The sequence below is a fragment of the Erinaceus europaeus genome, chromosome X, assembly GCF_950295315.1.
Source record: "Erinaceus europaeus chromosome X, mEriEur2.1, whole genome shotgun sequence".
In the NCBI taxonomy this organism is placed as follows: domain Eukaryota; kingdom Metazoa; phylum Chordata; class Mammalia; order Eulipotyphla; family Erinaceidae; genus Erinaceus; species Erinaceus europaeus.
In genome coordinates this window covers 75,958,092-76,175,901 of record NC_080185.1, presented here as the reverse complement: position 1 = coordinate 76,175,901, position 217,810 = coordinate 75,958,092, and the positions used below count along the sequence as shown (strand labels likewise).

The following is a 217,810-nucleotide window of genomic DNA, read 5'->3' as shown; positions in this document are numbered from 1 at the left end:
AAAGGGCTGAGCGCTCAGCTCCTGGAGCAAGGCCATGCCTAAGGTCCACCTCACCCTTTGAAGTGTTGCTGCCCCAGTGAATCGGTTGGCTCCAATCACTCCAGACTTGAGCACTGCCACAGAGCGGGTTGTAGCGGCTCCGAACACGGAAGGTGTAGAGCTTCTGCCCATCCACACTAGGCAGAGAGAGGCTATGCCTATAAGACACAGATTGCTCCTTTGGGAGAAAGATGAGGAAAAGGTGAATGCTTGTGAAAGAAAGAATTTAAGCTGCTGCCACCTCTCCCCAGGTCACCCCCTTTTTAATTTTTTGCCTCCAGGGTTATTGCTGGGGCTCAGTGCTGGCACTACGAATCCACTGTTCCTGGTGGCCATTTTTTTTTCCTTTTTCCCATTTTTTTATTCGATAAGACAGAGAGAAATTGGGAGGGGCAGAGGAGACAGAGAGGGAGAGATAAAAGTAGACACCTGGGAGTCGGGCTGTAGCGCAGCGGGTTAAGCGCAGGTGGCGCAAAGCACAAGGACCAGCATAAGGATCCCAGTTCGAACCCCGGCTCCCCACCTGCAGGGGAGTCGCTTCACAGGCGGTGAAGCAGGTCTGCAGGTGTCTATCTTTCTCTCCTCCTCTCTGTCTTCCCCTCCTCTCTCCATTTCTCTCTGTCCTATCCAACAACGACAACAACAATAATAACTACAACAATAAAACAACAAGGGCAACAAAAGGGAATAAATAAATAAAATAAAAATTTTTTTTTTAAAAAAGTAGACACCTGCAGACATGTTTCACTGCTTGTGAAACGACCTTGCTGCAGGTGGGGAGTAGAGGCTCAAACCCGGAACTTTGTACAGGCCCTTATGCATATTACTATGTGCACTTAACTAGGTGCACCACTGCCTGCTTCCCCCTCCCCTCTTGATTAGACAAGGCATCCTGTTCTCTTCAGTGATGAAAATCTAATGCCTTGTGGCCTGGAAGGTAACACAGTGGATAAGGCATTAGTCTCTTGAGTATGAGGTCCTGAGTTTGATCCCTGGCACTGCATATGCCAGAGTGATGCTCTGGTTCTTTCTCTCTCTCTCCTCCTTCTCTCTCAAATAAATAAATCTTAAAAAGAAACTCTAGGGGTTGTATTGTTATATGAGAAACTGGGGAACATTATGCATGTACAAACTATTGTACTTACTGTTGAATGTAAAACACTAATTCCCCAATAAAATTTTTTTTTAATTTAAAAAAAAGAAACTCTAGGGCTGTGAGGAGAGATAGCATAATGGTTAAGCAAAATAAACTTCATGTCTAAGGCTCTGAGGTCCCAGGTTCAGTACTCAGCACCACCATAAGCCAGAACTGAGCAATGCTCTGGTAAATTTAATTAATTGATTAATTAATTAATTAAAACATTTGGGCCAGCAAAATAACTCACTTGGACAGTACACTGCTTTGCCATGTGTACAACTGGGTTCAAACTCAGTCCCCCACCATATTGAAGGAAGCCTTGGTGTTGTGGTCTCTTCATTTTCTCTCTGCCTCTCTGTTTCTATTTAGGAAAAAAAAATCAAATCCCCCCTCCCCATACCTCCTTAAAAACTTTATTTTTGTTTTCTCTCCTATGTGGTACTGGTAATTATGGGCAAGGAAAACTAACTGGTGAGCTTAGGAGAGATGGTGTAATGGTTAAGGAACATATCTTTCATGCCTGAAATACTAAAGGTCCCAGGTTCAGTCTGCCAGCACCACCATAAGCCAGAGCTTAGAATGGTCTGGGGGTTGGGGGCAGATGCTCACTGGTGATGATAGGAAAAAGGATTTGGAGGAGGGTGGGGAGGGTGGTAAGTGGCCAGAAAACAGGAACTGGGGATCAGGTTCTCCTATTGGGCTGGCTGAATCCTTCAATCTTCACCTGCTTTTTAGCTTTAGCTGCTAGGCCCATAACCCACGTCACTTACAGTCCATTTGTGATCCAAGTTACTCCGGTACTGTACCATGTGCTCCAAACATTTGTCTATGAGTGTGTTGTTCCAGCTCAGTTCTAGCTGGGATTCGCTCAGATTGTGAATGGTTAGATTCTCTGGAGGCCAGGGGATCACTGGAGATATAGATACAATCATCCCCTGACCCAGATAAGTCAGGAACATGGAAGACCCTTCCTCCCTTCCCCATCTTAAATCTTCACCCCCTCCTCCTTCCTGCCCAGTGGCCCCTCCAGTGAAAGAACAACACTCAGGGGCTGGGGATAGCATAATGCAAAATATTCTCATGCCTGAGGCTCTGAGATCTCAGGTTCAATCCCCAGTACTACCATAAGCCAGAGCTGAGCAGTGTTATGGTGTCTGTCTCTGTCTCTCTCTCTCTGTCTGTCTCTCTCTTCCTTTCTCTATATCTCTCTCATTAAAATAAAGTAAATAAAAAATTTCTTAAAAATAAGAACACCACTCAGTATACTCCAGAACTACACAGGGGCTCCTTGGGTTCTTGATCCCCTCTCCTTTCCAAATTACCCAGATCTTGAAGTTTCAGTTTATACGTGTTCTGTCTTCTAGGGCCCCGGGAGTCCCGGAGCTGGACAACAAATGTGAAGTACAGTTCAATCTCCTTCTTGGAAAACCAACAGCCAGAGGTGATCTGTTCAGAGAACAGATAACGGCCACACTCCTGGATGTTGTTATACTTTGGATACCTGGAGAAGGGTTAGAAAACAGAGCAAAAGGCTGGTGAGACAGCACAGTGGTAATGCAAAAAGACTCCCTTGCCTAAGGCACTCAAGGTCCCAGATTTGATCCCCAACACTATAATGCAGAGCTGAGCAGTGTTCGGGTTATAAATAAATAAATAAATAAATAAATAAATAAATAAATAAATAAATAAAACAGCAGAGCAGCAGTGGGTAAACTTGGGAACTCCAGCTAGCCACAACCCACGTTCACCACCTCTGAAATGGCTTTTGAGCTATTCCAGGGAGAAGTAGTGGGAAGCGTGGGACACTGACTACACAGTCTTTCTTAGTCTCAGTGCAGTGTCACACCCAGCCCTTCTCCTCCTCCCCATGGGAAAGCCCCTCTTCACCTTTCATACCGATAATACAGAGTCAGGTTGGTGGGCTGGGACTCCCAGCTGCTGTTCCAAGTGCAAGTCATGTAGTCAATATTGAATACAAAACACTGGACCTCTGGGAGGGGCAGGCTGGAAACACTGAAGTTGCCAGAGGGTGTAGAGGTTGAGAAGGAATCTGAATTGGCTACAAATGGAGTGGATAAGAGGAAGAGAAAAAGTCATAGCTTAGAAGAAGGAACAGTAGGAGGCAGGGAACCCTTTTCCTTACCCTCCCTGCAGCCGACAAGATCCATCCTTAAACTTTGCCTGCACCATTGTGATGTCCAGTGGAAGCCTCCACATTTCTGTACAAGCCCTTCCCACAGCCTCCCTTCTCCCCAAACCCCTCCAGTTCCAAGTTTCCCACCAAGTATGATGTCTTCCTTCCCATTGGATGTGAGGTTCTTGGGGATCAACCCCACCCCCAGAAGAGGCAGCTGCAGGAACAAGAGGGATCTGATTGGCAATGGTGACTTCAACATGGCGCTGGCTCTTCGTCCCATGGGTGTAGACTGTGTCAGGAACCTGGGCCCCTCGCCCTTTACCCTTCCCCACCCACACATTTCCTTCTGTCATAGCTTCCGGTGGAAAGAACCTTAGAAAACCAGGGCTCTACAGAGGGTGTGGCAAATGTGTGCTGCAACACAGGCACAGGCACGGTCCTCTAGGAGATTAGGTGTCAACTCTAATCTGGAGTTATACACTGCTATAGAGTGGTGTTAAGGTAGAGACTAATATTATATTGTCATGCAGTCTTTTTTTTAAAGATCTATTTAATCAATTAATTTCACTTTTTTAAAATATTTATTTATGGGGTGGGGGGACCAGAGTATTACTCTGGCATATGGTATGCCCAGGGTTAAGCTCAGGATCTCATGCTTCAGATCCAACTCTTTAGCCACTGCACCACCTCCCAGACCTCATAATCAAGAATCCTTAAAACATCTAACTTCTGGGAAGGATCTGTTGACCATTGCCACTGCCATTCTCAACCATTTTCTGATGTAAAAAATTTTATCTTATACAGTGGAGGGTGTCAGTACTCCCTTCATCCTGCCTTATGTGCTCATTCCTTGACAAAGTACACCAAAATCTCTTTCTTTAAAAAGGATTTTTATGTTCTTATTTACCTTAAATATTTTATCTTAATGAGGGATATATATCGAGGGGGGGGGAAGGGAGAGAGACAGAAATACCAGAGCACTGCTCAACTCTGGCTCATGGTGATGCTGAGGATTGAACCTGGGACCGCAGAACTTCAGGCATAAAAATCTTTTGCATAACCATTATGCTGTCTCCACTGCCACAATTTATCTATGTATTAGCAAGAGAGAAAGATAGCGCCAGAGCATCACTCTGTCACATGTGATACCAGGGATTCAACTCAGGACCTCGTGCTATTAAGTCCAAAACTTTTGACCACATTTCCACTTCCCAGGCCACACCCCAAATTTAAATGAATGAAAAATACAACCTCAGCTGCTGTGGGCAGATACATAGCAGTCTTTCCTCTGACTTAATCCAGCCAGAATATCCTTCTTTAGCTGCTGTCTGAGCTGGTCCCCCGTTGAGACATATGAGGAAGTCTGAGTTAGAAGTAGATTCTGGGAATGGAGGAACAACATTATTAGCTTAAAAATCCTAATCTTCCCCCTACCCCCAATATGTTTCTTTTTCTGTGTTCCCTGTCTCACTTAATGGTATGGTATCATCACCCTCTCAGTCACCCAGACTTGAAACCTCAGAGTCATCTTTAATTCCTTCTTCTCTCACACAGTGAGAATCTAATCAGCTTTACTTCTGTGGTGTTTCTCCCAGCAGTCTCCTCCTTTCCATGACCACAGTCACTGTGCTAAATCAGCCTTTCATAGCCTGCAGTCATGATTATTACTAGAGCCTTCTAATTGATCTCTCTTTCTAAATGCTCCCTGCTCTCTAATCCATCCTTCTTCCTGTTGCCAGATTTATCTTCCACAAAATACAGAGCCGATCGGAGAAAGCAGAAACAGAAATTGTGTATTTGACTAACTTTTACTAAACATTTTTTAAGATAGCAAAGCACTTCTCTTTTTTTTGATCTTAAAAAAAATATTCTTACTTATTACTGGCTAGAAACAGGGAAAGAGAGCTAGAGAGGGGAAAAGACAGCCTGCTTCACCACTCATGAAGTTTTCCCGCTGCAGGTGGGGATCAGGGGCTTGAACCCAGGTTCTTCCACACTACAATATGTGTGCTTAACCAGGTTTGCTACTGCCTGGCTCCTACTGAACTTTTAATATGTGCTCATGCACAGAGCTCCAACTCATCCTAATTTCCCATGTGTTAAAATTCCTAGTTAGCTCAGATGTAATTTAAAAACAAAACAAAACAAACAAACAAACAAAACAGCATTGCTGAGCTCAGCAATTGGTGGTGCTGGGGAATGAGCCTGGGATTTTGGAGTCTCAGGCATGAAAAATCTTTTTTGCATGGCCATTTATGCTATCTCCCTAGCCCAAATATGCTCTTCTTTTTTTAAGAAAAAATATTACTTATTTATTTTTAAAAGAATTTATTTATTAATGAGGAGATAGGAGAGAGAAAGAACCAGACATCACTCTTGTACATGTGTTGCTGGGGATTGAACTCGGGACCTCATGCTTTAGAATCCAGTGCTTTATCCACTGCACCACCTCCTAGACCACTCAATATTTATTTATTTATTTATTTTCTCTTTTGTTGCCCTTATTGTTTTACTATTGTAGTTATTATTATTATGTTGTTTGTGTCGTCGTTGTTGGACAGGACAGAGAGAAATGGAGAGAGGAGGGGGAGACAGAGAGAGGGAGAGAAAGATAGACACCTGCAGACCTGCTTCACCACTTGTGAAGCGTCTCCCCTGCAGGTGGGGAGCTGGGACTCGAAATGGGATTCTTACACCAGTCCTTGCACTTTGTGCCACGTGCACTTAACCCGCTGTACTACCACCCGAGTCCCCCAAATATGGTCTTCTAAGGTGGTCCTTCTCTACTCAGTCAGCATTACTCTTCATACAGTGATTCCATAGCATTTTATTATTGCTAGTGTTATTTTTTGTTTACTGTTACTTTGAGTACAGAGTTCTCTGTATTATTGTTATAATTTTGTAAGTAACATGATAGATGGAAGTTTGGTTCTAATACCTAGAAGATAGCACAATAGTTATGCAAAAAAACTGTCATGTCTCAGACTCTGTAGTGCGAGTTTCCATTTCTGGCACCACCATAAGCTCAGCAGTGTTCTGGTTAGAAAGTACATAAATGTGTATTGGTTCTAATGTCTAAGTATTCAACTCCCCTGTTACTTAGTTGCTATATATCAGCAGGCAAGTGAATTTCACTCTTAAAAAAGTTAGTTTTCCCATCCACAACAGGAGACAATAATAATCTCTAACTCTTGGGTGCGATTAAAGAGCTCATATCTGCAAAACATCTGAGTCGCGTAGGTGTCTCTTCTGCTCGATCTAGTCAGGTTTTTATGTTGGTGTCCGTGGCTACTTAGGAGATACATTAAACTTCAGGGAGTCAATAAGACTCCGGAGAAAGTAACATTTGTACCGCGCGATAGTCATGCGCGGTACAAATCAGGCGATCCCACGCATAAAAGTCCCTTTTTCCAGAGAAGAAGGAACTTCAGCACTTTCATCAGTATTTCAAAAGGCCTGTCGTTCCCAAAGGGTTCAAACCTCTGAGCTATGTCCTAAAGACCCGAGGGAACAGGGGTTTATCAGGTCTTTTCTTATGTATACAGTCTCTAAACCTATTCTTAGAGGAGGCGTGAGCGCACCCATTTTTCAGATGCGGAAGTTGGGAGGCAGAGTTCTTAACCAAGCCAAGGGCCATGAGAACACCGAGCCCAGGCCAGGGACCAAACGAGGCGCAGAGAAGCCACTTGGCGCTGAGGCGCTAGGCCGGCCCTCAGGCCAGGTACAGAAGCCCCTTCAGCCCCGCGCTGGGCTCACAGCTGGTCGCTGACGAGCCTCGCAGGGCGTCAAGCTCCGCCCAGTGCCGGGCCAGGCCCCGCCCCCATTGCAGTCGGTTGGCTCCGACGGTTCCCGGCGTGCCTCGGATTCCCTCGGTACTTTCCGGCTATCCTCGATACTTTCTAACGTGCCCCCTTGTTGTCTCTCGGCTGCCGTCCTCGAAACCACCGCCCCCTTTTCTGCTCCCTCCTCCCTGTGGGTCCCCGTCCCCCCCCCCCAGCCTGGCCCGGCTGGCGCCTCTGGCGCTACGGGCTGGGCAAGATGGCGGCCTTCGGGATCTTGAGCTACGAACACCGGCCCCTGAAACGGCCGCGGCTGGGCCCTCCCGATGTGTACCCTCAAGATCCCAAACAGAAGGAGGTGCGTTCAAAAATCGGGGCTTCCCAGGGGCTCGGGACGGGCGATCAGCCCAAGAGGAAGCACTGATGGTTGTTGGGGGGGGGGGGGGGCGGGGCGGAGCAGTTTGCTGAGAGCGAAAGTCCCGAAAGGGGGAAGAGTAAAGTGCTTGCTGTGGGAGAGTGGGACCTGGTGGCGTGGCGGACCCAGGCAGGGTGGGGGGAGTCCCTGGCCCGGAATAGGCAGCGATGTAGGTATGGACCGCTCTGGAAGCGGACCCCCCACACACACACACCTTTATACATGCACAGCTCAGAAAGTTGTCTAAGACTGCTCGGTGATGCTTGGAAGGGAAAAGTGATGTGGAGTGAGCACTAGGTGATTGGGGATCTGGGTGACTGTGGGAACGAAGATGGGGTCTAGATGAATAGAATGACCCAGCTTGAAAGCACAAGCTGTTCCACCCAGAATCGTCCTCCTTCCTTTCTCCCCCGCCCCTTGTTCCCTTCTACTTGACTGCCCTCCTCTCCCACAGTCACCACCCGCCCCGCAAGGGGAGGGGGAAACCCTGAAATGTCGTTTTCCTGCCTCAGGATGAACTGACGGCCTTGAATGTAAAACAAGGTTTCAATAACCAGCCTGCTGTCTCTGGGGATGAACATGGCAGTGCCAAGAACGTCAACTTCAATCCTGCCAAGGTGAGACAACCCTGCCAAGCTGAAGGGAAAAGCTGGAAGAACATATGGGAAAGATCAAGGTCCTGTGGTTGGAAAGACATACAGGGACAGGCAAAATGGCTGAAATTGCCCTTCTTCACATTTGCCCAACAGGGGCACAACCACCTCTCTGCCCCTTCTCTTCACCCTGAGGTATACTTTTCTTCCCTTAGATAAGTTCCAACTTCAGCAGCATTATTGCAGAGAAGTTACGATGTAACACCCTTCCTGACACTGGTCGCAGGAAGGCCCAAGTGAACCAGAAAGACAACTTCTGGCCAGTTACTGCACGATCCCAGACTGCCATTAACACTTGGTTCACTGACCTGGCTGGCACCAAGCCACTCACACAACTAGCCAAAAAGGTAAGGTACTGTTTCTTCTTCAGGCCAAGGGGTGTGGGCGGAGGTATGGGTGTCGGAGTGTATGGTGGTGGTGGTGGGATCATAGGTGCCAACTACCCTCCTATTTCCAAATTAAGTTACACGGGGTGCCAACTCTCAGGGGGCAAAAGGAGGTTCTCATCATTTGCAATATCCACCCAGGTCCCCATTTTCGGTAAGAAAGAAGAAGTATTTGGGTACTTAGCCAAATATACGGTGCCTGTGATGCGGGCTGCCTGGCTCATTAAGATGACATGTGCCTACTATGCAGCCCTCACTGAGACCAAGGTTAAGAAGAGACATGTTGACCCCTTTATGGGTAAGTAATGCCAGGTGTATCACCACTGGTGGCTTCAAGAAGTGATGGTGGCCTGCTGGGGCATTAGCTAAGCTGGGAGAGCACAGAACTACATATGCCAGTGTCCCCTTGACTCCTTGCTCTCTCATGTGAAACTGTATCTTTTATGTAATAAAATATCTTTTAGGGAGTCGGGCTGTAGTGCAGCAGGCTAAGCGCAGGTGGCGCAAAGCACAAGGACCGGCATAAGGATCCTGGTTCGAACCCTGGCTCCCCACCTGCAGGGGAGTCGCTTCACAGGCGGTGAAGCAGGTCTGCAGGTGTCTATCTTTCTCTCCTCCTCTCTGTCTTCCCCTCCCTCTCTCCATTTCTCTCTGTCCTATCCAACAACGACAACAACAATAAAACAATAAGGGCAACAAAAGGGAATAAATAAATAAAATAAATATAAAAAAATTAAAAAATATATATTTTAAAGAGGAGGGACAAAAGACCTTTTGAATTTTTCTTTCTTATTTTTTATTAAAAAAAATTTTTTTTGCCTCCAGGGTTATCACTGGGGCTTGATGCCAGCACTACTAATCCACTTACTGGAGGCTGTTTTCCCCACTTTGTTGCCTTCATTTTGTTGTTGCCCTTGTTGTGGTTGTTATTATTGTCATAGCTGTTCTTGCTGTTGGATAGGACAGAGAAATGGAGAGAGTAGAGGAAGACAGAGGAGGAGAGAAAGATAGACACCTGCAGATCTGTTTCACCGCTTATGAAGCGACTTCCTCTGCAGGTGGGGAGCTGGGGCCTCGAACCAGGATCCTTACTCCAGTCTGCCAGTCCTTGCGCTTTGCGCCACGTGCATTTAACCTGTTGTGCTACTGCCTCCCCTTTCTTATTTTTTTAAATATATTTATTTATTGGGTAGAGACAGCCAGAAATCAAGAGGGAAAGGGGCGATGGGGAGGGAGAGAGACCGAGAGATACCTGCAACACTACTTCACCAGTTACAAAACTTTCCCACTACAGGTGGGGACCACGGGCTCGAACCCAGGTCCTTGTACATTGTAATAGGTGCGCTCAACCAGCTGCACCGCCACCTGCCTCCCTCCCTTTCTTTCTTTCTCTCTCTCTCTCTTTCTCTTTTTTACCAGAGCACTGCTATGATAGTACAGGGATTGAATGTGGGAATTTGGAGTCTCAGGCATGACAGTCCCTTTGCATAACCATTATGCTATCTACCCCCACCCTGAATTTTTCTTTCTACATCTTTATTCTCCTGGGTTCTCTTACTTAGCATGCAGCAAGTTTTTTTATTCCCTTTTGTTGTCCTTGTTTTATTGTTGTAGTTATTCTTTTTTTAATTTTTTTAAATTTATTTTATTTATTTATTCCCTTTTGTTGCCCTTGTTTTTTTTTTATTGTTGTAGTTATTATTGTTGTCGTTGTTGGATAGGACAGAGAGAAATGGATAGAGATGGGGAAGACAGAGGAGGAGAGAAAGACACCTGCAGACCTGCTTCACCTCCTGTGAAGGGACTCCCCTGCAGGTGGGGAGCCGGGAGCTCGAACTGGGATCCTTATACCGGTCCTTGTGCTTTGCGCCATGTGCACTTAACCCACTGCGCTACCACTGGACTCCCTGCAGCATGTATTTTGAGTATCTATTCAAACCTATTTGTGTGTACTAGGCTATAAAGAAGACCAGTGTATAACCCTTAGAATGATTATTGCCTAATTCGAATGTCAAGGCATTATATGTGCAGATGAATGAATCACATCATTCAATATGGAAAGCAGTGCCTAAGGCAGAAGGATCTTTGAAATGTCAGTGGACGGGGGGGGGGGGGGGGTCTGGTGGTGATGCACATGTTACAAAGTATAGGGACCCTGGTTGAAGCCCCCAGTCTCCATCTGCAAGGGGAAGCTTTATGAGTGGTGAAGCAGTGCTGCAAGTGTCTGTCTCCCCGTTACCTCAATTTCTCTCTGTCTCTATCCAAAATAAATAACTAAAACAAAAATTTTAAAATGTTTAGTGGACAGAAAGATTGCTTCCTTTTGGGAATATTTGGTCAACTTTTAGAAAGGTGGCATCTGACTAAAGCATTAGAGGATAAATAGGATTTAGGAGTCTAATGAGTGGAGGTAAGGGAGTTGTCCTGTCCCTAAGCAGAGGGACAATAGGAAAATGTCCCTATTTGGTCTAGGGAGATAGCCTAATGGTTATGCAAAAAGACTTTCATGCCTGAGGCTCTAAGCTCCCAGGTTCAGTCCCCAGCACCCTCATGAGCCAGAGCTGTAAAAAAAAATCTGTATTCCATATTTCCTCTAGAATGGACTCAGATCATCACCAAGTACTTGTGGGAACAGCTACAGAAGATGGCTGAATACTACAGGCCAGGGCCTGCAGGAAGCGGGGGCTGTGGTTCCACCATAGGACCCTTGCCCCATGATGTAGAGTTAGCAATCCGGCAGTGGGACTACAATGAGAAGCTTGCCATGTTCATGTTTCAGGTAGGCTATTACATGTGGCACTGGGGCCACTGGATTCAGATGGATCTTCTACTTGTGTAGTTCTCCTGCCTTTGATTTACTTTATCTGCCTCATCTCCAGTAGTCCCTTGACTAAACTAATACTGTTCCCAACCCTGGTCCTCATAGGATGGAATGTTGGACAGACATGAGTTCCTCACTTGGGTACTTGAGTGCTTTGAGAAAATTCGCCCTGGAGAGGATGAATTGCTGAAACTGCTACTGCCCCTACTTCTTCGAGTAAGGCCTGGGATCTGGTATTGGGGGAGTAAGTCAGAGGACGATTTAAAGAGGCATAAGCTTATGAGGGCAGTGGCTGGGGCTGGGTAGCTCAACTATTCAAGCACAAGATTGCATGCCTGAGGTTCCTGGTTCAAGCTCCATTGCTCCATGCACTGGAATGGGGCTTTGGCTTTCATCTCTCTCTCTCTCTCTCTCTCTATCTCTTTCTTTTTCTCATGAAATAGACTCATATGAAATAAATGGCATGAATGATTAAAAAGAAAAAAAAATTGAAGGTAATGCCCCTTGGAAAGAACTGAGAGTTTCGAACATTCTGTCTTCATAGTACTCTGGGGAATTTGTTCAGTCTGCATACCTCTCCCGCCGCCTTGCCTACTTCTGTACCCGGAGACTGGCTCTGCAACTCGATGGCATGAGCACTCACTCGTCACATATGTCTGCTCAGTCGACAAGCACACTGCCCACCACTCCTGCCCCCCAGCCACCAACCAGCAGCACACCTTCCACGCCCTTTAGTGATCTGCTTATGTGTCCTCAACACCGGCCTCTCGTTTTTGGCCTCAGCTGTATTCTTCAGGTATGTCCTGACTAGACCCAAAGAAGGATTAAGAGGCATCCTGAACAGAGGTGGGTGTCTGTCCTGGAGAGTGGGCGAGGGGATCAGTGATGGTGATTGTAGATTGGAGGTAAAAGTAGACACTAAATACTTGCTTGGAGACAGTTGTTTCCATGCATAGAATGTCAGTTCCTTGTCCATTAACTAGTCCCCTTTTAGAACCAAACCATAGCTCCAAAACCTTTCAGGAAAGTGAATTAGGGATGGGACTCAGAGTTGGAGAGAGGCAACCACAAGGATTCAGAATGACTTTGAATTTGATACTTCAAGATTATAAAATGGGATTCTAAAGCAGTAGCCATGGAGACTGAGTTTGACTTAGCTATTCCTATCTGGCAGACCATTCTCCTGTGTTGTCCTAGTGCCCTGGTTTGGCACTACTCACTGACTGATAGCCGAATTAAGACTGGCTCACCACTTGACCACCTGCCGATTGCCCCCTCCAATCTGCCCATGCCAGAAGGCAACAGTGCCTTCACACAGCAGGTAAGTCTGACTGGTACCCTGGCAGCCCCAGGTTGGGATGTGTGGTTATATTGTATATTATAGGAATAGTAAGTTTGAGACAGTGGCACACCCTGTAGAGTATACATGTTGCAACGCTCAAGGGCCTGGGTTGTAGCAATGAGGAAGCTTCATGAGTGAAAGAGCAGTGTCACAGGTATGTCTCTTTCTCTCCCTCTCTGTTTCTCTCTCTGTGTCTCTTTCAGAATAAAGGGGATAAAAATAAAAATAAAGACTGCTGGGAGTGGCAGATATCTAACTTCAGTGATAATCCCAGTCGCAAAGTGGCTAAATAGCTCACTTGGATAGTTTGCTGCTTTCTGTGTGCAAAACCTAGGTTTGAGCCCAGATCCCACAGTATTGAAGGGAGCATTTGTGGGGTCTCTCTCTCTCTCTCTCTCAAAAAAATGGCGGGCGGTAACTCAACGGGTTAAGCGCATGTGGCGTCAAGTACAGGGACCAGCATAAGGATCCCAGTTCAAGCCCCTGGCTCCCCACCTGCAGGGGAGTCACTTCACAGATGGTGAAGCAGGTCTGCAGGTGTCTTATCTTTCTCTCCCTCTCTCTGTCTTCCCCTCCTCTCTCCATTTCTCTCTGTCCTATCCAACAGTGACATTAGTAACAACAATAACTACAACAATAAAAAAGGGCAACAAAAGTAAATAAATAAATATTTAAAATAAGTAAAATGAAAGAAAAATGGAAATAGCAAATTGAACTCTGATATTATTCTTTCAGCTTGGAGCCTTCTTATATGTCTTAGTACATTTTAAAAATTTATTTATTTATTCCCTTTTGTTGCCCTTGTTTTATTGTTGTAGTTATTCTTGTTGCCATCATTGTTGGATAGGACAGAGAGAAATGGAGAGAGGAGGGGAAGACAGAGAGGGGGAGAGAAAGATAGACACCTACAGACCTGCTTCACCACCTATGAAGCAACTCCCCTGCAGGTGGGGAGCCGGGGTCTTGAACTGGGATCCTTAACACCAGTCCTTGTGCTTTGTGCCACCTGCACTTAACCTGCTGCACTACCGCATAACTCCTATCTTAGTACATTTAAAAAATTTTTATTATCTCTATTTATTTATTGGATAGAGATAGCCAGAAATTGAGAGGAAAGGGGGTGATAGAGAGGGAGGGAGATAAAGAGACACCTATAGTCCTGCTTCACCACTCATGAAGCTTTCTTCCTGCAGGTAGGGACAGGGGCCTCGAACCTGCATCCTTGCGCACTATAACATGTACGCTCAACCAGGTGCGACACTACCCGGCCTGTCTTAGTACATTCTTAAAGCCATCTCTTTCAATATTGCAGGTCCGTGCAAAGTTGCGGGAGATTGAGCAGCAGATCAAAGAACGGGGACAGGCAGTTGAGGTCCGTTGGTCTTTTGACAAGTGCCAGGAAGCAACTGCAGGTAGGTGTAGGTGTCAGAGGACAAATAAGTAGAAAGGATGTTTGAGAAAGATGGGGTGGTGGGCCTGTGAGGGAGCTCACCTATGAGGGCACCTACTTTGCCATATGCACAACCCAGGACAAAACATGAGAGTACTATGTACTGTGGGAAGCTTTGGTGCTGTGGTCTCTCTCTCTCTCTTTCTATCTGAATAAGTTGGTCTAGAATGGTGAAGCCCCAGTAATGACAAAAAAGAAAAGAAAGATAGGGATGGTGAGGGCATGTAAACCTAGGAGCTAGGTTTAGTTGGCCTCTAGTTCATCCACCATTTCCACTTTTCTTCCTTAGGCTTTACCATTGGACGGGTGCTCCACACTTTGGAAGTGCTGGACAGCCACAGTTTTGAGCGCTCTGACTTCAGCAACTCTCTTGACTCCCTTTGTAATAGAATCTTTGGATTGGGGCCTAGCAAGGATGGACACGAGGTAAGTCAGAAGGGACACAGAAGGAATAACAGTAATAGCGTGGTTGGGAAGCACACTTGGTGAGGTATTGATATCAGGGTTAAGAGCTTGGTCCTTGCGTGCGTGCGTGTGTGTGTGTACGTACCTACGTACACACACACACCCACACCCATATCCGCGCACACACCCATATCCACACACACACCCATATCCACACACACACCCATATCCACACACAACCCCCCCCAAGCGGATCTGATTGTCTTCTTTTGGTCTCCAGATCTCTTCAGATGACGATGCAGTGGTATCATTACTGTGTGAATGGGCCGTCAGCTGCAAGCGTTCGGGTCGGCACCGTGCTATGGTGGTAGCCAAGCTGTTGGAGAAGAGACAGGCAGAGATTGAGGCTGAGGTCAGGAGTCAAAGATAAATAATGCAACTGGGCAAGGGGGATGGGCACAAGGACTGTTGTAAGGATCCCGGTTTAAGTCCCTGACTCCCCACCTGCAAGGGGGTCGCTTCACAAGCAGTGAAGCAGGTCCGCAGGTGTCTAATCTTTCTCTCCCCCTCTCTGTCTTCCCCTCCCCTCTCCATTTCTCTGTCCTATCCAACAACGACAACAATAATAATAACCACAACAACGAAAAAACAAAGGCAATAAAAGGGAAAAAATAGCCTCCTGGAGCAGTGGATTCAATAACCCTGTAGGAAAAAAAAAAGGAACAAAGGAAGGAAGAAAGGAAGAAAGAGAAAAAAATAAAATAGTGAGGGGCCAGGTGGTGGTGCACCTGGTTGAGTGCACATGTTACAATGTGCAGGGACCCAGGTTCGAGCCCCCGGTCCCCACCTGCAGGGGGAAAAGCTTCACAAGTGTCGTGAAGCAGAGCTGCAGGTATCTCTCTGTCTCTCTCCCTATCTATCACCCCCTTCCCTCTCCATTTCTGGCTGCCTCTATCTAATAATAAAGATGAAAAATTTTTTTTAAAAATAAAATAAAATAAAATAGTGGTAGAGAGCCTGTAGGAAAACTTGAAAGCATAAAGTAGAGAGGAATGGAGACAGGGTGGCAGGAGCAAGGACCCAGGTTTGAGCCCTGTGGCAGAGCAGTGTTGGTGTCTCTGTGCTCTCTCCATCCAACTTTCAGTTGGGAAGTAGTAAGGAAAAGGGAGGTCAAATGGGAAACAGGTGGCACTGTGGGTGAAACATTGAACTCTCAAACATGAGGTCCTGAGTTCAATCCCTGGCATCACATGTGCCAGAATGATGCTCTGCTTTGTTCTCTTTCATAAATAAATCTTTAAAAAAAAAAAAAAAGGAAAGAAAGGTAAAAATGAAAGTAAAAAGCTTGCGTGGGGGACAAAAACAGATGGTAGTTCAAGAATTATACATGCAGGAGTATAGAAACAGATGAAAACCACTCTTACCTCTTTTTTAATTTTTTTATATTTATTTATTCCCTTTTGTTTCCCTTGTTGTTTTATTGTTGTAGTTATTATTGTTGATTAATGTCGTTGGATAGGACAGAGAGAAATGGAGAGAGGAGGGGAAGACAGAAGGGGAGAGAAAGATAGACACCTGCAGACCTGCTTCACCGCCTGTGAAGCGACTCCCCTGCAGGTGGAAAGCCAGGGGCTTGAACCGGGATCCTTATGCTGGTCCTTGCGCTTTGTGCCATGTGCGCTTAACCCACTGCACTACCGCCCAACTTCCATCACTCTTACCTCTTGTTCTCTCCTCTTACAGCGTTGTGGAGAATCAGAAGCAGCAGATGAGAAGGGTTCCATCGCCTCTGGCTCTCTGTCTGCTCCTAGTGCTCCCATTTTCCAGGATGTTCTCCTGCAGTTTCTGGATACACAGGCTCCCATGCTGAGTAAGCAACCCCAGCATCCTCAAGTTGACTCTGCCTAGATTCAGTCACCTGTATGACACCAGAAAGTAGAATTTAGAGCTTGTTGGTGTTTATTTCTGTCTGAAGCTCTATGCAAAATAAATCTGCTCTTAGATTATTAGTTTAGCAGAGTAGAGAAATAAAACAAAAGACAGGGGAAATAGCATAATGGTTATGCAAAAAGAAAACTCTTGTCTGAGGCTTCAGGGTCCCAGGTTCAATTCCCTGCACCACCATAAGCCAAAGCTGAGCAGTGTACCAGTAAAAATAAATAAATAAATAAACAAATTAACTAGGAAAAAAAGGATATTAAAAAATGGAGCAAGCAGACCCAGCATTTTGACCATATAAATAGTAATAGAGATATTGCATTGAAGATGGGGATAAATAGCATAATGGTTATGCAAAGAGACTCATGCCTTAGGCTCCATAGTCCCAGCTTCAATCCACCCCCCCCACCATAAGCCAGAGCTGAGCAGTGCTCTGGTAAAAAATACCAGAGAGAGAGAGAGAGAGATAGGTCGCATTGCTCTCTGAGGGGGGTGGGATGGGTGAGAGAAGAGGCAGGTTAAGCAACCTTCAAAAGTTTCAGGGGTGGTGGTTGTTTTGGTCATTTCTCTGCCTAGCTCAGGCACTCTAGGAGCATCATGCGTTAGGTATACCTCGCCTGCCAACTCTTCTATGCTTTCCTAACTCATCTTATTTTTATTTTTTCTTCATTCCTTCCATGTTTAGCGGACCCTCGAAGTGAGAGTGAGCGGGTGGAATTCTTTAATCTGGTCCTGCTGTTCTGTGAACTGATCCGACACGATGTTTTCTCCCACAACATGTATACTTGTACCCTCATCTCCCGGGGGGACCTTGCCTTTGGAGCCTCCGGTCCTCGGCCTCCCTCCCCATTTGATGACCCTGTTGACGACCCAGATCGCAAGGAAGCGGAGGGCAGTAGCAGTAGCAAGCTGGAGGTGAGTGGGCTCCTGTTTGTGCTTCTTCTGATAGCCAGCCCCATTGTCTCACTCCCAATGACCACTTAGCCTCCTTTACCTAATAATGAGGGAGGACTTTCTTCAGTGCTTTGTGGTGTACAAAATACTGTCACATCATTTTTCCCCTTCAGTTTGAGTCTCAAAGTGAGGACCTACAATACCCATTTTATTTTATTTTTAAAATATTTGTTTACTTGTATTTGTTTAGTGGGGGAGAGAGAGATGGGGGGAGAGATAGAGGGGCGCAGACACAGACACGCCAGAGCACTGGATTGAGGCTCAAAGCCTCAGCCATAAAAGTCCTTTACAAAACCTTTGTGCTGTCTCTACAGCTCTGGTTTTTCTTTTTCTTTTCCTTTTTCCTCTTTTTCTTTTTGCCAGAGCACTGCTCAGCTCTGGCTTATGTTAGTACTGAGGTATACTGGTGCTAGGGATTGAACCTGGGACCTCAGAGCCTCATATATGAAAGTTGTTTGCATAATTATTGTGCTGTCTCCCTTTTTTGTGACAGATTATTGAGCTAAGTTGTTTATTTTAACATGTATCTTGAGAAAAAGAGGAAAAAGGAAAGACATCATTTTGGCCATTTAAACCCTAAGTTAAAGACCAAGTTTTGTGAAAGTAAACATAAAATTATTAAGGCCAAAGGAGATGATATATAAACATCATTTGATTGCATGACTGGTCTGAATATAAGAATATATTCTAGGCAAAATCATTATGGAATTGATCTTTAAAAAAAGTCTATGTGGGAGTCAGGCTGTAGCGCAGTGGGTTAACCGCACCTGGTGTGAAGCACAAGGACTGGCCTAAAGATCCCAGTTCGAGCCCCCAGCTCCCCACCTACAGGGTAGTTGCTTCACAGGTGGTGAAGCAGGTCTGCAGGCGTCTTATCTTTCTCTCCCCCTCTCTGTCTTCCTCTCCTCTCTCCATTTCTCTCTGTCCTATCTAACAGTGACCACAACAACAATAAAAAACAACAAGGACAACAAAAGGGAAAATAAATAAATAAAATTTAAAAAATTCTGTGTATGTGTGGTGTTCCCCCAATTGCTTTTTAATTAAAAATAAATGATCCCTACTTTAAAGATGAAGGAAAGAACCAGGTGGTGGCTCACCTGATAAGGAGTATATGGAGGACCTGGGTTCAAGTCCTCAGTCCCCACCTGCAAAATAAAGCAATTTATTGTTTATTTTTTAAATATTTATTTACTCCCTTTTGTTGCTCTTGTTTTATTGTAGTTATTGTTGTTGTTGTTGCATAGGACAGAGAGAAATGGAGAGAGGAGGGGAAGACAGAGGGTTTGAGAAAGATAGACACCCGCAGACCTGTGTCACCGCTTGGCAAGTGACTCCTCTGCAGGTGGGGAGCTGGGGGCTTGAACTGGGATCCTTATGCTGGTCCTTGCACTACTGCCCAAATCCTTTTTTTTTTTTTTTTTGAGATTTTATTTATCCATGAGAAATGATAGTACATGTGCTGCTGGGAATTGAACTCGGGACCTCATGCTTGAGAGTCCAAAGCTTTATCCACTGGACCACACTGGGTGTCTCTCTCTCTCTTTCTTTCTTCCTTCCTTTCTTTCTTTACTTCCTTCCTTCCTTCCTTCCTTCCTTCTTCTTCTTTTAAAATATTTTATTTATTAATGAGAAAGGAGGAGAGAAAGAACTAGACATCACTCTAATACATGTGCTACTGGGGATTGAACTCAGGACCCCATGCTTGAGAGTCCAATGCTTTATCTACTGTTCCACCTCCCAGACCACAGGGTGTTTCTATTTCTATCTCTCTCCCTCTCACCTCTATCAAGAAAAAAAAATGACTACTGGAAATGGTAGAGCTATTACTGGCACAGAGCCCCATCTATAACCCTGGTGACAGACGGAGGAAAAAAAAAACTAGAGGAACCAGGCCCATAGTGGCTAATTGTCCTAATATGGCCTCCTCTCGAGCTCCCCCATCATTCTTTCTAGACCCCGGGGGGAGCAACTCCCTGGGGCTAAAGCAACTCCCTGGAGCCAAAGCAACTTTTCTTTCTTTCTTTTTTAATTATCTTTTAATAGTATTATCTGTATTTATTTATTGGATAGAGACAGCCAGAAATCAAGAGGGAAGGGGGAATAGAGAGGAAGAGAGACAGACGCCTGTAGCACTGCTTCACCACTCGTGAAGTTTTCCCCTCTACAGGTGGGGACCAGGGACTCGAACCTGGATCCTTGCACATTGTAACATGTGTGCTCAACCAGGTGTGCCACCACCCAGCCCAAAACTTTTCTTATGTTCTGTGTCCTCAGGATCCAGGGCTCTCAGAGTCTATGGACATCGACCCTAATTCCAGTGTACTCTTTGAGGACATAGAGAAGCCTGATTTCTCAGTAAGTTGGATCCTGGAATAGAAGAACCCAGACTCTTATGATGCTTCTTTATGATGCTCTGTGATGCTTCTTTGGTGGGTGGGTGGGGTCTCTCTGTGCCCCTCCGCCCCTTCTCTTTGTCTAAATGTTCTATCCTCTTGCCTTTTTTTTCTTAGCTATTTTCTCCAACCATGCCCTGTGAAGGGAAGGGCAGCCCATCCCCTGAAAAACCAGATGTTGACAAGGAGGTGAAGCCCCCCCTTAAGGAGAAGATAGAAGGCACCCTTGGGGTCTTGTATGATCAGCCTCGGCACGTGCAATATGCCACCCACTTTCCCATCCCCCAGGTACTGTTCTGTCAACACTTCATGGCCATGGCCATCTGTCATGAGCCCAGATCTCTGCCCAAGGACTGTGCTGAGGGGTTGGCACTGGTTGTGTTTAGGGTGCAGTCTATTGGGACGGGGCTTGGGCGTGGAGCATGCTTATGAGAGGTGGCCATGAGGCGCTTATTAGCGTCTGATGGTGCTGCTGGGATGCAGGAGGAGTCGTGCAGCCATGAGTGCAACCAGCGCTTGGTCGTACTGTTTGGGGTGGGAAAGCAGCGTGATGATGCCCGCCATGCCATCAAGAAAATCACCAAGGATATCCTGAAGGTTCTGAATCGCAAGGGGACAGCTGAAACTGGTGGGTTTGAGGCACCTTGAACAGATCTCCCCACCCTGGCCCCCCAAGAGCGCCCTAGTCAGTCTTCCCTTCCCAGGGTAGGGAACTCCCAGTCACATGTCCCAATGTCCTGTCTCTTGGAGTCTCCTGAGAGCTCTAGTCCTTTTGAAACTTCCCCCCTCATTCCCCCCCTCTACAGACCAGCTTGCTCCTATTGTGCCTCTGAATCCTGGAGACCTGACATTCTTAGGTACCTCACAGTAAGCCCCGTATTGCCCACCCCCTCCCTTTCCCCTCAACCTAGCACCTCCCTGTATGTATTCCTCTCAGGTCCACATAGTCTGTGGTCCTGGAAACCTTTGCTTCACTCTCCCTTCCCTCCCTCCCCCCACCCCTTCCTCAGCCCTCCCTTCCCCTCTTCCCTCTTCTTTCCTTCTCTTCCTCTCTTCCTCCTTCCTTCCCCGCTACCCTCCCCTCCTCCCGCAGCCTTTTCTCCATACTCCCTCCCCACCCCCTGATCAGCTAGGTGTCTTCCCTGGTCCTGACTGGTCTCTTTCCACTATCCCCTCAGGTGGGGAGGACGGACAGAAGCGGAGACGCAACCGGCCTGAAGCCTTCCCCACTGCTGAAGATATCTTTGCCAAATTCCAGCACCTTTCACACTATGACCAACACCAGGTCACAGCTCAGGTGTGGTCCTAAGTCCCTTTCCCAGATTCTGGCCTCCCATCCTGTTTTTCTTGCCTCCTTATCTCCCCACCCTCACTTCCTTCCCCACCCCCTGCAGGCAAAGCTGTTCACCTTCATCCCTTCCCAGCACCATCCTTTCCAGCTTCCCTGGTTCTTCCCACCACTCTCCAGTCCAGTCTCACTCCCACTGCCCTTATCAGGTCTCCCGGAATGTTCTGGAGCAGATCACGAGCTTTGCCCTGGGCATGTCATACCACTTGCCTCTGGTGCAGCATGTGCAGTTCATCTTTGACCTCATGGAGTATTCCCTCAGCATCAGTGGCCTCATCGACTTTGCCATTCAGGTGGGAAAGTGGGGAGAGACGGAAGGACAGAAAAAGGAGTTTGAGCTATATAGGATCTGAGCTACAGAAGTAGAGACTCCTGCCAGTATCCTGGGTTATTTGGAGGAGCAGAGTGACTAGAACAGGGGGTGGAACATGAGCTAAACAGTAGAAATAGAGACTCTTGAGCTCCCCGGGGAGGCCCCAGGGATGGATTAGGACATTGGGCACAAGCTGTCCCCCTGCAGCGTTCATAGCACTGTATCCTGGACACTGGTTAGATTGTTGATGTGGCATGCTAAGAAAGGACCATGGCACACTGCAGCCAGGGCCCCTTCTGTTCCCGAGGAGGCTCCCACAGGAAGGGGTTCAGCCTAGCCTTGCCAGCCACCCCCCCAAAACACAGTTTCTAACACTTGGAGCCACCTCTCATGGTTCACCCCTCCGTCACTCCTGCAGCTACTGAATGAACTGAGTGTTGTTGAGGCTGAGTTGCTTCTCAAGTCTTCTGACCTGGTGGGCAGTTACACGACCAGCCTGTGCCTGTGCATCGTGGCTGTATTGCGGCACTATCACGCCTGCCTCATCCTCAACCAGGATCAGATGGCACAGGTCTTTGAGGGGTAAGCAGGGTTTAGCATCACCAAAAGCAGGCAGGGCTCTGGTGAGTTCACGGCAGAATTGCCAGTGAGGAACCTGTGGGAAAGAGAGGTGGTTGTCACCAAGGGACTTGAATCTCCATGGGGTTGAGGGAGGAGTCTTGTGCGCAGCCCCCCACCCCACCCCCTACCCCACCCCCGTCTTCTGATCACCACCCCCTGCTGTTGTGGCGCCCTTGTGACAGGCTGTGCGGTGTAGTGAAGCACGGAATGAATCGATCAGATGGCTCCTCTGCGGAACGCTGTATCCTTGCTTATCTCTATGATCTGTACACCTCCTGTAGCCATTTAAAGAGCAAATTTGGGGAGCTCTTCAGGTAAGAGAGGAGAGAAGTGTGGGCCAAGAGTGGGGCCTAGTCCCATCTTCATCCCCTTACCACCCAAGTCAGGAGCAGGACACAGCCCAGACCCTTGCTGCTTCTGTCAGATCATTGTGTGTGTGTGTGTGTGTGTGTGTGTGTGTGTGTGTGTGTGTGTGTGTGAGAGAGAGAGAGAGAGAGAGAGAGAGAGACTGAGAGACTGACTGTGGGGGGGTAGGGAGCTGTATCCTCATATTCTTGCTTTCTGGAAGTGGGCCTTCTTCCTTGTCAGCCTTGCCTTCAGCCTATCCTTAGAGGGCCCGTACTCCTCTATCCTGCCCCCAGAAGCCCCTTAGTTTCACTGGCTTCCTTCCCTATGCAGTTCACTTGGTCCTAACTCCCTTTTTCTTATCCCAATGCCCCTGGTCATTCACACACTCTCTCTTTTTCTCCCCCCCACTTCTGCAGTGACTTCTGCTCCAAGGTGAAGAACACCATCTATTGCAATGTGGAACCATCAGAATCCAATATGCGCTGGGCACCAGAGTTCATGATTGACACTCTAGAGAACCCCTCAGCTCACACCTTTACCTATACAGGGCTAGGCAAGAGTCTTAGTGAGAACCCTGCTAACCGCTACAGCTTTGTCTGCAATGCCCTTATGCACGTCTGTGTGGGGCACCATGATCCTGATAGGTATGGGGTGTCCTGGGTGAGGCATGGATGGGCACCATGCCCCTGCTTGAGGTTGGGAGGGATATGATGCCCAGGAGATAATAGCCACCTCAGTTATTGCCAGGGTGGAAAGGAAAACTTAAGTCTGAGGCTTCACGGGACAAAATGGTTGTTGATTTTTTTTGTTGTTGTTGTTTGGTTAGTTGGTTGATTTTGGCTTTGTTGATTTGTTTTCCCTGAAGGCATCTGTGCTTCTCTCTAGGGTGAATGACATTGCCATTCTGTGCGCCGAGCTGACTGGCTACTGCAAGTCACTGAGTGCAGAATGGTTAGGCGTCCTCAAGGCCCTGTGCTGCTCCTCCAACAATGGCACTTGTGGCTTCAATGACTTGCTCTGCAATGTAGATGTGAGCCCTGGGACCGGGGACTTGGCTGGGGAGTGAGGCAGTTGTGACGGCAGGGGTCCAGTGGTGAGGACCTCAGAAGCATATGAGCTCTTGAAGCAGGGAGACACAGCATTGTGATTAGGCACCCACCTCTTCCCCATGCTGAGTCACCTTACCAGCCTGATCTTCTCTTTGCCAGGTCAGTGACCTCTCCTTTCACGACTCTCTGGCTACTTTTGTTGCTATCCTGATCGCTCGGCAGTGTTTACTCCTGGAAGACCTGATCCGCTGTGCTGCCATCCCATCGCTTCTTAATGCTGGTGAACTACTAATCCTTTTCACAAAATAATTAAAAATGTATTCATTTCACAGAGGATAGATAGTTTCATATGAGTTGTCCAGGAGATGGCAGTGGATAAGGCATAGGACTCTCAAGCATGAGATCCTGGGTTCAGTCCCTGGACCAATCCATGTACTAGAGCGATATCCATGTACTAATTCAATCCATGTTTTACAGTGATGTCTGGTTCCTTCTCTTTCCTCCTGTCTTTCTCATTAACAAGTAAATTAAATCTTTTTTTTTTTAAAGAGAGAGTTTCACGTGAGAAAGAAACCAGAACACTACTCTGCAGCAGATGGTACTAGGGTTTAAACTCTGGCTTCGGGCATGCAAGTCCTGAACTCTACCAACTGTACAATTTCCCTGGCCCTGAATGACCACTCTTTGACCTCTAGATTTTATGAAGACATTTGATGGAGGCACACTGATTGTTTTTTTTTCTGCTTTATTATCTTTATTGGATAGAGACAGCCAGAAGTTGAGAGGAAGAGGAGACAGAGAGAGACCGAGACCTACAGCACTGCTTCAACCACTTGCAAAGATTTCTTCCTGCAGGTGGGGACCAGGGACTCAAACCCAGGTCCTTAAAACATAGGCTTAACGAAGTGCACCATCACCTGGCCCCTTCACAGTGATTGTTCAGTGTGTGAGGCTCCCTCTTGCCATCAGGCCATTTTCTTGTGGCACTCCTTAGTCTAGAGGAGGCCTTTTTCTTTTTCTTCTTTTAAATATTAATTTATTTATTTAGGAAGGAGAGAACCAGAGTGTCAACGTTGGCACACATAGTACCAGAGATTGAACTCAGGACTCAGTATTTGAGAGTGTCCAATGCTTTATCAACTATGCCATCTCCCAGGCCATGGGCAGGTATTTTTTCAGACCCTGCATCATAGTCCTAATGTTTTCAGATGATGACCCTTCAAACCATTCACTTTATAGTCCACAGTACTAGGTTTCTCTGCTTCTCCAGCATTATCTTGTTTTTTGTTTGTTTGTTTTTTATTTTTCTCCTTTTGCCTGACCACGTCTTCCCTTTGAGCCCCATCACTACCCACAAGTCCCTCCCCCCCATCCTTGCTGATGTACTTTGCTTCCCTTTTGGTAGCTTGCAGTGAACAAGACTCTGAACCTGGGGCCCGGCTTACCTGCCGCATCCTCCTCCATCTTTTCAAGACACCTCAGCTCAACCCTTGCCAGTCAGATGGAAGTAAGTGGCCCTCTGAGTCAGCCAAGAGTGGAAACCATGACTCCCCACTCCTACCAGTTCTTCTGTTGCTTCCCCTGACTCCAGCTTCCTCCCCAGACAAACCTACTGTAGGAATCCGCTCCTCCTGTGACCGCCACCTGCTGGCTGCCTCCCAGAACCGCATCGTGGATGGAGCTGTGTTTGCTGTTCTCAAGGCTGTGTTTGTCCTTGGTATGACGGGAGGAAGAAGGAGTGGTGCCAGCCACACTACAAAGAACAGTCTTTTTCTCTCCCAAAGGTGGTCTCTCTGACCTTTGGGGAGGAGAGGAGGGAGGGCAGTGTATTTCTGTCTTTGGTGGCAGGTTGTGGAGAATGGCTGCCTCTGTGGGTCTGGGTTGGGTCTCTCCACAGTGTTTGGATCTCATGCCACCCTCCCTATCTCCTGCCTGTGAACCACAGGGGATGCAGAACTGAAGGGGTCAGGCTTCACAGTGACGGGAGGAGCAGAGGAACTTCCAGAGGAGGAAGGAGGAGGTGGCAGTGGTGGTCGGAGGCAGGGTGGCCGCAACATCTCTGTGGAGACAGCCAGTCTGGATGTGTATGCCAAGTATGTGCTGCGCAGCATCTGCCAGCAGGTCAGTCTCACCTCCCCCAACCCACCTCCTAAACACCTCGACATAATGTAGTCTTGTTTCCCCGCCATGTGCCCTTTACCACCTTACTATACACCATGCCCTTTACCAAGCCCTGCCCATTCCCCTATGCCTAGCCCTACAGTTGTTGCCCCAGTCTCCTAATGATCAGCTTCCTCAGGAATGGGTAGGAGAACGTTGCCTTAAATCACTGTGTGAGGACAGCAATGACCTACAAGATCCTGTGTTGAGTAGCGCCCAGGCCCAGCGTCTCATGCAACTCATTTGCTACCCACATCGACTGCTGGACAATGAGGATGGGGAAAACCCCCAGAGGCAACGCATTAAGCGCATTCTCCAGGTAGGACAAGGTAACAAGGGCCTTGTAAGAAGCAGTTAAGCCCAGACTTGGGATGAAGTAATAGGCATCTTTTTTTAAAATATTTTATTCATTTATTGGATAAAAATGGAAAGAAATTGAGAGGGAAGGGAGAGAGAGAGACAGACCAACCTAGACCTGCAGGACTGCTTCACCATTCATGAAGCTTACCCCCTATAGGTAGGGACCGAGGACTTGAACCCTAGTCTTGTGCATAGTAATGTGCTCAAACAGGTGTGCCTGGCCCCAGCACTAGGAGCTCAAAGAGTAATGGGGGGGATAGTTCAGGAGAGAGGGAGATAAACATGTGTGGGTAAGGGTGCTGTACAGCAGTAGTGCACTAGACTTTCCTAGGTTCAATCCCCAGTGCCACCAGAAGTCAGGCTTTAGCAGTGTTCTGGTCTCTCTTTCTCTTGTCTCTCTGTCACCAAAATTAGTAAATTCTTTTTTTTTTAAATTTTTTTGTTTGTTACTAAAAGTATGTTATAGGAGTTGGGTGGTAGCACAGTGGGTTAAGTGCATGTGGCGCAAAACGCAAGGACCATCGTAAGGATCCTGGTTTGAGCCCCCAGCTCGCCACCTACAGGGGAGTCGCTTCACAGGTGGTAAAGCAGGTCTGCAGATGTCTACCTTTCTCCCCCCTTCTCTGTCTTCCCCTCCTATTTCCATTTCTCTCTGTCCTATCCAACAACGACCACAACAATAATAACTACAACAATAAAACAACAAGGGCAACAAAAGGGAATAAATAAATATTTTAAAAAATAGGATGTTACAAGATTTTAAGATTACAATGTATACTTCCACACCCACCACCAAACTCCCATACCCCCACCCTTCCACCTCCCAAAGAAAACCATCGTAGTTCTCACAAATCTTACAGTTTAGAAAATGTTCCTTTTTTTACAAGGATGTCAGCAAAAGTTGGTAACAGAAATAACCTCAGATTGAGTTTATTTTTTTAAATATTGTATGTATGGGGCAGAGGGTAGATAGCATAATGGTTATGCAAACAGACTCTCATGCCTGAGGCTCCAAAGTCCCAGGTTCAATCCCCCACACCACATAAGCTAGAGCTGAACAGTGCTCTGGTTAAAAAAATTATTTATTTATTTGTTTGTTTATTTTGGGGGTAGAGATAGATAGAGATTAAATGGGAAGAGGAGATAGAGTGGAAAAGAAAAAGAGACACCTGCAGTACTGCTTCACCATTTGCTTCACTGCCTTGCAGGTGAGGACAAGGGGCTTGGACCTGTATCTTTGAGCATGATATCATGAATCCTGTAGCAAGTGTACCACCACCCAGCCCCATGGCATGAGTTCAGAAGTAAAGCCCATATGGTCCAGACACTTTAGACTGTAGAGTGAAAGCAAAGCTCTGTGGAGTAGGATTTACTCACCAGTGTCTTATCAGTAGACAGAATAACATCTGGGAGGCTTAATTGGAGGCTTTGCATGTTGAGCATTTAGGTCATAACTCAGTAATGAGTAATAGTAGTTGCTGCTTATGGAGTATCTGCCTTGTGTCAGGTACTGTGCTTGGCACAGCACATCCGTTTTCTCAGTGCATCTTCACAAGCAGGTAAAGTAGATATGAGGATCCCTACTTGGCCAGTGCAAAAACTGAGGCACATAAAAGTCACCTAGCTAGAAAGTTTAGAGTCAGTGTGTGAATCTCAAGGCATGTCTGTGCCATCTCTGGGTCACTGTACTACTTCAGATAGTCAGATGATAGGAAGGTAGGAAAATGAAGTCACTGAGGGCAGTGGCTTAAACATAATGAAGTCTCTTCAGCCTGAAGAAGATAAAGTTAAAGAGAGATTATCCAACAGTAGCCTTCTAGTCTTTAAAGGACTTTGAGCAGTTGATCTGTCTGTCTGTCTAAAACAGGAGCAGCAAGAGGCTGGGGAGATAGCATAAATGGTTCCACAAAAGACTTTCATGTCTGAGGCTCCAAGGTCCCAGGTTCAGTCCCTAGCTCCACCATAAGCCAGAACTGAGCAGAGCTCTCCTCTCTCTCTCTCTCTCTCTCTCTCTCGCTCTTGCTCTCTCTCGCTCTCGCTCTCTCTCGCTCTCTTCCTTCATTCTTCCCTTCCTTCCTTCCTTTCTTTCTTTCTTTCTTTCTTTCTTTCTTTCTTTCTTTCTTTTTTGCCTCCAGGGTTATCACTGGGGCTCAGTGCCTGCACTATGAATCCACTGCTCCTGGAGGCCATTTTTTCCTTTTGTTGCCCTTGTTATTGTTGTTATTGTTGCTGTTGTTGTTGTTGGATAGGACAGAGAGAAATGGAAAGAGGAGAGGAAAACAGAGAGGAGGAGAGAAAGTTAGATACCTACAGACTTACTTTGCCACTTGTGAAGCAAACCCCCCCCCCCCCGCAGGTGGAGAGTCAGGGACTTGAACTGGGATCCTTACACCGATCCTTGTGCTTCGAGCCATGTTCTTTCTCTGTATATTTATGTCTCTTATCTCTTCCCCCTCATTAAAATAAAAAAATTAAATATTTAATATATTTTATTATTTATTTCCTTTTTGTTGCCCTTGTTGTTTTTATTGTTGTAGTTATTATTGTTGATGTTGTCGTTGTTGGACAGGACAGAGAAATGGAGAGAGGGGGAGAGAAAGACAGACACCTGCAGACCTGCTTCACCGCCTGTGAAATGACTCCCCTGCAGGTGGAGAGCAGGGGCTTGAACCAGGATCCTTATGCCAGTCCTTGAGCTTTGTACCACGTGCGCTTAACCCATTGCACTACCACCCAACTAAAACAGGAGAAGCAAGTTTCAACTATAACAGTAAGAATTTAGGTTGCACATTAAGCAGAACTTCCTATGGATGTGAAGCTCTGGTACAGTAAAGTGGAGAAAGATGTGCGATCTTTCTTGAGCCATTGCTTAAAATAGGATAGGGGAGTTGGGCAGTAGCACAGCTGGTAAAGCTCAGGTGGCGCAAAGCACAAGGACCAGCATAAGGATCCCGGTTCGAGCCCCCAGCTCCCCACCTGCAGGGGAGTCGCTTCACAGGCAGTGAAGCAGGTCTATAGGTGTCTATCTTTCTCTACCCTTCTCTGTCTTCCCCTCTTCTATCCATTTCTCTCTGTTCTATCCAACAATGACGACATCAATAACAACAATAATAACTACAACAATAAAACAACAAGGGCAACAAAAGGGAATAAATAAATATTTGTTTAAAAATTTTAAAAAAATAGGATAGTCAGATACCAGTCTCATAGAACATGTTTGGGAATATTTCCCCCACTTCAGTCTTTGAGAAGAGTTTTGAGGAGCATGTGTGTAAGGTTTTCTTTGAAAGACTTAGAGAATTCATTAGTAAAGCTGTCTTTTTATTCTTGAGAAGACTTTACTGATTCAATTTCTTTTTTAATTTTTTTTTATTATTATTAATTTTATTTTTGAGAGAGATGCAGAGAGTAAGACACACACAGAGAGAGAAACACCAGAGCACTGCTCAGCTCTGGCTTATGGTGGTGCGGGGGATTGAACCTGGGACTTAGGAGCCTCAGGCATGAGAGTCTGTTTGCATAACCATTATGCTATCTCCCCCGCACTGATTCAATTTCTATGTTAGTGATTCAGGTTTGGGCAGTGGCCTAAGTCTAAGAATGTGTGCATTTCATCTCAGTTGTCTAATTTGTTTGCTTAACCATTTTGGATTATTTAAATGGAATATTTTCTAAAGATGGGGACCTCTAGGCATATGTATTTCAAGGTTGTGAAAGATCAGGAGCTTGCTTTTGAGAGGGGATGATGGTGAGTGGCTGGGGTGACAACCTTGGTGGTGGGATCTCATTGTCACAGAACCTGGACCAGTGGACCATGCGGCAATCTTCCTTGGAGCTCCAGCTTATGATAAAGCAGACCCCTAACAATGTGAGTGGTGCCTGGACCCTCCTTTCCCCATGACCACTTCCAACTCCAATTCTTAGGAAGGTGGGCTACCAGAGAAGAACCTGTGTCCTACTCTTATGCTTTTAAACTGAGAGAGAGAAGAGGAAGATGGCCAACGTGAAATTGATGATGAGGGAAATAGCTTGGGCATATTGGGGCTCTGAGGTAGAGGGAATGTTGGTGTTGCTGCTGAAGGCTGTTTATTTTCTGTGGCCATAAAGCAAGGGGGTAGGTAAAGGAGAAGTCATTGGGGACTTGGAGAAAAATGGAAGTGCTAGAAGACGTGACTTCTGGCAGAGTCAGTCAGTCCCTCCCCTCCCAGAAGTCTCCACAGATTCCTTCCTCTGCCCTCATTTCCCATCTTGGCTACTGTCTGTAAGGCTACCCCTTGCCTTTCATCCTTCCCAGGAGATGAACTCCCTTTTAGAAAACATTGCCAAGGCCACTATTGAAGTTTTCCAGCAGTCGGCTGAGACAGGGTCATCTGGCAGCACGGCAAGCAACATGCCCAGCAGCAGCAAGACCAAGCCTGTGCTCAGGTTAGGTGGAAATCTGCTAGCATCCATGCCCTTGTGAGTTTGTCTTCTGGCAGCACTCATGATTCCAGTCACGTGGAGACAACCACATGGCATGTCCATTCAGGAAAGAAGTTGGATTGTCCCCTACATTGCTCTTCTCTAACCCTGTGAACCTCATTTGTTCTCTAGCTCTCTAGAACGCTCTGGTGTGTGGTTGGTGGCCCCCCTCATTGCTAAACTGCCCACCTCTGTCCAAGGACATGTGCTCAAGGCTGCTGGGGAGGAGTTGGAGAAGGGTCAGCACCTGGCTTCCTCTTCCTCACGAAAAGAACGTGATCGGCAAAAGCAGAAGAGGTGAAGGAGCTGGGTTGAGCTGGCGGGGAGAGGATTAAAGGGACTAAGGAAAGGAGGTGGGTCCAGGGGAGAAAAAAAAAGTTTAGGCTTAGAAACCAAGGACAAAAGTCATAGAAAGAAAGTCGGGCTGTAGAGCAGCAGGTTAAGCGCAGGTGGCTCAAAGCACAAGGACCGGCCTTAAGGATCCCGGTTCGAGCCCCTGGCTCCCTACCTGTAAGGGAGTCTCTTCACAGGCAGTGAAGCAGGTCTGCAGGTGTCTATCTTGCTCTCCCCCTCTCAGTCTTCCCCTCCTCTCTCCATTTCTCTCTGTCTATCCACCAACAACGACAACAATAATGACTACAACAATAAAACAAGGGCAACGAAAGGGAATAAATAAATAAATAAATATTATTTTAAAAAGTCATAGAAAAGGGGCCAGGTGGTGGTGCATCTGGTTAAGCGCACACATTAGTGTGCAAGGACCCAGGTTCAAGCCCCTGATCCCTACCTGCAGGGGGAAAGCTTCACAAGTGGTGAAGTAGAGCTGTAAGTGTCTTTCTGTCTCTCTCCCCTCTCAATTTCTCTCTATCCAGTAATAAATGAATAATTTAAAAAAATCATAGAAAAGGGAAAAATCAAAGGGTAAGAGTGGGCATGGCTGAGCACGAGGTTAAACCTTTGTTTAAAAAGACTCATTTATGGGGGTTGGGCAGTAGCACGGTGGGTTAAGCACATGTGGCGCCAAGCGCAAGGACCAGCATAAGGATCCCAGTTCGAGCCCAACTCCCTACCTGTAGGAGTGTCACTTCACAAGCGGTAAAGCAGGTGTGCAGGTGTCTGTCTTTCTCTCCCCCTCTCTGTCTTCCCATTTCTCTCTCGATTTCTCTACGTCCTATCCAACAACAATGATATAAATAATAACCACAACAACGGGAGTTGGGTGGTAGCGTAGTGGATTAAATGCACGTGGCACGAAGTGCAAGGACCAATATAAGGATCCTAGTATGAGCCCCTGGCTCCCCACTTGCAGGGGAGTCACTTCACAGGTGGTGAAGCAGGTCTGCAGGTGTCTGTCTTTCTCTCACCCTCTCTGTCTTCCCCACCTCTCTCCATTTCTCTCTGTCCTATCTAACAATGACGACATCAATAGCAACAACAATAATAACTACAACTACAACAATAAAAAGGGCAACAAAAAGGAAAATAAATAAACAAATAAATAAACAATAACCGTGGTCTAGGAGGTGGCGCAGTGATAAAGCTTTGGACTCAAACATGAGGTCCTGAGTTCGATCCCCAGCAGCACATATGCCAGAGTGATGTCTGGTTCTTTCTCTCTCCTCCTGACTTTCTCATAAATTAAAAAAAATCTTTAAAAAAATTAACTACAACAACAATAAAACAAGGGCAACAAAAGGCAAAAAAATTAGCCTCCAGGAGCAGTGGATTCGTAGTGCAGACACCGAGCCCCAGCAATAACCTTGGAGGCAAAAAAAGATTAATTTTTGTTGCCAGTGATAAATCTTATTATTTTTAAAAAGATTACTAGTGGGAGTCGGGCGGTAACACAGTGCGATTGGCGCGGGTGGCGCAAAGCACAAGAACCTGCTTAAAGATCCCGGTTCGAGCCCCTGGCTCCCCACCTGCAGGGGAGTCGCTTCACATATGGTGAAGCAGGTCTGCAGGTGTCTATCTTTCTCTTCTCCCCTGTCTTCCCCTCCTCTCTCCATTTCTCTCTGTCCTATCCAACGATATCAATAATAACTACAACAATAAAACAACAAGGGCAACAAAAAGGGAATAAATATTTTTAAAAAGATTACTAGTGAGAAAGAGAGGGAGAAAGAATCAGAAGATCACTTGGGACCTCAATCCTGAGAGTCCAACATTTTATTCACTGTGGTACCTCCCAGGCCACAAGAATATATATAATAGGTACAGATATTGAGAGGGAAGGGGGAGATAGAGAAGAATCGAGAGAGACATGGTCTGGGAAGTGACACAGTGGATAAAGCACTGGGCTCTCAAGCATGAGGTCCCAAGTGCAATCCCTGGCAGCACATGTGCCAGAGTGATGTTTAGCTCTTCCTCACTCTCCTGTCTTTCTCATTAATAGATAAATAAAATATTTAAAAGAGAGAGAGAGAGAAGAAGAAGCGAGAGAGAGAGACAGAGAGAGAAACAAATACTTGCACCACTGTTTCACCACTTGTGAAGCTGGTGGAGACTGGGGGCTTGCATCTGTGTGGTCAACCAGGTGCACCACCACTGAATCCCTACAAGAGATTAGATCTTTTTAAATATTTATTTATTTATTTTCCCTTTTGTTGCCCTTGTTGTTTTTTATTGTTGTTGTAGTTATTGTTATTGTTTGATAAAAGACAGAGAGAAATGGAGAGAGGAAGGGAAGACAAGAGAGGGGGAGAGAAAGAAAGACACCTGCAGACCTGCTTCACTGCTTGTGAAGTGACTTCCCTGCAGGTGGGGAGCCAGGGGCTTGAACTGGGATCCTTAATACTGGTCCTTGTGCTTTGCGCTACCTGTGCTTAATCTGCTGTGCTACTTATTGCCCGACTCCCCAAGAGGTTAGATCTTAAGAGAGTAGAGTCTGGGGGCTTGGAAGACTAGTTAGTTGAAAGTTGTCTAATCTCCAACCCCTGCTCATGTTCCTTTCTTTTTTCCCTATCTTTAGCATGTCCCTATTGAGCCAGCAGCCCTTCTTATCACTGGTGCTGACGTGTCTGAAAGGGCAGGATGAGCAGCGTGAGGGACTCCTTACCTCTCTCTACGGCCAGGTGCACCAGGTATAGGTGTTTGGGCCATGGAGCCAGGCAGAAAGACGGAGAAGCCTGCACTTAAGAGGCAACTGTGTCCACGGAACCTTCAGTCTTGTATGATGAATGCCTTGGGTGCTTTGGGATGGAAGTGAGAAGATCCCTGAACTTTGTTATACTCATTTCTGTCTTAGATTGTGAACAATTGGAGGGACGACCAGTACTTAGATGATTGCAAACCAAAGCAGCTAATGCACGAGGCACTCAAACTGCGGCTCAACCTGGTGAGAGGGGAAGCTGGGACAAAGAAGGAAGCAGAGCAAAGAAGCCCTGGTGGGTGAGGGTGAGGGATTATGGAGGGCCCAGCTACTCTGAATCTTCTAGTATCAACCCAACTCTCTTTTAAAAACACAGTATCTGAAAGGGGTGAAGGGGAGACTAGATTCTCACAGGGACCCTAACTCAGTGTCCTAGATCCTGCTGTGGTTCTAGAAGCCCATAGAGGAATTAGCAGTGCCCCCCCCCCCAGTTCATTTTATAAGTGAGGAAACCAAAGCCCAGAGATATCAGTGAAGTCATGAGGCAAATCATAGGTGGCACTGGAAGGTGACCTCAGTTGTCCCTAGGCACACCCACCCCAAGTTCTCATCCGAGCTTTCCCTAAGTGCTGAACTTGGTCCTGGAGCCATCTGACTGACTTGCTGTGACCCTGGCAGGTGGGGGGCATGTTTGATACAGTGCAGCGCAGCACCCAGCAGACCACAGAGTGGGCCGTGCTACTCCTGGAGATCATCATCAGCGGCACTGTGGACATGCAGTCCAACAAGTAAAGCACCTCCACCTCCTCCTTCCACTTTTGTACCCAGGAGACCCTTTCTCCCCCACCCACACCAAGAGCACACCCTGATTCTTTTATTAGTGTGGTCCCCACAGCAGATGGTGAAGTCCTGACTCCCCTACCCATTGGGTTCCTTGGGATATTGTAATTTGTTTTATCTTTGAAAGATTTATTTATTTATTTATTTATTTTGGATAGAGGTAGAGAGAAATTGAGAGGGTAGAGAGAGGGAGAGAGAAAGAGAGACACCTGCAACTCTGCTCCACCACTTGTGAAGCTTCCCCCTTGCAGGTGGGGACCAGGGACTTGAACCCAGGTCCTTGTGCATGGTAACATGGGCGCTCAACCAGGTGCTCCACCACCGGGTCCCTGGGGTGTGTCTTCAAGCACTGCTGCCTGCTCCTGTCCCACATCCAGGCTCTTGTTTCTCATTACATCTCTCCTCCCTGCCTTTCCGTCACAGTGAGCTCTTCACAACCGTGCTGGACATGCTGAGTGTGCTCATCAATGGGACCCTGGCTGCAGACATGTCCAGCATTTCCCAAGGCAGCATGGAAGAGAACAAGCGTGCATATATGAACCTCGCAAAGAAGCTGCAGGTGAGCAGAGGCAGCCAGGGCAAGGCCCAGGTGATGGCATCTCAGCTCCTTGTTCCCTGGTCTTGCCTTTATGCCTAGTCTTGGGGACTTGATCCTAGCTAAAGCTCCCCTCCCTTGACCTCTTAGCCATTCTTTTCTTTGTTGCTCAGATAGGCTTCCCTGGGCATCTTCATGCCAGCTTCTGTACTGTCACCTGAGGCAGCCCACCCCTCTTTTCCTGTGTCCTTGAACACTTGTTACATCTTCCCCTGCCCACAGAAAGAGCTGGGGGAGCACCAGTCAGACAGCTTGGAGAAGGTGCGCCAGCTGCTGCCACTGCCCAAGCAAACCCGGGACGTCATCACATGTGAGCCCCAAGGCTCCCTCATTGACACTAAGGGCAACAAGATTGCTGGCTTCGATTCCATCTTCAAGAAGGAGGCATGTTTCGTTGTGGTGTCCTCTCCCCTTTGGTGCAAGAGCCTTCCCTGATCACCTGATCTCTACCACGGGCCCATCAGGGTGGAGACTCCACCAAGGCCCTGCCTGTCAAACTGTCTCTGTGGGGCCAAGCTAATCACTTCACTTTCCTTACATTCCTTCTCCTCATCTTGGAAGGCTTACTTGCCTTCCTTGTTTTTCCTTTCACCCAGGGCTATGCCACACCACCCACATTCACCTTGGAGCATAGCACCCATCTTTCAGCATCCTGCTCTCCTCTTTCCTCTGCCCCACCTGCCTCCAGTCAGACTCCACCCCTCCCTGTACCCCACACAGTCATCTAGATAACAGCTCATTGTCCCATACCCTTGCATTTCTCTCTCCCATTCACCCATCTCTGCATAATTTTCTCTTTCCCATCTCTCTGGCAGTCAGTGTTTGTCAAATGACCATAATCATTGTGTTTCATAGAGGAGAGGAAAAAGGATAAAGAGTTTGAAATCCAGAGCCCTTCCCATTCAGACATGTATTTCCCAAGTTTCTTTTCCTGCCCCATCTCATTCCCTGCCTCCCTTCCTCCCTCCCCTCTTTTCTGGTTTTCCTTGGAATACCTTTATGATATGTGTTCCTGAACACTTCACTATATGCCTCACTGTCTTTTGGAGTGTCTCTGACTCACTTACTTTACCTTTCTCTGGATCTCCCCACTTGTCTTTCTCTCTCTCTCTCTGCCTCTCTTTAGTCCCTCACTAACAGTGTCGGTGTTGCTCATGCTCTGCTCCCTTCACTCTGTGCCCTCCTCACCCCTGTTAACTCTGTCTCCTCCATGTGGACCTATGTGTGTCCTTGCCCCTGACTGTCCTCCTCTCACCATCGCCCCTATTCTTTCATTCAGCCTACATTTTCCTTCTTCCCCAAGTCCTGGAAGTCTGGTTTCTGTTTCCCAAGTATCAGAGGCTCACTGGTTCTCATTTTCCGAAGCAGGGTCTGCAAGTTTCCACCAAGCAAAGGCTGTCCCCCTGGGAAATTTTTGAGGGGCTGAAGCCATCAGCATCACTCTCCTGGGGCTGGTTTGGAACAGTCCGGGTTGACCGGCGAGTGGCCCGAGGAGAGGAGCAGCAGCGCCTGCTGCTCTACCACACACACCTTAGGCCCCGGCCCCGGGCTTACTACCTGGAGCCTCTGCCGCTGCCACCAGAAGATGAGGAACCCCCTGCGACCACCCTGCTCGAGCCAGAGAAAAAGGCTCCAGAACCCCCCAAAACTGACAAACCCGGGGCTGCTCCACCTAATACTGAGGAGCGCAAGAAGAAGCCCACCAAAGGAAAGAAGCGCAGCCAGCCAGCTGCTAAGACAGAGGTGAGTGCTGTTGTCCCACTCCTTCGGCATCCTGCTTTGAGGGAAGGGTAGGAGCCCATGGAGAAGAGGTAGCATGAGAATTACAAACACTACAATTGGGGAGATAGCTTAACTGCTAAAGCATCAGACTTCCATGCTTGAGGTACTTGGTTCAATCCCTGACACTGCATGTACTAGGGTGGTGCTTGCTTTCTCCTCGTGTATAACAAATGAAATAAATCTTCAAGGCAGGGGAGATAGCACCATGGTTATGTGAAAAGACGTTCATGCCTGAGGCTCTGAGATCTTAGGTTCAATCCCCAGCACCACCATAAGCCAGAGCTGAGCAGTACTCTGGCGTCTCTCTCATTAAACTAAAATAAGTTTATATATATATATATATATATATATATATATATATATATATATATATATATATATTACTATTGGACAGAGATAGAAACTGAGAGGAGAGGGGGAGATAGAGACAGGCAAAGAGACAAAGAGACACCTGCAGCACTGCTTCACCACTCATAAAGCTTTCACATGCAGGTGGGGACCAGGGGCTTGAACCTGGGTCCTTGTGCACTGTAATATATGCACTTAATCAGGTGCAACACCACCTGGTCCCTTTCCTTCTCTTTCTTATAAATCAATAAATATTTTAAAAGATTATTTATGAGAGAGAGAGAGAGAGAGAACAAGAATACGAACAAACACAAACCAGAGCGTTTCTGGCACATGTGATGCTAGAAATTGAACTTGGTACCTCATGCCTTCAAAGTCAAGGCCTTAATCCACCGTGCTATCTCCAAGCTTCTAAATAAATCTTTTTTTTAGATAAACTTTTAAAAAATATTTTTGTATTTATTTACTTACTTATTTGATAGGGACAGACAGAAATTGAAAGGGAAGGGGGAGATAGAAAAGGACAGAGATGGTCTGGGAGGTGGCGCAGTAGACAAAGCACTAGACTCTCAAGCATGAGGTCCTGAGGTCATTCTCCAGTAGCACATGTACCAGAGTGATGTCTGCTTCTTTCTCTCTCACCTCCTATTTTTCTCATTGATAAATAAATACGATCTTTTAAGGTAGGGGCGGGGGGCACTGAGACAGAGAGACACCCATAGCACTGCTTCACCACTTGCAAAGCTTTCCCCCCTGCAGATGGGGACCAGAAGTTCGAACCTGGGTCCTTGCACATGATAACATGTGCACTTAACCAGGTGCCCCACCACATGACCCCTAAATAAATCTTTTTAAAATTATAAATACTTGGGAGCCAGGCAGTGGCACACATGGTTAAGCACTCACATTACAGGCACAAGGACCCAGTTTCCAGCCCCTGGTCCCTATCTGCAAGGGGAAAGTTTCACGAGAGGTGAAGCAGGGCTGTAGGTATCTCCTTGTCTCTCTCCCTATTTCTCCTCCCTTCTCAATATTTTTAAAATTATGAATACTCCTGGTTCCCACCTGCGGGGGGAGATTTACAAATGGTGAAACAATGCTGCAGGTGTCTCTCCTTCTCTCTATCTCCCCCTTCCCTGTCTCTAAAAAAGAAAATATTAGGGGGGCCAGGCGGTAACACAGCGGGTTAAGCACACATGGCGCGAAGCAAAAGGATTGATGTAAGGATCCTGGTTCAAGCCTCAGCTCCCCACCTGCAGGGGGGTCACTTCACAAGTGGTAAAGCAGGTCTGCAGGTGTCTATCTTTCTCTCCCCCTCTCTGTCTTCCCCTCCTCTCTCCATTTCTCTCTGTCCTATCCAACAACAATGACAGCAATAACAACAACGAGAGTCAGGCAGTAGCACAGCGGGTTAAGCACACATGGCTTGATGTAAAGATCCCAGGTCGAGCCCCTGGCTCCCCACCTGCAGGGGAGTCGCTTCACAAGTGGTGAAGCAGGTCTGAAGGTGTCTAGCTTTCTCTCTTCCTCTCTGTCCTCCCCTTCTCTCTCCATTTCTCTCTGTCCTATCCAACAATGATGACTACAACAGTAGAAAACAACAAAGGCAACAAAAGAGAATAAATAAATATGAAATAATAACAACAATAATGATAAACAACAAGGGCAACAAAAATGAGAAAAATAGCCTCCAGGAGCAGTGGACTCATAGTGCAGGCACCGAGCCCCAGTGATAACCCTGGGGGAAAAAAATAAGAAAATATTAAAGAATTTTTTAAAAATAAGAGTGGTAGTCCAGGAGGTGGCGCAGTGGATAAGGCTTTGGACTCTCAAGCATGAGGTCCCAGGCTCAATCCTCAATAGCACATGTGCCAGGGTTATGTCTGGTTCTTTTTCTCTCTCCTGTCATTTCTCATGAATAAAGTCTTTAAAAAAATAAAACAAAGAATTAAAATATTAACCATGCCTACCTGGGTCCTTTTCTTTACCTTTCTCCCTCCTCTCCCTCTCCCTTCCCCCTCCTCACATACACACACACACACACACACCACCCTGTCTTGCTGCCTTACCCTCAACTGCAATCCACTTACCCTCCTCCTCTTCTCTTTCCACAGGACTATGGAATGGGCCCAGGACGCAGTGGCCCCTATGGTGTTACAGTGCCTCCAGACCTTCTACACCACACTAACCCAGCTTCCATGTCCCACCTTAGCTACCGGCAGACCTCCCTAGGCTTATACACCCAGAACCAGCCACTACCCGCAGGTAGGCTCCAGTCACTAGGAATGAAGATGTTACCTAAATGAGGTTAGGGATACAGCATACAAGTTATGCAAAAGACTCTTAATACTTGAAGCTCCAAGGTCACAGGTTCAGTCCCCAGTACCACCTTAACACAGAGCTATGCAGTGCTCTAGTTAAAAAAAAAATGCTCCCTGAATGTTCCTCCTGCCCAAGGGATGATGCCATTCCTTTAAGGTATCATGGATGGCCAAATCACTGAGCAGGGATTCAAGAGATGAGACTAGAGAGGTCAGTCTACTTCCTTTTCCAGGTGGCCCACGTGTGGACCCATACCGCCCTATACGGTTACCAATGCAGAAGCTGCCAACCCGACCACCTTACCCAGGAGTGCTACCCTCAACCATGACTAGTGTCATGGGGCTGGAACCCTCCTCCTACAAGACTTCTGTGTACCGACAACAACAGCCTGCAGTACCCCAAGGACAACGCCTTCGCCAACAACTCCAGGCAAAGATAGTGAGAGGGGCAATAGGGAGGGCCATCAAGGAGTGGGATTCTTGGGGGTTACTGGACTGAGGAGACCCTTGGATTCTTTACAAGGATCTGCAGAGTGGGAGACACAAGAAACGAGAGTGTGGCAAGCACTTCTTGAGCTTGAATTTGTCTCTTTTCTTCCATTAGCAAAGTCAGGGGATGCTAGGACAGTCATCTGTCCATCAGATGACGCCCAGCTCTTCCTATGGTTTGCAGACCTCCCAGGTAAGGACACTAGATGATGAGACTTGGGGAGCCTGAGGCAAGCTGCTCTGCCCACTCTTGGCCCTGACTCCCTCTACTTCCCTCTTCCAGGGCTATACTCCTTATGTTTCTCATGTGGGATTGCAGCAACACACAGGCCCCGCAGGTACCATGGTGCCCCCCAACTACTCCAACCAGCCTTATCAGAGCACCCACCCTTCTACCAATCCTACTCTTGTAGATCCTACTCGCCACCTGCAGCAGCGGCCCAGTGGCTATGTGCACCAGCAGGCCCCATCCTACGCACATGGGCTGACGTCCACTCAAAGGTACCCAGGGGTGTGGGGCAGCATATGTGAAGCAGCATGAAGATATGCCAAGAGACAAGGGAGCATTTAACCTGGGAAAAACCTATCTGTATATCTGAGGGTGATGGGACTAGACAACTTTCAGCGATAGCTAGAGCATTTATCTGACCTCATAGCCTATTGCTACAAAATACTAGAACTGGAAGGGAACCTGGTGGCCAACAGCCTCACACTTCAACATCTTCATGGCCCGGGGCAGGGGTAGCTATTTAGACAACTATGATACTGGAAAGTTCTGAGGTTCAAAGATACACTATGTGATCAGGAATCATCAAGTCAGCATTAGAGCAGTTTGATACTAGAATGGACTGGCAGATCATGCTCAATAAGCTCCCATGCAGAATGGTAGGCAGGCCTTAGTAATGACACTGTAATTATGTCTTGAGACTCTGTGGCTTGATATCTTAGGGTGGCCAGAGAAAAAGTTCTTCACTTACAAGTACTGATTAACATAGCCCAGGAGGTGATACAGTGGCTACATTGCTGGACTCACAAGCAAAAGGTCATACATTTGATAACTGGCAACTCACATGCCAGAGTGATGCTTTGGTGTCCTCTCTCTCCCTTCTCTCTCTCTCTCTCTCTCTCTCTCTCTCTCTCTCTCTATATATATATATATATATATATATATATATATATATCATAAATCTTAAAAAAAAAATAGAAGTTTCCATTAACTTCCTGCCCACTGTGTGACCATCACTTTGTTAGAACTAGGTAGAAGGAGGAAAGATGCATTTAAAGAATACAAAGTCCTGACTAGGGAGATAGCAAAGTCGTTATCCTAAAGACTTTCATGCCTGAGGCTCTGAAGTTCCAGATATAATCCTCAGCACTACCACAAGCTAGAACTGATCAGCTTTTGAAGAAAGAATAGTTGGGGAGTGGGGAAGAGAAAGGAAAGGAAAGGAAAGGAAAGGAAAGGAAAGGAAAGGAAAGGAAAGGAAAGGAAAGGAAAGGAAAGGGAGAGGAAGAACAAGGAAAGCAGACAGAAAGGCATGTAGGCAAAATCCTTTACCACAGAGAATTTTTACTATGGTTGGAGAAGTGAAACATAAGCAGAAAAACATTAAAACAATGGTAAGAGGAAATATTATGGTCATTTTTGCAGTTGTGTGCTGTGAAGTAAAATGGAGACTCTGACGTGTGTAATAATGATTATTGTAGGTCTGAGTCATCAGAGCTAGTTGTATGAAGGTCAGACTTGAGTTGGATTTGTGTAGAGGAGGAGAAGGAAGGCCGTTCCAGGTTGAAGATGCAGCATGAGAGCTAGAATGAGTAGGCTGAGTAGGAGGATGGGTAGAGGAAAAGAGATTGGCTGGAGTATGAAATATTTGACAGCAGACGCAAATATCTCATAGGGAAGTAGTAGCAGTAGGGCTAATAATGGGCAAATTGATAGAGGGCCTTGAACGCACAGTGCTGAAGTGAGACACAATCCCAGAAAGGACACTTGACCAGGAAAGTGATATGGTAAAGTGGATGTGTTGAGAGATGAATGTGGAATACATGTCAAAGATGCATAGGTGAAAGAAGACTTACGACAGTGACCTGTTGGACTGTTGTTTAGGGGAAGGAAGGGAGACATACCTAGTACTAGACCTCAGCAATCTTTAAAACCCTGAAATGTTACTGAAGAATAACACCAAAACAGCAGCTACTTACAGAATGCCAAGACTTCTTCATTTTCCTTCTTTATTTTTTATTTATTTAATTTATTTATTTTTTGCTTAAGATGTATTTATTAATGACATGGAGGAGAGAAAGCCAGAGCATCACTCTGGCACATGTAATTCTTGAGGCCTCATGCTTGTAAATCTGGTACGTTAGCCTTGGGCTATCTCCCAGGCCTTTTCATTTTCACAAGAGAAAAAATGTTAAGCTAGCATTGAAAAAAAAAATCCACTCTAACCATTAACATGGTTTATGAGGCACTAAAAATAAGGTGTTGACTTCCCTCTCTATTCCCCAATCTAGAAGACAGCCAGCATTCAAAAAGGTAAGTGACAGAAGAATACATGAAACACTTGAAGTCAGGGGCCAGGCAGTGGTGCACTTGCTTGCACAAGGACCTGGGTTCATCCCCCTTGTCCTCACCTGCAGGGAGAGAGCGGTGAAACAGGTCTTCAGATATCTTTCTCTCTCCCTTTCTTCCCCTTCCCTCTAAATTTCTCTCTGTCCTGTCAAATAAAAGAAAGAAAATTATTTTAAAGAGAGAGAAAGAGAATTGACTGCCCTGTGCCTTGACCTCTGGATCTCTTACCTTTGTAGGTTTTCCCACCAGACTCTACAGCAAACATCTATGATAGGTACCATGACTCCGCTGGGGGCACAAAGTGTCCAGGCAGGTGTCCGAACAGCTTCCATCCTCCCTGAGCAGCAGCAACAGCAGCAACAACAACAGCAGCAGCAACAGCAGCAACAGCAGCAGCAGTACCACATCCGGCAGCAACAGCAGCAGCAGCAGCAACAGATCCTCCGGGTAAAGCTCTAGAATCTAACCTAGGTTCGAATCTTTTGAGGAGGAGGAGGAGGCCACCCATTTGTAGAATAAGGCAGTGAGCAGACAGAACCCAGCAGAGCTTTTGCTGGGCATGTATTATGGGGCTAAAGATGGCAGTGGCTCCCTTCCTTCTTTCCATTTTCTACGGGTGCTGATGGGAGAGAGTTGGAAGTGGGAACCTGTCCTCTGGGACTCTCTGGCTTCTTTCTTTGTAGCTCTTGGAGGAAGGCAGGCTGTAGCTCCAGAGTCCACTCCCTGCTGCTATTTCTTCCCCTGCCCCCATGCCTCTGCCATCATGGCTTAGTCCCCTTACTCTCCTTCAGAAATGTCTCTTACATGTTTTCAAAGCAGCAGCAGCAGCAGCAGCAGCAGCAGCAGCAGCAGCAGCAGCAGCAGCAGCAGCAAGCACACCAGCAACAGCAGGCAGCCCCTCCCCAGCCCCAGCCTCAGTCCCAGCCCCAGGTAGCTGATCTACTGTAGCCCCAAGCTGGGAGATAGCCTCCCAGATGGGGCACACAGCCGATGTATTGGTGATGGATTGGCATGGGCTGGGGGAGGGGGAAGGCAAGGAGCAGTGGGCTAGAGGAGGGCAGTGGTCATGACACTCTAAACTGGGGTTGAGAGCCAAGGTTGGGAGGAGGAAGTGGAAGGTCGTCCCTGTTCAGTTGTCCATTTGGCGGCTCCACCTCAGTTTCAGCGCCAGGGACTTCAGCAGACACAACAACAGCAACAGACAGCAGCTTTGGTCCGGCAACTCCAACAGCAGCTCTCCAGTAAGCCTGCCTTCCCTCTCCAGAAGTGCCCCATGGAACTAGGGGGCCGTGGGGTGGGCCAGGGTAGCTGTGGGGCTTGCTTCAAGCCCAGGTTGTGGGGGGAGGCCTTCCAGTCTGCCCCTCCCCTCAATACTTGAGTCACTCTCCTCATGCACACCCATGCCCTGTTTGGTCCCCCAGCCCTGATAATCTCTGGTTTTTCACAGATACCCAGCCACAGCCCAGTACCAACATATTTGGACGCTACTGAGCCTCACGGAGGAACCACTTGTGCACTGGATGTGGCCCCACCTTCTATTTCCAAGTCCCTTCCCAGACTTGCACCTATAGTGGTCAAGCCTCTTCCCTCAGGCTCCATTTTTAATGCATTTTTAGTATTTTTGTTAACATCAGGCATTGAGCTGTTGGGTTTTGTATATTATTTATATAGAGACCCCAGAGCTGTTGCACCCAATACACAGAGCTTCTTTGCAAAGGGAGTGTGTGACTTCTGCATGTCTGGGGAGGATGGACTCTCTGGAGAGTGCCGTGGGCTGAAAAGACAATTCAGAGCTTCTGTTGTTTACATTCCACCCCCTGCATTTCTTAATTCTAATTGGATGGCCACTTGCTCATCCCTTCTCCAACCTGGCAGCATCATGAAAGTTTGGACCCTTAGTCTCTTAAGAACAACTTACCTAAGAACAACTTACCTTCTCAGTTTAGCATTAACAGCTTTTATCTGTGGAGGCTGAGTCACTTGGGTTGGGGAGGGACCATTAGGCCAGTGGGAAGCAATCAGTGGAATCTGATTTAGTCCACATGCTAGGTTACCAAAAAAAAAAAAAAAAAAAGGTCCCAAGAGGCAGGAGGTGACAGATAATGCCTACCCAGCTTTTGGTTTGTTTTGTTGCCACCTCATATGGTCACAATCATGTATCAAGCAGTTGCCCCAGACAGAGAACTTTCTGGAGAGTTCTTGGAACAAAAAAATCATTCTCCATTGGTGGGTATCACCATTAAACAGGTGTGGAAGGGGAGCCTGGAAAAAAGAAGTCCCCTTCTCTCTGCTCCATTGACGGAATGGCTGGTTTTCACATGACCCACTCAAAGCAGTTCACCCAGGATGACTGATGCTCACTCCCTGTTTGAGGAGAGGGACCTCTCTAAGCTCTTGTTGTCGGAATCACATTTGGAGCTGTGCAGGGTCATTCTCAACCACCCAAACTCCCACCCCCGCCCCTAGATCTCAGGTTACCCAGAAGAGCCAACTGGGTTATCATAATGGAGTCTTCTGGTGTTCCAGTTAGGAGCTGGGAGAGGACCAGCCCTAGCCTGGCCTGGGGGTGGGGGTGGGGGTGGGGGCAGGGAGATGGACAGTGATGTGTATGAAAACTCCATCTAGGCCATATTTGCACCACATTCCTGGGAAGTGTGAAGTGTGCTGGTCAAACCAGGAACACCAATCAGTAACACCCAAATTATTAAACATAATGATAATAAAAACATAATAAACCCCTCTGAAGTCCATGAAGCCCTTGCTCATACAGGACTTAACCAGTTTGAAGAGTCATGTGCACAATAAATGAAACTCCCTTACAGGGTCAAGGCAGCTACAATGGAAGCTTTCTTCTCTGACCTGTTCTATCCTGACACAAGGGGCTCACTGGGACAAGGGACATGCAGAGGGGTTGGGGGTGGGGCAGACAACCTGAACAGGCTGAAACCCAGGACACAAAGGCTGCCAGACTTGGAGGGAAGAGCCTGCTGAAGCAGCCAGAAAACTGGCATTTTGCTGCCACCATTTCTAATGTGCCCCAGCAGAGGCAACAGGAAGGAACAGCAGTGACCTTTGGGAGAGTGACAGGATGAAGGTACAGCAGCTTCCCCACTGGTTGCTGCTAGAGAAGCACGGGTGCCGGGAAGGGGCAGAGCAGGCTGAGTGAGGTGGAGATGGGTCTCTGTAGAATGTGCCTGGACTTCCTGCTAGCAGTGCCTCTATTTTCTCCCTTTGTTCCATCATCTTGAAGTTGGCAGGTAAAGTTTGGATTCACTGCCCTGGAAGCCCACCTGTCTGTAACCTGAAGAGGTGTGTGTGTGTGTGTGTGTGTGTGTGTGTGTGTGTGTGTGTGTGTGTGTGTGTGTGTGTGTGTGTCAGGGAGAGGTACAGGAGTGAGACCCTGAATAGTGTGATTGAACATGAGAGGAATTGGGCCATGCCCCAGGACTTCAGCCATCTCTGGCACAAAAGGAGTTAATGGTAGGGACTGCGCCGCCCGCGCCCCCCCTCCAGTGTCTGGGTACGCGCGCAGCGCGCCCCCTCTGTGCTCAAGCACAGCAGCTGGGCTGCCCTGCCGGAGAGCAGATCTTGGGATTCTGGTGTGGAGCCCTTGGCCTGGAGTCGATATGGGTGGTCTGCGGCCCTGTTCAGTCGCTGGTGACAGCCTGGGGAACAGGTGAGGTTGCCCACCCTGGTCTCTCAGCTATCCATCCCTTGCCTCATCCCTATCCCCTCCCAATTCTGGGCTCCTCCACTCCCCTGTCAGTGCTCCACATCCTTCTCAAACCCCCCCCATCCTTCTCAACCCCATGTTCTCCATTGGCACCTCTGACCACCCCCCTCCCCAAATCCTCCCCAGCTTCTCTCTGTCTCCTCCCTGAATCCTGCATCCCTATAATCCTCCCACCTCTGGTCCTTCCAGTTCCACAGTCCAGCCAGCATGCTCTTCAAAATAACCCTACCGAGGGCCCCCAGACCCATCCAGCATTACACATTGCCAGTCTCTCCTCCCCCGCAGTGCAGCCCCATCCCTCTTCCATCAGAGCATCTGATAGCCAGACTCCCTCCCCCACTCTCTGCAGCCCCCCCAGTGGAGGCCTTTATCCTATTCTCCATTCCAATGCAGCTCTGCCCCCCAATACCATTCTGAACCCATGTAGCTCCCCCTCACTGCAGTTCTCAATAGCTGTGCATTCCTGCACAATGGTCTCACCAATACTGCTCCAGCCCCCAGAGAACCCCCAGATGTCATGCTCATCCCCAGCATTGCCTCCTCTCCTTGTCTTTCGAATTGCAAGTTGGACCAGGATGGAAATCTTGGCCTTGGGGGACACACAGTGGATCATAGGGTACAGAGGGCGTTTGGGGGTCGGTGGATTTGCTGAAGTATTCATGGGGGCTGCAAAGAATTGACTCAACGGGGTAGGCATTTGGCGCTGATTGATATCGAGGGAGACATCGCTGATTAATAAGGGAGACATTGGTAAAGGGTTAATGGAAATGGTGGGGAGGGGCCACGGCACCGAGGGAGTTAATGGGGGGGGGGGTTGCTGGTGGGGAAGCCGTGTGAATGAGCAGTCTGTGCTCCAGTGTTGCCATGGAGACAGTGAATGGGGGGATTGTGTGAACTCAGCTGCAGACTATCACCCCCCATACACACACACAGACACACTCTTGCCCCACCTCCCTCCTCCAACCCCTTCCTTCCCCTTCTCACCCCCACCCTAGTGCATCGTGGCAATGTCTGGTAAACCCCCCCCCATACTCTGCTTGCCATTTCCTCTGAGCCCCCTCCCCTTTTGCTCTACTAGCCCTCCTTTTTCTTCTTCCATCCTCCTTCCCTCTCTTTCTCTCTTCCACTCTTTCTCTCCCTCTCTCATACACACAGACACACACACACACACACATTCCCATTCCCTTCTTGAGGTGGCCTGGCTGGGCGTTTCCAGTCTCCCTCCCCCACCCTCCAGTCAGTTCTTAAAGGAGTAGGCCTGCAGTCTTAGTTGGAAGGCGGGAGAAACAGGGAGTGTGAGTGTGTGTGTGTGTGTGTCCCCATCCATCCGTCTGTGTCCATGCAGGAGTGCACACATGTGCTGGCAGTATGACTGTGTCAGAAGGTTGGTGGGTTTTGAATGCATTATTCTTTCTGTTTCCATTCCTACCTATATGTCACCATTCTGCCACAAATATCTCTGGATATATTTCTAGGTGGGGTGTGTGTGTGTGTGTGTGTGTGTGTGTGTGTGTGTGTGTGCGCGCGCGCGTGTGCGTGTGTGCGTGTGTGTGTATTAGTTACTCTATTCCATTGAATCTTAGGGTTAGGCAAGAGCTCATTCAGTAGAGCACACACCTTGCTGTGCATGAACATGGAAATACATGGATAGTATGGGGGAGAACCTCCATGTATGGTGGAACAGTGCTATGGTGTCTCTCTTCTCTGTCCTTCACTCCTGTAAAAAGAAGGAAGTGGGGAGGGAAAAAGGAAGGAAGGGAGGAAAGAAAAAGTTGGGGAGGCATCTCAGGGGCATCACACACATGTGAGGCCCTGGTTTCTTGCCTCAGCATTACATATTTCTAGTTTAGAACACTTTTCTGTGTGCATCTCTAAATGAATCTGTCTGTGAGGCTCTCTCTCTAAATGTGGGTTATAAGAGGGAATCTCTGTGGCTTTGGAATGTATGTCTACTACTGAGTGAATGTTACAGTGTCTGTGATCCTGACTTGGGCTCTCTCACTCCCTCTTTGAGTCTTTGTGAGTTTTTCCTGTGAGTCTGAGTGGGCACCCCACACACCTGCCCCTCAGCATCAGCGAAGCCAAGTGTTATGGGCAGAAGGGCTTCCACCTCAGTTCTGGTGTTTCATATGAATTAGAGCCCACAGAGCAAGGTTTGAGGACTTGGAGGGGCCTGGAAGAGTCTGGGGACTCTGGTAGATGACTCTCCTGTCCCCTGCCCTCTCTAGGAGTAAAGGAGTTTCTCTGTGGGGCCCGTGGTCCATTTGAAGCTTTCCCTTACGCCTTAAAGCAAGGGTAGGGGACATCCAGCCCACAGGCCTCCTATGGCCTGATAAATCATTTGGTCTTGTCCTGCCAGGGCAACCATAGCTTTTCTTCATAGCAACATTAAGTGCTCCTTGTTAAGCTGGTAATTTTATGTTTTGTTTTGTTTCAACATGTATTAATGAGAGAGAGGAGAGAGAAATAACCAGAGCCATCACTCTGACACATGCCATGTCAGAAACAGAATTTATGGCCTCATGCTTAAGAATCCAATGCTTTGTCCACTATGCCACCTCCCAGGCCACTTAAACTGTTAGATTTTGTATGGCTTACGATGCTATGAATATTCGAATGGACTTTGACAGAAAAAAAAAAGTTTCCTCATCCCTACCTTAGAATCCTAGGGTGATGTTAACAGCCCTACACTTGGGGAGGTGGATCTTCTTGTCTGGAGTTAATTGGAGTGAGTGGAGTGGCAGGGTAGGGAACTCAGTGTTGACACAGCACATAGGGGCCCAGGTCCCATTTCCAGTTCTCCCACCACGTGCTATTGTGACTCTAACTGACATCTATGAGCTCTGCTGATTGAGGAGTGAAAAGTGGGGGACTGGACACGCACAGTGACAGCTGTCACTCTTCCATTCATCCCCCCTGTGGCTGCCATCTGTGGCCAGGAAGATGTTCTCCACAGCTTCTGGCTGGCTGTGGAGAATATCTACCCCCGCCCCCTGCCCCAACCCCAAGCATGGGATACCTCTCCTAACCATATAGAAGCCGGAACCCAGCAGGGCCTGAAGTGTGACCCTCTTGGATGACACATACTTCCCTCTTTCCACAGGCCTGTCTGGCCCTGAGGGAGTCCTCTTTCTGAAGCTGTGGCGCCCGGAAGACCTGCTCTCCACGGTGCAGGGCACCTGTAGGTGTCCCTCCTGAGCTCAGTTTTGAGGTTCAAGTCAGTGTGGCTATGAAGGGGCTGCCTATCAGGCTGATGCTGTGACCCTGGAGTCTGCCTTTCCTGCCAGTCCCCCTGCCCGGAACATGTGGCTGCGGCTTGGCCCGCCCTCGCTGTCCCTGAGCCCCAAGCCCACAGTTGGCCGGAGCCTGTGTCTCACCCTGTGGTTCTTCAGCTTGGTGCTGAGGGCCAGCACACAGGCCCCAGCACCCACGGTCAACACTCACTTTGGGAAGCTAAGGGGTGCCCGGGTACCATTGCCCAGTGAGATCCTGGGACCTGTGGACCAATACCTGGGGGTACCCTACGCAGCTCCCCCGATCGGCGAGAAACGGTTCCTGCCCCCTGAACCACCCCCGTCCTGGTCAGGCATCCGGAACGCCACACACTTCCCCCCAGTGTGCCCCCAGAATATCCACACAGCTGTGCCCGAAGTCATGCTGCCTGTCTGGTTCACTGCTAACTTGGATATCGTTGCCACGTATATCCAGGAGCCAAATGAAGACTGCCTCTACCTGAATGTCTATGTCCCCACAGAAGATGGTGAGTGCTATGACCAGGCACTGGGCCCTCCTTGCCTCCAACCTACCTCCTGGCGTTTGTGGCTTGCATGTGGTCGTGTGCCCTGCAGCATGCCTCTTCTTGTCTGTCTGTGAAAATGCTTCCAGCCATCACTCTGCTTGCTCTTCCCCTTCCTCCTCCCTGATTTCCACTAGCCCAGCATTGTCTGAGCTCCCATGTGTGAGTGACACTGTTCCCTAGAGGGGCCTGACCAATCCCGAGAGTTCTGACAGGTCTAGGGCTGGAGTGGTGGGTGAGGGTCCCCCCTGGGGGAGTATGGGGCGCTGCTGGCAACTGCCTGTGGGAGGATGCTGGCTCCACCAGGGCCCCCTGTTGCCATTCCACCTGCTTTGAAAGGTGGTAGGTGTGTATGGCTAAGGGTTCTGGGTGTGTGGGAGAGACTGGGGGAAGGGGGTGGCTGGAGGGGAGCCTGGTAGACGTTGCTCAGGTACCTCCTCATTCACTAGCTGATGCCTCCTCCCATGGGGGTCATATGAAGGTAAGTGACAGAAACCAGGAGATGGTGGGACAGGCTCTCTGCCATGTGCCGCCTGCAGAGCAGCTCTTGGTGTTTGGGGTGGGGGTGGGGGTGCATGACCCTGGGCAGAGGCCTCCTGTTATTTTTTAGTTTTTTATTCATTTTACAGTAAAGCGGATTTCCAAGGAATGCGCCCGAAAGCCCAACAGGAAAATTTGTAGGAAAGGAGGTAGGTAGCGAGCCGGCGGGGAGGGAGAGAGAGAGAGAGGGAGGACTGCCTGCCCACCAGTCCTTGCCTCCTGAGGGCTCAGTCTTCCTTCAGACAGCTCAGGCTCCAGGGTGGGGGGCGGCGGTTGGTGAGCAGGCACACGCTCCACCTCATCCAAGGGCCCTGGCTACTCTTTAAGGAGGCTTCAGTGGCCTCAGGCAGGTTCAGAGCAGAAGCAGCAGACCCATTTTCCCACTCTTGCCAGCCCCCAATTCCATCCAAAAGCATGTGCCACAGACAGAGCCATTGTTTCTCCTCAAGGCGACTCAAGAAAGATAAGGCTGCCAAGATAGAGCCGGAAGGAAGTACAACCACCCCCCCACACACACACATAGACACACATACACACAGAGTAGCTACCAGTTTGTCCCTGCATATTCCTTCCAGGGTTAAAAGTTTCTGACTCTTCTGACTTGCAGCTTAGACCAAACATACAGACTGAGTAATCTCTCCACCTCTCTCACCACCTCTGGTCAGAGCAGACTTGAGTGGCCCAGGCAAGTCTGGCAGCTGATCGTGGTGGTCTCTGGGAACTGGAGATTCAAAAAGAGGGTCAGACTCCAAATTTGAAATGTCCTCTCTAGCTGGGAAGAATCCATTGCCCCACATAATAATTCTTCTCCCTTTGAACCCCGCTTTATGTTTTCTGCAAAAATGTTTGAAATTTGACCTTGTCGGTTTTTCTCTACAACTTTATAAACTTGTAAGATGGGAATCAGCTTCCCAAGTTCATGGATGAGGAAATGGGCCCAGGAAAGGTGATTTGCTGTTGCCCTTTTGCTGGTCTGTGGCAGAGTTGATACCCAAACCTGAGTCCCTTGACCCTCAGGGCAGTGTTCTTTCCACTGTAGCAGGCAGGCAACTCCTATCTGGTCATTCTCACCTCCCCAACTCTGAAAAATGGCAAAATGTCAATGGGCCAGGGCCAAATTGGAAATAGCTATAGGCCAAGAAACAGGTGGGGAATCACAGCCTGTTCCCTGGTACCATTTAGTGAGCATAGTAGAGTTTATTTTCCTTTGAAATCCTAAGGCCAGGGTCCCCAGAGTGTTGGCTACTAACATTCCTGGATCTGAATGTTCCCAAATGAGTACACATCTCAGAGAGTACGGTGAAGAATCAGGGACACATTGAGCAATGCACTGGATGATTATTGAAAGTCCATTTAGTTGTTAATGAGAGAGAGTAGAACCAGAGTATCACTTAGGCACATGCAGTGTCAGGGATGTAACTTGGGACCACATGCTTGAGCATCTAATGCCTTATCCACTGCACCATTTCCCAGGCGACTCTGATGGATACAGAGGCAGGATGGATATAGTGAGGCAGGCTGCCCAAGGGATAGGATTCTGACATGTCCCCATACCCAGGCTAAGACCTCACACACAAGAGGTTCTCAGTCAGCATGTTTATTTTTTTTTTCCACAAACAAAGCAACATCATGGTATTGCAAAAAGTCTGTGCCTAGGAACCACAATACCCGGATAAGCCCCCATCTGCTGCTAACACCCACTGATACCTTAGTTCTAGTGTTTTCCTTTAACAACCTCTGCACTTCCCCACAGTAGGGGGCCCATTCTGGCCTTATCATTCCATATATACATCGATTTAGGAAGAAGGGTTCATATACTGGTTCCTTTATGCTACCTCCCTGGGGCAGGGAGGGGGTAATCTGTAAGGAGGTAACATTAACATATTTCTTAGGATGGATGGGGTCTCCAGAACTCTAGGAAAAGTCAAGCACAGTCCAGTCCACCTCTGGGAGTTTGGCTCAAAAGCTTAATGGAAGCTCCACTCAGATACAAGCACTTACTGATTGTGATATTTTAAATAGTTATTTCCTATAAGACAGGGAATTTCACAGGGGAGAGTGAGAGAGACAGTAGTGCATGCAGTGCTAGGATTCGAACTGGGATCCTCAGGCATGCAGGTCTTGCAGGTTACCAGCCATGCTGTTTCCCCTGCCTCCAGTCATGATGGTTGGTTCTGAGCAAAAGCAGGTGCTGGTGCTGTTGGGGTGTGAGATAGAGAGAAAATTCAGAAGCGATTGATTGGAGACCACAAGGCTACTCTGAAGAACTCTCTAGCCTAGGACTTACATGCAGCTGATTAAGCCAGGAAGTAGTTAATTCACCTGGTAGACCACATACCTTACCAAGAAGGAGACTCTGGGTTGGAGCCCTAGGAAGACATGGGGGCTTGATAGACTTCACTCAGGGCATTTCATGTATGGTAGGGTGGTGCTGAGGTGTCTTTCCTCTCTCTTTCTTTTCCCTGTTCCCCTTTGTCTAACTAGAAATATTTTAAAAATTTGGGCCCAGAAGGCTCTCTGCAGTATCATGCCTACATGAGGGCCTGAGCTCAGGCCCCAGCACCACATTAAAAGAAAGAAAGGAAGGGAGGGAGAGACGGAGGGAAGAAGCTCAGCTGGTTCCCCAAAGCCCCACAAGCAAGTTAGAAAATGGGTCCCAGACAGCATGGGGAAGAGCTTCTGATCAGTTAGCCATTTGTGTTAGTTCCCTCCCCAGGAGCTTTCACCTTTTGTGGGGAGACCCATTCTCAGAGATCTCTCCATCTCCTGTCCGTGATTACTGCTCTTGAGCCTGGTTCCTCCAGGCACAAGCGCTGTTTTCCATTACCTGATGTAGGAGGTCCCAGTGAGAAAGACAGAGCCAGGAGGCATCCTCTCCCACTTTCTCCTTTGACTATCACAGGCCCAACCTGAGCCATCTCCCTGGGCTTGGGAAGCTCAGGGCTGCAGGTGCTAGTCTCTTGCTATGAATGTGTCTTGCTATGAATGTGTGGTACATATTCATAGCCACATAAACTGGTATGCAGAGGGTCATAGGACTGGCCTGCTTGGGACCCTGCAGCATCACAGTGTGGGGGGCTGGGGGTGGAGCTGGCCCTAAGGAGAAGCGTGGCAGCAGGTGAGGCATAGCCCGGAAAATGCTGAGATGAAAGACCTGCAGGATCATCTGTGCCTGGGAGACTTCGACAATACTGGAAGTCAGGCACACTGAGTGGGGAGGGGAGGGTGTGTGTGAAAGAGACATTTCTTCCAAGCCAAGGCTCATGGGAAGGAAAGGAGTGCCCGGGAACAACTTGACAACTCAACTTGCCTACCCCCATACACACACACATACACACACCTCCACCGTCATTCAGTGGGAGGGAATTCATGTTCAGGATTGAGTTGGAGGCCTGCCGTTTCTGTGGGGGGATGATGCCACCTGTCCTGAAGGGTGACTGAGGACACTACTGCCAAGTGGAGGTTAAGACGGCAGGTCTTAAAGCGGAGCTGATCTCCCAACCCTCCCACCCACCCCACTCTTTGGGCTAGATTCTCAGCTGAGTGGAAATATTTAGTGGGCAGGGGAGACAGCATAATAGTTATGCAAAAAGACTGATAGCTTTCCTATTCTTTATCCCTCTGGAAGTATGGACCCAGGGTCATTATAGGGTGCAGAGGGTGGAAGGGCTGTCTTCTGTAATTGCTTCCCCGCTGAACATGGGCGTCGGCAGGTCATCCATATTCCCAGCAGTAATCCCTATTTTGATTCCCAGTTATAAGGGGATTCTATCACCAGAGCCCAGATCAGCTGAGAAAGAGGGCTATTGACTACCTCCTGGCTGAAAGTGTCTGATGGCATAGATACGACGGTGGGGTGAGCCCTAGAGTGCCAGCCGAGCACCCTCTGTTTCCACACACGATCATTCCAACCATAGTCGGTCCCCTTTCTCCTGTCTGTCTCCCTCCAACAGTAAAGAGACTTGGTGTCTGTTGACCCTGCTTCCTCAGTGTCACTTTTTATTCTCCTCAAGGCTCTTCTTTTCTGCCCTCCCCTACCTTCCATGCTCCACCTCTTGCTCATTATTTATTTCCCTCCCCTGCCACCACCCCCCTCCAACCCAGAAAGGTGGCATGATGCAGTGGAAAGACCACAGGCTTTGGAGTCAAGCAGATCTGGCTTTGAATCTCACCTTTAGCACATCCTTAACTATGTGATCTTAAGCAAGTCACTTTACCTCTCTGACCTTCAGTTTCCCCTTCAGAGAGAAAAGAATAAAGATAGTGCCTACCTCATGCGAGTGTACAGATCCAATGAACAATAAGGAAGATGTAGGGTGTCTGGCACTTGATAAATATTCAGTACATGGTAGGAGCTATTACCATTCTTCTCTCTCTCTCTCTTTCTCTCTCTCTCTCTCTCTCTCTCTCTCTCTCTCTCTCTCTCTCTCCCTCTGTTGTCCCTCTTTCCTTTGCCCCTTTCTTCTTTCCCACCTTCCCTCTCTGGCTCTCTCTACATCTCATAGCAATGCTTGCTGCTCTCAGGCCTGGCTCCTGTGGTCACAAACCCATTAAATAGAGCAGGAGCCCCCACAAGGGAGAGTAGAGGGAAAACTTCACCTCCCATTTTCTTCTGTGGGAATCAGGGTCAGCTGAGGTCCAGCTCAAGCCTGCCTGCTGGGCCTGGGTAGCACAGGGCTGGGCTCCCTGATACCCCACTCTGCCTAAGTAGCCCTACAGACACACACACTGGCAATGACCCCCAGCACCTTAATCCCTGCCCCTTTTCCCCAGCTCAACCTGCCTGTGCATACCAGTGTGGTCAGTTCTGCCTGGAAGAAGTCCTTTCCCTGAGGGGGGTCTCTGGCTTTGAGCCCTGATCCACATGCTGCTGCTGCTTCCTCCTTCCGGTCTGCTCCAGAAGGGGAGTTGGTTGAGATGGGCTCTTGGGGCCAGGGAGGCTAGCCAGGGAGGTGCAGGAGGCCAGTACAGCTGGGACCTGCAACACCATCATCCTGTTGAAGGTCTGGGCCTCAGCCCACCCATTCCCACAGTTCTTGCCATCCCTCCTGCCTGTCCTGGGCCTAGGCCCAGAGCTGGCTTGCTGGGCCACACTGCAGTCATGCTGTTTTTGAATTCTCTCTCTGTTTTGTTCTCTGTTCTGTGCTGTTGTGTCTCCCCGTGTCTGGTCCCCAGGATCCGGCGCTAAGAAACAGGGCGAGGACTTAGCGGATAATGACGGGGATGAAGATGAAGGTATTTGGGGGCTGCAGGGCGCGGCGGCGGCTGGTGCATGGCACAGAGCCCCTCCCCCTCTCGATGGGGAGAAGCCCCGTCTGTCTGTCTGTCCGTCTGTTGGTGTTTCTCTTCCTGTATGAGGCCGTCGGGCTGTTCATCCATCTTTGGCCTGCCTGGCCACTGGGACCTCCAGGGTGATGGACACAGCTAGCAGGAGCAAGGAACCACAAGCAGAGCCTTGAGGAGGGCATCTTCCTCACCCAGGGCCCCTACCTCTCTTGGTCCCACAGTAGAAGCAGGCTTCACCAGAGACAACATCCTTCACCCATGTCTCCTGTGGTTCATGGGCCCCTGATCCCCGGGCAGCATGGAGGGTAGACAGGAGGCAGGGCCAAGGGAGGGCAAGGAGAGGCAGAGAGAACTATATGGTGAGGAGACATCTTTGTTTCTTGGGGATACCAGCCTAAGAGAAGGGCCCAGCAGGTTGTTGAGCCAATAACAACCAAACAGGGTAGGGATAATAACACCTAGAAATACCCAAAAGTACACCCCAGGAATCCCCCAGAAAGAGTGAGCTACCCAAGGGATTCAGTGAGACCAAGACTGTGCGCTGAGGTGCCAGGCAGGACTACACACTGTAGTCAGCAGCAGTAGGCAGAAGCTTCTTGGCTGAAGATCAAACCAGTCTTCCTTCCTCTTCAGGACCTCCCCCCACCAAAAAAAACCACACACACACACACACACACACACACACCACTATCACCCCAGACCCCTCAACCCTTGGAAGAACCAAATGGATCAGGATGGGGGGCACTGGTGGCTGGCAGGCCAGTGCTGGTGCGACAGTGCTAGTCCAGCTCACAGCATTAAAGGCTGCAGGTAGAGGTGGCCAGGCCAGGAGACTGTCCTGGTCTGTCCATCCCCGCATGCTACCTGGTCTGGGGGGTGGGGTGGGGAGGCAGACGCTCCAGACTACCTTCATTGAATGACTTCTGGGGCAACTCCATCCTCATCTTCACATTGGCCGGGGGCAGACTCTCTGGTTCTTAGTTCTGGCCCCCACAGTCTCCCCCATGTTTCCAGTTCAGCCTGCCTGCCGCTCAGGGAGAAGGGGTGAGCACGTGATGGAGAGACCCTGTCAATAAGGTTCCCCACACCCCATCTCTGTCATCCACCCCCTCTCCCCACATCCTCTTTTGTTCTCTCCCTGTGCCCCCTTACTCCCACCCTCTTGTTTCTCTCTGCACTCGGGGTGGGGGGGAAGCTGCTGCTTAGGGCCAAATTTCCATGTAACCAATCCAGTCTTGAGGGGTGAGGGATTCAGAGCTCCCCAGTTCCTGCTCTCTAAAGTCATGTCAGGTCCCAGGACTCCTGGGTGCCTAGGGCAGGGACTCACTCTATCCAGTCAAGGGACCAGCCCATCTTCCTCTGCCTACTTACCAGGCTGCTATCCATCTTCAGGGCTCCACCATGGCTTCTCTCAGGCCAGCCTTTATCAGGCATGCCTAGTCAAGAGCTGAAGTCTGGAAAACCCAAGCCTTTAAAAAACACTGTGAAGTCCAGCTGTCTGTGGCCAACACTTGAGCTCCAGGCTGAACAGCCCCATGAGTCCTGCCCTCAGAGTTGGCTGTGGTGTCCTGGCACCTGGGATAGCTTTGCTGCCCACCCCCCTTGGGCTGGCAGGGGTGGGGGAGGAAGGGCATCCTACCCAGCCTGTGCCTCACCCCTTCTCCTTGCAGACATCCGGGACAGTGGTGCTAAGCCCGTCATGGTCTACATTCACGGAGGCTCTTACATGGAAGGGACAGGCAACATGATTGATGGCAGCATCCTTGCCAGCTATGGCAACGTCATCGTCATCACCCTCAACTATCGGGTTGGGGTGCTAGGTATGGTTTCCCGCTAGGTGCCTAGAAGGAAGCCTGGGTTCTCAAGAATGCTGTGAAGTTCCAGATAGGTGGCCTTGTTTCTCTGGATGATACTAAAATTATAGAAATGTTATCCCGGGGGTCGGGCGGTAGCACAGCAGGTTAAACGCACATGGCACAAAGTGCAAAGACCGACATAAAGATCCCAGTTTGAGCCCCCGGCTCCCCACCTGCAGGGCGGTCTCTTCACAAGTGGTGAAGCAGGTCTGATGGTGTCTATCTTTCTGTATCCCCATCTCTTTAAATTTTTCTCTGTCCAATCCAACAACAACAACAAAAATAAAAATAAAAAATAAAAAATAAAGAAGGAAAAAAAAAGAAAAAAAAAAGAAAAGAGAAGTTATCCCATAGCCCCTTTCCAAGTGCTGGAAGCTTTACCACATTCCCAGACCCTTTCTGGAATATTTGGGTGCAAGTTTAAGTCAGCCTTCACACCTTTTGAAGTGTCTTGTCCTCACTCCCACACACCTCACACATATGCTGATATTACTTCTAATAAACCACACATCCATGAGCCCACATACCCTCAAAAGTCCACACAGCCACACCCTCCTACATCTATTCCCATGCATAAGGTTCTTGCTCACTTATCACTCTACAACCACACACACTTAGGCACCCACATCTACACACATAACCCACTATGCCACGCATACCCCAGAAAGCTAGTCTCCCTCCACAGATCTGCATATACACATACCTCTGAACACTCTGCACCCCTACTCCACTTCTTTCTTTTTTAATTTTTATTATCTTTATTTACTTGATAGAGACAGTCAGAATTCAGGGACTGGGTGGTGAAACACCTGGTTGAGCGCACGTTACTGTGCACAAGGACCCAGGTTTGAGCCCCCAGTCCCCACCTGCAGGGGGAAAACATCACAAGTGGTGAATTAGTGCTGCAGGTGTCTCTCTGTCTCTCACCCTCTCTATCCCTCCCTTCCCTCTTGATTAAATAAATATAAAATAAATAAATAAATAATGATAATTTTAAAAAATTTTAAAGAGATAGTCAGAAATTGAGGGGGAGGGGGAAATAGATAAGAAAATGGGGGAGATAGAGAGGAGGAGAGATAGACACCTGCAGCCCTGCTTCACCACTCGTGAAGCTTCCTCCCTGCCAGTGTGGACTGGGGGCTCAAACCTGGGTCTTTGTGCACTGTAATGTGCATTTAACCAGGTGCACCACCACCCACCCTGCACCCCACTTCTACAGACTTCTCTCACCCTCCCTACACATGCACACACACGCACACACACACACACACACACACACACACACTTCCACCAGTCTCCATATCTCTTTAGCTTATATCCACATCTATGCCTATACACACCATGCATGACCAGGTTCATGCTTTCATCAACCCCGATAGGAACGTCCTATACAAAGTCCCACACTTCGGCACATCTACATACAAACAAAGCCCATGTATACACCTGAAGTGTACATTAATATGCCTTCCACACAGACACATGAACACCCCATTTCTTACCCATTCCACACACCCACACATATATGTCCCTCATCTTCCCTACATAAAGGCATACCAATACCCCCTCTTCCTACACGGATCTACCCAAACCTGCCCATTCACATCTACCCACCACTCCCCACACACATGCAATCATTTCCTTGCTTCCACATCTATATATACATCCCATGCCCTATGCTTATATAGTCTCTTTACCTATGGGCACACCCATCGACTTGATATATTTAAACCCACCTGTACATGCATACCTTGCATCTGTACACCTGAGACGCACGTACATGCATAGTCCTCCACCCTAGTCCAAAATACATACAAGCCACATACCTACACCTGCCACCCATGTCCATACATGCACACACCCCTACTTGCCTTTCACTCCTGCATGCCCCATGCTTCCACCCCCCCATATAGACATGTGCATGTTTCTTCTACTCTCTGCACATGTTCCCACCTCATTGCTCAGATACACTCCCACATATATGTGCCTGCTTGCCAAAGGCCTGCTCACACCCCCCCATTCACCCTTCTGTACCCATACTCTGTGACACACATGCCCATTTCAGCCATTGAGGTCACCCCTTTACCCTACACCTTCCTTGGTGACTGCTAATGTCTCCCTGTGAGTGAGGTTTTGAGACAAACCAGTGCCTCAGAGCCAGTGATGAAGCCCAAAAGGCCTTGCTCTCCCTCAGATGTAAAGCCAAGCCTCAGAAGGAATGTGTAGCCCCATGGTCCTGCAGTGGCATGAAGAAGCCAGATTCTTGCCTGGAGGGTTTGTGTGCTCTGAGTTCTGATAGGGGCAGTTGGGGTAGGGTGGGGTGTCTGGGTTTGTTTGCCAAGTCTCTGGACCTAGGTACTGATCTAGGAGCTAGGCATAGTTTACTTCATGGTCAGTCAGCTGACAGGGCAGGATTTGGGGTAGGCTGCTCTGGCAGTTTGAGTCCTGAAAGCCTTGGTGCTTCCACTGGGAAGTTGCACTTGAGTGCAGTTATGGTCACAGAAAGGCGCTCTCCTCTTAAATAACCCTACCTTATATCACTTGATTTATTAATGATGGAGGGAGGGGAAGAGAGAGAGAGGGAGAGGGAGAGAAGCAGAACATCACTGTGACACATGCAATCTTAGGGATTAGATTCAGGACCTTGTGCATTATAGTCCAGCACTTGATCCATTGTGTCACAACCTCTCCCCCAGGGCCATAGAGTAACCCCTCATTAATATTATGTGGAATAGCAAGATGCTTTTCTGCTGGGTTCAGACAGAAGAAATTCTCATCCCCGAAAATTGAAAGAACATACATCCTCTTCAGTGGCAGCTGGAGACCCAATATGGAAAATATGGTGTATCTCCCTGGTCTCTCACCAGTCTGCTGGACTTTTGGGTTCTGGGGTTTTGCTGTTGCTCCTCTTTCTTTCTGGGTCACCACAGACTTTACAGTGAGGCTCTCACAAGTTGTTCTACCCTGTTTAGAAAGGGTTCTGAATCTCTGATGATAAAAATGGTGTCACCAAGATGGTTGTGAACCCCCACACCAGGGACACAAAGCTCCCGAAGAGTAATGAGCACAATGAATTGCACAGGTACACAGGCACTCATGTATATGGTAGTTAAAGGCCAAAGGTAATTCTGCTACTGTGTCTTAAAGAAAGTGGTAGAAAATATTCAGCTGCCTGTAGAAATCATAAATAAGGAGGGTTTGGAGGGATAGTGCAGCCTGTTAAAGCACCAGCTTGTATACCTGAGGCGCCACAAGTTCAGCCCCTGGCAACACTTTATACCATAGCTGAGCTCTACTCTGGTCGGTCTTTCTCTCTCTCTCTCTCTCTCTCTCTCTCCCTCCCTCCCTCCCTCCCTCCCTCTCCCTCTCCCTCTCTCCCACTCTTTCATAATAAGTAGACCTTATTTTTATTCATATGAATCTTCTTTTTAATATACATGTTTAAGAATATTTATTGAGAAAGAAAGAGAAATCAAAGCATCACTCTGCCATATGTTCTGCCAAGGACTGAACTCAGGACCTCATGCTTGAGAAAGTCCAGTGCTTTATATACTACACTATCTCCCAGGCTTCAAACAAGTTCTTTTTTATTAAGTTACAAATGGGCTGCTTAGATTACTCCCCTAGGAAAGTAATTGATCTGTCTTGTGTACAATCCAGATTCCAGCCTGGCCCCTACTGCACTGGGGGAAACTTGAGTGCTATGGTGTCTTTTTCTCTCTCTGAGTTTCTCTGTCTCTTTTTATCTAAGAAAAAGTCAGCTCTAGAACAGTGAAGCCCTGTTGAATATGAATATATATATATATATATATATATATATATATATCCCAAGTGAAAACCCCTGGAACCACACTAAAGAGCCATAGTTGGCACCGGGGAAGCTCTATAGATGATGGAATGGTGTTTTGGGGTCTCTCCTTTTCTCTATCCTATTAAATAAAATAAAGACTGTTAAATTAAAAAGAATTTTTTATCTAAATTATAAACACAGGGACAGGGGGCCAGCAAGACAGCTCACCTGGGCAGTGCACCTGTTTTTACTGTGCAAATGACCCAGGTTTGAGCCTGACCCCATCACACTGGGGAAAGCTTCAGTGCTTTTATTTCTTACCCTCTCTCCTAACCCCCACCCCACCCCCTGCTGATAAAAGTTGGCTCAGAATGGTAACAAAAAAAATGGGAACAGGGATATATCTCAGTAGCAGAGCACATAATTTGCATAATGAAGCCCTGGGTTCAATCCCTAGAACCTAAAAATTAAAATAAAATAAAAATTATAAGCACAGGGAGTCGGGCGGTAGTGCAACAGGTTAAGTGCATGTGATGAGAAGTGCAAGGACTGGCGTAAGGATCCCGGTTCGAGCCCCCTGCTCCCCACCTGCAGGGGAGTCGCTTCACAGGCGGTGAAGCAGGTCTGCAGGTGTCTGTCTTTCTCTCCGCCTCTCTGTCTTCCCCTCCTCTCTCCATTTCTCTCTGTCCTATCCAACAACTACGACATCAATAACAACAACAATAATAACTACAACAATAAAACAGCAAGGGCAACAAAAGGGAAAAACAAAGCAAAAAATATATAAGCACAAAGGTCCCTAATCAAAGGCCATTGGGATGCACAGAGAATATTAAAAATATACTTCCCTTCCATATTATTAGATCAGCTAAGGGTGAATGGAGAAAGGGGGGTGGAGAAAGGAAAAGAAGGAAAGAATGACACATAGGAAAAGGCAACAGGAGAGACAAGATTGAGAGCTATAAGCTACACAGAAGTCTTGTCATTGAGCTCTCCCATGTCATTCTGGTTTTCTGGTCACTCCACAACCCTCAGCTACTCTGATCCTTAAGCTCATATGTCAGAAGTTCTTAACTTTTTAGGGAGTCTTGGACCCCTTTAAGAGTCTGACAAATGCTATGGAGTCCCCCAGAAAAACATGTGCACACTCAAAAACTTATGAGCAGGACACACACTTTATTTTTTAAAGGACTTATCTGTGTGTGTGTGTGTGTGTGTGTGTGTGTGTGAGAGAGAGAGAGAGAGAGAGAGAGAGAGAATCACTCTGGTGCATACAATGCCTGGGATCAAACTTGGGGGCCTCATGCCTAAGAGCCCAATGTTTTATCCACCATGCTACCTGTCAGGCCATACACACAGTTTTTTTTTCTTTTTCTTTTTTCTTTTTTTTTCCATTTTTTTATCATCTTTATTTATTGGATGGAGACAGCCAGAAATCAAGAGGGTGATAGAAAGGGGGAGGGACAGAGAGAGACCTGCAGCACTGCTTCACCACTTGCAAAGCTTTCCCTCTGCAGGTGGGGGCCAGGGGCTCAAACCCGGGTCCTTGCACATTGTAATAGATGCGCTCAACCAGGTGTGCCACCACCCAGCCCCCTATATACACACAGTTTTGGTTTTGGTTTTAGACGCTTAGAGTCTCTCTCTGTCTCTCTCTCTGTCTCTGTCTCTGTCTCTCTCTCTCTCTCTCAACTAGAACATCCTTCAGCTCTGGCTTATGGTATGGTGGATTAAACCTGGGACTTTGGAGCCTCAGGCATGAGAGACTCTTTGCATAACCTTTATGCTGTTTACCCCACCTTTTAGATGTTTATTTGCTTATTTGTAAAGGGAAGGAGTTGCACCACTCTGCAACATGCAATGCTAGGGATTTAAACTCCGGACTGTAAGTGCCTGTAAGTGCAACAGGTTTTTTTAATATCAATTTATTTATTTATTATTAGATACAGACAGAGAGAAATTGAAAGGGGGGAGATATGGAGGGAGAGAGACAGAGACATACCTGCAGACCTGCTTCACCACTTGTAAACATTTTCCCCTGCAGGTGGAAACCAAGGGCTTGAACCTGGGATCCTGTGCACTGTAATGTGTGCACTTAACCAGGTGATCCACCACCTGGCCTCAAAGTGCAATAATTTATCCACTGTATCATCTCCTAGTGCATTGCATGTGTGTGTGGGGGGCGCCCACACACACACACTTTTATGGAATTGATTTCTTGAGTCCCCTGAAATCTGAAGCTCATCCAGAAAACTCAGGTTAAGAACCCCCATTTTATAGCCTCCCCTCCTCTTTTTTTGTCCAGAGCACTGCTCAGCTCTGGTTTATGGCAGTGTGGGAGACTAAACCAGAGCCTCCTCTCTATAAGACAATCAGAACAGCACATCTGGCAATAGAAATATTTGAGAGACTTAAGCAGTTAGTGATAAAAACAATATTATCCAAGCCTCAAAAGCCATAAACTGATATGTAATACCAGAGTTATGAACTAATATTTGGTCAGAAGTTTCTGACGTGCCCTTCAGTGGCTGCTCCAGAATGCAAATGTAATCAATAAGCCTGTAAGTGGACTCTTCCTCTATACATGATATTTCAGCCATTGGCACTAGGGGTAGACTTGTCCCTGAAGCTTGAGGATCTTGCTAAGTAACTGAGGCTTGCTTTTTTTTCTTGCTTTTTTAAAAAGTATTTTATTTATTTTATTTTTGAGAGAAATGCAGAGAGAGAAAGACACAGAGAGACACCAGAGCACTGCTTAGCTCTGGCTTATGGTGGTACGGGGGATTGAACCTGGGACTTAGGAGCCTTAGGCATGACAGTCTCTTTGCATAACCACTATGCTATCTACCCCCACCCTCTTGCTTTGTTTTTTGCCACTACGGTTATCACTAGGGCTCAGTGCCTGCATCATGACTACATCACTCTTTTTTCCCCTTTCCTTTCTTTTTCTGATAGAGACAGAGAGAAATAGAGAGAGATAAAGAAGACACAGGCAGAGAGAAACATACACACACCTGCAGCACTGCTCCATCACTTGTGCGGCTTCCCACCTGCAGATGGGGACCAGGGACTTGAACCCAAGTCCTGGGCATGGTAATGTGTGCCTCCCATTGCTTTCTTTCTGACATCCTAGAATGAGTGACCAATTGCATGCATTCCTTCACCTTCCCTCCTAACAGTGCCTGGAGTACTGAGCCCAGACAGCTAGTGCTTCTCTAGACATCTTGGATGATTCATATATTTGGAGACTCTCATAGGTTTTCCATGGATGCTCTCCAAGATGAAGAGGTAACTATTACTTAGGAAACCACCAGTGGACTGGAGACCCAGAAAAGGAAGGGACCTTCAGCTAGATAGAGGACGTGGGTATCCCTGGGGCTGAGGAAGTAGCGGCCTGCCAAGTTTGATTTGGGGTTCCTGAGTCTGACCCCACAGCTTTGCTCAAGTGCCCTGCAAATAGACTACAAACCTGGTAAACATGGTGCCATGAGTGACAGAGATAACTGGTTTTGACATAATGTGTCAGAGTCCCCAGTCATCTAATGACAAACAGCTTGTCATGCATTGTCTAAATGTGGGCTCAGAAAGACTAGCTGAGATGTTTTTCCAGCTGTCTGGGGAGTTTGGTACCTCAGCCTTCTTCTCCAGTGGTGTCTGCATGAGTGGAGTAGCTGCTCTCCTACACTGCTGGGGTGCGTGTGCTTGAGTCAGTCATGACTACTCTGTCACCTCCCTATGCCTGCTGGACATGGCTCTTCAAATAGGACAGCTGTAGTAGGGACAGTTGACATGGCACCATCCACATGCTCCAGTGCCCCAGAACCGGAGCTTCATGGGCAAGGAACAGAAAGCAATGGTCAAAGCCTGTGGCCAAGCCCTTTCAAGCCATTCTTCTTCTAATTATTATTATTATTATTATTAGTAGTAGTAGTAGTAGTAGTAGTGGTGGTGGTGGTGGTGGTGGTGGTGGTGGTGGTGGTGGTAGTGGTAGTAGTATCTTCTACAGAGAGGTAAGGAGAAGTAGAGAAGGAGAGAAAGATACCTGCAGCACTGTTACACTACTCATGAAGCTTCCCCTGCAGGTGGAGCCTGAGGGCTTGAACCCTGGTTCTTGAACACATGGGAGATAGAGACAGGCAGACAGAAAGTGAAATAGACAACAGAACCAACTTCCTTCAATGCAGAGGGGGCTGGACTTGAACCTGGGCCATGCACATGGCAAAGCAGCACACTATCCCAGTGAGTTATTTCACCAGCCCCCAAGTCATCATTCGTAGCCCAGTATTGGTAAAAGGAGCCAGGCTCTTACTGCTTATTGTGAGGACAGATCAGACATATATCATGGAGGGATACCTTGGTGAAGGCTAAATACAAGTCTGCTACTATTCAAACAAGAGAAAAGGAAAAAGGCAATTTTGGGAGGAGAGAGAAAGATTAAAGAAGCACGTGGTGGTTTTTTTGTCAGCTGGTTTCAAGGGTGGCACAAATGAGTCAAATTAAGTCAGCATACTTTTTTATTTTTTATTTTATTATTGTTAGTATTCTTTTTGTCCTTGCTGGGACTTCACCATTCCATCATGACTTCAGACAGAAAGAGACAGACAAGGAGTCAGGCAGTAGCGCAGTGGGTTAAGTGCAGGTGGCACAAAGAGCAAGGACCAATGTAAGGATCCCGGTTCGAGCCTCTGGCTCCCCACCTGCAGGGGAGTTGCTTCACAGGTGGTGAAGCAGGTTGCAGATGTCTATCTCTCTCCCCTCTCTGTCTTCCCCTCCTCCCTCCATTTTTCTCTGTCCTATCCAACAACAATGACATCAATAATAATAATAACTACAACAGTAAAACAACAAGGGCAACAAAAAGGGAATAAATATTTTTTAAAAAATTTAAAATAATGATAATAACTACAACAATAAAACAAAAAGGGAAACAAAAGGAAATAAGGATTTAAAAAAATAAAAAAGAAATACAAATGGAGGGAGGGAGAGAGAGAGAGAGACCCCAGCATTGAAGTTTTCTGCAATGTGGTGGGAGCCAGGCTTGAATCTGGTTCGAGCACATGACAAAGTAGTGTCACCAGTATGGTCTGCCTTTTTTTTTTCAGACTGAAGGAGCAGCTCCAATGTGAGAATGGGCCAGGCAAAGGAGAGGGGCTGGTTGCCGTATCTAGTGGAACAAGGGCTTCTCAATCCCCCCTCATTCAGGCTGTCTCTAAATCCTTCTTATTTCTTCATCAGGACCCTGGGGTTAAAGAGGGCTTTTGACTAGGTCCTGAGAGGAATAAGAAAGTACTTTACATACTTAATTGTACCAAAAGAAAAATGAATATACCCTCAAAGAAGGAAAAATCAGCTTTTCTTTTTCCACAGAAGCTAAAAACAGAAGGGCTGGAGAAAGACAGTGATAAAGTCTTGCGCCTGCTTGAGTCTAATTGAGTTCAGCTTCTGCCTCTGCACCCCAGGGCTTCCAAAGAGGTCTCTGTGAGCTGAGGGGGCCTCCTTCAACAGGACTGTCACCAAGTTTATTCTGGGTGTTGTGAGTGGCTTTTTAGCTGTGGAGTCAAAAAACACAAATCGTTGTGTGGGGTGGCACACCACAACCTCTCCCCTGGGCAGGACCCCTTCAAGAGCCTCAGGCAGGATAAGAAAAAAAAAACTTCCAAGCAACCTAAAGTTCAGGAAAAGGAAATGAATGAGGCAGCTAGACTGGTATAAAATGGAAGCAATGGGCTGGGAGGTAGTTCACCTGCTAGGGAAGGCACCTTAACATGTGTGAGACCCTAGGTTTGAGCCCACAGCACCAGAAGAAGCTTGACAGGTAGTCAAGTGGTACTGTGGGCTCGCACCCTCTCTCTCTCTCTCTCTCTCTCTCTCTCTCCCCTGCCCCTCTCTGCCTCCCCCCACCACTATCAGTCTGACTCTACCTCTCTATATATCTGAAATAATGAAAAAGGTAGCCTGGGAGGTGGCACAATGGCCAGGGCACTGGACTTACAAGCATGAGTTCCTAAGTTTGATCACTGGCAATGCATGTGCCACAGTGCTGATGCTCTAGTTCTCTCATTATTATCTCCTGATAATAAATAATTTTTAAAAGAAAAATGTCAGCCCAGGAGCACTGGAATCGCACATGTGCAAGGCCTCAGTACGGAAAAAGTAAATAGAAAGTAGATGGAAGCATGGTGGTGGTGGTGGGGAATATAGGACGGTTCTGTGCGGTAGCCAGCAGGTGGGTGGGAAGGTAGTCTCCATGGCAACCAGTCTCCACAGCAGCATATCCCAGCAGGTGGGTGGGAAGATAGTCTCCATGGTGACATGTCTCCTCAGCAGCAAATCCCAGTGGGTGGGCGGGAAAGCCTGTTTTCTGGGGTGAAGCACTGCACTGACTTCCTCAGTTCTCCACTGGAGGGAAATGATGATCTGACCCAGTGGTTTGCCAACGTTAGTCGCAGAATTACCTGGAAGAGCTTGTTAACAACCTGGCTTGCTGGAGCTTGTCCCAGAATCTCATTAGGTCTTAGAGGGAGGGAAATGAGGAGATACCCTGAGAATGAGGGGATAAAGGCTATTTTGAGGCCTGGGACAGAAGTACATATGGAGGGCCAGCAAAGAGTTTACAAAGATGGTGCACTGCTTTGCCATGTACATGACCTAGGTGTGAACCCAGCCCCCATCATATTGAAGGAAGTTTCGGTGCTGTGATATCTCTCTCTCTCTCTCTCTCTCTCTCCTTCTCTTTCTCTCTCCCTCTCTCTCCTAAAGCACTCCTCAGCTTTGGCTTATGGTGATGAGGGGGTTTGAACCTGGGACTTCTGGGGTCTCAGGCATGAGAGTCTTTTTGCATAACCATAACCATTATGCTATCTACCCCCACCCTTTTAAAGTTTTTTAAAAATATTTATTTATTATTGGATAGGGACAGTAAGAAATTGAGAGGGGAGGGGGAGACAGAGAGGGAGAGAGACACCTGCAGCCCTGCTTCACCACTTGTGAAGGTTTCCTCCTGCATGTAGGGACCTGGGGCTTGAACCTAGGTCCTTGTACACTGTAATGTGCGCACTTAATTGGGTGCACCACTGCCTGGCTCCCTATTGTACTTTTTCTATCTGAACAAGCAGAAAAATGTATAAATGGACTAATTTGCACAAGAAGGGCAAAGAGAGCCCAATAACTTTGTATTGCCTCTTGGGATTCTCCCTCCCTCCTGAGAGAGAAGGAAGGAGGAAGAGAAGGAAGTCTAGGTTTACAATCGGCTGAGCATGCTAAAGGGCCTCTGTGCATTTTTATCATTACAAGCCTTGGAAGTCTTTTCCCCCCCACTGGAGTTATTGCTGGGCTCAGTGTCTTCACGATGAATCCATAGCTCCCAGTGGCCTTTCCTTCCCCTTTCTTTTTTCTTTTTTCTTTGATAAGACAGAAATTGAGAGGGAGGAAGAGATAGAGAAGGAGAAATCCCCACATGGGGAAAGCTTTGCAAGCAGTAAAGCAGTGTTGCTGGTGTCCCTCTCTCTCCCTCTCTATCTCCCCAACTCCTCTGTCCTCCTCCACGAGCAGCAGTGGATTCGTAGTGCAGGCACCACGCCCCAGTGATGACCCTAGAGGCAAAAGAAAAGTATAGAGAAAAAAGAGACCTGTAGTGGTCAAGGAGGTGGCACAGTGGTAAAGCTTTAGACTCTCAAGCATGAGGTCCCAAGTTAGATCCCCAGCAGCACATGTGCCAGAGTGATGTCTGGTTCTTTCTCTCTCCTCCTATCTTTCTCATTAATAAATAAAATCTTTAGAGAGAGAGAGAGAGAGAAAGACCTGTAGCACTGCTTCACCATTCCTGAAACTTCCCCCCTGCAGGTGGGAGATTAGGGCTTGGACCTGAATTCTTGCACATGGGAATGAGTGCATTCAATCCAGTGTACCACTGTCAGGCTCCCTTCAATGTATTTTAGCCTCATTTTATAGAAGTTGAAACTATAACCTCAAGATCTGAAATAACTCGCCCAAGGAAATGTGGTACATAAGTTGTACAACCAGGACTCATACCAAAGAATTAGTGACTTCAGCCTCCCTGTTCCTGTCTTGCTGGTGGTTATGTAATGGCCCAGCTAGTACAGGGGAACAGTTATGCTGAGTCCAGGCCACCTGCAGTCCCTGTAGTTTAGGTCTCTCAACTGAAGGGGGCAGCTCTCCTTCCAAATTAGAGAACAAATGAAAGTCAGGGTGCTGCTCCTGTTATGTCTAAGGAACTGGGCCTTGCCAAAAGAAAGCCATGGGCAGACTGGGGAGGTAGCATAGTGGTTATGCAGAAAGACTTTTTAAACTTTATTTCTTTATTTGATATGACAGAGAAAATTGAGAGGGAAAGGGGTGGTAGAGAAGGAGAGAGATACCTGCAGCCCTGCTTCACCACTTGTGAAGCATCCCCCCTTCCCCCGCAGATGGAGACTGGGGACTCAAACCTGGGTCCTTGTATATGGTAACATGTACACTGCCCGGCCCCTGCAGAAAGACTTTCAAGACTGATGCACCAAAGGTTTCAGGTTCAATCCTTCAGTACCACCAGAAGCCAGAGTTTAGCTGTGAACTGGAAAAGGAAGGAAGGGAGAAAAGAGGGAATGAGGAAGGGAGGGATGGAGGGATGGAGGGAAGGAGGGAGGGAGGGAGGGAAAAGAAAAGAAAGCCACGGTTTCTGTGTGTTGGGTGGAAAGAGGCTAAACCTCTGCCTCTGTCTAATCCCCCAGCACCTGCTAGCTATCATAGTCCAAACCTTCCACTGCTACCATCTCATTGTCCCCCTGCCCTCTGTTGCACCCAGGGTTCCTGAGCACTGGTGATCAAGCTGCCAAGGGCAACTATGGGCTCCTTGACCAAATCCAGGCCCTCCGTTGGGTGAGCGAAAACATTGCCTTCTTTGGCGGTGATCCCCGCCGCATCACCGTGTTTGGCTCAGGCATCGGTGCCTCCTGTGTTAGCCTGCTCACTCTGTCACATCACTCTGAGGGTGAGTAGCTCTCGGGGCCATACTAGCAACGTGTGTGCGTGCGTGTGTGTGTGTGTGTGTGTGTGTGTGTGTGTGTGTGCGCGTGCGCGCGCGCGCGCGCGCGCTCTGAGCCCCAGGAACACCCTGGGGGAAACAGCCAACATTCTTTTACCAATTGGGAATCTCTTTCTCCCACCCAAGTGAGAAAAAATTTCAGAGGGCCAAGTGGTGGCACACCTGGTTAAGCGCACACATTACAGTGGGTACAGACGCAGGTTTAAGACCCTGGTCCCCACCTGCAGGGGGAAGCTTCATGAGTGGTGAAGCAGGACTGCAGGTCTCTCTCTGTCTCTCTCCCTCTCTGTCTCCCCATCTCAATTTTTCACTGTCTTTATCCAATAATAAATAAATAAAGAGATTTTTTAAAAAAAGAGACAGAGAGGGAGTCAGGCGGTAGCGCAGCAGGTTAAGCACAGGTGGTGCAAAGCGCAAGGACTGGCATAAGAATCACGGTTCAAGCCCCTGGCTCCCCACCTGCAAGGGAGTCACTTCACAGGCAGTGAAGCAGGTCTGCAGGTATCTATCTTTCTCTCCCCCTCTCTGTCTTCCCCTCCTCTCTCCATTTCTCTCTGTCCTATCCAACAACGACGACATCAATAACAACAACAACAATAATGACTACAACCACAATAAAAACCAACAAGGGCAACAAAAGAAAAAAAATAAATATGAAAAAAGAGAGAGAATTTCAGATACACCATGGCAAAAAGGGATTGCCCTTCTGGCATGAGTTCTTTGGGAATGTGAGCTTCAAATGCCTCTCACCAAAGGGGCAACAGTTTGTGGGGGGAGGTGAGGAATAGCTCTCAGTGTGGAAAGAACAGGTGGCTTGAGGTAGAAATGAGTCGTGATATGGAAGGAGCATTCTTTCTTGGCCTTTCATTCTGAAGAACAAGACTCAGCAGAACTCTCCCCAAGGGAGAAATGGGCCTGCACTAACCTGCAGAGTGAGTTTTGATTTTTTAATTTTTGATGTTTTATTTTTTTAATATTTATTCATTCCCTTTTGTTGCCCTCGTTTTATTGTTGTAACTATTATTGTTGTTGATGTTGTCGTTGTTGGATAGGACAGAGAGAAATAGAGAGAGGAGGGGAAGACAGAAAGAGGTAGAGAAAGACACCTGCAAACCTGCTTCACCACTTGTAAAGCAACTCCCCTGCAGGTGGGGAGCCAGGGGCAGGTCCTTGCACTTTGTACCATGTGTGCTTAACCCCCTGTGCTCGACTCACGTTTTATTTATTTTTTTAAACAAAGATTTTCTTTCAAATGCCAGAATTCCCCCTCAGGCTACACAATCCACCTGGAGGAGAATCTCATTATTCCCTTTATGTTTATTTATTTATTTAACTTATTTATTTATTTATTTTTAGATAGTGACAAAGAGGCAGAGAGAAGGTGAAAGAAACCACAGCACTGAAACTTCCTTCAGTATGGTGGGTGTCAGGCTCAAACTTGGGTCATGCACATGGCAAAACAGCTATGTGAGCTATTTCAAGTGAATTGTTTTGTCAGCCCTAGGGAGACTCTCATTTTCTGTGTCTTGCCTTGAAGTGGGTCCTTCTGCCAATAATTCTTCCAACAGGGCAGACAAGCTTTTTTTTAACTCAACTGGGAATGTTCTCTTCTCCTCTGGGTTAGAAAACATATTCTCCCCCCCAATCTCTCTCTCTCTCTCTCTCTCTCTCTCTCTCTCTCTCTCCTTTATAAGAGAGCACTGCTCAGCTCTGGCTGATGGTGGTGCAGGAGATTGAACCTAAAACTTTGGAGCCTCAGGCATGAGTCTCTTTGCATAACCATTATGCTATCTACCCCCCCCCACCTCATGTTATCTCTCTGAGAGGCAGAAGTGAGCTTCCGAAGAAGTGACTATCCTGAAATGGGTGTTTCTCTTTAGAGACAGAGAGAAATGTCTGAAGCACTGTTCTACTGCTTGTGAAGTTTCCTCCTTGTAAGTGGGGACCAAGGGCTTGAACCTGGATCCTCACATATGGTAATGTGTATACTCTAAGAGGGTACTTTTTCATTGTTGATGAGGTTGATTTACCTCCTAAGTTAGTGATGTTTTAATAGGAAGACTTCTAGTCATGCTTTGAAGAAAGCATGTCTCTCTAAATCTTCTCTGACTTAAGTATCTCTGTCTCTGCCCCTCTAGCGATTAACCCAGTGAGGGAGCATCCCACCTTAGAATGTGCTTCTAGGTGATAATAATGGGGACAGGAATCTTCTGTTTTTATTTTTCATAAACAAGGGTGAAGTGGACTATGAGGGCATTTGTGACCAAAAAGAGGAGCAAGGCCCCCTCCAGTTGAGGACTGTTTCCTTGGGAGGAGAAGGCCTTCCCTGAGCTAATGCTGTCTCCTCTCATAAGGGGCCTGTGTTCCTAGAGGCTGGGATGCTTTAAAGACTTGTTCTCTGGGCCAACAAGACAGTTCACTTGGATAATGTGCTGCTTTGTCAGGTGCATAACCCAGGTTTGAGCCCAGGCACCACCACACTGAAGGAAGCTTTGGTGTTGTGGGCTTTCTCACTGTCCGACTGTCTCTGTCTCTTTGTATCTGGAAAAAAAAAAGGCAATCTGGAGCAGTGACGCCCCAGTTCTGAGGAGGGGGTGATTTGTTCTCTGTATCCCTCTGTAACTGACTCATGAAGAGCAATCTTTTGAAAAGGGAAGCTCTCCCTTAAGTAGTACTCTGTTTCTTTCCCCCTCTTTCCACTCAGGAAGACGTTGTTTCTCCCAGAGGAACAGAATTATGTGCCTGAAGTCCAGCTTATCATCTGAAATGATGATCCAGGGAGAGGACACTCCCTCCTTTTTTCCCCAGGGTAGTGGGGGGCAAGAATCATCCATTCTTTGAGTCTGGGGAATCAGTTCCTGCTGAGCAAGGAGAAAATCCAGATTTAAGGCACCAGCAGCTTCAGAAAAAGGAAAGCCTGTGTGGAATCTACAGCCTAAAAAGGGGGCATGCTCTTTGGAGCCTCTTCGACCCCACCAAACACCTTTGCCCTTGGAACTCTTTCCCCAAACTCCCAGAATGCAAAGCCCTTTCCTGCCTGAATTTCTCATCTCTCATGAAAAAGACCCCTTTGTGGTGGAAGTGCCAGCTCCCTGGTGGTGTGCTGGCACAGAGCGGGGCCCAGCTGGGCAGGAAGCAAGAGGAAAAGACAAGGCAAGATAAAGAAAGGGAACATAAGGAAGCTGGTGTCTGGGACCCAAGGGGTTAATTCTTCCTGATATTTCCTTAACCCCCATGTTACCAATATTGTCCTAGAGCAAGGGGGCCAGAAGTAGGCTGGTACCTTGGTATCCTAGATCACTCTACTTCAGTGTCAAAGGCGCGAGGAAGTGTTTTATTTGTCCTTCATGGGGTGACCTAATACCTCTAACCCAGTGCTGCCTGTCTTCTGTAGGACTTTTCCAGAGAGCTATCATCCAGAGTGGTTCAGCTCTGTCCAGCTGGGCTGTGAACTACCAACCAGTGAAGTATACCAGCCTGCTAGCCGATAAGGTAGGCTGTAATGTGCTGGATACAGTGGACATGGTGGACTGTCTCCGGCAAAAGAGTGCTAAGGAGCTGGTAGAGCAAGACATCCAGCCAGCCCGCTACCATGTGGCCTTTGGCCCTGTGATTGATGGTGATGTCATTCCCGATGACCCCGAGATCCTCATGGAGCAGGGTGAGTTCCTCAACTATGACATCATGCTCGGTGTCAACCAGGGTGAGGGGCTCAAATTTGTGGAAGGTGTGGTAGACCCTGAAGATGGTGTCTCTGGCACTGACTTTGACTACTCAGTCTCCAACTTTGTGGATAATCTTTATGGCTATCCGGAGGGCAAGGACACCCTGCGGGAAACCATCAAATTCATGTACACAGACTGGGCAGACCGGGATAACCCTGAGACCCGCCGGAAGACACTGGTGGCACTTTTCACTGATCATCAGTGGGTGGAGCCCTCAGTGGTGACAGCCGATCTGCATGCCCGCTACGGTTCGCCTACCTACTTCTACGCCTTCTACCATCACTGCCAGAGCCTCATGAAGCCTGCTTGGTCAGATGCAGCTCATGGGGATGAAGTACCCTATGTCTTCGGTGTCCCTATGGTAGGCCCCACAGACCTGTTCCCCTGCAACTTCTCCAAGAATGACGTAATGCTCAGTGCTGTTGTTATGACCTACTGGACCAACTTTGCCAAAACTGGGTAAGGAGAAAGTGGGGAGCTTCCTTTGACCACCACCTCCTCCCCTGCATGCCCTTTGTTCTGTTCCTCTAAATCTGCCCCCTGCACCTCCCATCCTAAGATACCCTCCCAAATCTTGCTTGGCAGCCCCTCCCCACACCCTACTTCCCCTTCTCAAATCTTCCTGATCATTTCCTTGCCTCAGCAATATTGAGGCTGACACCTGGTGTCATAGACTGAACAGATGGGATGGGTAGTGGTTCCGGTCCTGGTGCAAGATGGTGAAGTAGGACCTAGGCTGGGAGTGAGAGCATTTTGCAGAAAACTGAGAAACTTTACACGTGTACTAACAACTGTATTTACTGTAAACCACTAATCCTCCCAATAAAAAAAAATAGACTGGGGAGGCAATTACAGAAGCCAGACCTTCCACCTGCTGCACCCCATAATGATCCCAGAGGGATAAAGAATAAGAAAGCTATCAAGGGAGGGGTTGGGATACAGAGTTCTGGTTGTGGAAAGTCTGTGGAAATGTACTCCTCTTATCCTATGGTCTTGTCAATACTTCCATTTTATAAATAAAAATTAAAAATAGAGGGAGTCGGGCTGTAGTGCAGCAGGCTAAGCGCAGGTGGCGCAGAGCACAAGGACCGGCATAAGGATCCCGGTTCGAACCCCAGCTCCCCACCTACAGGGGAGTCTCTTCACAGGCGGTGAAGCAGGTCTGCAGGTGTCTATCTTTCTCTCCTCCTCTCTGTCTTCCCCTCCCTCTCTCCATTTCTCTCTGTCCTATCCAACAACGACAACAACAATAATAACTACAACAATAAAACAACAAGGGCAACAAAAGGGAATAAATAAATTAAAAAAATAATGATAATAATAAATAAAAAATAGAGTGAGCAGAAGTGAAAACGGTTGGCTGAACTATGGGATTAGAGGCTACAGAGGGAGGGCATATGAAATAAGAATAAAATACATTCAGAAAGCTTACCAAGAGCTCTCGGGTAACCTAGGCAGCTGAGAAAGACTAGTGGATGTTCTCTCAGTGGCTTATAAGGAGTGTATATAGATGATCTTAGGGAACCAGGCAATAGGAGTCCAAAGCCTGGAGGACAGGAGGGTTGCAGGCCCTGGAAAAGTTGGAGACGGTAGGAGGTTTGGGAGTATGGAAAGGGAAGTTGGGGGTGAGTGTAAGAGGCAGCATGGATGGATGCTGGGACCTTTCCCTAATCTAGAGTGGTGACTCCAAATTTCCTTGTGATATTGCAGAGATCCCAACAAACCGGTCCCACAGGACACCAAGTTCATTCATACCAAAGCAAACCGCTTTGAAGAAGTGGCCTGGTCCAAATACAATCCTCGGGACCAGCTCTATCTTCACATTGGCCTGAAACCTAGAGTCCGAGATCATTACCGGGCCACAAAGGTGGCTTTCTGGAAACACTTGGTGCCCCACCTGTACAATCTGCATGACATGTTCCACTACACATCCACGACCACCAAAGTGCCGCCCCCGGATACGACCCACAGCTCACACATCACCCGCAGGCCCAACGGTAAGACCTGGAGCACCAAGCGGCCAGCCATCTCCCCTGCCTACAACAACGAGAATGCCCAGGGGCCTTGGAATGGGGATCAGGACTCAGGGCCACTCCTAGTGGAGAACCCCCGTGACTACTCCACAGAATTAAGTGTCACCATCGCTGTTGGGGCCTCCCTACTCTTCCTCAATGTGCTGGCCTTCGCAGCCCTCTACTACCGGAAGGACAAGCGGCGTCAGGAGCCCCTGAGGCAGCCTAGTCCTCAGAGGGGCACTGGGGCCCCTGAATTGGGAGCTGCTCCTGAGGAAGAGCTGGCAGCTTTGCAGCTGGGCCCCACCCACCACGAGTGTGAGGCTGGTCCCCCCCATGACACACTGCGCCTCACAGCACTACCTGACTACACACTGACCCTGAGGCGGTCCCCCGATGACATCCCACTCATGACCCCCAACACCATCACAATGATCCCCAACTCCCTGGTTGGGCTGCAGACATTGCACCCCTACAACACCTTCGCCACAGGGTTCAACAGTACTGGGCTGCCCCACTCACACTCCACTACTCGGGTATAGCTCTAGTCCCAGAGCACAGCCCTTCGCCCAGCTCCTTCTTCCCACCCAGTCCTAGTTCTAAACACACACACACACACACACACACACACACACACACACACACACACACACACACACACACCCAGCAAGCGATTAAAACACGTTGGAATATATATGTAGACACGTTCCTACACCTGACAGCAGACCCAGCTGCACAGAGACAGACATGGACATGCACTCACATGTGCAAAAACACAGACACAGATGTGAACCTGAACAATCCCGGCCAAGAGGGACGCAAAGAAGTCCTTGGGCAACTGAGAACCCGGAACAGCAGCTGATGCCAGTTCCCTGAGCCTGAACACAGACACTCCTGGGGGAGGGGGGCTGAAAGCACCAGCTGGACATCCCCTTGGTGCTTGCCTTCCACCTCTCAGAACTGCACCACCTTCAGACTTGGGAGCTTCACAGAGCCCAGTAGCTCTTTGCCTCCTAGACTTGGTCTTTTTCTTTTTCCCTGGGTCTTATTTTTGTTGATTTGGGGGGAGGGGGGATACATTGGGACAAATGCTTCTTCCATCCCTTGAGTACAAAGAGGCTCCAGAAAGGGTGGCTTCAGGCCCAAGTCTCTCTAACTCTGCACACCCACCACACCACACCCCACCCCACCCTTGAGCTCATTCAATTTTACCATGCAACAAGACCCCCCCCCCAGGAAAGAAAGCAATCTGAGCAAGATCATGGGGTGGTAGAAAGAAGAGGACACTGCCAGATGGGGTTGCAGGGCCATGTAGGTAGGACCCTAACCGCCTATGTCCCTGTGAAGGGATGTGGAGACCACACAGTCACCTGCCAAAAGCCAAGGTCTGGCCAAGTGCAGGGACCCCTCAATTGGGTGAACAAGGTTCTGTGGAGGCCATGTCATTATTGGGGCCACCAGATATCATCTGGGTCACATTTCTGTCCTTGGGGTACCATTATCAGAAATTGGCCCCATTTTCTTTACAGTCTCTTTTGTGTCTGTCATTTCTTTCAAGAAGGCGGTGTTTTTCTTTCTTTTTTGTTGTCGTTGTTGGCTTTTTTCTTTTTTTAAAAAAAGAAAAGTTCTTAAAACACTAACAGAAACCCATAGAGTTTGTCCTTTGTAAAAAAAAAAAAAATTAAACACAGTGTCTTGATATAAAAATAAAAAATCCAATTAGCACTCCCAACCTGCCTCCCTCGCACAGGCCTTGCCCCAACAGGTCTCCCAGCAGGGTACCCCTGCCAGCTGCGGCCATCCTCCCTTCTCTCCTCTCGCTGCCTCCCAGCTGACGCAAGTCTGAACTGCTCTCTGCCAGCCTCCTACGTGCACACTGCTCTCACCAATCTTCATCTGCTTGTTGCCTCCACCTCACCCCACTCCCATCCCTGAGCACTTTGAGTTCCCGCAACTGAAACCTTATCTCTGCACCTCAGCTCTCCTAATGAAACAACACAAGGCAATCTTCCCTCACCTTCTGGTGCCGCAATGATAGCCACTGCCACCATTGCCACCTTGCCACAGCCCTGCCCACCTCTCCTCACCCTGACATTGGGGGCTGGGAAGGGGGCTGCCCTCTGGCATGCTGAAAATCTTCCTTCTATCTGAGTCCAGTGGGGCATCATGTATAGACTCTGGCCTCAGGTAACTGACAGAGCGGGGGGCTCTCCTCACTTGTTTCCTGTTCTGTGAATTAAAAGTCACTGGGGCCCTGAGCAGGGGCAGGGATGAAGATGTTAGAAAGGTTGTCTTGAGGTTGTAATCTGTGGATCCCTGTCAACTGGGGAAGACAGATTCAGTGGGGTTCCTCAGAAGTAACATGGTCTCTCACATTCTTCCTAATCACTTGAAGGCCAGAAGCAGGAGTCTGCTCCAGCGTGAATGTTGAATGGAGACATTGACACCTCAAAAACCAAGACTAGGGGAGAGGTGAATTGACACAGCAGAATGGTGTTCAGAGGAGTCAAACATAAGTTAATGGGTAAACCAACACCGAAAATCCAAACTTTAGCACTGTCCATGGGAACAAACAATATGGGCAATGATTGCTTTGGAATGGGTATGGTTTTTTAAAAAAGACCTGGGGTGGGAGTCGGGCAGTACTGCAGTAGGTTAAGCGCAGGTGGTGCAAAGCACAAGGATCAGCTTAAGGATCTTGGTTCGAGCCCCTGGCTTCCCACCTGCAGGGGGGTCGCTTCACAAGCGGTAAAGCAGGTCTGCAGGTGTCTCTCTTTCTCTCCCTCTCTCTATCTTTCCCTCCTTTCTCCACTTCTCTCTGTCCTACCTAACAGTGACAACAACAATAACAGCAACAATGAAGCAACAAGGGCAACAAAAGAGAATAAATTAATAAATATTTTTTAAAAAGACCTGGGGTATGCAACTCAGGTTCGAACCCAGTCCCCACTGTATTGAAGGAAGCTTGGGTTGGGTGCTGTGATCTCTCTCTCTCTCTATCCCCCCTCCCTCCATCAGAGAAAGGAGAATGCTAATGAGGCAGCACTCAATAATTGTGAAGCACCTACTATGTGATTAATAGGTTATAATTATCTTCACAAATTTAATGCCTGGAACTGGAGAGACAGATCACTGGGCAGGACACATGATTCCTCTTGTGTAAGATTGAGGTTCAAACCTGGGACCACATGGGGGTGACACAGTATAGGAGCAAGCTCTGGTGTTGTGTGGTGTTTCTTCCTCTCTATTTCTCTCTATCTGAATGAAATAAGAACCTGGGAGCAATGAAGTCATGAATACATGAGGCCTTGGCTGCAAAAAACAAAAGGAAATTAATTCCTAAATAAAACTGATGACCTGTTCTCCTTCCTAGAAGGAAAATAGAGATTAAGTTAGACACAAGAGAAAATTTTCCTATAGATGGGAGATAATTATGGCACTTAGTGTGTCTTCAACAATAGAAGTTGCCAAACTGAACAAATAACTACTAAGAGAAGCACTGGAGTTCTTTATCTTCTTGATTACAGAGAACAGAATTGCATGAACTTTTTGAGTCAATTCAGTTTTTTGTTGTTATGATCTTTTGATTTTGCTCTGTCTTGGATATTACCAAATTGAGCCTCCTCTTAATTTGTACCTCCAAATTAGGAAGGTCTCTGTTTAGAGAATATTTTGATATTACCTCTCCTCTAAGAACTCAGGGTACTCTAGCCCTATAGGAGACCCATCAGTGACATATTACACTTGGCCTTCACATTTTTGATAAGTCTGGTAAAAGATATGACCTACAAGACAAGCAGAATTTAGAGGCCAGTGGCATAGCTCACTTGAATCGTATACTGCTTTTCCATGTGTACAACTCAGGTTTGAGCCTGGTCCCCACTGCACTGAAGGAAGCTTCACTGCTGCGGTCTCTTTAACTGTCTCCCTCTCTGTCTAAAAAAAAAAAAAAAAAAAAGACAAAATTTCTACCTAAGTGGCAGTCTGCATTGTGCCCAGATAGCTTGGGTATCCTCAGCCATATTGCTGACTACCAACCTCAAGTCTAACTAAGATACTTGTCTGAAGAGGGGCTGAGGGTATACTTGGACTTTTTCACTTGCAATTAAATGCACAATTCAATTCACACTGCAGTTTCAAATTGCAACTTTTCAAATTTCAATTGCAATTTCACACTGAAAAAACTATTTGTATCTAGACTAGGTACAGCCTGCATCTATTTTTCTTTTTACCACCAAGGTTATCACTGGGGCTCAGTGCCTGCATGATGACTCCACCATTCCTGGGGTTATTTTTCCTAAAAGATACAGAGATAAATAAAGAACAGGAGAGAGAGAGAGAGACAGAGAGAGAGAGAGGAAGAGAGAATGAGAGGAGAGACACCTGCAGCACTGTTCTACCACTCATAAAGCTCCCTGCCCCCAGCCCTGCAGGTGAGAACCAGGGATTTTAAACCTTGGTACACAAGCATGGTAATGTGTGAGGTCTATTGGGTTTACCACCTCCTGGCCACTAGCCTACATCTCTATATTTATCTATTTCCTGTTTTAGTGTTTGTAGAGCTGGACACAGTTATCTTGGAATCTGGACTTGTGGGATGTATGAAGGCCCTGAGGTTGCTCACTGTGGAAATCTCCATAGAAAGATAACATACTCATAATTATCAGGACGATAGGCCCGGCACTTTGCTAGTTTACATACTATGAAGGATTGAGTCAGCAAGGGCCTCACTCAGTAGAATATACACATCACCATGCTTGAAGACCCACATTCCAGTTCCAGGTCACCATGTAGGAGTACCTGTAGTAGAGAAGCTTCACTAGCAGTCAAGAAACCTCTCTCTCCCCCATATCTAGAGAATGATAGAGGGAAAAAAGAAAGGAAAAATGATCACTGGGGAGAAAAAAAGAGAGAAAACTGGCCACTGAGAACAGTGGAGTCCTTCAAGCACTGAGCTTTTGCGGTATCCCTGGTGACAAAATAATAATAATATGATGATGAGGAGGAGGAAGCTATTAAGGGTAAAATAAACCTTCTTCGGGGTTGCATACTACCAGGAAGACAAACCTGAACGAAATTCCTAGTTTGAATGAAATGAATGACATGTCTAATTGAACAAGTGACATAAATGGATGAAAGAAGGTAGATAAGTGGTCTGGGAGGTGGAGCAGTAGATACGGCATTGGGATCTCAAGCATGAGGTCCTGAGTTCAATCCCTGACAGCACATATACCAGAGTGATGTCTGGTTCTTTCTCTTGCCTATCATTTCTCATGAATAAATAAATAAAATCTTAAAAAAAAAACAGTGTCAAAAAAAAAAAAACAGTGTCATGTTAAAAGAAAGAAAGAAAGAAAGAAAGAAAGAAAGAAAGAAAGAAAGAAAGGGTAGATAAATTCCAAGAATGATACTGGTGTTGAGTGGGTGGTTTGGTGGAATTATGCTCATTCCAAATGAAAGGAAAAACTCAGTCAATGAATGGAGATGAGAAGGTCTGAACATGCTTGAGGGTATTGACTTGACCAAAGTAGTGTTCGAGTTAATGGTAAGAAATCAGATTGGGAAAGCAGACTGTGAAGGTCCTTGGAAGAGCAGAAGATATGGGGTGTTACTGGTTGACTAGTGGACACCCTAACCAAACTCTTTTGCTAGCAAGAAAAAAAAAAACTGGCATGCCTGGAGCTCTGAGCTACCAGGTTCAATCCCTAGCACCACCACAAGTCAGAGCTGAATAGTATTCTGGTCTTTCTCTCAATACCTCCTCTCTCCCTCTCCCCTCTGCCCGTCCCCCTCTCCCTCTCTCTCCTCTCTCCTCACTCTCTCTCTCTGTGTATCTCTCTCATTAAAATAAATAAATAAAGTATTAAAACAAAGAAAATAAAATCAGGACAGAGTGATAGCACCAGTGATAGCACACCAGAATTTCGTGGTTGAGGCCCCAGAGACCACAGGTCCCATCCCCAATACCACCATATACCAGAACTGAGTAGTACTCTGATCTCAGCCTCCCTCCCCCTCCCCCCATGCACCTAAATAAATCTTTGAAAAAGAAAGAAAACAAATTTCCTCAGTCCCTCTTTTGTCTCTTTCTTCCAAAAAGGATTTCCAGAGTAGAAAGGACAAATGAGAGTGCCAGGGAGAGACCCCTGAAGGCAACGTAGTCCAAATACTTCAGCTGCTCTGAATAACTCTGCTTCATTACCTGGGTCTAAAACAGCCCAGGGCATTTCAAGGACTTTAAGCTCAATTTGTGGGACAACTGGTGGTGTTTTTAAAAACCTCACAAATAGTGAAGGAGATGAACCCTATAGCCAAGAGACAAGGATGACTCCAAAGTTTTACAAATAGGAAGAGATGAGTCACACAAATTGTAGATCAATATGTTTATCTTGATTAAAGTAAGGTTCAGGGACAAAGAGAATGGCTGTTGAGCACTTGCAAAAGGAAGCAATGATCACTCAGTCCCCCTACTGATTGAGGGAAATCAAATCACTCCCCACTCAGCTCATTTTCTTTGCTAGGTTGATGAGTCAGGTAAGTAGGTGAGGAGAATGCTATGCCTACAGTGGGTCTAGAGTTCAACAAAACATTCACTCGTAATACTCTTGGACTGTATGGAAAAAGGCAGGGTGGGGAGAGAGACTTAGGCAGAGTTCTAACCAATTGAAAACACACAAGGCTTTGCTTTAGTGTCACTGGCTCAAATCTGGAAAATTACATAATTCAACATAAGAAAGATGATTTCTTTTTATTTTATTTTATTAAGTATTTATTTGTTTATTTAATTTAATGAGAGAGAGAGGGATATCAGAGTACTGGTCAGCTCTGGTTTATGGAGGTGCTGGGGATTGAACCTGGGATTTCAGTCTTTTGCATAATCATTATGCTATATTCCCCAGCCCCCTCCCACTTTCTTTTTTCTTTTTTTTGCTTCCAGCGTTATTGCTGGGGCTTGGTATCTGCACTAGGAATCCACTGCTACTGGAGGCCATTTTTTTCCCTTTTGTTGCCCTTGGTTTTTTTTTTTTTTTCTTTTTACCAGAGCACTGCTCAGCTCTGTCTTATGGTAGTGCAGGGGATTGAACCTGGGACTTGACAGAGCCTCAGGCATGAGAGTCTGTTTGCATATCCATTATGCTATCTACCCCTGCCCCTGTAGTCATCATTGTTGTCATTGTTGGATAGGACAGAGGGAAATGGAGAGAGGAGGGGAAGACAGAGAGGGGGAGAGAAAGACACCTGCAGACCTGCTTTACTGCTTGTGAAGTGACTCCCCCGCAGGTGGGGAGCAAGGCCACTTTCTTTTTTTTCAATGAAAATTTGATAATGAAAGTTTCAGCACATGAACTTAGAAAGGTAGGTCACTGCTGTAGTCTGGGAGGTAGCACAGTGGGTAAATTGTTGGACTCTCAAGCTGAGGCCCCAAGTTTAGTCCCCAGTAGCATATGTGCCAGAGTGATGTCTGGTTCTCTCTCTCCTCCTACCCCTCTCATTAATTAATTAATTAATTGATTGATTGATTAATTAATTTTTTTAAAAGAAAGGTAGCTCACTGGGTAGGGCACATATCTTTCCATGTGCTTGACAGAGGTCTGAATCCCTACACCACATGGGAGTTTGGGGCAGAAGTTGCTTCTCGAAGGGCAAACGCTAAAAGAAGAACTGCATTAAAGAACGCTTTGGTATTCTAGAGTCTCTTTCTCCCTCACATCTGAAAAAGTTATCCCGGAGCAGTGAAGCGACAAAAATGAATAAATGGAGAAAAAAAAAAAAAGAAGTTGCTTCTCATGAAGCCCTAGCATTGTCAAAATTAATTAATTAATTTAAGCAAGTTTTTAAAAGAAAGAATGGGAAAAGACAGGGTGAATGTCATTAGACCTGTGTACTATATCTGCAGACCTGAAGATAATAAAAGAAGGAACTAAAAGGGGGTGGTATATCACAGTGGATGACAGCAGAGGGAGGTGGAGCTTTAGTGGAGAGTGAAATGTGCTAATACATATTTGGAGGAGATATAAAATTGTACCCCAGTGTGGCCCAGGAGGTGGCACAATGGATAAAACACTGGATGCTCAGACATGAGGTCTGGAGTTTGATCTCAGTACTTACATTGGCCAGAGTGATGTGATGATCTGATTCTCACTCACTCTCTCTCTAGTCTCTATTTATTATTGGATAGATAGAGACATAGAGAAATTGAGAGGGGGAGGGGAGAGAGACAAAGAAACAGAGAGACACCTGCAGCCCTTCTTCACCAGTGGTGAAGCTTTCCTCCTGCAGATGGCGACCTGGGACTTGAACCCAGATCCTTGCACACTATAATGTGTGCACTTAATCAAGTGTGCCACCGTCTGGCCCCCAGTTCTCTTTTCTCTCTCTCTTTTTGAGTAATAAATAAATAAGTCTTGGGGGCCAGACAGTGGCGCACTTGGTAGAGCAGACATGTTACAATGTGCAAGGACTCAGGCTGAAGCCCCTAGTCCCCACCAGCAGGAAGAACCATCACAAGCTGTGAAGCAAGGCTGCAAGTGTCTTTTTCTTTTTTCCTCTCTATCTCTCCCTTCGTTCCTGATTTCTCCATCTCTATACAAACACACACACACACACACACACATAAATATCTTAAACATACACACACACACACATATATATCTTAAACATACATACACACACACATTGGTAGAAGGGGACTGTAGCTGGAGACAATATAATGTTGTAAAACAATAGCTCTTGGGGCAGGGTGGTGGTGAACAGGGTTGAGTGCACATGTTACAATGTACAAGGACCCAGGTTCGTGCCCCTGGTCTCCACCTGCAGGGAGAAAGCTTCACAAGTAGTGAAACAGGGCTGCAGGCGTCTGTCTCTCTCCCTGATTATCTCCCCCTTCCTCTCAATTTCTGGCTGTCTCTATCCAGTAAATAAATAAAGATAATAAAAAAATTAAAATGGGGTTCAGGTGGTAGCGTAGCGGGGTAAGCGCACATGGCACTAAGCGCAAGGACTGGCTAAAGGATCCCGGTTCTAGCCCCGGCTCTCCACCTGCAGGGGAGTCCCTTCACAAGCAGTGAAGCAGGTCTGCGGGTGTCTATCTGTCTCTCCCCCCTCAGTCTTCCCCTCCTCTCTCCATTTCTCTCTGTCCTACTTGACGACAACTACATCAATAACAACAAGTCCCGCCGACCCGCGCGTGACCTTCGACCCGCGGACCGACGAACCGCTTCAGTTCTCGCCTGCGCCATGTCTGGCTCCTCCAGTGCTATGAGGAAGGTGGTTCAGTAGCTAGGCTGGAAGCCGGATGAACCGCATGAAGGTTTCCCAAGCAGCTGCAGACTTAAAACAATTCTGTCTGCAGAATGCTCAGCATGACCCCTCGCTGACAGGAGTATCTTCAAGTACGAATCCTTTCAGACCTCAGGAAGTTTGTTTCTTTTTGTAGTAAAACACATCTTTGGAAGGTTTTCTGATCTACTTTTCATGACCCAGTCAATATTCAAAAGAGCTAAATTTGAAGCTTCTATAGCTTATCCCTATAACATGTGCCATACTATTCTGTCAGTTTTTAACATCTACCTCTCTGAATTTTAATGGATTTCTATTTCACAAGGGTAATTATTTTATATAGACTGGTGGCAGACACAATAAAATACTTAGTAAAAAAATTAAAAAAAAATAAAATACTTGGTAAAAATAAAATAAAATAAAATACTTAGTATAAAACTTAAAAAATATATTAACCCCAACACCAATAAAACAATAAGGGCAACAAAAGGGGGGGGTATAGCCTCCAGGAGCAGTGGATTCATGGTGCAGGCACCAAGCCCCAGCAATAACCCTGGAGGCAAATAAATAAATAAATAAAAATGAAAACAGTAGCTGTTCAGTAAAAAATGTCAAAAATTAAATTCATCACCAACACTTTTACAACACAGAGAAGAGGGCTGGAGCCATAGCTCAGTGGTAGAGTGTACCCCTTACATTACGGGGTCCTGGCACAAAGAAGGAGAATGTGAAATGTTCACACTCAATATTTAATGTAAGTGTTTTGCTGTTCTCAGGGGAAAGTTGATTAGCAAAACTCTGCAATCAGAATGTACTGTCCCCAAAGGTAGGAAATGCTCCCTCACCAGTGACTGCACAGCCACGCCCTGTGGGTGATGGAAAGGCACTGAAAGTATCTGATAAAGCACAGAGCCAAAGGACCTCTAGGATGACTGTTATTGTATACCTAAGCTGGACTGTCTCAAGCAAAGCATTCAGGAGAAGGTTTCTGGAGCCTACGTGTATTACAGACTGGAGAAGAGACTGGAAACACAATGATAACTCATGGATACCTACTCTGTCAGCTACAACTATTTCCTTTCTTTCTTTTTTTTTAATTATCTGTATTTAGTTATTGGATAGAGACAGTCAGAAATTGAGAGGGAGGGGTGATAGAGAGGGAGAGAAACAGAGAGATACCTACCTACAACACTGCTTCACCATTCACAAAGCTTTCCCCCCTGCAGGTAGGAACCGGGGGCTCGAACCTGGGTCCTTGCGCACTGCAACATGTGCCCTCAACCAGGTGCACCACCACCCGCCCCCTACAACTATTTTCTTTTTCATTCCACTCCTCTCCTCTTGAATCCCCACATTACTGTATCTGAAGCAGCCTTCACGATTGCCCAATGTCCTTCTCTCACAAGCTGATGTTCAATTCCTTTGGTAGACTTTTTGAGAGATAGTCATCTTGCCTCTGCTTAAATACTTCAAGTGACAGAAAAATCCTGTTCAGGGGCTAGGTGATAATACACCCAGTTGGATGCACATGTTACAATGTGCAAGGATCTGGGTTCAAGCTCTTACTAAAGGGAGAAGCTTCTTGAGTGAGGAAGTAGTGCTGCAGGTCTCTCTTTTTTCCCCTTCTCTATTTCTCTGTTTCAATCAATCAATAAATTATTTTTTAGATGTAGGGGAAAAATCCTGTCCTCAAAAGCAAGCCATTACATATCTGCTCATCTCAGACCATTATAAAGTTCTCCCTTAGGTTAAGTCAGGATCTGTTTTCCAGGTCAGGTGGTGCACACTTGGTTAAGTGCACACATTCCAGTACACAAGGGCCTAGGTTCAAGCCCCTGGTCCCCACCTGCAGGGGGGAAGCTTCACAAGTGGTGAAGCAGGGCTGCAGGTGTCTCTTTCCCTCTCTATCTCTTGCTCCTGTCTCAATTTCTTTCTGTTTCTATCCAATAATAAATAACTTAATTTTTTAAATTTAATTTGTTTTCCCTTTTGTGCCCTTGTTTTTATTGTTGTTGTAGTTATTATTGTTGTTGTCGTTGTTGGATAGGACAGAGAGAAATGGAGAGAGGAGGGGAAGACAGAGAGGGGGAGAGAAAGATAGACACCTGCAGACCTGCTTCACTGCCTGTGAAGCGACTCCCCTGCAGGTGGGGAGCTGGGGGCTCGAACTGGGATCCTTATGCCAGTCCCTGCGCTTCACGCCACGTGCACTTAACCCGCTGCATTACTGCCCGACTCCCAATATATATTTTTTTAACCAGAGCACTGTTTGATTGAACTTGGGATTGAACTTGGGACTTTGGAGCCTCAGGTATTAGTCTGTTTGCATAACCATTATGCTATCTACCCTCCACCCAAATAATTTTTTTAATTAACCAGAGCACTGCTCAGCTCTTTGGTTTATTGTGGTGCAGGGGATTAAACCTGGGACTTCGGAGCCTCAGACATGACAGTTTGTTTGCACAACCATTATGTTATCTACCCCCTGCCCCAAACAAAAAAAAATTTTTTAAGAATCTGTTTTCCTATAGCTCTAGAGATGGCCCAGCAGAAAAGCACAGAACCTGTAAGCATGAGGTCCTGAGTTTGATTTCCAGAGTGATGGTTTAGTTCTGTCTTGTTAATAAATATTTTTTATAGAGACAGAGAAGGAAGGGAGGGAGGGAGGGAGGAGAGAGAGAGAATGGGAGAACCGTAGTACTGAAACTACCTTCAATGTGGTGGAGACCAAGTTTGAAGTTGGGCTACACACATGACAAAGCAGTACACTGGGCAGCATAATGGTTATGCAAAGAGGGATACAGAGAGACACTTGCAGCCCTACCTCACCACTCATGAAGCTTTCCTTCTGCAGGTGGGGACCAAGGGCTTGAACCTGGGTCTTTGTGCATTGTACTGTGTGCACTTAACCAGGTGTGCCACCACCTGATCCCTGTTTCTGTCTTTCTATTGGGGAAAGAAGAAAAAAAAAGCTGGCCTGGAGCAGAGATGCCATAGTGACAGAAAGAAAAATCTGTTTTCCTGGGCTAGAGATATATCTTGGTGTTAGAGAGTATGATTTGCATGTCTGAGTCCTCCAGTTTGATTCTCAGCATCTCCCCCATACTCCTCCAAAAAATAAATAAGTGAAGTAGTCTGGGAAGTATAGCAATGGATAAAGAGTTGGATTCTCACACATGAGGTCCTGCGTCTGATCCCTAACAGTACATGTAGGAGAGTGATGCTCTGATTCTCTTTTTCTCTCTCCTCCAACCCTTCTCATTAATATATAAATAAGATTTTGTTTCTGTTATTGGGGGTAAGTAAAATTTCCTATTTCACCATGACAGGTGTCTATAAAACACTCTCACCCTGTAGCCTAAGTCCTTTTCTACCATCAGCACCAGAACCCCAACCCCCTCTCCCCAGGCACATCCCTCCCCTCTTTCCCCAGAGTTCTTTGCTTTGGTGAGAATTTCCAAACCCAGCCCAATTTATACTTTGTGTTTCCCCTTTCTGTTTTTGTTTCTCAAGTTCTACCCATGAGTGAAAGCCTCTCATCTTCATCCTTCTCTTCAAGCTCCATCCAATATGTTGTCCAACAACAGATGATTGGCTAAGAAATTTGTGGTATGGGAGCCGGGTGGGGTGGTAGCACAGCGGGTTAAGCGCACATGGCGCAAAACACAAGGACTATCGTAAGGATCCTGGTTCAAGCCCCCACCTGTAGGGGAGTCGCTTCACAGGTGGTGAAGCAGGTCTCCCCTCCTCTCTCCATTTCTCTCCGTCCTATCCAACAACAATGACATCAATAATAACTACAACAGTAAAACAACAAGGACAACAAAAGGGAATATAAATAAATAACTATTAAAAAAAGAAATTTGTGGTATATATACACAATGGGGTACACCTATCACAAGGAGATAAGAAATTGTACTCTTATGTCAACAGTTGTCCTGTGAACCACTATCCTCCCCCCCAAATAAAATGATTTTTAGAGACAGAAAGGCCATAACCTTGAAGCTTCTTTCTTTGTATAGGAGCTGGACTCGAACCTGACTCACACACATGGCAAAGCAGAGGACTATCCAAGTGGGCTATTTCACTGATTCATAAGATGATTTTTAGAAGAAAAAAAAATAATAATGTGCTTAGAAGTACCTCAGTCACCTGAAATCTTTCCACACACACCATTAAATCTCTCCTGCTTAAATATTTTGATTTTTGAAGGATTTCGACTAAGGCACTGTTTCTTCTTCCTGACTCATTATGGACTCTTGGGACATTCCAAAAACCAGTTTCATGCCATCTATAGGTTTGATCTGTAAACCATTGATGTCCTAGTCTGAATCATTGATCTTATTATTGGACTGGCCAGTAACCGCCCTCCAGGGTGATAAAGATCCATTAGTACACTTTTGAGTCTTTCACCTATTTTCCTGTCTTATCCACAAGGACATCTCACACCAGGAATCCTTAAACCAAATAAGATCTGAAATCTTGGAAAACAAGGGAGTGGGACTGGGGAGGAGAAGGGGGCGGAAATTCAGAGAGAAGACCTTTGGATAGGCTCCTCCCCCTTCCGCAGTTCCTCTGTTAAGTTCCCGGGCTTCAGTCTCTATGAAGGAATTTCTAGCTGAGGCTCACTTATAGGAAGTTGAAAGAATTGAGCTGAGGATCAGAAAGTCTGTGTTCAGATCCACGCCTGCTGCCTCCTGGGGTAAGTTATTTAACTTCTCTGAGTCTGTTTGTCCATCTGTAAAAGAGATGAGGAAAAAAGAGACACAACAGAGAGAGACCTCAAGGGTTGTTGGGAGGATTTCATGAGAAAATTGATGTGAGTATACTTTGTAAACTGAAAATGTCATGTGTTATGATTATGTAGGGAATGTCTACTATGTTCATCAGTATAGGATACAGAAAGAAAAATGAAGTGGGTCCCTTGCCCTCAGGGAGCTCATCATTTTGTAAGTGGAGATATGTTCATGAATGACCCTTTTAGAGTAAGGGAAAGGGCATAGGTTGCTAATGGAATTAAGAGTAGTGGTAGGCCCCTGCAGACTGAGGGGAAATCAGGCAGAGGCTTGACTCCAGCAGATAGATGGCTAGACAAGGACAGTTTTCCTGATGGAGGAGCCCAAGCATGAAGATTTGTGGCATCTGCTGGGGGTAATGGAGGCACTGTGACATCACATCACAGTTTTTTTTTAGACATGGCTGTTCCAGTATGTCCATGATAGAACAATCAGTCGTGGGGGAAGTGTAGGGAACATTTGAGCAGTCCCTCCTGGGTGTTATGTCTGTTATTCAGCTGATCACTGAGCAGAATCTCCTCTGGTGCCGTCCATTTTCTTCCAAATGTTTCCATCTCCGTCTTGGCAGTACAGCACATCACCAGTCTACCAGATGTTACAATTGAGTCCTTTTGGATTGCAGAATAGTGCTCCTTTGCATATATATATATATATATATATATATATATATATATATATACCCACAACTACTTCTCCTCTTGTTCCTCCTCCTCCTTTACCAGAGCACTGCTCAGCTCTGGTTTATGGCGGTGCAGGAGATTGAACCTGGGTCTTTGGAGCCTCAGGCATGAGAGTCTCTTTACATAACCATTATGCTATCTAACCTCCCCCACAACTTCTTTTTTTTAAAGATTTTATTTATTTATTAATGAGAAAGATAGGAAGCGAGAAAGAACCAGATATCACTCTGGTACATGTGCTGCCAGGGATTTAACTCAGGACCTCATGCTTGAGAATCCAGTGTTTTATCCATTGCACCATTTCCCCGACCACCCCCACAACTTCTTTATCCAGCCATCTGTCTTTGGGCATTTAAGTTCCTATATTTTGGCAATTGTAAATAATGTAGCTGTAAATATGGAGGTCCAATATGTCCTTTCCAAGTTGGGCTTCCCTGTCCTTTGAATATATGCAAAGAGAAGGACAACTACCAGATGTTTCTCTCATATGTGGAACTTTTTTTTTTTACCAGAGAACTGCTCAGCTCTGGTTTATGGTAGTACTGGGGATTGAACCTGGTACTTTGGAGCCTCAGACAGGAGTCTCTTTGCATGACCATTATGCTAGCTACCCTCACCCTCATAGATGGAATATAGGTAGCCAAAACAAAGGAACTTAGGGGGAAAAAAAGAGAGAGATAAACTATACTGTCTCCTGAACAATATGAGAACCAAGATATTTTTGAGGGGGATGGGATTGGGAGTAGGGGGTAGGGGGAGTAGAGACTTGGTAGAGTCTTGGTAGAGGGTGTGGTGGCTCACAAGCATCATGTATGGGTAATAAAATATACCCAAAATCTGATAATTTTTACCAGAGCACTGCTCAGCTCTGGCTTATGGCAGTGTGGGGATTGAACCTGGGACTTTGAAGCCTCAGGCATGAAAGTCTCTTTACATAACCATTATGCTATCTACCCCTGTCCAAATATGATAATTTTGTAAAATCAATGTTGAATCACTAATGATAAAGAAATCTTAAAGAAAGGAAGGAAGAAAAGGAAAAACTATTGAGCTAGTGAAATAGTTCACTTGGGTAGTGTGCTGCTTTGCCATGTGCATGCCTCAGATTTGAGGCCAGCCTACGCCACACTGAAGAAAGCTTTAATATGTAGTCTCTTAAACTCTCCCTCTTCCTTTCTGTTTTTATGAAAGCAAAAAGGAAAGACCGGGTAAGACAACTATTTTGGCTCAGGAGTGGATAAAGCATTCTTTTTTCAAGCATGAGGTCCTGAGTTTGATCCTTGGTTATCACATGTACCAGAGTGATGCTTTGGTTTGTGTTCATCCTCTCTCTTTTACAAATAAAACATCTGAAAGGAAGGAAGGAAAGAGGGTGGGGTACATAGCATAATAAAAGTTATGCAAAAAAAAATACTCTCATGCCTAAGGTTTCTGAGGTCTCCAGTTCAATTCCCTGCACCACCTTAAAAAAAAGAAAGAAAAAGGAAAGATAAGATTTATTTAACAGAAAAGAAAACTAGGGTGGGAGTAGATAGCATAATGGTTATGCAAAGAGACTCTTGCCTGAGGCTCCAAAGTCCTAAATTCAATCCCCCACACCACCATAAACCAGAGCTGAACAGTGCTTTGGTGAAAGGAAGGAAGGAAGGAAGGAGAGAGAGAGAAAGAAAAGAAAGAAAGGAAGAAAGACAGAAAAGAAAACTCCTGGAGGGTGGAGACATCTGAAAGGATTCCAGGAAAATTACAAATTACCTTTTAATCTCTGAAGCTACAAAGTGGTTCCCCTGAAAAAGCAGAGACTAAGGTAATTTAAATCCAAAAAAAAAATCATTAGATCATTAGCTCTAGAAAAGACTTAAGGATTCAAGAGTTCACATCTGAATGACATCTTATTCTTTCATCCCGTGTGCGAAGCCAGGATAGGAAAATAGTTCAAGGGCTCTCAAGGTCCCTCGCCTGATGGCTTCTTTGGAATTCTTGTGATTTGGTGCCACCTGGTGTTCGAGGAAGAGCATAGCACACTTTGGGAGCAGCCTCTTCCCCATCTTCCTAAACTTAAATAACAGGTTGCTGACAACCAACATCTGCTTAGCTTCCTTACAGTGGGAGTAGACCCAGCCTTTCAAAGGCAATCTTGGATCTAAATAAGGGAAAAGAAGAGGGAGGAAGGGAAAGTGCTGTTCCAGACTTCATGATCATCCTTAACTCTATTTGGTGGAAAACCACCAAATACTGGTTTTCCAGGGAGTCCAGGCGGTGGCGCAGCGGGTTAAGTGCACGTGGCACAAAGCCCAAGTACAGGCCTAAGGATCCCGGTTCCGGCTCCCCATCTGAGGGGAGTTGCTTCACAAGTAGAGAAGCAACTGCAGGTGTCTGTCTGCAGGTGTCTGTCTTTACCCCCTCTCTGTCTTCCCCTCTTCTCTCCATTTCTCTCCATTTCTCTCTGTCCTATCCAACAACATCAATAACCACAATGTTAAACAACAAGGGCAACAAAGGAGAAAATAAATAAATATAAAAAAATATAAAAAAAGATTTGGTTTTCCCCAGAGTACCTGGAAGAATGTGCACTTTGAGTACTGCAGGACTATGTTCACTATAACTCCCCTTTCCTCCCCTCTTTCTTTCTTTTTTTTTTTTTTTGTATTTTTTAACCAGAGCACTGTTCAGCTCTGGCTTGTGATGGTACGGGGGATGAAACCTGGGACTTTGGCACCTCAGGCATGAGAGTCTGTTTGCATAGCCATTATGCTATCTACCCTCCGCCCCCCTCTTTCTTTCTCTTCCTTTCTATCTTTCTTTTTTTCTCTTTCCCTCTTTCATATATATGCCATCCAGGTTATCACTGGAGCTCTGCCATTCCTGGTGGTCATTTTTCCCTTTCTTTTTAATAGAGGGTGAAGAACAGAGAGAGATAAGGAGGGAGAGATAACTGTAGCACTGCCCCACTGTTCATGATCCTTCCCCTTGCAGGTGGGGATCAGAGATTTAAACACGGGTCCTCACACATAGTAATACAGGTTTACAGCACCCAATTCTCACTTTCTTATGATGGTTTGAGCATCTGTGGCAGAGCAAATAAAAGATTTAGCCAGGAGTGATTATTGTGAGCCTCTAGGGTGGCCAAGGGTTACCACTAAAAGAGACTTGGGGGCGGGCACACTACTAGCTCACCAGGTAGCACCGCTTCTTTGCTATGTGCTGGACCCAGGTTGGAGTTTCTGACACATCACAAAGGAGTGCAACAACCCAGAACTAGGGGAAGCATGGGTGCTATGGTGTCTCACCTCTCTTTATGTCTCTCACTCTCCATATATATACCTGAAAATGTCAACCCAGAGCAGTGAAGCCATAGGAACTGATGATGCCACAAACAAGAGTCTGGATGCCTCATGAGCCCAGGTTTAAGTTTTTAATCATCCACCCCCACATACACACTCCCAATTAAGGTATACTATTCTAGAATGATTGTTTTAACCAGAGCACTCTTCAGCTCAGGTTTATGGTGATACTGGAGATTGAACCTGGGAGGTTCAGAAATGGAAGTCTTTTTGCATAACCACTATGCTATCTCTCCAATTCCATTTTCTCTCTTTTTAACGAAAGATCTATGTACTTATTTTCATGAGAGAGAAGTCAGCACCACACAGCTCTGACAATTATGAAGTGTGCGAGAAGACTGAACCTGGGGCCTCTCATATGCAAGTCCTCTAGGCCACCTGATGCATTGTCTCTCCACCCTTTTTGCAAGTTAAGAGAGTAAAGGGCAGGGGTAGATAGCATAATGGTTATGCAAACAGGCTGTGAAGCCTGAGGCTCCAAAGTCCCAGGTTCAATCCCCTGCACCACCATAAACCAGAGCCGATCAGCGCTCTGGTTAAAAAGGAAAAAAAAAAAAAAGACAGAGTAATGGGAGTAAAAGGAGTAATGGAATTTCATAGAGCAGAAAAACTGGTGCCCGCGCTGCCTCTCAAGCCCCATTCCTGAACAGATGCAAAGAGATCAATAATACTAAAGCTGGACTCAGGTGATGCTTCACAATGGAGTCATAGTACAGAGTAGATGCAAGATTAGGGTCTTGAACTCGGACAGCCAGAACTAAGGAAGTGCAGAAGTGAACAAGTGTACGGAGGTTAATCCCTCCGTACAGCCTCTATTCTCAGTTACCTTCAACGTCTATGTGCAACCCAGGTTTGAATCTGGTCCGCATTTCATTGAAGGAAGCTTTGCTTTTTACTTTCTCTCTGCCTTTACAAAAAAAGAAAGAAAAGTTACCCCCAATGTCTGCTTTTTGGCTGTGCTCTACACTCTCAGGTGAAGACTTTTTAAGCTTTTCCTTTATTTTTTTAATTATATTTATTTATTTATTGAATAGAGGCAGTCAGAAATTTAGAGGGAAGGAAGTGTAGAGAGGAAGAGGCAGAGAGACACCTGCAGCCCTGCTTCAATACTCGTTGAAGCTTTCCCCCTGCAGGTGGGGACCGGGGGCTTGAACCTGGATCCTTGCACACTGTAGCATGTGTGCTCAACCAGGTGTGCCACCACCCGGCCCCTCAAGCTTTTCTAAGTGCTGGTGAATCCTGGGTTGACTCCCTGTTAAGGATGTGGATTGTGGGTGGGGGTGTAACAGTGATTAAAGAGCAAAAGAAAGGAATCAACTGAATTAGAATGTTTCAGTTCTTGGGTCACCAGTAGTTTATATGACCCAGCTCTTCCCTTCCCTGGTCCCTACAATATAGGAGAGCATGAGTGGATGTCCCCTAAATAGACTGACCACTGCATTAGGAAAATCTTTTTTACTCTGTAGTTTAGCTATTGTTGGGATGTAACTTCTCAAAAGTGACATTTCCTAGGAAACTGACAGATGAGAAAACTGACAAAAGAACATGCAAACAAATGGGCTTATTAAACGCACATATTTTATCCTATCCTGGATTAAGTAAAGTTGAAAGGTAGGTGAATTTACCTGGCACAATAAAAGGATTTCCAGGGCAACCTGTCAAAACATGAGAAGTCAGAGGTCACATCAACTTACCTGGACTTTAGTTTGACACAGAGCTGGTGAAGAGGAAAGTGGCCAAATATTCTGCCCATGAAGATATTTGTATAGACACCTTAAGTACTGCCTTCTGGTTCTACAGCCACCTGGGCTCCTCCATCCTTTGTTTCTCCCAAAGAGAGGGCCCAGGGAAACCACCCCATTCACATACTGCTGGCTGTGTGTGTGTGTGTGTGTGTGTGTGTATTCATTTATTCTTATTTTTATTTTTTAAATATTTTATTTATTTATTCATGAGAAATGGTAGGAGAGAGAGAGAAAGAACCATCACTCTGGTACATGTGCTGCTGAGGATTGAACTCGGGACCTCAGGCTTGAGAGTCCAAAATTTAAAAAAAAATTTTTTTATTTGTTATTGGATAGAGACAGAGAGAAATTGAGAGAGAAGGGGGAGATAGAGAGGAAGAGAGACAGAGAGACACCTGCAGACCTGCTTCACCACCTATGAAGGGATTTCCCTGCAGGTGGGGAGTCGGGGGCTTGAACCGGGATCCTGACTGGTCCTTGCCGCTTTGCGCAATGTGCGCTTAACCCACTGTGCTACCGCCCGACTCAGGGGCGTCCAAAGTCTTATCCACTGTGACGATGGGAGTCAGGCGATAGCCAAGAGCAAGGACCCAATTCGAGCTCCCGGCTCCCCACCTGCGGGGGAGTTGCTTCACAGGCGGTGAAGCAGGTCTGCAGGTGTCTGTCTTTCTCTCCTCTGTCTTCCCCATCTCTCTCCATTTCTCTGTCCTATCTAACAATGACATGAATAATAACAATAAAACAAGGACAACAAAAGGCAATAAGTAAATAAATATTAAATATATATATATATATGTGACGGGGCCAAGTGGTGGTGCACCTGGTTAAGAACACACATTACAGTGCACAAGGACCCAAGTTCAAGCCCCTGGTCCCCACCTGCAGGGGTAAAGCTTCACGTGTGGTGAAGCAGGGCTACAGGAGTCTGTCTCCTTATCTTCCCCGTCACTTGTAATTTCTGTCTCTATCCAATAATATAAATAAATAATTTTATTTGGTATGAGGGGGTGAACTGAGGACCTGACAAATGCATGATACTGCTGAGCAGCTTCCTTTACCCAAATTTTCATTTATTATTTTTCCGAGAGGAGAGGGGGTGCAGAAGGCTAGAGACAGCATGGAGACAAAGTACTGTCCCCACACCCATGGTGCTTCCCTCGTGGCATAGATGGTGCTCCTATGTGGTGATAGGGTTTGATCTCAGGGCCCCACCAGAAATAAGGCATGTGCTCTCCAGGATGAGATACCTCCAGTGACAGGCTATTACTATTATTTTAATTTTTACATGAGTGCGAGAGAAGGGAGGGGAGAACGGACACTGCTCAGCTCTGACATATGTGGTGCTGGGCACTGCACCTGGGACCTCATATATAAGCCCTGTGCTAAACAATTCCGCCGATCCCGTTCCTATTGTTATTATTTCCTTTAATCCCCTAAAGTGGCCACGTGACCTCGGCAAAAAACGCCATTTTTGAGAAGCCTGCATCCCAGCTTCCAGCTCCTCTGGCTGCCTTTTCCGATTTCAAATTCTCCAGCCCGCCCACCAAGACCCTTCTTCCTGTTTGAGTGACTGGGGGAAGGGGGGCAATCGTAACAGGTTATTTGTGGAGCAGTTGTGATTGACACTCCCCTCATCTAATCACCGCTCGTCCCCTGGCAGGCTCAGATGACTACTTCCTCTCCCTTTCCCAGCTCCTTTCTGATGAATCATCCCTCACATTCTTTACTCCCTCGCCAGGTTTATACGTGCCCCGCCCACCGGTTATCTGCAGGCGCTCCTCCTTTGCCTCCCACCCAACCTTGAGGAAATGGTTTTTGTCAGTCTTACCGGGGGTAGTTTATACAAGGCACTTAAAAAAATTTATGTATTTATTAGCTATACTCACTTTCAGCCTTGCGTGGTGTTGGAGATCAAATTGGGCTTTCTGCCTACGTGTCCTGCACCACCTCCTCAGCTGCTTTACAATATACTTTAAACAAAGAAAAACAGCATGACTTCCATACAGAAAAGGGGAAGTTAATTAATTCATTTGGAGCTTAGCCCATCAGTTTTCTTTGAACCTTACCTTCCACATGGCGGCGCGGGACGGGGGGGGGGGGGGGTGGTGACAGCACCTGTGGGGATTCAGCCTGTTTCCAGTTGAACCCTAGGCAGCTTTGAGTTCCCAGCAAGGGTTAAGCTGCCAGACTCCAAATAGCTGAGGGAGAGGTCACGGGGAGATAGGGTTGAATGTTTTCAAACACTTCTGTGTGTCTCTAGGTATTCTGCATCAAACATATAAGGCAACTCTGCTAGAAACTGCAGTCCTAAAGAGGAAACAGTATTTAGTATTTGATGGCAAGAGGTCGATGACAAATAGGGGACTGAGACTAAGCTAAAGCTGTCTGGATCTAGACTTTCAAAATAGTTTAACGAATTGACTTTTTCCAGGGCACCTTTATGCTGCATGCTTTCCTGGATAGGGTCAAGTAAAGCCAGTGAGTGCAAGAGCTCTAGTAGGAAGCTGGCAAAGAGCTGGGGAGGTTTGTCCTGTTGACTTGTGTGTAATCTGTTCTCTCATGTTCACATAATCATTCCCATTTCTCTGCTGTCTCATATGCCAGTGATAATACCTGTTTTTGAAAACGTAGATTTCACAATATCTTGTGGAACCAAGGAACACATGCCTGAGGCTCAGAGGTCCCAGGTTCAATTCCTGGAGCCACCATAAACCAGAGTTTAGCAATGCTCTGTAGGAAAAAAAAACCCAAAAAACTAAGCTAAACAAAAACCACAATACCTTGAGTAGAGCTTTGTGCATAATGGGACAAAATAAAGTGGCCTCTCCGGGTCTGTGTATGCTAACAAAGGTTAGAGACTTAAGAAAACACCCAATCTGCAAATTGTTCCCCCATTTAGGCATCCATTTGGAGGAGGCTTTCACACTTTGGTATTTATCTGGGAGTAGAGAGTAGTTTGCAGGTTAGGGAGGAAATGAAGGTGCTCAGAAATCTATAAACGCCTTCCTCTTCTATTTCCTTCTTGCCAACCCCAATGCTTTCTTTGGAGGCCCTTTGGCTAAGTCCCATCCACAGCTCATTTTCACTGTCCAGACGTGCCCCTCTAGCCTCTGAGAAGAATGTAGACAATGAACCAGAGAGAGGCAGCATTCTTTCTGCCCCTGCTGGGGTGAAGATTAAGTGGAAACTGCAAATCCTATCTCCTTCCAGTCCAGCTTCCTGCTTCTGTCCTTTATCATCACAAAACAATCCCGAAGAATTTTCCTGTCCTCATTTAGTCCTTGCCCAGACATTCAGACACAATCAGGAAAATGTAGAAAGCACCTGCATTTTGCACATGGCTTGGGGAAGAGGATGAGGGGAGTGGACTGGTGTAGGGTCCACACATGTTCACACCAGCAAACAATGCAGCCGAGGGTCAGTGAAGTTCGTGGCTAAAGTCAGGATCAATGCATGTAATTGGGATGTAAAGTAAGGGTGGGCAAGGGATCTAAGCAGATTGAGACCAGCTACACTATTGGGTCTCAACTTCAAAAGATTTCTAAGAGAAGGTGGAATTTCAGAAATAAGGTGGTATTTGAGATGGCCATGAGATATTTGCATCCTGAAGTAGTTGTGGAATTAGCAGAAAAAACAGACTTTCACTGGGAAATCTTGAATAACTACCTGTTAACTCTTTCTCCTTCCCTCTCAACAAGCATTCATTGAGTGCCAGCTCTGCCCTAAATGCTGGGCACATGGTTATAATAATAATAGCAAACAGTACTTACTGTATGCCAGGCACATTACCTAGCTTTGTATCTCACATTGGCTATATGGCATAGGCATCATTATCATCCCTATTTTGCTGATGAGCCAACTGTGATTTAAAAAGATGAAATGGGGGGGGCAGGCGGTGGTGCACCTGGTTGAGCACACACTACCATGCTCAAGGACCCAGGTTCAAGCCCCTGGTCCCCACCTGCAGGGAAAAGCTTCACAAGTGGCGAAGCAAGTCTGCAGATGTCTCTCTTCCTCTCTATCTTCCCTACCCCCCTCAATGTCTCTGTTTATCTATCCAATAAATAAAGTCCTTACCTAACTAAAAATGGAAAACCACTTTATCACACACACACACACACACACACACACACACACACACACACACACACACACACACACACACACGGCGAAGTGGTGACTGCAGAACAGACACTGGACTTCCATACCTGAGGCTACTAGTTTGGTGCTTCAGGTACCACAGAGTAGTACTCTGGTTTCTCTCCCACTTCTAAGAAATTTTATCTCATTTAAAATAAGCCCTTAGGGTAGGGGAGATAGCAGAATGGTTATGCAAAAAGCCTTTCATGCCTGAGGCTCTAAGGTCTTAGTTTAACCACCCAGCACCAACATAAACCAGAGCTGTGCAGTGGTCTGGGGGAGGGGGGAGTAAAACACAACAAAAAAAAAAACTTCAGCTGCCTGGGTGGATTAAACTTTGAACTCTCAAGCAGTGATTCTTTAGTTCTCATTCTCTCTCTTTAATTAATGAAAAACACTTGGGGCAGGGGAAGTGGGCCTGGGGTGGATAAGGTAGCATAACAGTTATATTAAGACTCTAATGCCTGAGGTCCCAGGTTCAGTCCCCCACACCATCATAAGCCAGAGCTGAACAGTGTTTTGTTAAAAAATAATAGAAAGATGTTGCAAAGCGCAAGGACTGGAGTAAGGATACCAGTTCAAACCCCCAGCTCCCCACCTGCAGGGGAGTCCCTTCACAAGCAGTGAAGCAGGTCTGCAGGTGTCTCTCCCCTCTGCCTCTCTGTCTTCCCCTCCTCTCTCCATTTCTCTCTGTCCTATCCAATAACTATGACATCGATAACAATAATAACTACAACAACAATAAAAAACAAGGGCAACAAAAGGGAAAATAAATAAATAGTTTTTAAAAATTGAAAAAGGAAAAATGGCCACCAGGAACAGTGGATCTGTGCAGGCACTTCTTCTTCTTCTAGCGTTTGCCCTTCTTCCATAGCCAGTCAACAGCGTCAGGTTGAGCCTGATGTAAAGTTCCGAGACCTCCTTTGAATCTGGAGAGGTGGCAGTCGTTGACCATGTGGGTCATAGTCTGACTGTAGCCGCAGGGGCAGTTCGGGTCGTCTCTGGCTCCCCAGCAATGGAACATAGCGGCGCAATGGCCATGGCCTGTTCGATAGCAATTGAGGAGGGCCCAATCATAATGTGCTAGGTCAAAGCCGGGTTGACGCTTGCAGAGGTCTGTGATGAGGTGTTTGTTCTTTACCTCAGCTGACTGCCAACTCTGTTTCCAAGAGACTGGAACAGAGAAGTTCAGTGTAGGCGTAGGGAACCAGATTGGGTGACGAGACGTCAAGCGTTGGACAGGGTGGGCTAAGATACCCGCGTATATTGGCAGGTCCGGTCGAGCGTAGACGTGGGAAATGAACTTAGATGATGCCGCATCCCGACGAATATCTGTTGGGGCGATGTTGCTAAGAACTGTCAGCCATGGAACCTGGGTGGAACGGATGGTTCCAGAAATTATCCTCATGGAGGAGTATAATTTGGAATCGACCAAGTGGACATAGGGGCTACGGAACCATACTGGGGCACAGTATTCTGCAGTGGAATAGCATAATGCCAGAGATGATGATCGTAGTGTGGAAGCGCTCGCGCCCCATGAGGAGCTGGCCAGTCTTGCAATGATGTTATTCCTCATGCCCACCTTTGCTGCAGTTTTTATGAGATGTTCATGAAATGACAGAGTGCGATCGAGAGTAACACCAAGATAGACTGGCTGGGCTTCATGCCGGATTCTCGTATCGCCAAGCTGCACATTAAGCTCACGTGAGTCTGAGGCATGGTGTAGATGGAAAACAGATGATACCGTTTTTTGCAGTGCTAGGGATTAGTCGCCATTTTTTACAGTAATCAGATATCAGAAACATGTGAGTGTTTCCTCGAGGATGTCGAACTTTGATGCCTGAGTTGCACAGCAGATGTCATCGGCGAACTTCCTTGAAGATGAACTTCCTTGAAGTTCATCTGAGCTCCTGTGATAACCCTTGTGGCAAAAAACTTGATGATGATGATGACGATGATGAAGCAACTTTCCTGGCTTTAAGTAGAAGAGGTGAGGGTGGGGGTAGATAACAATGGTTATGAAGAGACTTTCATGCCTAAGGTTCCAAAGTCTCAAATTCAACCCCCCCACCCCTGCACCACCATAAACCAGAGCTGAGAAGTGCTCTGGTAAATAAACAAACAAACAAATAAATAAGATGAGATAGGAATCTAGGCAGTTAGAGCACAGAGTCCATGAGTGCTAGTGTGACCTACTAAATCTAGTTGGATGTTGATAAAAAAACAGGACTTCTTTGGTGAAGAGGATGCTAGAATAAGAAGGGCTGGGACTTTAAAAGGAAGATCCTAGAAGTGTGGTCCGGGAGGTGGCACACTGGATAAAGCACTGGACTCCCAAGCAGAAGGTCCTGAGTTCAGTCCCTGGCAGCACATGTACCAGATGATGTCTGGTTCTTTTTTTTAATATTTTATTTATTTTATTTTTGAAAGAGATGAAAGAGAAAAACACAAACACCAGAGCACTGCTCAGCTCTGGCTTACGGTGGTGCAGGGGATTGAACCTGGGACTTTGGAGCCTCAAGCATGACAGTCTCTTTGCATAACCACTATGCTATCTACCCCCACCCAGTGTAGGGTTCTTTCCCTCTTTGTTGTTTTATCTTTGTTGTTAAATGGTGGCCTGGGATGGGGTGGGAGGCTGTGGAAATAGCATTATGGCTATGCAAAAGATTTTCATACCTGAAGCTCCCAAGGTCCCAGGTTCAATTCCCGGTATAACCATAAGCCAAAGCTAAGTAGCACTTTTTTCTTTCGCTCTATATCTCTTTTTCATATATAGTATGTGATGGCCTGGCAAATATATATATATAAAAAGAAGTGTGGGGATTTAAATAGATCTTAAAAAATAGTGGCAAACCTAGTTGAGCACACATATTGCTGTGTGCAAGGACCCAGGTTCAAGTCCCTGGTTCCCACCTGCAAAGGGGGAACTGCAGAAATGGTAGAGTAGTACTACAAGTATCTCTTTTCTCTCTTTCTATTACCTCTGGTCCTCTCATTCTCTCTCTGTCCTATCAAATTAAAAATAAATAAAATAAAAAAGAAAAGAAAGGGGGCCAGGTTGTGGCACACCTGGTTAAGTATACATGCTACGAGGACCTGGGTTTAAGCCCCCAGTCCCCATCTGCAGGGGGATAGCTTTGCGAGTGGTGTAGGTATCTCTCTGTATCTTTCCTTCTCTATCTCCTCCTTCCCTCTCAATTTATCGCTGTCTCTATCCAATATATAAATAATGATTAAAAAATTTAAAATGACTGTAAAATAAAGAAAGATAAAATGTTCACTGGAAGCAGTAGATGTTGGTGCAGGCATTGATTCCCAAGGATGATCATGGTGACCATAAACAATTAGATTGAATTAAAGAATAATTTAAAAATTTATATATATATATATATATTGCACTGGGGAGATAGCATAATGGTTATGCAAAGAAAACTTTCACGCCTGATACTCTGAGCTCCCAAATTCAATCCCCAGCATCACTATAAACCAGAGCTGAGCTATGCTTTGGGCTTTGGTAAGAGACTGAAAAGGAATATTAACTTTAAGCTGAGTCTTTAAATCACAGGAGAAATTTCCCAGGCTCTAAGTGGTAGAGAGGATTTTAGGCAAAGGGAATAATACCTGGGCCAAGGTGTAAAGATTGGGAAGAGCTGGTCATATTTGTGGAGCAACCAGCAATTCACACTGGACCTTGGGGTGTGTGATATGAAAGGGTGAGGAAGAGGAGTCTGAAGAAGACTGATGGTAAGACTATAAAGGCTTTGTAGGTACTGTGGAAGACCTTAGCCCTTTTGCTATAACTAAAGGAGAGTCAGCTGCAGTCTCTTTGTTGGCAAATGACTGAATTGGTTTGGGGTTACTATATAGAGGCTACAGGAGAAATAGTGTCCAGGTCCACTGGGGGAAGGCAACTCACTCAGGAGGTTACTGCCACTGTGTAAGAAAAAAAAAAAAGAGCTTGTGTCTGGGGGAAATCGCTCAATTGGTAGAGCGTTGAATTTCCATCTCTGAGGTTCCCACATTGATCCCAGGCACTGCAATATACCAGTGTCATGCTCTGGTTCCTCTCTCTTGTTGTCTCCTGTGAAACACACACTTTTGTTGTAATAAATAAAAAAATAAAACTTTTTTAATATGTCAGGAACTTGAACTATGGTTGTGACAAATAGGAGTAATTCTGGAAGACATTCCTGAGGGAGAGCTGACAACAGTTAGTGCCTGATGGGGAGACTGGAGTCATGACAACTCCAAAGAGTTCTTGTTTGACAGTTCAGATAAATAAATCTATGTGTTGATGATATAGCTCACTTGGATAGTGCTCTGCTTTGCCATGTGTGAGCCCAGCCCTCACAGCATTAAAGGAAGCTTCAGCACTGGGAGGTGGGGGAGAAAAAGGATAGAAATCTAGTATGAGGGAGTCGGATGGTAGCGAAGCGGGTTAAACGCACGTGGCACAAAGCGCAAGGACCGGAGTGAGGATCCGGCTCCCCACCTACAGGGAAGTCGATTCACAGGTGGTGAAGCAGGTCTGCAGGTGTCTATCTTTCTCTCCCCTCTCTGTCTTCCCCTCCTTTCTCCATTTCTCTCTGTCCTAGCCAACAACGATGACATCAATAACAACAATAATAACTACAAAAATAAAACAACCAGGGCAGCAAAAGGGAATAATTCTTTTTTAAAACCTAGAATGAGATTTTTACATTTTTTAAAAGAATTTATTTATTCATGAGAAAGATAGAGGAGGATAGAAAGAACCAGACATCACTCTGGTACATGTGCTGCCGGGGATGGAACTCAGGACCTCATGGTTGAGAATCCACTTTATCCACTGCGCAACCTCCCAGACAACTTCTTCTGTGGGTTTTCACAGGGAGAAAAGAAGAGCTCAGTTTCGGGCATGATGAGTTGAGGTGGAAGAATTCAGTGGTGCGCTGGTGTTTAGCTACCAGCTATGGGTGGTGGATTGGGGCCTGATTTACTGTTTTTTTTTTTGTGGCTTAATATTTCTACAATGGCCAATTTAGAGCTACTATATGCCGAGTTTAGGGGAAAAGCATAGTGGATATTCAAACAGATTCTCATGCCTGAGACATCAAAGGTCCCAGGTTCAGTCCTCAGCATCACCATAAGTCAGGAAAGAGCAGTTTTCTGGTAAAAAAATAAACAAAGTGGGGCTGGGTGGTGCCCTGGTTGAGCACACATGTTATAGTGTGAAAGGACCTGGATAGGAAAGTTTTACAAGTATTGCAAGTGTCTCTCTGTCTCTATCTTTCGCTATCACCCCTTTCCCACTTGATTTCTGGCTGTTTCTATACAATAAATAAAGATAAAAGGTCTTTATTTGAAAAGAAATAAAGACCTGCTTTGAGCCCTGGCTCCCCACCTGCAGGGGAGTCACTTCACAAGTGGTGAAGCAGGTCTTCCGGTGTCTATCTTTATCTCCCTCTCTCTGTCTCCCCCTCCTCTCTCCATCCTATCCAATAACAACATCAATAACAACAACAACAATAACTACAACAATAAAACAAGGGCAACGCAAAGGGAATAAATAAATAAATATTTTTTAAAAAAAGAAAGAAAGAAATCTACCACACGATGTCAATCCACTCACAGATTTCCCAGTAATTCATCATACCCAGAAACCCAGAATGGAAAGGACTATGCCAAGTAGTGTGGGGTACAGGATTCTTGTGACATTGCTTTAATGATTGAGACCACAGAACTGACCTGGGTCAGACTTTTCAGCACTTTTCAGTGGAGAGACTAATGGGTTTGTAAAATTGTTAAACCAAGCAAAATGAGAACCGATTAAACGGAGAAAAAATTCATATGTGGGACAGAATGAGCTAATGAGGAATGATTATGACTTTTCTGAGGGACTATTACTGCTGTATCTAAGGAAGTGCTTTCTGTTTCCTTTGAAAGCATCTGAATTCATTACTAGTAGATTATATGTTTGTAAATAGAAATATTTCTCCCTGACTGATTTCTCCAGAATTTGAAAACAATCCATAGCAATATAATTTTTCATATGACTTCAATAAATCTGTCCTCCTATAGTAGAACATAATTGGAAGCATTACACACACACACACACACACCTCCAAGCTTTGAATGATATGTCATATTTGAGAATGGTATGTGGGCTGGTGAAACAGCTCACTTGGATAGTGTGTTGTTTTGCTATGTGCATGATCCAGGTTCGAGCCTGGCCCTCACCACATTGAAGGGAACTTCAGTGCTGTGAAATCTCTCTCTTTCTCTCTCTCTCTCTCTCCCCCTCTCTCTCTCCCCTGCTTATTTGTTTACTTATGACAGAGAAAGAGACAGAGGGAACTATAACATCACTTCTGACACATTCAATGTCAGGGATCAAATTTGGGACACCATGTATGAGAGTCCAATGCTTCATCACCTATGACTCCTCCTCAGCTGCTCTCTCTCTATCTGAGTGCAGGTGGCGCAAAGCACAAGGGCGTAAGGATCCTGATTCGAGTCCCCAGCTCCCCACCTGCAGGGGAGTCACTTTACAAGTAGTGAAGCAGGTCTGCAGGTGTCTTATCTTTCTCTCCCCCTCTCTGTCTTCCCCTCCTCTCTCCATTTCTCTCTGTCCTATCCAATAGTGACGACAACCATATCTACAACAATAAAACAACAAGGGCAACAAAAGGGAATAAGTATTTTTTTAAAACTATAAAAGAAAGAAGGGGCCAGGCGGTGGAGCACCTGGTTAAGTGTACATACTACAGTGCACAAGGACCCGGGTTCAAGCCCCTGGTCCCCACCTGCAGGGGGAAAGCTTCATGAGTGGCGAAGCAGTGCTGCGGTGTCTCTCTGTCTCTTTCCCTCTCTTTCTCAGTTTCTTTCTGTCTCTATCCAATAATAAATAAATAAATAAAATTTAAAAAAAAAGAAAGAAAACCAGCTTAGTAGGGTTCCTAGCCCTACAGATGAACAAGGAAGTCCACTTACTGGGAAGCCCAGGAATCTCAAGCTATATTGATGCCACAGGAACATAAGAACTCACTCACATGTGTATGTTTTAAAATGAAATTGGTGTCCAGTTCTTGACTTGTATTCCTAATCTCCGGAAGACTTTGAACAATATAATGTGAGATTCCTCATGAAAAACTCCAGCAAAACAAATTTTCACCGTTCTTTGACCATTTTTGCTGCATGTTAGTTAACAGAATGAATCTAACAAGACCAAACTTATTTTGTAAATAAGTCAAAAAAAGGTGGATAACTATAGTTTCAGTAGAAAATTATAGTACACCCTTATAGATTATTAGATTCTAGTTATTTAATATATATATATATATATATATATATATTTGATAGAGACAGTGAGAACTAGATAGGAAGAGGTAGATGGGGAGCAGGTGGTAGTGCACCCTGTTAAGCGCACATATTACCAAGGCAAGGGCCTGGGTTCAGTCCCTGCTCCTCACCTGCAGGGGGTCCAGGTGAAGAAGGGCTGCAAATGTCTTTCTCTCCCTGTCTCTCCCTCCCCATCCTCTCTCAATTTCTCTCTGTCCTATCTAATAAAAATTAGAAAGAAAAAAAAAAGAAAAATTGTGGCTGGCAGCAGTGGATTCATAATGCTGACACCAAGTGGCAATAAAAAAAAGTGAAAAAAAGAGATGGCGAGAAAAAGAGAGACACCTGTAGCACTGCTTTACTACTTCCAGGCGTGCCATTGCCAGTCCCCTAGATAGTAGTTCTGTTGATTGTCTTGAAGCTTGTTTTCACCTTTTAGTAAACTACATTCAACTTATTATTTATTTTTATTTTTTTAATATTTATTTTCCCTTTTGTTGCTATTGTTTTTTATTGTTGTAGTTACTGTTGTTGTTGTTACTGATGTCATTGTTAGATAGGACAGAGAAATGGAGAGGGAAGGGGAAGACAGAGAGGGAGAGAAAGATAGACATCTGCAGACCTGCTTCACCTCCGGGAGCTGGAACCGGGGTCCTTACGCCTGTCCTTGCGCTTCACACCACGTGCACTTAACCTACTGAGCTACCGCCCGACTCCGTATTACTATTTTTTAACCAGGGAACTGTTCAGCTCTAGTTTCTGGTGGTGTGGGTGATTAGACCCGGGATTTTGGAAGCTCAGGCATGAGAGTCTTTTTGCATAACCACTATGCTGTCTTCCCACCCTACATTTGACTTATTGTTTTTTATTGATTATTGCTATTGATTATTGTTATTTGTCAGTAAGTTTGACTGGAACCTGGCATCATGCAAATTTTGCCAATCCTTACCAACTTCTATTTTTTTTAGACTTTTAAAAATATTTTATTTATTCCCTTTTGTTGCCCTTGTTGTTTTATTGTTGTAGTTATTATTATTGTTGTCGTCGTTGTTGGATAGGACAGAGAGAAATGGAGAGAGGAGGGGGAGACAGAGAAGGAGAGAAAGATAGACACCTGCAGACCTGCTTCACCGCCTGTGAAGCAACTCCCCTGCAGGTGGGGAGCCGGGGTTCGAACCGGGATCCTTATGCCAGTCCTTGTGCTTTGTGCCACCTGCGCTTAACCTGCTGCGCTACAGCCTGACTCCCCCCAACTTCTATTTTTTTAAGACTTATTTTATTTCTGAGGCTGTTGCACCTAGCTGAGAACACATATTACACGTACAAGGATCTGGATTCAAGTTCCCACCTGCAGGGGAAGTTTCATGAGCAGTGAAGCAGTGCTGGAGGTCTCTCTCTCTCTCTCTAAATATTTCACTTATTTATTAATGAGGAAGCTAGAAGTAGCTGACTCAACGAGGAATAACAAAAAGGATCTCCTGAGAAAGCAACATGATAAAACTAGGATCATCCCAGGAACCCACCAAGCCACAGGTGAGTGCAAACACATGTGGCTTGAGGACAAAGGGACTTAAGGAGAGATCCCTGGGACTAAAGTCTGTACCAGCTGGTAACAGTCCAGGAGTCTGCCAGTTGAAATATCACCTCTGGTCTGAGTTTTATCAACAAAGATTGCTGAAGGGAGGAGAACATAAGCCTCACCAAGTTACAACTGTGGGTCTCCACTTCTGAAAAAGAGGGAAAGAGAGAGAGAGAGAACCAGACATCACTCTGGTAAATGTGCTGCCAGGGATTGAACTCTGGACCTCACACTTGAGAGTCCACTGCTTTTGCTACTGTGCCACCTCCCATATCTCTCTTCTCTTCTCTCTCTCTCTTTCTCTCTCTCCCTATCTCCCCTTCCCATTTGATTTCTCTCTGTCTCTATGCAATCAATTAAATATTTTAAAAGATTTATTTTGTGAGATAGAAATAGAGAAAAAGTGGTCTGGGAGGTGGCGCAGTGGAAAAAGCACTGGATTCTCAAGCATGAGGTATGGAGTTCAATCCCTGACGGCACATGTGCCAGAGTGATATCTGGTTCTTTCTCTCTCTCCTCCTATGTTTTTCATTAATAAATAAATAAAATCTTTAAAAAAGAAAGAAATAGAGGAAAAAAAAAAGAGGGAAGAGACAAAGAGACCAGAGCAGCACTCTGACACATGCAGTTACAGGAAATCAGTCTCAGGACTTCAAGTTTGCAAGTTCAAAGTTCTACTTCTGTGCCACTCTCCAGGCTGCAACTTTACCAATTTTTTTCTTCACCAGAGCAATGCTCAACTCTGGTTTATGATGGCCCAGGGGATTGAACCTGGGACTTTGGAGCCTCACGTATGAGAGTCTCCTTGCATAACTACTATGCTATCTACGCCTGCCCAAGTTACTAATTTCTTAATTCTCCCTTCTGAGAGGGAGAAAGTACAGAGTTTTCCTCATCTCTGGCTTATTGTGGTGCAGAAGATTGAACCTGAGACTTTGAAGCCTCAGGCATGAAAATCTTGTGTCACCATTATGCTGTCTTCCTTGCCTCCAGTTTCTTAATTCTTCTAGTTTCCTTCAATATCCAGTTATAGCTATCCAAATAAACATTTTCTTTCTTCCTTTCTTTTTTTAAAAATATTTTATTATGAGAAAGATAGGAGAGAGAAAGAACCAGACATCACTCTGGCATATGTGCTGCTGGGGATCGTACTCGGGATCTCATGCTTGAGAGTCCAAATCTTTACCACTGCACCACCTCCCGGACCACTTTCTTTCTTTCTTTTTTTTTAATTATCTTTCTTTATTTATTGGATAGAGACAGCCAGAGAAGGAGAGAGACTGTGAGACACCTGCAGCACTGCTTTACCACTTCCAAAGCTTTCCCCCTGTAGGTGGGGACCAGAGGCTTGAACTTAGGTCCTTGCATATTATAACATGTGCACTCAACCAGGTGAGCCACTGCCTGGCCTCTCCAAATTGACATTTTCTATTTTTCTCCCAACCTCTAGTGGGAGAACTAAAAACTGACTGTCCAAATCCTTACTGGAACTCTGGGTTGTCGTGTTTCTGACCTCCCTCCCCACCCCGCCCCCAGAATTGATAGAAACCCTACAAGCTACAGCTGGGTAACTTGATATAAATTATAAAGAAATCATCACCACAGGAACTCATCCCAATGGGTAACCTTTGTGCCTCTTGTTTTATGGACCAGAACGTTCACCGAAATACATCTTTCATGCTCTTCTCTGGGAAATAACCATGTAAATTGTAAATCAAGGAATCAATCAGATTGCCACTGCTGTCTTCATCTTACCATCTGAAGATACTTACAGCCTAGCCGATCATTTTTTTTTTTTTGACTGGCTGTGCAACAGATTCAGAAACTGGGTTTATCATTTGCCCCAACCACTTATGTTGTTTCTTTTTGTTTGCACAGAAATTTTCCTAAGTGCCTAAGAGCTCATCCTATTCATAAAATAGCTTCTGCTACCAAGTCTTAAGAGATTTTGTCTTCAAGTGGTCCCTAGTAAACAAGAAGTCACTAAATATTTAAATATTTAAGTGGACTTAAATCATTCAAAGAAACTAGAATGACTCTTGCTATCCTTGAATAGAACTTGTCAGATGAACTAATGTGGACTCTCTTCTTGGCCAAGCTTGGTAAGGCTCCTGGGAATTTTATCTTTCTTTTCTTTTCTTTTTTTTTTACATTTTTTTATTATTATCATCTTTATTTTTTATTGGATAGAGATAGCCAGAAATCAAAAGGGAATGAGGAGATAGAGAGGGTGAGAGACAGAGAGACACCTGCAGTCCTACTTCACCACTTGTGAAGTTTTCCCCATGCAGTTGGGGACTGGGGGCTTGAACCCCAGTCCCTGTGCATTGTAACGTGTGCACTCAACCAGGTGTGCCACCCAGCCCCGGGAATCTTGAGGGAAGCCTCAACCTTGGTCCCCATCCTTTCTTTGGTCCACTCAGCCCAGTCTCAGCAAAGAATCCCACCAAGTCATCCTTCCACCTTTTATAATTGATCATCCTTGATATCACATCAAGTTCTTCATAACCCACTTTTGATGTCTAAGTCATTGGCCTGTCTTTAGTCAAAGTGTTAGGTCAGGTTAGAAGTAGCTACACATCCTTGAGTTCTTTTAGTAGGTTTGCATTCTCTCTACTCTGCTTTCCATTTCCCTTCACTCTATGCATTAACTATACATTCCTTGTCCTCATACTCAGCATAGAGTCCAATCTCTCTCATTCCTATAACTTTTCCTCATACTCAGAGTAGAGTCCAGTCTCTCTCCTGTTGTGATATTGCAATAATCTTGAACAAAGCTTTATCATTACGTGGGATAAAATCTAATAAAACTTCAAGAAGAAATAGATGAATCCTTTCTTACACTTGGAAACCTCAACACCCTGTCATAGAATTGGGTCAGATTCAACAAACAGGAAATCAGTACACATGTAGTTGAACTCAACAGCATCATAGAACAACAAGATATAATTGACATCTATAGACTATTTTGTCCAACAATAACAGAATGTACATTCTTCTCACACTCATAGGAAACATTCAAACAAAACTCATTCTGGGTCATAAAGACACACCTTAAGACATTTAAAAAAATAGAAGTCATACAAAAAAAAAATAGAAGTCATACAATGTCTATTTCTTGTCGGGCAGCGCCACAGAGAAGAGAGAGAGGAGGTCCGAAGCAAGTGGGGTACACAAATCTTTATTATTGGATCAGGAGGGGGTGGCTCAGGCCACGTGGAGTCAGCTGAAAATGGCCGTCCCCACTACCTCACCACCGGCAAGGAGAGAGAGAGAGAGACCAACCAAGACCGACCAGAGAGAGGGGGGATGTGGGAGAGCTTTTATTAGGCAACAACCAGGGGTGACATGTGGGGACAGGATTGGTTGAAAAGGGGGCACTGCTAGGATTTCGAGGGCCGTGGTAAAACCTGGGGGCGGAGACTGCATCAGAATAATTCCTCAGCATCAATTTCTCTTAGATCACAATGGAATTAAAATAGAAATAACTAATAGAAAGATAACTACAGGGGCCAAGTGGTAGTGCGACTGGTTAAATGCATACATTACAGTGCTCAAGGACCTGGGTTCAAGCCCTTGGTCCCCACCTACAGGAGGAAAGCTTCATGAGTGGTGAAGCAGGGCTGCAGGTGTCTGGTCTCTTCCACTCAATCTCTCCCTCCCCTCTCAGCTTCTCTCTGTCTCTATTCAATAATAAATGAATATTCAAATGCTATCTTAAAAAAAAAAGATAACTACAAAAGTCCTCAAACACGGAAATTAAGAAACACTTCTAGGGATAGGGAGATAGTGTAATCTTTTTGCAAAAGACTTTCATGCCTGAGGCTCCATGGTCCTAGGTTTAATCCCCAGCACCACCATATGCCAGAGTTGAGCAGTGCTCTGGTCTCTCTTTGTATTTTTCTCTATAGCTCTTTCATTGAAAGTAAAAAGAAAAAAAAAGAAATACACTTCTAAACAATACAGAGGTCAAGAAGAAATCTAAAATAATTGAATGATTTGGACTAAATGAAAAGGAATACATGATTTATAAAGATGTGTGGGATACAGTGAAAACAGAACTCAGAGGTAAATTTATATATTAAAGGCCTATATCAGAAAAGAAGAAAGATCTGAAACCAAAAACACAAGTTTCCACCTGAAGAGATTCTAAGAGAGAGAGAAGGGGGGGGAGAGGTGGTGGCTGCACCTTGTTAAGTGCATGCATTATAGTGCTCAAGGACTCAGGTTCAAGCCCCCAGTCCCCACCTGCAAGGGGAAAGCTTCACGAGTGGTGAAGCAGGGCTGCAGGTGTCTGTCTCTCTCTCGATCTCCCCCTCCTTCCCGTCTCAGTTTCTGTCTCTATCCAATAATAAGTAAGTGAATAAAATAATAAAAGAGAGAGAAACCACATTCAGAATAAGTAGAAGAAAATATATAGCAAGAATCAGAACAGAAACTGATGCTGGTTGTTGGTGCATCTGGTAGAGTGCACATGTTACAATGCACATGGGCCTTGGTTCAAGCCCTCAGCCCCCACCTATAAGGGGTAAACTACAAGAGTGGTGAAGCAGTGCTGCAGGTATTTCTCTTTCTCCCTCTCTCTTCCCCTCCCCGCTCAATTTCCCTCTCTGTCTCTATCAGTAAATAAATACATAAAACATTTGGAATGCTTACTTAAAATAAAAGTAAAGGTGGAGCGGGCGGTAGCACAACGGGTTAAGCACATGGTGCAAAGCGCAAGGACCAGCTTAAGAATCCCGGTTTGAGCCCCCGACTCCCCACCTGCAGAGGAGTCACTTCACAGGCGATGAAGCAGGTCTGCAGGTGTCTATCTTTCTCTACTCCACTCTGTCTTCCCCTACTCTCTCCATTTCTCTCTGTCCTATCCAACAACAACAATAGTAGTAACAACAACACCAATAAACAAGGGCAACAAAAGGGGGGAAAATGACCTCCAGGAACAGTGGATTTGTAGTACAGGCACCGATCCCCAGCAATAACCCTGGAGGCAAAAAAGTAAAGGATTAAAATGGAAATCAGAAAAATTAATGCCATTTTTTTTAAAAGCAAAATCTGAGTCTTTGAAAAGATCAATAAAATTGGTAAGCTTCTAGTAAGGCTAACTAAGAAAATAAGAGAGGATATTAATTACTACCATCAGAAATTAAAGGGACTGGGAAGTAGCACACCCAGTAAAGCCTCCATGTTACAATATGAAATGACCCAGGTTCAAGCCCCCTGTTCAAGCTGGGGAAGCTTCACAAATTATTAAGCAGTGTTACAGATCTGCCACTGCCCCCATCTCTTTCTCCCTATCTCCCCATACCTCTCAATTTCTGTCTCTCTATCCAATATAAATAAATGAATATTTAAAAAGTAAATTAAAGAAGGGTTATCACTACAGGTCCATGAATATTAAAAAGATAGTGGGGGGAGTCGGGCTGTAGTGCAGCGGGCTAAGCGCAGGTGGTGCAAAGCACAAGGACCGGCATAAGGATCCCGGTTCGAACCCCGGCTCCCCACCTGCAGGGGAGTCACTTCACAGGCGGTGAAGCAGGTCTGCAGGTGTCTATCTTTCTCTCCTCTCTGTCTTCCCCTCCTCTCTCCATTTCTCTCTGTCCTATCCAACAACGACAACAATAATAACTACAACAATAAAACAACAAGGGCAACAAAAGGAATAAATAAATAAAACAAATATTTAAAAAAAAGATAGTGGGGGGGGGCAGGCAGTGGCACACCTGGTTGAGTGTACATGTTGCAGTGCACAAGAAGCCATGTTCGAGGCCCCATTCCCACCTGCAGGGGAGAAAGTGTTGAAACAGTGCCGCAGGTGTCTTTCTCCCTCTCTATCTCCCCTCCTCCTCTCAATTTCTCTCTGTCCTATCACAAAATAATAATAATAAAGTGAAAACCAGAAAAATAACTCACTTGGATAGTGTACTGCTGTCATTAATACGACCAGGCTTTGAGCCCAGTCCCCACAGTATGAAGGGAGATTCAGTGTTGTGATATCTTTTTCTCTTTCTCTATCTGAAACAGTCTGGAGAAAGAGAGAGAAAAAAAGAGGGGGGAGATAGAAAAAGGAGGAAAAGGAACTACCATGAATAACCCTGTGCCCACAAATTTAATAATCTAAATGAAATAGATTCAATTCCTCGAAAGACAGAAGCATTTTACAGAGAGTTATCTGGAGGATATTTTAGTAACAGAGAGTTATTATTATGAATGGGTGTCAGATCTTATCAAATGATTTTTACAAGACAAAAACCAAAATAAATTTCAATGTTTTTTCTGCATCTACATGATCCTTTGACTCTTCTTAGCCTGCTGATGTGATAGATTATATTGATTTCCGAATGGTACACCAATCCTGTGTAATTTCTTTTATATATTGTTGGAGTTGTTTTGAAAATATTTTGCTGAGAATTTCTGCATTTTTCTTTCTTTCTTCCTTCCTTTTGCAGGACACTGCTCAGCTCTGCTTTATGATAGTGTAGGGGACTGAACCTGGGACCTCAGAGCCTCAGGCATGAAGTCATCTGCATAACCATTATGCTATCCTCCCAACCAGCATCTGTTTCTTGAGGGATATTGTCTCATGTTTTTTTTTTTTCCTTGTAGTGTCTGTGTAGTTTGGGTATTAGAGTAACAAGGGGCTCATAGAACAAGTTAGGAAGTATTACCTTTGCTCCTATACTTTGAAAGAGAGTAAAGAACAGGTTTGATTTCTTCCTTAAATGATTGGTAGATGGTGTATTGCACCAAAGCAGGATTCTGGGGTGTGGGGAGAGAGTGTTCAGGTTCTGGAACATGATGGTAGAGGAGGAACTGGTGGGGGGGATGGATTGTTATGTGGAAAACAGAAATGTTACACATGTACAAACTACTATATTTTACTGTTGACTATACACCATTAATCACACACACACACACACACACACAAAAAAAAAAAAAACTTGATGGGTAGAATTCACCAGTGACCCATCTGGGTTTTGTGCCTTATGTTTTGGGAGGTTTGGGGGGCACACAGGGAAGTCTGGGTCTGGATTCGACTTCCGGAGGCGGAGCTACGAGCAGCAGATCGCTTTCTCTCCTCTCCTCTCCTCTCCCGGATCAACTAGGAATACCAAAGGAGACCACCTGGACCGAAACAAGACAGCACTAGAATGACCACAGAAACCCAGTAAATCACCCTTGAGTACAAACACGCGTGGCTGGTGACAGAGAGGAGAGAGGGGCCTAAGGAGAGATTAAGTGACTGCTAACAGTTCGACAGTTTGTCAGTGGAGACACCACCTCCAGTCTGCTCCACCAACAAGGGGACAGCTGAAGGGAGGAAAGGACTCCCCAGAGACTCACCAAGTACAACTCTGAGTCTCCATTGCTACTACCCTCAGAATCTGGAGCAGCAACAGGGAGGGACACCAGGGCACAGAGATCTAACCAGGAAACTCAGGAGAAGACCTATACCTCGGTGGCATAGCTGAAGGGCTGTGAAAGTCTCTTTGCATAACCACTGGATTATCTCTGCCACACCCTGCTTTATCTCTTGGTCAGGAGTCATTGATTAAGCCAAGAAGCCTGTTGATAGTTTAAAAGCCCTCAGGCTACCATAGCCTACAGGGGGGAAAAAAAAAAGGCTTTTACACCACTGAACTCCAACTCAGGGATTGAAAAAACTGTTAACTTATATAAAATGGTTAAAACAACAAGAAAAAATAATGGAGAATCGAACCAGGACAAGAGTCCAGCTAAAAGTCCTCCAGAGGGCGAAGCACAAAACAACGAGTTCAACATCCAAACATTAGCTAAGGAAATAATAACAGGAGTGAGTAAAGAATTTGAAAAAATTGTAATCAGAACTGCAGGAACAACAGATGAGAATATGGAAGAAAATTCTAATAATCTCATGGTTATTAGGGAAGTCTGGGTCTGTGCCTAGGTGAAGCACACATCTTCTTTGGAGATGGGGATATATGTACCCCCATATTTATAGCAGCTTTATTCACAGTAGCAAAAACTTGGAAACAACCAAAATGCTCTTCAACAGATGACTGGATTAAAAAAAAAGTTATGAGACATATACTCAACAGAGTATTATGCAGCAATAAAAGGGATGGTATTGTGTCCTTTGGATAAAGTGGGTGGAATTGGAGATTATGTTTAGTGAAGTAGGTGAGGCATCTCTATATCTTCCTTTCAATTTTATTGGAGACCTAAACCTGCTCTAAGGTCCCAGGTTCAATCTCTGGCACCACCATAAACCAGAGCTGAGCAGTGCCCTGGTCTCCCCCACCCCTCTTTCATTAAAACAAAATAAATAAAATATTTTTAAAAGAATCATCAGGTGGGCAAGATAACTCACTGTATATGTATTTGCTTTATCAAGGTTCAAACCTGGCCCCCATCATAGTGAAAGAAGCTTCAGTGCTGTGGTATCTTTCTCTCTGTCTCTCTATCTCTGTCTCTGTCTTCCTATATGAAAAAGTTGACCCAGAGTGTTGAAGCTTCCAGTAATGACAAAAAAAAATCACCTTGATGGTTAAAAGAAGTGGCTCAGAGGTAGAACAAATGCCTTGCAGTCATGAAGCCTTGGGCTTGATCCCTGACATCACATAAAAACAAGAAAGACAAAAACAAAAAGAATTATTGCACCAAAGTAAAAGACTGGTGTGTGTGGGGGGAAAGTACAGGTCCTGGAAAAAGGATGACAGAGGATCTCGTGGGGGGTGTATTGTTATGTGGAAAATTGATTTTCCATTGTATTTACTACAGTTGACTGTAATCCAATAAAGAAATAAAAAAAAGAGAGAATATCACCAAAAAATGCAGTGATGCATCTCTTTTCTCCCTCTCTTACACACTGTAAAAAATAAAACTCACATGACTGAGGAAATAGCTCAATTGGTAAAGTGTGACCTTGCAAACCTGAGGGTCCAGGTTTGATTCCCTGGTACAGCTATACCAGAGTCACTCTCTGTGAAATGTCACCCTTGCAGGAGGAGGGCAGGGGCTCAAACCCAGGTCCTTGTGCATGGTAATGTGAGCATTTACCCAGGTGTGCCCCATTTCAGCCCTGCCAGATTCACTCTCTTCCATTCTCTCTCATGTATAATTCTCTACCTCATAAGGTCAATAAGAAAAACCATATTGTGGTCCAGGAGGTGGCACAGTGGGTAAAGCATTAGATTCTCAAACATGAGGTCCCAAGTTCAATCCCCAGCAGCACATGTACCAGAGTGATAAATGGTTCTTTCTCTCTCACCGCCTTTCTCATGAATAAATAAATAAAATCTTTAAAAATAAAATAAATCCATATATGGGCCTGTAAATATAAAATAATATAAATTTTTTTGATAACATGAGTGGATTTATTTCTTAAGATTCAAGCGAAAACTAAACAAGAACCAAGCCTTTCATCAGGAATAAACAAAAAAATCTAACAGGAGTCAGGCATAGCGGGTTAAGCGGACGTGGCGCAAAGCAAAAGGACCGACCAGCTTTAAAATCCCGGTTAGGGGGGGTCAGGTGGTGGCGCAGTGGCTTAAGCGCATGGACCGGCGTAAGAATCCCGGTTCAAGCCTCTGGCTCTCCACCTGCAGAGGAGGCCCTTCACAGGCGGTGAAGCAGGTCTGCAGGTGTCTGCCTTTCTCTCCCCCTCTCTGTCTTCCCCTCCTCTCTCCATTTCTCTCTGTCCTATCCAACAATGAAGACAGACAACAATAATTATTACAACAATAAAGCAACAAAGGGCAACAAAAGGGAATAAATAAATAAATTTTAAAAAAACTTTTAAAAAAATCCCGGTTAGAGCCCCCCTGCTCCCCACCTGCAGGGGAGTCGCTTCACAGGCCGTGAAGCAGGTCTGCAGGTGTCTATCTTTCTCTCCCCCTCTCTGTCTTCCCCTCCTCTCTCCATTTCTCTCTGTCCTATCCAACAACGACATCAATAATAACTACAACAATAAAACAACCAGGGCAACAGAAGGGAATAAATAAATATTTTTAAAAATCTAATTAACTGTGGTCGGGCGGTGGGGCAGTGGGTTAAGCGCATGTGGCGCAAAGCGCAGGGACCGGCTTAAGGATCCCGGTTCGAGCTCCCGGCTCCCCACCTGCAGGGGAGTCGCTTCACAGGCGGTGAAGCAGGTTTACAGGTGTCTATCTTTTTCTCCCCTTCTCTGTCTTCCCCTCCTCTCTCCATTTCTCTCTGTCCTATCCAACAACGAATTGCATCAACAAGGGCAATAATAATAACCACAACGAAGCTACAACAAGGGCAACAAAAGGGGGGAAAAAATGGCCTCCAGGAGCGGTGGATTCATGGTGCAGGCACCGAGCCCAGCAATAACCCTGGAGGAGGAAAAAAAAAATCTAATTAACAACTCTGCAATCATGCATATAACAGAAGTACAAATCTGAATACATTTTAATTTGTAACTACATTTGAAAATCAAAATATTTCTCTCAAACATAATGGAAATCTTAAAAAAACGCTCACAGTTTTTGCCATACCTGTATGACCACTTGTATTATCACTTGCACATTTTTCTTTAAAGTGCATATATTTATTTACTCATTTATTTTTACCAGAATATTGCTCAATTCTGATTTAAAGTGGTAGTAAGGATTAAACCTTCAAGATTAAATCTTGAAGCCTCAGTTATGAGAGTTTTTTTCCCCAAGATTTTATTTATTCATTCATGAGAAAGATAGGAGGAAAGAAATAACTAGACATCACTCTGGTACATGTGCTGCTGGGGATTGAACTTGGGAAAGGTTTTTTTTTAATTTCTTTATTGGGGAATTAATGTTTTACATTCAACAGTAAATACAATAGTTTGTACATGCATAACATTCCCCAGTTTCCCATTTAATAATACAACCCCCACTATGTCATTTATCATCCTTCATGGACCTGTATTCTCCCCACCCACCCGGGAAAGATTTTTAATGCAAGAAAAAGGCACAATGAAAGGATATTCTATGTTCATGGACATTGAAATCTATTAAGTCATCATCATACCTAAAGATATTTATAGATTTGACCCAATCCCTAACAAAATCCCAAATGGCATACTTCAAGGACATTGAATAAACAATGCTAAAATTTGTGAGGAACCCTAGAGACCAAATAGTCAAATAATTTTTTTATTATTGTTGTTGTTATTGCTGCTGTTGTGTTGGATAGGACAGAGAGAAATGGAGAGAGGAGGGGAAGACAGAGAGGGGAGAGAAAGACAGACACCTGGAGACCTGCTTCACCGCTTGTGAAGCGACTCCCCTGCAGGTGGGGAGCCGAGAGCTGGAACTGGGATCCTTAGGCTAGTCCTTGTGTTTTCGAAATAATTTTTTTCTAAGAAATTATTTACTGGAAGGGGGTAGACAGCATGGTGGTTATGCAAATAGACTGTCAAGCCTGAGACTGAAGTCCCAGATTCAATCCCCCACACCACAAACCAGAGCTGATCAGTGCTCCAGAAAAAAAAAATTATTCATGAGAAAGACAGGAAAGAGAAAGAACCAGGTATCACTCTGGTACATGTGTTGCTGAGGATTGAAATCAGGACCTCTCGAAGAATTGTTTAAACTTAATTTGTTAGAGAGAGAGAGAAGAGGATAGAGAACCACAGCATCACACTGGCATGTCAATGCAGTGCTACAGATCTATCTATTTGTCTATATCTAGATTTTTTTTTTTTTGCCTCCAGGGTTATTGCTGGGGCTCGGTGCCTGCACTAGGAATCCACTGCTCCTGGAGACCATTTTTCCCCCATATATTGCCATTGTTGTTATTGCTGTAGTTGTTGTGGATTGTGGATAAGACAAAGAGAAATCAAGAAAGGCGGGGAAGAAAAAGATGCAGACCTGCTTCACCGCCTGTGACACGACCCCACCAGGATCTCCAACCGGGATACTTACACCAGTCCTTGCACTTCTAGACATGTGTACTTAACCCACTGCGATACCGCCTGCCCCTCATTTTTCCATTTTTTCGGATAGGACAGAGAGAAATTGAGGTGGCTAGGGGATATATAGAGGGGAAAAGACAGAGAAGCACTTACAGACCTGTTTTCACTGCTTGTGAATGAAACATTCCCCCACTGCAGGTAGGGAACCAGGAGCTCAAACTAGGATCCTTGTGCAGGTCCTTTGTACTATGTGTGCTTAACCAGGTGCACCACCACCCAGCATCTTATTTATCTCTATCTCCCTCTTTCCCCTCAATTTCTTTGTCTATCCAAAATAAATAAGTAAACTCTATATTTTTAAAAGAATAGACCATAGAGCCCAGAAATAAATCACACATATATGGACATCTAATATATGACTTAAAGATTCAAGTCCATACAATGAGAGAAAAGAAAGTCTCTTCAACAAATGGTGCTGAGAAAACTGGACAGCCACATGTAGAAAAAAAAAAAATGAAAAGAGACCACAACTTGACATCATACAACAGAATTAACTCAAAATGACTTAGGCAAACACTTTAGGGAGCCACAAAAGAAACTAAAGAAATAGAAACAAAATGGAGCTATATCAAATTTAAAAGTTTTTATGTGCTCTGTAAGGTGCTAGAGCATTGGATTTTCAAGCATAAAATCCCAAGTTTGATTCAGCATTGCATATACCTGAGTGGTGCTTTAATTGTTTTTCTTTCTCTATCTCCCTCTCACTAGTAAATAAATAAAATTTTAAAATTTACTTATGAAAAGGAAACACTGACAAAACCATAGGATAAGAGGGGTACAACTCCACGCAATTCCCACCACCAGAACTCTGTATCCCATCCCGTCCCTTGATAGCTTTCCTATTCTTTAACCCTCTGGGACTATGAACCCAAGGTCATTGTGGGATGCAGAAGATGGAAGATCTGGCTTCTGTAATATATTAAAGAGCTTTTTACATGTGTAAAGAAACTTCCACAAGGATAAAGAGAAAAGGCAATCTAGCAATTGGGAGCAGATATTTACACACCACATACTTGACAAGGTTATATATATATGTATGTATATATTCATCATAAAAGCAAGTAACCCATTAAAAAGTGTACAAAAGATTCAGATAGACAGTTCTCCAAAGAAGACACAAAGATCTCATAGACCTATGCAAAAATTGCTCTACATCACTTATTATTAGAAAAATGCAAATTTAGACCACAGTGAGATACCACCTCACACCTATAAGACTGACCTTCATAAAAGAGATTGGAAACAAGTGTTGATGAGGATGTGGAGGAAAGGAACCCTATTGATGGACATGCAAACTGGTGCAGCCCCTATGTAAAACAATATGGAGAGCCCTTAAATAAAAATGGAAATACCTTATGATCCAGGAATACCACTCCTAGGCATATACTAAAGGACAAGGAAACACTGATTCAAAAGTATACCTAAACCCTATGATCACAGATGCAATATGTACAGTAGTCAAAATATGAAGTCAATCTATCAACAATGTTTGGTTAACACTACACTCCTGGGAGTCAGGCGGTGGCGCAGTGGGTTAAAGTGCACGTGGCGCAAAGGACCGGCTTAAGGATCCCAGTTCGAACCCCCAGGCCCCCACCTGCAGGGGAGTCACTTCACAGGCCGTGAAGCAGGTCTGCAGGTGTCTATCTTTCTCTCCCCCTCTCTGTCTTCCCCCCTCTCTCCATTTGTCTCTGTCCTATCTAACAACAACAATAAAAGAACAAGGGCAAAAAAGGGAATAAATAAAAATTACAAAAAACAAGGACAACAAAAGGGAAAATTTGAAAAAAAAAACTACATTTTTAAAGCTACATCAACAAATGCTTGATTAAAGAAATCATGGGATATATGCTCAATGGACTATTATTTGGCAGTTAAAATAGATTAAATTGAATCATTTGGGAGGAAATAGATGGAAAGAAGGAACTGAGGGTGATTATGCTAAATATTAGAGATAAGCCCACCTACCCAAATTCAAAAATTAACTAGGGAGGCCTGGAGAAAGGCAGGAAGTGATACTTTTATTCAATTTTGCAGAATTAGGTTCTATCCATTCCTGAAAGTCAGGAAAGGTGCCCCAGGACTTGAAATCATAACATTTATACCTCTTCTCCAATTCCCCATTTGTTGGGTACTTGTGGAGTTAACAATCTTGTCTAAGTGGTGCTTAGAAACAGAACTCTTTCTTTTCAAGGTTAGGGACCCATGGTCTGCTGCAACTAGTCTCATGTAGATGTGACGACTCTCACATAGCTGTCTGAGGGTCCTTAAGAGCATTGTGGTCTGAGATTAACTGGGGAGGGGAGGGGTGAAGAGTTGTTTTTCTTCCTGTAACTGCAGTTTGATAAGCTCTTTGTGCAAGCTAGCTGAACTCACATTTTAGCTGAGGTATCTAGGCAGTGGAGGAGGAAACACTAAGATAATGAGTCTCTTTAACCTGTCATACTTTGAAAATGAACCATTTTACTTCAATAATTTTTTATATTTATTTAATTTATTTATTCCCTTTTGTTGCCCTTGTTTTATTGTTGTAGTTATTATTGTTGTTGTCGTTGTTGGATAGGACAGAGAGAAATGGAGAGAGGAGGGGAAGACAGAGAGGATGAGAGAAAGATAGACACCTGCAGACTTGCTTCACTGCCTGTGAAGCGACTCCCCTGCAGGTGGGGAGCCAGGGTTCGAACCGGGATCCTTATGCAGGTCCTTGTACCATTTTACTTCATACACTAAGTGAAGTGGTGAAAGACATCTACTGGAAGGTTTAGTTTACATGTGTAATATAGATAACTAAAGAAAAATTGCAAGCAAAAATTAAAACAAAACAAAATAACCAGTCTCTCAGCCTTTGAGAACTATGGTGTTTATCCAAAAGAATGGGGGGTTGGTGTTCACAGGAACTTTGACAGTAGATGCAGTGAGTTGTATACACACACAAACATTTGAAACTATATCCCTGCAGTCTTATAATTCTGTAAACCAGTTATCACTAATGATAAAATAATATATATAAAATAAATAGCTTAATACTGTGTTTTCAAAAAGGAAACAACAACACACACAAACCACACATACACACAGCTAAATGAAATGACATCATCTTAAGTCCCTTACATCTCTGCAGCATTGGATGCCTGTGACCTCTTAAAACCTCCTTTCATAAACCCTTATTCAGTTTCCATGGCATTCTGTTCCCTTTCATCTTCTGATTATGCATAGGATGTCACGACTGAAAGCTTTATAGATTGTGCTTGCTCTAACACCCAATTTTATGAATAAGGAGGCTTAAGAGCCAGAAAATGGAAGACTGTTCAAAATTCATGGTCAATTGTTCCTTCCTTGTCCCCTCCCCATTACTTCCCACACTTTTTTTTTGCTGTTCTATGCTCACTTCCTCTTTCTATAACCTCATCTGTTTGCACAGCTTCTATCTAGGATTGCCTTTAGACAGTTGCCTGCCTAATTGAAATCCCCCACCTTTGCCTTTCTCCAGAGCTGCTGTGCTACCCTTCCAACTGTTACCTGGATGTTCTACTAACACCACCCACTCAGTGTGTCTAAAACTCACTTTTCCCAGAAGGCTAGCTTCCCTGCTTAACTCCACTATCCTATTAATGAGATCTCCATTCTCCTAGTCAGTTAATCCATTACCAAATCTGCTGTTAGTAGCATAGAAATGTGTGCAGAGCACAGTGATTCAGTACAGACTGCCTCTGGGACAAGACTGCCTAGGACTAAACCAAATCTTGGACAAGTGACTTAACCTGAACCAGAAGCCATTTGAGCTGTAAAGGGCGTTAATGGCGCTTACTTCTCCAAGTTTCATCCTTTTTAGAGAAGGTATCTTGAGAGGTAAAAATCTCAAGCCTAGGGGGCTGGACAATAGCGCAGCAGGTTAAGCGCACATGGTGCAAAGCGCAAGGACCGGCGTACTGATCCCAGTTTGAGCCCCTGACTCCCCACCTGCAGGGGCATCACTTCCCAGGCAGTAAAGCAGGTCTGCAGGCGTCTATCTTTCTCTCCTCTTCTTTGTCTTCCAGTCCTCTCTCGATTTCTCTCTGTCCTATCCAACAGCAACAATAGTAATAACAACAACGATGGGCAACAAAAGAGGAAAAAATAGCCTCCAAGAGTAGTGGGTTCGTAATGCAGGCACCACAGAGCCCCAGTAATAACCCTGGAGGAAAAAAAATCACAGCCTATAAATAAGAATCAAGATTGGAGTCCCGGGCTACCAAATCCCCAATGTACTTTGTACCATACCACATTGCTTCTTACAACCTTATAAAATCTATCATCAGGGGAGTCGGGCTGTAGCGCAGCAGGTCTGCAGGTGTCTGTCTATCTTTCTCTCCTCCTCTCTGTCTTCCCCTCCTCTCTCCATTTCTCTCTGTCCTATCCAACAACGACAACAATAAAACAAGGGCAACAAAAGGGAATAAATAAATTAAATAAATATTTTTTTTTAAAAAAAATCTATCATCACTGCATCCTCCCTTGATCAAATATTTATGAATTTATGCCCAGATAATTGACCCAGCCACTTACTTGTTTATTTGTATTTGCTTCATCTTTTAATTTAGGGGACTAATGCTTTATAGTGCAGTCATTGTCATATGCATATAATTTCATTATGCACCCAGGCCTCACAGTTCTCTTTTATTCCTCCCAACCCCCCCTTTCCCCAGAGTTCCTTGCTTTGATGCAATACAACATTACCAGTTCATATTTTGTCCTTCAATTTTTGGCTTATCTCACTTATGATGTCTTCAAGTTCCATCCAAATGAGACAACTTCAAGATTTTGAACAAATGAGTAGTGTGTGTGTGTGTGTGTGTGTATGTATGTATATATATATATGTATATGTATATGTATATGTATATGTATATGTATATGTATATGTATATGTATATGTATATGTATATGTATATGTATATATGTATACATATAACACTTTTTAGTTACTCATCTGTTGTTGGACATCTGGGTTGCTTCCAAATTTTAGCAACTAAAAAATTGTGCTGCTATGAAATAGGTCTACTTAGATCTCTTCTGATAGGTGTTTTTGTTTCCTTTGGATAAATCACCAGGAGAGAAATTGCTTTGACTCAGCCTTCTGTCTGCTCCTGCACCTCCTCTTCTACCTAATCTCCAGTACATCCTGCCCATCTCATTAGCCCTGAAGTATCATTTCTATCATCTAGTCATTCCCCTTACTGACCAGCTTTTAGTAGCTGCTCACTGCCAACTGAGTCAAATCCAAATATCAAAGTTAGGCATCAAAACTCTTCCAAAATCTGGTGCCAGCCTACCTTTCCATGCCTCATCGACTTCGTTGCCATCTGAAACCCTGTGGTTCTGCCATGCCCAATACTCTGTATTCCTTCAATAGTTCATGTACTCTCTTGACCTGCTGCCTTTTTACATATAATTCTTCCTGTTTTGAGCATGCTTTCTTTGACTTTCCTCTTGTTAGATTTTTTATGTGTTCTGTAAGGCCTTGCTTTAAATATCCTGGCATATGAAGACTTCAGATTCCCTTAGTCAGAACTAATCTCAGTGCTGATATGTGGTAAGAGTTGTGATCACAGATAAATGTTTAGTAAACACGAATTTCCATTGTTCTTCCTTTCTTCACCTGTGTCCCCATAACATATTGTTTATATCTCTGCTTAACATTTATTTTATAGATCTTACATTAGGACTGGTCATTTGTGTTTGCTTGTTTTTCTTCTTCTTTTTTATTATTTTTTAACCAGAGCACTGCTCAGCTCTAGCTTATGGTGGTGTAGGGGATTGAACCTGGAACTTTGGAGCCTCAGGCATGAGAGTCTGTTTGCATAACCATTATGCTACCCCTACCCTCTTTTTTTTTTGGGGGGGGAGATTAATGGATTGCAGTGCAGTAGCTGACACATGGGCACAATTTCTCATCTTCCTCTAAGTGTCATTTTAATGACAAGTGAGACTTATTTCATTCATCTTGGCATGCTCCAAGGCCCCTAGAGTTTCTGGCACAGAACATATACTTGCCAAATATTTATTGAAATAAAAAGATCTGGGAAGATAGTGAAGTTGTCGATACATTCAACTTTGGTGGGGCTGGGTGGTGGTGCACGTGCTTAAGTGCACATGATGAGCGCAAAAGTACCCAGATTTAAGTCCCCAGTATCCCCCGCCAGAGGGAAGCTTCCCAAGCAGTGAAACAATGCTGCAGGTGTCTTTTTTTTTTAATATTTTATTTATAAAAAGGAAACACTGACAATCATAGGATAAGAGGGGTACAACTACACACAATTCCCACCGCCAGACCTCTGTATCCCATCCCATCCCATCCCCTGATAGCTTTCCTATTTTTTAACCCTCTGGGAGTATGGACCCAAGATCATTGTGGGATGCAGAAGGTTGAAGGTCTGGCTTCTGTAATCGATTCTCCGCTGAACATGGGCATTGTCAGCTCTTTCTTTCTCTCTCCCTCTTCTCTCTTGATTTCTCTCTGTCTCTATCCAATAAATAAAATATTTTTAAAGGACATCAAATGTTGGTGCCTGAAGCCCCAGAAGTCCCCAGTTCAATCCTTAACACCACCAAAAGTCAGGGTAGAGTGGTATTCTGATCCCTTTCTCATAAAATACCTAAGTAGATATATTTTTTAAATTTTTATTGTTATTAGTGATTTAATATTGATTTATAAAATTATGAATTAACATGGGTACAATTCCACCGTTCCCACCACCAGAGTGCTGTGTCCTTTCATTGGAAACTGCAGTAGTTCTCCCAAGGTCACAGATATGGGTTGACTATTCTTTTTTTGGAAGGGGGGTAAACAAATGGTAGGTTTATTACACTGAGGTACAGTGGTACAACTATTATTATTTTTTATTTATAAAAAGGAAACATTAACAAAACCATAGGATACGAGGGGTACAACATCACAAGGTTCCCACCATCAGAACTCCGTATCCCATTGCCTCCCCTGATAGCTTTCCTGTTCTTTATCCCTCTGGGAATATGGACCCAGGGTCATTATGGGATGCAGAAGGTGGAAGGTCTGGCTTCTGTAATTGCTTCCCTGCTGAACATGGGCACAACTATTATCTCTATAGTCGTCTATATTTATAAATATTTGCCCATTTCTTTTATGGTCCTTCCAGTTATAAATAAGTAAGCCATGGGGTGTGATAAACAGCATGGTAACTGTAGTTAATGATACTGTATTTGCATACTTAAAAGAGTTGCTAAGGGAGTAGATGCTTAAATTCTTTTTTTTTTTTAGTATTTATTTATTTATTCCATTTTGTTGCCCTTGTTGTTGTTGTTGTTGATGTCGTCATTGTTACATAGGACAGAGAGACATGGAGAGAGGAGGGGAAGACAGGGGAAGAGAAAGATAGACACCTGCAGACCTGCTTCACCGCCTGTGAAGCCACTCCACCGCAGGTGGGGGCCCTGGGGCTGGAACCGGGATCCTTACCCCGGTCCTTGCGCTTTGCGCCATGTGTGCTTAACCCTCTGTGCTACCACCCAACTCCCTAAATTCTTGTCACAAGTGTGACTAAGCATGATGATGAATGTTAACTAGGCTTACTGTGGTGACTATGTTATATAAATACAAATATTGAGTAATGTTGTACACCTGAAAATGTTATGTGCCAGTTACACCTCAATAAAATATGTCTCATGATGACAATTTTTTTAAGTAGATGCATATTTTCATTAAAAAACTGCATTCTTTTCTCACTCCACTCCCCACCTATATGGGGGGAATGCTTCACCTTATCTATTCCCTTTCCCCTTTCGATTTCTCTCTGTCCTGTGAAACAAATAGAAAGAAAGGAAGGAAGGAGGAAGAGGAGGAAAAAACTCCAATGCTGCATATGCAGGTATGTGCCTAGTTTAGAGTATGTTAATCCTTAGAAAAGAGCCCCCCCAAAAAGCTTCTGATGATGAAGAAATAATTGGAAGTTCTTATGACTCATGGTGATAGCAGTCAGAACTTTTTATCAAAGTGTGTAGCTCAATTCTGTAGACAATAGAGTTTTCTAGGAAAAATGCCAAACCTCAGTGAGTTCTATGCCTTAGTCCAGTTTCAACACTGTGAGGTGAAAATTCAGTGGCGAGAAATAACAATTTGGGTTTCTTTTAAAGCACTAGCTCAATTCAGACATCAATAACAGATTCAGAGATCAATAACACACTTTCTGAAAAGCACCTACATGCTGGCAAATTCAATGCCAGGGAATATCCATTTCCTAGAAGACTGAGGAATAGCTCAATCACCCTGATCTTTTGTAAGAAAATATAATCAGGGCAAGCAAAATAGGTCATTTGTATAGTGTTATATTTTGTCATACAGACCAAGGTTCAAGTCTTGCCCCCATCATATTGAAGAAAACTTTGGTGCTGTTCTTTTCTCCCCTTTCCCTTCTCCTCTCCCCTTTCCCTCCTCCCACGCCCCTTTTCTCTCTTTCTTTTTCTTTTAAATATTTTATTTTTTTATCTATTCATGAGAAAGATAGGAGGAAAAAGAAAGAGAAAGAACTAGATATCACTCTGGTATATGTGCTGCTGGAGATTGAACTCAGGACCTCACACGTTAGAGTCCAATGCTTTATCTACTGTGCCACCTCCCAGGTCACACTTCCTTCCTTTTTTTTTTTTTTTTACCAGAGTGTTGCTCAGCTCTGGCTTACAGTGGTGCAGGGGATTGAACCCTGGTACTTTGGAGCCTCAGGTCTCTTTGCAGACAGGCTGGGAGTATGGACTGACCTGCCAATGCCCATGTTCAGTGGGAAAATAATTACTAGACCTTCCACCTTCTGAACCCCATAATGATCCTGGGTCCATACTCCCAGAGGGATAAAGAATAGGAAAGCTTTGAAGGAGGGGGTATAGGATAGGGAGTTCTGGTGTTGGGAATTGTGTGGAATTGTACCCCTCTTATCCTATGGTCTTATCAATGTCTCCCTTTTATAAATTTAAAAAAAAGGTTGACAGATGACCTAGTGGGGGTTGTATTATGTGGAAAATTGAGAAATGATATGCATGTACAAACTATTATATTTACTGTTGAATGTAAAATATTAATCCCCCAATAAAGGAAAAAGTCAGAAACAGAAGGATGAATATGGGATGATCTCACTCTCAGGCCGAAGTTGAAAAACAAGATTAGAAAAGAAAACACAAGTCGAACCTGAAATGGAATTAGAGTATTACACCAAAGTAAAAGACTCTGGGGTGGGTGGGTGGGTGGGGAGAATACAGGTCCATGAAAAATGATGAATGAAATAGTGGGGGTTGTATTGTTAAATGGGAATCTGGGGAATGTTATGCATGTAAAAAATAAATAAATAAAAATAAATAAATAAATCTTAAAAAATAAATAAAGCACCAAGCCATAGTGCAGTAATGACAAGAATGACAAGAAAGAAGTAAGGGAGGAAACTGGAAGGTGGGCTGGAGAGACATCATAATGGTTATGCAAAAGATTCTCACACTTGAGGCTCTGAAGTCCAGGTTCATTTCCCAGCATTACCATAAGCCAGAGCTGAGCAATGTCCTGGTCTTTCTCTCTGTGACTTTTTCCTCTCTGTTTCTCTTTCATTAAAAATAACTAAAATATTGAAAAGAAAAAAACTGGAAGGAAAGTACTAACCTACTAGCACCTTAATGGGCAGAGTGTTGGCTGACCTATTGGCTGCCCAAACTTGTATAGTTAGCAAAACAAGGTAAATCCTTCTGTGTCCTTTCGTGGCTCCCTCTTCCAGCTTGATACTTGGCCCTATTTTTCCAGTGATGACCTGTACTCCCCTCCTACTCCTCACGTCTACTAGGCTACCTCTGGTCAGGCTGGGTGAAAATCCAGGATTGAATTCAAATTGGGGCCCATTTCCCCCAGCACTGTACCATGTGCCCTACAATGCATACTACCACAAAGAGCAGGAAACTTATTGGCTGAATGTAAACAACAGTAAGGCAAGGGACTCAGAAATTCTGATTTTTTATTTCACTTTTCTCATTTGGCTACCTGGTCTAGAAAGGATGTAGAACCTTCTGGAGGGAGCTGGGCGGTAGCGCAGCGGGTTGAACGCACATGGCGCAAAGCCCAAGGACCGGCGTAAGAATCCCGGTTCGAGCCCCCAGCTCCCCACCTGCAGGGGAGTCATTTCACAGGTGGTGAAGCAGGTCTGCAGGTGTCTTTCTCTCCCTCTCTCTGTCTTCCCCTCCTCTCTCTATTTCTCTCTGTCCTATCCAACAATGACAACAATAACAATAACTACAATAATAAAACAACAAGGGCAACAAAAGGAAATAAATAAATAAATAAATAAAATATTTAAAAAAAAAAAAGAACCTTCTGGAGTCTTTGGCAAACATTGGTCCAGCAATTAGACATTAGTGGAATTCCTCAAACTTCAGTCATTAGGGTCATCCTAAAACAGGGGGCAAAATGAGTTCCAAATTAAAGGAAGTGGGTATGATGCTGCTTTAGGCTTTTTTCTTTTTTTGCCTCCAGGGTTATCACTTGGGCTCGGTGCCTGTGCTACAAATCCACTGCTCCTGGAGGCCTTTTTCCCCATGTTGCTGCCCTTGTGGTTGTTATAGCTGTTGTTGTTGTTGTATAGGACAGAGAGAAGTCGAGAGAGAAGGAGAAGACAGAGAGGAGGAGAGAAAGCTAGACACCTGCCTTTGAAGCGACCCCCCTGCAGGTGGGGAACTGCAGGCTCGAACCGAGATCCTTACACCAGTCCTTGTGGTCCATGCCATGTGCGCTAAACCCGCTGCACTACCGCCCAGTGCCCCTTCCTTTAAAAAAAAAAAAAAAAAAGAGTGAAAGAGATCACAACCTTGAAAGCTTCCTTCAATGCAATGGGATCTGGATTTAAATCTGGGTGTGCACATAGCAAAGCATCATATTGTCCAAGTGAGTATTTCACCCATCCCACTTAAGGCTCTTATTCCCAGGAACTCTGTAGGATCTGAGAAGTATGTTCTCTCATTTAGCTTCACAATAATAGATAGAGAGTTCCATCCTGACTTTACACAACTGGTTTCAAAAGAATGGATTCAGTTTGGTTTGGGCAGAGGGCTACAATAACTTTGCTTTTTTTTTTTTTTTTTCCTTCCCTGCTCCCACCTGTCATAGGAACAATGGAATTTGCCTTTGAGTTTGGGGCACTATCTGGGCACAGAACTTCAGAACTCTCTCCCTGAAAGAATACTGATACCGGTAGTCGGGCTGTAGCGCAGCGGGTTAAGCGCAGGTGGCGCAAAGCACAAGGACCGGCATAAGGATCCCGGTTCGAACCCCGGCTCCCCACCTGCAGGGGAGTCGCTTCACAGGTGGTGAAGCAGGTCTGCAGGTGTCTATCTTTCTCTCCCCCCTCTGTCTTCCCCTCCTCTCTCCATTTCTCTCTGTCCTATCCAACAACAACAACAACAACAATAATAACTACAACAATAAAAAAACAACAAGGGCAACAAAAGGGAATAAATAAATAAAACAAATATTAAAAATTTTAAAAAAATTTTAAAAAAAGAATACTGATACTGATAACTCTGTCTAGATGGTCTCCATTAAGAACATGAAAACCTGGGTGGTGGCACACCTGGTTGAGTGCACATGTTTCAATGCACAAGGACTTGGGTTCGAGCCCCCAGTCCCCTCCTACAGGGGGAAAGTTTTGTGAGTGGTGAAACAATGTTGCAGGTGTCTCTCTTTCTCTCTCCCTCTCTATTTCCCCTTACTCTCTCAGTTTCTGGCTGTCTCTATCCAATAAATAAAAGATGTTTAGAAAAAGAAGCTGAAATATGTGCAAGATTAAAAAAAAGAGAACATGAATCCTTGGGACATGATCACATTTCTTTTCTTTTTTTTTTTTTTTTTCCTTTATTAGTGATTGGATAATGGTTGACATGGTCTGGGAGGTGGCGTAGTCAATAAAGCATTGGATTTTCAAGCATGAGGTCCTGAGTTCAATCTCCAGCAGCACATGTACCAGAACGATGCCTGGTTCATTGTCTTTCTCTCCCTCTCTCTCTCTCCTCCTATCATTATTCGTTAGTAAATAAATAAAATATTTTATTATTGACAGAGACAGAGGATTTGAGAAGGTAGGGGAGACAGAGAGGGAGAGAGACCAAAAGATACACTTTCAGCCCTGCTCCACCACTCGTGAAGCTTTCCCCCTGCAGGTGGGGACCAGGGACTTGAACCTGCAAACCGTGCACACTGCAATATGTGCACTTAACTAGGTGCACCACCACTTGGCCCCATAAGTAAAATCTTAAAAAAAAAAAATAAATAAAATAATAATTATTAACAAGATTGTGGGATAAGAAGAGAGATATAATTCCATACAATTCTCAGGACAGTTCAGTATTCCATCCCCTCCACTGGAAAACTTCCCTATTCTTTATCCCTGTGGGAGTATGGACCAAAGATCTTTATGGGATGCAGAAAGTGGAAGTGGAAGGCCTGACTTTTGTAATTGCTCCTCCATTGGACTTAGGCGTTGACAGGTCAATCCGTACCCTCAGCCTGTTCCTATCTTTCCCCTGTGGAGTAGGGCTCTGGGGAAGTGGGGTTTCAGGACACACTGGTGAGGTCATCTGCCCAGGGAAGTCAGGTTTCTGTCATGGTAGCATCTGCAATTTCGTGGCTGAAAAGCAACAAGATATAAAGTAGAACAAATTACTTAATAATCAGGAACCTAAAGGTAAAAACATAGAAGATGAAATTTGGGGTTATAGTAATAAGTATCTACTGCCTTCTTAAACTCTAAGACAGCAAGGAATCTTCCTCATTCTCTGTAAAATATGTATTTCTCCCAGTCCTGGATCCTCTGGGGCTTTGCTCATTTTTCCTCATGCTTCTTTTGATCCATACCATTTGATACTGCATCTGCTAATCTCAACCAAATCAGTGCAGCCAGTGCCCTCTCGACATGTTTCACTTCAGTCTGTGTCCAGAGATGCCAGACCTGCGATGTCAGCCCCCCAGCTCTAATACTCTGGCGAGACCTTTCCTAACTCATGGGACTCTCTATTTCCATTTCAAATGGGGCACTTCCCAACAAAGTTACAGAACCTAGATATAGACCAGGGCCTAAAAGATATGACACATGTGATCACATTTCTTTAGCTGTGTCATTCTGAAAAGGACTTACAGAAAACAATAGCCGGGAGTTGAGCGGTAGCGCAGCGGGTTAAGCGCAGGTGGCACAAAGCGCAAGGATCCGCGGAAGAATCCCGGTTTGAGCCCCTGGCTCCCCACCTGCACAGGCAGTGAAGCAAGTCTGCAGGTGTCTGTCTTTTTCTTCCCCTCTGTCTTCCCCTCCTCTCTCCATTTCTCTTTGTCCTATCCAACAACAACGACAATGACAACTACAACAATAAAACAACAAGGGCAACAAAAAAGGAATAAATAGATAAATATTTTTTTAAAAAGAAAACAATAGCCATGATGACAACAGGGCTACTTTCATTCTTCCTTAGCAGCTCTTAACTGGGAAGTGTTCCACAACCTTAGCTACAGGAGAGGCTTTTGAAATGCTCTCTAGATTTGTCAGGGTTCGCTACTTCCTTAATCCTATGGACCCACAGGGAGAGAGAATATCTGCTTATGTTTTTTTTTTTTATTGCACTATAGTATCCTTGTGTATATGAAATTTACTGCTCCTAGGGCAACATTTCCCATTCTTTGTACTTCACCTAGAGAGAACCACAGAGAACAGATAGTTGGAGAGACACCACAGCACCAGAGCTTATGCTCAAGTGCCCTCCCTTGTACTGCCTAGGTTTGCTCCTGAGGCATGTGCATGGTGTGGTATGTGGGCTACCCAGTGAGCTATCTTCCAGCCCTTGCCTCTGTGCCTTGAGTGACATTCACCTTGAAAGTTGTCCCCCCATTTGATTTCTGAGCTGTGCCGAATGTTGTATCATTAGTCAAAACCAAGCAAAATGCCATGTTCAGTAATGAGAGCCTGGGAGGGGATTATGAGCTCCTCATATGGGGCAGTGCAGGATCATACCATTCAAGGACATCTCAGACTACGGTGCAAGGGGCTGGGTGGTGGTGTACCTGGTTGAGCACACACTCTGCAATGCGCAAAGACCTGTATTCAAGCCTCCAATCCCTACCTACAGGGGAGAGCTTGCAAGCAGTGAAGCAATACCGCAGACATCTATCTATCTTTTTTTTAAATTATATTTATTTATTCCCTTTTGTTGCTCTTGTTGTTTTATTGTTGTAGTTATTACTATTGTTGTCGTCATTGTTGGATAAGACAGAGAGAAATGGAGAAAGGAGGGGAAGACAAAGAGGGGAAGAGAAAGATAGACACCTGCAGACCTGCTTCACCACCTGTGAAGTGACTCCCCTGCAGGTGGGGAGCCAGGGCTCGAACCGGAATCCTTATGTTGGTCCTTGTGCTTTGTGCCACCTGCGCTTCACCCGTTGTGCTACAGCCTGACTCCCCTATCTATCTTCTCTTACACTCTTGATTTCTATCTTTATCAAATAGATACAGTTAATTAATTCTTTCTTAAATAAAAAAGAAAAAAAAGACTGTGTGTGTGTGTTATGCTGTTTCAAGTGCTAATGAGAAGTTCCTCCAGAGTGAGCTCAAGGAAAAAAATATATATATTAATATATATATTACACCACCCATCCCTTGTAAGAAAAAAAAAAGTGCTGCGGGGTGGTGGACAAATACTAGTAATGCAAATGACTTTTTTGTGAGGCTCTCAGCTCCCAGGTTCAATCCCCAGCACTACCATAAGCCGTAGCTGAACTATGCTCAGGTAATAAAAAAATAAGCAGCGGGCTAAGCGCACATGGTTAAAGCTCAAGGACTTGCCTAAGGATCTGGGTTCGAGTTCCCGGCTCCCCACCTGCAGGGAGAAAGCTTTGCAAGTGGTGAAGCTGTACTGCAGGAGTCTCTCTCTCTCTCTCTCTCTCCCTCCCTCTCTCTCCCTTCCTCTCTCTCTCCCTACCATTTCAACTTCTCTCTGTTTCTATCCAATAAAGATAATAAATTGAAGAAGAAACAAACAAATATAGGGCAGACGAAATAATTCGCTTAGATAATGTGCTGCTTTGTCATGTGTGCAACCCAGGTTCAAGCCTGACCCCCATTATACTGAATGAATCTTTGGTGCTGTGGTTTCTTTCACTCCTTCTTTCTAATTCTCTCTGGTTGGCTGCCTCTCTTCTCTATCTAAAAATATCCCGGTTCAAGTCCCCAGCTCCCCATCTGCAGGGGGGGTCATTTCACAAGCAACGAAGCAGGTCTGCAGGTGTCTATCTTCCTCCTTCCCTCTCTATCTTCCCCTCCTCTCTCAGTTTCTCTCTGTCCTATCCAGCATCAACAATAATAGCAACAACAACAATGGGAAAAAAAAAGATGGTCACCAGGAGCAGTGAATTCATAGTGCAGGCACCGAACTCCAGCTATAGCCCTTCAGGCAAAATAATAATAGTGATAAATAAAATTGTTCTAAATTTTCTCTTTTTTTAATTTATTTTTTATTTAAGAAAGGATAAATTAACAAAACCATAGGGTAGGAGGGGTACAACTCCACACAATTCCCGCCACCCAATCTCCATATCCCATCCCATCCCCTGATAGCTTTCCCATTCTCTATCCCTCTGGGAGCATGGACCCAGGGTCGTTGTGGGTTGCAGAAGGTGGAAGGTCTGGCTTCTGTAATTTCTTCCCCTCTGAACATAGACGTTGACTGGTCGGTCCATACTCCCAGTCTGCCTCTCTCTTTCCCAAGTAGGATGGATCTCTGGGGAAGCGGAGCTCCAGGGCACATTGATGGGGTTTTCAGTCCAGGGAAGCCTGGCCGGCATCCTGATGGCATCTGGAACCTGGTGGCTGAAAAGAGAGTTAACATACAAAGCCAGACAAATTGTTGAGCAATCATGGACCCAAAGGTTGGAATAGTGGAGAGGAAGTGTTAGGGGGGGTACTCACTGCAAACTCTAGTGCACTTCTGCTTTCAGGTATATATTTTGCACTAGTTTATGGATAAGTTTGAACATATGCTCTCTCTCACAGAACCTGGTCCATATCTAGGTTTTGGGACTTTGTTAGAAAGTGAACCACCTGGGATGGAATTAGAGAATACTATGAAAGGAAAGGTCTCACCCGAGTAATGAAGCTGAAGGGTTGTCATTCCACACGTGAAGTCTCTGGACACAGTCTGAGCTGAAGCATGTTGAGGTGGCAATCATTGCGTTGATTAGGTTGCGATCGGCAGATGCAATATTATTTGATATGGATTGGGAGAGGCATGCGGGAAAGTGGGTCCTATCCAATGGTTCCAGGACTGGGGGAAGTAGAGGCTCTATAGTGGAGATGTGAGGTTCCTGCTGTCTTAGGGTTCAAAAAGACAATGGATAGTTAATGTTATCATCACATTATTTGACAATTGGATTAACCTTGAAAAGTCCTTTTGTTAGAGTTTGCTGTATAGTACCCAGTATCTGTATGTAGCTGTGCCATTGGTTGCTTCTGATCTACTTGGTCTAGGCTTTTGAGAGAGTCCGCATATCAAATACACAGCCTATATATTAAAAAGACTCAGTCTGTGTTTTAAAAACTTCAAGACATACAATTAATTTCCCCCCTCTCATATTAATTAACTAGTGATTTATATGACTACACTTTACTAGGAGTGTACATAAACACCATTCCCACCACCAAAAGACTGTGTCCCTTAAAGGGGCCGGGTGGTGGCGCACCTGGTTGACTGCACAGGTTACAATGTGCAAGGACCCAGGTTCAAGTCCCCGGTCCACACCTGCAGGGGGAAAGCTTCACAAGTGGTGAAGCAGGGCTGTAAGTGTCTCTCACTCTCCGTGTCCCTCCCTTCCCTCTTGATTTCTGACTGTCTATCCAATAAATAAATAAAGATAATAATAAAAAAAGACTATGTCCCATCCCACCCACCCACCCCCACCCCCACTGGCCCAGGAAATTGCATGTCTACCCCTCACCACAGGGTTTTTACTTTGGTGCCCTACTACTCTAAATTTTCTTTTAAATCTACTTAGGCTGCAAGACTGAAGCTGGTTTTCAGCTCCTACCAGTAGCAAACAGACTCATCTCTGCTTTCCTTCATTTTGCAACAGTAGCAGCAAACAAGTAGAAATCAGGTCAGTTGGAGCAAGAGTACTTTTTTTAAAAATGCAGCTCTAAGCTACACAGGTAGACTTCCTATAGACTAAAACAACGGGCACCCTAAGGAACCATGCCAGAATACATGGAGCAATGAGCACACATTGCTAGGGACTTGACGTTCCCCTTCCAAAGAACTCTCCTGCAGGAGCTCTCTTCTGGTCAAACAGGTCTGCTCACCATTCCCTAACGCTTCTCCCAGATTCCTGTCACCTGGAATGTATCTCCTCTGGGACCCAAGTCCAGCGCCACCTTATCAGGCAGCCTGCTCTTTTCTCCTACATCCCACTGCCTCCTGGCACCTGCTGTCTGCCTACAGCACTAAGGACTTACTGTCTTCATGTAGGTACTCTAGTTAGGTTTCATCTCTCCTGATAGCTTAGAAAAGAACCTTCTGGTGTGGTCTGGGAGGTGGAGTAGTGGTTAAAGCACTGGACTCTCAAGCATGAGGTCCCTACTTCAATCCTCAGTAGCACAGTACCAGAGTGATGTCTGGTTCTTTCTCCTTTCTCAGAGGTTAGAAGAATAGGTTCTAGGATCCGGGCAGTGGCACACTCAGTTGAACAGACATGTTAGTTACCATGTGCAAGGGCGCCTGGGTTCAAGCCCCGGTCCCCACCTGCAGGAAGAAAATTCATGAGTGGTGAGGCAGTGCTTTCTCACTCTCTTTATTTCTCCTTTCCATCTTAGTTTCTCTCTGTGTCCAATAAATAAGTAAATATTAAAACAGATTTAGAGGTTATCTTTTACTAGCGAGGGGGGGGTGTCCTTAGCTATTAAGCCCTGCAGGCCTCAATTCCCCTCTAAGAGGGGAATATTAAAAATGTCATTTAATGGGGCCAAGTGATGGCACACCTGGTTGAGCACACATGTTACAATGTGCAAGGACCTGGGTTAGAGTCCCCAGCCCCCACCTGCAGGGGGGAAGCTTTGCAACTGGTGAAGCAGTACTGCAGGTCTCTATCTCTTTCCCTCTCTAGCTCCCCCTCTCCTCTCAATTTCTAGCTAATAAAGATAATAATTTTTTTTAAAGAAAGAATGTCATTTAATGATCAAGAACACAAGTTCAAGTCCCTAGTCCCCATTTGCTGGGGAGTGAGAGGGAGATTCAAAAGTAGTTAAGCAGGGTTGCAGGTACCTGTCTTTCCCTAGCTCCCCTTCCCCTTCAATTTTGCTCTGTTTCTCTCCCTGTAGGAAGGAACCCAGGTCCTTGCTTATGGTAATATATACTCTGTTAGGTAAGTCACCACCCGTGCCCCATAGATTATTATTATTATTTTAATTGATTTTATTTTTGAGAGAGACACAGAAACACCAGCGCACTGCACAGCTCTGGCTTACGGTGATGTGGGGGATTGAACCTGGAACTTAGGAGCCTCAGGCATGAGAGTCTGTTTGCATAAACATTATGCTGTCTCCTCTACCCCTATAGGATTATTTTGAGGACCACAGTAATACTTACCCTTCTCCTTTCCAAGTCCCATCCACTCTTTGCCTACTCAAGTCTCACCTCCTCTAGTAAGTCTCCCTTGATTAATTTACTCTAATCTTCCCCTTCTTTGAACTATTAGCAAAATCAGAACAACATAACTGAATACACTACATCTTTCATGGAAATTTCTTCAGTGTTAACCATGTCTCCTCAGGAAGTTGATAAATTCCTTAAGAACAGGGCCATAGCGGGCAGGTGGTGGTGCACCTTGCACCTGGTTGAACGCACATGTTACAATGCGCAAGGACCCAGGTTCAAGTTCATGGCCCCTGCTGGCAGGGGGAAAGCTTTATGGCCAGTAAAGTAGGTCTGCAGGTATCTCTCTTTCTCTCAATTTTCCTTCTGTTTCTATCCAATAAATAAAATATTAAAGCTAATAAATTAATAAATAATAACAGGGTAACGGGCTAATTGGTGCACATAGTTGAGCACAGATGTTACTATGCTTAAGGACCCGGGTTCAAGTCCCTGATTTCCGCCTGCAAGGGAGAAGCTTCATACACTGTGCTGCAGGTGATTCCTCTATTTATCCCTCTGTCTCTCACCCTCTATCAAAAAGAAGGGAAAATGGTCACCAGGAACTCTGGAACCATGCAGGCAATAAGCCCCAGCAGTAAACTTGATGGCTAATACAAGATAAGAGCAGGCGTAAATAGCACAGTGGTTATGCAAAGAGACTCTTATGCCTGAGGCTCCAAAGTCCCAGTTTCAACCCCCTGTACCACCATAAGTCAGAGCTGAGCAGTGCTCTAGTAAAAGAAAAAAAATGAATAACACTTAAATACAAGGTAATAAATAAGTTTTTTTTTTAAGAAGAACAAGGTCAAAGAGATAGCTTACTAGATAGGGCTTGTGTCTTGCCATGCAGGGGATCCAGGTTCAAGTCCCAGCCCCACATGGAAGACACTATGGTACCAGAGAAAGCTTATATGTTGTGGTGTCTCTCCCTCTCTCTGTCTGAATGAAAAAGTCACCTAAAGCATTAAAGATCTACTTGTGTGAGACCGTGACTGTGAAAAAAAAAGAAAAGAAAGAAGTTCCTTAAGGACAATTGATATGTTGTTCCCTGCTTCTCTGCTACCTGCCAGTAAATGTCCAGTCAAGACATGTATTGATGTTTCCATATGCCCAGGTTTGGTCAATGGGAGCTGATGCTGTCTGGCTGGTTCAGGTGAAAAAACAGAAGGCTAGTTACTGGTTTCTGCTGACTTCCTTCCTTCTTTCCTACTTCCTTCTTCTAGATAGAGATAGTGAAGGCAGAGTGCAGTGGGGGCCAGGCTCAAGCCTGTGTCTCCACATGAAAAAGTAGTACTATATCAAAATGAATTATTTCACCAGCCCTCCCCGGTTTTGGTCATCCTTGGGGCTTCACCAGTCCAGTCTGACTTTTTAGAAAGGCAGAGATGCGGGGGTCGGGAGGTGGCAGTGGGTTAAGCGCACGTGGCGCAAAGCGCAGGGACCGGCCTAAGGATCCCGGTTCGAGCCCCTGGCTCTCCACCTGCAGGGGAGTCGCTTCGCAGGCGGTAAAGCAGGTCTGCAGGTGTCTATCTTTCTCTCCCCTCTCTCTCTGTCTTCCCCTCCTCTCTCCATTTCTCTCTGTCCTATCCAACAACAAAGCAACGTCAACAATGGCAATAATAACAGCAACGAGGCTGCAACAACTAGGGCAACAAAAAGGAGGAAGAATGGCCTCCAGGAGCGGTGGATTCATGGTGCAGGCACCGAGCCCAGCAATAACCCTGGAGGAGAAGAGAAAAAAAAAATAAAAGAAAGGCAGAGATGCCACAGCACTGGTTTCCTCTAGTCTAGCAGGGGCCAGGCTCGAACCTGGGTCCCACAAACATACTATTCAAGTGAGCTGTCTTCCTGATCCAACTTTACTTATTTCTTCATCACCACTCAAGGCCACAAAATTATTGGGGGTCTTCAGTAAACCTTCCTTCAACTGGGCTATTGCACAGTGAACTATTGACATTCTCTGTTTACCTTACTGATTGCCAAGATCTGTGACTGAACATAATATACTTTGTGGTTGAACTGTCTTCATCCCCAAAGATAGAATACAATTAAAAATAGCCTTTTATTATTATTGTTTTAACATTGATTTACTAAATTATAAGATTTCAGAAGTATAGTTTCAAGACCTGTATGTGTGTGTGTAACTCTTGAATGCACTCACCACCAAAGTCTTGGGCACTCATCCCTCTGATTGCCACCACCACCACAGTTTTGACAAAATTTAAAAGACCATTTGGTTGCTTTTTTTAAATTTTTAAATTTTTTTTTTTTTGCTTCCAGGGTTATTGCTGGGGCTCGGTGCCTAAACTACGAATCCATTGCTCCTGGAAGCCATTTTGTTGCCCTTGTTGTCACCCTTATTGTTGTTATTGTTGCTGTTGTTAGCTAGGACAGAGAGAAATGGGGAGAGGAGGGGAAGACAGAGTGGAGGAGAGAAAGACATCTGCAGACCTGCTTCACAGCCTGTCGGTGGGGATCCGGGGGCTCGAACCTGGATCCTTAGCTAGTCCTTGTGCTTTGAGCCATGTGTGCTTAACCTGCTGTGCCACTGCCCATCCCCCTAGAGTTGGTTTTAAGGTACTAGGGTGGGACTAGACATACTTTAACCATTCCTTTCTAGTCATTCAGGACAGAGAGCTAAAAGGCACGCCAGAACTGCCATGTCAGAGAAAAACTTTACTACCCTCTCCAACCCCAGGCATCAGTAAGCATTGCCCATGCTTATTTTTCTTCCCATAGTCAGATTTCTTTAGAGATTGGGAGAAGGATGGGTTGGCACTCTCCACAGTTTGCCCAAACATTGGCTGTACCTATGATCAGGAGGTGGGGCAAGTGAGGGGCTGTGGGTAAGTTCAAGTTCATTTCAGCCTCCCAGGTGAGTGAAATATGTATGTGTTAGGGACGATGAGACCTCTCCCTCTCTGAGCCAGGGCAGTGACCCCCACCCCCCACAATACATACAGCTGTTGAATCTGTATCTCCCAGTCCATTGGGAGTTGAGGGATCAATCTTATTTAATGATTGTGTGCCGGAGGAGGTGAGGCTGGTTAATATTTGTCTGGTTCCTCTTGGGCTTCGGGCCATATCTGGCTCTGGCCCTGGTCTCTTTGTCCCTCCCCTGGGCTGGGCTGGGCTGACAGTACCTAGTGACACAGTGCAGACACACCTGCAGACATTCACTGGGGAAGGGCAGCAGCAGTAAGGTAAGAAGGCTGGGGGGCCGAGGGAGGTGGCTCCAGAGGGGCTGGTGTGATCCAGAGGCCCAGACACTGGAGCTGGGGAGAGGCCAGGGTGCTGCTGCCCTTTAGCCTCAGCATTCTGCCACCCAGATCCTTTCTGTACTTCCCCTGAGCTGGAGTGAGGGCCCTCTGGCCAGCTTTTGCCAGGTGACAGACTGGCTGGATCTTTCTCTGTAGCCCCCAACTCTTATGCTCTTCACAGGCTCAAAGCTGCTTCTCCTCTCTTTTTTGATCCCTCAATCTTCTTTCATCCCTGCAGAGGCAGATTCCCAGGGAGACTTAAGGAAACTCCTAAGTGCCAGTTAGCTGGCCAGGTTCTTCTCTTTAAAAACCTTGCCTGTCACCCAGGGGCAGGGCTTAATGGGACTCTTGGGCACTTCCAAGTGCTATGTTCCACCCCTGATCAGAAGGTAGTCAGGCAGTTAAGGTGGGGGCTGTGGAAAAATGGATGTGGTGCCCTCCATAGATGCAGGGGGGCAGCCAACAGCCACCCTCAAATCCAGTGCAAGCATTGTTGTCTGGAGTGAGGCAGGCAGGCTCAAACTGAACTTGGAAGAAGTGACAATTTGGAGAAGGAAGGGTGCTGCCTTCTCCCCCACCCCAGCTGTTGGAAAGTTGTTCCATCTGTTGGGAATGTCACAGGAGAATGCTTGGAGTTAAGGAATAGCAGGAAAAAAGGAAATCACAGAGAAGAGGGACAAGTGTGTGTGTGTCGTGGGGGGAGGATGTTGAGAGGAATGAAGTAGAATGATGAGGAAGAAACTTGGGTTTGATGAAGGACCACTGTGAGTCCTGCACTGATTGTATGCTAAGTCACACCTCCTCTTTGAGTCTCCTGTCTCCTTGGTAAATTAAAGACAGTACCCCCTGTGGCTCCCAGGCTTGTGGTAAGCACTCAGATCCCAAAACATATGAGGCTTTGCTTAAGTGTCAGCTGTTAGAATAAGCCCGAGAAGAGAGCAACAGGAATTCAGACCAAACCGTTGATGGAGGAGTACGAGGGTGTAGTCCAAATAGTTCATAAGGGAGTCAATATTAGCAGGAGCTCTAGGAAAAGACTGAGGCCAAACAAGAGAAGGAGGAGTACATGGGAATGAGCTAGACTAGCCCTTACCCAAGCCTGGCTATAGAATAGATTGAGCAGGGGGTGGAGAGGGCAAGAGCAATGTCTGCAGGGCTGTGGACCCAGGCAGGACAGAGAAAGAGGGAGAGAGAGATGAACAGTAGAAGGCCCAGACAGTGAGATAACTCATTTGATAGTGCCCTGCTTTCTCATATGCACAACCCAGATTTAAGCCTGGCCTCCACTGCATTGAAAGAAGTTTCAGTGTGTAGTCTATCTAACTATCTGTCCAGAAAAAGAAAAGGAGAGCTTGTAGGGGTCACTTTCATCCAGAGACAGCCTGAAGTTCATTAAAAAACTAAACAAAACAAAAAAACCCTCAAAAAGCAGCCCCCTATCCCTGTTGACCAGAGACTGCCTGTGAAATGGGGGAGGGTGTATAAAGTCTAAAACTGAATGTAACTTTATCCAGTCAAGTCAGGCCCCTATTCCCAGAACCTAAAAATACACAAGGATTTCCTGTCGTTTTGAAGCAGGACTAGGAGAGGTAGGGGCAAAAAAAAAATCAACTGAAAGAAACAGATTTGGTGAGCTGTATACGAGTCACATACACATACCTGAGCATGTGCGTGTGTACATATACACCTGCACATGCAAGCACGTGGCTGGGGGAACATCTTTGTTCTGGGCCTGGCCTCAGAATGCAAAGCCCTTACCGGAAAATAGAGCAACACACAAAACCTTTGAAGTCAGAGAAGAATCTGTCTGAAACTTGACTTTCCCATGTCATAGTGTAGCTGCCCAACTGTGGCACAAGTTCTTCATTATCTCCCCCCTCTCCTCCCCTATCTCTCAGCCTTAGCTTCCTCACCTGGAGAATGGAGAAAGCATGACAGGACTGTGGTAATAGCAGAGCACAGTCTCCTGATTCTGACCTAGGCTGGAGGGCTTGGGCAACCCTAAATCTGAGGCTAAAGTCAAAGTTTGATGTGATGGGATAAATCTTGCTCAATTCCAGTGTGAACACAAAACACCCCTGGAATAACACAGAACATATCGATACTTGGACTTTAACCCAATGTCACGGGGGGAAAGAGTTTGCACTTCAAAAGCAAGTCACAGGAGTTGGGCTGTAGCGCAACGGGTTAAGCGCAGGTGGCGCAAAGCACAAGGACCGGCATAAGGATCCCGGTTCGAACCCCGGCTCCCCACCTGCAGGGGAGTCACTTCACAGGCAGTGAAGCAGATCTGCAGGTGTCTATCTTTCTCTCCTCTCTGTCTTCCCCTCCTGTCTCCATTTCTCTCTTTCCTATCCAACAACGACAACAACAATAATAACCACAACAATAAAACAACAAGGGCAACAAAAGGGAATAAATAAATAAAATAAATATTAAAAAAAAATTTTAAAAAGCAAGTCACTACTCTTTTTTTTAAATTTTTTTAAAGTACAGTCACCTCCCCAGTGTTTTATTTTATTTTATTTATTTATTCCCTTTTGTTGCCCTTATTGTTTTTTTTATTGTTGTAGTTATCATTGCTGTCGTTGTTGTTGGATATGACAGAGAGAAATGGAGAGATGAGGGGAAGACAGAGAGGGGGAGAGAAAGATAGACACCAGCAGACCTGCTTCACCGCTTGTGAAGCGACTCCCCTGCAGGTGGGGAGCGGGGCTCGAACCGGGATCCTTATGCCGGTGCTTGTGCTTTGTGCCACCTGCACTTAACCCGCTGCGCTACAGCCCGACTCCCGCAAGTCACTACTCTTAATGTTTTCTTTCTTTCTCTCTCTCTTGTTTTGTTCTTAATGAAATTCTTAAAGCATTGATATTGACATAGGAATCAACTCTCCTTTCAAGAGACTGCAAAACTGAAACCCCAGTGCCCACACAAGAGTCCTCAGAAGACCAAAAGTGAGCTACTGACTTTGTCCTCCAGAGTTCAAAATGAGACAAGGGCCAAGAGCCTAGGATCTCAGTAGTAACCAGGCTATGGGAGAGGGTGGGGGAAAATACCCCCATGAAACATAGAGAAAAAAGCAACTGAAGTGTGCCTTGAAATTTGAAGAAGCAACCCAAGACAGGTAAGGACAGAGGTGGAAAACAGAACAGAGCAGGAGGCCACAAAGGGTCCTGGGAAGGAAGACAGCAGCAACAAACTGTCAGTTGATAGAGAAGGGAAGAAGAAAAAAGAAAAGGAGAACATTTTGAATCTCCCTGTTTCTAAAAGACACTCAGAAAAAAAAAACTTAGAATTCTACTCAGGGGAAGAATGTGGAGATGACATAATGGTTATACAAACAACGTTTTTTTTTATTATTTATTGGATAGAGACAGACAAATTGAGAAGGAAGAGGGATATAGAGAGGGAGAAAGAGGGGGCCAGGTGGTGGCAGGCTGAGAGGTGGCACACCAGCTTAAGCGCACATAGTACGAAGTGCAAGGACCCAAGCAATGATCCTGGTTCAAGCCCCCAGCTTCCCACCTTCAGGGGAGTAGCTTCACAAGTGAAGGGGGTCTGCAGGTGTCACTCTCTCCCCTCGCCCTCCCCTCTCAATTTCTCTCTGTGTTACTCAATAAAATAGAAAAATGGCTGAAGGAGCAGTGGATTTGTAGCACAGGCACTGAGCCGCAGCGAGTGCACTCAACCAGGTACACCATTGCCTGCCCCCTTATGTAAACAGCTTTCATGCCTTAGCCTCTGAGCTTCCAAGTCCAGTTCCCAGCACTGCTATAAGCCAGAATTGAGCAGTACTCTGGGGCAGGGGGAAGGAAAAGAAAGGATGGGAGAAAGAGAGAATATGAACCACAAGGATGTGCATCAGCTTGGTCTGGTTCAAATCCCAGTTCAGTCATGTATTAACTATGTGGCCCTAATGTCCATTGGACAAGTCCCTTCACCTTACTTTACCTCGGTTTCCCCATCAGCTTACAAAGAACCCCTACTTCATGTGTTTGTTTTCAGAAAAACATAATTCACAGAGGAGGGGCTGTCACAGAACAGGTGCACTGCAAAATGATCTTGTTCAGTATTTCTTTTTGTTTCTCACAGAGTCACACTCTACACACATTCACCATTTTCACTGCATGCAGATTCATAGAACTGCTCAACTGTCACTATAGGTGTGGGGATGGTTTCAGCACCTGTGCCTTGTGCAGTCACTCCCCATCCCTCACTGCCAGCCCTTTTAAACAACCATGGATTTTCTGACTCTAGAGAAATAAAGGGCTATTCTTACTCGTGGTCCTTAAACCACATCTTCTGAAGCCTAACATGTCTCAACAGACGAAGCCAATATATATTGCCTTTTGTTGCTCTTGTTGTTTTTTATTGTTGTTGTAGTTATTATTGTTATTGATGTCGTTGTTGTTGGATAGGACAGAGAGAAATGGGGAAAGGAGGGGAAGACAGAGACAGGAAAAGAAAGACACCTGTAGACCTGCTTCACTGCCTGTGAAGCGACCCCCCTACAGGTGGGAAGCCCGGAGCTCGAACGGGGATCCTTCAGCTGGTCCTTGCACTTCAAGTGCTTAACCTGCTGCGCTACTGCCCAACTCCCCAGACTAAGCATTTTTTAAAATATTTATTTATTTATTCCCTTTTGTTGCCCTTGTTTTATTGTTGTGGTTATTATTGTTGTTATTGATGCCTTCATTGTTGGTTAGGACAGAGAGAAATGGAGAGAGCAGGGGAAGACAGAGAGGGGGAAGACTAAGCATTTCTTTACAATCAATCCCAGTGTTCCCCCACTCCCTCCTAAGTACCCCACCTCCCCTTCCCCACCCTTAACAGCTCAGCCTTTGGAATCCTGGGGCACCAGAGAAAAAGGACCAGTCTTTCTGCTGCCCCAGCTGTTTTAGGTCTCACTTGGCTGTTTTTTTTAATTTATTTATTTTGTCTTAGTTAAATGAACAAACCTTATTCAAAGAATTAATCTATGTCCTGTGTGCCTTCTTTGTTTCTCCTGATTTTTTTTTTATTGTTGTAGTTATTGTTCTTGATGTCCTCGTTGTTAGATAAGACAGAGAGAAATGGAGAGAGGAGGGGAAGACAGAGAGGGGGAGAAAAAAATAGACACCTGCAGACCTGCTTGTGAAGCGACTCCCCTGCAGGTGGGGAGCCAGGTGCTCGAACCGGGATCCTTATGCCAGTCCTTGGTGCTTTGCGCCACGAGAGCTTAACCCGCTGCACTACCATCCGTCTCCCTCTGTTTTAAATTTTTGGGGGTGATTTCTTTCTTTCTAATTACTTCATTGTTTTGTTGTTTTTGCAGGGTGTGTGTATTTACCAGAGCACTACTCACCTCTGGCTTATAGTGGTGTAGGGGACTGAACCTGGAACCTCAGAGTCTGTAGAATGAAAATTATTTGCATAATCATCAGGCTATTTCCTCAACCCTTTTGTAACAGCTGGTATATTTGGGAATTGAACACCAAACAACTTCCCCCTACAACAGAGAGGACCAACCAGAACTGGATAAGGGGCTTCTGCCACAACGGCTGGCCCTGCACTAAGAGCAGGAAATGTTCCAGATTTCTTAGTAGTCTGACCTGTGTGCTCTCCTCACATTCAGTTCACTGCTTCTTGCATGATTTCCTTACCTCTTCAAGGCAGCAGTGATGGGGAGGGGGTAGGAGACCTTTGTCTGCTTACGGAATAGAGAAGAATTTCTTCAGAGCAACGGGCAAACTCATGAAACCCGGAGGTGACAAAGTACAGTTGATTTTGGGGGAGGGGAGGAGGCCAGCAACAAAAATGTCTGTTCTATCTCAGATAGACACTAGGTCAACCACAGAGCTAAGAAAGAAAGTGAGGGATATTGGATGTGGCAGACCACTTAGCTTTCCCTAGCAACAGTCCCTGAGATTCTTCCCTTGGTGACCAACTCTGTAACTGTAGCTGCTCCGTGATCCCAAAGCAACTCTGAGTATTATTAACTTTGCGTATAGGTAAGTAAGGAGGTTCAGGTTCAGAGGAGTTGGCTGAGTTGTCCAAGGACACATTCAGTGAAGAAATAGGAGTCAAACCTAGAACAATGTGACTCTTACCTGATTCTGTCTTCTAATCTTCTGCTCACTTGATTAGCATGGCTGGGTTTTTTTTCCCCCTCCTGGCTATGCTTACCATGTGTGGACCTGTCCCTGACTCTGTGTCAACTCCCTTTCCTGAAGCCTCAGAAGGGATGGCTCGGGTTTGCTCCATGCCATGGTGCTGGAATGGGTGCACAGGTCAGCAACTCTCAGGTCTATTGTGCTTTTATAGGTAGCAGCTATTTTTGATTTTGTCACTGTTGTTAACAATGACAATGTGATTAAAAACGATGATGGTGGGAGTCGGGCAGTAGCTTATAGGGTTAAGTACATGTGGTAAGGATCCCGGTTCGCACCCCCGGCTCACCACCTACAGGAGAGTCAAGCAGTGAAGCAGGTCTCCAGCTGTCTATCTTTCCCCCTCTCTGTCTTCCCCTCCTCTCTCTGTCCTACCTAACAACAACAATAAAAGGACAACAAAAAGGAAAATAAATAAATAAAATTTTAGAAAACAATGGTGGTGTTTGTGCCCTATGTCAAAGGCTAGTTAATGGCTTTGCTTTTGCAAAACACAGGAAACACAGGAGCCTAAGCATCACCTTCAGATACTTCTGTGCTGCATCCTGGTCAAGTATTTCCTAGCTGTGTGACCTTGAGTGAGTTACTTTACTTACCTGATCTTCAGCCTCTTATTCTTACTGCAGTCCTTCTTACTAGATGGGCCAAAAGAAATACAAGAAAGGGAAAATGTTTGAGTTCCTTTTCCTTTCTACTAGCTCACTCATACTCAGGATATCTAATTCTAGAAAATACTCTGCTGACCCTAAGCTTCTAGTGAGCCCATAGGGGAGGGCCCCAGCACACTCCCTAGACATCTGGGTGTCCCCTCTTATCATGCACCTGTCTTTATTCCATCTTCCTCCCACCATGGCCATTCTTCTGGTGGGACTATGGGCGGGTGTGGAGATGGACCGGGCGGGCACAGAACAGGTGGTTGCAGGCTGGGTGTCCAGGGTTGGGACACAAGTGCTCTGTGTGTAGGGTGGGCGGAAGTCAGGGCGTTTGATCTGAATTCTAAAGGGCGTTGTTCAGAGTCCCACAAAGGTCCCATTGTGCAGACACTGGGTATAAAGCAGCATATGACTCCCCAGCACTGGACAGCAATGAATTGGGACGCAGGCGCGGAACCAGGGACCACTCCCCCTGCGCAGACATGAGACCATAGGGGACCTGTCTGGGTGGCCTCAGGGACAGGCGCTCCCCAAGGTAACAGGGCTGTGTTGGCTGTGCCTCAAATGCAGACTAAAAGAGACATGGGGACCTGGGGGTGTGATGGAGGAGGGAATGCAGCTATAGCTGATGGTTGATGGCAGAACAAGATGAGACTGGCAAAGAAATGGGCAGAGAATGAAGAACAAGGGGTGAAAGTGAAGAAGAGAGATCAGATTAGGGAAAGTCAGGCCGAGTGAGTGAGTTAGTAGGAGGAGGGGAAGCTGGCAAGGGAGATGGGATGATGAGGGAAGCAAGCCTTGATTGTCTTCCTTTTTCTGTCACTGGCTCTTGGAAGGGATGGAAGGGGAGGGGTAGCAGGCCCAGCTTCCTCACAGATTGCTCCACTGCCTCGTGTCTTGCAGGTGTGAATGAGGCAGGATGAATTGGACGGGTTTGTACACATTGCTCAGTGGTGTGAACCGACACTCAACCGCCATTGGCCGGGTCTGGTTATCGGTCATCTTCATCTTCCGCATCATGGTGCTGGTAGTGGCCGCCGAGAGCGTGTGGGGTGATGAGAAGTCTTCCTTCATCTGCAACACCCTCCAGCCCGGCTGCAACAGTGTCTGCTATGACCACTTCTTCCCCATCTCCCACGTGCGCCTGTGGTCCCTGCAGCTCATCCTGGTCTCCACACCAGCCCTCCTGGTGGCCATGCATGTGGCCCACCAGCAGCACATAGAGAAAAAGATGCTGCGGCTCGAAGGCCATGGGGACCCCCTCCACTTGGAGGAGGTGAAAAGGCACAAGGTGCACATCTCGGGAACCCTTTGGTGGACCTATGTCATCAGCGTGGTCTTCCGGCTGCTGTTTGAGGCTGTGTTCATGTATGTGTTTTACCTGCTCTATCCGGGTTATGCCATGGTGCGACTAGTCAAGTGTGATGCCTACCCCTGCCCCAACACAGTGGACTGCTTCGTATCCCGGCCTACTGAGAAAACCGTCTTCACTGTCTTCATGCTGGCTGCCTCTGGCATCTGTATTATCCTCAACGTGGCTGAGGTGGTGTACCTCATCATCCGGGCCTGTGCCCGTCGTGCCCAACGCCACTCCAATCCACCCTCCCGCAAGGGCTCAGGCTTTGGCCACCGCCTGTCACCTGAATACAAGCAGAATGAGATCAACAAGCTGCTGAGTGAGCAGGATAGCTCCCTGAAAGACATACTGCGCCGCAGCCCTGGCACTGGAGCCGGCCTGGCAGAGAAGAGCGACCGCTGCTCAGCCTGCTGAGGCCACATACCAGGCAACTTCCCCTCCTGACTGTCCCCCACCCACTCTCATCCCCCCTAGGCCTGCCCTTCATTCCCCCTCTCTACCCTACCAATACTCAGGCCTCCCTGCCCACTCGGGGTAGCTCCATCAAAGTCCCCCTTGCCTCCCTGTGTCCCTTTCCCTCAGGAACTTTCCTGAGAGGCCTTGGAGAAGTAGGGAGTTGGAGACCACCCACACCAGTACTCCAGCTTGTTAGGGTGTGAGCAGCTCTTGTTGGCTCTACCCCTTTCCTCTTCCTTCTCCCTGGGGCCAGATATAGGATGACAGTTCTCCAATGATGAAGCTAATCTTAACCCTTGGGCCGTCGGATGCCCTATTTCTGGAGTCCCATCTGTGGGGAGATGTGTGGGTCTATGGAATGGAGGGTGTGTTAGTAGAGAATGGGGTGGGGGTGAATGCAAGAAGGAGGGACAGAGCTTGCTGGCCACCAGGAAAAGGAGGATGCATCGGGGATCAGGGAGAGAAGGAGGGAGAAGCAGGAAGATAAGCTGGAGTGGAGGGTTGGTCACGGCTGCCTCTGCCTCTCCTCCTCAAGGCCTCTCTCTGCCTGAAATGTTACAAATTAAACAGGATTTTACAGTAAATGAAGAGGTGGCTGTGTGTTTGTCAAGTTCTTTCTTCTACAACCTCCGACCTCCCCACAGATGAGTCGGCCTTGCTTTTATTTATTTATTTATTTATTTATTTATTTATTTTTCTGATAAAGAAGGGGTCATGGAGTAGTGAGTAAAGTAGTAAAAGCTGCAAATGAAGGGCTGGGCAATAGAGCACCTGGATGAATGCACCCATTGTCATGCTCAAGGATCTGAGTTCAAGCCCCCAGACCTGCAGGGGGAAAGCATTGCAAGTGGTGAAACAATACTGCAGGTGTCTCTCTTTCTCTCTCCCTCCCCCTTCGCTCTCAATTTCTCCCTGCATCAACTAAAGAAAAAAGAAAAGAAAAAAGCTGCAGATGAGGAAATGATACACTGTAGGCCCAGCTGGTCAGCCATTCTGCCCACCCTACCCCCAACCACCACAACTTTCTCATTATTGGGGTCCTTGAGTTTCACCCCCTCTCCCCCAGTTTTTTACAACAGCTTTGTTGGGCTCCAATTCACAAGTCCCTCTGATTTCTCTTATTTACCTTTTCCATCCATCTCAAGTATACAGTTTACTGAGTCTGGGTAATTGTGTTCAGTCTTGTAAACATGACCATAAGATACTGTAAAGTATTTACATTGCCTCAAAACCACTGCCTTGAGCCCCTTCCCCTGATTTCAAAAAGATCCAAGTGACAACCCTGGAGAGGCAGGAAATGGCAGCAAAATCTTACGATTTCCAGAGTGTAATGCACATTCCTTTGGTGAGGGCCCCCCTTCTTCCAGTTCCTGGGAGAAATATTTGCCTTCTCCCCTTGAAAATCACTATCCAGGAGTCGTGCAGTAACACAGCAGGTTAAGCGCATGTGGCGCGAAGTGCAAGGACCAGTGTAAGGATCCCAGTTTGAGCTCCTGGCTCCCCACCTGCAGGGGGGTCACTTCACAGGCGGTGAAGCAGGTCTGCAGGTATCTATCTTTCTCTCCCCCTCTCTGTCTTCCCCTCTCTCTCCATTTCTCTCTGTCCTATCTAACAACATCAGTAACAACAATAATAATTACAATAACAATGAAAAACAAGGGCAACAAAAGGGAAAATAAAGTTTAAAATAAATAAAATTTTTGAAAAAAGAAATTCAGTATCCACTGCAAATGGATCCCTTCACAAACCACCCATCAGATTGCACAATGAATCTGAACCCTTTCGTCTGGGCATAACTCCCTAAGTCTACCTTCCCCCAGTTTCCTTCCCTTGGGGATCAAAACTTCCCTTTTCTGCAGACATGTCTCCAAATAGTTTTTTAAAGAGTTTTTTTTTATTGGTAGGGGCAGGCAGAGAGAGGGGAGAGATAAAGAACCAGAGCATCATGCTGTCATATGTAATGCCAGGGACCAAACTTGGAACGTCACCTTTGAGAGTCCAATGCTTTCACCCACTGCACCACCTCCTGGCTCACCACAGGTTAAGTATTTCATAGCAGCATCGCTCTCTGGAAGTGACAGGGATGCTCCCATTCATTTCCATGATGGAAAAAGGCCCAGTGTGGGTGGGTATGTGTGCGCAGCAAAATAGCTCCCTTAGATAGTGTGTGTGACTCAGGTTTGTGTTGAGCCCAGCCCTACTACACTGAAGGAAGCTTTGGTGCTATAGGCTCTTTCTCGCTCTCTCTCTCTCTCTCTCTCTCGCTCTTTTTCTCTATCTGAAAAGAAAGAGGAGGAGGAGAACATATCATCCTGGAGTAATGAAGCCCTGGTGATGTAGGAAAAAAAGGGGGTGTGGGGGTGCACTGGTTGAGCACACATGTTATAATGTGCAAGGACCCAAGTTTGAGTTCCTAGTTTAACCTGCAGGGGAAAAACTTTGTGGGTGATGAAATAGTGTTTGCAGGTATCTGTCTGTCTCTGTCCATCTCTATCACCCCCTTCCCTCTCGATTTCTGACTTTCTCTATCCAGTAATTAAATAAATATAATTCAGTTTTTTTTTTAAGTAAGCCCCAGCTAGAGTTTGACAAAGCTATCACTTAGCAGCAACCTTAGTTTCCTTGTGAGCAAACAAGGGCTGCCTTAGTCGATCTCTAAATTCCCTTTTAACAAGATATGTTTTGGGGATTATTAACAACTTCCCTAGCCTCACAGGGGTCACCTAGCTCAGAATCACTGCCCTCATTAATGACCCCTTAGAGCAAAAGTTTCCCCATAGCAACTTTCTCTCCTTAGCTTCTTTACCTCCTGACAGAAAAATTATATATTTGCTATGTCCTCAGAGTATGCTGATTCCTTGTTGGAAATACATCAGAAAGGAAAAGAGGGAGGTGGGCGGTAGCACACTGGGTTAAATACATATAGTATGAAGCATAAGGACCAGTGCAAGGATCCCGGTTTGAGCCCCCAGCTCCCCACCTGCAGAGCGGTGAAGCAGGTCTGCAGGTGTGTCTATCTTTCCCCCTTCCCTCTTCATTTTTCTGTCCTATACCAAAAAAATAATATAATAAATGACCAAATGAGCGGTGGATTCATAATGCAGGCACTGAGCCTCAATGATAACCCTGGAGGCAAAAAGAAAAGAAAGGAAGAGGAAAATCAGGCATGATCTTATCAGAACTTTTCTGTAAAAATGGGCTTTTCCTTGTCAAGCAAAAATCCTGGTGGGTGGGTGGGTGGAGTGATAGCATAGTGGTTACACACAAAAAAAATTCATTCCTGAGATTCCAGAGTCCTAGGTTCAATCCCCAGTACCACCATAAAGCAGAGTTTAGCAGTTCTCAGATTGAAAACAAAACAAAACAAAAAAAAAAACCTAGAAGCTTTCCTTGTGAATTTCCTCTGGAAAAGAGAATAAATATTCCTTAACCCCTACACTCTACACTCTCTGAGCGATAGTATCTCTTAAAAGGCGTTCCTGGGAGTAGGGTGGTAGCACAGCGGGTTAAGCGCAGGTGGCGCAAAGCACAAGGACCAACATAAGGATTCGGGTTTGAACCCCCTCGGCCCCCCACCTGCAGGGGAGTCACTTCACAGGCGGTGAAGCAAGTCTGCAGGTGAACCTATGTTCTCTCCCCCTCTGTCTTCCACTCCTCTCTCCATTTCTCTTATCTAACAACGACGACATCAATAACTACAACAATAAAACAAGGGCAACAAAAGGGAAAATAAATATTTTTTTTAAAGGCATTCCTGAGGGGCAGATGGTAGCGCAGTGAGTTAAGCGCACGGACTGGCCTAAGAATCCCAGTTTGAGGGAGTCGCGGTAGCACAGCCAGGGGCTCTACCCAGAATCATTGTGCTTTGCACTATGTGCACTTGACCTGGTGCACCACCACACAGCCCCCTAAATAAGAGAGAACTAAATGAAGCACACTGAATTTAATATGCTATGAATAAGATGGGAGCAAGCCAAAGAACTTGAGGGGGTGTGCCTGGTAGTGTCTATCCCAGTAAAGCACACTCAAGGACGTTCAAGCCTCCAGCCCCCACCTGTGGGGGGAAGTTTCATGAGTGGTGGAACAATGTTGCAGTTTTCTCTTTCTCCTCCTCCTCCTCTTCCTCTGTCTCATGCTCTATCAAAACAAAACAAGTCTGCCAAGAGCAGTGGAATCATGCAGGAATGGAGGCCCAATGATAACCTTGGTGGCAAAAAGAAAAGTTAAAAATGGTAACTTATGAGGAGCTAGGGTACACATTATCACAGGGAAAGAGGAGGCTGAGTCAGGCTACCACCAGAAATAACTTTTTAACCGAAAATTGACACAAGAGTGGAGCAGACAGAGATGCAAGAGGCTGTGGGACGAGTCAAATAACTTGGTAAACAGGGTAGCAAAGAGCTGGCTATCCGTCCAGCAGCTTTATGCTTTTGGTCATATTATACTTACTTTCTCTGAGTCACAGTTTCTTCATCTGCTATGTAGGCTTGACAACAAAATATCTACTTCTGTTACAAAGGTTTTGTGCAAATAAAAAAAAAACTTGCTTATAAAGGAAGGTAAGATCTTCAGCACTGACAATATGGCCAATAAGACATTCTAGAACTCATGGTGAATCCAGAAGTGAAGCTGGCTCTGTTTAGTTAAGTAAGTGGAAAGAACATGGTATTTAAGGGAGGAGATAGGATACGGAGTTCTGATGGTGGGAATTGTGTGGAGTTGTACCCCTCTTATCCTATGGTTTTGTCAGTGTTTCCTTTTTATAAATAAATTAAAAAAAACATGTTATTAAGTGGGTTGACAACCCCTACCCTCACCCCACAAGCTGACAGTAGTCCAGAAAGCAAAGTCCAAGAGATGCTGCAAACTTCTCGTGAGTGCATTCCACTTAGGATCAATATTCAGTGTGGTGGTAGATAGCATAATGTTCATGCTAAAAGACTCTTAACCCCGAGGCTACATAGTCCCAGATTCAATCCCCCACACCACCATAAACCAGAGTTGAGCAGTGCTCTGGTTAAAAAAAGGGAGGGGTGTCAGCATTCAAAGGGGTCTTCAGTGCCATCACTACAAACCCACCACTTTGGGCAGCCATGTTTCTTTGTCTTTCTCCTTTAAAAAAATTATCATCATATATAGCCAGAAATCAAGAAGGAAGCAGGTGAAAGAAAGACAACAGCAACACTGTTTCTCCACTTTGGAAAGATTTCTCCCTGCAGGTGGGGATGGGGGTGGGGCAAATAGGCCTGGTAACAGGATGTTCTTGCACACACCTGGGGTGAGTGCTTTTAGGGACATTTGTAACTTTTTAATTTTAATTTTTTTTTTTTGCCTCCAGAGTTATCACTGGGGTTCAGTGCCTGCTATACAAATTCACTGATCCTGGAGGCTATTTTTTTCCCTTTTGTTGCCCTTGTTGTTTATCGTTGTTGCTATTATTTTTTAAAAGATTTCATTAATATTTATTTCCTTTTTGTTGTCCTTGTTTTTATTGTTGTAGTTATTGTTGTTGATGCCGTCCTTGTTGGATAGGACAGAGAGAAATGGAAAGAGGTGGGGAAGATAGAGAGGGGGAAAGAAAGATAGACACCCACAGACCTGCTTCACCACCTATGAAGCAACTCCCCTGCAGGTGGGGAGCTGGGGGCTCAAACTAGGATCCTCACACCGGTCCTTGTGCGTTGCGCTACATGCGCTTAACCCACTGCACTACCACCTGACTCCCTGTTGTTGCTATTATTGTTGTTGTTGTTATTGCTGTCTTTGTTGGATAAGACAGAGAGAAGTTGAGAGAGGGGGAGAGAAAGACACCTGCAGATCTGCTTCACCGCTCATGAAGCAACCCCCCTGCAGGAGGGGAGCCTCAACTTGAACCAGGTTTCTTGCTCTGGTCCTTGCATTTCGCACCATGTGCACTACTGCCCAAGCCCCTGATATGTAACTTTTTAGAAGCATCTATTTACAGAGATAATAATGAGCTAGGGTTAAAGGAATGGAGTCAGCTTCTAGGTGAAAGACTAGTAGTCAAGAATAGTTAAGGTCCAGAGCCAGGCCATGGTGCACGTAGTTCAATGCATACATGTGCAAGGACTGAACCATGAGATAGGTCTGCTACTGTCCCTGTATCTCTCCCTATTTTCCCTCTCCTCTCAATTTCTGTCTGTCGAAAGAAAGAAAGAAAGAAAGAAAGAAAGAAAGAAAGAAAGAAAGGGGCCAAATATTGGAGCACCTGGTTGAGCAGACATGTTACAATGAGCAAGGACTCAGGTTCGAGCTCCCAGTCTCCACCTGCAGAGGGAAAGCTTTGCGAGTGGTGAAGCAGTGTTGCAGCCCTCTCTCTCTCTCTCTCTCTCTCTCCTCCTCCTCCTCCTTCACTCTTGATTTCTGGCTGTCACTATCCAATAAATAAATAAATAAAATAAAAATTAAAAAAAGGAAAAATGGCTGCCCAAAGTGGTAGGTTTGTAGTGGTGTCACCAAGCCCCTTAAGCCCCTAGCAATTACCCTGCTGGCAAAAAAAAAAATGTCAAAGTCTTATCCAGATGAATTGGAAAAGGGTTGCTATTATTATTAGCAGTAGTAATGTTGTCATCATCATCATCATCTTTCTTTTTGCTTTAATTTTATTTTTCTTATATTTGATAGGATAGACAATAAATTGAGAGAGGAGAGGGAATAGGGAGAGAGATAGAGAAATACCTACAAACTTGCTTCACCACTTGTGATGCCCCCCAGCAGGTGAGCACCAGGGGCTTGAACCTTGTGTCCTTGCACAAGATAACATGGGTGCTCAACCAAGTGTGCCCACCCACCCAGCCCCTGGAATCTCTGGTTTATGATGAACTTGGGACCTCAGACCCTCAGGCATGGGTCTTTCACATAACTACTATGGTTCTTTTGCTTCTCACCCTTAGCCACCATAATTGAGATTTCAAAGCAGGCTGCAGGGCTGGTGAAATAGTTCTCTTGGATAGGGTGCTGCTTTGCCATGTGTGCCATCTAGGTTCAAGCCGGGTCCCCACTGCACTGAAGGAAGCCTTGTTCTTCATTGTTGTGTTCCCTCTCTCCCTCCTTCTCTTTCTCTCTCTCCCTCCCTCCCTCCCTCTCTCTCCCTCTCCCTCTCCCTCTCCCTCTACCTCTCCCTCTCCCTCTCCCTCTCTGTATTAAAAAAAAAAAAGCAGGCTGCAATGTCTATAGAAAATTGACATGGCAACTAGGAACTGATTCAGATACCCAGTTAAATAGCCTTGATGCACACAGTAGTAGTGGCTACACTAGAATGCTTGTTCCAGTTACTGACTCCAAAATGCTATGGTAAAGAAAGGACTGTGAAAGTCCCCCCAAGCTAGGGGTCCTTTAATTGCTGGACTAAGGCAGGCAGAAGATACAAGGGCTGCACAGACAAAAGATTAGAGCATTAAGGGGAATAAAGCAGATAAATAGCACACAGCTGAAATGCATAATGTTGTCTCCAGAATTACACAGATGTGCGGTGCTACAGATGGACAGAGGAGTGGAACAACCAGAAGGGAGGCGGAAAAGATAAACTAGTACTAGCTCCAGGTAAGCCTCCTGTGGTACTACAAGGAGTTTAGACTATTCTAAAGTATGGACTGGGAGATAGTGCAGTAGATAAAGTGTTGAACTCTCAAGCATGAGGTCTCTAGTTCAATCCTCAGCTCGGACATACCAGAATGATGCTCTGGTTCTCTCTCTCTCCCTCTCCTACTCAGAAATAAATAAATCTTTAAAGGGGGGGCAGTTGGGCAGTGGTGCAGCGGGTTAAGTGCACGTGGCGCGAAGCTCAAGGACCCGTGTAAGAATCCTGGTTCAAGCCTCCAGCTCCCCACCTGCAGGGAGTCAATTCACAGGCAGTGAAGCAGGTGTGCAGGTGTCTATCTTTCTCTCCCCTTTTCTATCTTCCCCTCCTCTCTCCATTTCTCTCTGTCCTATCTAACAATGACAACATCAATAACAACAACAATAACTACAACAACAATAAAAAACAAAGGCAACACAAGGGAAAATAAACAAACATAAAAAAATTAAATTTACCCACACATATGGACATCTAATCTTTGATAAGGGGGCCCAAAGCATTAAATGGAAAAAGGAGGCTCTCTTCAATAAATGGTGCTGGGAAAACTGGGTTGTAACATGCAGAAGAATGAAATTGAACCACTTTGTCTCACCAGAAACAAAAATCAACTCCAAATGGATCAAAGACCTAGATGTCAGACCAGAAACAATCAAATACTTAGAGGAAAACATTGGTAAAACACTTTCCCACCTACACCTCAAGGACATCTTTGATGAATCAAACCCAATTGCAAGGAAGACTAGGGCAGAAACAAACCAATGGGACTACATCAAATTGAAAAGCTTCTGCACATCCAAAGAAACTATTAAACAAACAGAGAGACCCCTCACAGAATGGGAGAAGATCTTCACATGCCATACATCAGACAAGAAACTAATTACCAAAATATATAAAGAGCTCAGCAAACTTAGCACCAAAAAAGCAAATGACCCCATCCAAAAATGGGCAGAGTATATGAACAAAACATTCACCTCAGAGGAGATCCAAAAGGCTAACAAACATATGAAAAACTGCTCTGGGTCACTGATTGTCAGAGAAATGCAAATTAAGACAACACTAAGATACAACCTCACTCCTGTAAGAATGGCATACATCAAAAAGGACAGCAGCAACAAATGCTGGAGAGGTTGTGGGGACAGAGGAAGCCTTTTACATTGCTGGTGGAAATGTAAATTGGTACAGCCTCTGTGGAGAGCAGTCTGGAAAACTCTCAGAAGGCTAGACATGGACCTTCCATATGATCCAGTGATTCCTCTCCTGGGGTTATACCCCAAGGACTCCATAACACCCAACCAAAAAGAGGTGTGTACTCCTATGTTCATAGCAGCACAATTCATAGTGGCTAAAACCTGGAAGCAACCCAGGTGCCCAACAACAGATGAGTGGCTGAGAAAGCTGTGGTATATATACACAATGGAATACTATGCAGCTATTAAGAACAATGAACCCACCCTCTCTGATTCATCTTGGACAGAGCTAGAAGGAATTATGTTAAGTGAGCTAAGTCAGAAAGATAAAGATGAGTATTATTTGGGGAATGTTATGCATGTACAAACTATTGTATTTACTGTTGAATGTAAAACATTAATTCCCCAATAAAGAAATAAATTATTAAAAAAAAAAGATAAAGATGAGTATGGGATGATCCCACTCATCAACAGAAGTTGACTAAGAATATCTGAAAGGGAAACTAAAAGCAGGAACTGACCAAATTGTAAGTAGGGCACCAAAGTAAAAACCCTGTGGTGAGGGGTAGACATGCAGCTTCCTGAGCCAGTGGGGGGTGGGAGTGGGTGGGAGGGATGGGTCACAGTCTTTTGGTGGTGGGAATGGTGTTTATGTACACTCCTAGCAAAATGTAGACATATAAATCACTAGTTAATTAATGCGAGAGGGGGAAAATATTTTTAAAAAAAGTTTCGGTGTGTGTCTCTTTCACTCTGTCTCCCTATATGTAAAAAAAAAAAAAAAAAAGGAGGAGGAGGTGGAGGAGGAGAAGGAGAAGAAGAAGAAGAACAACAACAACAGGGCTGGGCAGTGGTGCACCTGGTTGAGCGTACATGTTACAATGTGCAAGGACCTGGGTTAAAGCCCCCAGTTCCCACTTGCAGGGGAAAAGCTTCACAAGTGGTGAAGCAGGGCTGCAGGTGTCTCTCTGTCTATCTCCCTCTCTATCTCTGTCTGTGTCTATCCAATAAATAATGATTTAAAATTAATAAAAAGAGGGAGTCAGGCTGTAGCACAGTCGGGTTAAGTGCACGTGGCGCAAAGCACAAGGACCGGCTGAAGGATTCCCCATTCGAGCCCCCGGCTCCCCACCTGCAGGTGAGTCGCTTCACAGGCTGTGAAGCAGATCTGCAGATGTCTATCTTTCTCTCCCTCTCTCTGTTTTCCCCTCCTCTCTCTATTTGTCTCTTTCTTATCCAACAACGATGACATCAATAACTACAACAATAAAACAAAAAAGGCAACAAAAGGGAATAAATAAATAAATAAATAAATGTTAAAAAATAACAATAAAAAGAAAAAAAGAATCAACCAAACAAAAAACATTGTACTAAGGGTATTGAGTAGGTGAGAGCCAGCTACAGATTTGTGGTTTGGAATCTGACACTAGCAGCCTTGGGGAAAGTGGATTGGAAATCAGAAATATCAAATCAGAATGACCAGTCCTGACACTGTTGCAATAGTCCAGGTGGGGAAGCTAGGACACTAGCAGAAGGAATAAAAAAATAAAAAATGGGGGAGTCGGGCGGTGTCGCAGCGGGTTAAGTACATGTGGTGCAAAGCGCAAGGACCAGCATAAGGATAAGGATCCTAGTTCGAGCCCCCGGCTACCCACCTGCAGGGGAGTCACTTCACAAGTGGTGAAGTAGGTCTGCAGGTGTCTGTCTTTCCCCATTTCTGTCTTCCCCTCCTCTCTCCATTTCTCTCTGTCCTATCCAACAACGACATCAATAACCACAACAATGTGGTTTAACAATGTTAAACAACAAGGGCAACAAAAGGGAAAATAAATAATAAAAAAAGCTTTAAAAATAAAAAATGAATAAAAGATGGTTGAAGCTGGGGAGACAGAATAATGGTTATGCAAATGACTTTAATACCTGACACTCTGAGCTCCCAGGCTCAATCCCCAGCACCACCATAAACCAGAGCTGAGCAGTGCTCTAGTAATAAACAAACACACACTTTAGTAAAATATATAACAGAACTGAGTATGAGAAGATGGAAGAGACAAAGCAAATTTCTAAACTTTCCTCTTGTCTTTGACAGAGTCCTTATCAAGACTCAATTCCAATGTCATTCCCTATCTGAAAGCTGCAAATCTCTTCTCCCTGCCCCAAGTCCCTCTGAGTGATTGAATCCCCTCTATTCTGAATCTCCCATGGTATGTTGTAGTGTATGTTGATTAGTGTTCAGCAAACCATACAAAAACCCTGTCAGATTAAGGATAGTCAGGAAGAGGATATAGGCATATAGTTTCAGATTTAGGTTTATAGTCTTGCAAAAAGGAGAGTAGCAGTCCAGGAGGTGGTATAGTGGATGGATAAAGCACTGGAGTCGCTATCATGAGTTCCTGAGTTCAGTCCCTGGTATCACATGTAACAGAGTGATACTCCAATTCTCTTCCTCACCACTCCTATCAATTAATAAACAAATATTGTTTAAAAATAAACCAATTTTGGGTGGAGGTAGATAGCATAATGGTTATACAAAGAGATTCTCATGCCTGAGTCTTCGAAGTCCCAGGTTCAATACCCTGCACCACTATAAGCCAGAGCTGAGCAGGGCTTGGTGTTTCTCTCTGTATCTTTCTCTCTCTGTATCTCTCTCAAAAATAAAATAAATAAATAAAATACTTTAAAAAATAAACCAATTTCATCAAAAGAGAGAAAGACAGTTCGTAAGACAGGCAGAGAGACAAACAGAGTGGATTCAATGAGACTGGAGCAGGGGAGATAGGATAATGGTTGTACAAAAAAAACCTTCCAAAGTCTCAGGTTCAATCCCCTGGCACCTCTATAAGCCAGATCTGAGCAGTACTGCCATAAAAAATCATATATAGATGACTAGAGCCGAAAATGCATGGGATGGAGAGGGAGGATGAGACTGAGATTGGCATTTTAGGCTGGCACTGGCCCATCAAGGGTCTCTACTGTGCACAAAAGAATGTGCAAAAGTTTGGACTCCAAGTCTATCACACATAGGAACCTTCCAACCTAAAAGTTAAATCTCGAGTAGACTAGAAGACAACTCTCTGTATATGTAAATAATATACATATCAGGGAGTCGGGTGGTAACGCAGTGGGTTAAGTGAAGGTGGCACAAAACACAAGAACCAGCTGAAGGATCCTGGGCTCCCCACCTGCAGAGGAGTCGCTTCACAGGCAGTGAAGCAGGTCTGCAGGTGTCTTTCTCTCCCCCTCTCTGTCTTCCCCTCCTTTCCCCATTTCTCTGTCCTATCCAACAACAACAACATCTATTACAACAACAACAATAATAACTACAACAACAATAAAAATAACAGGGCAACAAAAAGGAAATAAATAAAATACTTTTAAAATAATATACATATCATTTGATACAAATGATATGTAGAGAGAAATTGAGAGGGGAGGAGAGATAGGGAAAGAGATACCTGCAGCCCTGCTTTATCAATCACGAAGCTTTCCCCTTGCAGGTGGGCACCAGGGACTTGAACCTGGGTCCTTGTGCACTGTAGTGTAAGCACTTAACCAGGTGTACTACCGCCTGGCCCTGAAGAAAATTCATAATTAGAGGTAGGCTGTGGAGAGATTGAGGAGATCCATATCAGTGTAGACCTTTGCAGAGAGGTTGGTGGTGAGCTATGAAAGAGGGGCAGAGTGATTTGACAGTGGACTTTATTGAGAAAGAATAATTTATACAGGATAGTGACCAACAGTTTTCTACTTTAACACCCCTCTGAAAAGTCAGTATAGGAGCATGAAGGGGTACATAGCATAATGGTTATGCAAACAGACTTTCATGCCTAAGGCTCCAAAGTCCCAGGTTCAATCCCCTGCACCACCATAAGCCTGAGCTGAGCAGTTCTCTGGTAAAATAAAGAAACATTGTTTTAAAAAGTCGGTATAGTATTTGGGTTACTTGGGGTTTGGGTTACTCAGGGTTGGTAAAGCACTGGCCTTGCATATGTGTGTGCATGAGGCTCTGGATTTAGTCTCCAGCATTACATGGGTACAGCAAGAACTCCACAGAACGATGTTTTCTTCTCAGTCTCAATCCCTCCCTCCCTTTAGCTCTTTTTTTCTCATTATAGACAAACCAACGAGCAAAAAATAGAAATAAGTTGGACTGGGGAGGTGACTCAGTGGTAATGAGCAAGTGAGACCCTAGGTTCGATCTCTGACACCAGATTTTTTAAAGAATTTTTTTTAATTAAATCAGGAGTTGGGTGGTTAGCGCATGTGATGCGAAGCACAAGGGCCAGCATAAGGATCCTGGTTCTAGCCCCTGGCTCCCCACCTGCAGGGGGGTCGCTTCACAGGCGATGAAGCAGGTCTGCAGGCGTCTATCTTTGTCTCCCCCTCTCTGTCTTCCCCTTCTCTCTCCATTTCTCTCTGTTCTATCCAACAATGACGGCATCTATAACAACAACAATAATAACTACAACAATTATATATATATATATATATATATATTTTTTTTTTTAACCAGAACACTGTTCAGTTCTGGTTTATGGTGGTGCAGGGGATTGAACCTGGGACTTTGGAACCTCAGGCACGAGAGTCTGTTTGCATAACCATTATGATATCTACCCTTCATCCACTTATATATATATATTTTAACAATTTTCTAATTTTTTCATATTTAAAGATTTATCAAATATAGACAGGTAGTTATAGAAATAACAGCCAACCCATATCAGCACTTGGGAGAACTACTGTAGCTTCCAATGTTCCAATGGAGGGAATAGGGATACAGAACTCTGGTGGTGGGAACGGTGCAGAATTATATCCCCGTTATCTTATAGTTTTGTAAATTAATATTAAGTCACTAATAAAATTTTTTAAAAGATTAATTTGTCTAAGAAAGAAAAGGAGTTGGGGGAGGGGACATCATTCTGGCACATGCAGTGCCAGGGATTGAACTTGGGACCTCATGTCTGAGAGTCCAATGCCTCATCCAGTATGCCTGCATTAGGCACTTATATTAAGCATGTTCACACTCTCAATAGTGGCAAAGTAACTATACTTGTAAATAAGGAAATGGAGATTCTGAGAGCTTAAGGAATATGCCAAAAAGTTGTATACCTAGACAGAAAATAAAAGCTTGTACAGCTTAAAAATGCAGAGCTAGGGGAGTCGGACGGTAGCGCAGCAGGTTAAGCGCAGGTGTCACAAAGCACAAGGACTGGCCTAAGGATCCCGGTTTGAGCCCCCGGATCCCCACCTGCAGGTGAGTCGCTTCACAGGCGGTGAAGCAGGTCTGCAGGTGTCTTTCTTTCCCTGTCTCTGTCTTCCCCTCCTCTCTCCATTTTTCTCTGTCCTATCCAACAATGATGACATCAATAACAACAACAATAACTACAACAATAGAACAACAAGGGCAACAAAAGGGAATAAATAATAAATAAATTAATTAATTAATTAAAATGTCTTTAAAATATGCAGAGCTAGAATTAAATTTTAAACCTATTGTAATCCAAAAGTGGTGCTATATCTTCTCTACCAAAGGAACCACAGTCTATGCTGCTTTTGTGAGCGTTTCAGGCTATAGGGTGGGAGGAGCTCAGCATGCTGTGGAAGCAATCTTGTAAATTAACCTGTTAGGAAAAATAGTGTGTGTTTGGAGATCCTTAAGATTAAGAAAAAATGGCATCAGTGGGAGAATGTAGGACTTGCACCTATGAGGTCCTGAGTTAGATCTGTGGTACTGCATATGTCAGAGTGATGCACTGGATCTCAAGATCTCCACATACACACATATATACATACATCTTTTAAAAAATGGTTTATTTATTTTGGGTAGTCACAGAGAGAAATTGAAAGTGGGAGATAGGACAGGGAAGGGGGACCTGCAGTACTGCTTCACTATTTGTGAAGATCCTCCCACTTCAAGTGGGGACTAGGGGTTTGAACCTGGATCCTTGAGCACTGTAATATGTACTCTCTACCAGGTATGCCACTGCCTAGTCTCTTATTCATTGTTTTTTAATATTTATTTATTTATTCCCTTTTGTTGCCCTTGTTGTTCTATTGTTGTAGTTATTATTGTTGCTGTTATTGATGTCGTCGTTGTTGGATAGGACAGAGAGAAATAGAGAGGAGGGGAAGACAGAGAGGGGGAGAGAAAGATAGACACCTTCAGACCTGCTTCACCGCCTATGAAGCGACTCCCCTGCAGGTGGGGAGCCAGGGGCTCGAACTGGGATCCTTACTCTGGTCCTTGCTCTTGGCACCACCTGCGCTTAACCCACTGCGTTACTGCCCCACTCCTGTTCATTTTTTTTCTACCAGAGCACTGCTCAACTCTGGCTTATGGTGGTGCAGGGGATTGAACCTGGGACCCTGCAGACCCCTGTCCCTTCTCTCCCCCCCCCATACATCTTTTTAAAAGAGACAAGGATTCGGGGCCAGATGGTGGTGCACCTGGTTAAGTGCACACGTTCCAGTGCACAAGGACCCGAGTTCAAGCCCCCAGTCCCCACCTGCAGGAGGAAAGCTTCACGAGTGGTGAAGCAAGGCTGCAGGTGTCTGTCTCTCTGTCTCCCTCTCCCTCTCTGACTCCCCCTCCTCTCTCAATTTCTCTCTTTCACTATCCAGTAAATAAATAAAATAAAATAAAATAATTTAAAAAAAGAGACAAGGATGCTTGTGGCTTTGAAGTCCCAGGTTCAATCCCCAGCACCACCATAAGCCAGAGCTGAGCAGTGTTCTGGTCTCTCTGTATCTTTCTCAGAGTATTTCTCTTCCACTAAAAAAATAATAAAATATTTAAACAGAGAGAGATACACAAAGGAAAGGCTGCAAAAATAGCTCAGTGTGGCCCAGGTTTGAGCCTCAGCTCTACATGGAAGGTGTTAGCATACAGGAGGAAGCATTGGTGCTATGGTCCCTCTCTGTTTCTCTCCCTGTATAAGAAAGTAGTGTGAAATTGCACACATGCAAGGCCCTAGCTCTCAAAAAGTATATACATACATATATACATAGAGTGAAAGTTGAAAGGGCTGCCTTGTGCTCAGATGAGGAAGGGCAGTCAAGGTGGAGAGTGCTTTTCCAAGGATCTCTGCCCACTGCAGGTTCCAGAAACTGTGCTTCCCCAGGAAGCAAGGCACTTTGTGGAAGACAACAGAGGTAGAACAAACTACCTGATGAAACGCTGTCTTCAGATCCATGGCAGGGAAGATGAAGGAGTGGCAGGCATTCACAGCCTCTACCTTCCAAATTACTAAAAGCAGAATATACTTTTGAGAGTGAGAAGATGGCATGAGGGTTATATAAAAGACTTCCATGCCTGAGAATCTGGAAGTTCCAGGTTCAGTCTGTGACATCCCCACAAGCAAAAGCCGAACATCACAAAGCTGAGCAGTGCCCTGGTAAAAAGAAAATAAAAATAAATAGTAAAGTACGCTTTTTTTAATCTCTCATCATTTACCTCCCTTATTTTAGCAGTTTCAAATGTGCACTTAACTTTCCAACACTTTTCTCTTGCCCCTTCCTGTTGCTTCTCCAACATCCCTTCAAGGGGCAGTTTTTCATTCTACAACTTGAAATAAAAAATCTCGGAGTCAGGTAGTGGTGTACCTGGTAAAATGCACACATTACCACACACATAGACCTGGGTTCAAGCCCCCAGTCCCCACCTGCGGGGAGAAAAGCTTCATGAGTGTAAAGCAGTGCTACAGGTTTCTCTCTTTACCTTCCCTCTCCATTTCTGTCTGTCTCTATCCAAAAAGCATAAAATGAAATAAGAATGCTTTTTTTAAAAAAAGTCGAAGGTGAGCATGACAGCTCACCTGGATAGTGCATCTGATTTACAATGCATGAGACCTTGGTTTGAGTCTGATTCCCCCACTGCATTATGGAAAGCTTTGATGCTATGGTAACTTTCTCTCTCTCTTTTTTTAAATATTTATTTATTTATGTATTCCCTTTTGTTGCCCTTGTTTTTTATTGCTATAGTTATTATTGTTGTTTTTATTGATGTCGTTGTTGGATAGGACAGAGATAAATGGAGAGAGGAGGGGAAGACAGAGAGAGACACCTGCAGACCTGCTTCACTGCCTGTGAAGCGACTCCTCAGCAGGTGGGGAGCTCTAACCAGGATCCTTCAGCCGGTCCTTCTGCTTTGTGTGCTTAACCTGCTGTGCTACTGCTCAACTCCCTCCCTCTCTCTCTCTATAGGACTCTTTAATTCCATATCAGGTGATGCACTTCCTAACAAAGCCACAGAACCTAGATATAGACATGAGACAGAATACATGTGCACATGTATCCACAGGATTTGGTGGGGGAGTCATGCCCCCAGTCCTGACCTGCAGGAGGGAAGCTTCCCAAGCAGTGAAGTGTTACAAGTGTCTCTCCTTCTTTGTCTCTCCCCTCCCCAACTCTAATCCTGTATCAAAAAAATGGCCACTAGGAATGGTGGAGTTGTGTAGACACCAAGCCCTAATAATACTAATCTGATAGTAGAAAACAATCACAGGGGCCCGGAGGTGGCGCACCTGCTTGAGCGTACATGTTACAGTGCTCAAGGACCTGGGTTCGAGCCCCTAGTCCCCACCTGCAAGGGGAAAGCTTTGTGAGTGGTGAAGCAGGGCTGCAGGTTTCTCTCTCTGACTCTCTTCCTATCACCCCCTTCCCTCTCAATTTCTGGCTGTCTCTATCCAATAAATAAATAAATAAAGATTAAAAAATCACAATCTAATAGTAGATAGCATAATGGTTATGCAAAGAGCTGCTCACGCCTGAGCCTCCAAAGTCCCAGGCTCAATACCCCGTACCACCATAAGTCAGAGCTGAGCAGTGCTCTGGTAAAATAAATACATAAATAATTAGAGCAAAATATGATCAATTGACTAACAACACTGAGTAATTATCTCCAAAATCTTTTCTAGGTTGCTTTTCTCCTGCGCACCACTACTGTCCTACTGCTTTCCCTTCAGACATTGTTGTTATTAAGTACTTGCTGTGTGCTGGACACTGCACTCAATAGAATATCCTTCAATCATCATTGATTGAAGTGAGCACCATTACTGTCCCCATTTTACAGATGAGGAAACAGAATAACTTACCCAGGCTGAGGAGACAGCACAGTAGTTAAGCAAAAGGCTTTCATGACTGAGACTCTGAGGTCTCAGGTTCATTCCCAGCACGACCATAACCCAGAGTTGAGCTGTGCTCTGGTTTAAAATAATAACTTTTTTTTTAAGTTTGCCCAGAACCAGTTAGTTCTTTCCAGTTAGGAAAGAAGGGATATGAGTCGGGTGGTGGTGCACCTGGTTGAGCGCACATTACAATGCACAAGGACCCAGGTTCAAGCCCCCTGTCACAACCTGTAATGGGGCAAGCTTTCCAGATGGTGAAAGCAGTGCTGCAGGTGTCTTTCTCTCACTCTCTCTTTTTTATTCCCTTTTGTTGCCCTTGTTGTTCTATTGTTGTAGTTATTATTGTTATTATGGATAGGACAGAGAAATGGAGAGAGGAGGGGAAGACAGAGAAGGGGAAAGATAGACACCTGCAGACCTGCTTCACCGCTTGTGAAGTGACCCTCCTGCAGGAGGGGAGCCGGGCCTTGAACCGGGATCCTTATGCCAGTCCTTGTGCTTTGTGCCACCTACGCTTAACCCACTGCGCTACGGCCGACTCCCTCTCTCACTCTCTCACTCTTCTCACTTTCTGGCTGTCTCTATCCAATAAATAAAGATTTTAAAAAAACCTGAAAATTACAGAAGGAAAGGGAGTCGGGCGGCAGCTCAGCTGGTTAAGCGCATGTGGCACGAAGCTCAGGGACCAGTGTAAGGATCCCGGTTCAAGCACCCGGCTCCCCATCTACAGGGGAGTTGCTTCACAGGCGGTAAAGCTGTCTGCAGGTGTCTTTCTCTCACCCTCTGTCTTCTCCTCCTCTCTCCATTTCTCTCTGTCCTATCTAAGAACAATGACCTCAATAACAACAATTAATAATAACTACAACAATAAAAAGGGGCAACAAAAGGGAAAATAAATAAAATGTTTAAAAAATTGGGAGTCGGGCTGTAGCACAGCGGGTTAAGCGCAGGTGGCGCAAAGCACAAGGACCGGCATAAGGATCCCGGTTCGAATCCCGGCTCCCCACCTGCAGGGGAGTCCCTTCACAGGCGGTGAAGCAGGTCTGCAGGTGTCTATCTTTCTCTCCTCCTCTCTGTCTTCCCCTTCTCTCTCCATTTCTCTCTGTCCTATACAATAATAACTACAACAATAAAACAACAAGGGCAACAAAAGGGAATAAATAAATAAGTAAACATGGAACACAGGAGTTGGGAGGTAGCACAGTGGGTTAAGTGCACATGTTGCAAAGCACAAGGACTGGCTTAAGAATCCCGGTTTGAGCTCTGGCTCCCCACCTGCAGGGGAGTCCCTTCACCGGTGGTGAAGCAGATCTGCAGGTATCTAATCTTTCTCTCCCTCTCTCTGTTTTCCCCTCCTCTCTCCATTTCTCTCTGTCCTATCCAACAACAACAACAATAATACAAGGGAAACAAAAGGGAATAAATATTTAAAAAGATGGAACACATCCTGCCAATTACTTGTGAAAATATCTTAACAAGTTTCCCACTGCTTCAAGAATAAAGAATGATTCTTTATTCAGGTCTTGAGGGGTTCCCAGAATGTCCATTTCAGATCTTGCTTAGGGTTCTTACTCCAAACTATAAGGTCAGACCCTGAGATCTGTGCTGGAGCCTTCCCTTAACCCAGGTCCCACAGACTTGACCTTTGAAATGCCTGGCATTTGTGTGTAACCCACTTTTTTTCCTCCCATCTCTCCAACTTATTCTTCAAGGCTTAAGTCAAATATCACCTAACCCAGTGAGTTCTCCCATAGCACTAGGCATTTATTTCATTCTGCCTGATTTAGGACTTACTATGCTGGTCAGTTTTCCTTTAGCCTGAAAGCCTGTTGAGAACTTCTTGGTCTGTGTAATCTAGGTCTTTAAACACAGCCAATCCTTAATATGTGACTGTTAGATCAAATTTTTCCCTGAAGTATCTAGAAACTTGTTACAAAAAGGGCCACATTCCTAGCAGATTCATTCAGTGAAGTTAAAATGATTCTTTAACTGTGGTGGGATACCTCACTTTTTTACTCCTTGAGGGATCTTAAATTACCCAGCATTGCTATTCTGTAACCCCCCCCCCATGTCTCTTCAAACATGGCTCTCATTCCCCAGAGAAGGCAAAAGACTATTTTAACTCTTTATTTGAAACAAACAATTGCAGAGACAAGGTTAGTTGTGACAATAGCTTCTTACTACAACACAAGGGTGGGCTTCTCACTACAGCACAAGGTCAGATGCCTCAGAACAATATATACAATTTAAACAGTGGCTAACTGGTGACAGTTATAAAAACACAAAAAGGAGGCCAGGAAACAGCAAAGCCAACAGGGAAAGAATTTGGGTACCCCCTTTGCTGGACAATGTACTTTCTTGATATATGAAGGCAAGATGGGGAAGAGAGAAGATATAGGTAGTGGGGACAGGACCCACACTCACAGATCCTCACTTATCCTTTGACCACAGAATCCCATCTTGCACAACCCAGGGGCCCCCACAGGCATGGCCTGGCTCTCACAAGGGGGGCAGAACAAGAGTGGGGAACCCAGCCCCAACCCAAGTCAGAAGGTAGTCTTTGCCTTGAGAAGTCTGTCCATTGAGCTAAAGGGAGGCAGTTAAAGAAAGGGGGCTAAGCATGTTGACACCATGGCTCATGCCAACCTAAGATGGCGGAGAGAAACAAACACATAAACCAAGGGGACAGGAATCTATTCCCCATACTTAGAACCATTCTCTGCCTTTAAGAAAAAGAAAACATTTGGGAGAGTTTTGTTTTTTTTTAGTTTTTTTTTTTTTAATTGCAGCACCAAGGGTCAGTGCCTGCAGGGGTAGAGAGGGAGCACAAGGTGATGAGGGTGTTCCAACAGCAAGTTATCTCACAGGAGGGGAAGAGTGTCCGAGCTCCATGTTTTAAGTAAATGGTCCTCACGCTCAATGTTCCTTTCACATAAGACTTTTCAGTGTGGCACAAGGGAAAAGTAGGGAAGGGAAAGGGCACAGGGCAGAGAAGGCAGCTAGGTTCTTTCCTTGGCTAAACCTAGGAACAAGGGACTTTGCCTATGTGGGATGGGTCAGGAAGCCCAAAGCCAAAAGGATCACCAGAGCTATTAACACTCCACCCACAGTCTGGCCCCAGGAGAAGGGGTTTACTCTAAAGAATGAAGAAAACGGCCTGGTTCTGTTCCATCCATCACTGGGAGACCATCCCCTTGAGTACAGAGGACTGGAGTCCCGTGGTTGTCAAGTGGTATGGAAGTAGGCAAAAGCAGGAGGTTCCTAGGGGAGGCAGGGAATGGACAAGTAGAAAAGGGCAGTCAGAGCCCTTTGAAATGAGTAGTAGCATTGGTTCCTGGGCCAGTCACCCTGTGTGATTGGTATGAAAGATGGAGACAGATGCCACTTGGGCTCAGTCCAGGTCTTCCTCCCCAGGACGACCCAGCTCCTCATAAATCTCGCGCACGGCTAGAATGCGATTGAGCATGCTCTCCAACATGCTCCGGTCCATGGGGATCACAGAATACCAGAGAGGTGACTCAGCAATGCAGGATCGCTCAGGTTGCAGGTAGAACACATCGTTGCGAGTCCGGAGGCTTTCAGGACTGCAATGAAGGGGGTGAAAAGAACAGTAATCAGTACCAAGGCAAAGCAGATCCATTGAGTCCCCATGCTCATGCCAACCTCACAACCCCACCAGACTCACCATTTTGAGAGATAGAATTCATAGAACTTAACAGGGCAGCGGAGCGGGTTCATGCGGTTCTCACGCTGCTCTAAAATAGGGCTTTCCTCTTCTCTCTTCCGTTTCCCAGGACCTATGTCTGCAGAGGAGGCACATGATTCAGACTCATGAAAAGAACAGTTCTCAATGAGCTGCCTCAGGAGCACAGTTCAGGGCAGAAGGCAAAGGTCTGAGGATGCAAGACACAGACTCGCAAAGTGAAAAGACAGGAAAGTCAGCCATTTTCCCTGCATCAAGACCATATCCTGTGGAGTTATTGTTCTGCTGTGGATAAAGCATTGGTCTCTCTCTCCCTCTCCCTCTCCCTCTCTAAGATTTTATTTATTTATGAGAAAGATAGGAGGAAAGAGAGAGAGAGAAAGAACCAGACATCACTCTGGTACATGTGCTGCCAGGGATCGAACTCAAGACTTCATGCTTGAGAGCCCAATGCTTTTTATCCATTGCGCCACTTCCTGGACCGAAAGCATTGGTCTCTTAAGCATGAGGTCAAGACTCCTGGAGGGCTCGGGAAAACAGTATAATGGTTATGCAAGACTTTCATCACTACACTTGAGGCAGTTAAGTCCCAGGTTCTATCCCCAGCATCACCAGAAGACAGAGCTGAGCAGTGCTCTGGTCCCATCCCGCATAGCTCTCTTCCATTAAAACATAAATAAATAAAATTAATAGAGAAGAGTTGATAATTGACATCTTATCTGCCAGCGATGTCCTGGTTCTCCCTCTTTCTCTTCCTTCCTCTCTCTAATAAATATTTGCTTCAGAAAGGCCTTGAAATGAGGAAGGAGGTAGCAGTCATTGTACATCAAATTGAAGGTCTGTCTTCTAGCCTCTTGGGCAAATACAGGACCGAAAGGATAGGAAGGTAACAACAAGGAAGGAGAGGGCATACTGGGCAGTTGTGGTGGGACACAAAATGAGGAAGAAGCAAAGCAGGGGAGGCAGCCTCCTACCTCGGCCTTTCCTCTGGCGGACTGGGGCATAGTAGCGGATGCTCACCACCTTGGTGGTGCCCCTTGGGGTGGTGCACTTCCGGGACTGCCGCACCACATTGGTGAAAGAGAGCTGCATGTGCTCTTCAGCTGTCTGCAGCCCAAAGAACTTAGTGTTGAAGAACATGAGGGTGTTGAGAAGGACAAAAGGAGAGTAGACCCCCAGCTGCTTACACTCCCAGAGATGCTCTTCCTCCACTCGGGAGAACACCGTATCTATGGCGTAAAAGCAGAGAGGGAGAAGTTGGTCAAGGGGTGATCAGTAACCCGAACCCAATACTTCTAAGGCCAGATGTCCTGCTTGCTCACAAGTATTTACCCCACTGTACTGGTTCCATAAGTGGTCAGGGCACATGAAACCCTGCTGCCCCTGCTGCATGACAGAGTAGGAGCGGCTGCTATGATAGTCTCTACCTGTACTTGGAGCTTTTCCCATCACCCTCAAGGTACAAGCAGGGAGACGTGAAGCTTGAGGACTCCCAGATCTTCCTTGCTTTCTGCACTCAACACCCACACCAGACTACCTTTGCTAGGCCCAGAGATAGCCCTTGATCTTGAAGCACCTAGTCATATGCCCCAAGCCCTTGTTCTAGTAACAGAGCGTGACAGACCACATGCCTGGGGCTTCAGCCCAGTGCAGTGGAAAAGGGAAGGGTTGGTCCCCCAGGGGATGGTAACTCCCTGTCCCTTACTGTTGGGAAGGAGTGTGGGCTGCCAGGTACTCAGAGACTTGTTGAGTTCTTGCACGAAAGTCAGGTAGTATAAGTCCGTGAAAATGTTCACCATCCGGTTATTTTCCAGCAAGTACTGTGAGAGGAAAAAACAGACAACATGGGAAGCTAGACTGTAGGTCTACCAGAGAGATGATAGCGGTGAGGGTTCCTCCTCCCCCTGACATGGCAATCTTGATCATCTGGAGGTGGTGGGAAAAGTTTGCTTGATTAGGTGGCCCAGTGTGTTTATCTACGTGTAGCCCTTTAACTCTAAGATACTGAGGTCTTGCTGAAAATTGAGGAGGCTTGGAGAAGAGTCACAGCTGGCTCCCCTTCTCCCCACTCTCTACATCTGGTTAATGTGTGGTTGACTCTCCCACTGATAATTAGACATTGCCCTACATTCAAGAAGCCTGGCCTTCCCTACACCCTCTCCTCCTCAGAACTGATCTGAGGACAACAGTGAAGGCTGCTCCTTGGTCAACAATACTGAAATGCAGCCTTTGTTTTCCTTCTTTTTCTACATTTCTTTCTTTTTACTACCACTCATGAAGCTTCTCCTCTGAAGGACTTGAACCCAGGTCCTTGTACATGTGTGCTCTACCAGGTGCACCACCACCTGGCTTCTGGACTGTAGCTTTGATTTTAGAAGAGTACTGGCCTACCTTCCCTATTTGGAGGAGTAAATGAAAAGCAAGCTGAGGAGATAAGCTGAGGAACAGAGAGTGGGGCAGAATCATTTCTGGTGGGACCCCACCTGCTACACTGAGAGTGACAGCAGGCAGGGAAACAGCACAGTAGTTATGCAAAAGGCTTTCATATCTGAGGCTTCAAGGCCCCAGGTTCAATCCCCAACACCACCAAAAGTCAGAGCTGAGCAGTGCTCTGGTTTTTGCACCCAAGTGTTTACAACTGCACTGAAATCCATTAACCCCCACCACCAGCCTGTAAAGTTAAAAACAAAAACTAAATTTAAAAGAGAATGATGGAAAGTAAGACCGATTGCAGATATATGTATACATGTATGTATACCTGTTGAATACCAAGACACAGATAGTAGATACTGTCTGGTTCGTATCGTTCACCATTGGGTCGAGTGATTTCTCTCACAAACTGGGCCAGGCCATAGTTGAGCTCAGCAGCTGAGCAGGCCAGAATGTCCTCTTTGATACGCATAGGTTTGGCTGCAGAGATAGGCAGTAGAAGTGGGTGGGATTAAGAAAGTTCTTCCTTGGATGAGGGAAGACAGCATAATGGTTATGTAAACAGACTCTTATGCCTGAGGCTCCACAGTTCCCAGGTTCAATCCCTTGCACCACTATAAATGAGAGCTGAGCAGTGCTCTGGTAAAAAAAAAAAAAAAAAAAAAATTCTACCTGGAGAATTCCACCGAGCTCAACCATTAGGCCTCCTTCAACCCTTAGTGGCATCCAACTCTAGAGCAAACCCACCAATTAGCAAAAGAACCTTTGGTCTTGAACCTGGATGACATCTCTCTCCAATTATTTTGCAACCTCTCCCATCATCCCCACACACCTTCATCACCCTCCTTACCCCTAGACATCTTCAGCTAAATCACAATCCTGCACCATCTCCCTTTCCCAAGGACTTACGGCCAAAGCGCAGCTCATCACCCTTGCTGGTTTCTCCATTAGCGTATTTAGACTGAACCCAACACTTCCAAGCATTGACACCATATGAGTAGTTGAGTCCAGTACAGCTAGGCTGGCTGCTCATGGAGTCCCGAGAGCAACTCTCTGAAAGCACCAGCCGTTTTTGACCCTGAAAGGGCAAGAAAAAGGAAGGATGTGGTAGAAGTTAAGTCCAAGGGCACTTTGGAAGCTAGTTAGGCCAGTGTTGACCATGTGGAAGGAGGTGAAGACTGATATATGAACACAATAAGCTTCCACAGTACAGAGCCCCCAGGAACAGCTCTGATGGCCTTGTAAACTGAGAGTCAAGTCAGGTTCAGTCCTTGTATTGATAGAGAAGGGGCATTAGGGAAAGACAAACTGAAGTGCTGACTAGCAACCACCCCTACCATTTGAGCCTCCACCTTTCCTTTGAAGATAGAAGCCCCAGTCCTCACCTTCCTCATGGTTCTGGGAAGGTCTTGTTCAGTAGGTACATCCTCAGGCCCTACTAGGCCACAATCAAAGAGGAAGTCTACACTGGGGTTAATGTCCAAAGGATCTGTTAGAAGAAGGAAAAGAATTCATATTTTCAGATGTCAACCCTATAATCTTCCTACCCTACCCTACTATGTGCCCACCTGGCTCAAGATCACAGACAGCTTCATGGATTTTAATAGGAATTAGCAAAGTTGTACCAGGAACATGCTCAGAGGCACAAAAACAACGGCAACATGAATGTTCTGAACATGACTGAGCTGTGTTCTTAAAATGGCTAAGGGGGTAATTTTGTGTTTTTCAAAATATAACTGTATGGTTTTTGGAAGCAGCACACACCATCTACCTCCAGATTCAAGGAAGATTCTAAGATGATTTCCATAAATTCAAAGAGGTAGAAAGGAAGAGGAACTTAAAAAAAAAATAGCGACGTTTTGGGGTGGATATCCATGCTCCCATTAAGATGGTAAGTTCTAGGTTATATGGTTGTGACCACAATGATGACTTTAAAAAGCCACACAAAAATTGAGAGTTCAGTGTAAAAGAGTTCACCTGCCCCCATATCTCTGGGATCATTCCCTATGAGAGATTTGCTCTCACCATGGTCATATTCAGGATCATGCTCAGAGTCACAAGGAACACTCCTTTTCTGATGGCACAAATGTTCCTGTACTCAGTGGGCACACCTCAAACCCTACTTACTCTTGGGGAAGTCTGCCTCCAAGTCTTGCCCAGGTTCATCCAAGACATTGGCCATCTTGACAGCCATAGCCAGGACATCATCTCGAGCAGGCCCAAAGAGATCACAGTCTTCCAGAAGCCCCTCAGCACTCTGGTTGCTCACGAGGTCTGGGAGTCAGAGAAATTGGTTTAGTCACTATAGCTCCTGCCTCAAAGGCTTCTGGGAGCTAATTACAAGTATTTCCTACTCCCTTAAGCACTAAGATCACCCCCTTTCCACTCTCTGAGGAAGAGATAGACTGGGAAGAAACTTTCTCCATGGCATACCACACAGATCAGATGAGGCCTTGTCTAATTCCTCAGCCTCTGCGATCATTTCTGCCATAGCCAGGATGTCGGCTTCCAAGGGATTGGAAGGGATCTTCACCTTCAGCTCCTCAATGGTCTCCACAATCTTGTCTGTGCTTTCCAAGGTAGTGGGCAGGAACATGGGCACAGGCACCTGGGAGCAGAAATCCCAATAAATGCCAAGAGCCACACCGAATGTCAGAGAGAGACAGCTTGAATAGGGTAAACAGATGTGGAGGGGGTCTCAAACCTGAAAGGGCAGGGACACTTACCGGGATCGGCATTGAGAAAGGCACCGGGACTTTCTGACAGTACAAATGCATAGGCACTGGCACAAAGATGGGCACTGGGATGGGCAGCACAATCACCTGTGGCTTCCACTCTTCTGTTGACAAGAAAAGAGTCTTTTCAGAGGGAGTCAGGCGGTAGTGCAGGGGGTTAAGCACACGTGGCGCAAAGCACAAGGACCAGCATAAGGATCCCAGTTTGAGCCCCCGGCTCCCCACCTGCAGGGGGTCCAATTCACAAGCAGTGAAGCAGGTCTGCAGGTGTCTTTCTCTCCCCCTATCTTCCCCTCCTCTCTCCATTTATCTCTGTCCTATCCAACAACAACGACATCAATAACTACAACAATAACAACTACAACAATAAAACAAGGACAACAAAGGGAATAAATAAATATTTTTTTAAAAAAGTCTTTTCAGAGCCCTCCCTTAGTGGGACACATCTGACCCAAAACCTGATGCCTGCCTGTCATCCACAAAAGCTCTTAATACATGCTCACTGTCACACAACTGCCTTTGAACCAAAGGCTGAGAGATGGCTCTATGGATCTAGGACAGTCACATGCGCAGTCACATGTACACTTCTGTTACTCCCTGTGCAGCTCCCAGGCACTGCAATGATGGCTTCTGCCTATGGGATATAGCCTGTGACAACTAGGCTTACCTGTCTGGCTCCCTTTGGATTTCATCTCCACCTTGCAGGATACTCCCCGGTTCTGCATCAGTGGCTTACACATGGCAGCTTTGTTTTTTCGGGGTGTTGCTGGGGGTGGTGGGGGAGGAGGGGTGGCAGCAGCAGGAACCGATCGGGTCTTTGTGGGGATCTGCAGAGACAATGAAATATGACTGCTGTCAGCTACTACACCAGTCATGCCCTCCCTCCTTCCTCCCCTCTCCCTCTCTCCAAGATTAGTAGCTCTCCTGGTTTTGCCCCTACCTTGCCCAAATTCTCATTTTCCTCTGAGGTCTTCACCGTGCTGCTGTTCTCCACTTTGGTTTGAGAGGGGGTCTGGGGCTTTGACTCAGAAGACTGACCTGTGGGTCAAAGCAAATGCATGCTCTCATCCAAGAAATGAGCTCTCCCATTTCCCTCACCCCTGTTACAGAGAACTTCACCAAGAAAGGTACAGGGAATGGGGGTGAGAAGCCTGCAATTCCCACTTCCCTGCCCCTACTGGCCACACCAAGCCAAGTCTTCTCAAGGTTCACTCACAATGGCCAAGAAGATCTTTTGCTCCCGGATGCCAAGGAGAAAAATATTAGTCTCCTTAATTAACCTATACTTTTGAGACCTTCCATTTAGATGGTCCTGGGAGTTTTGGCACCCTCCTGGAGTGGCAGAGGGGGTGGGGGGGACTCTAGAAACAGTAAGTCTTCAGTCTTACTAATAGCAGAACTTATGCTGGTATTTTCTTCTCTCTCAAAACTAACCACAGTCCCCCTCAAGCCCCATCCTGCCTCGGTTGGTATCTAATCTCTAAAAGTGTATCCTTTATAGACAAGCAGAAGGATCTGAAGGCCAGGTGGTGGTGTACTCGGTAAAGCTTACAAATTACCATGCATGAGGATCCAAGTACAAGCCCCCTGCTCCCCACCTTTGGGGGGGAAGCTTTATGAGCAGTGAAGCAGTACTACAGGTATCTTTCTCTCTCCCTCTATCTTTCGTTCTGTCCAAGTAAAAAGAAATGAAAAGAAGAAAAACATAATGACAACAAAGTGCCACTCTGAAAATAATAAAAATGCTTATACAAAAAAAAAAAAAAAGAGGGGGCAGGTGGTGGCACACCTTGTTGACTGCACATGCTCCAAAAAAAAAGAAAGAAAGAAGAAAAGAAAAACATGACCACCAGGTACAGTGAAGTTACTGAGCTCTAATGACAACCATAGTGGCAACAGAAAAAAGATAAAGGGGGAGTCGGGCAGTAGCGCAGTGGGTTAAGCACACATGGTGCAAAGCACAAGGACCAGCGTAAGGAACCCGGTTTGAGCCTCCAGCTCCCCACCTGCAAGGGAGTCACTTCACAGGCGGTGAAGCAGGTCTAAAGATGTCTATCTCTCTCGTTCTCTATCTTCCCTTCCTCTCTCCATTTCTCTCTGTCCTATCCAACAACAACGACATCAATAACAACAACAATAACTATAACAATAAAAAACAACAAGGGCAACAAAAAAGAAAATAAGTTTTTTTTAAAAAAAGAAAATGGAAGGGCAGGGGTAGACAGCATAATGGTTATGCAAAGAGATTCTCATGCCTGAGGCTCCAAAGTCCCAGATTCAATCACCTGCACCACCATAAACCAGAGCTGAGCAGTGCACTGGTAAAAAAAAAAAAAGAGAGAGAGAGAAGAGAAGATAAAGGAAAAGAAAAAGAAAAGCAGAGTAATCTAATTCTAAGAAAATTTCATCCATATTTCTCCTAATATTTGCATGGCCCAGAACATACAAGAGAACACAGCACCCAGAATTATGTCCAGGGATGGGGTACAAACAAGAATAAACAGACAGAGGCACTGGACCCGAAGATTAGAAGAATCTAGGTCAGTTTGAAGAGAGTGGATTAAGGACTTACTATTCAGGAGACTCTCAGGCCCACTCTGGGTATCCATGTTAGGTTGGTTTTGCTGGCTATAGAAACGCAGCAGACACTGTTGGTTGCAGAAATGACGGATCTGTCCACGCCAGTGGATGGTCTCTAGCAGTTTCCCCTGGCGTTTGCAGGCATGGCACCGTGCAGCCTGGTGCCAGGGACAAGATGGTCAGATCTATCTCCCTCAGATTCACAGGGCCCTTTGCCCTGAAATAAGCCATGTTGCCTGCTCCCTTTGGAAACTTGAACTGCTGGAGCCCCCTCCCAGAAGAACTGTTCCACATCCTGATGACAGCATAACAGCCTGTGTCCCCCTCCCCCTTTATGACATACTGCCCCCTTACCTTGCAGTACCACAGCAGGTACTTGCTCTTACAGTCCTCACTACAGAAGTCCCAGGTGCTGCCATCCAGTTGTTCAGTGACTCCACGCTGGCAGGTTTGGGAGCAATAAGTACAAGTGATGCAGCATAATCCCAGCTTCTTGGTGAAGTCCTGTTTGTATAGCAGCACACAACCTGGAAAGAGCAAGTGAGAAAGGTCTGGCCCAATAGCTCCCTCTGATAAAGTGCTGCTTTGCCATGGGAGCAATCTAGGTTTAAGCCCAACCCCCACCATTATTAGAGGAGAAGCTTCAGTGCTGTGGTTGTGGCCGCTTTCCCTCTCCTCTATCTAAATATAAGAAGAGAGAAAGAGGGAGGGTAGATAGCATAATAGTTATGCAAAGAGACTCTCTTGCAGGGAAGGGAAAAAAAGAGGGGCTCATGCCTGAGGCTCCAAAGTCCCAGGTTCAATCCCCCACACCACCATAAACCAGAGCTGAGCAGTGCTCTGGAAAAAAAAAAAAGGCATTCATGACTCCAAATTCCAGGTTCAATCCCCTACACCACCATAAACCAGAGCTGAGCAGTGCTCTGGTTATGGGTCATGCACTCTCTCTCTCTCTCTCATTAAAATAAAACAAATTAGAGCAGAGGTAGATAGCATAATAGTTATGCAAAGAGACTCTCATGCCTGAGGCTCCAAAGTCCCAGGTTCAATCCCCTGCACCACCAAAACTCAGAGCTGAGCAGTGCTCTAGTAAAAATAAATATACATATATAATTTAAAATAAGAAAAATGACAGAAACAAACCTAGGGAGGCAGCAGAATGGTTCTGCAAGACTTTCATGTCTGAGATTCTGAGGTCACAGCTTCAGTCTCAGCACCGCCCGCCATAAACCAGAGCTGAGTTGTGTTCTAGTCTCAGTCTGTCTGTCTGTCTGTCTGTCTCTCTCATTAAAAATAAGTAAGTGGGAGTCGGGCAGTAGTGAAGCAGGTTAAGGGCACGTGGCACAAGGACTGATGTAAGGATCCCGGTTCGAGCCCCCGGCTCCCCACCTGTAGTAGAGTCGCTTCATGGGTGGTGAAGCAGGTCTGCGGGTGTCTATCTTTCTCTCCCCCTCTCTATCTTCCCCTCTTCTCTCCATTTCTCTCTGTCCTATCCAATAACAAAAACAATAATAGCTACAACAATAAAACAACAGGGGCAACAAAAGGGAATAAATACATATTTAAAAAAAATTAAAAATAGGGGGTTGGGCTGTAGTGCAGTGGGTTAAGCGCATGTGGTGCGAAGCTCAAGGACCAGGTGTAAGGTTCCCGGTTTGAGCCCCTAGCTCCCCACCTGCAGGGGAGTCGCTTCACAGGCAGTGAAGCAGGTCTGCAGGAGTCTTTCTCTCCCCCTCTGTCTTCTCCTCCTCTATTTCTCTCTGTCCTGTCCAAAAACAACATAATCAATGACAACAATAATAACAACCACAACAATGATAAAACAACAAGGGCAATAAAAAGGAAAAAAATAGCCTCCAGGAGCAGTGGATTCGTGGTGTACTGAACCCCAGTGATAACCCTGGAGGCCAAATAAATAAATAAATAAGGGGGCCAGTTGGCAGCACATCCAGTTAAGCACACATTATCACCATGCATAAGGATCTGGGCTTGAGCCACCACTCCCCACCTGCAGGGAGGACACTTCATAAGAGGTGAAGAAGGTCTGCAGGTGTCTATTTTTTCTCTCCCTCTATCCCCCCTCCCCTCTCAATTTCTCTCTGTCTTGTCAAGTAAAAATAAAATAGAAAGAAGAAAAATGAGGGGCTGGGTGGTGGCACACTTGGTTGAGTGCATATGTTACAATGCATAAGAACCCAGGTTCAAGCCCCCAGGCCCCACCTGCAGGGGGAAAGCATCCACAAGTAGTGAAGCCGTGCTGCAGCAGGTATCTCTCTATTTCTTGCCCCCTTCTCTTAATTTCTGTCTGTCTCTATCCAATAAATAAAGATAATACAACTTTTTTTTTTATATACCAGAGCACTGTTCAGCTCTGGCTTACTGTAGTGCAGGGGATTGAACTGGGGACTTTGGAGCCTCAGGCATGAGAGTCTTTTTGCATAACCATTATGCTATATACCTCCGCCCCCCCTCAATTTTTTTAAAAAGAAAAAAAAAAGAAAGAAATGGTCACCAAGAGCTATGGATTCATAGTGCCGAGACCCAGGGATAAGCCTGATGGTAATAAGAGAAATTAAAAATAAATTAGTAAAATGTTAAAGAAAAAAGAGGGAAGAGTCCCAAGACAGAGATCTCTGTGGGCTTAAGAGCTGTTTTTTCCCCACAGTTTACTTGAAATCTCTCTTTTCTTTTTTTTTAACATTTTTATTTATTTATTTATTTCCCTTTGTTTTTCATCGTTGTTGTAGTTATTTGATGTCATCATTGTTGGATAGGACAGAGAGAAATGGAGAGAGGAGAGGAAGACAGAGAGGGGGAGAGAAAGGCACCTGCAGACCTGCTTCACCACCGTGAAGCAACTCCCCAGCAGGTGGGGAGCCAGGAGCTTGAACTAGGATCCTTGCGCTTTCCACCACCCACTGAGCTACCACCTGACTCCCTTCTGTTTTATTTTCTTTCTTTCTTTCTTTTTAAGATTTTATTTATTTATGAGAAAGATAGGAGAGAGAAAGAATCAGACATCACTCTGGCAAATGTGCTGCCGGGGATCAAACTCAGGACCTCATGCTTGACAGTCCAAAGCTTTATCTCTGCACCACCTCCCAGACCACTCTCTCTTTTCTTTTTTTAAAGGGAAGAGGAGGAAAGATGGAAGACATTGTATCTTTTTTTTTTAATATTTATTCATTTATTCCCTTTTGTCGCCCTTGTTGTTTTATTGTTGTAGTTACTGATGTCGTCATTGTTGGATAGGACAGAGAGAAATGGAGAGAGGGGGAGACAGAGAGGGCGAAAGATAGACACTTGCAGACTTGCTTCACCACCCGTGAAGCGACTCCCCTGCAGGTGGGGAGCCGGGGGCTCAAACCGGGATTCTTATGCCAGTCCTTGTGCTTTGCGCCACCTGCACTTAACCCGCTGAGTTACAACCCGACTCCCTCCTGTAACTTTTTTTTTTTTTGCCTTCAGGGTTGCCAGCGCTTGATGCATGTACTATGAATCCACTGCTCCTGGAAGCTATTTTTCCTCTTTTGTTGCCCTTGTTTATCATTGCTATTATTATTATTATTATTGTTGTTATTGCTGTCATTGTTGTTGGATAAAACAAGAGAGAAATCAGGAGAGGAGGAGAAGACAGAGAGGAAGACAGACACCTTCAGACCTGCTTCACTCACTGTGCTACCACCCGAGCCCCCTTGAAATCTCTCTTTACCAGTCTTGTGTCTTGGGGGGGAGGGGCAGAGCATTCCCAACAGAAGACCCCTGTATCCCAAGCCTTCCTCTGTCCTTCATCATTCTCCCTGGCTGTGAGGCACAGGGTCTCCTACCCCAAGACCCCTCTCTTACCTTCACTGCAGAAGCTCTTCTCCACCCCACTGAATCGGAGCTTCTCATGAAGGAGTTTCTCCTGCCGGCAATGTTCGCACTGGGACACCACACCCCGGAGCCTCTTGAAATCCTCACAGCAATCTCGGCAGCAGAACTGGAACACCTGGTCCTAGAGTGGGGGTACAGGACAGGAAGGAGAAAGGTATGACATCTGGACCAGGTAAAAGCAAAGCAGAAGGACCCCTTCAGACAGAGCTCTGGTGGTGGTGGGGAGGGGAAGGGGGTGTGAGATGTGGGTGAAGGTGAGAAAACTTACCTTCCAGTCCAAGACCTCAGGCTTGCCACTAAAGAGGCTGTGGCAGTAATGACAGCTCAGATGGATGCCCCCCTCGGGGCTTGTGCGCTGGAGAGAAGGAAAACAAGTGAGGGAAGGGCAAGGTGTGTGAGGCAGTGGTAGGGAAGAACAGTCAACTTGTTCTCTGCTCTGCCCCAACCTACCTAGCCCGACTCTCATACCCTCTTCTAAGTCACCACACCCTTTCTCCCCGGTCCAGGGTCTGGAGTACCTGGAACTTGGTCCAGCAGCTGGGGCTGCAGAATTGGTAGATTGTGCGGTCAACCTTGTTGTAGTAACAGGGGTCAGAGAGGCTGCGGCGGCAGAAGCTGCAGGGTCGGGGAGGGCCTGGGGCACAGAGAGAAAGGGAGGAAGGGGAGAGGGAGGGAGGGAAAGAGAGAACAAGAGAGAAAGAGCACACAGAAAGTGTAAGGCAGAGATGGAACAGGAAATCCATGGGAAGATAGGGTCGGGGCTGAGGTGGGGCAGCAGGGATTACTTTTTGAAGAGGGGAGCATGGGGGAGGAGGAGGTAGAAGGAAAGGAAAAGAAAGCCTGCAGGGGTCTCAGAGAAGAGGGCTTTGCACCTACCAGTGAGCCCTGCCTGCTTCACTTTGTAAGAGGTGGTACAGCACAGGGAACAGAACAAGCTGGTCTTGCCATTACGATCCACATGTGATAGCATCTCAAAGTTCTTACACAGGGTCTTGCACCAGACACATGGGTACACACGTGTGTTTTTCTGTGAGGATGGGGAAGGAGAGGCTGAGGCTGGGTTTGTCCCTTCATTTTTATTTCTTTTGAATTTTGAAAACATGAAATGTTTCAGGCATACAAAAAAAAAGTATAGGTGATAATGTAACAAAGACCTGTGTATCCACCAGCCAGCTTCAAAAATAAAACATAACAGATACATTTGGAAAAACCCCCTTTATTTGCTTTATTCCTCCCAGTTCTCAGCCCATTGGGCACCTTTATTCATCACCCGAGAACCATACCCCCTTCCACAGCCCTCTACTGCACTACTCCCTCGGCCCCACCTTCTTGTAGGCCCCTAAGCAGGTTGTGTTGCAGAACCGCTTTTGTTGGCCCTCATGGAAGAGGAGCTCGGGACCAGGACTCCCAGTCTTGGTGTAGATGTATGCCCCGCACTGGTCACAACAGTTGGTTTTCAGTCCCTTGTTGGCCCGGAATTTGGAGAAGCAAGAATCGCTGCAGAGCCGGTGCACCACGCTGCCATTGCTGACCTCATGCAGGACCTGCCACACACATACACCCTGAGCTAGGGCCTGGCCACCACTACCCACCCTAGTGCAAGAAGATAGCCCACCCAGCCTCACCCTAGACCTTCACAGCAAACAATGGGCCCAAGGACCACCCCCCAACCTGCACATCAGGCTGCCGACTTGATGGAGAGGTTCTGGGAAGCAAGGAAGGCCAGCTGGACACATCCTGGAGAAGCTCTATCCTTGAATCGCTCCCTCAATGGTGTCTACCTCTCCAACCCCCACCCCTCTTGCACAAGGCTTGGCCCCAGCAGCCCCCAGATTACAGGAGCAGCTCAGGGCTGGCCAGGCTGTCAGTCCGCCCCCCACCAAGCAGCCTCACCTCTCCAGTCTTCTGACATATGCTGCAGCGAGTGGCATCAGCAGGATCCCCAGACTGGGGGACTGGACGTTGCTGCTGAGCCTCATAGAGGGAGAGGCAGACAGAGGTGCAGAATTCATGGAAGGAGCCTCCTGAGCCAGTCTGCGCCACAACTGAGTCCTTAGTGTTCCAGATTTCCCTGCAAGTGGGGACAGGTATGAATGTTTGCATGGTACCACCCTCTCAATCACCTGCTCCCTTCCCCTTCCTCAGAGACTGACAGACACCAAGCCAAATACTTGGACTGCCTCCCTAGGCCACCTCTCCCTCCCCCCATATCTCTTCATTCTTTCTCTTTCTCTCCCTCTCTCTCTCTCTTTCTCTCCCTCCACCCCCCAGCTCTATTTTGCTAGGTTCTTGCCAACACAGTCTCAGCCTCACCTACTAGTGCCAGCCTGATCCCTGCTTGCTCCCACAGACCCCAGAAGACCTTCACATACTTCTTGCAGAAGGTGCAGGTCTTTTTGCCAGAGGGCTTCTTGGAAAAGGTGGTGAGACAGGATGAGGAGCAGAAGAGCTGAGGCAGTCCCTTGCGCTGGTAGGCTGTCTGCCCCTTCTGCAGTGGAGTCCGGCAATGGGCACAAGTCATCTTGGTGCCCGCTGAGGAGCGCCCTGCCCTTTGAGCCACACTTGAGCGGAGGGACATGCGAGGAGAGCGCCGGGGACGGAATGGCACAAAGTCCTCATCATTGGGATCATCAACCATGGCATCGGAATCCTCATCTGACACTGGAACTGAGAAATTGAGGAAATGGGGCAGGGAGAATAAATAAAAGGACATGGGCTAGGTTTACGGCCCTCCTGACCACAAACACCAGGACACATACCCCCATCCCACCCTATTCCTTGTGGTGTCAGAAGCCACTGGCATCACTCTCCTTTGGTGAGAGCCACCATTTCTTGGAGCAAAGGATGGAGGGCACCAAGGGAGGACCTCAAGGGTAGGAATGGCAAAACTGTAACAGGAAACCCCATTCTCTCTTGTTTTCATTTCTTTTAAGATAGAGACAGAGAAGGCAGAGAGAGGGGAGAGAGAGAAAGAGGAGGGGGGAGAGAAAGAGACCACAGCACCAAAGCTTCCTTCAATCCTTCAATTGCCAGGCTTAAGCTGGGTGGCACACAGAACAAAACAGCACACTACCCAAATGAGCTACTTCCCTGGTCCACTACTCATTTTCATTGTCCTTCATTGGGCCCCAGATTCCCAGGCCCACCAACAACAGGGACAGGCACCTCACTCCCTTCATGGCAAGGGGCTCTGGGAGCCAGGACATACATTGGCCACACAAGGGCTATGCTCCACACCCAGGATTCCAAGCTCACACTGCACGCAGTCCTACTCACTGCTCTCAGTGGAATCCACAACCTCAGGTTTAGGAGGTTCTGCTCTTCGCACACGCTCACTTCTCTTCTGTACCTTGGAAACATGGGAGGGAGGAAAGCTGACACCAGAGGCAGGCTGAGGGGCCAGCTGCACTAGTCCAGGGTTTGGGGGCATTGGGGGGGAGGCAGGGAGATGGGAGGAGGGAGAATGGGGACCCTTGGCCCTGTCCTAAGGAGGCTGGGCTTTCTGTTTAAGAGGCAGGAGACAGACACAAGCTGCATAGTGCTCCCTCTCTTCACACACAGAACCTCCACAGAACAACATCTGGGAGGGAAAAATGAAAGGCCTGGCCTTCTCAGAGCTACAAGGGGAACCAGACTCCTTCCAATCCGGCCCCTCCCCACCCCCCTCACCCTTTCAGGCGGCTTCTCAATCGCCTTTCCAGTCAGTCCATCTCCTGCAAAGGAAGCACAAAAACAAAACAACAACAAAAAAAATACCTAAATCTCTGGCCTTGGCTCTCACCACTCCCAAGCCCAGGCCCAACCCCCACCTCAATTCCTGGAGGAAGGATCTACTAAAAAGAAAATTTCAGGGAGAACTTGAGTTCTGTGGCTTTGGGGGGCCTCCCTTGGGGTTATCTTGAGCTCTGCACTAGGGGGAGGGGAGAGCAGGCATAGCTTTTCTGTGTGAAAAAAAAAATCCTACCTTCCTACTAGCTTTCTGTCCCAATTATGGGGAGTTAGGGAGGCACAGACACCACACCTTTCATTAAGAAGGTACAGTTTACCCACCAAACAACAACAAGAAATGCAACCACCCACCCAAAGGTACGGAAGGGAAATGAAGCATCAATGTGTAGGTGAGTGACCCAAAACTCAGTTGGTTATGTAAGTCCTGAGACCCTGGTCATAAGCCTGGAGAGGCACACCTCTCTAGGCTGAACATAGGGGGGTGGGGGGATGAGTTCTCAAGTCTCTCCCCTAGCTGCCCCTCCCTTTGCAGAGACACTACCCCAATCCCTGCATATCTAGCAACCTGCTGAAATCCTATTGCTGGTGACTTCAAAACCCTGGTTTTCACACTGGTGAAAACTAGATTCCCCCCCAAAAAAAAAAAAATCATCTAGAACAATTAATACCAAAAAGATCTTAGAAACAGAAGCCCAGCCATCGTTGCCCAATCTTAAAGGAGGCCCCCCCAACCCCCCAGTCTAAAGAAAAGGGAGCGTCTCCCACCAAATCCACTCTACCTACCTAAACCCTCCCCAAACTTCACTCCCACTCCTCCATTTGCTGAGCTGCCCCCATCCCCCACCTCCTTAATCTTCTGCACCACACCTCCTCCTCCCTTCCAACTCTCCCCAACCCTTCTCTTTACATATTCCTTTTCTTAATCTACTTCCCCCACCTACCCCTCTACCTCTTCACCATTTTCTTCCCAAAACATACAGTCACCCCTCTCCCCAAACCCAACCTTGATTCTCCAGCTGATCAGGCCACCTACCTGGTAAGGAAGGGTGTGTAGAGGGGGTAGGGCCCCCAGCTTTGGTCTGAGAACTGTTGATTCCGTCCCCCAGAGCCTCTCCCACTGAAGGGCTAGGGAGGGCATGCGGGCTCTGTGGCTGTCCTTGGGGAAGTTCTTCCTCCTGCCTAGGGGAGCCTCTTCTACCTTTAGATACAGAGGTGGTCTCCTCTTCAATATGAGCGGACTGCAGGGCTAGTGGAGTATCTGGAGCCAAAGACTCCAGGAGCCCTTCCGGTGAAGAGGGATTTGCCCCCACCCCAGGATCAGTTGGCAACACTTCAGGGGTCTGACCCCCTGGTCCAGATTCTAAGGTGTGATCTCCAGTATCCCACTCAAGGGTCCCCTCTGGACCGTGGTCCACCTCTGGGGAAGAGGGGGCTTTATAGAGTAGCCCCCCCAGCCCCAACAGCTCAGTGGCTCCATCCAGGACTCCAGGGTCTTTATCCAGGCCAGCAGGGGCATCAAGCAGATCCAGAGCTCCCGAGGATGGAGAAGGGCCAGGGGGGGCCCATCCTTGAGTTGGGGCAGTCTGGGATTCCAGTAGATCCTCACCAAACTCCATGTCTACTGGAAGGTCTCCAGCCAGGGGCTTCTCTGGCAGGGTCAACGGGTCAAATGGACTGGGGAAATCACTGGGGTCCATGAGGATGAGTGGATATGGGCTGTGGACTAGGGGTAGAAGAGGAGGCAGAAGATGGGGGGGGCTTCACTAGAATCCCTTCTTATACAGGCCGTAGGACACACCCCATCAACCAGTCGATTCTGTCTGACCAGCCCCCACCACAACCAGACAAGCATTCATAGGAGCTTTAGTCCAAATGACCACTCCCCCCACAAGGACTCACACACACACACCGCCCCCTATAGGGAGAGGTGTACACACACACAACACACACACACACACACACACACACAACGCCCCCTATAGGGAGAGGTGTACACACACACACACACACACACATACACACACACACACAGAGCCCCCTATAGGGAGAGGTGTATACACACACACACACACACACACATACACACACACACGACCGCCACCTATAGGGAGAGTTGTTCCCCAGCCTGGCCCAGTGCCCACACTCGCACCAAGCAGTTGGTCGGTCCACCAGCCCGCCTGCCCCCGCCACCCCACCGCAACTCCCAGGTCCCCTCCCTCCTTAACATTTCAACCCCCAGTCCCCAACTTGAATGCCCCCTTAGAGCCTCTAAGGACCGCAGCCACAATGAGCCTTTCCCGCCCCAGCGATCTCAGTTTCTAGTACCTTCTCACACTCCCACAGTCCCCCCCCAACTCCCCAGTTTTTTCTACCACCCAGTCTGGCCCCACGACCTCCCCCCACTCCTGTACACCCTGAGCCTTTTCCTAGCCCCCACAAACTGTAACCCTCCCCCCATTACTTTCGAGGGTCACCCACTTCCCCAACCCGGCCCCCAGTTTCCAGCTGCTCCCCCAGTCCTCCTCCTGTTGCCCACCCCCCACCTTAGGCATTTACAGGAAGACATTTTGGAGCTGCGATCTCTCCTTAGACAACCCCCCCACCTCCCAGCCAATGATAGATCCTGTCGACAGGTTCGGTTTGGATTGATCAGGCTCGACCCCTACCTGCAGCAGGGTTAGTGTACCAGCTACAACCCTAGAACTGCAGACAGCGAAGGCCCCGCGCTCCTTCTCCACCTCCCTCCCTAGCAGCCTGGACAGGGGTCGTGGCCCCTTTAAATGGCAGCACTGCTCACAGCGCCCAGCGCTCTGCACCAGGCGGGCGGGCGGCGCCAGCGACGGACGCTATTGGCTGGCTCGGGGAGGGGGCTCGCGAGACAGCGCCAGCCCCCAGCGCGAGACTCCCAGTCCTGTGGCCGCCTGGAAATTGCGGAGTGGAGTACGGTCGATAGAGACGGAGCTTGAGCCCCCACCCGGAGCCCCCGTTAGCTAGGAAGGAAAAGCTAGTCTTTGGAGCTCAGAAGCCTTCACCCAGGGGAAGGCGACGCCCCCTTGCTACCGCAGGGCCTAGCACTGGAACCCCCTTAAACCATCTAAGCACCTGCTTCCCTTACCTGGCTCAAGAGTCTGGCCCACCGTCACACCCTTGCCCGCCCTACCTCCTAGAGCCCACTCTACCCCTGGAGCCCACTCTACCCGTGATCCCCTCCTCTCATTCAAATGGTTCCCGGTCCCCTCCCCCTCCCCGTGTGTTTCTCCGCTTCCCACTCGTGTGTTCGACTCTTCCCACCCCAATGCCCACCCCCCTCAACAGTCCCTACCTACGCCATGCAGCAAGCGCGCCCGCGGAGATTACCCTCCCCCCAACCCCACCTCTCTGGGGGGCCGCCCCCTGGGCAACTGTTGGGGTAATGAGTGACAGCGGAAGGTGGAGGAAGGTGGGGGAAGGTAGGGACCAGCCTTCACGTGCCCCTCCTCCCCTTGTCTGGCTTGGGGTGGGGGAACAGCTCACTATTATGAGAGTCAGAGTTGTGGGGTACCTTAAGCTCTGGTCTCTAGCCACCCGGGGAGGGTGAAATGGCTCTGGCTCAGTGACAACGCCTATGCAGTAACTGTTACTGCGTGATGACCCCAAAACCAGGTCCTACAAAGCCGCCCCCCACACGTGCACACGCACACACACTCAAGGGTCTTAGGATAAGTTCTGAGATCTTCGCCCTGAGTCTTCTTGCAAGAGCTCCTTGTATGCTCTCTCCAGTAGTTTTCCTCACCAAGGCCTTTCTCTCTACCTCTCTCTTGGCCTCCCTTGGTCTGCGTCTCTCCTGGTTTCTGTCTCTCTGTTTCTGTGTCTCTCTAGCATTCTTTCGGTCTCTTTTTGTCTCTCGGTCTCTCATGTAGGAACGGGAGCGAGCATGCAAGCGAGGAAGCGCGTACACGCGCGCGCGCACACACACACACACACACACACACACACACACATACACACAGCCCCCCTCCCGGTAGATTCTTAGCATGTGGGTGTGGTTGAGGTTGAGGCAACAGAAGGGTTGGGGGGAGGGCGTGAACATTAGGCCTGCTGATTTGTTCAACATGTGTGCTAGGCTCCATTCTCAGTGTGCATTTATAGTGAGAGCACTTTGCAGCCCTCAGGGCCCATCCCCACCCCCTGCAAACCCTGCAGACCCTGCAAGCTCTGTAAGCTCTGCAAGCTGCGGAGCATTTCCTATCTGAAATAATGAGGAGGCTATGGCTGGGAAGGAGTCCCAGGCCAGACTTAGGAACATTTAGGTTTGATGTCCAGTGACTGCTGGAGCCTGTCTCTTGCCTTTGGGCCTTTCTCCCTTCCCATGAAGAGCAGCAGAACCGCTGGCTCGTGTCCTTCCTGTCCTCCAGCAGTTTTGTCCTCTCTTGTTACTTTCCCACGACTCTTATCCTTCCTAGCCCCCCCTCCCCCCCACACGACATGGCCTTGAAGTTATTTTCTCCTATATACAGATATAAATGCCAGTTTGTTTGTCTTTTTTTTTTGTCCCCAGCCCAGCTTTCTTTTTATCTTATCCAGTATTCGATGTACTCGATCTTCCTCCTCCCTCTTAATTCTATGTCCCTAAGCCTATCTTTACATTTTCAACTTGTTTTATCTCAACACAGCAACGCCTGGATCTTTGCTTGCTGTGGTTGCCAGGTATACCTGATTTCGAGTGGAGAAGACACTCTAAGGGAGATGAATGGTGTATTATTAATTTACAGTCAATGTAGTGGTGAACCCTGGATATGGCTCACCCAGTAGAGTGCACAAGTTATTATATGCAGGGACCCGGGTTCAAACTCCAGGTCCAACAAAGGGAAAACTTCACTGAGCAGTAGAGCAGTACTATAGGTATCTCTGTCTCTCTATTCCCCTCCCTTTCTATCCCTTTCTCACCCTCCATCCAAAAAAAAAAAATTAAGTGACTAATATATATATATATATTTGCCTCCAGTATTATTGCCCGGGCTCAGTGCCTGCACCATGAATCCACTGTTCCTGGAGTCCATTTTTTCCCTTTTCTTACCCTGGTTGTTTTATCATTGTTGTAGTTATTATTATCAGTTATTGATGTCGTTGTTGCTGGATAGGACAGAAAGAAATGGAGAGAGGAGGGGAAGACAGAGACCTGCTTCACTGTCTGTGAAGCGACTTCTCTGTGAAGCGACTCCCCTGCAGGTGGGGAGCTGGGGGCTGGAACCAGGATCCTTACACCAGCCCTTGCGCTTTTCTCCACGTGCACTTAACCCACTGCGCTACCGCCCGACCCCCTATTTTCTTTTTACATATTTATTTACTCAATTACAGAATAGAGAAACAGAAGTCAAGGGGCCAGGTGTTGGTGCACCTGGTTGAGGGTACATGTTACAGTGTGCAAGGTTTTAGGCCCCCAGCCGCCCCCACCTGCAGGGGGAAAGCTTTGCAAGTAGTAAAGCAGTGCTGCAGGCCTCTCTCTCTCTTTCTCCCTATCGCCCCCTACCCTCTCAATTTCTGGCTGTCTCTATCCAATAAATAAAGATAATAAAAAAATTTTAAAGAAGAAACGGAAGTCAAGAGGGAAAGTAGATATATAGAGGGAGAGACAGACTATTGTGAATTACTAGCAGTCACTTTATATTTGCAATAGTTAGGTAAACTGTTGGTTTTGATGGGTGGGAAGGATGACTGCTCACTAAAGGAATTGCAAACAAATTTTTCTAGTCTAATATTTTTATTATCTTTTTTAAAAAGATTTTTATTTATTTATTAATGAGAAAGAACCAGATATCACTCATGTGCTGCCGGGGATTAAATTCGGGACCTCATGCTTGAACCCAATACTTTTATCCATTGTGCCACTTCCCGGACCACTTTTTTTTAAATTGTTATCTTTATTTATTTATTTATTGGATAGAGCAGCTAGAAATTGAGAGGAATGGGAGATAGAGAGGAAGAGAGACAGAGAGACACTGCAGCACTGCTTCACCTCTAGCAAAGATTGCCCCCTGCAGGTGGAGAATGGGGGTTTGAACTTGGATCTTTGCTTGTTGTCACACATGCGCTCAACGGGGAGTGTCAGCTCCCAAAAAGATTTTTTAAAAAATGGCGGCCAGGAACCGTGGAGTCATCGTGCAGGAGGCAGCGAGCTCCAGCCATAAACCTGGTGGAAAAAAGAAAAGAAAGAATGATAGAGAAAGAAAAAGAAATCGAAAAAGGCAGTGTGGTAGTGCAAAGGTATGTGGGTTCTGGAAATAGATCAGGATTCTAATCTTATTTCTGCTCTGTTTTAAACTAGGTCATTTCAGGGGTGGGCGATAGCATATTTGGTTGAAATCACACCTTAATAAACACAAAGACCTAGGTTCCAACCTCCCACTCCCCATCTGCAGGGAGCAAGTGCTGCAGGTGTCTTTCTTTGTCTCCTTTCACCTCTTTATTTCTCTCTGTTGAATTGAATTTAAAAGAGAAAGAAAAAAGTGGCCACCGGGAACAGTCCTACCAGGTTCAGTCACTGGCACCACCATAACTCAGATTTCTTTCTCTCTCCTCTCTCTCTCTCTCTCTCTCTCTCACACACACACACACACATATAAAAATACACTTAAAAAAAGAAAAGAAAGGAAATAATGGGCGTAGGGTAGATAGCATAATGGTTATGCAAACAGACTCTCATGCCTGAAGCTCCGAAGTCCCAGGTTCAATCCCCCGCATCACCATAAACCAGAGTTGAACAGTGCTCTGGATTTAAGGGGGCCAGGCGGTAGCGTAGCGGACTAAGTACACAGGGTGCGAAGCACAAGGACCAGCATAAGGAACCCGTCTCCCCACCTTCGGGGGGGAGGTTGCTTCACAAGAGGCGAAGCAGGCCTGCAGGTGTCTGTCTTTCTCTCCCTCTCTCTGTATCCCCCTCCTCTCTCCATTTCTGTCTGCCCTATCCAACAACAACAACAGCAGTAACAACAAAGGCAACAAAAATGGGAAAATGGCCTCCAGGAGCAGTGGATTCATAGTACTGGAACCGAGCCCCAGCGATAATCCTGGAAGCAAATAATAATACACTTAAAATATAAGATTATAGGGAGTCAGGCGGTAGCGCAGCGAGTTAAGTAGAGGTGGCGTGAAGCGCAAGGACCCGCTTAAAGATCCCAGTCTGAGCCCCTGGCTCCCCACCAGCAGGGGAGTCGCTTCACAGGCGGTGAAGCAGGTCTGCAGGTGTCTTTCTCTCCCCCTCTCTGCCTTCCTCTCCTCTCTCTGTTTCTCTGTCCTATCCAACAACAACAACATCAATAACAATAACAATAATAATTACAACAACAATAAAAAAGACGTCAAGGGCAACAAAAGGGAAAATAAATCGATATAAAAACAAACAAAAAATAAGATTATAAAAAATAATATAGGAGGCTGAGTGGTGGCACAACGGTTTAAGTGCACATGGTGCGAAGCTCAAGGACCAGCATAAGGATCCCGGCTCCAGTCCCCGACTCCCCACCTGCAGGGGTGTCGCTTCACAAGCAGTGAAGGAGGTCTTCAGGTGTCTATCTTTCTCTCCCTCTCTCTCTCTTCCTCTTCTCTCTGATTTCTCTGTCCTATCCAACAACGACAACAGCAATAACAACAACAATAATAACGATAAATAAGTAGGGTAACAAAAGGGGGAAAAATAGCCTCCAGGAGCAGTAGATTTATAGTGCAGGCACCAAGTCCCAGCGATAACCCTGGAGGTAAATAAATAAATAAATAAATGGCAAAAGTAGATAGTATAATGGTTATGCAAAGAAACTGTCATGCTCCAAAGGCCCAGGTTCAATCCCTCGCACCACCATAAGCCAGAGCTGAGCAGTGCTCTGGTAAAAGGAAAAATAATAAATAAAATAAAAAGTGAGATTATCCAAATGTCCAATAATAGGAGTTGGGGTAAATCAGTTTGAGTTTTATTCCTATAATGAATGTACTCATTAACAGCAGCATTAATAAAAATGAGGCAGAAGTGCTGGGCAGTGGTGCACTCATTAGATTGCACATGTTCCCGTGTGCAAAAACCTGCAGGGAGGGACATTTTAAGAGCAGTGAAGTAAGTCTGCAAGTGTCTTTCTCTCTCTCTCTCTCTTTCTCTCTCTCTCCCCTCTCAATTTCTCTCTGTCCTGTTGAAAGGAAAGAAGGGAAAAAAGGAGGGAAAGGGGAAGTGGATTTATAGAATTGGAAGCAGTGGATTTATAGTGCCAGCACAGAACCCCAGAGATAACCCTGGTGGCAATAAAAAAATTAAAAGACAGAATACAAAGCATGTCTAGGACAGTGAAACTATTTTCTATTTTAATTTTTATATTATTATTATTATTTGCCTCCAGGATTATCGCTGGGCCTCTGTGCCTGCACCACGAATCCACTGCACCTGGAAGCCATTTTCCCATTTTTGTTGCCCTTGTTGTTATAACTGCTGTTGTTGTAGGATAGGACAGAGAGAAATCTAGAGATGGGGGGAAGACAGAGAGAGGGAGAGAAAGACCTGTAGACCTGCTTCACCATTTGTGAAGCGACCCCCCTGTAGGTGGGGAGCCAGGGGCTCAAGCCGGGATCCTTACGCTGGTCCTAGTGCTTCGAACCATGTGTGCTTAACCCTCTGCACTACCGCCCCGGCCCCCTTAATTTTTATTTTTTATTATATTTGTTTTTTTCTTTATTGGGGGTATTAATGGTTTGCAATCAACAGTAAAATAAGTAGTTTGTAAATGTGTACCATTTCTCAGTTTTCCACATAACAATTCGACCCCCTCTAGGATTATTATCTTTATTTGATAAAGACAGCCAGAAATTGAGAAGAAGGGGGAGACAGAGAGGGAGACAGAGACGCCTGCAGCACTGCTTCACCACTTGTGTGAAGCTTTCCCCTGCAGGTGGCGACAGGGGCTTACGCATTGTAACATATGAGCTCAACCAGGGGCACCACCACCTAACCCTGAAACTATTTTTTGAAGGTTTGTTTTATTTACTTATTTTATTTTTAATTTATTTCTTTATTGGGGAATTAATGTTTTACATTCAACAGTAAATACAATACTTTGTACATGCATAACATTCCCCAGTTTCCCATTTAACAATACAATCTCCACTATGTCATTTATCATCCTTCATGGACCTATATTCTCCCCACCCACCCACTCCCACCCCAGAGTCTTTTACTTCGGTGCAATACGCCAATTCCATTTCAGGTTCTACTTGTGTTTTCTTTTCTGATCTTGTTTTTCAACTTCGGCCTGAAAGTGAGATCATCCCATATTCATCCTTGTCTCTGACTTATTTCACTCAACATGATTTTTTCACGGTCCATCCAAGATTAGCTGAAAACGGTGAAGTCACCATTTTTTACAGCTGAGTGTAGTATTCCATTGTGTATATATACCACAACTTGCTCAGCCACTCATCTGTTGTTGGACACCTGGGTTGTTTCTAGGTTTTGGCTATTACAAATTGTGCTGCCAAGAACATATGTGTACACAGATCTTTTTGGATGGATGTGTTGGGTTCCTTAGGATATATCCCCAAGAGAGGAATTGCAGGATCATAGGGTAGGTCCATTTCTAGCCTTCTGAGAGTTCTCCAGACTGTTCTCCACAGAGGTAGGACCAATTTGCATTCCCACCAGCAGTGTAGGAGGGTTCCTTTGACCCCATACCCTCTCCAGCATTTGCTGCTGTTACCTTTTCTGATGTATGACATTCTCACAGGAGTGAAGTGATATCTCATTGTTGTCTTTATTTGCATTTCTCTGACAATCAGAGACTTGGAGCATTTTTTCATGCGTTTCTCGGCCTTTTGGATCTCTTCTGTGGTGAATATTCTGTCCAAGTCCTCACCCCATTTTTGGATGGGGTTATTTGTTGTCTTGTTGTTGAGTCTGGCAAGCTCTTTATATATGTTGGTTATTAACCTCTTGTCTGATGTATGGCATGTAAAGATCTTCTCCCATTCTGTGAGGGGTCTCTTGGTTTGGGTAGTGGTCTCTTTTGCTGTGAAGAAGCTTTTTAATTTGATGTAGTCCCATAGGTTTATACTTGCTTTAGTCTTCTTTGTAATTGGATTCGTTTTATTGAAAACGTCTTTAAAATGTATGTGGAAAAGAGTTCTGCCAATATTTTCCTTGATCCACTTGGAATTTACTTTTGTATTTGGTGAAATACAGTGGTTCAGTTTCATTCTTCTGCATGTTTCAACCCATTGTTTCCAACACCATTTGTTGAAGAGACGCTGCTTTCCCCATTGAATGCTACAAATGTTTATCTGGAACCAGAAAAGACCTAGAATTGCCAAAACAATCTTGAAAAAAAAAAAAGAACAGAACCAGAGGCATCACACTTTGTCAAAGATTAGATGTCCATAGGTGTGGGGCCTCATTTCTGGGCTCTCAATTCTTTTTTTTTTTTCCTTTTTTATTTATTTATTTATTTCCTTTTGTTACCTTTGTTGTTTCATTGTTGTGGTTATAATTGTTGTTGTTATTGATATCGTTGTTGGATAGGACAGAGAGAAATGGAGAGAGGAGGGGAAGACAGAGAACGGGAGAGAAAGACAGACACCTGCAGACCTGCTTCACCACCTGTGAAGCGACTCCCCTGAAGGTGGGGAGCCGGGGGCTCGAACCGGGATCCTTCTACCGGTCCTTACGCTTTGCGCCACATGTGCTTAACCCCTGCGCTACCGCCCGACTCCCTGGGCTCTCAATTCTATTCCACTTGTCAGTGTGTCTATTCATGTTCCAGTACCAAGCAGTTTTGATGACAGCGGCCCTATAATATAGTTTGAGATCTGGGAGTGTGATGCCTCCGGTTCTGTTCTTTTTTTTTTTTTTCAAGATTGTTTTGGCAATTATAGGTCTTTTCTGGTTCCAGATAAACATTTGTAGCATTTTTTCTATTCTCCTAAAAAATGTGCTTGGGATCTTGATGGGGATAGCATTAAATTTGTATATGGATCTAGGTAATATATTTATTTTGATGATGTTAATTCTTCCAAACCATGAATATGGAATATCTTTCCACTTCTTTGTGCCTTTTTCAATTTTTTTGAGTAGTGACTCATAATTTTCAGTATACAAGTCTTTCACTTCTTTGGTTAGGTTTACTCCTAGATATTTTATTCTTTTTGTTGCTATAGTAATAGGAATTGATTTCTGGATTTCAATTTCTTCTAACTTAGTGTTTGCATAGAGGAATGCCACTGACTTTTGAATGTTAATTTTATAGCCTGACACCTTACTGTATTTCCTGATGATTTCCAAAAGCTTCTTGCTGGATTCCTTAGGATTTTCCATGTATACTATCATGTCATCTGCAAATAAGGAGAGTTTGACTTCTTCTCTTCCAATCTGTATCCCTTTAATTCCTTGCTCCTGCCTGATTGCTGTGGCAAGAACTTCCAACACTATGTTGAATAGTAATAGTGATAGTGGACATCCCTGTCTAGTACCTGATCTGAGTGGAAATGCTTCCAGTTTTCACCATTGAGTATGATGTTGGCTGTAGGTTTGCTATATATAGACTTCACTATCTTTAGGAATTTTCCATCTATTCACATTTTTGTAGTGTTTTGATCATAAAGGGATGTTGTATTTTGTCAAAGGCTTTCTCTGCATCAATTGATATGACCATGTGGTTTTTGGTCTTGCTTTTGTTGATGTGGTGGATCACATTGATTGATTTACGTATATTAAACCAACCTTGCATGCCTGGGATAAACCCCACTTGGTCATGATGAACAATCTTTTTGATATACTGCTGTATCCAGTTGGCTAGAATTTTGTTTAATATTTTCGCATCTATGTTCATCAGAGATATTGATCTGTAGTTTTCTTTTTTGGTTGTGTCCCTGTCTGCTTTTGGTATCAGGGTGATGTTGGCTTCATAGAAGCTGGCAGGGAGTACTCCAGTGTCTTCAATCTTCTGGAAGACTTTTAAAAGTAGAGGTATTAGTTCTTCTTTGAAGGTTTTGTAGAATTCATTTGTAAAACCATCTGGTCCAGGACTTTCATTTTTGGGGAGATTTTTGATAACTGTTTCAATTTCATTAGCTGTGATGGGCCTGTTCATGTTATCCACTTCCTCTTTACTTAGTTTTGGAAGTTGGTAGGTATCTAGGAAATCGTCTATTTCTTCCAGGTTCTCTAGCTTGGTGGCATATAGTTGTTCATAGAAGCCTCGCATGATATGTTGAATTTCTGCGGTGTCTCTTGTTGTGTGTCCTCTTTCATTTACTATCCGATTTATTTGGGTCTTCTCCCTTTTTTGTTTTGTGAGTCTGGCTAAAGGTTTGTCGATTTTGTTTACTCTTTCAAAGAATCAACATTTACTTTCTTTGATCTTTTGTATGGTTTTCCTATTCTCAATGTTATTGATTTCTGCCCTAACTTTAGTGATTTCTGTCCTTCTGGTTGCTTTAGGGTTCCTTTGTTGTTCTTCTTCTAGGTCTTTAAGATGTGCAATCAGGCTGTTTATTTGTGCTTTTTCTTGTTTCCTAATGTGTGCTTGTATAGCTATGAACTTCCCTCTTAGGACTGCTTTAGCTGTGTTCCAAATATTTTGATAGCTTGTGTCTTCATTTTCATTGAACTCTCGAAACATTTTGATTTCTTCCTTGATTTCCTCTTTGACCCAGAAGTTGTTAAGAAGTGTACTGTTGAGCTTCCACATTTTGGGACTGTTACTAATCTTTTGTTGATTGATAAGTGTTAGTTTAATTCCACTGTGGTCTGAAAAGGTGCTTGGGATGATTTCAGTGCTCTTGAATTGGCTGATGCTGTCTTTGTGGCCTAACATATGGTCTATCCTTGAGAATGACCCATGTGGATTTGAGTAAAATGTGTATTCCAGTTTCTTGGGATGAATGACTGAAAATGTCCAGTAGTTCTAGTTTATCTATCTCTTCATTTAGCTCCCTTACGTCTTTATTGATTTCCTGCCTGGATGATCTGTCAAGTTGAGAGAATGGGGTGTTGAAGTCCCCTACTATGATTGTGTTACTGTTAATATATTGCTGTAGCTCTTTCAGTGGAAGTTTGATGTATTTAGATGGCTTCTCATTGGGTGCATAGATATTAATAATTGTTAAGTCCTCTTGATTGGCTGATCCTCTGAGCATTAAGTAGTGTCCATTCCTATCTTTTTTAATCTTATCTATTTTAAAGTCTGTTATGTCAGATATGATAATAGCTGTTCCTGCCCTTTTTTGTGGGCCATTGGCTTGTATGATAGTTTTCCATCCTTTCACTTTAAGTCTGTGTTTGTCTTGTTGAGTTAGGTGAGTTTCCTGTAGACAGCATATTGTTGGGTTGTGTTTTATGATCCATCTTCCTACTCTGTGTCTTTTAATAGGTGAATTCAGGCCACTGACATTTATTGATATCAAAGATTGAAGATATTTTAACGCCATTCTTGTAGAGTTTTAGAGTGTTTTGATATATATCCTATTTGTGGTGCTCTGATTGTTTATAGGAGAACTTTCAGAACTTCTTTCAGGGCAGGCTTGGTGATAGTTGATTCCTTCAACTGTTGCTTGTCTGAGAAGGTTTTGATGCCTCCATCTAGTCTGAATGACAGTCTAGCAGGATATAGTATTCTTGGCTGAAAGCCTTTCTCATTGAGTACTCGATAGATATCTTGCCATTGTCTTCTGGCCTGTAGTGTTTGTATGGAGAAGTCTGCTGCTAATCTTATGGGTTTTCCTTTGTAGGTGACTCTTTGTTTTTCTCTTGCAGCCTTCAGGATCCTTTTTTTCTCTCTCTTTTTTTTCTCTCTCTTTTTTTTTAATATTTTATTTTATTTATTTATTTCCTTTTGTTGCCCTTGTTGTTTTATTGTTGTAGTTATTATTGTTATTGTCGTCATTGTTGGATAGGACAGAGAGAAATGGAGAGAGGAGGGGAAGACAGAGAGGAGGAGAGAAAGACAGACACCTGCAGACCTGCTTCACCTGCAGGTGGGGAGCCGGGGTTCGAACCGGGAGCTTTATGCCGGTCCTTGTGCTTTGTGCCACCTGCGCTTAACCCGCTGCGCTACAGCCCGACTCCCCAGGATCCTTTCTTTATCCTTATTCCTTTCCATTCTAAGTATGATATGTCTTGGTGTCTTTATGTCTGGGTTAATTCTGTTTGGGACCCTCTGGGCTTCTTGAATCTTTATGTCTTTGATGTTGTCTAGAATAGAGAAATTTTCAGCTACTATGGCCTGGAAAATGCTTTCTTCCTCTCCTTGTCTTTCTTTTCTGGTATGCCAATAATGCGTATATTGTTTCTTTTGAAGTCATCCCATAGGACTCTGTTGTTGTTTTCAGCATCTCTTAATCTCTTTTTGAGGTCTCTTACTTCTTTTTTAGTTGTCTCTAATTCATCCTCAATCTTGCTAATTCTGTCTTCAGCCTCATAGATTCTATTCTCTCTGCCATCTACTGTTTTCTGGAGTCCATCTATTTTGTTGCCCTGTTCTGATACTGTTTTAGTTTGTTCAACTAGTTGCCTTCTTAGCTCAGCGATTTCAGCTTTCAGCTCTCTGATAACCATGAGTTAATTAGTATTTTCTTCCATAGTCTCATTTGTTGTTCCTGTATTTCTGATTACAATTTTTTCAAATTCTTTACTCACTCCTGTTATTATTTCCTTAGCTAATGTTTGGATGTTGAACTCGTTATTTTGTGTTTCACACTCTGGAGGACTTTTAGCTGGACTCTTGTCCTGGTTCGATTCTCCAATATTTTTTCTTGTTGTTTTAACCACTTTATATATTATGTTATGAGTTCCCTTTATCAGTACTTTTCAAATTATTGATCACTATTGCCTGGATTGACTTGTGTCTAAGTAAGTTAATTAAAGGGTTCACAGTGGTGGAAGTTGACAGTTGTTTCAGTAGTATTTAAATCTCTGAGTTGGAGCTCAGTGGTTTAAAAGCCTCTTTTTTTTTTCTTCCCTGTAGGCTATGGGAGCCTGAGGGCTTTTAAACTATCAATAGGCTTCAGCTTAATCACTGACTTCTGACCAAAAGATAAAGCAGGGTGTGGTAGAGATAATCCAGTGGTTATGCAAAGAGACTTTCACAGCCCCTCAGCTATGCCACCGAGGTATAGGTCTTCTCCTGAGTTTCCTGGTTAGATCTCTGTCCCCTGGTGTCCCTCCCTGTCGCTGCTCCAGATTCTGAGGGTAGTAGCAATGGAGACTCAGAGTTGCACTTGGTGTGTCTCTGGGGAGTCCTCTCCTCCCTTCAGCTGTCCCCTTGTTGGTGGAGCAGACTGGAGGTGGTGTCTCAACTGATAAACTGCTGAACTGTTAGCAGTCACTTAATCTCTCCTTAGGCTCCTCTCTCCTCTCTGTCACCAGCCACACGTGTTTGTACTCACCGGTGATTTAGTGGGTTCCTGTGGTCAGTCTAGTCCTGTCTTGTTTTGGTCCTGGGTGGTCTCCTTTGGTATCCCTAGTTGATCTGGGAGAGGAGAGAAGAGGAGAGGAGAGGAGAGGAGAGGGGAGGAGAGGAGAGGAGAGGAGAGGAGAGGAGAGGAGAGAAAGCGATTTGCTGCTAGTAGCTCTGCCTCCAGAAGTTGAATCCCCTGTTTTATTTATTTTGATTACATATATGATAGAGTTGAGAGTGAGAGAGACAGAGAGAGAGAAAGACTGACCAGAGCACCACTGGTACATGTGATGCCGTGGATGCCACCAGGAGTATGTCTTGCTTCAAGCATCCACACCCTGTGCTCTACCAGTTGAGCTATTTCCCTGGCTGCTTGTGAATCTATTCTGTACAATTCTCTAACCATGCATTTAAATAATTCATGTAAATGCATTTATTAAGACTCATGGAATGTAGAGCACCAAAAGTTAATCATGTAAAGTGTGGACTTTTTGAATTAGAAGGATGTGTTGCTGCCCAGGAGGTAATGCAGTGGCTGGAATATTAAACTCAAGGGCACAAGGCATCGAATGTGCCAGTGACACTCTGGTTCTTGTGTGTGTGTGGTGTTTTTTTTTTCAATTTATCTCTCTCTTGTGCCAAAAAATAAATGAAAGTAAGAAAAAAAAAGCAAAAGATGTCAACATAGGTTCATGAATGTTTGATGACAGGATGTTGATAGTCAAGGAAACTTGCATAAGGGAGAGGCAGAGTATATGGGAACTTTCATCTCAATATTTTTATTTATAATTTAACAATGTTTTACAAAGTTAGAAGATTTTGAGGGGGGTATCCTAGTGGTTATGCAAAGAGAGACTCATGTCTGAGGCTCCAAGCTTCCAGGTTCAATCCCCTGTACTACCATAAACTAGAGCTCAGCAGTGCTCTGGTAAAAAAAAAAAATCAGGAGTATCATTTCACTCCCAAAGAATTTTTTTTGTAATTTCATGTGTTTCAATTATAGAATACTGCATGTGAGTCAAACATCACTAATGGTATGTGTTTTTATTTTATAATGCATTTTTTAAAATTTTATTTCCATTTTTTAAAATATTTTATTTATTAATGAGAAAGACAGGAGAGAGAGAAAGAACCAGACACCATTCTGGTACATGTGCTGGGGATTGAACTCAGGACTTCATGCTTGAGAGTCTAGTGCTTTAGCCACTGTGCCACCTCCCGGACCACTCCTGGTGGTCATTGGTCATTTCCTTCCTTCCTTCCTTCCTTCCTTCCTTCCTTCCTTCCTTCCTTCCTTTTTTCATTTTTTATTGGATAGAACAGAGAAATTGAGAAGGGAGGGGAGACAGAGAGGGAGAGAGAGAGAACCCTGCAGACTGGCTTTACCACTCTAGAAGCTTTCCGCCTGCAGGTGGGGACTGAGGGCTTGAACTCCTGGTCCTTACAGACCTGCTTCACCGCTTGTGAGGCGACTCCCTTATAGGTGGGGAGCCAGGGCTCGAACTGGGATTCTTCCGCTGGTCCTTGCCCTTTGCGCCACGTGCACTTAACCCGATGAGCTACCACCGGACTTCTTTAAGTCTTTTTTTTTTAATTTTCTTAATCTTTTAAGAAAAATTATTGAATAGGGAGTTGGGCGGTAGTGCATCGGTGATGCAGGTCTGCAGGTGTCTATTTTCCTCTCCCCTTCTCTGTCTTCCCCTCCATTCTCCATTTATCTCTGCCCTAGCCAACAACGGTGACATCAGTAACTACAACAATAGGGAGTCAGGTGGTAGCCCAGTGGTTAAGCGAAAGTGGCGCAAAGCACAAAGACCAGTGTAAGGATCCTGGTTCAAGCCCCCACCTGCAGTGGAAGTCACTCACGGGACAGTGAAGCAGGTCTGCAGGTGTCTATCTTTCTCTCCCCCCTCTGTCTTCCCCTCTTCTCTCCATTTCTCTCTGTCCTATCCAACAATGACTACATCAATAACAACAAAAATAATAACTACAACAACAGTGAAAAACAACAAGGGCAAAAAAAGGGAAAATAAATAAATATAAAAAATAACTACAACAATAAAACAAGGGCAACAAAAGGGAATAAGTAAGTAAATAAATAAAAAGAAAAAAGATATTAAAATGTATTGGATAGAGACATCCAGAAATTGAGAGGGAAGTGGGTGATAGGGAGAGAGAAGGGCAGGGGAGACAGCATAATGGTTATTCAAATAGACTCTCATGCTTGAAGCTCCTAAATCCCAGGTTTAATCCCCAGCACCACCATAAATCAGAGCTGAGCAGTGCTCTGGAGTTTCTCTGTGTTTATGTCTCTCTGCATCTCTCTCAAAAATAAAATTTAAAAAAAGTTAAAAAAGAGAGAGGGAGAGAGACAGACACCTTCAGCCCTGCTCCACCACTTGTTAAGCTTTCCCCCTGCAGGTGGGGTTGGGGGGCTTGAACCCAGGTCCTTGTGCATTGTAACATGTGCCCTCAACCAGGTGTACCACCCCCCCCTTTTTTTTTTTACCAGAGCAGTGTTCAGCTCTGGTTTATGGTGGTGTGAGGGGATTGAACCTGGGACTTTGGAACCTCAGGCACAGGAGTCTCTGCATAAACATTATGCTATCTAACCCCACCCCTCTTTCTATTTTTTAGAAATTGAGAGGGTAAGGAGATGAGAGGTAGAGAGGGAAAGAAATAGACACCTACAGACCTGCTTCTTCACTGCTTCTGAAGCGTACTTTCTGCATGTGGGGAGTGTGTGTGTATGGGGGGGTTTGAACGCTGGGTCTTTGCACTTGATGATAGGTGTACTTAACTGCGTGCGCCATTGCCTAAGCTCCCCTCTCATTAATAAATAAAATATTAAATAAATCTAAGAAAGGAAGGAAGGAAGGATGGATGGAAAAGACTGTTGAGGTTAGGGGTATGGATTCACCTGTTGACATCCATGTCCAGCAGGAAAGCAATTGCAGAAGCCAGAGCTCCTTCCTTCTACACTCCAAAAAGAACTTTGGTCCATACTCCCAGAGGGGTAAAGGATAGGGGAAGAAGACCAAAGGGCTCTGAATCCCAAGTCCACCGTGACCTGAAGCATTTGTCACCAGGAATTTTGTTTTTGTATCATTGCAGAGAGGGAAGTGAATCTAAAAAACACCAGAGGAAGCCAGGTACTATTTTCCTAATCAAAGAGGGGAAAAATTGGACGCTCAGAAGTAGTAATTGGTGTAGATGTGGCTTAGAAAGGAAGTGAAAGTGGTCTGGGAGATGGCGCAGTGGATAAAGCACTGGATTCTCAACCATGAGGTCCTGAGTTCGATCCCTGGCAGCACATGTACCAGAGTGATGTCTGGTTCTTTCTCTCCTCCTGTCTTTCTCATGAATAAATAAATAATTTCTTTAAAAAATAAAAAAAGAAAGGAAGTGAAAGCAGAAACAGAAAAACGGGCAAAAATATATAGCTAGATAGAGATATAAAGTCAACCTATATCTGTGACCATGGGAGAACTACTACAGTTTCCAATAGAGGGAATAAGGACACAGAACTCTGGTGGTGGGAATATCGGGATTATACCCCTATTATCGTATAGTTTTGAAAATAAATATTAAATCTCTATATATATCTCTTCTCTCTCTATCTCTCCTGGTAAACAGCTGTGCTATCTCCCCGGTTCTTTCGTTTTATTTTCTGATATTAAGGGTCAGCTTGTGAAAAGTTGTTAAACAGTATACTAAATGTGAACTGTCAATCATCACTCTAAACTTTCCCTAGTGAAAGCACAAAATGAAGCTTTCATTGGGTTTATTTTATTGATTTATTTTAAAATCTTATTTATTTTTGTCATCACTAGGGCTTCACTGCTCTAGGCTGACTTTTTCAGATAGAGAAAGATGAAGAGAGGGGAGAGCAGAAAGGGAAGAAGGGAGAGAAGAGCACCGAAGCTTACTTCAGTGCCATGGAGGGGGGGGGGGGGCAAGCTCAAACCTGGATCATGCACATGGCAAAGCAGTGAGCTATCCAAATGACACATTTTGTCAGCCCATTAAAAAAAAAAGGACTGTATTATGTGGAAAACAGAAATGTTGTGCATGTACAAACTAGTACATTTACTGGCGACTGTAAAACATTAATACCCCAGGAGTCCGGCTGTAGCACAGCGGGGTAAGTGCAGGTGGCTCAAAGTGCAAGGATCGGCATTAGGATCCTGGTTTGAGCCCCTGACTCCCCACCTGCAGGGGAGTCGCCTCACAAGCGATGAAGCAGGTCTGCAGGTGTCTATCTTTCTCTCCCCCTCTCTGTCTTCCCCTCCTCTCTCCATTTCTCTCTGTCCTATCCAATGATGATGACATCAATAACAACAACAATAATAACTACTACAATAAAACAAGGGCAACAAAAGGGAATAAATAAATATTAAAAATTAATTCCCAATAAAGAAATAAAAAAAGAAAGGGCTAGTGGTCTGGGAGTTGGCGCGGTGGATAAAGCATTGGATTCTCAAGCATGAGGTCCTGAGTTCAGTCCCTAGCACCACATGTGCCAGAGAGATGTCTGGTTCATGTAATAAATATAGGAGTACATAATCTTTCAGGGTAATTTTTTTTAAGATTTGTTTCTTTGGTATTTTTTAAAGATTTATTTATTTATTTATTTATTTATTTATTTATTTATTTATTTATTTATTTATGAGGAAGATAGGAGAGAGAGAAAGAACCAGACATCACTCTGGTACATGTGCTGCCAGGGATGGAACTTGGGACCTCATGCTTGAGAGTCTAGTGCCTTAGCTACAGCGCCACCTCCTGGACCACGATATTTTATTTTATTTTATTTTTATTTTATTTTTTTTTCAGTCAAAGCCTTTATTTATTTATTTGCAAGATAGTATGTTGACAATAGTGCTATTATTTTTAATTTTTTCCTCGTTTTTTAACTTATTATTAATCATGTGCTACAAGTTTGCAAGGTTACAATTTGCACATCCACTACCTAAGTTCCATATTCCTATCCTCCCATTTTACAATGATAATTACCATAGTTCTCATAAGTCTTACAAAAAAGTTTGCTTGCTTTTCTTTTGTTTGGATTTTATGGGGGGGGGTCAGGTTCACAGAAATCACATCTCTAGTTCCCGCATTTAAGTGGATCCTTCTGGTAGTTGTCCTTCATCTCTTTATTCATATGCAATTATGCTTTGCGAAATAAGCAAAACCCATTTTTTTAAATTTTTATTTATACAGTGGAACTATTGACAAGACTATAAGCTAAAAGGCGTACATTTTCACACAATGCCCACCCCCAGAGATCCATGTCTAGTCCCCTCCCTTGAGAGCTTTCTTATTCTTTATCCTTCTGGGAGTATTTACCCAGGATCAGTATGGGATGCAGAAGGTGGAAGGTGTGGCTTCTGTAATTGCTTCTCCACTGAACATGGGCACTGGCAGGTCCATCCATACTCCCAGACTATCTCTCTCTTTCTCTAGTGGGGCAGGGTTCTGAGCAGGCGGGACTCCAGGACACATTGGTGGGGTTGTCTGCCCAGAGAAGTCAGGTTGGCATCATGGTAGCATCTGGAAGCTGGTGGCTGCGGGGAAGTCGCTTCACAGGCGGTGAAGTAGGTCTGCAGGTGTCTGTCTTTCTCTCCTCCTCTGTCTTCCGCTCCTCTCTCCATTTCTCTCCGTCCAAATAATATTGCATCTGCCGATCACAACCTAACCGACACAACGATTGCCACCTCAACATGCTTCACCTCAGACTGTGTCCAGAGACCTCACGAGTGGAATGACAACCCTTCAGCTTCACTACTCGGGTTCCAGGTGCCACCAGGATGCTGGCCAGGCTTCCCTGGACTGAAGACCCCACCAATGTGTCCTGGAGCTCCATTTTATTTTATTAATATATTTTGCTTTTATTTTAATGAGACACCAAGAGACAGAGAAAGCTACAGAGACCAGAGCACTGTTTAGCTCTTCCTTACGGTGGTGCTGGGGATCTGTATGCTATCTACCCAGTCCAGGCTAAATGTTTTTGTGGTATTTTTGGATATATATCAAGGGGGTAGAATTGCTAGATTGAATGGTAGTTCTATTTTAACTTTTTAAGGAACTTTCATAGGGGATGAATCAATTTACATTCCCATGTAAATTCCTATGTGTAGAGGGGCTTCTTTATCTCCTCTCTAGCATGTGTTTCTGGTCTTTTTGATATAAGCTATTTTCACAGATGTGAGGTGTTATTTTATAGTCATTTTGACTTCCATTCCTCTAATAATAAGCGATAGTGAGCACTTATTCATATGCCAGTTGACCATCTGTATGCTTTCTCCTTTTCGCTTATTTAAAAAATCATTTGTCGTCCAGGAAGTGGCGCAATGGATAAAGAACTAGACTCTCAAGCATGAGGTCCAGAGTTCAGTCCCCGGCAGCACATGTGCCAGCATGATAATCTGGTTCCTTCACTCCTCCTAACTTTCTTATTAATAAATAACATCTTTTAAAATTATTTATTTATTTATTTATTTATGAGAGAGAGCTAGAGGATCACTCTGGCACATGTAATACTGGGGATTGAATTTAGTACCTCACGCTTGACAGTCCAATACTTTATTCACTGTGCCACCTCCTGGGTCACAATAAATCATTTTTTTTCTATTTTGGAAGTATCTTTTCCTCTTTTTCCTGAGTAAACACTTTATTAAGATATAGTTCGTTTGCATAACTATATAAAAAAAGATATAGTTCGGTAGTTGGGTCATAGCGCAGTGGGTTAAGCGCACATGGCCCAAAAGTGCAAGGACCAGTGTACGGATCCCGGTTCGAGTCCCGGCTCCCCACCTGCAGGGGGTTGCTTCACAAGTGGTGAAACTGATCTGCAGGTGTCTATCTTTCTCACCCCCTCCTCTCTTGATTTCTCTCTGTCCTTTGCAACAACAATGACAGCAATAACAACAATAATAACAGCAATGATAAACAACAGGGGCAACAAAAGGGAAAAATAGCCTCCAGGAGCAGTGGATTCAGACTGCAGGGAACAAGCCTCAGCGATAACCCTGGAGGCAAAAAGAAATAATAGTTTTTATACTGTGCTATTTTCCCATATGAACATACATATATATAGTGATTAGTCATACATGTATATGTAGTGATTGGTGTAAAAGAAAATATACCCCCCAAAAGAAAATAGTAGTCCTTTCTGCATAGCTACATATATTTTTTTATAGAGACAGAAATTGTGGTCTGGGAGGTGGTACAGTGGATAAAGCACTAGACTCTCAAGCATGAGCTCCCGAGTTCCATCCCTGGCAGCACATGTACCAGTGTGATGTCTGGTTCTTTCTCTCTCTCCTCCTATATTTATCATTAATAAATAAATAAAATGTAAAAAAGAGACAAATTAAGAGGGAAGGGGGAGATAAAGAGGGAGAGAGAAAGGAAGACACCTGCAGCACTGCTTCACTGTTCCTGAAGCTTCCCCTATGTAGGTGGGATCTTTACACATGGTAAGGTGTGTACTTTTCTTGGTGAGCTACCACCTGGACCCCTGCATAGTGAGAGTTTGATCATTGTTATATTTATGTTTTCCTTTCCCCCCCCCAATGATCATACCTTACCTTTACAATCAGGAAAAAAAAGCATGTATTCATTTATTTTAATCTATTTATTTATTTTTTATTGCCACCAGGGTTATGGCAGGGACTCGGTGCCAGCACTAAGAATCCACTGCTCCTGGTGGCCTTTTTTTTTTTTTTGATATTTTATTAGGACAGAGAGAAACTGAGAGGGGTGGGGGAGATAGAAAGTGAAAGAGAAGAGAGTTGGGCGGTAGTGCAGCGGATTAAGTGAAGGTGGCACAAAGCGCAAGGACTAGCTAAGGATCCCTGTTGGAGCCCCCGGTTAGAGCCGCCAGCTCCCCACCTGCAGAGGGGTCGCTTCACAGGCGGTGAAGCAGGTCTGCAGGTGTCTTTCTCTCCCCCTTTCTGTCTTCCTCTCCTCTCTCCATTTCTCTCTGTCCTATCCAACAACGATGACATCAATGACAACAACAATAATAACTACAATAATAAAAAAACAAGGGCAACAAAGGGGAATAGATAAGTAAATAAATAAATAAGAAAGGGAAAGAGGCAGAGAGACACCTGCAGCACTGCTTCACCTCTCGTTAAGCTTTTCCCCAGCAGGTGGAAACCAAGGGCTTAAACCTGAGTCCTTATGTATTGTAGTGTGTGTGTTTAACCACATGTGCCACCACCTGCCACCATCATCCCCAATAACTTCAAGCAGCCTGAGGGGCTGGGTGGTGGCACACCTGGTTGAGCACACATGTTACAATGCACAAAGACCAGGTTCGAGTCCCTGGCTCCCACCTACAAGGGGAAAGCTTTGACAGTAGTGAAGCAGTGCTGCAAGTGCCTCTCTGTCTCTTTCCCAATCAGCCCATTCCTCTCAATTTCTGGCTGTCTCTATCCAGTCTAGGTGATGGAGTGGCTAGATTTATGGACTCTCAAGCATGAAGTCCCAGACTTTGATCCCTGCCATTATATGTGGCAAAGTGACCCTCTAGTTCTATCACAAGTACATGAATGAAACTTAAAAGAAAAAAAAAAAAGAAGCAAGCATTAAATATTCTTTCTGCTTATGTTGTGCTTGCCTGCAGGAAATACACAAAGGATTTTTTTTCTTTTAATTTACTACTTTAGTTTTCCAATGTAAAAAGCTGTGTGATTAATCAGATATACACTAATTATTAAACTTTTTTTGAGTCTATAGTAGCTTTTTAACTTTTATAAGAAAACTGCTTTTTTTAAAACTAGAGTACTGTGGGAGTTGGGCGGTAGCGCGGCGGATTAAGTGTGGTGCAAAGCACAAGGATCAGCTTGAGGATACCAGTTCGAGCCCCTGGCTCCCCACCTGCAGTGGAGTCACTTCACAGGTGGTGAAGCAGGTGTCTATCTTTTTCTCTCCCTCTCTGTCTTCCCCTCCTATCTCCGTTTCTTTCTGTCCTATCCAGCAATGACGACATCAATGACAACAACAATAAAAACAAGGGCAATAAAAGGGGGAAATAAATAAATAAATATTAAAAAAAAAAACTAGAGCGCTGCTCAACTGTGGCTTTTGACAGTGCTGGGGAGAGAACATAGCACCTCAACGCCTTGGGTATGAAAGTATTCTTTTATTTTTTTGAGCATAGGGGAAGACAGAGAGGGGGAGAGAAAGATAGATACATGCTGACCTGCCTCATCGCTTGTGAAGAGATCCCCCTGGAGGTGGGGAGCCAGGGGCTCGAACCAGTATCCTTGCGCTGGTCCTTGCGCTTTGCACCATGTACACTTAATCCGCTGCGCTACTGCCCGACTCCCTGGTATGAAGGTATGCTTGCGGGAAGCCGGGCAGTAGCGCAGCGGGTTAAGTGAACGTGGCGGCGCGAAGCGCAAGGACAAGCATAAGGATCTGGGTTTGAGCCCCAGGCTCTCCACCTGCAGGGGAATCACTTCACAAGCGGTGAAGCAGGTCTGCAAGTGTCTTTCTCTCCCCCTCTCTGTCTTCCCCTGCTCTCTCCATTTCTCTCAGTCCTGTCCAACGACGACATCAATAACAACAATAACAACTATAACAATAAAACAACAAGGGCGGGAGTCGGGCTGTAGCACAGCGGGTTAAGCGCAGGTGGCACAAAGCACAAGGACCGGCATAAGGATCCCGGTTCGAACTCCGGCTCCCCACCTGCAGGGGAGTCGCTTCACAGGCGGTGAAGCAGGTCTGCAGGTGTCTATGTTTCTCTCCTCCTCTCTGTCTTCCCCTCCTCTCTCCATTTCTCTCTGTCCTATCCAACAACGACAACAACAATAATAACTACAACAATAAAACAACAAGGGCAACAAAAGGGAATAAATAAAATAAATATTAAAAAAAATTAAGAGAAAACAACAAGGGCAACAAAAGGGAATAAATAAATATTAAAGAAAGAAAGTATGCTTGCATGATTATTATGTTATCTTCCCATCCCTAGTAACTTTTTTGTAATTATGCATTTTTCATTCAATTCATACTAAAAGTTATCATGTAGTAATATATAAAATGTCCTCACATAACTTCTTTTAAAGAAAATTTGTTTATTTGTTTATTGGATAGAGATAGCTAGAAATTAAGAGGAAGGGGGAGAAAGAGAGACAGACACATGCAGCACAGCTCCACCACTTGTGAAGCTTTCCCCTGCAGATGGGAACCAGGGGCTTGAAACTGGGTCCTTGAGCATTGTAACGTGCTCTCAACCACCACCTACCTCTTCCCCACATATAACTTTTTTTTTTTAATCTCCAGGGTTATTGCTAGGGCTCAGTGCCTGCACTATGAATCCACTGCTCTTGGTGGCCATTTAAAAAAATATTTGCTTATTTATTTCCTTTTGTCGCCCTTGTTTTATTGTTGTAGTTATTATTGTTGTTATTGGTGTCGTCGTTCTTGGATAGGCCAGAGAGAAATGGAGAGAGCAGGGGAAGACAGAGGGGGAGAGAAAGACACCTGCAGACCTGCTTCACCACTTGTGAAGTGACTCCCTTGCAGGTGGGGAGCCGTGGGCTTGCCCGTGGTTCTTGCGCTTTGGGCCACTCGTGCTTAACCTGCTGCACTACCACCGACTCCCAGAGTATTTTTAAAATATTTTTATTATCTTTATTTATTGGATAGAGACAGCCAGATATTGAGAGGAAGGGGGATAGAGAGGGAGAGAGACACCTGCATCCCCGCTTCACCACTCATGAAGCTTTCCCCCTGAAGGTAGGGACAGGGCGTTTGAACCTGTCTCTCTCCCCCTAAAGCATTATAACATGTACACTTAACCAGGTGCGCCACCACCAGCCCCAAAGTATTTCTTAAAAGCTTTAAAAAATATTTATTTATTCCCTTTTGTTGCCCTTGTTGTATTGTTTTTTAAAATTAATTTTTTTTATCTTTATTTGCTGGATAGAGAGTCAGAAATTGAGAGGGAAGGGGGTCGTAGAGAGGGAGAGAGAGAGAGAGACACCTGAAGCCCTGCTTCACCACTTGTGAAGCTTTCCCCCTAAAGGTGGGGGCCAGGGGCTCGAGCCCCGGTCCTTGCGCACCTGGCCCCTGTATTGTTGTTATTGATGTCGTCATTGTTGGATAGGACAGAGAGAAATGGAGAGAGGAGGGGAAGACAGAGAGGGGGAGAGAAAGATAGACACCTGCAGACCTGTTTCGCCACTTGTGAAGCGACTCTCCTGCAGGTGAGGAGCCACGGGCTCAAACCGGGATCCTTACACCGGTACTTGAGCTTTGAGCCACCTGTGCTTAACCAGCTGTGTCACTGCCCGACTCCCCCCAGAGTATTTAAAAAAATTAAAAAAAATATTTACGTATTTATTCCCTGTTATTGCCCCTGTTGTTTTATTGTTGTAGTTATTATTGTCGTCATTGTTGGATTGGACAGAGAGAAATGGAGAGAGGAGGGGAAGACAGAGAGGAGGAGAGAAAGAGAGACACCTGCAGACCTGCTTCAGCACCTATGAAGCAACTTCCCAGCAGGTGGGGAGCCGAGAGCTGGAACCAGGGTCCTTTATGCTGGTCCTTGTGCTTTGCACCACGTGCGCTTAACCCGCTGTGCTACCACCGGACTCCCCCCCAGAGTATTTTTTAAGCAAGGAATTCATGTCTGAGTAAAGTACATACCGTTTAATACTACATGAATTTAAAAAGTACAAACATTTCATTGACTGGAATATATTAATGTTTTTTTTCCTGACCCATGCCCTTGCATGTGTGTGTACAATTTACCATTCCTGGAACTCATTTTCTTTTTTTTCTTTTTCCTTTTTCCAGAGCATTGCTCAGCTCTGATTTATGGTGGTGCAGGGGATTGAACCTGGGGCTTTGGAGCCTCAGGATGAGAATCTCTCTGCATAACTATTATACTATCTACCCCACCCTTTCTTTTGTTTTTAATATATTTTATTTAATCTTTTTTTTTTTTAACCAGAGCACTGCACAGCTCTGGCTTATGGTGATTCGGGGGATTGAACCTGGGACTTGACAGAGCCTCAGGCATGAGAGTCTGTTTGCATAATGATTATGCTATCTACCCCTGCCCTTTATTTAATCTTTTAAAGAGAAAGATATATACAGAGAGAAAGACCAAAGCACTACTCAGCTCAGTTTTATTGTGGTGCTGGGGGTTGAACCTGAGATTTTTGGATCCTCAGGTATAAGACTCTTTTTTGCATAACCACTATGCTGTCTCTCCAGTCCCACATTTTCAATCATATATAAAGAGACAGAGAGGAGAGAGACTATGCCACCAAAATCATGACATTTCTATATGGTGCTGCAACTGGAAAATGAGCCTCATGTGTATGGCAAGGAACACACCCTACCCAGTGAGTGTGCCACTATAAAGAAATTAGGGTGGGGGTAGATAGCATAATGATAATGCAAAGAGTGGTCCGGGAGGTGGCACAGTAATAAAGCTTTGGACTCTCAAGCATGAGGTCCCGAGTTCGATCCCTGGCAGCACATGTGCCAGAGTGATGTTTGGTTCTTTCTCTCTCCTCCTATCTTTCTCATAAATAAATAAAATCTTTAAAAAAATGTAAAAATGATTATGCAAAGAGATTCTCATGCCTGAGGCTCCAAAGCCCCAGGTTCAATCTCCCGCACCACCATAAACCAGAATTGATTAGTGTTCTGGTTAAAAAAAAAAAAATCATTAAAAAAAAGTGCGGGTTGTGGGAGACAGTGTAATTGTTATGCAAATATACTCTAATATCCGAAGTTCTGAGGTCCCAAATTCAATCCCTCACACCACCATAAAAGAGAGCAGTGTTCTGGTAAATAATAAATGATCATCAGCCAGAAGTGCAAAGAAATGCTCAAAATTGTAAACTAAGCCCTGGAAAATGGGGCTGGTGGATTAGTGGGGGAGCTTTTTTATTTTTAGCCTCTTGGGTATTTTTTTTCTTTCATCAGCAGATATGATTATTTTAAATAATAAAGGTGTTATTTTATAAGAGTTTAATGAGATAGGGAGGGAGGGAGAGAGAAAACTGAACCGGAGCATCATTCTAGTATATGCGCTGTCAGTGATCCAGCTCAGGACTACACAGATGCCCCCTATTTCCCCTTTCTCTTCCTTTTTCCCCTTCTCCCCTAAAGCACTGCTTAGCTTTGGTTTATGGTGGTTCTGGGGAATTAAACTTTTGACCTTTGGTACTTCAAGCAAGAAAGCCTTTTTGTATAACTACTGTGCTATCTCAGTCTTCAGAGGCAATTCCTGTGCTCTTTCACTGAGCTACTTGCCTTGCCAGAAGAGGTGTTATTTATTCTCAGAAAGTAAGGGAACCATTGATTTAGATATGTCCAGTTTGGTAGCTAATTAATGTGGTGGTCGCTAGTCATACCTACTTAAATGTGAGCAAATCCAGATTAAATATAATGTAAAATCCAGTTTCTCAATAACACTAGTCATATTTATTTTTTGTTGTGTTTTTTAATTAATTAATTTAAATTTCTTTTTTAACCAGAGCACTGCTCAGCTCTGGCTTATGGTGGTGCGGGGTATTGAACCTGGGGCTTTGGAGACTCAGGCATGAGAGTCTGTTTGCATAACCATTATGCTATCTACCTCTGCCCCCACTAGTAATATTTCAAGCCCTCAGTTACCATAGATGAACAGTAGCTACTGTATTGAGAAGAGATTTGGAACAT

At 45.5% G+C, this 217,810-nt stretch overlaps 5 protein-coding genes and 1 pseudogene across 20 annotated transcripts in view; 4 read left to right on the top strand and 2 right to left on the bottom strand.

Annotated features, from left to right (window-relative positions):
• Positions 1–3,586, bottom strand: part of IL2RG (interleukin 2 receptor subunit gamma) — an 8,883-nt gene extending 5,297 nt beyond the window's left edge. The window contains 5 exon segments of the mRNA XM_016193804.2: positions 55–217; positions 1,948–2,087; positions 2,500–2,678; positions 3,074–3,236; positions 3,459–3,586. Of these exon segments, the coding sequence (XP_016049290.2) occupies positions 55–217; positions 1,948–2,087; positions 2,500–2,678; positions 3,074–3,236; positions 3,459–3,573 (760 nt within the window). The 5' untranslated portion in view covers positions 3,574–3,586.
• Positions 3,587–7,153: 3,567 nt separating this feature from the next.
• MED12 (mediator complex subunit 12) lies at positions 7,154–44,270 on the top strand. Of its 7 annotated transcripts, none has more exons than XM_060183633.1 (46): positions 7,154–7,451; positions 8,021–8,125; positions 8,317–8,508; positions 8,689–8,845; positions 11,145–11,326; positions 11,474–11,584; positions 11,913–12,164; positions 12,543–12,689; positions 14,023–14,122; positions 14,450–14,586; positions 14,846–14,977; positions 16,309–16,435; positions 17,189–17,418; positions 19,735–19,815; positions 19,971–20,141; positions 20,337–20,481; positions 20,660–20,710; positions 21,032–21,150; positions 21,351–21,494; positions 21,933–22,096; positions 22,318–22,449; positions 22,900–23,127; positions 23,369–23,513; positions 23,692–23,812; positions 24,938–25,039; positions 25,136–25,249; positions 25,478–25,653; positions 25,832–26,011; positions 29,849–29,920; positions 30,347–30,477; positions 30,646–30,810; positions 33,485–33,596; positions 33,761–33,850; positions 34,283–34,392; positions 34,868–35,003; positions 35,262–35,423; positions 36,408–36,782; positions 39,284–39,434; positions 39,724–39,920; positions 40,095–40,172; positions 40,263–40,317; positions 40,393–40,480; positions 42,791–43,001; positions 43,371–43,484; positions 43,714–43,795; positions 44,002–44,270. In XM_060183633.1, the coding sequence occupies exons 1-46, from the start codon at positions 7,353–7,355 to the stop codon at positions 44,043–44,045; spliced, it is 6,417 nt and encodes a 2,138-aa protein (XP_060039616.1). In that variant the 5' UTR covers positions 7,154–7,352; the 3' UTR covers positions 44,046–44,270. The 7 variants fall into 7 exon arrangements, with proteins under 7 accessions (XP_060039616.1, XP_060039615.1, XP_060039614.1 ...); XM_060183632.1 differs by having other exon boundaries at positions 39,724–39,929; XM_060183631.1 differs by having other exon boundaries at positions 39,724–39,929; positions 40,263–40,480; positions 43,377–43,484.
• A 1,466-nt stretch (positions 44,271–45,736) lies between these two features.
• NLGN3 (neuroligin 3) lies at positions 45,737–78,064 on the top strand. 4 transcript variants are annotated; one of them, XM_060183491.1, is made up of 8 exons: positions 45,737–45,811; positions 49,391–50,047; positions 50,713–50,772; positions 55,799–55,858; positions 57,580–57,729; positions 70,356–70,541; positions 73,990–74,779; positions 76,031–78,064. In XM_060183491.1, the coding sequence occupies exons 2-8, from the start codon at positions 49,591–49,593 to the stop codon at positions 76,872–76,874; spliced, it is 2,547 nt and encodes an 848-aa protein (XP_060039474.1). In that variant the 5' UTR covers positions 45,737–45,811; positions 49,391–49,590; the 3' UTR covers positions 76,875–78,064. The 4 variants fall into 4 exon arrangements, with proteins under 4 accessions (XP_060039474.1, XP_007536006.1, XP_007536007.1 ...); XM_007535944.2 differs by lacking the exon at positions 45,737–45,811 and adding an exon at positions 46,078–46,230; XM_007535945.2 differs by lacking the exons at positions 45,737–45,811; positions 50,713–50,772 and adding an exon at positions 46,078–46,230.
• Positions 78,065–85,569: 7,505 nt separating this feature from the next.
• Positions 85,570–86,196, top strand: LOC107523319 (guanine nucleotide-binding protein G(I)/G(S)/G(O) subunit gamma-5-like; annotated as a pseudogene).
• Positions 86,197–90,219: 4,023 nt separating this feature from the next.
• GJB1 (gap junction protein beta 1) lies at positions 90,220–152,331 on the top strand. Of its 4 annotated transcripts, XM_016193819.2 has the most exons (3): positions 142,993–143,071; positions 149,775–149,855; positions 150,834–152,331. In XM_016193819.2, exon 3 carries the CDS (start codon positions 150,850–150,852, stop codon positions 151,699–151,701), a length of 852 nt encoding a protein of 283 aa, XP_016049305.1. In that variant the 5' UTR covers positions 142,993–143,071; positions 149,775–149,855; positions 150,834–150,849; the 3' UTR covers positions 151,702–152,331. The 4 variants fall into 4 exon arrangements, with proteins under 4 accessions (XP_060039428.1, XP_016049304.1, XP_016049305.1 ...); XM_060183445.1 differs by lacking the exons at positions 142,993–143,071; positions 149,775–149,855 and adding an exon at positions 90,220–90,313; XM_016193818.2 differs by lacking the exon at positions 149,775–149,855 and having other exon boundaries at positions 142,978–143,071.
• A 19,436-nt stretch (positions 152,332–171,767) lies between these two features.
• ZMYM3 (zinc finger MYM-type containing 3) lies at positions 171,768–191,531 on the bottom strand. Of its 4 annotated transcripts, XM_060183366.1 has the most exons (26): positions 191,375–191,531; positions 190,315–190,431; positions 189,742–189,906; positions 188,649–188,692; positions 188,256–188,328; positions 187,352–187,646; positions 186,873–187,050; positions 186,305–186,523; positions 185,856–186,006; positions 185,498–185,613; positions 185,248–185,334; positions 184,950–185,100; positions 181,458–181,630; positions 181,096–181,261; positions 179,464–179,561; positions 179,191–179,350; positions 178,515–178,627; positions 178,222–178,396; positions 177,916–178,062; positions 177,174–177,277; positions 176,698–176,866; positions 176,117–176,268; positions 175,064–175,178; positions 174,333–174,587; positions 173,341–173,458; positions 171,768–173,239 (listed from the first exon to the last, which is right to left on the bottom strand). In XM_060183366.1, the coding sequence occupies exons 2-26, from the start codon at positions 190,403–190,405 to the stop codon at positions 173,047–173,049; spliced, it is 3,708 nt and encodes a 1,235-aa protein (XP_060039349.1). In that variant the 5' UTR covers positions 190,406–190,431; positions 191,375–191,531; the 3' UTR covers positions 171,768–173,046. The 4 variants fall into 4 exon arrangements, with proteins under 4 accessions (XP_060039349.1, XP_016049292.2, XP_060039348.1 ...); XM_016193806.2 differs by having other exon boundaries at positions 189,742–190,431; XM_060183365.1 differs by having other exon boundaries at positions 188,256–188,322; positions 189,742–190,431.
• Between the last annotated feature and the right edge of the window lie 26,279 nt (positions 191,532–217,810).

Coding starts and splice junctions, on each gene's coding strand:
- ZMYM3 (XM_016193806.2), bottom strand. CDS start 190,405: ATGGACCCCAGTGATTTCCCCAGTCCATTTGACCCGTTGACCCTGCCA. Junction 186,007..186,304: donor GCTTAGGGGCCTACAAGAAG/GTGGGGCCGAGG, acceptor CCATCCTCACAG/AAAAACACACGTGTGTACCC. Junction 178,628..179,190: donor ATCCAAAGGGAGCCAGACAG/GTAAGCCTAGTT, acceptor TCTTGTCAACAG/AAGAGTGGAAGCCACAGGTG.
- MED12 (XM_060183629.1), top strand. CDS start 7,353: ATGGCGGCCTTCGGGATCTTGAGCTACGAACACCGGCCCCTGAAACGG. Junction 14,978..16,308: donor AGGCAGAGATTGAGGCTGAG/GTCAGGAGTCAA, acceptor CTCCTCTTACAG/CGTTGTGGAGAATCAGAAGC. Junction 33,851..34,282: donor TCAAACTGCGGCTCAACCTG/GTGAGAGGGGAA, acceptor TGACCCTGGCAG/GTGGGGGGCATGTTTGATAC.
- NLGN3 (XM_060183491.1), top strand. CDS start 49,591: ATGTGGCTGCGGCTTGGCCCGCCCTCGCTGTCCCTGAGCCCCAAGCCC. Junction 50,773..55,798: donor GAAAATTTGTAGGAAAGGAG/GTAGGTAGCGAG, acceptor TCTGGTCCCCAG/GATCCGGCGCTAAGAAACAG. Junction 70,542..73,989: donor TCTGTCACATCACTCTGAGG/GTGAGTAGCTCT, acceptor TGTCTTCTGTAG/GACTTTTCCAGAGAGCTATC.
- GJB1 (XM_060183445.1), top strand. CDS start 150,850: ATGAATTGGACGGGTTTGTACACATTGCTCAGTGGTGTGAACCGACAC.